General features: G+C 37.3%; 2 long non-coding RNA genes across 2 annotated transcripts, besides 4 other annotated features; one reads left to right on the top strand and one right to left on the bottom strand.

The window, feature by feature from the left end:
• Positions 81,782 to 81,951: an enhancer, noted in NCBI's record as "experimental_57077 CRE fragment used in MPRA reporter constructs". NCBI's record gives its function as "activates a minimal promoter by MPRAs in K562 erythroleukemia cells, with activity observed for both the introgressed and non-introgressed 2:229516862 variant alleles {active_cell/tissue: K562}" and the evidence as "EXISTENCE:reporter gene assay evidence [ECO:0000049][PMID:34662402]".
• Positions 120,310 to 121,509: an enhancer, noted in NCBI's record as "P300/CBP strongly-dependent group 1 enhancer chr2:229477219-229478418 (GRCh37/hg19 assembly coordinates)". NCBI's record gives its function as "activates an origin of replication core promoter dependent on BRD2, BRD4, P300/CBP, MED14 and CDK7 cofactors, with strong dependence on P300/CBP, by STARR-seq in HCT116 cells {active_cell/tissue: HCT116}" and the evidence as "EXISTENCE:reporter gene assay evidence [ECO:0000049][PMID:35650434]".
• LINC01807 (long intergenic non-protein coding RNA 1807) lies at positions 122,617 to 250,753 on the top strand. The gene is made up of 4 exons (NR_151716.1): positions 122,617 to 122,760; positions 227,503 to 227,685; positions 245,219 to 245,329; positions 250,514 to 250,753. It is a non-coding gene; the product is annotated as a long intergenic non-protein coding RNA 1807 (long non-coding RNA).
• On the bottom strand, positions 138,718 to 153,932 carry LOC105373921 (uncharacterized). Its single transcript, XR_007088115.1, has 3 exons — positions 153,843 to 153,932; positions 141,566 to 141,659; positions 138,718 to 138,798 (listed from the first exon to the last, which is right to left on the bottom strand). It is a non-coding gene; the product is annotated as an uncharacterized LOC105373921 (long non-coding RNA).
• Positions 191,331 to 192,530: an enhancer, noted in NCBI's record as "MED14-independent group 3 enhancer chr2:229406198-229407397 (GRCh37/hg19 assembly coordinates)". NCBI's record gives its function as "activates an origin of replication core promoter dependent on BRD2, BRD4, P300/CBP and CDK7 cofactors, and independent of MED14, by STARR-seq in HCT116 cells {active_cell/tissue: HCT116}" and the evidence as "EXISTENCE:reporter gene assay evidence [ECO:0000049][PMID:35650434]".
• Positions 225,675 to 226,327: an enhancer, noted in NCBI's record as "OCT4-NANOG-H3K27ac hESC enhancer chr2:229372401-229373053 (GRCh37/hg19 assembly coordinates)". NCBI's record gives its function as "activates a minimal SCP1, AML or CMV promoter by ChIP-STARR-seq in primed H9 embryonic stem cells {active_cell/tissue: H9 hESC(primed)}" and the evidence as "EXISTENCE:reporter gene assay evidence [ECO:0000049][PMID:30033119]".
• Positions 250,754 to 288,358: the final 37,605 nt, after the last annotated feature.

Genomic DNA, 288,358 nt, shown 5'->3' with positions numbered 1-288,358 from the left:
AGTGGCTTAAACTAATATTTCTTTATTTTCTTTCATATGTCTGTGGGTCTGCTGGATCTCAACTAATTAGGCTGTGCTCAGTTAGGTGGCCAAGACAAGCATATGTATTGAAAGAACTGGAAACACAATGCAATCTACCATAATTATCTGCAACTTTATGACAATAAATTTTGTGATGTAGAAGAAATGGACAAATCACTTGAAAAACACAGCTCAAAACTGAAAAAAGAAGAAATAACAAATCAATGTTCCCATGCTATTAAAGAAAATGAATGTGAAATTCACAATTTTTTGACAAATTCCTGAAACAAGTGGCTTCACTGGCTATTTTTTTCCAAATATTTAAAGAAAAAATCACACAAATGTTATAAAAACTCTTCCAGAAAATGAGATAAGATATAAGATGGCCCCATTCATTTTTGAGGTTTGCGTGACCTTGATAGTAAAATCCGAAAAGGACATTAAAAGAAAAATTGCAAGCTACTATTTCTTATGTACACAGGCAAAAATCCTACACAACATTATAATAAATCAGATTCAATACTATATATAATGGATAATACATCATGCTCAATTTGATTTATATGAGGAAACTTTGAAAGATTAGTTTAACATTCAAAAATCAATAAATGTGGAACCTTACATTAACAGAATGAAGAAAAACACCATATTGCTATCTCAATAGAGATTCATATTAAAAATGAGCAAACTAGAAATAGAAGGGAGCTTCTTCAATCTAATAAAGCATATATACCCAAAACCTTTAGCGAATATCACATTCATTGTGGAAATGCTAAACTATTTCTCCTTAACTTTGCAATCAAGTTGAAGATGTTCATGAGTAGTTCTATTCAGCATTGTCCTAAAAGGTTTTGCAGTGAAATAAAAAAAAAAATAACAATATGTCCCAAACTTAGACCAGAAAAAATAAAATAGCACTCACCAATGACATTAGAAGCACCAATATTATTTTAAATGTAAATTAAATGCAATTCAAATTCACATATTTTTGTGATATATATACACATATCTATATATCACACAGTATAGAAATATTACATGCAGACACATATACCTATTTTGAGTGTGAGAGAAATACAGATTTGACAAAATAATACCAAAATCTTATCTTGAAAAATAAATGTGGGAATTGGCAGGAGATTTCTAGGAGAAAGAAAAAGAACGAGAAAACAAATTATTGGTGACTAGATCTAATATACATGTTTTCAAGGTAAAATAATTAAAATGGTTTATGAATGGAAAGATTTCCCAGATACATTATTAAATTTTAAAAGGTGCTCTTTGCTTTTTTTAAAAAAAAAAGATATATTTTTGTCCCTATAAGCACATTCATACATGAATTAACTGTATTTGTATAGTGTTGCTTTTTTCAAGTGTACAATTCAGTATTGATAACTGTAATTCCCATGCTGTATATTCATCAAAATTGCTTACAGTGTTACTGTTGGAAAACAAGGAGGGAAATGGTTTGGAAGTTTTTCTGCTTTGTACTTTACTGTGAAATGTTTGCATTTTCTAACCATGTACATATTTTACTAATTTCATTGTTACTTTTAAGATAGGTTCTTATTCTTATATAGTGAAATTATGAAGTATTATTTTATTTGCTTCCTTATACAACTCTAAAAAAATTACACATTTTATAATAAAAAGAGGGGGCTAGAGAGCTGATCTGGAATGATCTTTAACTGGCATGGCTGCTTAGTCTATAATTCCAGGGCTCCAGTAGCAGGTGTTAAAGACATATAAAAAACACTGAGTGAAATCAACGGCTTTTTGTGTTTGTTTTGACTTGACTTTTAGTTTTCATAAAAGGAATTTTATTCAAGGAGTCTTTTACTGTTCCCCTAACCCAAGTCCTTTGAAAGCTTTTTTTTTTTTTTTTTTTTTTAGAAATTCTGCATTTTGCTTAAGTACTGTCAGCAGGAGCTGAGAGTTATTTGCACCCAATGTGAATGTTCTTTTTTTGACTAGTGTGTAACTGGGAAACTTTTTGAGGTTTTTATTTTTTAAACAAAAAATGTTAAATTACTTCATCATTGGAAGGCCCCTGTGTACTTCCATATTTCAACAAATAGCCTGGTAACCTCACAGAAGCAGGAAATGAATTAAAATCATAAAATGTAATAAACATTTTAAATGAGCTCACATCTCTGTGCTCAGCTTAAGGCAGTGTGGAACCCTGACAGCTCATGCCAGAAGTTACATGACTCAACCAACCTGGCTACTAGGTAGGAAAGTTGCTGGCATGAGAGACTTCATGGAGTTCAAAACAAGAACTTTTGCAAATGGTTAGCAGAGAACTCTGGAAAGTATGCAAAGAATGCAGTTCTTTGGCTAAATTAACTAAAGGAAATTACTCACCAAGTAGCACCATCCTTCTAGAAATTCTTGGTCATTCCACTCTGTCAATTGTTTCCTTTATTGTGGGAAAAAATTATAAATTGTGATGTTTCAATCATGTTGATTTGTTGATTCCTACTGCCCTGAAGGCTTGTCAGGGTTCATGGTGCATTTAAATATTGTGTCTAATTTTGGTATTCATACTTTTTAAAGGATACAGAGTAATAGAGATACCTTAGGAAATATTCCACTGTACAATAATTAAAAGAATACAAAAATGTGTACCCTATCTTAAAAAGATGAAAGATACTTGTTGATGAGAATGTGGTAAAAGGAAATTTCTGCACATTGTTGATGGAAATGTAAAGTAGTTCCGCCATTATGGAAAACTGTATGAGGTTCCTTAAAAACTAAAAATGAAATTATCCTGCAATCCAGCAATCTCACCTCTGGATATTTAAACAAAAGACTTGAAATCAGTACGTAGAAGAGATGTCTGCTCTCTCATGGACATTGCAAGCACTACTTGTAACCGCCCAATGGGTTCTTCGTGACTGCTGCCCAGATACAGTCAATTTATCAAGACAGGGGAATTGCAATAGAAAAAGAGCTTAATGCACACAGAGTTGGCTAAACAGGAGGCTGGAGTTTTATTACTTGAATCAATCTTCCTGAAAATTCGGAGAGTGGAGATTTTTAAGAATAATTTGGTGGGTAGTGGGCTAGGGAGTATGAAGTACTGATTGGTTGGGTTGGAAATGAAATCACAGGGAGTCGAAGAGGATTATTTTTGCTGTCTTCTGTACCTGGGTGGAAGCACATAACTGTTGAGTCAGATTAGTGGTCTACATGGTGCTAGCTGGTCCTTCAGAATGCAGGTTCTGAAAAATATCTTGAACACCAATCTTAGGTTTTATAATAGCAATGGGAGGTAAGGAATCTTGTGGTCTCTGGCTGCATGATGCCTAAACCATAATTTTAATCTTGTGGCTAATTTGTTAGTTTTACAAAGGTGATCTAGTCACCAGGCAAGAAGGGGGTTTGTTTCAGGAAAGGGTGGTTATTATCCTTGTTTCATAGTTAAACTATAAACTAAATTCCTCCTATAGTTAGTTTGACCTACACCTAGTAATGAACAAGGGCAGTTTGGAGGTTAAAGGCAAGATGGGATCAGTTAGGTCAGATCTTATTCAATATCATAATTTTCTCATTGTCACAATATGTATAAGGTGGTTTCATACTGACAATAGCCAAGTTATGGAGTTAACCCAAGCATCCGTCAACAAATAAATGGATAAAGAAAATGTGGTATATATGCAAAATAGAGTACTATTAGCCTGAAGAGGAAAGAAATTTTTTCATTTGTGACAATACGGATGGAAGGAATAAGGGAACATTATGCTAAGTGAAATAAGCCAGGCACAGAAATACAAATACTGCATGTTCTTACTTACAGAAGAATATTACAAAATAATCAAACTCAAAGAAGCAGGGAGTAGAGTGGTGGTTACAAAGGCTGGGGTTTGAAGAAGTGGGGAGATTGTGGTCAAAAGGTACAAAATCTTTAATATATTTTTTGTTCTTTTAGATATATTAGCCAACATGGTTGTTATAGTAAATAATATTGTATTGCACATTTGAAAATTGCTAACAGAATGAACTTCAAATGGTGTCACTAAAATAATAAGTGTTTGAGTTGATGGATTTATTAATTACTTTGATTTAATTATTTTACCTTGTAGTACATTTACCCCCATACATACAACTATAATTTATTAATTCACAATAAAAAATTAAAAAAATAAAATGATAAATTCTTGTTCAATCTGTAAAGAAATTAGCAATTACAAAAAACAAAAACAAAACTCCAGGCTGAACACTTTTTATTTTGAAAATGTTATTTTCATGAAACTAGAGGAAAAGAGTGGAACAATCCTTCAAGAATTATAATAAATTTTTCTTTGCTTTTTTGTTTCCCTTTTAAAAACATTTTAACCAACATTTTAATGAGTTTTAGAAAAATATCAGTTGAGTCAGCCCAACGTGGGCTTCCAGAGTAGGGATGGAAGCATTAGCTTTGCCTCTGATGCCGTTTATAAAGTAAAATAAAAAGTATTTGTGCTTGTTTAAAAGGGAAGCAGAAATAACAGTAAAAACAGAACAGGTAGTCTTCATATTTCAAAGGCAAGTTCTGCAAAAATACATACGAGTCATTGAAACTTAAATCAGTTTTTCTTATAAAAGAATGTGAAACTATGTGAAGATTCACAGAAAAAGCAGTGTTTTACTATTACCATTACCTATCTCGTATTTTAACATTTAGGAAAATATATCTTGGGAATCATAGTCAAGATTCTTTATGTGCAAGTAACAGAAACCAGCTAGCTAGCTGACTATGAAATGGGAATTTGTTGAAAGGAAACAGGGTTTTCTCTCAGAACTCAGGAATGCAGACTGGCTGCCTAGGAGCTAGGACTGGGGACTAACTATAAAACTGTCATGGTGACACCTCCGTCTATTGTTTCTGCCTCCCTGACCCCACAGACAGGCTTCTGCTGCTCCCTCCATCCCGTAGAGCAGGCATCATTTGTTAGTCTTACCTAATAGCTTCTGAGGCTCGTCTACTCGTTTTGAAGAATCCATATCAGCCTGACCAGACTGACTCTCAGTTCTAATCCCAAAAACCCATTTAATTGGCCTACTTTGGATCATGTATCCATCCAAAGTCCAGTTGGCTGTGAGGATATTTGTCCCGTGGAGGATGCTGTTCTTAGAGAAGTAAAGAGTTAGGCAGTCCAGAAATCCAAACTAGCACAGCATCCGAAGACGACACCACAGTCCAAGATGACTCCAGGTGGTGCTGGTGCTGTCGGCATGGAAGGGAAAAGTCAGGATGGCTTGGGATAGCACTGTGTAACTACAGCAATACCTTGTTAACTTTTCCTATTTACATCAGAGACAATCTAATACCTCTCTACACTGGTAGCCCTGCAGGTCAGCCTAACTGTGCTGAAGAATAAGGGACAGTTGTCCCACAGTCATGAGAAAATTGAAATGGTTTCTAATATCATCTCATTTGCTTGTGCGTATGTAGACATGCTCTTTAGTAGCTGGATTCCGCTAGGTCTTTCATAAAAATCCTTTATATGTTTTCAGACTTTATTGAGCTAAACGAGTTCATTGGAAGCCCATATCCATCTTACAATGCCAGCGATTTTTCTCCTGTCTTTACAGGATAGAACACGGAGAGTCTGAGTTAAACGTGCTGAGGTTCAGAAACCCTGATGATAGAATCATGAGACTTTGTGTAACTTCTGGAAAATCTCATATATTCTGAACTAGTATTTTCTGCTTTAATGTGACAACTGTTTTTGGGAACAGCAAAGTGATATCAGAATGGCAGTTATTAACAATTTTTACATAAAGCATACACCCAATAGAATGAGAAAGCAGCCATGTGAAAGATGGCATTAGATAGTAAAAATCTAATGTTAAGCAAAGTTGGCTGTTAGTGTTTTCCCATGTTTTCTTTGTGTGATCGTTACCTGACTCTATATTTTGTGTGCTTAATATTTTGTGTGCTTAGTCCTTTAGATGCCCAGAGCAAACCATGATATTAGATTGTCAAGGCCAGCTCTTCCAGAATCATTTCTGGTTGAAGCCCCTGCCCAATATATATATATATATATTTTGAGATAGCATCTCACTCTGTCACCCAGGCTGGAGTGCAGTGGCACAATCTTGGCTCACCACAACCTCTGCCTCCCAGGTTCAAGCGATTCTCCTGCCTCAGCCTCCTGAGTAGGTGGGATTACAGGCGCGCACCAACATGCCTGGCTATTTTTTGTATTTTTAGTAGAGACAGGGTTTCACCGTGTTGGCCAGGCTTGTCTGGAACTCCTGACCTCAAGTGATCCACTTGCCTCGGCCTCCCAAAGTGCTGGGATTACAGGCGTAAGACATCACACCCAGCCAGTGCTCCTTTTTTTTTTTTAATCTGCCTAGAATACACATGACCATTTAAAACTTTCTGACCCATCCTAACATATTTCACATTCCAGTCCACAATTGAAAGCCTCAACTATCATCCCATGTATAGAGTGATCACTCCAGAATCCTTTGGACCGATGATTGCATGTGCTTTCCTTCTGATTTAATTTACCCTTTTAGTTCCAGAAATCCCTTATATTTTAACTTTTCCTTCAGCCACTATGGATTCCTATTATAAGTAAATTTCATGTCTTTTGACAGACATCTGCATTTATTTTTCTTGCATATATACTTAGGAGTGGAATCACAGGGTCATGGATTAGGCATATGTTTGGCTTTAATAGACTCTGCTAGTTTTTTCAATTTATACCCCCACCTATATATGACTTCTGGATGTTCCACATCCTTGCCAAAACTAGGTATGAAGAGTTATCTCATTGTGATTTTAATTTGCATATCTCTAATAACAAATAATGTTGAGCACCTATACTTTTTGGCCAGTTAGATATCCTCTTTTGTGAAGTGCCCATTCAAGTGTTTTGCTCATGTTTTTTAATTGAGTTGTCTTTTTCTCATGCATTTGTAATAGTCATTTATATGTAGTGGATATGAGCACTTTGTCAGATATATGTATGACAAATATCATCTACTAGAAAGTGGCTTAACTTTTAATATCTTAATGATGTTTCTAATTAAGTTCTTAAAATTGCTAGAGTCTAATCTATCCATATTTTCTTTCGTGGTTGTCTGCTAACTACACCTCTCAGAGCAAGTTGTTTCTTGAAAGGTGATCTAAGCATTCCATTTCCTTGGCTGCCACAGTGCTGAAAATTCTCAATCTTTTTTTCTCTATAATCTTGAATATATTAATTATAGCTTGTGTTTTTCTTTTGAGAGTTTCTGCCTGGCAACTCTAACAATTCAATCAATTGTAGGTTTGTTTCTAGTGTCTATTGTTTCTCTTGGTTCCGATCAAGTGCCTTTTTAATCAAGATTCCTATTTCTTTTAATATAACAAAGAGTATTATATAAAAAAAGTCTTCCTTTAAAGAGGTGAGCACACACAGTACAATAGATCATTGTGTTGTCGCATGGATTTTAGCTGGACAGTAATTAGGGCTGGTTTGTTTCAAAGTTGTTCTTCCTCCCAGGCCATACCCCTTATTCCTAAACGCTTGTTCTTAATCCTTAGGTGTAGAACTTCTGTGGCAAGAGTTCTGGGGTGTGAAAGAAAAGTTCATAGAGTTTATAAGGGCTTCTCTAACTTGAAAACTCTCAGTACTCCAGACTCAGCCTCCCCAGCATAGGTGACTAGTAAACGCTCTGATCTCCATTGTAGCCTACTATCTGCTATTTCCTTCTATATATTTTTGACTCTCACCTTATATATCCATAGCTTAGAAAGCAGCCAACAATTTGAGTGGAGTATGTACATAGATTTTACAGCAACTTTCTCTGTGATTCTCTTCTCTAAGAATGTTGGCTCTCAATTCCCAGCTTTAGGCTTGAGCTCCATTCTCTTACCCCAAAGCAAACCAAAATTTAATTTCTGAAAATGTATGTTTAAAAAGCCTTCTGGATGATTTGTAGGTGAAGTAAAATTTTAGAACTACAGGCCTAGAGTCTACACCTAGATATACTTTGTCCCCAGTCTCACGGGAACCCACCCTGCCTGTATATTAAAACCCCGTATTTCCCAGTGAGTAAAGCAAGACTAGAGTACCTTGGTGAGTGCTGGGACGTATACATTAAACAAGTTGTTTTATTCCACCCTTCATGGAATACACAGGAGCTTACTTCATGTGATTAAGCTTCCACGCTTTTCTCCTGGTTCCTATAAAACTTTGTTCTGAATTTATGCCCCTATGGGAGCCTGGGGCTCTACCAAACTGCTTATCCTATATCAACTCCATTTACTTGAAAATATGAATTAGATTGCTTCAATAAGGACAACTCAACATTCCAGAAGCAAAATCCTCTACTTTACTGACTGCAAGAGTTTCAACAGCCTAGAAACTCCTCCAGTTTTCCTTCAGATACCAACAGAATCTTGGACTAGACTTGAGTATATCCGACCAGATTGAAAATGGATGTGATTATTGACCATCCCTGCTTGGGTGATGCTCTGTAGCCAGGTCATTCTTCCCAACCAAGGCTCTCAAACTTTCTGTCTTGTCTTCTCTATTGTGATCTCAGAATACCCTGCTGCAAATTCATACATTTTTTTTTCAGAAAGAAGCATAAAAGGAATATTGAATTTGAAGAAATGTGATCTAATCTCCTCATTTTATATATAAGAAATCTACATGCTTAGCAACTGACAGATTCAGAGGTAGAACTAAAGTCCTCATTTAGGGAAAAGGGAGTCTTTTCCACAGTCACTGTATTCTATTACCTAGAAGGCCGCCTCTGCTTCTATGGGGGTGTCTGCTCACACAATATGCCATCTGAGGGCTGAGGAACAATGAGAGTGCAGTGGAAAGATAACCAAGATTCCTGCAGCTTATGCCTTTAAAAAAAAATTAAGACAGTGAGGACACAGGATGCTAAAGTAGAATAAAAATGTAAATATGCTCTAGTTAAGTGTTTGTAAAATCTACATCTCAGGGCTACAGTGGGTGGGTTGGGTTAAATGAGGACCCCAAGGCAGTGCTCCATTTCCTGCCACCCTGCTTCAATTGCAGTGGCTCCCCATTTTCTGTTACTATTTATGTTATTATGGAATTATTTATATCTACAGATGGTACAAAATAATAATATTAAGTTTGTGTATTGAATGCTTACCTTAAAAGTAGAATGGAATTCCCCTAATGTACGTTTCCCTTATCTTATTTCTCATCCTCTATCCTGATAAAACTCCATCCTTAATTTGGTGGTTACCATTCTCATTCATTGGCTCTACTTTTTACATACATATATAACTATATACACACACACTTAAAGACCTAAATATATACATCTATATATGTATATATCCACATATAAGGTTATCCCTCGGTATGCATGGGAATTGGTTCCAGAAACTTCCAAGGATGTCAGAATTCAAGGATGCTCAAATCCCTGATGAAAAGTGGCATAGTATTTGCATATTGCCTATGCACATCCTCCCATATTCTAAGATTTACAATGTCCTCCATCTCCTTGAGCTTCTGCCTATGTTCCATCTCTCTGACATAAACATTCTTCTCCATTTTCTTCTGCCACATTTATTCTTACTCCACTTTCAAGATCCAACATTTTTCCTGCATAACGGGTGGCAAAAAAATTTTTATAAAGATTCAATGTAATCATTTTCTTATCTGTAAAGGTTTCCCTTAACTGCCTTAGGGACTGTTAGACATTTCCTCCAAAGGAATGAACTTATTTATTCTCAGGTCTGTCCTCCTCTAAATACTACAATACTGGAAAGCAGAGTTTGTCTGGTTTGTTTTCCCAAGGACCAGACATATGACAAGTTTGTAATAACTGTTTGTTGAATGACTAAATGATGGGTAAAATGATAGAAAAGTGGGGGGTTAGATTCTATTCAAATAGCTATATATTCCAACATGATAAATGTGGTGCATATGCTTTAGATTACGAAGCATGATACCCTATGCAAGTATAGATAAAGTTATTAATGGAATGGTTTATTCTAATTTCAGAGCCTTATAACTGTCCCCTTCCCAGCCCCTATCATGAACCTGTCACCTTTTAATATGTTTTGGACAGATTTATAATGACTAGATCTGTGACCATTTGTCCTATTGCCACAAATATAATATGGGAGACACTTAGCTCTGAAAGATAAGCAATTACTTAAAACTTGCTTTCAATGTTAGCACTTAGCCTAATTTGACCAGAGGACCTTTCAAAATGCCTTCTCAGCAAAAATGTTAAACACAACCCTACTCCAGCTGAAGCCACTTTCTACTGAAACTACATCTTCCAGATGTCTGGAATGGTAAGGAAAAAGTGAAATTCATTACCCACCTTTCACAGCTGTGCTAGGTGACAAAGTGACAAATAGACCCCCAAAAAGATTGTGACACTCTTGATACATATACGCCTTTTTAGATTGCTTTTCTGGTTGAGAGTCATCCAGAGCATTCTGCTATCATTTATTGTAAAATCAGGAGTCACTCAATAACTTCAAGGCCAAATTTGCTTCATTTATTGCTTTCATTATATCTAGTTGAATGCTGCTGAGCATTTTAAGTAGTCTGGGAATTATAAGTGTTTCTACCAGAATATATTAACTGGCGATAATTTTCCCTCACTCCCTTCCTTGTCAAATTGCAGACATCACATAAACAATTCACTAAAAAGCAATTGATTTAAATACATTGTGCATCTAAGTGTGAGTCGGAGCATCCTAATGTATGAAGCTATGACTTGCTTGCAAATTAAGCTCCTTAGCTTTTTCCCTGAGTAAAACTTGAACTCCAGAAGGAGTGGCATGGTATATATTGTCTGCTGGATCCTTGGTACCTGAAACAAGGCTGAAAATTACGTGCAATATTTCAAGAGGCGAGAATATTATAAAACACGCATTTGAGTGAAGAAAACAAAAGTCAGAGAATTTAAGTAATGTGTACAGGGTCAAGCCCTGAGATTTGTTTTATTAAGCCAAAACCTGCACACCTGCCAATCCTGAAATCCTTTGAGTTCCCTTTCATGGCTCCTTGAGGACATAGATTCTATTCTAGAGTAATCATCTAGGAGTGGTTTTTTTTTTCCCTTGGAGATGGGATCTGGCTCTGTTGCCCAGGCTGGAGTGAAGTGGCATATTCACGGCTCACTGCAGGCTCAACCTCCCTGGCTCAAGCTGTATCTCTCACCTCAGTCTCCTAAGTAGCTGGTACCACAGGAATATGCCATCATACCTGGAAAATTAAAAAAAAAAAATTTATAGAGATAGGGTATCACTATGTTGCCCAGGCTGGTCTGGAACTTCTGGGCTCAAGTGATCTCCTGCCTCAGCCTCCCAAAGTGGTGGGATTACAGACATGAGCCACTGCACCCAGCCTGGGAGTTGTATTTTAAAGGAACATCTTTTTGTACTTCCAGGTTATTTCTCATTGCTAAGACAGTGAGCAGTTACAAGCATTTACCTAATGTAAAGTGCCAACAAGTTGGCATTAGTGTTCTAGTTATTCAAAATAGCCACCAGACAGCTATGACTCCCAGAAAAGACAAGAATCAACTCGTTCATATTATATCACTCCTGTTTACTATAACATAATGCTGGGCTTTCCTCCTAGGTATGTCCCATCTTCACTAATTCTTATAAATGCCTGTTTTTTTGTCCTTCTCTAATAATTCTTATCACACTCATGCATTCTGCTTTGTCTCAACTGAAAACCATACACTGTTAAATCTTTGGGGCTTAATAGGCAAAATTCAAATTATAGAATCACAGAATTTTCTATTTGGAAAGGAAGGGAAAACTATACATCTATATCTAGTCCAACCCTTTACTTTCTTAGAACTGAGGCTTGAGGAGGCAAAGAGAGCTATGCAGGGCTAACAGTTGTATTTTAGAGTGTATTTAACTGCGTATTACAAGTTAACAAGTGCTATGGTAGGAGGTGGTAGTATTTAATAGAAGAGAAAGGACTCATTGAGAAGACAGGATGAGAAAGACTTTAAAATGAGGAAGTTATATTAGAGGTGATCGGGGTAAAGCAATGCAGGCAGAGTTAACAGAGCAAAGACCCTCAGCACCAGCATGCCTGGTACGTTTTAGGAACAGCAAGGAGAATTGCAGGTCTAAGCAGAGTCAGCAGGACTAAAAGCAGTTGCAGGGGAGGTCAGAGAGATGAGCATGGGGTCGTGAGGAAGATCATCTAGAGCATAAGTACTAAAGTAGTTAGAAAAGGAACACAAAATATATTCTAAGAAACTGCAAGGTGAAGAAGGACTAGGCAGATCAATAAAACCAAAAAGTTATTTCTTTTAATAGATTAGTAGTAACCAAACCTCTGATAAAACTTATTGAGGAAAAAAGAAAAAAGTTACAAATATATAATATTATAAATGAAACATGGGAGAGAACTATGGATAAAGTGGACATATAAACTAAAATATGAGAATATTATGAACAATTTTTAACTAATAAATATCAAACCACAGGCAAAATAGATGAATTCTCAGAAAACATGTCCCTCCAAAGTTGGCACAATAAGAAATAGAAAATCTAAATAATTTTATAAATATTAAAGTAATTGAAATAATAGTATGGTTGTTCAAAATAAATACCATGCCCCAATGGTTTTATAAGTGTTTTCAACTGACAGTTATAGGTTTAGATCATTCCCTTCTGGAAACAGAAAAGAGGAAATTATTTCTATCACTTTTGTCATTTTGTCATAACCTTAAATCCAAGCCAGAGAATGTAGTTTGAGAAAAGGAAATTATCAGCCCATGTAACTCTTGGATGTAGAGATAAAAATTCCTAAAAATATAGCAAATCAAATCAAACAATGTGTACAAAATGTAATAGCCAACCCCAAATTAGCTATGACTCAGCATGCAAGACCAGGTTCAGTACTTTTCATTCATCTGTGACTTTTCCTTCCGCTTTCAATCATGAAAATCTCTAAAGTCAGTCTACACATGACCATTCACCAAATGACCCAATCTAATTCCCCAGCCCTCTTTTCTACTACTTAAAGGTAAAAACTAACATTTATCTGGAGTCTTATGATATCAAAGTGCATGTATTACTTGACTTGTTACTCTTAAAACCATGAGGCTGAAATTTCCCATTATTCCCAACTGCCAAATGTGAAAGGTAGTAATTTGCCAAGTGCCACGACTCTCGGTAAGTGACATGGCCAGGAGGGAATCTCAGGCCATCTCACGCCAAATGCTCTGCTATTTCCATTATCACATGGTGTTTTCTAGCAGCCTGCAGAGCTGCAGTCATGCTCCTCCATATCTCCTTACAAATATTCTTATAGATGCACTCCCTAGTAAAGCAAATGCTATCTTAAGCCTCTTTTGAAATCTTTCTCACAATCAATTATTTCCATGAAAAATAAGTTCTCATCCCCAGATCTCAGATGGATTGATGACTTCTTTATATAGGTGCTTCCTCACTGGAGGAACCACTTCCGATTGAATATCGACAGCTCTGTGTTCACATTGCGTCCCAGGAATATAGGACACATTATGTAAGGTTACTTGGGACTTGACTCCATTTCTCTTGGAGTATTCAAGTTCAAATTTTGTAGTTCTTTATTTTCCACCGAAAATAAATGTACTGTATAGCTTTGACCATTGCAGGTGCATAATAAATTTTTGTGGAAGAAACCATTACTTCATAAGCTTTTGGTTTCTCATTAAAATAGTTTGGAAGTTTTCATTTCTTATGAAATAATTTAGACATGCAAAATGTATAAAAGGATATAGTGCATATCCTTCACCATGCTATTCAGCTTACAAAATAAACATTACTGGCTGTGCGCAGTGGCTCATGCCTGTAATCTCAGCACTTTGGGAGGCCGAGGCGGGTGGATCACCTGAGGTTAGGAGTTTGTGACCAGCCTGGCCAGCATGGTGAAACGCCGTCTCTACCTAAAATACATAAAAATTAGCTGGGCATGGTGGTGGGTGCCTGTAATCCCAGTTAATCTGGAGGCTGAAGCAGGAGAATCACTTGAATCCGGGAGGACGAGGTTGCAGTGAGCCAAGATAGCGTCACCGCACTGCAGGCTGGGTGACAGAGCAAGACTCCACCTCAAATAAATAAATAAATAAATAAAATAAACATTATCAACCAAAGTTATTGTACACCCCTACCCATGCACTCACTCATCATTCTGAATTTGATGTCTCTCATTTTCATCCATTTTATTTTTATTTTTTCTGTTTATGAATGAATCCCTACATATTCATACAAATACACTCCCTAGTTAAAAGCAATTTCACAAGGAAGCGGAAAAGCAGGTGATACATTTTACTGACTCTTTTAGATCTGCAGTTAGATTTCCCTCAGGGCTTGCTGGACTAATATTCAGTTGAAGCGTCGGGCTAATATTTATTTTTAGTCTAGAAAAACATATATGGTCAGTATCTCGGTTCCCAAGAGGAAAAACAGGAAAATGTCTAGGGCACCAGCTGTTTCATTGAGCCTGAGAAGATATACTTAGACTTCATTGCTTCTGTTTCTCACTAATATATTTTTATCCAGAAATGAAATATTCTATTGTAATTTCTTCCTCTCTGAGAAATTAGATATGCTATATATAATAAAACTTAAAAACCTTTTTTTCTTTTTCAATTTCAGGATAATTTTTAAAGACATGGGGATTTATTTCATGGAATTTAAAACACTATTTACAAAATTAATTATAGTAATATTAAGAATTTCTGATATATAGAATATAATGGAATTTGAGACATAATTTATCTAATCTAATATATATTATTTTATTATATATTTTATTGTAATGTATAAGAGAATACATATGAATTTATATGTTATATAACAATGAGAATTTTAGATTTTGTTGTTTTATTTATATAATTACTTTTATGTGTTCCTTTTTAATTTAAAATATTTAAGTTCATTTTAAGGAAATATTTTAAAAATAATAACAAAATGAGTATTCATGAACTAACTGCTGAGCTTAAGAAATAATTGTTACTAATATAATACATGAATCTGTGAGTTTCTATATACTATGTCTTTCTCCCCATATTTCTTGAATTTTTTATTAATATGTTTTTATTTTTATAGTTTAATAACATTTGTATAAACTTCAAAATACTATACTGTGAAGTTGTGTTAGTTTGGGTTTTTACAGAAATGTTATACTGGCTAATTACAGTGTCTCATACTTGTAATCCCAACACTTCGGGAGGCCAAGGTAGGAGGATCACTTGATGCCAGGAGTGGGAAAGCATCCTGGGTAAAAAAGCAAGACCCTGTCTCTACAAAAATAAAAAATAAAAAATAATAATTGGGCATGGTGGTATGGGCTTTTAGTCTCAGCTACTCAGAAGCCGAAGGCTGGAGGACGACTTGAGCCCAGAAATTCTAGGATACCATCAGCTATGCTGGTACCACTGTACTCCAGCCTAGGCAACAGAGCAAGACCCAATCTGAAAAAATAAATAAATAAAAGTTATACTATAGGATGTCATCTATAAATTCCTTTTGTCACTAAATGTTAAGTACCATAATTCAATTTTTATTGCCCTATAATATTTTATTTTGTTTATATAATAACTCATTGCTGTATTATTTTGCATACTTTTTGATACAATCTTAATTTTTACACTACAATTAATATTTCTATGAAAATTTGTATAGATGTCTTCAGGTCCACATGTGGAAAAGTTTCCCATGAGTATATAATAGAGACAGGTTACTGGCCTATAAAGTATGAAACTATTTAAATTTACCATATAATGTATTCAAAAATAGTTATACTGTTTCATAACCTCAGTAGAAATGTGTAAGGGTGTTTATCCACACCCTCAGTGACACTTGCTATTATTAAACTTTTTCTTGGCGCTCTAATGAGTGTACACTAGTGGGATAGTATGGTCTAAATTTATAGTTTCTTCATTGTTAAAGAGGCATAACTTCATTTATTTACGGGCAATTCACATTTCCTTTTCAGTGAAATATATGTTCACATTATTTGACTCTTTTTCTACTGGGTTGCTTGTTGTCTTTTCTTAATGATGTTTAGGTGTTCATTACACATTTTTGGTTCAATGTGTTAGTTGGTTTTAGGTGTTACAGTGACTTCTCCCAATTTGTGAACTGCCTCTTTATAGTGTCCTTTGATGAATGGAAGTTCTTAATTTTAATATAATCCCATTTATCAAATTTTGACTTAATGCCCCCAAGTCACAAATATTCTCCTGTATTTTCTTCTAAGAGCTTTGAAGTTTCTCTTTATTTCTAAATGTTTATTACATCCATACATGCGTACATTCATTACTGTCTATGATGTAAGAATGTTACTACATATTTTCTATATAATTAACCAATGTTCCTAGCAGAATTTATTAAATTTATATTTTTTTCTCATTACTCTCTAGTGCTACCTCAGTCATTCATCAACTTTACATATTTACTGGCCCTGTAGCCCCTCTCCTACTATGCTGACCTCTCCTAATAGATCTCCCAGTAGGTTCCTATTAGGTAATTTGTTTCTTAAATAAGATTGGTGTTTCCTATGTTTCTGCTTTGGGATTTCTGTTTATTTGGTTGAACCATATAAAATTGCCAGTGTGTGACTGTTTCTGATTCACAGAAATAACAATTTCATCTGGTTCAAACTGTAATAGAATCCCTGCAACAGTCTATTCTAATATATTTAGATCTAATATCAGTATTGATCCACAAATATACAATTCTTCCCTAATATTGCTTCTTGGCTTTAAACTTAAATTTTCATTTTATTGCTGTAGGGTACACACAGGTGCCATGCTGGCACATCATATACAATATGTTCAGGCTTTAACCCATTTTTTTAACTCCTTCAGGGTTAGCCAATATACTTATTTTCTTTTGAATACCCTCAGACTGCTCTGTACCAAGAAATTACTAGCTCTTTTAAGTTGAAAATCAACTAGCTTTAGAATTATTCCTTAGCCTTTTGAAAATAAATTTTTGCCAAATCCAATTGATTCTTTTTATATTTCCAATTCACCCATTATTTTGTTCTTCTTGATAATGTTTCAGCTCAATCCCATTCTCTCTTATAATTATTACTATATCTTAATATCTTATTTTAATGGACTACTCAAAAAGGATTGGAGAGATAGAGAAGCCAAGTAAGTGGAGATCAAAATATCAGTCACTACAAAGAGTTTTCTCTTAATTTGGCCGAATAAATTCTTACCAGACTGATCCTACCACAGAGAAGAACCACAAACTCTAGAAGCAAAATATTTTTTAAAAGCTTTCTCATTGTTCAATTCCCACCTGTGAGTGAGAACATGCGGTGTCTGTTTTTTTGTCCTTGCGATAGTTTGCTGAGAATGATGGTTTCCAGCTTCATCCATGTCCCTACAAAGGACACAGGAAGGGGAACATCACACACTGGGGACTGTTGTGGGGTGGGGGGAGGGGGGAGGGATAGCATTAGGAGATATACCTAATGTTAAATGACGAGTTAATGGGTGCAGCACACCAACATGGTACACGTATACATATGTAACTAACCTGCACATTGTGCACATGTACCCTAAAACTTAAAGCATAATAAAAAAAAGAACAAAAAGAAAAAAAAGCTTTCTGAATGCACGAGGGAGTGCACAAAAGTAGGTAAATCCCAGAAGAGAGCCAATATGTGAAAGACATGAGATGCATTTCCTACTGTATGGCTTTATTATTAACCTGAAGGCAGGCTACAATCAATTACATGTGGAGTAAAAAAATGTTTCTAAAAGAGCAATAATCTTTCTGGCCTGAAAAACCAGAGGATAAAGCTCAGATCCAACAACAGCGACTAATAAGTGAGTTACGGATATCAGTACGGAGCATGCTGGAGAGAGGGAGCCTCAAACTTGGTGTATCAACTCCAGAAGAATTTGTGGGAGAATTTCACATACATGGAGCTCTTTCTTTATGTGTGTGGGAACCGACATGGAGAAAACTCAAAGCAGCTCAGCTCAGGATGAAAGAACTGAACCGACACTGGAACTGTTGCTTAACTAAATGGCACATAATTTGCATTTGAATTCAACAAAGTGAGTTTCCTGATAAAACAAAACAAAACACTCTTGAAGATTATCACAGAATTCAATGTCTGGATACAATCCAAAATTATCTGAAATAATAAGTCCTATGAAAATGCTAGCCATTCTCAAGGGGAAAGAGAATTAACAGAAACAACTACAAGTGATTCAGATGCTGGAATTAGCATTTAAGCATTTTATGGCAGCTATTAAAATTATATTAAATGAGCTAATATGAAATACACTGTCTGGGTGTGGTGGCTCACGCCTGTAATTCTAGCACTTTGGGAGGCCGAGGCAAGCAGATCACCTGAGGTCAGGAGTTCTAGACCAGCCTGGCCAATATGGCAAAACCGTGTCTCTACTAAAAATAGAAAAATTAGCCAGGTGTGGTGGCACATGTCTCTAATCCCAGCTACTCAGGAGGCTGAGGCAAAAGAATGGCTTAAACCTGGGAGGCAGAGGTTGCAGTGAGCCGAGATCATGCCACTACATTCCAGTGTAGGGAGATTCCCTGAAACTATTGCTATGGAATAGAAGATGAAATGCTTTTGATTATTGTAAATACAAAATTGCATGCAGGATTGTATAAAGACAATGCCAGGTTGGACTGCCAGAATGAGCCAACAGCATGTGATGTGCTTCCCCCTGCAGAGAGCTTATGAATGGACACACAGTCAGGGAGGTTTCACATCACCAAGATTCCTATCCCAGAAAAGCAGATGTTCATAGCTCTGGGAATGGAATGCAACCCTTGTGGAGAGCCTATAAACGGACGCATTGGGGGGCACCTGTCCATATGGATAAGATAGGGCTATAAACGCTCTCATGTTGCCACGGTTCTTGTAGGCCTCTTTAGGGTTAAGGCATACTCCCTTCTGAGAATTTCTGGTCTAACCAGGTGTCTAGCTTCACGTCCTATTTCTATGGATTGTTTGTAACCAGCTTTTGCTGCAACTGTTACTGCTGATTAATATCTTGCTAATCATAGGTTATGGAAAGACTGTGTTCCTGGTGTTTCTGTTTTAAGGCTCTGTTAGAAATTACTGATGCACACACTATATTGTAAATTCTTACCTCTGTATACTGTACTTCTGCATAGAGATGTTATGTTAAAGAATTACTTCATCCCCATGTGACCGTCTCACCTCATAATCAAATGACCCTAAATCCCTCACTAACCTACCCCTACCCTCACTAAACTTAATAATAAATGCTGGTATATCCAGTGCATTGGCGGCACCATAGGACCAGAAGGTGGTGACCCCCCTGGACCCAGCTTTCACTATCTTGTGTGTGTCTATTATTTCTTAACCTGCTGATCTACCTGAGAGCAAAGAGAGAGCCACGTTGCACTGTGGGCTGCTGACCAGATTCCACAATACTCCAGCCTGGGTGACAGAGAAAGACTCCATCTCAAAAAAAAAAGAAAGAGAGAAAAAATGGTTATACTGAATAAAGAGACAAATTTTAGTGCAGAAACAAAACTATAAAAATAATCAAATGGAAATCCTAGAACAGAAGAATAATACGGTAGTCATTAAAACTTAGAATAGTCTTATTAGTAGAATGAAGTCAAAAGAAGAAAGATATAAGTGAACCTGAAGTTGAGGTAATAGAAATGATCAAATCTAAAGATGACAGAGATAAAATATTGCAAAAAAAAGTTGACATATTCTCTCAGATCTGTGGGGCAATATCAAGGCTAACATACATATACAATTGCAGTTATTGAAGGAGAGAAGAGAGAATGATGAGGAATTATTTTAAAATATTAAGGCCAAAGAGTCCCATATATGGTGAAAGTAATAAATCTACAGATTCAAGAAGTTCAGTAAACACGAAGCAAGCAAATGTTAAAAAAAAAAACATACTTAGTTATGTCATATTTAAATTGCTAAAAACTAAAAATAAAGAGGGACCTTGGAAAGAGCCAGAGAAAAGTGACACAGATACAGAAAACAACTTTTTAAATGAGTTCTGATTTTACAAAAAACTACAATATTGAAATATTGTGGAATATATCTTTAAGTGTCAAAGGAACAAGTCTGTCAACTCAAAATTCTACATCAAGCAAAAATATTTTTCATTATAAAGTTAAAATGAAAACATTTTTAGCTGAAAGAAAGCTAAATAAAATTTTCTTCAGCAGACATGCACTACAAATATACCTAAGCAAGTTATTTGCACTGAAGGAAAATGATACAAAATGGATACTTAGGTATTCAGAAAGAGTAAATACCACCAAAAATTGTAAAATTATGAATAAGTATAAAAGACTGTATTTTATTTTCAATTTATTTAAAGGGCATGACTTTCTAAAAGGCAAAAATTAGAATATTGTCATGTGGGATTATACGGTATGCATCTTAATACATGTGACAAAGATAGCATAAAGTATATGGTGCTACATGGGCTTATGATCTTGTAAGATTTCCACATTTATTGTAGCATAATATAATATTAAGTCCAAATGGTCTCTGTAAAGCAAAGAATTAAACATCAAAAAGTAATCTAAACGAACGTGACTAAAGAGCAAATTGGTTAAAGTAGAATTCTAAAAATGCTCAAATAATTTAAGAGGGAAAATCAAAAAAGAGAGAATCAAGAAATAGAGGGAGAAGCAGAACACAATAAAATAGCAGTAGATCTATATCCAATCATGTCAGAAATGGCAATCATTGTTTTAGTCAAACACTTCAATTAGAAGACAGGAATTGTCATAACTATGTGCTGCCTATAAAAATACCCTTTAAAGATAAACACATATAAGTTAAAAGTAAATGGATGGCAAAATATGTAGCATGCAAACAGCTTAAGAAAGCTGAAATGGCCATATAAATTTCAGAGAAAACAGGCCTACAGGACAAAAAGTATTTTCAAATATAAAGAGGGACACTTCATAATTACAAAAAAATTAAATTTTAATTTTTTAAATTTTTTTGAGATGGAGTCTTGCTCTGTCACCCAGGCTGGAGTGCAGTGGCGCAGTCTCGGCTCACTCAACCTCCGCCTCCCGGGTTCAAGCAATTCTCCTTCCTCAGTCTCCCGAGTAGCTGGGATTACAGGTGCTCACCACCACATCTGGTTAATTTTTGTATTTTTAGTAGAGATGGGGTTTCATCATGTTGGCCAGGCTGGTCTCAAACTCCTGACCTCAGGTGGTCCACCCACTTCAGCCTCCCAAAGTGCTGGGATTACAGGCATGAGCCACTGCACTCTGCCTAAAAAAATCAATTTTTTAGGAATATATAATAACCATAAATATGTATGAACCTATGTATCAGGTTTTCTTTTTTTATTACCTTATGTCAGTTTGACAAGTGGCATTCTTCAAGGAATGTGTTAATTTTTTGTAGATTTTCAAAATAATTTGAATGAACCTATATATTAGGTTCATACATATTTATGCTCCAAAATTATGAAGCAAAAATTGACAGAATTCTATGGAGAAATAAATGATATCACAAGAGACTTTAATTTCCCTATCTTGGCAATGGATAGAACAAATAGAAAAAAATCAGATAAAATATTAGTAATCTGGATAATTCTATCAACTACTGTATCCTTGGTATTTATAGAACATTAAACAACAATTACAAAATATATCTATAAACTGAGCATGATATGTTTACCAACATAGACCATATGCTGAACCATAAAACGTGCCTTATCAATTTAGAATAACTGACATCACCCCATCTCACGTAATCTCTTAGCAAGATGGAATTATATTAGAAATATATATTAAGATATTCAGGAGAAACAATATTTTTAAGTTGAATGATAAATGATATGTATCTAACTTAAAAAATAAGTCATAGAAAGAAATCAGAAAGGAAATAAGAAAATATTTCCAACTGGATAATAGTGAAAATACATTTTATTATTTGTGGGATGCAGCTAGCTAGCTACAAGGAAATGTATAGCTTTATTTACCTTTAAGGTAATATTATAAAGAACTTCATGCCAATAATTTTAAAAATCTAGAAAAAATTAACACATTCCTTGAAGAATACCACTTGTCAAACTGACACAAGTTAAAAAAAAAGAAAACCTAAAATATCTCTGTATGTGTTAAAAAATTGAACTCATCAAAACCTTTATATAAATAAAATTCTAGACTGAGAAGTTTTCAAAAGTGAATTCTATCTAAGATTTCAGAGAGAACTTAATTTCATTTAAAACACATAGGCAGAGGGAATGCCTTCCAAATCATTTTATGAAATTAGCATAATACCGACACCAAAATCTGACAGACATTACAGATACCCACTAAAATATCTCTCCTAAACATAGATGCGTGTAGTTTAGCATGTAAATATTATATTTCATGACCAAGTAGAGTTTCTCAACACTGCAACAATGACATCAGTTTAAGCTACCATATCGAAAGCACAAAAAATAAAAACCATATGATTATGTCAATCAGTGCAGAAAAACCATATGACAAAATTCAACACTCAATTTTGATAAAAACTCTCAGCAGACGAGAAATACAAGGAGACCTCCTCCATCTGCAATAATAGCTATTAAAAAGCTACAGCCAGCATAATGATTAATGATGAAATAGTGAATGTTCCTCCTAAATTTGGGAACAAAGCAAAGATCCACACTCCCACTATCTCTATTTAGCATTGCAGTGGAAATCTAGCCAGTAATAAAACCCAAATAAATAAATAAATAAATAAATAACGTAAATATCAGAAAGGAAGGACGATATTTGTCTTTAGGTGCAGATGACTTTTGTATGTGTATAAAATCCTAAGGTATCTATAAACTACTTCAGAAACTAATAAATGAATTTACTATAGATAATGTACAAAAATCATTTATATATTTGTATACTAGCAACAAATGAATAATACAATTAATTACTATATAATAGCATCAAAATATTAAAATTCTTAAGATTACGTCTCGCTGAGAACACACAAAATTTCTAACCTGAGAACTGAAACAAACTTGTAGGAGAAATTCAAAAAGACCCAAATAAATGCAGAGAAAAACCATTAGAAGACTTGATATTGTTAAGATGTCACTTCTTTCCAAACTGATTTACAAGGTAAACACAATCACAATCATTTTTCAGCAGGTTTTTTTTTTTTTTTTTTTTTTTGGTAGAAGCAGACGTGGAAATTCTAAAACTTACATAGAAAGGCAGAGAACATCGATATTCAAAACAATACCTTGAAAAAGAACAAACATTAACATTTACACTGCCTGATTGTAATACTTTACGTTATAATAATCAAGGGAGTGAGATACAGACAGAAGTATTGACAAATTTATCAATGAAACAGAGAGACCAGAAAAAGACACACACTTACATAGTTATCTGATTTTTCAATAAAGTTGCCAGTGGAATCCAAAGACGAAAGGAAAGTATTTTTAGCAAGTGATGCTGAAATAATTGGATATCTGCGTGGGGAAAAAAATGAACATTAACCTATTACTTTCACTGCATGTAAAAGTAAGTAGAGATAGAACATTGACCTGAATGTAAAATCTAAAACTATAACGATTTTAGAAGTAAACAGAGAAGGATATCTTTATGACTTGAGGGTAGACAAACATTTCTCAGATCACAATTAGAAATAATCATAAAAGAAACATCAAAAAACTAGATTTTATCCAATGAAAAATAATCTTATCAAAAACACCATTAAGAAAATTAATAGGCAAGGCATAAACATGGAGAAAATAGTCACAGGATATATCTGACGATGTATTGGTGTCCAGGATATATAAAGAACACCTAAAACTCAGTCATAAACTTGCAAGTAACCCCATAAAATATGGGACAAAGATTTCACAGGCATTCACAAAATGACGTACAAATGGCTAAGAAACTCATTAAAAAGTTCTTACCATCATAGTCATCAAATACATTCAAATTAAAACCACAGGGAAATTTTACTACATAGTCAACAGAATGGCTAAAAGTACAAAGACTGACAATATTGATTGTTTTTGAGGGTGTAGACTGACTGAAATTCTCATGATACTACATAGTCAACAGAATGGCTAAAAGTACAAAGATTGACAATATTGATTGTTTTTGAGGGTGTAGACTGACTGAAATTCTCATTTTTTTGGTGGGAATATAACATGGTGTAACTTGTTTATATAGTGATCTGGTAATTTCTCATATAACTAAACATATACCTACTCTATCTACTCATCACTTGCTATCCTATGTTGTTGCCCAAAAGAAATGAATATGTAGGTTCACCAAAAGACTTGCACAAGATTGTTCATAGTTTATTCATAATGGCCCTGATTTGGAAGTGTGCACCAACAGGAGAATGAATAAACTCTGGTGTATTCATACAATGATATACACTTCATCTGTAACAATACAATGAACTACTAACATACGGTCAAATAGGTGAGTCTCAAAACTATTAGGCTTAGTGAAAGAAACTTTACACACAAGAGTCCATCCTGCGGGTATGGTACCATTTACATAAAGTTCTAGAACAGGCAAAAGGAATCTCTAATGGGAAAAATCAAGAAAGAAGTTGCTTCTGGGATATGGGGTAAGGATTTTTGGGAAGTGGAATTATATAACTTTCTGGGGTGATGGTAATGTTCTACAACCTGACAAGAGTTTGAGTTACTTTAGTGTATGCGTTTGTCAAAATTCTACTATAAAGACACATGCACATGTATGTTTATCGCGGCACTGCTCACAATAGCAAAGACTTGAAACCAACCCAAATGTCCATCAGTCATAGACTGGATAAAAAAAATGTGGCACATATACACCATGGAATACTATCCAGCCATAAAAAAGGATGAGTTCATATCCTTTGCAGGCACATGGATGAAGCTGGAAACCATCATTCTCAGCAAACTAACACAAGAACAGAAAACCAAACACTGCATGTTCTCACTCCTAAGTGGGAACTGAATAATGAGAACACCTGGACACAGGGAGAGGAACATCACACACCGGGGCTTGTCAGGGGGTGGGGGGCAAGGGGAGGGATAGCATTAGAAGAAATATCTAATGTAGATGATGGGTTGATGGGTGTATCAAACCACCATGGCACATGTATACCTATGTAACAAACCTGCACGTTCTGCACATGTACCCCAAAACTTAAAGTATAATAATAATAATAATAAAAGAATTCCTTATTATTTGGTCAGAAACTTAACTTTCCTCAGTCTATCTAAAATTAATTATTTGCCTAATGAATAAATACAAAATTTTTAGGGGTCATCCTCAATTCACTTAGAAGAACAAAGTATTTTTAAGCATTCATGACTTGTAATTTTAATTACTTGGTAAATGTTCTTAGCCAAGATCGAATACTCTGCTCTGTGTTGTTGATGTCAAATTTTATTTTTTTCTGAAATGATTCTGACTTTAAATAAATTTAGACTGATTTTCTTTTAAAAAAAACCACAACATATATATACTTAACATTTGTGAATTTCATGGAATATTTAATCTCAAAATGAAAATTAACTCCAATGATATACATGCTGAATTATAGGGGAAAGTGAAGCATTATTTTCTTTTTTGAGGCATTACATTAAAATGCCTCAAACAAAAATGGCTCAAGGGATGGATAGAGATGGATAAATGGACAGATACGTGTTAAGACATGTGTAGTAAAACGTTAATGGTATATGGGTATTCATTACAAAAAATTCAACTTTGATATATATTTGGAATTCCTCATAAGAGGATGATGGGAAAAAATGAAATACAAATAAAATTAGAAATGAGATACCTAAAATAGAAAATTAAAAGTTAAATCAGCTGATACAAATGTTGAAGAACAAGACTTCAGCATGTTAGCCAAATGGTATTGCTAATAGTAAATCTATATGTAGACACTATTCAATCCATCAAACTTCTCAGGACTTCTCAGTAGCGTCTTCTTATGACAGAGTTTAGTATTGGGCTGAAAAGAGGAAGTGGGTGCTAATTTACATATTTTCTATTTTTTAATCTAAATTCATATACTTCTCATCCTCTGGAGAGGATGCTGTGAGGCGGCAGAAAAGGGCCAAGAGATTGTTCAAACTAACTTTCATCAAAGAAAATAGCAGGAGTGATGAATACGTTTCCACAGAAATACTGAAGGCTTCAGGTTATTATAGGAGAGTTTTGTTTTAAGGAAACCAAAGCCATCACTGCCATTTTTTCTCTGTTGTAGAGACTAATGGGTTCTATCTGGGCTCACCCACAATATATCCACTCTGAATAATGTCCATTTTCTCTACTATGTGTACACTTCTTCAGTTTGTGTGCTTCGTTCATACAGCTGAATATATGTACACACACACCGTTGGGCACACAATCTTAAGGAACCTATAATAATGGCCATCATAAGGTTTTGTGGATCTCAGGTTTAAAAACTATGCTTTGAATAAAGAGCTTCACGCTGCATTCCTGAGAGGCTTATGTCCATTTGAAATTAACCACTGATTTTGAATAGAGATTAGGAAATATTGATTCATAATTCATAGACAATTAGGCAAAATGGGATTTCAATTCAGATATTCAGTGAATGTTGTATAGATTTGAAAGTCGTAAGAGTAAATTCCTGGCTGGGCACAGTGGCTCACGCCTGTAATCTCAGCACTTTGGGAGGCCGAGGCAGGTGGATCATGAAGTCAGGAGATCAAGACCATGCTGGCTAACACAGTGAAACCCCGTCTCTACTAAAAATACAAAAAATTAGCCAGGCATGGTGGCAGGCACTGGTAGTCCCAGCTACTCAGGAGGCTGAGGCAGGAGAATGGCGTGAACCCAGGAGGCAGAGCTTGCAGTGAGCCGAGATCGCGCCACTGCACTACAGCCTGGGTGACAGAGCGAGACTCTGTCTCAACAACAACAACAAAAAAAGAGTAAATTTCTGATAAGGAGTAATTTTACCAAAACTGAGCCCAAGGAAGCTTATCATTAGGTGGTAGAAGGTGTAAAAGGATTCAAGAGCAAGAAGAACCAAAGAGGAGAATGTCAAACTGGAAAAGACAGGAGAGATTTAGAATTGAAAGTCAAGAGAGATCACCTAAAAAGGGTAAAACAACATTGCTGGATCAGGTGATCAGAGGGTCCTTGGTTTCTTCCAGTTTGTGCTGCTGGCATGGAAAATACCAAAGGACAGAGAGTACAAAAGATGACTGGTAGACAGGAAATGAAGAGCCAGATGTTGATTTCCTGGAGATTTTGCTCAAGAAGTAAATTAAGCTAATTCCCCAAATGCCCAAATCTATCTCCCAACAGTCCTTTATGAATGGTGAAGGAACACAACTTGTGAAGGAACACAACTTTTACAAGGAATATAACCTCCTGGCACCATGAAGAAACTTTCTATTTAATAATGTTGCAGAAAAGGCACCTTATTATGTGCTGCCTACCCAAAGCAATCTTTTTGTGAATGGAAGTTTCAGGGGTTCCATGTGATCCTTTTGTGAATGGAAATTTCAGGGGTTCCATGTGACTTATTAGATGGCATATCCTCCCGGAATGTGGGAGATGCGTCCCCTACTGTTTCAGCAAGTTGTGTTCAAAGGCAAAGCAGCCCACACCTAATCTCTATTTGCCATAGCTGCCAAAACATTTTACAATAAATAAAGGAGGCATTCATCTGAATAAGTGGACCCCTTCTTGGAAAATGACATCCCAGCACAGCCTGCCAAAAGAGCTGCAGAGACACTAAGTCACACCAAGGAAGGAAGAATGAAGAACAGAAGGGGCATCCTTCCTGTGTGAAGGCAGGAGATTGCAGCAGTCAAGGGGTTAACCTGAATTTGTGAGGTGGTTTTTAATCAGTACAATCATGCCTAAGCAAAGAAAGTGTAGACTTTCTGCCCAACACATACATATGTATGCTTTAGGGGAAGTGGAGGATGGCTATGTTAATAAAAAGCAAAAATGTTGTATCCAAAGATGAATTCTGAAGCACAAGATATTTGAAAATGGAATTCAGCAAACCTTTATTGAAAGGTTATTATGCACAATCCTTGTGGGCCATGAGGGAGACTTGGTCTCTACCTTCTAGTCATCATTTAATCATGATGTTGGAGTCCCAGCATGGGTCTCACCCTCTTCAGTTAAGGACTGGTTTAGTTCATTGTGTAGGTAATACCTGACACAGGAAATAGATGCCGAGACCAAGTTAGGAAGGCAAAAGTTTTGTGGAGGAGACACACCAAAGAAAGAAAAGGAACAGCAACAGGGAAGCCACCGGGCTGTGATGCAGGCTGACAAAGTCTCTGTCAGCCCAAGGGGCTGCTCTGCAGGAAAGCTGGCCTGTTAGAGCTGAGTTGTTTTGGGCTGCAATGAGGCCCTTGCTCATTTTCTGGAGGCAGCTCTGAGCATGAGTCGGGTGGATCCTGAAGGAGCAAAAAACTTGGGGTTGTCAGCCAACCAGTCTTATGAGCACAGCAGTCCTGAGGGGATCTGAAAGGCACTCCTCTGTGTGTCTGCATAACGCCAGGACACAAAGAAGTGTCATCTGTCTCAGCTCCCACAGAGCCTGATGAGAGAGAGACGAGGCTGCAGTAGGGCTGTTTACCTCAGAGACAAAAGGAGACTAGGGCTGGTCTCCGGGAATCATAAATAAACATGAACTAGAAGGCTCTGGAAGACTCTCAGATAAAACACTGGTTCACCAGCACTGAGAAGGTGGGCGTGCCTAAGGATGATCTGAGGGTGCCCCAGGAGTTTGAGGAGGAAGGGACAGACTAACTCTTCACCCTGAGTGTCCCTTGGCTTTGTAGATTCAGGGAAAGGAATTCTAGGAACTAGAGACTTAGGGTTCAAAATGTGTAGGTGTCAGTCTTGTCCACTTGTGTGAGCAATGTGGTTGGTGCATCTTCTCTGGAGAGGGTATAACTCTGATGATACCCCTGGGATATGCAGAGTTCAGATAACTCTTGAGGGGTCAAGGACGCCAGCCCACAGATGCCTAAAAGAGTTTCCCTTCTCCTCAAGTAAGATTTCCAAGGATCCTTACTGCTAGGAAAACTTACGGGCTGCCTAGATTAAATCAGTTGTGTTAGCTCAAAGAAGAAACTTTCCTTGTAAAACGCATTATCTAGGTGTATAGAACCCCTAACAATTATTTGCCTTTTCATGTTTCTTAGGTTGAAACAAATTCTTATGTAGTTTCATAGTTATTAGCAAAGTGACATCTTGATCTTTAACATTCAGCCATATTTAAGAAGACTGTAATAGTTACTTTGATATGTAATATTTAGAGATAAGACTGATGGAAAACCAGGAAAAAGGAGTATTTTGGGTTGAAATAGCTAAAATATGATAGTTATATTGTATTACCATTTTTCTTCCACTATCGTTAGTCTAATTCTTTTTCTTTATATATATTTTCAAAATCATTAAGGAAGAGAAATGGGCATTAGCTGTTGTGCTGTTATTTTGATTTCAGAAAATGATTCTTGAAACATCACCTAGGTTCCCATGGCCAGGAGACCCTCTAAAAGGTAAATATTTTTCTACATCACACCTATCAAGACAGTCTCATATCCTGATGTGATGAAACCCTGTTCTCAGAAACAACTTTTACTTTAGGTTACAGCAAAGTCTCCTCCTTCCTCCTACTTCTGTATCTTCCCTCCTCTTCTAGCATTTTCATCCTTCTCATCCTCTTTCTTGTGACTTTTCTTCTCTGCTTCTTCTCTGTTTCCTTCATTGCCATTGAGTGCCTTCAATATACATCACATAAGATGTCTAACCGTGAAGAACTTGGAATGTCATAATAGTATCCCCATTTCAGAGATGAAGAAACTGAGGCTCAAAAATTCAAAGAGATATGCCTATATCTCTTTCTATCACACATCATCACCCTGTTTTATTTTCCTTTCTTATTTATCTCCATTTATAAAGTGAGCTATTTAGTATTGAGTACATTTTTTAATCTTATTCTGGCAACTTGTTTAAATGTTTTCCTGACAAATTTTTTTAACTTGGTAATGGACATTAGTGATGTGACTGGTGAGTAATTTTTTAAAAATCGAAATTAAAGACAATTAAAAAACTAGTACAATACATATTGCTACATGAAAAAAGTCTGAAAAGACAATATATTGTAAGATTCCAATGTTATAATATTTATAAAATGAACAACTATAGAGGCAGTAAAACCTCTCAGTGAACCCCAGGGATTGCGGCAGGAACATGCATAGGTAAAAGACAGGGGATCTGGGGGCACAGTTAAACTACAATATTTGTTTGTGAATTGTAACAAATGTACCACACCAATTCAAGATGTTAATAGGGGAAAGTGAGGTTGGGGGAAGGGAGTACACTGGAGCTATGTACTTTCTGCTCAATTTTTCTATAAACCTAAAACTGCTCTAAAAAATAAAGTCTATTTTTTAAAGCTTTCTTAAAAAAAAAAAAGCTGGTTCAGGGAAAAGATTGGCCAACGTCCAGATGTCAAAATAGACCCCAATTTTAGAATACATTTTAAAGTTGTTAGATAGGTTGCCTGTTAAATGTCTGAATCCCAGTGAATAGATGTCGAGTGGCTTTCAATCATGAACAAAGAACAAAAAGGAACGATTCTAATATAAATTTCCATTTTTCTCATTCACTGCAGACAGCGTTTTCATGCCTTTAAGTTGTGGACAGATGGCTCAGTGACAGGCGATGGGTATTCATACGTGCAGGACTGCATCTCATTACACTCTAACAAGAAGATCGTAATGGAAACAATCAAAACCAAGCCTGGCTAATCACATGCAACAGACACTGATTTTTTTTTTTTTTTTAACTAAGGGCAAGGACATTTTCATGCAGTCTGAGAAATCTGATGATGGATGTTATTTTCATTATCTTTTATTTCTTTTGTTTTTTGAAAAGCTAAGTAAACCAATATAATTTAAAAACTAATTTCCAATTACATTACAGTTATTTTTATTATTGTTTTCCCACCATATTATTTTGGAGCAACCATCTCTTTTTCTTGATTACTATTTTATTATCTTTCTAGAAGTCCTTTAAAATGTCTTTTGTAAACCACTTTCTTCCCTTTAAGATGTGTGCAATCAATAAAGAAGAATCTTTCAGCACAACCTCCCAGTATCCTCATCAACAAAGTAAATTTGAATATGTAGCAAATACACAAGTCTCTACTTTAGTTTATAATGTAAAGTACATGATACCAGCCAGACTTTACCTATAAGTACATTAAAGAAAACCAGCAATCTCATATATTTTGTAGAACTCATTTAATTAAAAATATACATCCTGCCGGGCACGGTGGCTTATGCCACCCAGCACTTTGGAAAGCAGAGGCAGGCAGATTGCTTGAAGTCAGGAATTCCAGACCAGCCTGGCCAACATGGTAAAACCCCGTCTCTACTAAAAATACAAAAATTAGTGGGGCCTGGTAGCATGTCCCTGTAGTCCCAGCTACTCTGGAGGCTGATACAAAAGAATTGCTTGAACCCAGGGGATGGAAGTTGCAGTGAGCCAAGATTGTGCCACTGCACTACAGCCTAGTCAACAGCATGGTGAGACCCTGTCTCAAATACACACACACACACACACACAAAACAAACAAAAAATGCATTCATGCAAGACCCTTTGGTGAAAAAAGTTAGGTTTTTTTTTTTTTTTTTTCAAAATCATTAAAAACTTTAGAAATCCATGACTATTTTAAAGTGATCATTCTGTGGCCTGCAACCATCCTGGGACAGGTGAGCTATTAAGAAACGCTTTCATCCATAACAGGGAGCAAGTTTGGTAGCACTCTAAGTGTCATGAACACATGTGAAAGAAATTGAGTCAATAAGCCATGAGGGAGGTAAAAGGATGATAAATATTTCTCTTTGTAACTGAGGGCTCCAGCAAGACAGCAGGGGCTGATGGAGTAGTGAGGCTGAGTAGACACTGAGATCAAAGAGCATTCTGGAGCATCTGTTATGCACAATGTGTTAAGATGGGATAAGAATGGGACGAGGGTGAGGTGATCAAGAAGATAGACTCATCTGCAAAGTCCCTTGAGATAAACCCATAGAAATGCCAGATAAAGTAATCAGAGCATTATTTTCAACACATAGTTGAGGTACCAACAAAGAAGTGAAATCTTATAGCAGAAATAAACCACAGGGCAAATAACATGAACTGAGATACAGCTTTCCTGGAGGGGTGTCAGGGAAGGGCAATGATCAAACCAGGGGATTGGGCTCCCAGCTTTTTGTGGAACTAGGGAAAGAAACTTTCAGCCTGGGAGAAGCAGGTAATGATTAAAGAGAGCTAACACATTTGGCAAAGAACAACATTGTCTACCCTTTGCTGGCTGCAGGGGAAAAAATGCTTCTCTGGGAATTCTAAACCCCAGCCCTGTCCACTACAGTGATTTGAAGTGGGGAGGTATAAATATTCTGTGATTTAGAAACACAGAACACCAGAAATGTATATAAAACAGGATTTATAGGGCTGTGGAGATACTGTTGTGTATTTTGCCAAAGACAAATCAAAACTCCTTGAAACCATGCTGTCAGGATTTCCAGATAGAACTCTTTTTAAGTTAGGTTTACAATTCAAATTTATAAAACATGCAAGAGAACAAGGTTCAGTAAGCAAGAGACAGTGCACATGAAGTAGGACGGGTAGATTCCGAAGAATTTCCTATAAAATAATTAGCCATAAAAGTAGTAAAACAAATTTAAAATGATTAAAGTATAAAAGCAGGTGTGGAAACTATAAGAAAATGGCACTATAGCAAAATAGAAAGATCAATTAAAAATAATAAAAGATGTCTTAGAAATTTAAATCACAATTGTTAAAATTAAAGTCTCAATGAATGGGTAAAATTGTAGATTAGATACAGCAGAAGAAAGAATTGGTAAGAAGGAAGATAATCTAGACAGTAGTTCCCAATCTTGGCTGTATTTTAGAATCTCCTGGGAATTTTTATAAACCCCTGCGTCCAGCTTACACCCCAGACCAATTAGATCAAAATCTTAAGTAGGGAGAATCTAGGCATCAGTATTTTTTAACATTCTGTGGATTATTTTAATATGTGTGGTTGTTCTAACAACAGCTGCCTCAAGAACAGCACACAGGAAACTGAGTAATGAAAATACCATGAGAAAAATCCTCAAAATAACCACAAACACACAAACACTACGTCTTTTTTTTTTTTTTTTTTTTTCCTTCCAGACAGAGTTTCGCTCTTGTTGCCCAGGCTGCAGTACAATGGCGCCGTCTCGGCTCACTGCAACTTCCACCTCCCGGGTTCAAGTGATTCTCCTGCCTCGGTGTCTTTTTAGTTCTGTATTTATTGAGTGCATTTTCTGTGCCAGGCACTCTGCCAGGTACAGGAGACAAAAAGACAAATGAAATGCAAAAACGAAGAATTTTAAGATGCGTCACAAAATCCAAACCTACTAATGTGCTAATTCTAACAGGAAATTAGATGGCAGCTGAAATTTAGCTCTAATATGGAGAAAAAGCCTTGTAATAGATGTACATTCAGCAATATTACCTCATTGGGGTATGCATGTGCAACTATTGTTTATTTTTTTCCCAATAACTGAAATCTCACGGGGCCTCAGTCCTCTATAATCTTTGCTCCTTCTGCTGTGGGGTTCCTAGCAGCACCTCAACCATGGCCACTCACCCAAGTCTTCATAAGTGTCTTCTGCATCTCCCCTTTTCTGGGGGACACTTACTGCATTTTCCCATTGGGAGAGGAGAGAATAATCTCCCCATGAGGGAATTCCAGTGGAGGGACTTCTCCCCACTGAATTCACCATTTTGTTCTATTCCCCTGCTAATGTGTGGTGGTGGAGGGAAAATGTGGGGTAGTGGCTGGTGTTAAGGTCTGAACTGGAGCCTCTCAGGAAATCTCTGGGAAGGTGGATGAAGCCCAGTTATGACGATCGCATGATCTGAGAATGCGTCATTCTCTGCTTTAGGCCATGCCTCATCTGGAATCACTGAAAAGACATCACCTCACACCTGCATGGCAATGAGGAAAATGATACGTCAACAACCCAATCTTAAAAAAAAATTAAAAATAATAAATTAATAAACCTTTTCTGCTTGCCCGATCCTTTTTCCACAATTAATAATTCATAGTGCCAATTCAAAAAATTAACATTGTACTTGTTATTTTTTTCATTAATCTTGTAACATTCTTGAAATATTGAAAAATGCCAACATTTCAGCATTATTATTTGGAATGAATTTCACTATAAAATGTATAATGCTGGTATTATTTATAAACAATCTGACAGTGTTATCAATATTCTCTAAGTCACTAGTTCACTATAGTTTATATCGATTAAATAATTCAAGTTGAAGACCATATGACCAGACAAAGCACATCTCATTACAGCTAGAGCCCCGATTCCTACCATTTTCTGCATTATACTACCACATAGTGGTTCCTTTTATTGTGGTACACCGACTAGGCTAATACCTCATTTGCCGTTATCAGTATTGTTATTAAAAAAAAAATCAGTGGGACAACAGCCCAGACATTAACACGTGTCCACCATTATACAACACTGTTTATCTATATTAACAAAAGACTCATACAGTTATTTCAAAAATCATAATAAAAGAGAAAAACCCCAGTGATTTTATTAACCTTTCTGGATGAGCTCTGTTTAATAAAGCCCAACAATATTATATTTTAAGATATTTGATAAAAAATATAAAATCAGGGAGGTAGAGAGTTCATTAGAAATAATTTCTTTAAATCTGTCATTTTTACGTTTGAGAAAACTGAGGCCCAGAAAGGGAAACATAAGCATTTGTTGAAGGCCTCTAAGCTTGTTGGTAAATTCACGTGAAAACCCCAGGAACTGTGACTCACACCTAGGCTTTTTCTGTAATGTGTCTCTATACATTAAGAAAACAGCCTCACTGATTTATTGGCAAGAGTGTCAGTAAGTCATGGAAATAATTGGCAAAATGAGATAAGCTCAAACATTATTTTATGGGATAAAATTAAAGGTCACCTGAAACAACGTGACATGTATACCTTGAGGTATGCTTGCCTGAAAAGCAAAAGTCTCCAGGGGCATAAACTCAGGTTAGTGCCTCAGCTCAACGTGAAGCTCATTACCATCCTATAACTTAATAAAGACATGTTTATTTTACTAAGACTAAAGAGATATCACAGTTACCATATTTTTCAGTTATATGAAAGAAAGATATTTTATAAACCTTAGGAAAAATAGAGCTAGGTCAAATTATCTTTATTCTTAACATTTAACCCCATATTGAAACAAAGGAAAGCCGCTGTCAGGACAGTTTTTACTTTTTTTCCCCTCAAATCTTTTTGTACGTTTTTATATTACAACTTCTCAATAGAAAAACCTGTTGGTTACATTTTCATGCAGTTTGAAAATGTTTTGTGTAGTGTTAAATCATGTGAAATTGACAATTCCAAGTCATATTAAATATGTGATGTGAGTAGATACTGTACTAGAATAATTGAGAAAATATTACTATAGTTATTACTTTTCTTTAATCTGTTTAGAAAATCCTAAATTGAAAAAAAAGAAAATACATTTTTAAATGATCAGAAATGCAGTTGTGTGGGACTGCTTTTATTTAAAGATTTCAAATGTATGCTTTTAGAAAGATCAAGATTATCTTCTCCTTGTGTATAATAACTAAGTTAGAAGAGAACAGAAGGAGTGTTCTACATAAAGTGTGGCCCTGGTCATAAAACTAGGTGATAAAAATAAGAAACTCTTCATGATAGATAAATTACCTAAAGGTAAAAGGAGAAGACGGTATCAAGCATCCCTTAGGAACTGGTAAGAAATGTAAATGATCAGACCCCATTGTAGACCTCTTGAATCAGAATTCTCATAATGGGGCCCAGAAATCTATTTAAACACCCAGGTGATTGACTTGCATGCTTAAGTTTTAGCAGCAGTGATCCAGGACCAAGACAGACCTTCCTCCTGCTTTGTCTTCAGATAACTTATTCCTAAAGAGCAAAACCTCATTGTTAACACTGACTGTGACAGTCATCCACTTATTGTCTCTCAATTCCAAATTCACTCTCCATTCCTTATTCTGCAGTAACTGAGATGGGCCCTGTGGATAGTTCTCCTTTGTCAGCTGGTACAATATTGTCAGTAGGCGGTGCTGCTGTACGTTTGCTCTAGGGGGAAAGGGTTTATTTTCCTGGTTTTGGTGCACATCTCTCACTAGGTTCCTCCACCATGAACATTCACCAGGGCCCAGTTCCTGCAGTACAGGTTGGCCAGCATCATGTACAGCCAGCAGCTTCCCTGATACCTCCTCAGGCGTCATCACAGCAGAGTGCCACCAGTACATCACCTCTCCATGAATCAATTGCCCAGGAATCCCTCAGGTAGCTTTGCAATGAGTCCAGAGATGCAGCACCTTTTTGTGAACAGATGTTTCCTGGCAACCCAAAATATTAGGTTTCCCACAAGTTGCATCAGCAAAGAGACTGTGATTTCTCTCCCATCCAGTGACCATTGCACACCCTTTCCAACAAGGAATGCAATTCGCCCCTGAAGAGGTGAGAGACGTGGAGGTGGCTCCTTCCCAGGTTCTCCATCTTGGACCTAGAGGGTTGTAGCTGCTTCTAATGTTTGCTACTTCTGTATTATGTTTTTTTGTTTTTGTTTTTATTATACTTATGTTCTAGGGTACATGTGCACAACATGCAGGTTTGTTACATAGGTATACATGTGCTATGTTGGTTTGCTACACCCATCAATTCGTCATTTACATAAGGTATTTCTCCTAATGTTATCCCTCCCCCAGCCCCCTACCTCCTGACAGGCCCCAGTGTATAATGTTCCCTACCCTGTGTCCATGCGTTCTCATTGTTCAACTCCCACCTATGAGTGAGAACATGTGGTGTTTTCTTTTCTTTCCTTGTGATAGTTTGCTTAGAATGATGGTTACCAGCTTCATCCATGTCCCTGCAAAGGACATGAACTCATCCTTTTCTATGGCTGCATAGTATTCCATGGTGTATATGTGCCACATTTTCTTAATCCAGTCTATCATTGATGGACATTTGGGTTGGTTCCAAGTCTCTACTATTGTGAATAGTGCTGCAAAAAACATATGTATGTATATGTCTTTATAGTAGCATGATTTATAATCCTTTCAGTATATACCCAGTAATGGGATCGCTGGGTCAAATGGTATTTCTGGTTCTAGATCCTTGAGGAATCGCCACACTGTCTTCCAGAATGGTTGAAATAATTTACACTGTCACCAACAGTGTAAAAGTGTTCCTATTTCTCCACATCCTCTCCAGCACCTGTTGTTTCCTGACTTTTTAATGATCACCATTCTAACTGGCATGAGATGGTATCTCACTGTGGTTTTGATTTGCATTTCTCTAATGACCAGTGATGATGAGTATTTTTTCATATGGCTGTTGCCTGCATAAATGTCCTCTTTTGAGAAGTGGCTGTTCATATCCTTTGTCCACTTTTTGATGGAGTTGTTTTTTCCTTGTAAATTTGTTTAAGTTCTCTGTAGATTCTGGATATTAGCCCTTGGTCAGATTGGTAGATTGCAAAGATTTTCTCCCATTCTGTAGGTTGCCTATTCACTCTGATGATAGTTTCTTTCACTGTGCAGAAGCTCTTTAGTTTAATTAGATCCCATTTGTCTATTTTGGCTTTTGTTGCCAGTGCTTTTTGTGTTTTAGTCATGAAGTCTTTGCCCATGCCTATCTTCTGAATGGTATTGCCTAGGTTTTCTTCTAGGGTTTTTGTGGTGTTAGGTCTTACATTTAAGTCCTTAATCCATCTTGAGTTAAGTTTTGTATATTGTGTAAGGAAGGGCTTCAGTTTCAGCTTTCTACATATGGCTAGCCAGTTTTCCCAGCACCATTTATTAAATAGGGAATCCTTTCCCCATTTCTTGTTTTTGTCAGGTTTGTCAATGATCAGATGGTTGTAGATGTGTAGCGTTATTTCTGAGGCCTCTGTTCTATTCCTTTAGTCTATATAACATTTTGGTACCAGTACCATGTTGTTTTGGTTACTGTAGCCTTGTAGTATAGTTTGAAGTCAGGTAGCGTGATGCCTCCAGCTTTATTCTTTGTGCTTAGGATTGTCTTGGGTATGTGGGCTCTTTTTTGGTTCCATATGAACTTTAAAGTAGTTTTCTCCAATTCTGTGAAAGAAGTCATTGGTAGCTTGATGGGGATAGCATTGAATCTATAAATTACCTTGGGCAGTATGGCCATTTTCACAATATTGATTCTTCCTATCCATGAGTATGGAATGTTCTTCCATTTGTTTGTGTCCTCTTTTATTTCATTGAGCAGTGGTTTGTAGTTCTCCTTGAAGAGGTCCTTCACATCCCTTGTAAGTTGGATCTCTCAGCAGAAACCCTACAAACCAGAAGAGAGTTGGGGCCAACATTCAACATTCTTAAAGAAAAGACTAAACATACTAATCAACCCAGAATCTCACATACAGCCAAACTAAGCTTCATAAGTGAAGGAGAAATAAAATCCTTTAGAGTCAAGCAAATGCTGAGAGATTTTGTCACCACCAGGCCTGCTGAACAGAAGCACTAAACATGGAAAGGAACAACCGGTACCAGCCACTGCAAAAATATGCCAAATGGTAAAGACCATTGATGCTATGAAGAAACCACATCAATTAATGGTCAAAATAACCAGCCAACATCATAATGACAGGATCAAATTCAAACATAACAATATTAGCCTTAAATGTAAATGGGCTAAATGCCCCAATTAAAAAACACAGACTGGCAAATTGGGTAAAGAGTCAAGACCCATCGGTGTGCTGTATTCAGGAAACCCATCTCACATACAAAGACTCACATAGGGTCAAAATAAAGGGATGGAGGAAGATCTACCAAGCAAATAGAAAGCTAAAAGAAAGCAGGGGTTGCAATCCTAGTCTCTGATAAAACAGACTTTAAACCAACAAAGATCAAAAGAGACAAAGAAGGCCACTACATAATGGTAAAGGGATCAATTCAACCAGAAGAGCTAACTATCCTAAATATATCTGCACCCATTACAGAAGCACCCAGATTTGTAAAGCAAGTCCTCAGGGACCTACCAAGACACTTAGACTCCCACACAATAATAATGGGAGACTTTAACAACCCACTGTCAATATTAGACAGATCAACAAGACAGAAGGTTAACAAGGATACCCAGGGCTTGAACTCAGCTCTGCACCAAGTGGACCTAATAGATATCTACAGAACTCTACACTCCAAATCAACAGAATATAAATTTTTCTCAGCATCATATTGCACTTATTCTAAAATTTACCAAATAATTGGTAGTAAAACACTCTTCAGCAAATGTAAAAGAACAGAAATCACAACAAACTGTCTCTCAGACCATAGTGCAATCAAATTAGAACTCAGGATTAACAAACTCACTCAAAAGCATGCAACTACATGGAAATTGAACAACCAGCTAATGAATGACTACTGGGTAAATAACGAAATGAAGGCAGAAATAAAGACGTTTTTTGAAGCCAGTGAGAACAAAGACACAACATACCAGAATCTCTGGGACACATTTAAAGGAGTGTGTAGATGGAAATTTATAGCACTAAATACCCACACAAGAAAACAGTAAAGATCTAAAATAGACTCCCTAATATCACAATTAAAAGAACTAGAGAAGCAAGAACAAACAAATTCAAAAGCTAGCAGAAGGCAAGAAATAACTATGATCAGAGCAGAACTGAAGGAGATAGAGACACACAAAAAAACCCTTCAAAAAAACCAATGAATCCAGGAGCTGGTTTTTGAAACAGTTAACAAAATAAATAGACTGCTAGCAAGAATAATAAAGAAGAAAAGAGAGAAGAATCAAATAGACGCAATAAAAAATGATAAAGGGGATATTACCACTGATCCCACAGGAATACAAACTACCATCAGAGAATACTATAAACACTACACAAATAAACTAGAAAATCTAGAAGAAATGGATAAATTCCTTGAAACATACACCCTCCCAAGACTAAACCAGGAAGAAGTTGAATCTGTGAATAGACCAATAACAGGTTCTGAAATTTAGGCAATAATTAATAGCCTACCAACAAAAAAATGTCCAGGACCAGATGGATTCACAACTGAATTCTACCAGAGGTACAATGAGGAGCTGGTACCATTCCTTCTGAAACTATTTCAATCGATAGAAAAAGAGGGAATCCTCCCTAACTCATTTTATGAGGCCAGCATCATCCTGATACCAAAGCCTGGCAGAGACACAACAAAAAAAAGAGAATTTTAGGCCAATATTCCTGATGAACGTTGATGCTAAAATCCTCAATAAAATACTGGCAAATCCAATCCAGCAGCACATCAAAAAGCTTATCCACCATGATCAAGTTGGCTTCATCCCTGGGATGCAAGGTTGGTTCAACATACACAAATCAATAAAAGTAATCCATTACATAAACAGAACCAATGACAAAAACCACATGATAATCTCAATAGATGCCTTCAGCAAAATTCAACAGTGCTTCATGCTAAAACCTCTCAATAAACTAGGTATTGATGGGACGTATCTCAAAATAATAAGAGCTATTTATGACAAACCCACAGCCAATACCATACTGAATGGGCAAAAACTGGAAGCATTCCCTTTGAAAACTGGCACAAGACAAGGATGCCCTCTCTCACCACTCCTATTCAACATAGTGTTGGAAGTTCTAGCTAGGGCAGTCAGGTAAGAGAAAGAAATAAAGGGTATTCAATCAGGAAAAGAGGAAGTCAAATTGTCTCTGTCTGCAGATGACATGATCGTGTATTTAGAAAACCCCATCGTCTCAGCCCAAAATCTCCTTAAGCTGATAAGCAACTTTGGCAAAGTCTCAGGATACAAAATCAATGTGCAAAAATCACAAGCATTCTTATACATCAATAACAGACAAACAGAGAGCCAAATCACGAGTGAACTCCCATTCACAATTACTTCAAAGAGAATAAAATACCTAGGAATCCAAGCTACTTCTGTATTCTTAAGAGTTCTCTCTACTTCTCTCTAGCCAATTCTTCAATACTCCAATCCCCCGTTTTAGTTATTAATTCTTTGCATTAAACTTTCTTTGCTCAACTCATTGTGTGGTTTCTGCCTCTCTAACTCGACCGACCCTGAATGATATGTTTAGCTTTTTCAGTAGATTGTTTTTTAGATTATAGGATCAATTCACAGATAGTATCAAGACACAACTCGTGGAAAGCCTAAACATATCTAAATTACATCATTATTTAGGTAGATGAGAAATTTGAATTTTTATAAAGAAAAAACCCTTGAAAGGCTGTGAATCTTGAGCAGCTTTTCACAGCATTCAGAGCTATCCATGCTGAACCCCTCTTTGCACCTAGCAGTAAAGTAATAACTTACAGGTGTTTAGTGCTTTATAGTTTTCAAGAATTTTATTAATGGTACTGCTTTAAGTTTATTTCTACAGTAAGAATTACATTCTAAAATCACATAATAAATAGAAAGTGCTCCAGGTGACAAAATGACAGATTACGATCTAGAAGAGTATTGGGCTCCAAATACTGCTTATTTCTGTCTTCAGAGTAAAACCCTGATGATGGGATGGCCCCAAAGAGCTCAGTAGGAGTGAGCCGCAGTGATTCCCTCTGCTCTGGACAGATCTTCTCTGCCTTGGGGCTCTCACTGCAGCTTGGGCTTCTTTCTGTCCCCTCACACTTAATCATCCAGAGTAGCAGGTCCTCCCCTGGGAACATAAGCCACAGGCCCAAATGACTTAAGACCTGAGGAGTACAGTCACTCCAAAGGGAAGGTCAGAGGCCTGCTGGACATCCTTGTATATCTTATTGTAGTATATGTTCTGGGATTTTAAAGCAAGCAATGCGAATATACTTGAATAGATAAGAGTACAAAATAAGTACAGGAAAGAACAATAAGAACTCATTAAAAAGAATGCAGTGGAACCAATAGATACGAAAGGTATTCAAATTTTAGAATGAAACTTCCCCAAAGTTGATACTGCTGACAATCAAATAACTCAACAGAAAGATTGGAGTGAGAGACTCTCCTAGAAAGAGTCCACAGAGATTCAGAAACAAGAACAATAAATTGATAGATATGGAGGAGAGAAGTACCAAAATCCAGATAAAATGGGATCTAGACGGAAAAGAAGAAAGGCATAAGGAAGATATTTGAATAAGTAATAAATATAAATTCTCCAGAAACAAAGAAAACTGAAAGGTCTTATACTGACGACACCACAGGGTGTCAAACGAAAAAGAAAAAGAAAACTGACATGGACAAGCAGGATAGTGAAACTTCAGAATATCTAAGACAGAGAGAAAAATAGTAGATCATATAATAACAAAAAAGGAATCAAAATGATATCAGACTTGTCAATAGCAATACTGGATGCATGAAGAAATTAATTTCTTAAGGGTATTGAAGGTAAAGAAACTGACCTTTTAATTTTATATCCTATCGAATGGACGTTGAACTGTAAGAGATTATCATTAAATTTTACTAAGAATATTTTCAAGCTTAACAGGATTCATTTAACAAAGACCTGCAATAAAAATACTCCTGAATCATAAACAAGGATATGAAGCCAGGGAGAGGCTATAGAAAGTAATGTATTCTCCTGTGAGAGAAGAAAAAAAAAAAAAAACACTAAAGAAATGGGAAATTATTTCCAGAACACCATCAAAGTAAAATCCTAGAAAAAAATTAGTTTTATACTATCCTTCTCCAGAGTTCATTTGATATTTCCTCTAACCTCAGCCCAAATCTCAGATGATGTTCTGTACCCAGTGGGGTGACCAAAACTCTTATTCCTAAGGGATCTGGGCCCTTTGGGATGCTTGCTATAGGGGGGTTGCTATAAACTTCTATTAACTTTTACATTAATAGTAACAGGCATTCAAAGGGTTCCCTCCTTGCATCCCTCCTTGCATCCATGTTGTAGTAAAGCTCTGTCTCCTTGATAATCAGGAGCAGTCTCAGTCCAGCCCACACAGCAAGCCCCTTTAGTTATTCATCCAGAATAAAGGCCAGAAGGGCGCTGGCCTTAACTCTGGTTCCTTGGCGGTAGTGATTGCGCCTGAGGGTGGGGGAATGCATTCTTCCTTTACATTGCTTTTGCCAGAGGGTGTGCAGGAGGTCAAGTGTCACAGTACGGGGCCTCTGTTTGTGGCCAGGGTTTCTTCATGAGTCTCCTTATTCCTCAGGGCGGGTTGTACCAGGTGAGATCTAGTCTTCCGGTGGGGGAGCATGGCTGGTGGGCACCCTCTGTGCGTGTGAGCTGTGTCCCTCTGCTGTGTCTCCCCAGCTAGGACGGCCTAGATGATGAAAGAAAGGCCTGTCTCTTGCAGATGAAGCTCATCTTCGTGATTGCTAATCACATTTCCTGCGGGCTCACCATGTGTCAGGCAGCTTTGCAAGGTGCTTTTGTCTAATTCAGCCTCACAGGCACATTCTCAGGAAAGCGCTGTGTCCTTCTTTGCTGATGAGCAAAAGAGTCCAATGGGATGAAGTCGTCTCTTCCAAGGTCATGGAGCTAGGAAGGGGTGGAGCTGTCACCCAAATCAGGGCCTCAGTTTCTATCTGGAAGACTGTGCTAGGTGACATCGCTGCAGCAGTGTTTCTCAACCAAGGGCAATTCTGTCTCCTAGGGGACACTGGGCAATGTCTGAGACATTTTTGGCTGTCACATTTGGGGGTGCTACTGGCATCTGGCAGGTAGAGGCTAGATCCTGCTGACCATCCTACAAAGCATGGGGCGGTCTGCCCTTCCCCTCCCCCAAACAGTTTACCCAGCCAGCATCAACAGTGTGGAGGCTCAACAACCCTGCTAGAGAGGTCTCATGTCCCCTGCTTTCCATATCCCCGGCCTCTGCCCCGTCCTGGTCCTCGCCTTCTCTCATTAAGATGGTGCTGCGGGTTCCTCATGGATTTCTCACCAGCACTGGGTCCCCTGCCTGTCTTTTCTCCACCCAGAAACTCACCTAATTTTCACAAAACACAAACTGGATTTTATCTTTCCCAGCTTAAAACACTTGCAGGATTCCCCTTTCCTTTGAAATAGAACGGCACTCTTCATCCTGGCACACAGGCTTGGCACTCCAGGGCCCCTGCTTACCTGTATTGTGGCCTCATCTCTCATCACTGCCCTTTCTGGGGTCTGTTTCAGCAAAATGAAGCTTATGACAGTCAAGCGAGCCTCTTCCCTCCTTCCGTCCTGGATCTCAGGGTCTCTACTTTCCAGTCCATTCTTCCTTCACACCTAAAGGGATCTTCTCCCCCTCTTCCTGGACTACTTGTAGATTTCAGGGGTTAGGACGGCTTCGTCTGTCGTCAGTTAGTTCCAACCCTAACGGACTTGTTGACCTTAGACAAGGCATTTAATAGAGTTGTGCCTCACTTTTTCTTTTTCCATCTGACAAATTTGGGATAACAAATGTGTTCATGTCATGGGGCTTTTGTGAGAGTGCAGAGAGATCGTGCCTATAGAACACGCAGCACGGTCTCTGGTATATTATAAGATCTAGGCAAAAAGTAGCAATACATTATTTTTAATGTGGTTAGTATTATTCTAAGGCTATCACTTATTCAGAGAGCTGGGCTTTAGGACAATTCTGCGATTTGGCACCAGCGTTGCCATAAATCCCGAGCCTCCCCACTCAGGAGATCAGGCAGGAGCAGATGAAGGGAGGGGCCTCCAGGAGGCAGGAATGGGCGTGATAAATGGGCTGGGGTCTCCCTCCAGTGGCAGCAAGGTGGAAATGATGGAGGAAGGCGCCTTTGTTCTTAGTGGTCTATGAACGTGACCACACAGGATCCACCCCAGGCCAGGGTCTCTGGGGAGCTCCTAGACTACCGGAAAATCATGGTGAAATATAGTTATAGGACTTTCACTGTGGTAGGTAAAGCCTCCAAGCTCCTCCCAACTCCCCACTGCCTGGCCATTATTTATTCATTCATTTAAGGCTGAGTTAAGCCTCCATGTCTCCCTCCCATTTTTACTTTCCCAGGATGAATTAGGTACATCTCCACTGTGTTCCCAAAGACGCTGAGGATGCAGTTATTGAAGTTGGTGCGCATTTACAGACTCCCCCCCTTGGTGAAGGTTTTGTCCCAGACTCTGGTGACAAAGCATTGTCCTCTCAGACTCAGTGGAAGAGAGAGACAGACACATACCAGGGATCGACAGCTGGAGTGTCAGGCTGTGACAGGGTAAGCCCAGGGATCGGGGGAGCCGAGAGAAGGCATCAGGACACCCATAGCATGGCGAGGGGTGCAGAGGAGCAGGAAGGCCTTTACGGAAGAAGCTACATTGGAGCTATAAGATGAGGAGGAACTGGCGAGTAAAGAAGGAATTTGCAGTATACATGGATACAGAGATAAAGGGGTGACCCGACACCCAAGAAGAAGCATATGGCTTCACCAGAGATTGTGAGGCATCTGAGATGATGCAATGCAGTCAGATTGTTTAGCAAATGCACAGAGCCTAAGATGATGAGTTGAGTGTCTGGACTTTCAACCCATGCTGTGTCACAACAGGCTTCACTCAAATGAGCTGTGGTTGCCTCTTTTTGGAAACTCTTCCTTCCTTCAGAGCTATCCATGTGTACACAGTCATGCGCCACATACTATGTTTCAGTCAACAGCAGACTGCATATCCAATTACTGTGCCTTTTCTGCGTTTAGATTCACAAATACTCTTGTGTTACAATTGCCTACAACATTCACTACACTAACCTGCTATACAGGTTTATAGTCTAAGAGCAATGGCTACACCATATAGCCTGGGTGTGTAGTAGGCTATAAAATCTAGGTTTGTGTAAGTACACCCTACAATAGTCACACAACAAAATTGCCTGATGACACAGTTCTCAGAATGTGGATTCCTGTTGTTAAGTGACACACAGTTGTGCCGGGGGGGAAGATCATTCCAGGCAGAGTGTAAAACAAAAACAAATGCAGAAGGCTGGGAGTGGGCTTGGCTTCATCAAGGAACAGCAAGGAAACCAGTGTTGCTGCTGCCACCAGGGTTTTCACTCCTATACAGAGAAGCATCTTTGGGGTCTCCTAACTCCCACTTCATTATTGTTTCAAGGATAATGATTGAATCTATGAGACGATGCAAGATAAATTACCCTGAAGGCCAAGCCAACAGCAAAGAGTAAATCCTACAGTTACTGTTAGGACACAATAATAACGAGAACATTTACAAGGGGAGAATACTTGTTTGTTTGCTTGTTTTTAATGAGATTTTTAATTTCTCTGGGTCTCTGACTCTGGACACTAGATCACTGCTAAAGTGTGATGCCTGCAGTTCCTCAGGGTGTGGGTGCCTAAAGGACAGAGGCAGAGAGAGAACCACCGTCACTCTATAGCACACACTATTGGAAAAAGGGGAACCCTTGGAAACATTTTCTGATGTCAGGTTTCCAAGGGAAGGGACCCTGTTTTCTTCACCTCTGTAGATGATATATAGTTGGCTACTGTTCTGTTATCCACTCTGACAATCTCTGTGTTTTCATTGGTGCATATAAAGCACTTATATTCAAAGTGATTGTTTATATAGTTAGATTAGTATCTATCTTATTTGTTACTATTTTCTATTTATTGCCCTTCCTTGTCCTGCATTGCTTTTTTTTTTTCTTTTTCTCTTTTTTCTTTTAGAGACAGGGCTTTCCTATGTTGGCCAGACTGGTCTCAAACTTCAGGCCTCAAGTGATTTGCCTGGTTTGGCTTCCCAAAGTGCTAGGTTTACAGGTGTGAGCCACTACACCCAGCTGCATTCCTATTTTTGTCTTTCACTCTTTCTGCCTTTCATGTTTTTTATTTGTTTGTTTGTTTGTTTTTGCGGAGTCTTGCTCTGTTGCCCAGGCTGTGCAGTGGTGCAATCTCGGCTCACTGCAACCTCCGTCTCCCAGGTTCAAGTGATTCTCCTGCCTCAGCCTCCTGAGTAGCTGGGATTACAGGCACGCACCACCATGCCTGGCTAATTTTTGTATTTTTTGTAGAGATGGGGTTTTGCCATGTTGCTCAGGCTGGTCTTAAACTCCCGACCTCATGATCCACCCCTCTTGGCCTCCCGAAGTGCTGGGATTATAGGCATGAGCCACCATGCCTGGCCCATGGTTTTGAATTGAGTATTTTGTATAATGCTTTTTTTTTCCCCTTTCTTATCAGTTAAAATTCCTTTTTCACTTTTTTTAGTGGCTATCCTAAAGTTTGCAATATACATTTACAACTAATCCAAGTCTGGTTTCAAATGTCACCCAGTTCCTCCCTCTTGTCTCTTGATTCATCTATGTTATTGATTTCATTCATACACACGCATATGTTAAGTATAAAATACATATAAGACATATACATAAGCACATGTAATTGAATTCATCGTTGATGTGATGATTTTGAACAAATTGTTTTCTGTTAAATCAGGTAAGAATAAAAAAAGTATTTATTTTACCTTCAATTATTTCTTCCTCAATGTTCTTCCTTTCTTATGTAGATCTGAGTTTCTGACATATTATTTTCTTCTCTCTAAGGAACTTCTTTTGACTTTTTTTGTAAGGAAGGTCTACTGGCAACAAATTTCTTCAATTTTTGTTTGTTGAAGAAAGCATTTTTTTTCTTTTTCAGTTTTCAAAGATAATTTCACAAGGTATAGAATTTTAGGTTGGCATTTTGTTTGTTTGTTTTTCCTCAACTCTTTAAATATTTTACTCTACTCTCTCCCTGCTTGTATTGTTTCTGAGAAGTAATATGGAATTCTTACCTTTGCTCCTTGATAGTTAATGTGTCTGTTTCCTCTGGCTTCTTTTGGGACTTTATTTTTATTTTCTGTAGTTTGAAAATAATATGCCTAGGTAAAGGGTGTGTGTGTGTGTGTTTGTGTGTGTGTGTGTGTGTGTGTGTGTGTGTGTTCTAATTTATCCTGCTTGGTGTTCTCTGAGTTTTTTGGACCTGTGGTTTGGTATCTGACATTAATTTTGGGAAATTCCCATCATTATTTTTTCAAATATCTTCTGTTTCTTTTGTTTTCTATATATATTTTCTACTTTTATATATTATGGGGGTACAAGCACATTTTCTTACAAGCATATATTGCATAATGGTGAAGTGTGGGCTTTTAGTGTACCCATCACCCAAATAGTGAACATTGTATTTAATAGATGGTTTTTCAACCCTTATGCTCCTCCCTTCTTCCCACCTCTTTTAGTCTTCAGTGTCCTTTATTCCATTCTGTACGTCCATGCACACCCATTGTTTAACTCCCAGTTACAAGAATATTTGATATTTGACTTTCTGTTCCTGAGTTATTTCACTTAGGCTAATGGCCTTCAGTCATCATACATATAGTCATTATACATATCAGTCATATACATATCAGTCATTATACATACAATGTATATACGTATAACATATATACATGTATATAATGTTTATACATATACATTATATATGTTACATATATACACCACATTTTTCTTTATCCAGTCCTCTGTTGATGAACACTTTGGTTGATTCCATATCTTTGCTACTGTGAATAGTGCTGTGATAAACACCCTAGTGCAGATGTCTTTTTATATAATGATTTCTTTCACTCTTTCTTCTCCTTCTGGTATGGGTATTACATATACGTTACACCTTTTGCAGTTGTGCCACAGTTTGGAATATTCTTTTCCGGTTTTTTTAACTCAGTCTGTTTTTCTGTTTGCTTTACAGCTTTGAGGGTTTCTGTTGAATAACCTTCAAGCACAGGGATTCTTTCCCCAGCTTGAGAACATCTACTTTTCCAGCGTCCAGTCTGCTAATAAGCCTGTCAGAGTCACGCTTCATTCCTCGTATGGCATTTTTTTTTAATCTCTAGCATTTCCTTTTTGGTGCTTTCTCAGGATTTCCATCTCTCTGCTCACGTTGCCTGTCTGTTTTTGCATACTGTCCACTTTATCCACTACAGCCCTCAGCATAATCATCATAATTGTTTTAAATTACCAGTTTGATAACTCCAATATTCCTGCCATATTTAACTCCAGTTCTGATATTTGGTCTATTTCCTCAAGCTGAGTTTGTTTGTTTATTTGCCTTTGAGGATGGCTTGTACTATTTTCTTGCTAGCTGCACATGATGTAGCGGGCAAAACAAACTGCAGTAAATAGGCCCTTATTAAGGCAACGGTAATGTATGGGAGGAGGGGGAGTCTCCTATCGTCCTATTATTAGATGTCAGTCTTTTGCTGAGCCTGTGTTTCTGAACTGTGACCTCACAAGAGCTTCTCAGTCCCCTAATCTTTGGTGGGACAGGATGGCTAAAGTGGACTGAAGTTGAGTATTTCCCATCCGGGGCCCAGGTCAGTTAAGTTCCAATGAAACCCCAACAGGTTAGGGTCTGGTAAAACAATTCCACTTGAGCGCAGGCCTGGTTAGGGAAAATAGAATGTTCTAGCATAGTTTAAAATGGCAACTTTCCTCCCCCAACCTACAGGAAGCATAAGGGAATTTTTCTCTCATCTTCTCTGTGAGAACCTGGTCAAGCTCCTGGAGGTAAAACCCCAAACAGTGTTGGGGGCCCTTATGACTGAGTCCCCTGGAGTGTTTAACCCTCAGATGTGTCCACACGAAGCCTCCAGCCATTCATCCATTACAGTTCAGGTTTCCCTACCCTGGCATGGGTTCTCATTATGGTTTCTGCTCCTGTGTTTCTGCTCTAGTAAGTTGTGATTCTCTGTTTTCAACTTTTTGTTGGTCCTTCCAATTTTGGGGGCAGCAGTTTTCCCTATGATGAGTTGATTTTTCAGTTTGTTCAGCTTTCTACTTTTAGGATGGAGTGGCCACTTCTAGCTTCTTACAGAGTCATAAACCAGGAGTCCTCTACTGGATGTGCAGAGCCCAGCAAAATGTCTGGTGCATAAGGAGGCTCAATAGATTTGAACTGAACTGACCAGGGTTGAAGCAATAGGGACCCTTTTGTTAACCCAAGATGAGGCAGACAATCCAGCCATGAGTTTCCAGTTAGCATTTCTCGGCAGGGGCATCAAGGGAGCTGGTTGGTGGCACCCCTGCCTCTTTACAGAAGCCTCCAAATGCAGCCGCACCCTTGGCCATCACCAAGCTGTGCAGCTGGAGGTCGAAGCCTGGAACTCTTGCCACGCTGGGTCCTCACCCACATCCTCGCAGCCCCAGTGGGTTCAGCTCTCAACTTGTTCCAGTCCCCACTGGTAACCACCAACACATGCCTCAAGAAGAGGTGGCTTATTGAGTTTGGTGGCAAATGAAATCGGTTTCTTAGCTTCCTTTCTTTTTCCTCACTTCTCTCCTCTCCCTCAGGAAACCTGAGAATTCAATGATGTATTGGAGAAAACAAGTGCCTGCAAACTGTTTGCAGATATGTGGTCTTTGGTCTGAGCTACCATAGAAAAGCTTCCCGCAACCAAATGAATTACAGACACTCAGCAAAAGAAACTCTTTGCAAATGTGATTATTATAAGTGCCAGATCGAGTTCACACACTCACTTCTGGAATGACTGACAAATGTCATGACACAGGTTTTGGGTATTTTTTTTTTATTACAGAGTCATACATTTATATAGTAATGCGTTCATTTTTCCCTTCGAGTTGTTCATCTTGGATGCTGACATTTATTGGGTGATCCCACTAACATGTGGAGTAATGGAAAGATCTGGAGGCTCCACCACCCTCATGTTGTTTGCTGTTCACTAACCATGAGCAGGTGCTTGAACCTCAAGCACTCACTCTCCTCACTTTATCTTGTCTGAAAAATGGGCATAATAGGCCCTCTCCTAACTTCTTCCCAAGGTAATATTAAGGATCTATGTGGACATAAGAATTTTTTTTTTTTGAAGTGGAGTCTTTGTCGGTTGCCCAGGCTGGAGTGCAGTGGCTCAATCTTGGCTCACTGCAACCTTCACCTCCTGGGTTCAAGCAATTCTCCTGCCTCAGCCTCCTGAGTAGCTGGGACTGCAGGCACCCACCACCATGCACGGCTAATTTTTTTTGTATTTTTAGTAGAGCTGGGGCTTCACTGTGTTGGCCAGGCTGATCTTGAACTCCTGACATCAAGTGATCCACCCACCTCAGCCTCTGAAAGTGCTGGGATTGCAGATGTGAGGCACCTTGCCCGGCCTGAAAACATGTTATCAAATAAGATTAAAGTTTTAAATTTGTGAAATGAAATACTATTGTCAAATATTTCTCTAGCCTTTCTGCATTGTTTAGTTTAAATCTTTCTTGACTTTAGACTTTTGGTCATATTTTCATCATTCATTAGTGCCCCAGTGTTTAATTAAACAAATAAATCAAGGAAAACAAAACAAGTTTCCACAGATCTTTTGAAGACTATATTAATTTTAAGTTGTATTTATAATTCACAGTTTAAGTTATACCATTAATGATAAAGCTAAATTTTCTTTAGATTATTTCCTTTCTTAACCTTGATCATCTATTGGAATGTAAATAGTATTGAAGCTAGCTTTGAAATCCGGGCACCAAAATTAGCCAAAATGCAATGTCAGAGCATTTCCCCCTATTTTCTAAAGATAAGAACTTGTGGGCTCACGAGGTCTAGGAAGATGGGTGGAGAACCCCTTCTCTCACACATGCTATCCAGACATCACTATTCTAATCTGGTGTCAGGACACCCACAGAATGGTCCCCTCTGAGAAAAGCACTCAAGCAGGCCCTTCTAGTAACAGGGCTTCCAAGACCACCTCCCTGGTCTCCAGCCCTCACCCTCACACACTTTCTCTTTCCTGGTCCTGTCACCTCAGGGGGCAGAGCCAGCCCAAGACCTAAGTTTCTGTTTCTGGGGAAACTCTCAGCCCCACGACCTTGCACTACTTCAGAGTAACCACTACCCTCTTCAACTTCTAAAGACATATGACTCCCAAACTACCTCTCTTCCCTTTAATAACACCTATCCCATTGTATGGCCCAAAATACCCTAAACTAAGGTCTGAGCAGGTTTTAAAAACAAAAACAAAAGCAAGCATTACTTGTTAGGAAGCGACTCTTACAGAAGGGGGCTAGAAGGAGACGAGAGCAAGGAGTAAAACCAGCTTTTGTCCCATCAGCACCGAGGGGTGACAGATTAATCTGCTCTCCCCCCAAAAATGTGCAAAACCATTAATGCACAGATTCATCTTCATAGTGAGCTCCTTATACCTGCCTTTGCCTAGAACTAACCGGTGGTGAGATGGGTAATAGACACTGCTCAAGAAGGCATAAGCACTATTTTTGCTGTTACCTGGAATCTCCCAGGGCCGTGTTTGTGGCTGCTTCGTGAGGTCTGTCTCTGAAGCTGGACTTCCTTCCCTTCTTCATGCAGTCGCTATTCCTTGGGTTGGATCTGGCATGCCTCCTGGTTTTCTTTGTTTTTCTTCCCTCTAGTGTTTAAATCAGGTACAACATATCCAATCCTTCCTAGCATTAGGCAACTTGAATCATGAAACTAAAAATGCTAAACGTTATCTTTGCTATAATTCAGTTAATTTCTCATTTTAAGATGTCCCCAAACCTCAAGTGACTCATTTAGGAGGCAGGTCTGTTTGGATTGAGCAGAGAATTACTGTTTTATTTTAAAAGTCTACCTCTGGTTATATTATCTATCTTATGTCTAATTTCATTAATGATATTTTCTCTTTCACTGCAATTAAATTTAACCAAGGTTTGTTATTATATTTTCTTCAAAACTAGCTATTGAGGCTACTTGTCAACACTGCTCCTTTTATATTTAGGAATTCATAAATTTAAACATATATCTCAATTTTGGTAGAATTTTAGATTATTTTCAAATTTTCAGAGATGGATATTTAGTTTACATTTTTAAAAAGAATAAAGTCTAATAATAATAATAATGGTAATAACTTATCTCTGAGCTCAGCTTGGTGATAGCCTTTGAATCTTTATGTAAGCCACACACATAAAAGTCAGACAAGTAGATATTTACAGTTTTTAAAAATCTGTAACTCCTATGGTTTTCTTTGTTTATATATTCACTATAATAAGCATTTCTATTTCAATCACATTGTGGTAAAAAGTATGCAGTGTAAAAATGGGAAAACTTGGAACTTTTGAGGACTTACTCATGATCTAATGTCTTCTATGAATCACTTGTAATTTTTTAAAAAATTTGGTGATGGAAGGTTTTTATTCTATCAACAGGATCCAAAGGTTGATTCCTATTGGATCGACTGTATAATTTATATTATAGAAATATTTCAGGTCCTTGTTTATCTTTCATGAACTTGCATCCATAAGGACTATTACTTGGGAATTATTTTTTATTATTCCATTTTTGCTCATTTATTTTCATATATAATAAAAGTAATGAATGTTTATTTGGGGAGACCTGGTAGCTATTGAGAAATCCAAAAAATAAAATGAATTACCTGTAATATAAGAAGAAAAGTCAGCCATTCAGAAATTTGAGTATTCCCCTTCCCATCTTTTAATATCTATATGTATACACACATATATATGTTAATATATGAGAGATGGCCTTATGACATATAAAGTATATTTATTCTAAACAATAGCGAGTAAATTTCTTTTTCCGGTTTTTAATATTATTTAATTGGAAGGTCAAATAATATGAATATTTTGCAGCTCTTTAAATATATTGCCAAATTGCTTTCTAGGAAGATTGTATTGATTATACTTCCACATAATATATATAAAGTATCTATTTTCCCACATCTTTAATTCAACAGGATATTATAATTTTTAAAGCTTACTGACTTAATTGATAAAAATTGTCATTACCATTTTCATGGGCTTACTTTTGATGGATAGCGAGGTATATTTTTTTAATCTACTTACTGTGTGTTTTCATTTCTTCATATTTATAGAATAAATTTACTTTCCTTGTCACTTTTTCTATTAGGGTTTTCTTGATTTTTTAAAAATTTTTATTTATTTAAATTTTTTGAGATGGAGTTTGGCTCTTGTTGCCCAGACTGGAGTGCAATGGCACAATCTCGGCTCACTGCAACCTTTGCCTCCCAGGTTCAAGCTATTCTCCTGCCTCAGCCTCCTGAGTAGCTGGGATTACAGGCACCTGCCACCACGCCCAGCAAATTTTTTTGTATTTTTAATAGAGACAGGGTTTCACCATGTTGGCCAGGCTGGTCTCAAACTCCTGGCCTCAGGAGATCCACCTGCCTCAGCCTCCCAAAGTGTTGGGATTACCAGCATGAGCCACCACACCCGGCTGATTTTTCTTTTTTTTAATTGATTTATAGGTGCTCTTTGTATATCAAATATACTATGCCAAATATTAGCAGTGAAATCTATAAAGTCGAAGCAGTTAGAAGTATAGTCAAAAAGGGATCAAAATCACAACCACAGTGAATTACATGTACTCCATTCAGTCTTTAACATATCTTGTAGCCCAAAATAATGGGGTATGGTGGATTTGAAAAATAATAATAATAGAACTAATGAGTTTTATTTTTATTTTCTTGTTCTTTCTTCAGAAATATTAGTTATCTGTATACCAGATCTTTGTTGCCTGATAAAGAGCTATTTTTTTCTTGTTGGTTTTCATGTCTTTTCTTCTTCTTCATCTTTATTTTGAAAGAAACTTTCTACCTTGTTCTTTACCTCATTGTTTAAATTTCCTGCAGTTGATGACCGTCTGGGAAACGTCTAAATGTTTATAATTAGTTATGCCACTTTAGTGTCCTCAAGTTGTTGCCTTCCTTTTGTCCAATTCCTCTTTCTTCTCAGTTTGCTATCATATCTCTCTTTTTTTTTGAGAGGCAGTCTCACTGTGTTGCCCAGGCTGGAGTGCAATGGTGCGATCTCGGCTCACTGCAACCTCTGTCTCCCTGGCTCAAGCGATTATCTTGCCTCAGCCTCCATAGTAGCCTGGATTACAGGCGCCTACCACTATGCCTGGCTAAGTTTTGTATTTTTAGTAGAGATGGGGTTTCACCATGTTGGTCAGGCTGGTCTCAAACTCCTGACCTCAGGTAATCCACTTGCCTTGACCTCCCAAGTGCCGGGATTACAGGTGTGAGCCGCTGCACCCAGCCATCATCTTTTATGCCTTGACTGATAAAAACCATGTTTGATTTTACTGCCTTGAGATGGAAAGAAAATCTTCCCATTTAAAGTGTCTAGACCTAAACCTAAAAGTGTTTTTTCTTTCCTGTAGTAATTTCTATTTATTCCTCTATCTTTCTCATGCTAAGTTTCTCTCCTTTTATGTTGTATAATATTTTGATATTCTTTTTTGTGGTTGCTGTTGTTTATTCCCGAATAAAGTCAGCTCTATCTTTGCCTACTACTTGGCCAAAAGATAGCATGGTTCTGCCAGTGCTTTGTAGATTCTGTTAGATCATTTCTTACAGCAAGTTCGAGAACCAGATTATGCAAATTGTTATTACTAATCCATTGCTCAACTAGTCTAAGATGTACTAAAAACAGGAAATTCATCTTCCTTATATAAAATATCTGTGTAAGAGGCTAGGTTTCCCAGATCTGGACTTTTGTTGAAGCCTGACCTGCTCTCCAGCTATTGGTTTAGCTGCATCTGGAATCCCTGCTGATGTTGGTACCAGCCAAGGTGTCAGTGTCTCAATTGATTAGGGAAGTTCCATTAAATCTAAAGAATGAATGTCACATGGTGGATATCAGCCTGCTAAGTTAATGAGAAGCTGAATCAGCAAAATCCGTAGCCCAGAGGTTGACATGTTATACACATCCACTCTCAGCCTTCTCACAGATGCCCCGGGAGTCCGTTAAACTTTGAAAATCAAAAGCTCCAAGGAAAATGGCATTCCTTCCTGCCATGCTCCTCTGTGATCTCGGTTCCCTGCAATTGTGCTGGTGTCTTTACTGGCCCTTTGGTATTTCCATGTCTTTGCTTTATGCTGCAGCGTCTCTTCATTAGACAAAGTTGACTTTCTTGTGTGGCTATTGTTTATCTTTCTTATCAATTTACTCCAATGAGAATGAAAGAGATGCACCACGTGGCATTTGTCATTTTATCACTACACACTGTGGGGGGAGTTTCTTTATCAGTACTATAGATCCCTTGGATGTCAGAAGTTCCACATCCTAAGATCAAAATCTGAAGGGTCACATTAATAACAGTCCTTAGGCCAAGCGCGGTGGCTCACGTCTGTAATCCCAGCACTTTGGGAGGCCAAGGCAGGAGGATCACCTGAGATCAGGAGCTTGAGGCCAGCATGGCCAACATGGTGAAACCCCGTCTCTACTAAAACTACAAAAATTAGCTGGGCGTGGTGGTGTGTGCCTGTAGTCCCAGCTACTCGGGAGGCTGAGGTAGGAGAATCGCTTGAACCTGGGAGGTGGAGGTTGCAGTAAGCCAAGATCGCACCATTGCACTCCAGGCTGGGCAACAGAACAAGACTTGGTCTCAAAAATAAATAAATAAATAAATAAATAAAACAGCCCTTAGTACCAATGTTCATGCCCGGGAGGTCTTCATTCCTCTAGGGCAAGTCCGTTATTCTAACAGTCACTCTCTTATTCTGATTCCTCGGTTCTCTGATGCATTTAGGGAATTGCTGTGGTTCGTTTCTTAAGAGTGTTTTAAAGGATAGCCCTGCAATGGCCAAATATAGCCCCTAAACTGAATCCAAACATTGGCCCAGCCCCCCAGTGTACTGCAAGGTCAGGTACCTCCTTGCATCTCTGTCCTAAACACCTCTCTTCTTAACATTTTTCCCCATATTTCACTCAGCTAGGTCTGTCTCATTTCTCAAGGTCTTGGCTGAAACATCACCCTTCTTAGGGCAGAGTCCTCTAATCACCCTGTCTAAATTAAGCTTTTCATCCTGTTACTAACGACAGCAACTCATTTCCCCACTTTGTGGCATCGATTGCCACAGGTATCCTTAAGTACAAGATTTCTTGCTATTTTAATTTTGATATCAAAATTCAGATCCCAAATATATTTGAATAAATTTATATATATATATATATATATATATATATATATCTGTTGCATCCAAACTTCTCATTATTTGAAATATAGAAACCAACTAAATTCAGATAAAATACTATTTTTCACTAAATATCTCATGAATAGAATAGGTTTGATAGTAAAAGATACTTGTATTTATGGTTTTTCCTTACTTCTTTGTCTCTCCACTGTGAGGACAAGATCTCTCTCATTTACTCTTGATTATCTAGTACCTTGCAAATAAATACCTGAAATAAACATTTTTTATATAACCCACAAGCTTTGGTTGCACTATGCATCTATTTTTCTTAATTCTCTAAGATTAATTCTTAATCTTAGAGATTGGTTGATTTTAGTGTTTGCCCCTGTAGTCTCTGAATGGATGTGTCAAGATGGATGCTAATGGGAACATGAGTGGAGGTCCAAGTGCATGTTTTCAGAATAAATGTAATGTGCATTTGTATGAGAACTAGTACACAAATGGTATGATCAAGTTATCCTGCTGTTAGTATAAGCTGAGCTAGGAGCAGAGGGGCTGGAATGAATTCCTTTTATCTACCTGTTTGGGGCTGTTTTGCTTGCTTCAAAATCTGATGCCTGTGGCATGTTGTTCAAGAATATCTGGCCGGGCAAGGTGGCTCACGTCTGTAATCCCAGCACTTTGGGAGGCCGAGGCAGACATATCACCTGAGGTCAGTAGTTCGAGGCCAGCCTGGCCAACATGGTGAAACCCTGTCTCTACTAAAAATGCAAAAATTAGCTGGGCATCATGGCAGGGACCTGTAATCCCAGCTACTCAGGAGGCTGAGGCAGGAGATTTGCTTGAACCCAGGAGGTGGAGGTTGCAGTGAGCCAAGATCATGCCATTGTACTCCAGCTTGGGGTACAAGAGCAAGACTCTGTCTCAAAAGAAAAGAAAATGTCTTCCTTATCCCACTCCTCCAGTATTTTAACTAATAGAAATTCCCTCTGAAATTTAACATATGGACTTCATTTATCCTTATAATGCTGCCAGAATCTGATTTGTCATTTGTCTGGAAGAGCTAAAGAGCAAGCTCAGAAGACATAAACCAGGCATAGACCAGCAAACTAGAGTTTGCTGTCATGCCAGTCCAAAATCCCAGTCTGCATTGAACTGGATTGTGGAGTGCTTTTTAATTGTGACCTTATAAATGATTTGGCCTTTCTCATTGTCCAATTGAATTTAAATAGTTTTCTAGATTTAATGTGGAAAATGAGATGACATGATTCACTGCCAAGGGACACTGGCTGACCACACAGATTAGAACTTTTTGTGGTGTGAAGGTAGAAATGCAGATGTAACTTACAGGCAGCTGTGGAAAAGAAAATGCAGGCCAGCTGGCTTGTCCAGAAGACTTAGAAAAAGGCCAATTGTCTTCTCCCATGAAAGTTTCTATAAGTTGAGGGCTATTTGGGGTTTCCCTAGAAAATAGTGCCAGGTAGAAAAAAGAGTCCAGACTGTCAGATCCTGGTAAGGGGTGAATAGAGTTTCACTAAAGGAAAAACTGAGTCTTGAGAGAATGGGCATCCTGGTGGTCTTTGTGTTCACAAAATGGGGTTCTGGAGTGGTGTTCAGGCCCCAGAGCAGGAAAGCCATTCAGACAGGAAGGCCAGCTGTTGAAACCAAAATGCTTTCACTTGGGTAAACACACGTTTTAGGGAAGTGTTGAATGGAACTCACTAGATGCTTTTCCATAAAGCAGTAGCAGTGGAATGAGGCAGATCTGCAAAGCTTCTTATGTGACTCAGTGTGGGACCTTGGGCCACATTACAGTGGTTGGAAAGGTTTGAGGCCACCTAGGCTTTCCAAGAAAAATTACAACAGAGCTTAAAGTTGAGTAATAGATACTATCAGGAGAGAAAAGGGGAATGCAAAAGATCCCAGATTGGCGTCTACTTAATCAGAAACAATTTTGAGAATTTGAGGGCTCCCAGAAGACAATCTAAAGCGGTTTAGTCTACATCTGAAATGTGAGAGTGTTTGGGTGTGTGAAAGTTACCTGAAGAGATTATTTAAAAATACATATTTCTCTGTCCCATCCAGACTGGCTGCATAGGAGCAATATGGGTTGTTGCCTTGTTATCTGCATGGTTTGAAATTAAAAATGTACAGCATGATGAATATAGTTAAAAATAGTGTAGTGTATACTAGAGATTTGCTAAGAGAGTAGATTTTGGGTGTTATCTGTGTCTATTTAAAGTTCTTCAGTGATTCTGGGGATCTCTGCTATCGGATATAGGAATACATAAGAAACTCTTTAAAATGGGAGGTCATATTTTCCCAGTGCATTTTTAATGGAAAGATTTTGAAACATTTACATTACATTGTAAACTCATCGAGGTCAGGGATTGACTTACACTTCCTTGTATTTTGTCCACCATTTTCAAACTCATCTTCTTAAGCTATTGCTTTCATAATATAACTCCCCTTCTTAAAAGCTTATTATGTTTATCATGTTGATTTATTTTCAGGCATAATGCTTAGACCAGACTTATGCTTTGCTGTAAACAACTAGAAAACAGAAAAAATACATAAAATAACTCTTGGTACTGGATAACAGGAATCATAGAACTGAGCCTCTGAGAAAGGACACCAATGAGGTGACCACTGTCATAGCCATGGCTTTCTGCCTATGTACACACTCCACATCGTGGCACATGAAAGTGACTCCAAGCACAGCACATTTGTCCTGCTGAGTGGAGGAGAAAGAGCTCAGTGTTTAGTGAGGCTCGGGTGACTGGAAATGTCGGGGCAGAGATTAGGATAACAGGGAATTAGACAGAAAAATAGCACCAGAAAGGTCCACACAGTTCTCCTTGAGTCTTTGGCTAAATATCAAGCCACACATGCTTAAGGTAAAATTCCCTGAGCCCAAACATGAAAGGACCAGGATGCTATATGCTGAAAAATTCCCAGAGCTCACATAGGGTTTGTTTACATTTGAACTCTGATGAGCCAAAACAGACAGAACTTTCTAATCTTTAGAGTATTCAGCAGAAATTCTAGACAGGCCACATCTTAGCAGTAGGGTTAAATTGTCCCTAGGGTAATGGCCACCCTAGACCCAAGCTATCAGAGTTTAAACATGAACCTCAAAACATTTAAGCTATTAAGCAATAACAATCTTCCAGAAAAACATTCAACATTCTATTAAAAATCAAACTTCAGATATGGAAACACATAGTATTTGGAATGCCCAGCATGTAATAAAAAATTATGAGACTACTAAAAAACAGGGAAATGTGAACCATAACCAGGGAAATAAAATCAGTCAATAAAAATTTACTAAAACTGAGCCAGATGGTAAAATTAGCACTCAAAGACTTTACGATAGTTATTATAAATAAGCTAAATATAATCAAAGATTTAATGGAAAAACATGAATATAGTGATGAGAGAAATAGAAGGTATAAAAAATCTAAGAAAAAATTCTGAAGATAAAAAATGTAGTATCTGAAATGGAAGAGTTCATTGCTTATTCAGCAGAAAATTAGGCACCACAGGAGAAAATATCAGTGAATTAGAACATAGCAATAGCAACTATCTAAATTAAAAGGCAGAAGGATAATTTTTTTTTAAAGTACCCCCTCAAAACCCAAATAGACTTCTGAAATGATGATGTTGATGGGGTGAAAAGCACCATAGATCCTCACCCCAGTGAAACAATCGTAACTGGCGCCTGTAGTCCCAGCTACTCCGGAGGCTGAGGCAGGAGAATGGCGTGAACCCAGGAGGCGGAGCTTGCAGTGAGCCGAGATGGCGCCACTGCACTACAGCCTGGGCAACAGAGCGAGACTCTGTCTCAAAAAAAAAAAAAAAAAAAAAATTTGTAACAGTCACTAGAAATTGTTCTAAGTGTGTACAGCAAATAGGGAAGTATTTATTTAAAAAACTACTAAATTTTGAGAAGAACAGTAAGGGTTATGGCATTTAAGCCATGGCCCACCCCTTATCCCCAGCTAACTGTGAAAATAATTGAAGGGTGTGGCCAAGAACACAGGGCTTCCTAAACCCCAGCTCTTGGTCTAGGAGCACAGTTATCATAACAGGGTAAGTACTGGCATAAGAAGAGATGCATATACATCAATGGAATGGAGTTGAGAATCCAGAAATAAATCTTTACATTTATGACCAATGATTTTGACAAGAGCACCAAGACAATTCAATGGGCAAAGATAGGTCTTTGCCAAAAAGGATGCTGGAACAACTGGATATCCACATGTTAAAGAATTTAGTTGGGCCCCTTCCTCACACCATACACAAAAATTACCTCATTATGGATCATAAACCTAACTGTAAAAAAAAATACAAAACTCTTATAAGAAAACATAGGAATAAATTGTGACCTTAGATTTGGCAGTGGTTTTGTAGATAGGCCCCAGAACCACAAACAACAAAAGACAATATAGATAAATTGGACTTCAATAAAATTACTTGTGTGCTGCAAATGATACTATCAAGAACATGAAAAGATAACCCATATAAGAAAATATTTGCAAATCATGTATCTTATAAGGGACTTATATCCACAATATATAAACCACTGTTACAAATCAATAACAGAAAAATAAATTTTAATTAAAAATGAGCCAAGGATCTGAATATACGTTTCTCCAAAGAAGACCTAAAAATAATCAGAGTACATTAAAAGATGCACACTGTCTGTGATATTTAAACTTTATGTGTCAACTAGACTGGCGTAAAAGATACCCAAATAGCTGGTGAAACATTATCTCTGGTTGTATCTGTTAAGAAGTTTTTGAAAGAGATTAGCATTTGAATTGGTAGACTGAGTAAAAAAGATTGTCCTCACCAACGTGGGTGGATATCTTTCAATCTGTTGAGGGTTTGAATAGAATAAAAAGGAGGAAGAGTGAATTCATTATTTCTTCTTGAGCTGGGACTTCAATCTGTTGAGGATTTGAATAGAATAAAAAGGAGGGAGGGTGAATTCATTCTTTCTTCTTGAGCTGGGACATTCATCTTCTCCTGCCCTTGGAAATCAGCAATCCTGGTTCTCCAGCCTTTGTACACAGATCAAGACTTACCATTGACTCCACTGGTTCTCAGTCCTTCAGACTTGGACTTGAATTACAACACCAGCTTTCCTGGGTCTCCAGCTTTCAGATGGCAGACCTGTAGAACTTCTCAGTCTTCATAATTGCATGAGCCAATCACTTTATCTATCTATCTATCTATCTATCTATCTATCTATCTATCTATCCATCCATCCTATTGGTTCTGTTTCTCTGAAGAACACTGGCTACAGAGCAACATTAGCCATTAGGGAAATGCAATTCAAAACCACAATGGGATACTACTACACACACCCACTAGGATGCTTAGACTAAAAAAGGCAGGCAATAGCAAGCAGTGGCAAGGATGTGAAGGAATGGAAACCCCGTATACTCCTCATGGGAATGTAAACAGGTACAGCTACTTTGGCAAAAAATAATTAGTAAGTCCTTAAAATGTTAAACTTATTGTTTCCATATGACCTAGCAATTCCATTCCTAGGTATATATTCAAAAGAATTAAAAACACATCCTCACAAAACCTCATACATGGATGTTCATAGAAGCATTGTTTACAATTTCCAAAAATGGAAACAATCCAAATGCCCATTAATTTATTCACTGGATGAATAAAATATAACATATTCATACAATTGAATAGTATTTGTCAAGTAAAAGGAATTACATTCTAATACATGCTACAATTTCGATGAACTGTGATAGTATTATGCTAAGTCAAAGAAGCCAGTCACAACACATTACATATTGTAAGATTCCGTTTGTATGAATTGACTGGAATCAGCAAATCTATAGAGTCAGAATGTAGATTAGCATTTGCCTAGGATGCAGTTTGGGGGTAGGAGATGACTCCTTGCTAATTGGCATGGGGATCTTATCAGAGCACTGGAAATGTTCTAAAATTAGATTGTGGCAATAGAAGCATAACTCTGTGAATTCAATCAATGAATTGTATAGTATGTGAACTGTATCTCAATAAACTGTGTCTCAATATATATCTTAATAAATGTATATCCCAATAAACTCTAAAAAATTTTAGGTTGCCAGCATTATGGTAAGAGCTTTTGGTCTATTATATCCTTTTGATTTGTATCTGTTTTTCTAATTCTTGTATCAGGGTTTTTTAATAAGGTGAGATGGATCTTAGGTAGTTTGTATAAAATAGTTCTTATAGGCTAGCAACTTTTAGGAAGTAATAGGTTTTCAGTAGATACTGTAATTTAATGAATTATCTAATCTCATTTCCCATCCCCCTAAGGTTAAATTTGATTATTTGTGTTTTTCTAGAACTTTCACTTTTATCTAGTTTGCAAATGGTTAGTAAATAGTTTATAACTTTTCCTTTAGGTTTTAACAGTTTCTAAAGTATCTTCAATATTTTTCCATGTTAATTTTTAATATTGTATAATTTTGTGTTCATTCTGGATCAATCTAGTCAGAGACTTTAATTTTTAAAAGAAATTGTTTTATTCATTATTTCAATTATTTTTTCCTAATCAACTAATTTTTTACTCATTTTTTTTCCTTTTAAGTTTTTCTACTTATTCTGTTCTTATTTTTTCCTTAATTTGAATGTCATGTTTACGTATTTTTAATCTGGAAAGGTAAATAAAGACTTGATCATACAGAAATTTTGGGGCCATCATCCTCTGGAGACTTCAGAATCTCAACTTGGAATTTCAAATATTTATAGCATTTCTTTGATTCTATTACATTTGACTTACTATTTGTAAAGATGTAAGGCTTTAAACAAACATCACATCCATCATTTCTAACCTAGAAAATGTTATTTTGCAGAATATGGTGTGGAGAATTGGCCCAATACTTGAATAAGATGATATGTATTTAGTATAAAACATTCTGTTCAAAAAACATTTTGAGTAGTTGCAATAAGCACTCTCTTATTTGGCAGCACATGTTCTAAAATAGCTTAGAATACGTCCTGATCCTTGAATAAGCTTTATGATTTCCAGATTATGAAAACATCATGTCTTGATAGTTGGCATAAATGAGCCATCTTTCATCCAGCTGTTGGTAGAATGCAGGGAGACGGGAAAAGGAAGGCATGCATTTAGTGAGTATCTGATCCACTGGTGTGGAAAGGTTCACCAGGTGTTTGGAGGCCGCTTCCAGTTCCAAATATTTTGGAAAGACTGACTGCCAGATTAAAATTGGAATTGAATTCAATGAAAGAGGCAAGGATAGCTAGGATTTATTTACTCCAGTCCCAAGTTTACCATTACAGAAATTGTGTCCTAATAACTTGATGATGTATTAAATATTTCAACACTTTCCCATTTAGAGAAAAAAAAAAGCACAGCTCTCTGCCAGTGCTCATTTCTGGGGGCAAATGGGAAATGGATTAAAATGAAGCTTGTAAATTAAGTGGTCCTGATCTAAAACACTGGAATTGTCCATAGAGAAATAAAGCATTGCATGTGAAAATCTTTGTAAAGCAACATGATTTATTAAGAAGGTCATGGACTCTGAAAGGGGCTAGGTAATACTAGTGTTTTTATCTCTGTCAAACCCTGATCTCTCTACATTTCAATTTTCTCATCTTTAAAATGAAAATAACATTTTACAAATTGCTTCATAAATTGACTTGCATGTGTCATGCAAATGTTAGCCAGGGGAGGTAAATAATTTTCAAGACTGTATTACTCCCAAGCAGTACATGTTTTCACTTATGCTAGAGGGAGGATTCAAACCCAAAATATCAGAAAGGCCCCCATTTTGCTATGCTAGTTTTCAATATATTAATCTGCATGCTAGAAACTGCTCTTCCATTGTTTGGCCTCAGTTTTTCTTGCTCTACGGCCTCTCTTATAAAGTCCTTTCCACCATGCAAAGGTGGTTGTTAAAGTATATTTACCTTCCTGAAGAACTCTTTGGGAAGATCAGTCAAGGATGTTTTATTGCCTAGATATAAGACCAAAGATAAAACAGACAGAAGCTCAGCTCTCTGACCTGTGCCTAAATTTCTGCCTGCCCCTCCCCCATAATTCTTTCGAAACATCACACTTGTGTTTTTGTTTTATCTTCATATGCAATTCACACAACACTTGTCACACCTTTAAATTTAGCTTTTAGGCCAACGAGGTCAAGACAGTCTGTTGTGCTGTCACCTGCCTCATATTTTTCACTCAGTAGAGAGAATATCCTCCAATTGCTTTCCTAATTGAAGCAGCTGTCCTAATTAGCAGCTCTAGCATGACGGTTTCTCCAGGTCAAACACTTTTGACCTGCCACCTTCTGTGGCAATATTTGATTGATGTTTTAAATTACGGGCTATAAAGAAACACCATAAAATATTAAGATAGTCTGAGAGATTTTGATTTTCTCTTAATATCCAGATGGTTTGCTTCTTTTCCACAGCATCCCATAACTTCTGACTCTAACAAATTAGATTTTTAGGAACTGATGAAAAGGGTCAGATTCTAGTATTTTCTACCATCAAAATATCTATTACCAACTAAAAGTCAAAATTCCAGTCTTAAAGCTAAAGATATTTTCTTTTTAAAGGGCTGGGAATAATGTATTTTTAGGCTTGAAGTCACCTTCAAAAGGGTGCAATGTTGGGTCAACATGTCACTTTTCATTGCAATGTAAGACGTTAATTCTATTCTAACTCAGTGATGAAGACTCTTTCATGGATGTCTACATATTGTGGCATATATCCTTGATTATCAAAATGGGGTCCAAGGTCCAATAGCATCAGCATCCATGGGAACTGGTCAGAAATGCAGCCACTAAGGTCCCACCCCAGACCTACCGAATCAGAACCTGCATTTTAACAGAAGTCCTGGGACTGGTATGCACATTAAAATCTGAGGCCTATAACATAGAGGACTTCCATGCAAGTGAGATACCACAGGGAATTCTCAGAAATTCAGGGGTAGTAAAGGATACTTTGCAAGAGCTGAAAGCCTTGAGATAGCTGGTGGTAACAGTCACAAACCATTAAATACGTGTTGTTTCAGTTAATGTGACTCAATTTTAAAGCCAAGTGCTCAGAGTCTGCATCTCCGATAGGGAGGACAACAATGAAATGTGCCATTCAGATATTTCCTAACTCAAACTGTGGGCAATTTACTTACTTTTTTAAATTAGAGATTTTGATAAAAATGAATGAAGTAGTATTTTATTAATGGAATGTATTCACTTATTAACAAAAAAAATTGAGCTTTTGTTACGTGCCAGATGCAGTGTCAGGCACGGATAACAAAAAGGTGAATGGAATATGGACTTTGTCTATATAAGACTCATAATTTAGTTAGGAAGTCAGAAAAATAAACCTATAATTATAATGTAAGTGTCCTTCTAGAAGGAATCACAGGCTACTTACTGTGGGATCATGTAAGAAGAGCCCTTATAGTCTCATGCTAGGATAGGGGTTTTGTTTTAGGGGTCCACATGAATTGGATCACTTTTCAATATTCACAATGAAGAACACAGGTTAGAAGGGGCTTTAGAAGTAAAGTAATAGTATTTTTTTAGGACAAAAATTTAGGACACATAATTTGTCAGGTACTATTTTATGTTCAAAGACAAAGAAATGATGTATTTTCAATAAATGTTGCCCTAGAAAATCGAAATATACTATCTACATATTGACTTTGACCCAGTCATGGAAATGTTTTATAGGTCTTTGTCTAGCAAACTGAAGTGGGGAAGTGGTGATTTTCTAGGCTAAGGAAATACCTTAGTGAAAGGCAAGAGGTTTAGAAGAATATTCATTTATTCAATTAATACAATGCTTATTGATTGAGCCTTACTACATATTAACCACTGATAATAGTCAGCAAAATAGTGTCTCTGCTTTTATGAAGCTTAGATTATAGTAGGGGAGATGTACAATAAATCAGTAAATACATAAGACGGGCCAGGAGTGGTGGCTCAAGCCTGTAATCCCAGCACTTTCCGAGGCCAAGGCAGGTGGATAACAAGGTCAGGAGTTTGAGACCAGCCTGGCCAATGTGGTGAAACCCCGTCTTTACTAAAAAAATACAAAAATTAGCCAGGCATGGTGGCATGAGCCTGTAATCCCAGCTACTCGGGAGGCCGAGGCAGGAGAATTGTTTGAACCCAGGAGGCAGAAGTTGCAGTGAGCTGAGATCGCACCACTGTACTCCAGCCTGGGTGACAGAGCAAGACTCCGACTCAGAAAAAAAAAAAAAAATTATTATATATATGACATGAAAGCTGGTGATAGGTGCTATCACATGTTTAAGATGTCAAGGAAACAGAGTTATGGAAGAGGCATTACCATTTTCCATTTTATAAACAAGAGTCAGCGAAGACCTTTAGAAAACAAGTGGCATTTGATCTAAGAAGGAAATAAGAGAGTAGGGCACAGAGAAGACCAGATGAAGAGCTTTGCAGGCAAGAGTGTACCTCGTGTACTGGAGGTATTGCAGGGAGGCTCAGGAGGCTCAGAAGGCTCAGAGTGGAGTGACCCAGGAGGAGGGTGGCCAGATGAGAGCGGAGATGTATCTCTGGAGGGGATTGAGGTTGGGATCACAAAAGGGCTGGTTGGTTATGATAAACACTTTGAATTTTATTCTGAGGTAGATGGAAAGCCATTAGGTGGCTTTGAGCAAAGGAATGGAATGACCTATTTTATGTTCTAAAAGCATAATTCTGGTTGCGAGGTGGAAAACAGAGTGTAGTGGGACATAGAAATGGCAAGATTCAGTGAGGTACAAAGAAGGCATGGACTTATACAACCTAGTCTCATGGTGTAGTTGCAAATAAGATTCAGTGGGATGATTTATAGTTCTGGCCTTCTTACTGTCCTGCAGAGAGACTGGCTTAAGTGGAATACAGTTGAAAGCATCATGACAAAGTCTCCAATAGTAGGACCCAGGCCCTGCATTGCTCTACATTTTTATAGAATAAGGGAGTCCAGCTAACCATAGTCAGCTAAGTAGCAAGAAGAGTTTATTGGACGGTGAAATAGCCTGCAAGAAAGGCTGACCCTCTAGAGCTCTGTCTCTGGAAGCATCTTTTTTTTTTTTTCCTAGGAATTTTTTCTTTTTTTAAATTTTACTTTAAGTTCTGGGTGGTTTGCTGCACCTATCAACCCGTTATCTAGGTTTTAAGCCCAGCATGCATTAGGTATTTGTCCTAATGCTCTCCCTCCCCTTCTCCCAACACCCCCGACAGACAGGCCCCGGTGTGTAATGTTCCCCTCCCTGTGTCCATGTGTTCTCATTGTTCAGCTCCCACTTATGAGTGAGAACATCCTGTGTTTGGTTTTCTATTCCTGTGTTAGCATCTTGTTTTCTCATTGAGTTAACTCAGACTTGCTACTGAAAAAAAACAAAATGAGACTCCAGAGCCTTCTACTTACTTGTATCTCTCCTCAATCAATTAGGAGACTATTTACTAGTCCAGGCAGAACAGCATAAAATGTGAGAACCTGATGAAGGTGGAGAGACTGATGGGAGTGATTTGAAAAGGAAGGCTGGGGTCAGATTGCAGAGGGCTCACTTGTCATGATGAGCTGTTTGAGCTATATTATTCAGAAACATCGCTAGACTAGGCTGGACACAACAACCACCCACAGCATCCTGGGGCATCAGAGCAGCAGTCAGCCAAGCTGCTGACAGCTCAGTATGCTGAATACACAAAAAGATGCACAAATTGTGTATTGCTATGCAAATGCAAGCAATGATGAGAAGTGTGACCATTTTTGAATTTTCTCTAGATCACTCTAAGTCCTCAAATTTAATGTTTCCTATGTCTTAGCAGCATACTTAGTTTAAAGATATCTTGAAAAGATAATACAGTTTTAATCAGAAAGGCTGCAGAGGGCAATGGATAGAGAAATGATCTGAAAACAGTTTGTAGACCACCAGTCCCACCCCTGGGTGAGTGCATGTGTGAAGTCAGAGTCACAGGTGTGAGTAAACACACACCACAGGATGCCCAAGTTGAACTCATGGCCTAGAACAGAGAGTTTTTGCTGGTGAGTGGTGGGGGTAAGCTGAAAAGCTTTTAGGGAGAAACAGACGCAGGGTTCTGTGAATGTTGGAGTATTGGGGACCAATGACAGCATCATAAGATAGACATCAGCAGCCCCCACTATGGCTGTTCAAAGATTTCGAGAAAATTTTGAAACCGTGCCCCCTAGGAGTTAAGGAACCGATGACTAAGTTGTTTGGTTTACAAGGTAGCAGATAAGAAAAGAAACAATTTTCTGGACGCTGAAACTCAAACTATGCTCCCAAAGACTAAGAAACCAGTAACTCACCGAAATTCTTGAGTTGACAAGATAGCAGAGAAGAAAAGAAACAACCTGCTAAGATGCTGAAACTACATTAAAACTTAATGGCTTAAAACAACCATTTACTTAGTTCACAATTTTGTGGATCAAGAATTTGGAGGGGATTGGCTGAATGGTTCATATCTTTTCTACTTGTGAGATCAAGAAAAAACTGGCTGAAATCAGTTGAAGACTAAGATGGCTGACTGGAGTTTGCATAGAACAAACTTGATTGTGCACGTGACCCATGGATTTGCATGAAGTGGTAAGTGCTCATGCCCAAGGACTTGGCCACATCCTCCCTTTCTTCCACCAATCACGTGCTAATCCAAATATCCATCCTCTAATCCATCCTCTAATTCTTGTCTTTTTTTCTTTTCTTTTTTTTTTTTTTTTTTTTTGAGATGGAGTATCACTCTGTCACCCAGGCTGGAGTGCATTGGCGCAGTCTTGGTTCACTGCAACCTCCACCTTCTGGGTTCAAGCGATTCTTCTGCCTCAGCCTCCTGAGTAGCTGGGACTGCAGGCATGTACCACCATGCCCAGCTAATTTTTGTATTTTTAGTAGAGAAGGAGTTTCACCATATTGGTCAGGCTGGTCTTGAACTCCTGACCTCATGATCCGCCTGCCCCAACCTCCTGAAGCGCTAGGATTACAGGCGTGAGCCACCGTGCCTGGCTCCTCTAATTCTTTTCTAATAAAATTTTTGCCTTAAAAACAGCATGGGGAGACAGATTAGAGCTTGACACTCGTGTCTCCTTATGAGTTGACTTGCAACATAGAACTTTCTTTTCAAAAAAAAAAAAAATGAAAACAACAACAAAACAAAACAACCCAAAACCCAAAGTCATAGTACTGGCTTCCAGCACATTGGGCATTAGCTCTATAACAATTTATTGAATTAAGTTAATTAAGTTCATTCCAAAAGTTCTGTGATTTCTTAAGGACATCTCATTCTCATGGCTGCCTCTGTTGACACTCCTGCTTCCTCCCCTAAGTTTTTGTCCTGCAATATACCAAGTCCAGATAGGAAACTTGGCCCCTTATCAATTTTACACACAGCTCACATATACACACTCCAAGGTACTTGGGAATCAGCAAGAATTTACTGTGGCCCTGAGATCTCAGAGAAGAGTAATTTTTGCATTACACAGCAAAACGAACTTAAAAATCAATTCTGGTTTACAATTGCTGAGTAAAAACTACACTAAAACTTAATGGTTTATACAACCATTTACTTAGTTCGCAATTTTGTGGATCAAGAATTTGAAAGAGATTGGCTGAATCATTCATATCTGTTCCACATGGCATCCTTGGCGGGTCTGTAAAAAGACAATTGGTTAACAATAAATGTATGAATCTATTTCTTTACATTCTTTTCAGTTGACCTATATGCCTACCTTATTGTCAATAACACTGTCTTAATTATTATAAGTGATAAACCAGGTAATGAAAGCTATCAACTTTGTTATTTTTAAAAATCGTTTTGTCTCTTTTAGGTATCCCCATTTAAAAAAAAAATAGAATCAGTTTGTCAACTTCTACAAAGAAATCCTGCTGGGATTTTTATTGGAGTTGCATTGACTGTATAGATCAGGAGTGTCCAATCTTTTGGCTTCCCTGGACCACATTGGGAGAAGACTTGTCTTGGGCCACATGTAAAATATGCTAGCACTAACAATAGCGGATGAGCTAAAAAAAATTGCAAAAAATCTCATAATATTTTAAGAAAGTTTATGAGTTTGTGTTGGGCCACATTCAAAACTCTCCTGGGTCACATGTGGCCTGCGGACCACAGGTTGTACAAGCTTGGTATAGATCAATTTGGAGAGAATTGACACATTAACATTACCTAAGCTTCTGGCCTATAAACACGTTATATATTTTTATTTAGGTAGTTATTTAACTTCTCTCAGCAATATTTTGCAGATTTAAGGGTATCGATCTTGCATACATTTGATAGATTATCCCTAACTATATCAGTTTTCTTTCGAGGCTGTTGAAATGGTATTTTCATTACTATTGCTAACGTTTGTTGTTAATATATAGGAATACAACTGATTTTTTTGTATTATGACTGCTAAGGGGGCCTTACTAAACTCACTATTACTTCCAATAGCTCTTTCATAAATTCCTTAGGATGTCGTCAATAGACGATCAACTGGTCTGCACTTTAGTAAAACTAAAGATCGTTTTACTTCTGTGTTCAGCATGTCTTTTATTTCATTTTCCTTATTTACATGGCTAAAGCCTCTAGAAATTATTCAATAGAAGTAATAAAAGTGCACATTCTTGCTTCAATTCCCATCTTAGATAGGAAGGCTTTAGTTTTCACTATTAACTGTGAGGTTAGCTATTGGTTTTTAAATGTCCTTTGAGAATGCTCTGTTCTAGTTCTTGTTCATTGAGAGTTTTTATTATGAATGAATAAAGTGTAGAATTATTTTTATATGTTGCTGGTTTCATTTTCTAGTAGTGTTTTGATTTTGGGGGCCATATTCATAACACGTGTTGGTCTTTAGTTTTCTTTTTTGGTGATGTCTTTGCTTAGCATTGGTATCTGAGTAATACTGGCCCGGTAGAATGAATTTGAAAATGTGTCCTCCTCTTCTACCTTATGGAAGAATTGAGAAGAATTCAAATTAATTACTTTTTAAAAGATTTTGCTAGAATTTGCAGGAGAGCTATCAGGCCTCAGCTTTTCTTTGTTGGAAGCATTAAAATTACCAGCTAAATCTTTTTACTTGCTATAGGTCTATTCAAGTTATTCATATCTTCAAACACTTTTGGTAGCTTGAAATTTTCTAGGAACCTTTGCATTTTATATAGGTTACCTAAAATTGTTGACATTCTCTTGTTCGTAGTTTTATAATTCTTTTTATTTCTCTATAATTGGTAATGATATACCATCTTTCATTTCTGATTTTACTACTCAAGACTTTTTTCTTTGTCACTATAGATAAAATTTTATTAATTTTGATCTTTTTGGAGAACTGACTTTTGGTATTGTAGATATCAATTTTTTTTTATTTTCTATTCTGAAATAGAATATTCTGAAATAGAAATAGGTTTTTCTATTCTGTCTCATTTATTTCCATTCATATTTTATTATTTCCTTTGTTCTGCTTATTCTAAATTCAGGTTGCTCTTTTTATTCTTGTTTCTCATGTAGAAGTTTAGTTTATAGATTTGAGATGAGTTTTGTTTTTTAACATAGGTGTTTACAGCTATAAATTTCCCTGTATGGAATGCTCTAACTGCATCCGATGTATTTTCATGTAGTGTTTTCAATTCCATTCATCTCAAAGTGTCTTCTAATCTCTCTCATCATTTTTTCTTTGACTCATTGTTTATTTAGGAGTAACTTGTTTAATTTCTACATGTTTGTAGATCTCCATAATTCTCTTTTGTTATTTCTAATTTCATTGTTTTGTTATTGAATTATGCCTTTTGTGTCTTTGCAATCCTTTTAAATTTATTAAAGCTTATTTTATTGATTAGTATTTAATCTGTCTTCAAAAATGTTCCTTGTACTATTGAGAAGAATGTGGACTCAGTTGCTTTGAGTGGAGTGTATTAGAAATGCATGCTAGGTCTAGTTTGTTGTTAATATAATGTTACTCATGTCTTCTAAAACTTTGCAAACCTTCGTCTACTTGTTCTATTCATCATTGAAATTGTGGTATTGAAGTCCCCAACTTATATGCTTGAATTACATATTTCTTCCTTAAATTCTATGAGTTTTTGCTTTGGGTATTTTGAGCTCGTGTTTAGGTGTGTATATGTTTATAACTGATATATTAATAATATCTTCCTGATTGATTGACTTTTTATCATTATAAAATGTCTCTTTCACTCTCACTAGTAACTTTTTGTTGTTGCTTTCAAGTTTGTCTGGTATTAGTATTGTCACTCCAGTTCTTTTACGGGTACTGTTTATATATTTTTTCATCCTTTTTCCTAGCCAAGATTATGACCAAAATTCAATAGTCCAAGTGAACATATCCCATCTTCCATGAATCTGTAGAGAAAAAAGGTTTGGAATCAATAAGTTTGCGTAACACTTGGTTTATCCTGTTAATTTACCTTGAGTAACAATGTTGGAGATGTACTTTGGAAATCTCATTTTAGCAATCAAAAATCTTTCAAGTTAACCAGGAGAGGAAGAGTCATTAGAAGAAGATGAAAGAGACAAAAAGAGTATGGCAGTAAGTGGCTCCTGGCTTTCAGGATTTTTGATTTAAAAGTTTTGATGAAAGTTGTCTATGCCCAGCAGTCCGCTGCTTGACTTGAATTTCTAGAAATTTTTTTTCTCCTTCATGATGCTTTCTGCTTCTGGAGAGCCCAAAAGATTTAATTTTAGATTATCCATTGGCACAGAAGCCTAGGAAGTTTTCATAAGATGTCTTCATTAGGGAAAAGTAGTGTGAAAGGTCTATTTCCTGGAGTTTTACTGCAGTATTTGTGTTTAAAAAGTCACGAATACTCTTTCAACAAGTCATATGATAAAGGCACTTCCAACAAGGTTTTAAAAAAGGCTTACATTCGTGGCATTTAGAGTAAAGTCTCTGGGCTAAAGGCTATGCAGTTGTCCCTGTGACTTGTCTTTAATTGGGATAAATATTATAAAGGTTTGATGCAGCATACCAGCTTATTACCAATCTGTCCAGGAAAGCCACTTGGACAGGTTGGTGATAAGCTGCTATGCTGCATCAAACCTTCATAATATTTATCCCCATTAGCCTAAAAAAACAGTCAATGTCAAGGGAAAGAGCTAACATCTCTAGACACTCACGGTATGTCGTGACCCTCTCATCTGGGGGCTGTCTCTGACTTCATATTAAAGTGAGCCTAAAGGATAGGAGAGCTAAGAATAAAATTCCAAAATATTTGAAACTAAATAACACATTACTAAATAGCCTAAGGATCAAAGAAAACAAGGAAATTAAACTACAATAATGATAGAATTTAAAATAAAAATAACGTATCAAAAACATTATGCCAATAAATTTAGCAACTTCAATGAAATGGCCAAATTCCTCGAAAAACACAAATTACCAAAACTGATGGAAGAGGAAATAGAAAATGGGAATATTCCAATATCTTTAAGAAATTGAATCTGTAATCAACAACCTCCCCTAAGATGTCTTTACCCGGGAATTCTACCAAACATTTAGGCAAGTAATAACAGCAATCTTACATCTTACATAAAAGAGAAAAAAAAATCATATATCATCAAAATTTTAAAGTCTGCTTTCAAAAGGCAGAAATAGGAGAATGAATAGACAAACTATAGGCTGCGAAATAGTATTGAATATAATCTTTTGCAAAAAAGTGTACTTATCAAAGAATACATATAAGATATATGTCTAGGATATCTTACATATATACACACGTGTGTATGTGCGTGTGTGCATGCGTGCGTGCACATATCTTACAAATCACTGGCATCCTGAATGCGTAAAAAAACTCCTGCAAATGTTTGATAGAATTAATCTGGCCTTGGAGTTTTTCTTGTGGCCAGCTTTTTGGCAGTTTCTCAAAAAGTTGAATATGTGTTTATCATATGACTCAGAAATTCCACTTCCATGTATTTATCTGAGAAAAGTAAAAATACATAGCCACAAAAATTTTACAAGAGTGTTCAAAGCAGCCTTATTTTTCACAATAGCTCCAAATTGGAAATGATCCAAATATCCAGAAAGAGAAAATATATAAACAAATGGCAGCCTATCTATAGAATGGAATAGTACTCAGCAATAAAAAAGAATAAGTTAGTAACATATGGGACAACAAGGATAAATTACAAAAACATCTTACTGAGCCAAAGAACCCAGACACATTAGAATAAATAGGACATAGTTCCATTTATTTGATGTTTGGGAACAGACAAGCTACCCTCCAATGCTGGAAAAGAGTACAGTAATATCCCACAGCAAGGAAGGGGTAGAATGGAACTTTCTGGGTTCCATTAACAGGGGTAAAATGGAACTTTCTGGGTTTATAGAAATGCCCATTATCTTGTTTTGGCTGGTAGTTACATGTTTTGATACAATTATCAAAACTTATCTAACTAAACACTTAAGAAGAATTAATTTTATTGGATGCAAATTAAACATCAAGAAAGAATCATAATTTCCCTTTGGTATAAAATCCCTTCTTTTTCATCAACAAACCACTTCCTCTTCCCCTCTTCTCTAATGAAATTACATAATTTAAAAAAAAAATTCTATTAGCCAACCATGATATAATCCATTTTCAGAATACGGAGTTGACATATTTCTATATCTATATGGTAATTAATAGGTTTTAAGGACTTAATAATTATACTCTCTTCATACAATGAGACATAAAATGTTAGTGGTCCTGCATTAATACCCACTTCGAAGGCCACCTTTCAGCTTTCTATGGGGTAAAGCCCAGTGAGATTTTTTTTGCGGAGGGTCACTCTTCGAAGTTGCACATCAAAACCTCGACCAGAAGATTGGCAGGAGTATCACATGGCAGGCTCTGTCCACTAACATATCCACTTAAGTTTCTAGTTAGAACCTATGTTTGAGGTGGGCAATTCAGGTTCTGGAAGGCCAGAATCAGTGGGCTTTTAAATGCGAACTGTAGAAACAAAAGTGTAGTGTTATAAACATTATGAGAAAATTAATGTTTCTTCTCATGTGTTTCCTTTCATCCTTTCCCTACTGGAAATATTATCATCAAACCTCAAGGTGGAGCTATCATCACATAGTTCTCACTGGCTTTTCTGTCAGTGCAAGCAACAAAAAAAAACATCGCAGTTTGCAGGTGTGTTTCTTCTTTGGTTCCTTCCCCTAAATATACTTATTATTTTATACACTCCATAGAGCAAAAGTCAACAATTCACACAAAACACATTTTGTATTATGACCAGGTAATCATTTTTCTCTTTCCTCATAAGTAAACTTTATAAAATAACATATTTGCTATGTGTGAGGAACTTTCACAATATCTATACTCCTTGAGGTCGTTTATTTAAATGCTGACATAAAACATTAAATTGTTTTCAGAGTCCGTTAGTTTATTTCAACCCACAGTTTTAAAAACATATGCTAAGGATGTGCTACTCAATACGACACACAGTAGTCAAACATGGCTACGTATATTTAAATTAAAAGTAATTAAATTAAAGATTCAGTTCTGTAGTTGTGTTATGTGCATTCAAGTACTCCATAGCTACATGTTGGTGCCCGTATTGGGTAGCATAGATATATTTCTATCATCACAATAATTTTTATTAGAGAATGCTTCTCTAAGGTAACTATAATTCTCATTTTTAAAGAAAAAGAACATATTGATATAATAATATTTTAAGCAGAAGCAGTTCCTGATTAGAGAACCATCCCTTAATTTCTTGCACTTACTTAGTACTGTAACAGTAAATATTTTTGCTGACTTGTAAGGTGGTCTTTGTATTTAAAGTTTCCTTGTTATTTTTTAGGTTTAATTATACACCCAAATGTAACTAAGTGAGCATTCTGAGCACCAGAAGTCAAACCCCATGGTCAGATAAACCTTTCTCTGTGATTCCACAGGGCAGCATTTATGGGCTCAGTACATACTGTTAACGATAGAGCAAAATTGGCTTACATGCAGTAGTAATTCTTAAGGGTTAAGCCCCAACACATGTTTGTTTAAAAAGAAAACGTAGTGTGACCTAGGGAATCTACTTTTTTTAAAGCTCAAAATAATTCTTATCTGCCCTACAGTTTAAACACCACTGATAGGATTTATTTATATGTCAGAGTATAAGAAAGTAATTTTAAAACTAAAAAGTTTTGTGCAGCTATTCATGTCAGAAAGGAATGCTTACCCTCTATTTCTCATGTTTTCTTCAAGGGGAGGAAAATTCTAGTTCCTTAGAGGGTAATGAATGGGAGAAACACCTCTGTTCTCTTTCATTTCACTCCCTTTCCATTTCTCCCCATGGAATGAGAAATGACTTTTCTGGTTGGTGACACCAGAGAAAAGAGTCAGCTTACATGCCCCAGCCCCTTTGAGATTCTCTGTCATACTGTGAGAGGCTGGTCTCTAAGGACACAGACCTTATCTGCTAATCAGTCCATCATATCTGGACATGTCAGGAAACTCAACTGTGACCAATGTTCAAGACACATTCTCCAATTCAGCTTGATCAGCAACAGTGATGATAATTTGCTTCTCATCCATTTGATTCAACACTCAAGAGCTTGACCCTCTCAAGCCCTAACATGTAATGGTGTAATAGCCAGGAGCCAAACCCAGATCAGTTGTTTGGAAGGCAGTATGCTCAGCTCCGTACTTCATCTGTTTGACATCTATCTGTCCCCATGCACACACGTACACCACCACCACCACACTCACACACCACTGTTTTCTACACACGATGTAAGGAAACTTCATTGCTTCCTTCCTTTCTCTCCTTGAATTGGAGAAATGCACTTGAGGGATGGATGTGTGCTGCTTCCGGTAAAGGAAATATGCTTTGGAGTGTGGAATGACTATGGGATGGGGAGTTGGGACGAGAAGGCCTCCCCAGAGAGACCCTTGGACAGGCCCTCAGTTCACTCAACTTGGAAAGAATTGTCTCCCATCAACTTTCAAGTGATAGAGTGGGCTTGTCATGTTGCTTTTCAGTGTTTTACCTATTCCTTTGTAGAAGAATACGTAGAAATAGTAAAAGAATGCAGGAGAACCCTACTGGTCAGTAGCTTGATATACCCACCTGTTGGCTTGGAATCCTCTGTGACCAAATGGCATCCAAAGAAACTGCGGTTATGGTTCTTTGTTTAAATGTCTGTTCATCTTATAAGGTGTGTATTTATTTTTGGGAGCAAGATGGGGTAGATACAGAGAGGTGAGAATGAACCATATTGGTTTGGAAAAACTAAGAACACCAGTAAAGAGTAAAAAAAAAAAAAAAAAGAAAGCACTGATGTGTTATTTTTAATCACACACAATAATTATGTCGAACAACATCAGGATTTAAGATAATAGGTGTCAACATTTTCAAGATAATAGCCAACTATTCAGCCTCAACTTCTGAATCCTGGGAGATGAAATGTCTGGATGCTTCTGTCAGTTATGAAGTGGTGGTAATGAGTCACAATAAGGCAAATAGTAAAATAAGGAGGAAATCCCATGGCCAGGATGTGATGGACAAAGGAGAAAAGGGGGAGGACATAAGCAAGGAGAGAGAGCAAGGGAGGGTGTAGAGAAGAGTATTAACTCTGCATATTGTGTATTAACTACACCTTCCTTGTGGAATCCAGTCTTATTCTGATTGCAACATGTTTAAGTGTGTGTTTGCGGGGAATGGACATGAATGAATGCCCAAATTCCTTCCCACTGGTGGGGTACATGCGAGCATACCTGAGCCAGTGAGCATGAAGCTCATGTGAAAGACTTTCAAAGGACTCTCACCATTCATGAGACTGCATGTTGCCACTGTATGGTACCACTTTCAGGAATGAATTTCAGTTTTAAGTAAACTAAACCTCTTGTTTAAAGGAACACATCTGCAGTAGAGAAATAAGATTAAGCCAGCAACATTGACCTCTATTCTGAAACCAAAACAGTTGAAGAAATTTATAAATAAATTATCCAGAAGAGGATGGATGGGATGGTGAGGGAATTCAAAATCATGTTCTCTGAAGACCTTTTTTTAATTCTTAAGGGATGTGGAGGTATTTTCCCTTAAGAGAAGGATCATGGGAGATAGAAGTTTTGCCTTCAAATATTTGAAAAACTGTCATGTGGAAAGACTAGATTAGTCATCTGTGGTCCTGGCAGGTGAACTAATACCTGTTGTGGGAGTTATGAGGAAGTAAACTTTGGTTCAGTATCAGGAGAGGTTTTCTGACAGCTAGTTTTCGACTCTTTGGAGCAGCATTTGTCATTGGTGAAAATCTTCTAAGCTTTTACATTCGGCCTTTATCATTTCACCTCTTAGCTCTTCCTACAGACTGCTTATGGCATTGGTCAAAATAAGAGCCTATTCCCAGAGCAGCATGAGTTTCTAACTTTGCATAGAACACCACACAAATAAATACTATGTACTTAATCAATCACATGGAAAACTGATGCCAAGTATTTTTTTTATCACGAAGACAAGAGTCTTATGCCAACCTGGTAGACTTCTAGTATGCAGCTGAAAAATGCAGAGTTTTTTAGAAGGTCAAAGTCTCCTTTCTTGGACTCTTCCTCCTGGAGTAGCATTCCTTGTACCTGAGTCCTTAAACCACTTTTCAGTTCAAAACCCGAATCTAGGACAGCATTTTAATAAAAGGTTAACATTGAGTAGTTGTTAAAACCGCATGGTTAAAGTTCTTCCTGAGAGTAAAAATGTACTTTCAAATGTTAATTAATTCAACATCTTATGAATCCTGACAGAACAAAATAGCCAGCACGGAAAGAGCCATCACCACCCTCCACCTGAAAAGTTTTCCTGTGGGAAATGCTAAAAAGGATTCATATTATAGCTGTCAGTCCTTTCAGTTTTGCTTGTGTTTTGGCATTATTCACTATGTGTATATTTTTAACAGCAGCCCAATAGCCCAACACAAGAGAGTCTGAATGCTTTCCATAACAGCACCGACAAGCCGATGGCCCAGAAAGTAAACACAATGCTTCTCACCTCTTGTGCCCTTTAGTTTATCAAGGTTTATCACATGAGAGCCAAAGACCTTGGAGGAAGGCCCTTGCATTCTTTGCCTTTTCAGCAAGAAAAGTCATAGTCTGTAGAAGCAGCGAACTTTACAGAGCTTATCTGATTTTTGGCTCAGGGACTCATTATAAAAAAAAAGAAGGACATCGATCAATCCATTTTGAATAGGTCAATATGGAACACTGACAAGAAAGAAATGTTGGGTAATAAATTAATTGAAAGCTCCAAGTAGGGAATTATATAACACAGAGGTAAACATATAGTTTTATGTCATAGCTACATGACATATACAAGTTGAAAATGCAATTTACACGTGTGTTTTATTTAGTAGCCTAACAAATGAAGCAATTTTGCACCTAATTTTAAAAAATGCCACAAGTAATCTTGGTTGTTTTTTTTCCTCACTTTTAAATCCCAATACATTCATCAACACTCTTTTTGTCAACCCTACCAGACCCCACTCACACCTAAAATCTCAAATAATATCCAACTCGAAGAGATTTTATAAGGATTAGATGAGGCAAAGGTATAAAACATATATTCAAGTTGGATTAGCACCTAACACATAGTAGCTATGCAATAATTGTACATTTTTTAAAAGTATCTAATGCCAAATAAAAGAGGTGTCCAATGTCAAAATAAATCCATATAAGGCCACATGGATAGAAAATAATATTTTCCATTTAAAAATGTCTTTGTAGTTGGGCTTCTGAAAAACAGACTCAAAGTTTTTTGTTTGCACTATATAAATCCAAAGTCTGCTATAGTTTCATGATTTATGATAATAATTTTCTCTGTTATTATATAATGCCTCATTATATAATGACCTCATAATTCAACAATATTATATCAATTACTTTTTTAAAAATCTCCCATTGAAAAACTATGAGGCTAAAATTCAGGGATGGCTCAAATGTGATGAATGTGGGTGGGCACAGTTTTTAGTTACCTCTAATACAATCCTGAGACATTTTGTTCTAAAACCTGTTTGAATTCTATATTAAAGTAATTCTTTTTCATTTCCACTATCATAGATTTCAAAAATTTATAAAGGAGTTAAAAATTGCCTTTTCTGATTTTAAAACATCATGAATATCTAACTCATGAATATCTAATAAAATTATAGCCCAAAAAATCTAATAAATACAGAATAGGGCATTTTAAAAGTAGGTTCCAACCACTGAAATGAATCAATATTAAAATAGGGTTCTGCCATGACTCAAAACAAGGCAGCTCTAAGGGAAACCATGGGATACACATAAGTTCTATTTATTATCTTTCTGATCTGTGCCTTTCTCCCATTCAGAGGACCTCTCCTCATTCCAGGTTCTCAGGTGCTTATACTCTATCTTTCCAGCCACCATATCTGTTCTCAGTGAAGGATCAGCATTCCTTTCTACTGATACGCACATTTCAGTTTAGAAGTGTATCTAAGGATCAGTAGTAAATTCCTTTCTACTGATATGCACATTTCAGTTTAGAAGTACATCTGGTAGTGGTTAATTGCTCTGAATTATAAAAAGTTTAGTTTCAAATCCTGGAAATTCCACTTATTATCCGTTTTACTTGTGTCTTTTCTGGTTATTGAAAGAATGCACAGGACTCTTCAATATATATTCACACAAGACTCACTTGTAATACCAGGCATATTGTTTCATTACGTGTTATTGAAATTGTGCAAACGACTCTTTATCCTTTGTCAGCCCTGCAATATGGTAAGTGGGCACTTTGTGAGTGATGAAGCAGATGATAAATTCACTGTATACTTGCTTTGGACAACAAAATATTATATACATCCTGGCATGTGCAGGAAAATGAATTTCTTAATCAGATGATATCTAACCTGGAGGTTCAAAAGGAACGATATTTTCTGCTTTAGTTTGATCATGTTTAAAACATTTGTCACCATTAGAGGGGATGCAAATCTAAATTCAGAATAAATATCTATCCCAGTAAAAACCCATCTGCACCCCTCCACAGGCATAAAGCCAATGTAATTCACTTACTACCTAGGCGCAGGTCTGGATTCTCTGGGTATGCAAGCCCACATCACATCACCCTTCAGTCTTTGATGTCACTCCGTGATCCTTTCCGAAGAATGGATGATGGCACCCACTTGTTGGTTCCAGTTCTCCTTCAAATTTGGGAAGGTTTTTCTGACAAGCATAACATATTATCTTCTTTAACTCTCCTTTTGCATGTTCATAATGCTTTTCAAAACATAGTACATCACATGAGGTTTTCTTATTATCTAATTATATAAGGCTTTTTTTCAGAACGTATTACTAGTCCTTTGGCTATGTCCCAGTAATCAGCATAATTCTTAACTACATCTTCCTCTTCAGGCTCTCCTCTTCCTCTTCTTCCTCCTCCTCCTCCTTCTCCTTCTGTTTCTTCTTCTTCTCACTATCTAGTTCTTCCAATACCCTTAGTGTTCTTAGTACCTCATACTGCTTAAATTTATCTTTTCCTTTTTCAGTCAGAATATAGCCATAAATCAGTTGTAATACAGCTGACTTCCAACTAAAATGTTGACCCTCTATCCATGAGCTACCATCAGAAAACCATGCTAACTCTTTTTTTTCATCCTCCAGTAATTGGCCAAATGTGGGTTCCCACTCACTTGTAGGATTAGGTAAATCAGAAGGATTAAAGGCATCCCTTAAAAGCACAGTTACTATTCATGTATGCAATGGATATCTCATATGGTTACCTCTGTTACATGGTCCATATTTTACTCTTCCCATTTAATGAAGAAAAACCTTTGTTTTTAACTTTTTTTTTCTAAGTTCAGGGGTACATGTGAAGGTTTGTTATATAGATAAACTTGTGTTGTGGGGGTTTGTTGTACAGATTATTTCATCGCCCAGGTATTAAGCCTAGTATCTATTAGTTATTGTTCCTGATCCTCTCCCTCTTCCCACCTGCCACCCTTTGATAGGTCTCAGTGTGTATTGTCCATGTGTTCTTATCATTTTGCTCCCACTTACAAGTGAGAACATGTGGTATTTTGTTTTCTATTCCTGCATTAGTTTGCTAAGGATAATGACCTCCAGCTCCATCAATGTTCCTGCGAAGGACATGATCTCAGTCTTCTTTATAGCTGCATATTATTCCATTGGCATATATGTACCACATTGTCTTTATCCCATCTATCACTGCTGAGCATTTAGGTTGATTCCATATCTTTGCTGTTGTGTATAGTGCTGCAATGAACATACATGTGCATGTGTCTTTATAATAGAATGATTTACATTCCTTTGGGTATATTTACATTCCTTTGCCTACTTTGTAATGGGGTTGTTCATTTTTTTTCTTGTAAATTTGTTTAAGTTCCTTATAGATGCTGAATTTTTGTCCTTTGTTAGATACATAGTTTGCAAAAATTTCCCGTTTTTTAGGTGGTCTGTTCACTCTGTTGGTAGTTTTCTTTGCTGTGCAGAAGCTGTTTGTTTTAATTAGATCCCATTTGTCAATTTCTGCTTAGGTTGCAATTGCTTTTGGCATCTGATCATGAAATCTTTGCCCATTCCTATGTCCAGAATGGTATTGTCTGGTTTGTCTTCCAGGGTTTTTATAGTTTTGGGTTTTACATTTAAGTCTTGAATCCATCTTGAGTTAATTTTTGTATACGATATAAGGAAGGGGTCCAGTTTTAGTCTTCTGCATATGGCTAGTCAGTTCTCCCAGCACCATGTATTAAATACGGAAACCTATCCCCATTGCTTGTTTTTGTCAAGGTTTGTCAAAGATCAGATAGTTGTAGGTGTGCAGGCTTATTTCTGAGTTCTCTGTCCTGTACATGGGAAAAAAACTTTTTTATTGCTCTATTAGTCTGTTCTCACACTGCTAATAAAGACATACCTGAGATAGGGTAATTTATAAAGGAAAGAGGTTTAACGGACTTGCAGTTCCACATGGCTGGGGAGGCCTGACAATCATGGCAGAGGGTGAAGAGGAAGCAAGATATGTCTTACATAGTTGCTGGCAAGAGTACATGTGCAGGGGAACTCTCATTTATAAAGCCATCATATCTTACAAGATTTATTCACTATCACAAAAAAAGCATGGGAAAGACCCACCCCCATGATTCAATTACCTCCCAACGGGTCCCTTCCAGTACATGTGGGAAATATGGGAGCTACAATTCAAAATAAGATTTGGGTAGTGACAAGAGCCAAACTGTATCAATTGCCCTCAATATTTAAAGCTTCAAAAATTTTTTTGCTTATGTAGTAAATGCAATTTCAGTCAATAATAAGCCAAAACTATCTCTTGAAGAGAATATAACTGGTAGACGTTTTAGGCACCTTAATAGTTTAAAATCCCAGTGGTCACTGACAGGTGATACATGCCAGTGAGCAGTAAGTGCCAACACTGTTAATGTCATCTGAGCATGGGTATTTTAAGCCCTCAATGTGCTTGAGTGAGCAATGACTTTTCAGAGTTCCAATAAAGACTGTTGCTATTCAGAACGCTATGTAATTCATTTTTTTTTTTTTCTGTGTGACTTTCTAAATAGAGGCTAGCAGAATCCTTAAATGTCAGAAATTTTAGTATGGCAGCTAAACTCTTATTTGAATTTTTGACCTAGCAAGTAAAACAATTTAATTTTGTTTGTTTTGATGGAAGTCACTAGTGGCTCCAGTCAAGCTATTCTTAGGAATTTCTTCTTTGTGCTGACACTTGTAGTTTTTATTTTTTATTTTTTAGGAGGATTCTTCATTCACCCCCAATGATAGTTATATAATTATACAGAACAGTTGTTCAGTTTTAGATTGATTTTAGATCCAAACATTATATCACATATTGATTATATCATCAATATAATGATTGACAGTGCTTTTCAATTGCATTGAATCTAAGTCTTCTCACTAAACTGTACACTAAGCAAAAAATTCTAAATATCCTTGTGGAATAATAGTAAACGTGGTGTTCATCCTACTTAAGGGAAACTGGTGCTGACTTTTCTCCAAAATAGTAATTGTAAAGAAAGAATTAGCTGAATAGATCACTTTCTTTAGCTTGTTATATGGTTTGAATTGTTAATTCCCATCTGGCACAGCAGATGCTATCGAAGGCACCACTTTGTAGAAGCCTATATAATACACTGTTAACCTCTAAGACCCACCAGTTTTCTTCCAGTTTTCATGTGAGAATACTAAACACAGACTTTGTAGACACTAGTTCAACTGCACTTCATATATCTGCAATTAGGACTGAAATCTCTTGCTAATCCCAGATGTTTCAAATGAACCAGTTGAGTTCTTTTAGGTAGTTCTCTTCTAGCATGTGCGATTAAAAACCGGAACAAAAACCAGATTTACCCACATTCATTTTCATAACAGCTTGGATAAGGGAAGAAATCTCATTCAAATTTTACATCCATACAAATAAGATATTCAGCAAGTGGTGATGCAACTGTCACACATAACTTCTTTTCACAAATTTTCATATAGGCTCATAACTTTGCTTTTAAATTTTTTACAGTAATACTGCTATAATTCCATGACATAATCATATTGATATTTAATTTTTATTAAATGGTTTATTCATCATAGTACCTTGTGCACCATTGTTTAACAAACACAATAAAGTTCTTCCATCAGCTTTAGACAATTTAACCCCCACAAATGTGAAGGCCCTAAGTTCCCAGTGGGGGATTTTGCCAAGACCTTGGTCATGGCCCCTCAGAACTGAAGCCTTTTTCTTCACTTTATACCATCTGGTTTTAAAGGAATTGTGGATTTATTTGCACATTTCCTTCAGATTTCTTTGATTCATTAAGGCTAGGATAAATTGGGTTGCTATGCCATAGCTCCTTTAATGTCTGAGGAGTTCGCCCAGTCTGGGACCGTCGTTCATCAATGACCTTAGAAGGCAGCCTATTCATATTCCCCCTTTTCATTGTCTTTATTAACCATCTAAAGACTTCACTTTTCCTAATATATTATTTACCTTTCAAATATGTTATTTCCTTTCTTCTGAATAACTTGAGTCTTTTGCACATGGGTCAGTCCTGCACTAAACTGCAGTTTAGTAACTGCAGTTACAAACAATACCATGACGTGCTCCTTCATGTAGTTTCCCTTTCATAACAAGGTTACATTTGAAGCTCACATCATACGAGAGGAGTTCCCATTGTTATAACAATATTAACCAATTCAATGTGGCTTATAGTCTCAACATATTAACATCCTCAGTGGAGTATTCCATTTTGAAATCAAAATGGAATAGGATGAGGAAAATTTCTTTTCATGCTTAAGAACTCTTGAATTTCTTCTTTAATCCAGATTAACAAATTAGGGGTAAGATTAGGAGAATTTGCATACACAAGCATAATGGTAACGACAGATACTAACAGAGGGTCTTATAGATTCAATTGTTGTGTATCAAGTTCTTGAATTCATCAAGGCCATGATCATTTGGAACCAAATGTCGCATCCTACCCATTGTGTCCAGAGGCAATAAAATTGCAAACTTTGTTACTACATAAAAGCTATTGTCATTAAGGTCCCTTTGGGTGCTGCTTGTATTTGCCCATGAAATTAGTCAATTTCCTGATAAGATATCTCCTAGTTTCGGTAGTTTCCTGCTTGGAAATTTCAATTCTACAATTATTTCAGAATGATGGGTTAAATAAGTGCTTGCCACCTTTCTACCTTTCATTGGGATCATTTCTCCATTCCTAGACACGCAATAATCAGTTGCAACTTTATCCTGCACTTCTAATTTCTCTGGAAGTGGTTTTATATTTACTGTCTTGTTCCTTATCCATTTAGCTATCCCCTGGCTCTGGATCTATTACCTCTAAATTCAATTGAAAAATCTTTACAGTGAATGATCTCAGAGCTTGTTTAATCTCAGACTGGGACTGGCTCAGCAGTCAGCTTTGTAACCAAAGATTTCTTATTCTCCTTTTCTCGTCTTCTTTCCTCCTGAGCAAAGTTGTAGTCATTTCACTTGAATTAGGGGGACCTTTCAATGTCAACTGTATCAATTATGATTTTCTGGAATATTAAAAAGACTCATACGACTCCACAAAGTATACTTAAATAATGCTTTATTAAAGGTAAAGGATGATCAGCAGGAGAAAGCGATCACAAGCAATCCCTAGGGAAGTCCAAGACATCTAGGTACAGCTTCCAAATGTCTTCATTAGTCACACAGAATATGCTTTGACAATGAATAGTGAGCCACGGCACACACAAAATGCCTTGGTCTCAGGAAAGCAAGTTTCATCCAGGGAGAGGTTTTACACCTTTTGGGTCATGTAGCCAAAACAAGTCTACATGATCAAGTTCAGTAACAGAAATTAAGATTACATACATAACAGAAAGCAAGCACAAACTATTAATCTGTACATTTCATATAAACAAGACTGAACAGCTTGTACATGCCTGGACAGAAGAGAAGTTCAGAACCCTAGTGTGGAAACACAGTCACTCTATGGCTCCAGGCATACCCTGGAGATAAACGTAGGATAGAAAGAGACTAGCTGAGATTAACAGTGTAATTACACAGTAGCTTCGTGACCAATGGCAAATTTTTAAAGTTTATTATGATTTAATTTATATATATATAGATTAATAAAAATAATATCTAAAATAATAGTATCATGTTATACTTAAGTGCAATATGGCATGTAAATTGCAGAGTTTAGTGTCATCAAATAGTAAGCAAATTTTAAAAATAGAACCAGTGCTCCAATATATATTGTGTATTTGCCATGATCAAAGCAGTATCTTAGGCTGACGATGTCACACACCATAATTTGTCACAGTGACTCATCAAAGCTCATAATGAAAACATCTGTGAGTAAAATCAGAAAGGAAATATACAAGTTTAGCAAAATTTATCTATCTGTTCTCCCCAACTCATCCTTTTTCCCTTCCTTTTTTCTCCTAATTTTAATTTCATTCATTTGCTGAATTTAATTTAATTTCCTGTGTACACAGAACTCAGCTTGCCATAGAGCTGGAACTCTGTAGAGGGAAAAACTGTGGTTATATCAGCTCTCTGTTAAAAACAAGAGATTTAGATAAAAATATAAATACATAGTTTTTATTAAGAAATAAGAGACAATAATGCCTGCTTTCAAAAGGTAATCAGATTTAATTTTGTATGATGTACATGGGCAGCGATAATTTCTAGCACCCATCCCATTCATTTGCTTATTAATCATGATTTGTGTTGAATTATATGCATGGCCAACTAGCATTGACTGTAAAATAATGTATGAGTGCAGTCCCTGCTACTTCTTCCATCTTTCAGATGGTGCCATTACCCTCCCTTATTGGTGTGCACTTATATTTAGGGGGAAATCTTGCAAAAAGAGTGGCTTGGCTGACTTTGTGGTCAACCCCTTCAAGTAAAATAGGAATGAATTGGGCTGGTGTTTTTTCTATGCCCAGCACTGATGTGTGCCAAGCATAGCAGACCAAGTGCACATATGCAATATAATCAAGTTAAAACTGTACTGGATTCAAACATTTAGAGCAATTTTATTGAAAAAGTTATTTCTATGAACCCCTTTTATCAAATGAAACTTTACATGGAACCTCTACATGTAAAATATATACAGATGGAAATGCTCTTTTTAACTCGGGAGGATGACTTGAGTATTGACTTCTCAAAGCCCAACCTTATCCAGGGCTTTAGTTTAGAAAAGTTAACTATAGCTACTCTGTGGGGTCATATTCTCAAAGAAAAATAGTAACAATAACAAAAACATATGACTTTAATTCCTATTCCATAATATCAGAATCATAGAACTGGAAGGAAACTTGCCAGTCATAGTCTCGTCTCGAGGTCACAAACTCACACATCTTTAGCATCGCAGGTGTAATATAAACACATCCTACTGTGACATGGCAGGAAGTGGAGAAATCTGAGTCCTAATTGGTGAGCACACTCCCTGACTGAAACCATCCCAATTCATTTTTGTTGACACACAAACAAAACCTCTGTGTCCCTTATCTAGTGGCCAGTTTGACCCCAGATTTTGCTCTATCACTGCATTTTGAGAACCAGGAAATCGAAACCTAGAAAGATTAAGTCTTATGTTTAACATCTCTCATTTCCAAGGCCACATTCAACTCATTATCTCATGACTGGAGAAAGGAATCTCAAACTATTTGTGAAGAATAATTATTTGAAAAACATATTTTATATTTTTGAACAATATTTTCCAATTTTAATCAGTTGCAGTTCAGACTTTGTAAAATAAAGGAAAAATAAATTAATTTTTAATTGAAATAATAAAAGATCTACAATATGGAAGCCCCAATTTGAAAAAAAAATTATTTAAGCCAATGCATATAAAATCTCTGCAGATTATTTTGGAAGTTCCTAAATGCTTACTGTTATTGTACTTACCTCCTTAGTGTACTGGAAGAAATAAACAAAAACTGGTGCAGGTCTATGGGCCACACTTTAAGTAGCACTGCTACAGGGACTCTGGGTTTAATCATAGGGTTAATTTAGGACTCCTATGCTGGCCTTTGCCTTTGCTTGTCTAGGAGAGCTCATAATCAACTATGTTCTTTAAATAATGATCACTGACCTTCATTTTTATCTGTAAGTCTCTGTGGTGGTACCATGGCTGCTTAATGAACAAATTTTGTAAGAAAGTCAGCCATAGGCTTCTATCTTTAGAGCATTTATAAATAGCCAACAGATATAAGGTAGACTGGGATATATCCTGTCCCTTGGAAAAAATTGCAAAAGTCAGAATGCAGAAACATTTAACTGGGGCTTCGTTCCTGTGTTTTCTTTTCTTTATATCTGGAAACAAGTTCAGCTGAGTCAAACGTTCTTGCTTAATTAGTTGGTATACAGACAGAGTAGAATAATAACTCAGTGGATTTTCAAAAGCACCAGGTAACTTAATAGCAGTTAGTCTCTCAACAGCAAAAAAATTTATTAGTCCTTGTTCTTACATTTAGAGTTAATTTGGGAACATTCTTTATGGTTATCCAGAAATTACATTATTAAAGTGAAGCAAACCCTCCCCACCTAAATCTTTAGGATTCTCTTGACTTAGAATTTAGTCATTTTAAAATCTCAGTTTTTGTATCTAATGAAATGTTGATTCATGGAAAGGCTTGAATTTTTTTTTTTTTTCCAGACAGAGTCTCACTCTGTCGTCCAGGCTGGAGTGCAGTGGCACAATCTTGGCTCATTGCAACCTCCACCTCCGGGGTTCTGGGTTCAGGGTTCAGGGTTCAAGTGATTCTCCTGCCTCAGCCTCCCAAGTAGCTGGGATTTCAGGTGCCCACAACCACACCAGGCTAATTTTTGTATTTTTAGTAGAGATGGTGTTTCTCCATGTTGGCCAGGCTGGTCTTGAACTCCTGACTTCAAGTGATCCACCCACCTTGGTGATCCACCCGCCTCGGTGATCCACCTGCCTCAGCCTCCCAAAGTGCTGGGATTACAGGTGTGAGCCACCATGGCTGGCTAAAAGGCTTGAATTTTTTAAGGCATGAATATTGGAAAAGAAGAAAAAAGAAAGGATTTGAATATTTGGCAGCTGTTCTATTTGAAAAAGAATGTATTGACTTCCTCTGAAGAAGTGTTGGGGGAAATAAAGTCACTGAGGCTTGGAAGAGCTTTGAACCCCTATTTTTCAGAACTGGTGGTATCAGGGCACCTACACCTAAAAATGTCCCTTTTCCCAAATGAGGCATTGCCTTATTTCTCACTAAACCAGGCCCTTTATAAAGGTTTATTCAGGAGAGCGGACTGGCATCCAAACAGCATCCATAGAAATTCATTAATATGGATACAAAATATTATCTCAACTTACTAAGGAAGAGAAGTATGTCAGACACTTGTTCAAAGCCATGACCATAATATGTGCTGGCAGCCTACTCGAAATATTACAGTTACTCTTTGTAGAGAGCAAAAATTGTGAATCTAGGCTGTGTTGTGTTGGTGCTGCCTGCTTCCCCAGCACACTCAATTGTGGCATGAAGACCTTGAGGCTCTAGGCCCAAGTCTTCCAGGCATTCAGCCAAACTGGCTTGGACAAAACTGCCAGAATATTGTGAACCCCACAAGTGCATAGAAATTTGAAAATAATTTTGTTGCATTAAGTTTGGCAGAGTATGCTGTATCTCTTACAGGTCATCTCTACTTGAATGTCTCATTATTTGTCTCAAACTTAACGCATGAAAAAACTAGGTAAGACAAAAATAATGGTTGTTCCCCTCCACACTGCCTGTGTTAGCGTCTCTTTCAATATCCCTCGTGTACGTCTAGTGGATATACACCAAGGCACCCAGTTACCTGTGACCTGTGAGTGGCCATGTGTTTACCCCGATGCAACTTAACACCAACTCCCCTCATTTCTATCTTCTTTATTTTTGCAATATATACTATTTTTCTATGCCTTTACCCGTAGTCCTTTCTCTTATGTTTGAATTGCCATTAAAACACATATCCTGGACTCAAGACTTTCCTTATAATTAATTCTCACATCACTGCCATATCAATTTTTCTAAAATTTAGGTTCCAATTTTGTCATATTACTTGCAAAACCCTTCACTACTACCTCCCGTAATTCGAACTATAGGGTGAGATCAAATTCCCTTAGTAAAGACTGGGAGAACTTTCCTTCTAGGAACACTGGTTTCTGCTCCAGCCTAGAGTAGAAACTCATAACCAATCTCTGTCTAATTCTAAGACAAAGGTTTTTTATTTGAGGATGATATTGTGTGAACTCAGTCAATATCATCCTCAAAAGGCCTTTGTTTTAGAGGCAAAGACTAATGAATGAATAAATTTACATGACTTAAGAAAAATTAAAATCTTCAGTGTATATTTTATGTACCTTTCCAATGAACTGACTAGCGAATAGTCTTGGTTACCTTGCATGAGAAGGCTTCTAAATTTCCTTTACACCCATCCTTTAATGCATTCTGTTTTCTCTGCTTAGAGTATTTGCCTTCCATGTGTTTGTCCTTCTCCTTGTCCTCCGCTTCTCATCATTCATAAGTTAGCACAGTCATCCATTTCTCCAGGGGGCACCAGTCATGTCATCAAATCATGCCACTTCTTCCTGTTTGCTTATAAAAACATAATTCGACAGATTCTTACTTAAGAATATTTTCAAAGCAAACGAGCCTTTTTTATTGTTGTCCATTTATTTTATTTCTACAGTACAACGCAGGAAAACATATATGCATTTGGATATGTATTTTGTGGGAGTCTTTTTAAACAGTGTATTCATCCTTTATAGATTAATTCATTCTCCCCACCAAGTCAATAACCAAATGCCCAACAGAGTTTGGTAGGAGAAACAAGCCAGTACATACTTTTGTTTAACAATCCCAGGTTGCAAAGAGGCTCTCCTAAATGAGGTCAGAGACCTTCCTAAGAGAAAACAGTTAACTTGATCCTGGACAAGCATTGTGAATTGTGAATGACAAGACTGTTAACCACGAAAGGGCTCAGTAGTCACGTATGTCAACTTGCCTGTACAATATTCCTTAACTCAGCTTTTCAAGCCCTGCCAGAATGTCCCTGGGCATGACAAATTCCTTCATCCCCAAATAAGTCTTGGTTGTAGCTTTGATCCCACAAACTTTTCTTCCTTAGGGGAGTTAAATAAGAAACCATTTCACTGAAATAATAGAATAATAGTTTATGCTTATATAGGTCTTACTATTTATTGAGTATAAGTGCTTTACATAAATGAACACTGTTCAAGAGCAAAAATTGATAAATCATAGGCAAAACAAAGTGAAACAAAGTACAAACTAATTTTAGTCTCCATTTTCAGTGTGACTTTCAATCTTCTAGGCTATTTATGACCCTTCCCTGGAAGGCATGTTGAATAAATCACATACTTTTTTTAAAGGTCACTCTTGGAGAATACAAAGTCCTGCAGTAACTTTTGGATCCAAGAATAGTCTCGACTTAGTAATTAAAATGTTTGTTCCTATTTTAATTAAAAAAAAAACTGCTAAATTTTATTTAGAGTTAACTCTTCCCTCTATCAGCTTCATTCAGGGAAGGCCATGTTGGTGCAGATGGCACTGCCAGCTTCTTTTCTCTTCCCCACCTAGTATTCCCCTTCTCTTCCTCCTGCCTCTTCCTCCAGTTCAGCTTCTTTTTTTTTTCTTTTTTTTGAGATGGAGTCTCGCTCTGTTGCCCAGGCTGGAGTGCAGTGGCGTGATCTTGGCTCACTGCAACCTCTGCCTCCCAGGTTCAAGTGATTCTCCTGCCTTAGCCTCTCAAGTAGGTGGGACTACAGGCACCCACGACCACACCCAGCTAATTTTTTTTCTTATTTTTATTTTTTGTATTTTTAGTAGAGATGGGGTTTCGTCATGTTGGCCAGGCTGGTCTCGAACTCCTGGCCTCAGGTGATCCACCTGCCTCGGCCTCCCAAAGTGCTGGGATTACAGGCATGGACCACCACACCTAGCCTCCAGATTTTAGATTTCTTAGGGATGAGTGTTTGACAGTGTGTTCACAGGATTTCCCACAGTCCCGCAGGCAGGTAGGTATCAGGCACGTTAAATGGTTTTCTTGAAGTCCCTCTTACTCCTCCCACTGCATCCTTGCTTTTCAAGGCATGCATAGTGGCCTAGCATCTTTTCTGGACATTTATATATTAGCAACAATCTAGTTGACCTACCTGGAACCTAAAGTAATATAATATTGTAGTTAAGAGCAGTTCAGAGCCCAAAGTTCATGGTCAGAGACCTGGATTTGAGTCCTTGTTCCATTACTTGTGAGCTACGTGACCTTTGGCAAGTTATTTAACCTCTCTAAATCACTGGGTTTTTTCAAAGGTAAAATGTAAATAATCATACGGCCTGTTTCATAGCACTGGTGAGAAGAATAAATTACATAATTTGGATAACACAGTTAACATAGGACTTAGCAAGTAACATTAATACCAATTTTACTTATCAATGAAAATCATCAAACTAATTATTGCTTCCTAGTCTCAGGGATGCGGGCTGTCATCCTGAGTGTTGAGCATCCTATTCAGGTAGTTATTAAGCTTTCAGGTAGCTGGCAGTTTCAGGCAGCTGGCAACAGCTGCTGAACTGAAATACAGAGAATAAATGCTGAGACATGAATCTGGCTACCGTAAGACATATTGCCTACCCCACCCTGAAATAGCCACATTTCTACAATTTTTTTCTGACCTAAAGAGGAAATATAAGGTGATTTTCTTTCCCTAAATATTGACTCCAAAATCATTCAAAGACACGCAAAACTTGATACCTCTAGAGAGTAAAATAGACAGGTATTCTCTATGTTTCTCTTTTTGTTTTCTAAAGTCTGTATCTTTAATTTAATTTGTAGCAGTTCAATTTAAAACTCTGAATTCCTAAACAATATATTAAATGATTACATTTTCTGTGATCTATGGTAATATATTTTTTTTTCATAGAGTCTGTATAGGTCTATAAAGAGTATGCTCCTTCATGATACACCCAATAATGAATTCCTTTAATCCATTATTAGATAGGATTCAGAAATTTAGCTTTGACTGTGGAGATTTCTTATTATTTTATCTGAGTGAGGCTTGAGATTTGCATTTCTATTAACCTCCTATCTTTTTTTAATGTTGTTTTTGAACTATTGGTGCTGTGGCTGACGGCAGAGGCTGAAGACTGCATTTGGTACCAGCACTAGTTTAATGTTCCGAATCTCTTAAAAAGTGAGAGCTTGCCTTGCAGTCTAAACAGTGTAGAAGACTGTGAGAAATAAACTAGCTTGATGAGATTAAGTCCTTCATGGGAGAGATATGGTTGCCTTGTACTTCAACCACCCTAATTGATCTTCAGAGACTAGTTTGAGGTATTGACTGCTGCGGTCCCAGGAAGGCCAATGGATAGATGATTTTGCCCCCAAAAGTCCTAGCACTAAGGGTTGCTGGATTAAAGTCCTCAAATAGTATGAGTTAAATATAGGTTTATCTCCAACTTTATATACAATAAAAGTATTCCCAATTTTATTTCTAGAGAATAGCACTAAGAGATGATCTCATCCCTCTAAGGTTTGTGTACGACAGAAAAAGGAAGAAAGTAAAGAATAAAAATCTGAGATTTACCCCTAAACTAAACTAGTAACAATTTATTATTAGAAATATTGCCTTTCTGACTAATTACAAATTAAGTTGACTTGAATATCAGATAAAATAAATAATTTGCAATTAGATATCCTTTTGCTTTGTAGGGAGCATATAGCTCACAATTTTCATTCATAAAATCATAATGCTGTACACTTTTGGGAAAACTTCAGATGGCTTTTCTACTTTCCAACTCCCAAAGTGAACATTCATCATTGTGTGGGAACTGCTATTCATTCTGTGAAATTATGACACCTTTTAGGAAACATCAAGATACTTAAGATGCATGAACAACTAAAAATAAAATATAATCTATATGATGGCTCATTCAACACTCAATAAATATTTCTGGATAGCTACTACATTTCAAAAACTTAACTATGTTTTAGAGCTATAAGAGGAAAGATGTATTCTCTACCGGCCAAGAAATTCTTACCATTTTTAGCGAAATAACAAAACAAAAGTTTTCATGTAGTCACTGTTCATTGCAATAATGATACATACATTTCATTACTATTATATTTTATGTACTTATCTTCTTCATGAGATTGAAGGCTTAAAAAGGCAATAACTGATTCTTATTATTTCTATATCTCCCTATCTACACATATGTCTATTGTAGCAGCCAACTGCCGCCCACTGCAGTTTTGCTTTCTACACATTCAGTTACCTGCAGTCAAATGGGGTCCAAAAATATTAAGTGAAAATTCCAGAAGTAAACAATTCATAAATTTAAATTGCATGCCTTTCTGAGGAGCATGATAAAATCTTTAACCCTCCCACGCCATCCCACCTGGGATGTGAATCATTTCTGTGGCCAGTGTATCTACACTGTTCATGCTACCTGTCAGTTACCAGTTAGTCCCTTAGTAGCCTTCTTGGTTATCTGATCAACTGTTTCTCACTATATCTCAGTGCTTGTGTTCAACTAGTCCTTATTTTACTTTTATTACAGCATATTGTTATAATTGATGTGTCTCATTATTATTGTTGTTTGTTTGTGTCTAATGTATAAATTAAACTTTACCATAAATATGTATGTTTAGAAAAAAATGTAGTATACACAGGGTTCAGTACTATCTGAGGTTTCAGGCATCCACTGCGGATCCTGGAATATATAAGGGAGCATTACTGTACATGTAGATGTATGTCAAATTGTTCAGGTCAAATTAAAATTAAATTAAAAAATTTGTAAATGACCTTTTGAAAATTATTCATAAGGTCAGAATAGTAAAAATGTTGTGTTCTTAGTTTGTTGGTTAATTATACATTTCTAGAGGCTAAACCTTGACTATATATAACGTTAATTCAGCTTCTTTGAGAAAAATAATATGACTAAAAGCTCAAAAATGTTTTCCATAGGGTAACAAAATTATTCCAAAATGAGTTAGTTATAACGATCTCTATGAATAGCTCATTCTGAAAATGTTTAACAGTTTATTTAAAAACATGTCTAGAATTTTTAAGCTATGTAATAAATATATACATTTACAATAATTGGCATAGGTGAAGATTCATTCTGAGGCAGCAGGTCACGATGGGAAGAACAGTTGTTCTGGAGCCATGGTGCTCTGGGTTGAATGCAAGCTGTGAGACCTTAGACAATTTGCTCAACCTCTCTCTGCCTATACTTTCACAATTAGAATATGGATATTATATTAGTATCTAACTCCATGCAGTTATTGTGAAGACTAAATGAGCCAGTTTATGTACAATGCTTAAAGGTATGCCAGACATGCAGCAAATGCTCATTGTATTAGCTATGATCATTATCATCACCAGTAACAGAAGTGAAAGTAGCAATAGAAGAAAAGTAATGGTGCTAGTATTAGGAGTAATTAGCATTAGTAGAAGGAACAACATTCATGATTATAGGGTGCAGTTGGGAAGAAAAGAGATGATTCAGTATCTTCACTTTTTGTGTGTGATTTTCAACTTCCACATAGATAGACCAATAGAAACGAGCTAATGTTGCCTTACAAGAGAATCCTATTTGACTTATAGGAATGCCTTATGGTATGGTTTGGCTCTATGTCCCCACCCAAATCTCATCTGGTAGCTCCCATAATTTCCATGTGTTGTGGGAGGGACCCAGTGGGAGATGATTGAATCATGGGGGCAGGTCTTTCCCATGATAGTGGGTGGGTCTCACAAGATACGATGGTTTTACAAACGAGCGTTTCCCCGCACAAGCTCACTCTCTTTGCCTGCCACCATCCACATAAGATGTGACTTGCTCCTCCTTGCCTTCCAACATAATTATGAGGCCTCCCCAGCCACGTGTAACTGTGAGTCCAATTAAACCTCTTTCTTTTGTAAATTGCCCAGTCTCAGGTATGTCTTTATCAGCAGTGTGAAAATTGACTAATTCAATAAATTGGTACCAGTAGAGTAGGGTGATGCTGTAGATACCCAAAAATGTGGAAGCAACTTTGGAACTGGGTAACAGGCAGGGACTGAAACAGTTTGGAGGGCTCAGAAGAAGACAAGACAATGTGCAAAAGGTTAGAACTTCCTAGAGACTTGTTGAATGGCTTCGCTCAAAATGCTGATTAGTGATATGGACAATAATGTTCAGGCTGAGTTGGTCTCAGATGGAAATGAGGAACTTGTTGGGAACTAGAAAAGAGGTGACTCTTATTATGTTTTAGCAAAGAGACTGGTGATATTTTGCCCCTGCCCTAGAGATTTGTGGAACTTTGAACTTGACAGAGATGATTTAGAGTATTTAGCAGAAGAAATTTCTAAGCAGCAAAGCATTCAAAAGGTGACTTGAGTGCTGTTAAAGGCATTCAGTTTTAAAAGGGAAACAGAGCATAAAAGTTTGGAAAATTTGCAGCCTGATGATGTGAGAGAAAAGAAAATTCAATTTGCTGAGGGGAAATTCAAGCTAACTGTGGAAATTTGCATAAGTAACTAGGAGGTGAATGTTAATCACCAAGACAATGGGGAAAATGTCTCCAGGGCATGTCAGAGACCTTTGCGCAGCCCCTCCCATCACAGGCCTGAAGGTTTAGGAGGAAAAAGGGGTTTCATGGGTCTGGCCCAGGGTTCCCTTGCTGTGTGCAGCCTAGGGACTTGGTGCCCTGCATCCCAGCTTCTCCAGCCATGGCTGCAAGGGCCAACGTAGAGCTCGAGCCATGGTTTCAGAGGGTGCAAGCCCCAAGACTTGGCAGCTTCCATGTGGTATTGAGCCTGCAAGTGCACAGAAGTCAACAATTGAGGTTTGGAACCTCCTCCTAGATGTCAGAAGATGTATGGAAATGCCTGGATGCCCAGGTAGAAGTTTGCTGTAGGAATGGGGTCCTCATGAAGAACCTCTACTAGGACAGTGCAGAAAGGAAATGTGGAGTAGGAGCCCACACACAGAATCCCTACTGGGGCACCACCTAGTGGAACTGTGAGAAGAGGACCTCCATCCTCCAGATGCCAGAATGGTAGATCCACTGACAGCTTGCACCATGCACCTGAAAAAGCTGCAGACACTCAACAACAGCCTGTGAAGGCAGCTGGGAGAGAGGCTGTACCCCACAAAGCCACAGTGGCAAAGCTGCCCAAGACCATGGGAACCCACCTGTTGCATCAGTGTGCCCTGGATGTGAGACACAGAGTCAAAGGAGATCATTTGGAGCTTTAAGATTTGACTGCCCCTCTGGATTTCAGACTTGCTTGGGGCCTTTAGCCAATTTGTTTTGGCCAATTTCTCCCATTTGGAATGGCTGTATTCAACCCAATGCCTGTCCCTTCATTGTATCTAGGGAGTAACTAACTTGCTTGTGATTTTACAGGCTCATAGGCAGAAGGGACTTGCCTTGTCTTGGATGAGACTTTGGACTGTGGACTTTTGAGTTAATGCTGAAATGAGTTGAGACTTTGGGGGACTGTTGGGAATGCATGATTGGTTTTGAAATGTAAAGATATGAGATTTGGGAGGAGCCAGGGGCAGAATGATATGATTTGGCTGTGTCCCCACACAAATCTTGTCTTGTAGCTCCCATAATTCCTACATGTTGTGGGAGGGACCCAGTGGGAGATTATGGAATCATGGGGGTGAGTCTTTCCCATGCTGTTCTCATGATAGTGAATGGGTCTCATGAGATCTGATGGTTTTACAAACTGGAGTTTCTCTGCACCAGCTCTTTCTCTTTGCCTGCCGCCATCCACGTAAGATGTGACTTTGTCCTGTTTGCCTTCCTCCATGATTATGAGGCCTCTCTAGCCACATGGAACTGTGAGTCCAATTAAACCTCTTTCTTTTGTAAATTGCCCAGTCTCAGGTATGTCTTTATCAGCAGTGTGAAAACGGACTAATATACCTTACTTATAACTTTTTAAATGAGGCAACTTTGGTAATTTATGAAAAATGAGCTTCTCTAATATCCAGATATTGATTTTCAATTATTTGAAAGCACAGCGGCTGTGCTGTTTTGGTGGGTCCAGCAGGACAATGATTATCTCATGAAAGATAATTCTTAATTCCATTGTCAGAAACAGAGTGTGAGACTGGATTCCATCCAGAATGGAAAATCACATTTTTCTGTCTCACAGATATTTATTTCTACTTTGAACAAAAGGCTTAGTTTTGTTTGCAATTACAATCACTGAACTAAAGCTTAAAATATAGTAGAAATGCTTTAAAATATAACATTAACATCTTAAAGCCAAACAGTCAAATGATGATATTTTTCATGTCATTACTTTGGTGTCAGGAAAACCCAGATGAACTCCAGTATGAGAGCATGACTTTTAATATAACAGTACATTTCAGGGAATTGATAGATATTAACTACTAGATTTAGTTTTCAAGGGAGAGGTTGTGTCATTGAATTTAATGGTAATGGAGGAGGGAGACATGTTTTTTTATAACTCCCAGACTAGCCATTTTTGAGTCTCTAAAATAAAAAAAGATAGTAATTTCCTTTAAGATATAATTCCTGTTAGAAGCTGAAATTGGTCTCTATTATACTACAGTTTGCTTAAACACTTGCCTTCATTGCCAGAAAATGAGCCCTTCAAATTAAGGATCACGTCTTCATCAATTTTGATGTTGCAAATGGTATGATTTCCTTAATCCCTCCAGCAAAGAAGTTTATTTAATGGAGAAACACATGAGCAAATGATGCAATTAAAACATGGAACATTACTAGTCTTTCTTCTGCCATGTTATGCCATCTCTGTGTCATCCTAAGCAAAGTGAAGTGGAAACCTTGATCGTGATCTTAACAACCATAACTGCTTAATAGATTGATCTCATAGGCTCAGTAGAGAATGAAAAGAGTTTCTGAAATCCATATTGTGCAAGTCTCTAAATATCCTTTCTGTCAAATCTTTCCTCAAAAGCTAAGCTCAAAGGCTGTCTTTGAGCTATAATACCTACATGCTTCTCTGGGGTTCTTGTAGTACTCACCACAAAGCCAGATTGCTAAAGAGATTGCAGAATGGACAACAATAAAAAGGGAGTTATTTCAACGTGATCCAGCAGCCTGCAAAAAAAAATTGAGAAAAACTGCTTACTCTTTCATGAAAATGTCAAGCCAGCTTCAAGAAGCAATAGCATCTTCTCAAGCTGTAGAATTTTGTGTTTATTGTCTCCCTCCCAGTCATTTTGTCTCGACATCCCACATTTTTCTAGGCAGAACAATATGAGAACATGGAAGACGTACTTTTCCAATTTGCATGCCACAGAACTCTCAAAGGTCATGAACCTGCAGGATTTCAAGATAGGGATCCCAAGGAATATTGGCAGACAAATAACACACTGATTCTAACACAATTGAATTGAGTAATAATAACTGAAAAATTCTTCATTCACATCCAAAATAAAATTAATTTAATAATTTTAGAATTAAAAATAATCTAAGGTTACTTGAAGGTTTATCTGTCTCTCACCTAATTAGGAAGGTATAATATATTAACCTGAGGTGGGGTAATGTGACAGAAAGAAATTGGCCACGGGTTCCATAAATGCAGGAATATTATCTGCAGCAAAAAAAGAGAGAACTCTAACTTAAACCTGATCAAGCCATGAGTGAAGAATATGCATTCATTTTTAGCATAAATATTAGAATAAAATATTGGCAAACTGGAATTTATGTGGTTTTGAGCAGTCCGTATGGAGATGCAGAGGAAAATGCCACATAACAATTGATGGTGGAAGTGGGAAGACTTAGCTTGGAGATAAAAGATTTTGGAGAAACATAGTTTTGCTCTTAAATATGTGATGAAAGGATCACACTTATTCAGATGGTCCCAAAAGGAGGAAGTAGAGCCAATGTGAAGTTGATTTTGTCTCATCAATGGAAGGTTGATTGTTTCAATCTACTTTAATGGTAGATTGGTATGATAATGGACTGAACTTTCTTGGTAGTGGATGAATTGTGAGTTCATCTACAAGCATTTCTGATGGTGTGAAAAAGTTTTAAGTGTACAATGTGCTGTTAGCTTGGTTTATCACTAATCAAACAGAGCTGCTTTAGAAAGTCTGGGGGCAGTATTAATGATTACCCTGGGCCCACAATTGTAAATGAGACTGTCTTGGACAACTGTGGATGAATGGGCATCCTGCCAATGAGGTGTCATTCCACTCTGCTTTGCTGTGAGAATGTTGCCAGGGAGTTTCTCTTACAGACCTTCCTGATTTTATTTTATTTATTTTTATTTTTATTTTTTATTTATTTTTATTTTTTGAGATGGAGTCTTGCTCTGTCACCCAGGCTGGAGTGCAGTGGCGGGATCTTGGCTCACTGCAAGCTCCGCCTTCCGGTTTCACGCCATTCTCCTGCCTCAGCCTCCCGAGTAGTTGGGACTACAGCCGCCCGCCACCATGCCCGGCTAATTTTTTGTATTTTTTTTTTTTTAAGTAGAGACTGGGTTTCACCGTGGTCTCGATCTCCTGACCTCGTGATCCGCCCACCTCAGCCTCCTAAAGTGCTGGGATTACAGGCGTGAGCCACCACACCCGGCCGACCTTCCTGATTTTCTAATGAAAAGGTTAGCAAATGTGATCTGGTCTCTTAAGAAAGTGAGCAGTGAGAAAGACAAACCCATACATATTTGTAAGCAGTAAGTTTTCACTTTTGTCAACCTTCCTAACTCTGTATTATCTGAACTCCTCCCACCCCACCCTTTTCCTATTTTAACTTCTCAGGTCTGTACACTTGCTGTTCAAATCCCTACCCCTACACACACACACACACACACACACACACACACACACACACACACACAGAGCAGTGTGGCATCCACAGCTAACTTTCTGGTTTTTATTTTTAATTGTTTATTTATATCTCTATGTGACAACATATCACACAAACACAGAACTTCCTGGACACTTCTCTTCACCCCAAGACATCTCATGTTCAAATTCCTATTATTTTGATTTAATTGATTAAATAAACTATGAATTAGAAGCAAAATTATGCTCCTTATACAGCTGATAAGTATTTCTATCAACTATCTATTTCTCTCTCTCTTAATCTTTTAAGGGGTTCTAGCACCTGAAAAATGATGCTTCCTCTCACCCTAATACAATTCCAATAGTTTGCATTTCAGCATGCTATATAGTCATGGCTCAATCTGCAACAAAATGGGGATAGAAAACCTGCCAACTCACCAGGATAGAGAAGATAACTGGGGGATAGTTAGGGACCAATACCAGATAAGTGGACAGTCTGCATCAAAGAAACTGGCAGGAAGTTGCTAGAACTTTAGGGAACAGAGTTCTGGGGATAGGTCCCCGAGAAGCCAGATCACTGAGCATAGAACCGAGCCAAGAAGAAAATGCAGAACTCAGCCAATAGAGTTAGAATTCCAGGCTGGAATGCAATCATTAAAAACAAAGCAAGAGTCTAGACAGTTGAGTTACCAACAAAACAAAACAAAAACAAAAACAGAGTTGGACAGGTAACAAAGTGAACACAAAGCTAGCGAGGAGTATTTGTCCTAGGAATGCCTGTGACATCATTCCTGAGGTCAGGGCTGTGGCCATGTCTGGAGTAGGCTGCTGCTGAGTTTGGAAGTTCAATGCCCCCAGGTTCTAGGATAAAGCAATGCAGAAGAAGAGAGATAGTGAGTCAATGTGGGACACTGACTAGTCTTGTCTCTTGGCTTCCCAGTGCCTGGAATCTAGGAATCTGAGAACTTTGAAGATGCTTTCTGTCTTTTAAAAAAAAATTTAAGTTCTTTTTAAAATTTAAAAATATTTTAAAGATTAATAAAAATAGTATTTATTCATTGTGTAAAATGTGATGATTTGACATACATATACATTATGCATTAATAACCACAGTCCAATTAATTAACACAACCATCATCTTTCATCATTGTCATTTAGTGTATGTGTAGTGAGGAAACTTAAAATATGCTCTTTTATTATATTTCAAGTGAATAATCTGATATTATTAATTATAAGCACCATGCTGTACCTTAGAGCTCCAGGACTTATCAATCTAATAACTGAAAGTGTATGTCCTATGACCAACATCTTCCTGTTTCCCTGAACCCCTAGCCCTTAGTAACAATCATTCTATTCTCTGCTTCTATGAGTTTGACATTTTAGATTCCACATGTAAATGAGATTACATAGCATTTGTATTTCTGTGTGTGGCTCATTTCAAGTATCATAATGTCTTCCAGGTTCATCCATGTTGTCCCAAATGCCAGGATTTTCTTCTTTTTTTGTGGATGAATAGTATACTGTTTGTGTGTGTGTGTGTGTGTGTGTGCACTGCCACATCTTCTTTATCCGTTTATCCATTGACACTTAGGTTGTTTCCATATTTTTGTTATTGTGCATAATGCTGCAATAAACATGGGAGTACAGATATCTTTCCAAGGTACTGATTTCATTCCTTTGTATTTATACTTAGAAGTGGGATTGCTGGATCATATGTTGGTTCTGTTTTAATCTTTTGAGGACTCTCCATACTGTTTTCCATAACGGCTATCTCAGTTTGCATTCCCACCAACAGTGTGCAAGGATTCTTCACTTATCTCCATAACCCCACCAGCTCTTATTGCTTGTCTTTTTGTGGAAATGCTTTCTTAATATTTGCACAGCCATACGAATGTTCAGTACTTAAAATTGATGAGGAACTCACCAAACAATGACCCATTTAAAACAATCAAAAAGTTATTTTTTTGATAATAGGAGAACAGCAAAAACAAATGAAGAAATAATCTTTTAAAGACAACAATGCATGTATTTTGTATTCAGCAGACTTCAGATAACCCATTCTCCTTCAGCTCCAGCTCCAAACATTAATTGTCAGTAACATCAGGAAAGCAAGTCATACAGAAAGGTGTGATGACTTTTTTCATCCTAAGTTTTTAATATTCCTATTTGCCTCCATCTTGCCCTGCTTATTTCTGCTTTTCCCACTATTCATTTACCATAGGAATCTGAGTTTTCTGCCTTTCTTGTGACAGTTTTGCCCTTTTGCCCTTTGAAGCAACAGAGGGCCTCCAATGCAGGCAAATCGAAATACCATAAATTTTTTGCCACTCTGCTGTCCATAAGATCTGATCAGCACAGATATAGCAACAGAGTCTTTTTACATCTCTGCTTCTTGCAAGCTTTCTTTGAATTAAAACATACCTTTGAAGTATAGGAAACATATGGGGATGTAGAGAATTTCTATCTGTCAAACTGTGGTAGGTAGGACTCATGGGTAGCTATGATTTATTATGTCTAATAATTGACGCTTTCCAGATTACCCATGTGATCTTTATGGCAACCCTAAGAGGTAACTGTTATATCCTACTTCTACAGTTGAGTAAACTGAGAACTGTCCCACAGTTGGTTTGCAGCTGAGTTTGGACTTGAAGCCTGATATGTCTATTTTTCCAAACCTGCAAATTCTTAATACCTGTTATTTGGTGTATTTGTTTCCAGTTGGCTTAAACAACGCACATTTATTATCTCTCAGTTCTGGAGGTCAGAAGTCTAAAATGGGTTTCATTCTATTAAAATCATGTTGTCAACAGGGCTGTGCTCCCTCTGGATGGCTTAGGGAAGAGTCCATGCCTGGCATTTTTCCAGCCTCTGGTGGTTGCTGGCATTTCTGATCTTGCAGCTATTTCACTCCAATCTGCCTCCTTCTCCACATGCCCTTCCCTTCTATTTGTCTGTCAAGTTTCCCTCTGCCTCACTCTTTTTTTGTTTGCTTCTGAGACGGAGTCTTTCTCTGTAGCCAAGGCTGGAATGCAGTGATGCGATCTCAGCTCACTGCAACCTGCGTCTCCCAGGTCCCAGTTCAAGCAATTCTATTGCCTCAGCCTCCTGAATAGCTGGAATAAGAGGTGCACACCACCCTGCCCAACTAAAATTTTTTTTTTTTTGAGCCGGAGTATCACTCTGTCACCTAGGCTGGAGTGCAGTGGCACAATCTCGGCTCACTGCAAGCTCCGCCTCCCGGGTTCACGCCATTCTCCTGCCTCAGCCTCCTGAGTAGCTGGTATTACAGGCACCCGCCACCACGCCTGGCTATTTTTTTCTATTTTTAGTAGAGACCGGGTTTCACCATGTTGACCAGGTTGGTCTTGAACTCCTGACCTCATGATCTGTCCTTCTCAGCCTCCGAGAGTGCTGGGATTACAGATGTGAGCCACTGCACTCAGCCCCCTCTGCCTCATTCTTATAAGAACACTTGTCATTGGATTTAAGGCCCTTCTGGGTAACCTAAGATAGACTCTTTTGACTTGACTTTGTCGCTGAGGCTGGAGGGCAGTGACATGATCACCACTCACTGCCACCTCCACCTCCCAGGCTCAAGGAATCCCCCCACCTCAGCCTCCCGAGTAGCTGGGACCACAGGCACATGCCACCATGCCCGACTAATTTTTGTATTTTTTGTAGAGATGGGGTTTCACCATGTTGCCCAGGCTGGTCCCAAACTCCTGGGCTCAAGCCATGTGCCTGCCTCGGCCTCCCAAAGTGCTGGAATTACAGGCCTGAGCCACTGTGCTTAGCCTCAAAATTCATAACTTATCATATAATTTGTCATGTAAGGAAGCATTCACAGGTTTCATGGATTAGAACATGGACATATCTTTTTAGGGGTCACCATTCAGCCCACTACAGTTGGTAATTCGATAAGATGTTTAAATATATAAAGTTTTATTAAGAAGGTAAGCCTCATGTTAAGCATTCTTACCATAATAAAGAAGGAGAAGAAGAAGAAGGAGGGGAGGAGGGGAGACTAAGATAGTCATAAGGAGACCCAGCACACGTGCACAGAAGAGACACCACGTGAGAACATGTGAGAAGGTGGTGACCTGAGAGCAAAGGAGCGAGGCCTCAGGAGAAACCAAACAGCCAACACTTTCATCCTGGACTTCCAGCCTCCAGAACTGCTAGAGAATACATTTCTGTTGTTTGAGGTACTCATCAATCAATCAATCAATAAGATTTTTAAAATTTTGCCACTACCTCTGTCTTACCACTTTAAAAAATGATACATATTTTGTCACATAGGGCAGCATTAACAGGTTTGGAATATAAAGGGCAATTTTTCACTGATGTTCCTGGACGTCCCCACCATGTTAGTAGTAAGATCTCCATCAGTGGGGCCTACACAAATCATGTCCAGTGTCAGACATGTCAGGTGCCCCGTGGACAGCTGTGCATTCCCCAAAGACCTCGATGTGACACCTGCTGTCCTGTCAAATCCCTGTCATCCCATGGGTGTGTTCTGCCTTTTTTTTGTTGGGGCTTGGAAGAAATGTGAAGTATTCTTCCTCCTCTATCCCAACAACTTTTCCACATTTTGTGTTTTGAGTTCTAAATGCCTTCTTTCAAGAGAATAACAAATCTCATGTCGGCGAGCTGGAAGTAGTTGCTAGGCACTGGAGCTGTGGCCCCCATCCAGAATATTGTTTTTTTAAAAATGGATTGGCTGTGAAAAGTGGAGGTGATTTAATCCAGAGAGAAGAGGGGCTTGGGAAAGTTTCCCACGACCTGATGAGACAGGAGGTGCTCAGGTGTAAGTGTGAGCATGTGTCTAAGTGTGAATTCATGGGTACATTTCACCAGCATGCAGCAAAAGATGATGTTCCTGGGACTGGCCTCATGGGCAAAGAATCTGTGAAGTTATTAAAGCTACAGGTTTCTAGGCTTTCACCCAAACATATTAAATCTGAGTCTTTGAGAGTAGGTTCCAGGACTCTGGCTGGTTAACAATTTCATAAGATATCAGAGCAAAATTTGACACATGCTGCCCTTGTGAACAATGGGATAAGAAGGATCAGGTCATGAGCTTGAAGGGTGTTTGTATTTGGAAGCCCAGGCTGTGGGGAACAGAACCAACCAATAATGCGAGAATCAGGTTCCTCTTTACCAGGCGCTTGTTATTTTCAAGGAAACAAATCTTTTCTTCTGTTTTAAGTAACTTGATGTATATTGAAAGTTGATCAAATATAGATAACAAGACTTAAATATTGAGAGAAGATTTCTGGCTCAGTGAAGCTAGTCTTCTGTATCATGAGAGTCCTAATCCTCCTGCACTCTTCTTTCTGTGCCCTCCCAGGACAGGTACTTCTTTTCACTGTTCTGCAGGCTTAGGCCACTGCACTTTGGGATCTGACTTTATACTGCCGGAAACAAAGGGTACTATTTACATACTTGGCCTTAATATTGTGAAAGAAAAATAAACCTTATGGCCCTAAAATCGCTAAGCTAAAGGGAAAAGTCAAGCTGGGAACTTCTTAGGGCCAACCTGCCTCTCATTCTATTCAGTCACCTCTCTGCTCACTGAGATAAATGCGTATCTGATTGCCTCCTTTGGAAAGGCTCATCAGAAACTCAAAAGAATGCAACGATTTGTCTCTCACCTACCTGTGACTTGGAAGCCCCCTCCCTGATTGTGTTGTCCCACCTTTCTGGATGGAACCAATGTACATCTTACATGTATTGATTGATGTCTCATGTCTCCCTAAAATGTATAAAACCAAGCTGTGCCCCGACCACCTTGGGAACATGTCGTCAGGACCTCCTAAGGCTGTGTCACGAATGCGTGTCCTCAACATTGACAAAACAAACTTTGTAAATTAACTGAGACCTGTCTTGGATATTCAGGTTCACAATATTATGATCATGGTATGCTGGGGGCCATAACACGTTTGCTTCATGCTAGGCTGGCTCAACTTTGACCTCCATTGACACCAGATTTCTTCTTCTTCCTTAAATGGTGGATGATCCATTGATCTGGGTTACAGAGCTTCTTCCTGGTGGAGACACAGATGTCATTGTACATTCTTAGTCATCAGATAAAGTGCTCATTATGCCATTCTGCTACTTACAAGCTGTGTACTGTAGGGCAATTTACCCAGTCCGTCCAAGCTTCCTTCCTGAAAAAGCGATTATATAATATCATGGTGAAGAGTGAAAGAATTAATGCATATAAAGTGTTTATTATAAAAGCTGGCAAATATAAGTGTTCAATAAATGTCAGGTATTATTTTCATTGTTGTCATTGTTATTCATTTGCCTGAGGTAGCCCAAGTGCAAGCAGCGAAGCTGAGCTCAATTGTTTTCTGTCTGATTCTAAAGTCTGAGTTCTTTATACTCACTCTACCAGAAGGGAGAGATGGGGCTGCCCCTTCCCTTCCAACTGAACTCGGATGATGGTGGATGTCTGTGTGTGACACAGTCAGCGTCAGGTGCATGGAGGGCTGTTTGGTGTGATAATAGATTCCTAACTCTACAATGTGGGAGGAGGCATTGCCTATAGTTGCTGTAGATTAGCAGGAATCTTACATGCCCAGCTTTAAATAACTACCACTGTGTTAGTCTTCCTTGTTTACTGTAGCCTAAGTTAGGTGTTTTATCCAGTAAAGAGCTGGTGGTTACCATTTAACTCATGCCGTCTATCTTCTTTACAGAAGAAAAGGAAAAAAGGTGGTACTATTAAAATGCTTCTAACCAAAATGTCTTCCAATTTGATGTTCCCTTAGGAAAAAATGGCCAAAATCTTTCCAGGAAACATGTAGTGAAAGAAAAAAATACATGATGTGTTTATTATACTCCAATCTTAGGGGAAATGTTGAAACCCATTCTAAATTGAGCAATGATTCTTCAATGTTTTACAGATGCTTCTGAGGGGGAAAATCTACAGAAATGTCTCTCAATAAACAATGAGGATAACTATTTTTAAAATTTTATATTAAGCAGCCTATTAATGTTTCATTGTAGCAATTTTTTCCAAGGCAATTGACTTCAAAATATCTCATGATGAAAAATGTCTTTTATTTTAGTAAATAATAAAAATTAATGTCTACCCAACTGATGACTAGTTCCAAAAATTATCAGAAGGGAAAAATAACCATAATAATTTCTCCCCTGCCAAAACCATTTGGAGGAAAAAGATAATGTGCTTAATGCTTCTAGCCTTTCAAATAGATGAAAGCTTATAACTTATTTCCTCCACCTACGAAGCGTGTCCTGTGAGACGTAGAAGGATCTGGACTGTGTACCTCTGCTATTCAACACTTTGCTCTTTGTTGCTGGACGAAGGAAGGACTGGGCACTCCTTGATATGGACATACCTTTATCCTATGAGGGAACATGGCCTTCCCTCTTTATCCTCCAGAAAACAATAGCTGGAAGTTTTGGTAGAAACTTTGTCAAAGCCTGCCAATCCAGGATGGATCAATAGAGATATGCCATGTAGATCCAGAACAGGCAGAGAGCAAAAGTCAATGAAGGAAAGTTCAACACTAATCTTGTTTCTTTGAGTTCCTAGACTAGCCTCAGACTTCAGCTGCTCTTGTGAGCCTGGAACTCACTCAAAGTGGTGGGACTTTCTTGGTGTTTTGTCCTCTCTCCACTCCCACCAAACTGTGCCTTTGCTCTGGGGCAAGCTGGAGGCAGGAGAAAGCCTGCAGACCTCCCTCAGCTTTCTATCAGCGCTGGATAATGTGTCCAAAAAGGTTTCTTGGTCTCCCTCATGGGCAGTTGACCTTGGCATCTTCCCTCTCTTACAAAGCAGTGAATCTTTTTCTGGGCTTTGGAAGCGGGAGTATTTTCTGTCCCTCTTGCAGTGGCTCATGACTTTTGCTGGTAAGAGAGAAGGTTCTGGGGAAGTAGGCAGGGGCTCTGTCATTTCCCCTAGCAGCAGCTTTGACAGCCCAGGGAGAAGCAAGAGGGCTCTATTTTTTAACAGCTTTATTAAACAAACTTCACATATGTAACATGTACAATTTGATATGTTTGACATACGTATACACCTGTGAAACTATCACCACAGTCAAGATAATGAGTGAACCCACCACCTTCCTGTTCCCTCATGATCTTTCTCTCACCCTTCCCTATATCCCTTCCCATGCAACCAATGATCTGCATCTGTCAATATAGATTAGTTTGCACTTTTAGAATTTTTGTATACATGGAATCATGCAATATTTACTCTTGTATGTATGTACGTGTAGGTTTTCTGGCTTCTTTTACTCAGTATAATTATTTTGAGATTTATTCATGTTGTGTGCATCAATATTTCATCCTTGTTTATTGTTTAGTAGTATATCACTCTATGGATATACCCCAATTTGTACACTCATTCTCCTCTTGGTGGAAATTTGGGTTGTTTCCAGTTTCGGGCTATTAAAAATAAAGCTGCTGTGAGCATATGCGTCTCAATTTAAATAACAGAGAGAAGTTCTCTGAAAAAGTAAATGGTGTTTATTTGTGACTAGAGCATTGCAATGGGAATACACATGTTATAGTAAATTATGTGTGTATTCAGGGAGGTAAAGAAAGACAGAGTTTTTTAAAGAAAAAAACTAGGAGGATTACATAATTGTTTTTGAAATAATTACCCTTAACTACAAGGATTAATAAGAAGGGTGACACTAGTCCCAGGTTAGACAGGCAGTTGCTGGGCAAATGTCTTTGCAGAAGTATTTTTTTTTCTTTTTGTAAGGTTGCAATGGCCTTTGTACAAGGTTGTGGTTTTTGTAATCTTGTTCTTTATCAGGCATACAAACGTGAGAACTCCCTCTTCATAGCCTTCCGTGGCTCTATGTCAGGATTTTCCTGACATTAGTGGCTCCATTTTGATTCTGACAAATTGTATACACATGCAAGTCTTTGCGTGCCTGCAAGCTTTCTTTCTCTTGGGTAAATACTGAGGAGTGGTATGATTAAGTCATATAATAGGAATATGCTAACATTTTTATAAACTCCAAAAATATTTTCCATGAGGTTGTCACATTTTACCTTTCCACCAGCATTGTATCAGTTTTATTTCTTTCCTATCTTTACCAACACTTTGTATGAATAAAATCTCTGTAACCTAGGGTTAAACAATGAGTTCTTAGATATAATACCAAAAGGGTCATCCAAAAGATAAGTAATCAATAAATTGAACTGCATCAAATTAAAATTTCTTCTTTTTAAAAAACACTGAGTTAGAAAATGAAAAGCCATAGGCTGAGCTAATATTTGCAAAACACATATTTGATAAGATCTTTTCAAATGATATATTTTTTAACTCTCAAAACTCAATAATAAGAAAATGATCATTAAAAAAGTGGATATAAAATCTGAAGACACTTTACCAAAGAAGATATTTAGAAAACCAATAAGTGCAAGTTACACAAATTAAAAACCACAATGAGATGTCACTACACATCTATTAAAATGGCTAAACTGAAAAAACTGTCCTGTATTATTTGTTTTTAACTTCATAATTTTGAGATAATTATAAATAAACATGCAGTTACAAGAAATAAAACAAAGGAGTTCCCTGTACCAGGGGTTCCCAACCCGTGGGTCGTGGACTGGTATTGATCTACAGCCTGTTAGGAACCTGGCTGCCCAAGAGAAGGTGAGCAGCCGGTGAGTGAGCATTACTGCCTGAACTCCGCCTCCTGTCAGATCAGCGGTGGCATTAGATTCTCATAGGTGTGTAAACCCTATTGTGAGTTGTGCAAGTGAAGTATCTAGGTTATGTGCTCCTTATGATAATCTAATGCCTGATCTGAGGCAGAAGTTTCATCCTGAAACCATCCCCACAATCTCCTGGTCCATGGAAAAATTGTCTTCCACAATACTGGTCCCTGGTGCCAAAAAGGTTGGGAACTGCTGCCCTATACCATTCATCCAGTTTCCCCCAGTGGTAACATCTTGCAAAACTATAGTACAGGCCGGGCACAATGGCTCACGCCTGTAATCCCAACATTTTGGGAGGCCAGGGTGGGCGGATCACTTGAGGTCAGGAGTTCGAGACCAGCCTGGCCAATATGGTGAAACCCCGTCTCTACCTAAAATACAAAAATTATCTGGGCATGGTGGCAGGCACCTTTAGTCCCAGCTACTTGGGAGACTGAGGCAGGAGAATTACTTGAACCCAGGAGGAGGAGGTTGCCAAGATCATGCCACTGCACTCCAGCATGGGTGTCACAGGAAGACTCCATCTCAAAAAATAAAAAAATATATAAAAATAAAAAAAAAACACAAAACAACAACAACAATATAGTATAATATCGTAATCAGGAATTTGACATTGATACAATCCATAGACTTTCTTCAGGTTTCACCAGTTTTGCATGCATTCATTTGCATGTGTATTTGGTTCTGTGCAGTTTTAGCACATGTATAGGTTCATGTGAACACCACTTCAGTCAGGGACCAAAACAGCTCCCTCAGCAGACCACTCCTGCTACCCTTCTATGGCCACAGCCACTTCCTGAGAACCACTAATCTGTTCCCCATCCATAATTTTCTTATTTGTATTCTTTTTAAATTCCTGTTTTTCTCTTCCCATGATCACACCACAGCTGCCACAATCCCTTGAACTTTGGTTCAAATTCTCAGCCCTGCTAAAGGTACTAACAGAGTCACAGAGGAGGCTCTTGAGGATCTTTCCTTTGGAGAAATTGCCAGTGAAAATTCAGCAATACATGGGAAGTGAGATCCAACTTAACAACTTTGCTATTAATAAGCAGACTTGTTTCAAATGTACAAGTCAAAAGACTATCAAAACTAAACATCTGAAACCATGTCTTATTAAATATGCTTAGTTGAATTAAATAAAATTATTCAATAGAATTAAATAGCATGCAAAAACTGGAGAAACATTATCCCTGCAATATCTCACTTTTCTAAGCTCCCGCTTCAATGTCTCCTCTCTGGACAGGTACTTGCCTGCATGCCCCTTTATGTCCGCCTCTGGTTTATTCTCTTCTTTAAAGCTATTGCCACATACTGTTTTGTGTCATTTCATTCCCAAACTATTGACTGATTCTCTTTTTTGGCTGGACCTATATGCAAGAAGTTTGGCCCTTTTCTATCTACACCTTATCTTCTTTTTGTTAAATAGGGAAGCAAATGCTGAAGAGGCATTTTCTCCTGCTTTTAGATACTTTTGGTTTACAAACAAGAAGTCATTTTCTTGGTGTCTCCATTTATATCACTTAGGATGTGGGATAATGATGTTTTTATATCCTGATGCAAATAACTCTTCATCACTTGAGTTCTGAAGGCTGCGTCTTCATAAATCTAACACTGGAGGTTTCTGCTCAGAAAACTAGGTCACTCCACATCATCTACAATGTGCTTCGCTTTACAGCACAGTCTCACCCACTCTTACAACTGGGGTGCACATGTATTTATTTCATAAGAAATAAAAATATCAGTGATGTATTTTCCACTTGGCTGAGAATCAGCAACCTCTCACCACCAATTTTTATACTGATTTGTACACTTTTAAGTAAAACGCTTATCCATATGTGAAGAAAAGTAATAATTAAAAGCTAATCTCAAATTTTATCTAATCCAGCAAGCTATACAATATAGTTTCCAAAGCAAAACTGAATTTCTAAAAGTGCAAATAAGTAAAATGTAATGACAATTTTCAAAAGATACCAATGCACTGTTCCTCAGTATTCTCACCTGAAAGTGAATGAATTTTCTCTATCCCACTCATGGGGTAGCTTGAAAGATTAAATGAAAAACAAAAAGAAGATGAAGGAGTCTCGATGTGTCTGCAATAAATGATACTTTATATAAAACGATGATGTTTTGTGGTGATTAGTAATACTTCATTTAATTGGGGTAGCTTGAAAGATTAAATGAAAAACAAAAAGAAGATGAAGGAGTCTCGATGTGTCTGCAATAAATGATACTTTATATAAAACGATGATGTTTTGTGGTGATTAGTAATACTTCATTTAATTGTTTCAGAAAGTATCATTGTCATTTATTATATCTATGTTCTGTATCTATGCAAGCATCCATCTCACCTTACTTTCTAACACAGGTGATTGTATGTATGTGTGTATATGTATACTTATATCTATCTATCTATCTATCTATCTATCTATCTATCTATCTCTATCATCTATCTAATCTATCTATCTATCTATCTATCTATCTATCTATCTATCTAGAGAGATTTAAGGAATTGGCTCACATGATGATTGTATTAGTCTGGGTTCTCTAGAGGGACAGAAATAATAGGATAGATGTACAGATGAAAGGGACTCTATTAAGGGGTACTGACTCACACAATCACAAGGTGGAGTTCCACAATAGGCCATCTGCAAGCTGAGGAACAAGGAAGTCAGTCCCAAAATCTCAAAAGTAGGGGAAAGCTGAGAGTGTAGCCTTTAGTCTGTGGCTGAAAGCCTGAGAGCCCCTGGAAAACCACTGGTGTAAATCCAAGAGTCCAAAAGTTGAAGATGTTCAACAGCAGGAAGCATCCAGCATGAGAGAAAGATGAAGTCCAGAAGACTCAGCAAGTCAACTCTTTCCACTTTATCCTGCCTGCTGTATTCTAGCAGTGCTGGCAGTTGATTAGATGGTGCCCACCCAGATTGAGGGTGGGTCTACCTTTCACAGTCCACTGACTCAAGTGTTAAACTCCTTTGGCAACACCTTCACACACACACCCAGAAATAATACTTTGCATCCTTCAATTCAACCAAGTTGACACTCAATATTAACCATCACAATAACAAAAGAATTGGCTCACATATATATATATATATATATATATATATGTATATATGTATTTATACATATAGAAAAGTATATATTAGTATATATATTTGTATGTGTATACATACATATATATAAATGTGTATATATATGTATGTCTTGGTGAGTCCAAAATCTGATGGGGGAAGCTGGCAAGCTGGATATTTGGAAAAAGTTACAGTTTGAGTCTAAAGGCAGCCTGTTGTAGAACCAAGGGAAGAGCCAATGTTGCAGATGAATTCCAAGGGCCATCTGCTGGCAGAATTCCCTCTTGCTCAGGAGAAGTCAGGCTTTCATTCTAGTCAGACCTTTAACTGATCGGATGAGGCCCACCCACATTACAGAGGGCAATCTGCTTTACTCAAAATCCACAGATTTAAATGTAAAGCAGATCTCATCCAAAACACCTTTACAGAAACACCTATAATAACGGCTGACCAGATATCTGGGCACCATGGCCCAGCCATGATAAACATAAAATTAACTATCACACTGATTATTATATTTTCCTTAATGGTTACATGTTTCAAAGCCACTGGTCCAGTGAAACAATGATGGAGAGCAAGCTAGCTTGAAGATTTTTGGAAGAGCTTACTTGGTTCTGGATGCCACTGGCCACATATTCTCACCCAACTATTCATCTGCATCCTGGCAACTCTATGGTGCCTCTGTTCTCTCCAGGCTGGCTAATATCACCTTAAATTCAGGCCTATAAATATCAAGAGGGTGACCCAAAATTCTCTACAACCCAACTACACTTTCCAGGATATTTGCTGCTATAATCTGTTTCTAGACACAGTATACTTCTGACACCAAATGTGGTAGGGATTTCTGTAATTCCCACAGCAACCAATTCTCCAACACCAACTGGGCATCCTGCAATTCAATTCTGACACTGTATACCTGGAGTTAATGTCAGGTCCCACAAGTGAAGAGCTCAGCCCCACAAGACTGCTCTCACTTCAGATTGCAATCACAAGGCCAGGGCTTTCCGTACTTCTGACCAACTGGATATCAGTTGAGGGTTCCCAGACCTTTTTTTTAAGTTTGATAATGTCCTAAAATGGCTCACAGAACTCAGAAAAACCGTTTACTATTGCTGGTTTGCTATAGAGAATACAACTCAGAAACAGCCAAATAAGTGAGATGACAGGATAAGGTATGTGGGAAGGGGTGTGGTGCTTCCATGCCCTCTCTGGGTGGACCCCTCTCCCAGCACTTAGATGTCTTCACCAACCCAGACGGTTCCTGAATTCCATCGCTGAGGGCTTGTATGAAGGCTCCATATTATAAGCATGATTCATCAAATCATTGAGCATTGGTGATTTACTCAATCTCCAGTCACTCTCCCCTTCCTGGATGTCAAGGGTAGTGCTGAAAGTTCCAATCCTCTAAACGTGCCTAGGTCTTTCTCATGGCCAGCCCCCATCCTGAAGCTATCTAGGTGTCCTAGCTACCAGTCATCTCATCAGCACACAAAAGACACTCTCATCACTCCAGAGATGCCAAGGGTCTTAGATGCTCTTCTGTCAGGAACCCAGGGAGTAAGACTAAATATTATAACAGATGACGCTTTTATTACCCCTATCACTCAGAAAATGACAAGGATTCAAGGAGCTTTGTGCCAGGAACCTAGGACAAATAACAAATTTATATTTATCATTATATCATGATTTCACATTTGCTGAAGTACTCTCTGAAGGAACCATTTCATGCCTTCTGTCTTGCCCTCTGTCATATCCACCGATGATCATTTCCCCCTAAACTGAAACTATTAACCAAAACATCCCACAACTTCCAGCCCCCTCAAACTACATACATACCCACATTGGAACTCATTATTTCCCCTCTTAGAAGCCTAAAATCCATTATCTATAGAACATAAATCCCAAACATTTTTTTACAACAAAAATCAGAGCACATCACTTCTCTGCTTAAAACACTCCAATCATTTTCCATGCTGTAAAAATAAAATTTGAATATGGATTTTCAAAGTTTGACAAGAGTAAACCTTTGCTTGCCTTTCTGTCCTCCTCTCCCACCACAGTGTCGCTCAACAACTATGTCCCAGCCATGTGGGTTCTGTTTGGTTTCCTTCCACATGACAGGTGCCTTGCCAGCTCAGAAACTTGGAAGCAGCTTTCCACTGTGCCTGGATGGCTCTTCCCCTCCTTGATATGACCGGCTCTGGGCTCTGTTCTTCTATTTTTTTTAGAGATGGAATCTCACTCTGTCGCCCAGGCTGGAGTGCAGTGGCATGATCTTGGTTCACTGCAACCTCTGTCTCCTGGGTTCAAGCAATTCTCTTGTCCCCTGTTCAAGCAATTCTCCTGTCTCTGCCTCCCAAGTAGCTGGAGTTACAGGCACGCACCACCACATCTGGCTAATTTTTGTATTTTTAGTAGAGACAGGTTTCACCATGTTGGCCAGGCTGTTCTCGAACTCCTGACCTCAGGTGATCCATCTGCCTCGGCCTCCCAAAGTTCTGGGATTACAGGCGTGAGCCACCACACCCGGCAGGCTCTGTTCTGTTGTTCAGGTCTCAGCTTAAATTGAACTTCCTCAAATAGGCCCTTCCTAATTACTCACGCTCAAGCAGATTCCTGGCTATTTTTCTTGCTGTATCTTTTACAACTGAATGTTGTAACCAGTGCTGTGTCAAACTATATTGGAACCTGAGCCAAAAGGGAAAATCAGTACTGTGACCCTGTCTTTATTACAGATTTTGATATTTTGTTCATCATGGATTTTTTGCATTAATTTCAATTGTTTTAAAATATTGCATTAACACATTATTTACCTTAATTACCGAGTTTCTTACCATTTCCTTAAATTTTGTGTCCCAGGTAAGTGACTCACTTGCTTTATCTGAGACCTGGCCCTGTTGGTAACCCAGGCTTCTCTTTACTTTTGGACCAGTATGATGATTTTTAATTTGCAGGCCCAGCCTAACCTGTAAGATTGTGGAGAATGCTGTCAAGTATCAGGGGTGACAGGGATGATCGTCCATGACTTAAAACTGTAAGAGATAATAGATGAGACAGGCAGAGGGAGAATAAGATGGGAAAGGTGGGTATCTGGGGTGGGAAGAAGAAGCATCCCTTGCAACCATAGTGGGAGTTGAAACAGACATCTTAATGCATAAGGATTAGGTCATCGGGGAAACTGTGTGAGAGGTAAATCAAAATGGCATTCTCTCCATCTTCAGGGAAGTACAGAAATGACTCCTTGAAGTGGGTGGGCCTCATGTGACACATGGATAGCCACACAGGTTGGTCAGGTTGATGATGCCTGTGGCAGAACAGTGTACATTATATTCAGAGGAGACAGTGAGTCACGCGTGCTCAAAGATCTATTAGTGCAGGCTCTTCAGAAATGCATTAGACAAACATTAACACTCCAGACTGCAGAGTTCCTTTAGTTGATTTGATCATTATGTTTAAATTCTTTAAAGACAATGTACATCCTTATTGGCTATACTTGAGCAGGCCATTCCTTCTACTCTACCCTTGATATTCCACTGTCATAACGTTAAAGAAACAAGGAAGATTATTTTTAGGCTCCAGGTAACTAAATAATAAGAAAACTGAAACTTAATGTATGGGCAAAAAATTAAATTAATGAGAAAATCTTGTCCACACTGATAACAATGGAAAAAAGAAATAGGTAATAGTGCCTGTGGTGGTGAATTAATACTGCATCTGGCTGAAGTAACCTCATTCTCAATTAAAAGGATGAAGTCCTTTGGAGGAAGAAGGGATGAGAGCAAGTGATGTTTACATACTTTATTACGGGTAATTACAATTATAGAAAGAATTTTAATGTTTTAAGAATTGTTTTGAAGTTAAAAAATAATAAAAGGGGAAAATAAATTTAAAAAAGGCAGATGGGGAACAAAAACAAAGGCATTTTAAAATAGTGATAGTGATCTTCTTTAGAAGGACACAGGTAAAAGGAGAATACTGAGAGCTAAGTATGCCTCAGAGGAAGAAACATTGGAGAGGAGGAGGGCCAGGCACCAAGGTTAGTTAGAGGAAACGAAAGGAGGTAGTCAGCACCTTCAAGTCAGCCAGAAACCAGGGAAGAAAAAAATAACATAAGAAAGAAAACAAAACAAAATATGTGGAACTGTGCAGTGGTCTTCATTAGTTTGAAAGCTTTGCTTAAGGTTTCTGTTTTAATGTTAAAGCTGGACAGCTGTGCCTGAATTCCAAAGGGAAGACGGTATAATGAGGCATGTTCAACCCCTACTTCCCATTATGGCCTGAATTAGTTTTTTTCAGGTTAGCTTAAGAATGTCCTAGGCTGGGCCGGGCGCGGTGGCTCACGCCTGTAATCCCAGCACTTTGGGAGGCCGAGGCAGGCAGATCACAAGGTCAGAAGATTGAGACCATCCTGGCTAACACGGTGAAACCCCGTCTCTACTAAAAATACAAAAAATTAGCCGGGCGTGGTGGGGGGGCGCCTGTAGGCCCAGCTACTTGGGAGGCTGAGGCAGGAGAATGGCGTGAAGCCGGGAGGCAGAGCTTGCAGAGCCGAGATTGCACCACTGCACTCCATCCTGGGCGACAGAGTGAGACTCCGTCTCAAAAAAAAAAAAAAAAAAAAAAAAAAGAATGTCCTAGGCTGAGAGGAAGGATCCTTTTAATTGGCTAGGGGGCTTAGAATTTTATTTTTGGTTTATGCTGCCATCGCCCTGCACTGTTGGGCCACATTAGAAAGGGAGGTGGGAAAAGAGGAAAGATTTACATGACTTATAGTGTACTCATAAATGTTTAACAACCAGATCTCCCTTCAGCCAAATTTTTTTAAAAGTAAATAAGTAAATATTATCTGATTTATAGCATTAGCCAATGTCCATGTTGTAAACACGACTGTCGTGTCCATTTCAAACTATTGACACATAATCAATCCCCAAAAGCAGGGTTTGGAAGCAATGCATGCAATTGGCTCTCACAAGCTGGTGCAAGCACATGTCTGTACTGGAGCCCATTTTAATTCTCTACATAGCACTAAATAATTCACATTGCTCTTGTTTGTGCATTTATTGCTTCTCTTATGTAAACACAATCACCAACATTGAGGTCTTAGTCATTGCATGATGTATAACAATATTGTCACTTAATAGGAACTCAAGCATAGTTATGTGTACATTTATTGCTAACAGCAGCACTTAACACCTGTAGAGATGCTTATTAGATACCGAGAATTGCATTAAATTTTAAAGTGGATGGTATAATTTGTTCAAGTATTCACTCATGGCTCACTCTTGCCTGCCTCCCGGTAGGCAGAGCGCCTGTCACTACCCTCTTAATTGGGGTCTTAGATTGATGACTTGCTTCGATGATGTAATGTTAGTGGGTGTAAATATACTTTGCCAAAGCAGGAGCTTTAAATGAATTAACAAGGTTTCTCGCTATCTCTTTGGGCTTCTGCCCTCATCAAGAGAACATTGAGGCCTGGTAGTGTTTCTCTTTCAGATTAGGACTGGAATAAAAAGACATGTGATACTGAGTCAAGCCCAGCTGAGTCAAAGGGAGCCTACTTAGGACCCAGCCAGCCCACGGCCTTCCAATAACGTAAGCAAGAAATAAATGTTGTAAGCCAATTAGATTTGGGGTTCCTTGTCACCACAGCGAAAGTTGAGTAATGCCATGACAAACACAGTACTCATTTGAACTTTGCAATGACTCTCTGATGTAGTTTTTACTATTACCACTCACATTTCATAGATGAAACTATTAGAAAACAGATAGGTCAAATGACTCAGAGCTTTACATGTCTAGTAAGTGGTATAGCTGGGAATTAGACTCAAGCTGACAAGCTCCAGAATCCACTCATTTCATAACATTTCATAACATCTCATTAAATAAATATGGTTAGGAAGAGGCACTGTGCTATTTTAATTTTAGCTCAAGACCTATATTTTGATAGATATTTTCAAAAGTTAAAAATGAGATGACCATATGTCCTATTTTACCATGGATAGTACTGGTTTACACCTGTTTTCCCAGCACAATTATGAATAGCCTCTTCTTTATCCTCAACATATCCCAATCTGGTAAATTATATATCCACCCTATTTAAAACCTACTTTCTTCCACAGCAGCGTTTTTGCAATGTCCTTCCACTTCATCGCTTCCCCTCACCAATCATCAGACTAATCCATGTCATGACAAAACAACTGAATATCTTCTTCAGGAGAGGCTGGCTCTTATGTGGCTCACCTGCCAATGTCGTCCAGGCCCCTTAGGAAGAGGTTGCTTTGGGGATCCCACCTGGGAACAATTTCTTCTTTAGGTGAACTCTAGGGTTCTTATTACATATGGAAATCCCCATGAACACAGGAAAAAAAAAAAAGCCCAAGATGGATCTGGTTTACAATCCTAGTACAAAGGAATACTTGTGTTCTCTTCTCTTGAGTTGGGGAATCAGTCAAATAAGCAGATGCCAAGGTACACACATTTAAGGAAATTTGTATGGGCAAATGTTCTAAGGAAAAGAACATGCAAGAGATTATTATATAGCATTGTATAGCATTATTTATGTAGGTAAAGGCAAATTGAGAGGTGAATAAACTTAAAAGAACCAAACACCTGCAGAAGAGAGGGGCCGGGGGCAGGGCCTCCTTTCCTTAGGTACAGCTCCCCTTACATTTAACATCAATTGTTTCTCCTTTCAAACCTCTCTAACAGATCTAAACCAGAATGTTTATGATAAATTACAAGATCTTTAAACCACGTTCCTATTTAAAAGAGTCATCCAAATTTTATTTTATTTTTTATTTTATTTTATTTTACTTTATTTTTTGAGACGGAGTCTCGCTCCGTCGCCCAGGCTGGAGTTTAGTGGTGCAATCTCGGCTCACTGCAAGCTCCGCCTCCCAGGTTCACGCCATTCTGCCTCAGCCTCCCGAGTATCTGGGACTGCAGGCGCCCCCCGCCACGCCCGGCTAATTTTTGTATTTTTAGTAGAGATGGGGTTTCACCGCGTTAGCCAGGATGGTCTCGATTTCCTGACCTCGTGATCCGCCCGCCTTGGCCTCCCAACTTGCCAAATTTTATTTTTTAAAAGCCAGGATAGTATCTCATTTCATTTCTGCATTGTGTGTAATTTCACAGCACCCAGTTTCACAAGGTGTCATTTATTAAGGGCAGTTAGAATAGAATTCTTAGACTTTAGCGCATTTCAAACAAGCTATTACAACAGAGAGTTTCATAGTGATATGTGGTTTGTTTTCTGTTGTTTTCTTGGAGCAATGGATATCTTTTTAAGAAACACTATATCCTCCCTTGCTTTCTTATATTCATTTTCCATACTGTAATTATAGATACATGTATAACTGTTGTCAAATATTGATAAAACATATGTAGGTCATATTTATTGAAACCCAATATCTGCTAGAATCTATGTTTTACTGAATCATCGCATGTTATCTTTTTAATAACCTTGTGACTAGGTAATACATCACTCATACTGACAGATGAGAAATAGAGACTCAGGGAGATGAAGCAACTTTCCCCAAAGTTCCATTGCTTTTAAGAGTCAAGGTCTTCCAGTCTCCAAAAGCCTCATTCTTTCCCTTGGTTTATGATATTCAATTTGGCTCCTGCTGTAATGTACACTGAAACCTCAGGCTGCTGAGCTATCTTGATGGTTTTAAGAAGACAATCTGGTGCCTTTACCTGCTAGAGAAGTCACCTAGAATCCTGTTGTTTAAGGTACTTTATTTTGTGCTTTCCAGCTACTAAAGCATACATGATGATATTCACATAGGTGGTGTTCATGGATTTTCATATTACACTCTGGGGATCAAACAAGATGAATGTGTGTTACAGAAAAGAAGTTTCTGTTTGAATTTCTTCTCAGCTCGCTATCTCTCAATACACTGCAGCTGCCATTCCTAATGTTTTGTTAATTTGCATGTCTTCAGCATCTTTCGTAATTTTTCTCCTTTTATTCTTGATATGGATCATTTGTGCCTTCTCATTTTTTTCCTTACTTGACCATTCTTTCCAGAGAGTTACCAATTATATGGTCTTTAAAAATTTGCTTTTATCTTTGTTCATCCTGTGTAATATATGCCGGTTTTCCATTTTATTAATATAGTGTCTATGTTTTCTTTGGGCTTATTTTACTCTTCTTTTTTAAGTGTCTCGACCCAGATTTCCAGCCTTTCTTCTTGCTCTGTCTGCTGCTTTAGCTGCTTCCCACACATTTTGATATATTGTATTTCCAAATATTTTTCTGATTTACTCTGTGACTGCTTTGGCCCCTGGCTTGAATTTTTTCGAAGCATATAGGGATTTTTCAGTTTGTTTCTTATTTCTAGTAATTTAGTGAAATAAGAAGACATATGCTCTATTATTTTAGTTATTTAAAAATTTTGACACTTATCCTTAAGGCCTAGTATATGGTTAATTTTTGTAAATGTTCCAGGATTGCTTGGGGGATGAAAGTGTATTATGTACTTATAACAGACAGTGTTTTATAGTTCAGTATGTCCGTTTGGTTAAATTTGTTAATTGTATTATTAAAATCTTACAAATTCTTACTAACAACTTTGTCTGTTTCTTCTATCCATTACTGATAAGTTAGGTTATGATTTTCCCCTATGACTCGGGTTTGCTTATTTCTTCTTTTAGCTGTGTCATTTTTATGGTTCATATATTTAAGGTCATGTTAATAAGTGCATGCAGATTTAAAATGTTTATTCTTCTTAATACATTTTATTATTATCATAAAGTAATCTTAATAATCTTAACCATCTGGCCTTTAGATCATGTGGTCTGAGGTAGGAAAATCAACCTTCCTAATACCCAGTATTATTTGTATGATATCTTCTCCTGACACTTTATTTTAAATTTTTCCACAGTCACAGGTTTTAGGTGTGTCTTTTATAAACTGCATACAGACATTTTCCCCTCTCATTCAGCGTGAAAATCTGTGCCTTTTAATTAGACCAGTTCCATTCCTCTTAGTATAATTATTGTTCTTTTTCGGTTTTAAATCAGCTCTCTCATTTCCTGCATTCTATTTTTCATATCTGGTTTCATCCTTTTAATCGTTTTACTAGAAATTGTAACATTCTTAATTAACTTGTCAAAACTATTGTTTTTTGCACCTTTTGACCCTCCATCTGAAATAATTTTGTTTCTGCCTGGAATATATCCTTTGCAATTTCTTTTAATAATAACAGGGCAGCTCTATTAGGTGTGGTTCATATTTGACTGATGATAATTTTTCATAAGTTTTTGTTCTTTGAAACCTTCCTTATTTTGTCTTTTTTTTAAAAAAAAAACAAGTTTACTGGGTATATAATTATACATCATAAATTATCTTTCTCACCACTTTAAAGCTACAATGTCATTGTAGTTACTGAGAAGTAAGCTAACAGTTCTACTGTTGTTCCTTGTAATGTGTCTTTTCTCCCCAGCTACTTTTAAAATTGTTTTCTTTATGTTTGATTTTCTGCAGTTTTACTATAATGTGTGAATTTTTAATTTATCTTGCTTGAAATCTGCTAAGTTCCTTGCATTGTGAATTGGTCACTTCTAACAGTTCTGAAAATTCTCACCCATTATTTCTTCAATTATTGCCTCTGACTCATTCTTTTTCTCCTTTCTTGCTGGATTTCTGATTTAAAATATGGTAGACCTTTTCTCTCTATCCTCTGTCTTTTAACTTCACTTTATTTATTTACTTATTTATGTTCTTTTTAATTCTTTATGCTGCACTCCGGATAATGTCCAGTTCATTAACTTTCTCTGCAGCTGTCTCTAATTTGCTGTTAATTTCATGAATGGAGGGTTTTTAAAAAATATTAACAATGGAAATGTTTAAATATATACACAAGGAAAAAAGAAAAGAATCATAAAATGATTCTGATATGATTGTAATTCACATTCAATCATTATTTATATATGGCCAATATTGTTTTACTGATGGACTCCTACCCCCCTCATTATGCACTGACTTTTAAATTTCAGCTATTTTTTTATTCTTAGTCTGTTTCTTCTTCAAATCTATTCTGTCATCTTTTATAGCTTCATATTTTTTACTAATATTTTCAAGTTTATCAATTTTATTTTTTAAGCATAGTAAGCAAAGATTTTATAATCTATTGTGTATTCAAATATATGATGTATTTGTACTTCTATTTTTTGTTCATTTATTATTTTGGCTTATTATGTCATATGGTACCTTATTTGTGCTGACAAGTGAACTTAGAAAAAAAATGAGCTTGATATTTTAAGATTTAGGGTAAGGGTACGTTCTTCCAAAGAGGATTTTCATTTGTTATTGCCAGGCTCTAGGGCACAACTAGTTAGGGACAACCTTAAATAAAATTCCATGCTGAGGTTCCTTGGACCACCGAGGAAGTGCAAGCCTTCATTGCTCACGGTCTGGAACAGCTCTGTTAGGTGTGGTTCATATTTATTTTGAGAGATTAGCCCTTTCGGATTCCAGTTTATTTGGGGATTAAGTCTTTTACTAGACTTTCTACATTAGGTATGCTTTGGGCTTCGATATGGTTCTCTTGCTCACTCCATAAGGCTATCAAGTAAAATGTTAAGTTTGACAAAATTGTCACATTCTCTCAGGGTAGACGTTGCTGCTGTACTAGTTACCTCCCTATTTTCCTCTTGATACGTTGTCCTAGTAATTCCTTACTGTTTCATATTTTCAAAATTTTAAAAACTATTTTTTATCCTGTATGTATAGTATTTTTCAGCAGGAGGTTTGGTCTAGAATACCTAATTGACCATAACCAAATTCAGAAGAAGGAAATACTATTTTCAGTTACTTACATAAAGATTAACCAATTCTAACCCCAAAGACATTCAAGTCATTTTTCTTTTTTTTCTGTCTCATCCACTCTCACTCCCAAAATTAGAATGTGTAATTCTAGTTTTTTAAATACTGTAAGATAACATATTTTTAAAATACTGTAAGATATTTGTGTTTTTTAAAATACTATAATATTGCGAAAATTTTCTCCCATTTTGTAGGTTGCCTATTCACTCTGATGGTAGTTTCTTTTGCTGTGCAGAAGTTCTTTAGTTTAATTAGATACCATTTGTCAATTTTGGCTTTTGTTGCCATTGCTTTTGGTGTTTTAGACATGAAGTCCTTGCCCATGCCTATGTCCTGAATGGTAGTGCCTAGGTTTTCTTCTAGGGTTTTTATGGTTTTAGGTTTAACGTTTAAGTCTTTAATCCATCTTGAATTAATTTTTGTATAAGGTGTAAGGAAGGGATCCAGTTTCTGAGGGCTCTGTTCTGTTCCATTGATCTATATCTCTGTTTTGGTAACAGTACCATGCTGTTTTGGTTACTGTAGCCTTGTAGTATAGTTTGAAGTCAGGTAGCATGATGCCTCCAGCTTTGTTCTTTTGGCTTAGGATTGACTTGGTGATGCGGGCTCATTTTTGGTGCCATATGAACTTTAAAGTAGTTTTTTCCAATTCTGTAAAGAAAGTCAGTGGTAGCTTGATGGGGATGGCATTGAATCTATAAATTACCTTGGGCAGTATGGCCATTTTCACGATATTGATTCTTCCTACCCATGAGCATTGTATGTTCTTCCATTTGTTTGTATCCTCTTTTATTTCCTTGAGCAGTGGTTTGTAGTTCTCCTTGAAAAGGTCCTTCACATCCCTTGTAAGTTGGATTCCTAGGTATTTTATTCTCTTTGAAGCAATTGTGAATGGGAGTTCACTGATGATTTGGCTCTCTGTTTGTCTGTTATTGGTGTATAAGAATGCTTGTGATTTTTGTACATTGATTTTGTATCCTGAGACTTTGCTGAAGTTGCTTATCAACTTAAGGAGATTTTGGGCTGAGACGATGGGGTTTTCTAGATACACAATCATGTCATCTGCAAACAGGGACAATTTGACTTCCTCTTTTCCTAATTGAATACCCTTTATTTCCTTCTCCTTCCTGATTGCCCTGGCCAGAACTTCCAACACTATGTTGAATAGGAGTGGTGAGAGAGGGCATCCCTGTCTTATGCCAGTTTTCAAAGGGAATGCTTCCAGTTTTTGCCCATTCAGTATGATATTGGCTGTGGGTTTGTCATAGATAGCTCTTATTATTTTGAGATATGTCCCATCAATACCTAATTTATTGAGAGTTTTTAGCATGAAGGGTTGTTGAATTTTGTCAAAGGCCTTTTCTGCATCTATTGAGATAATCATGTGGTTTTTTTGAGATAATCATGTGGTTTTTGTCTTTGATTCTGTTTATATGCTGGATCACATTTATTGATTTGCATATATTGAACCAGCCTTGCATCCCAGGGATGAAGCCCACTTGATCATGGTGGATAAGCTTTTTGATGTGCTGCTGGATTCGGTTTGCCAGTATTTTACTGAGGATTTTTGCATCAATGTTCATCAAGGATATTGGTCTAAAATTCTCTTTTTTGGTTGTGTCTCTGCCAGGCTTTGGTATCAGCATGATGGTGGTGTAGGGGGAGGGGGGAGGGGGGAGGGATAGCATTAAGAGATATACCTAATGCTAAATGACGAGTTAATGGGTGCAGCACACCAGCATGGCACATGTATACATATGTAACTAACCTGCACATTGTGCACATGTACCCTAAAACTTAAAGTATAATAATAATAAAATTTAAAAAATAAAATAAATAAAAATAAATAAATAAAATACTGTAATATAACGTATTTAAAAGGATTTCAGTGTTCATGTTATTTGGAATTTTTCTTATAAAAGAAAAAAGAAAATATATATTTTTACAAGCCAGTTTTATGGTAAGAATTTTCTTTGACTTATGTTATTTCTTGATGGAAAGCAGCTAAATATTCAAAATGTGATACAATGTAAGTATTCAAAAACTATTCAGCATTATGGTTATTGACATATTTATTTCATAGTCATTGTTATATGGAATAGTAATTGCTATATTTATTTCAAAATAAAATTATTGAACATGAATACACATTTCCAGTAGTTATAGTACATTTTAAACTGATAATATTTAAATAATGCTTTCAGTGTCAAACTTTCTTTCAGTTTCAAATTGTAATTAATAATTAAAAAAATTTTTCAGTTCATTTTTCTAGGAGGTGTTCTTATGCACACAGCAGAAAGGAGAGAGTGTTGGCATTTGTTTAGTGCCTAATATGATCAACAGGTTTTATTTTGTGTTGTGACTATGAGGAATTGCCTGAGGAGTTGTCTTTAAAATAATTTGTACGTTCATGGGTAAATAATTATATAATATATTAACAAACAACTTCTAGCTACAAGAGAAGGGAAATAACCTGTGTGTTATTTTCACTATCCATGGCCTACTATATGCCAGAAAGACTGTTAGGTGCTTAACACATTAGTCCTTGGATCACACCCTCAGGTGGATACCTCCCTCACCAGTCCCTGTCCCACAAGTTGTTTTTGATCATGTCACACAACTGGTGAGTGATAAAATGAAATTTTATCCATTCCACACCAAAGAATGTCTCAGTTAGGGATTGCATTCAGCTGCAAGGGAGAGCCCAATTAATTTGTGAATTAAAAGATTTAGAGACATTCTTTTTCTCATACAACAGTAAATTCAGTGGTAGGAGAACAGGTTAAGAACGGAACCCTCTTCACTCCTTTTCACTTTCTCCCATAGATCCATGGTAACTATTGCAGATCCTACCATCACATCCGCATTCTAGACAGGAAGGAAGATGGCACTTCTATACTTGTGCTTGTGTGTCATTCATTGTACAGAACTGAATTATGTAGCCATACCCAGCTGAAAAAAACTCTAAGAAGGATAGCTTTTAGCTTTCCAGGCTCATGAGTTGAGAAACACAATCCAGAAGGGGGTTAGAGAGTGGGTATGTGTGTGTGCCAATCCACATTAAATGTCATAAGGGCTATATTTTTTCCCATTAAATTAAGCCACCTTAGGTAAAATGCTAAATGTCATAATTTAATCAAAGAGCTTTCTACAGTAAGAATCGATAAAACAGCATTTTAGAGCACTTTGGTGTTTACAATATGCAACAATCCATTGAGATGTTTATCACCAGCCCCACTAAAAGTTGAATCAGGTCTTTATTTTAAATCCCATGCTAATTATACTGCAACAAACCAGCTCCCCAGTATTTATTTATAATCCTCTCATTTAGGTGAAAAGACATTTGGGGCTTATAAAAAATCTCTGAGATATTTTATTACCTATTAACTCATTATGTCATTAAAACTATGATTATAACCTTTATTAGCTTTTATCCCCTTTTTCACTGTCACTTTTGCATTTTGGCTCACCGAGAAGTGAAAAAAAATTCAAGAAAAACACATAAAATAATAAATTGATATACTGTGATGCTTAATTAGAAGAAATAAGCATTAATATGATTCTAATAAATAAAATTCTTACTAATGAAATTTAAGTTGATTATTTAAAAACTAAAATTTCCTACATTGATTTACTTATTTAACAGATATTTACTGAGTACTTCATTTGTCCAGTTACTAAATATTGGTGCGAAATGGTCACCAGTAGCTTATTTATTTACTTATTTTTATTTCTTGATGAAGTTTCACTCTTGTTGTCCAAGCTGGAGTGCAATGGCATGATCTCAGTTTACTGCAACCTCAGCCTCCTGGGTTCAAGCGATTCTCCTGCCTTGGCCTCCTGAGTAACTAGGATTACAGGTGCGTGCCACCCCACTCAGCTAATTCTTGTATTTTTTGTAGAGATGGGATTTCACCATGTTGATCAGGCTGGTCTTGAACTCCTGACTGCAGGTGATCCACCTGCCTTAGCCTCCCAAAGTGCTGGGATTACAGGCCTGAGCTACCATACCAGGCCAGTAGTTCTTAATTGTATCAAATCACCCAGAGGTATGACAAATTTATCCACTTATTTTTTAAATTTAGGTAAACATTCTTTTTTTTTTCAATTTTCTAATATCACGTGACAATCCGAAATAATAACATATCATTGCTGTTTCAAGTCCCTGTGGACTTGAAACAGCAATGATCTATTATCTCTCACAATTTGGGAGGTAGAAGAGGGCAGTAGATTGGGCAATTCATCTGCTGCTATCTCCTGGGAATATTCATGCACTCCCTGTCATCTAATGACTTGCCTAGGGTTCAGTGTCCAAAATGATGTCACTCACATGGTCGGGCATTGGTGCCCACTGCCAATTGAGACAGCCTGGTGATGCTGTCATCCTCCAGTAGGCAAGAAAGCACAGAAGAGTCAGGATTCCAGAACAGTGAAAGTGGAATCAATGAGGCCTCTTAAGGACTAGCCTTAAGAGTTGCACACACATCACTCCACTACATTCTAATGGTTAATGCAAGTCATAAGACCATCCCATATTTAAAGGAGTGGGGAAATAGACTCCACCTCTGAATGGAAGATATGACAAAGTCACATGGCAAAGGGTTTGTATACAGGGATGGGAAAAATTGTTATGCTCATTTGAAAGCAATTTTCCAGAGTCTACCCTCTTACTACAATAATTCACATCTTTCTATCATGTCAGATGTACCATAGTTTTCCACTAAAGTCTTATTTCAATTTTAGTATAAGTCTCACCTTCCAAATCCTTGTGATCTTAATCAGATCTTAATGTAATAAAGCTCCTCAGGTATAGCTATTCGTCTACATCTATAAATAAAATACATTTATCTTTCCCCCCAACTTCCCAATGCTCACTGTACAAAGAGAGTTGTGAGAAGTAGATAGTCAGTGGTCTTTACTAATTCTGAAATCCGTCTGGAAACATGCACCTGACTCCCTACTCCAGGAGTGGGGTATGTGACTGTTTATGCTTTCTGAGAGCAACCCATTCATTCATTTTCTCTCCAATTTTCACTTCTGCCTTCTGGGAACTTAGCTCCACTATCTGATGGTCATGTTTGAAAAGTCTACTATATTTTTGAACTCTCACTTTTGATAAAATATAAAGAAACTTATTAGAAGTATATAAAAATATTTTTAATCTTAGATATATTTAATTAGTCTTAGTTGCTTACACATATGTTAACAATAATTTAAAGTTCAGAAATGATTTTAGGTTTTAGTTAAAGTGAGTATCTAGTCTCTTGTGCAGTATTTCCTATAAGGATGATGGTCTTAATGTCTTAGCAGCATTCTTGCCATGTGGTTAACTACCTTTCAAATATATAAAATAAAATCTAGCTGTCAAAATATAATAAGTAAGGTAAATCATTATATTTTACTAAATTACTAACTTCATGGATAATTTATCACAAATCTAATTCAACTCAAAAATCATTTCTTGAGCTTTTTTTTTGTTTAGGTGTTAACCACTGTCTAAGCTCTATATGGGGCACTTAGCCCCATCGTGAGTGATGCAGAGAGCAGTGATTTATGCCTGGAAGAAATAAAGACTAAGGTGGATATTGCAGGATGAGTAGGAGTGTCTTTCAGGAAGAAGGAGCAGCATGATGAATGGCATGAAAACTTGAGTTTACATGACGTGTACAGGAAACTGGAACTCAACACTATTTTATAATGACAGTCAGCAGATGATGATAATTAAGTGCATGGACTCTGGAACCAGACTGTTTATATATCCATAGCAGGCCTAATATTTACTAGCTTGGTAACCCTGAGGTTAAATCTTCCCATGTTAAAAAATGGGAATACTAACATTATTATCTGCCTATATTGGTCAGCATTCTTAAAGAAACAGAAGCAAGATAATGTGAATATAGAGAGATGTATTTAAAGGAAATGGCTCATGCAGTTATGGAGGCTAAGTCCAAATTCTGTAGGATAGGCCAGCAGTCTAAGGATTAAGGGAAGAGCTGATGTTGGAATTCAAGACCAAAGGCCATCTGCTTTACTCAAAGCCCATCAATTTCAATGTTAATCTCATCCAAGGAAACACACTCACAGAAACGTCCAGAATCATATTTGACACCATGGCCCAGCTAACTTGACACATAAAATTGACCATTGCACCATCTCAAAATGTTCTAAACATTAAACAATGTAATATATGCAAACAATTTAGAATAATGCCCAATATACTGTAAGCCCTAAATAAGTCTGAGTTGTTTTATCTGGAATGTAAAGAGTGTTTGCAGTAATAGATGAGACTAGAGAGGGATCCTGGGTTCATGCCATTTAAAAACAGTATGCCATGCTATAGAACTTTTGTTTGTAACTTATAGGGAACCATGAATGGTGTGGTCATACTTGTACTTTAAATAGTTTACTCTGACAATAGTTTGTAAGGTAGAATTGCAGAAGTACAAACCTAAAGACAACATATGTCAAACAGAACATCAGTATAACATTCAACCTTCCTTCTTGCTGCCAAGCTTCAAAGGCCTAAATGACATTTCCTAGACTCTCTTGAGCTAGTTTTCTGGATGCACAAGACGTACCACTAATTAGGTGCATCAAGTGGCCATGTGACCTAAGATGCTTATTATGGGATGATTGTTATCCGATTCCCCAAGCTGTCAATTTTGGTGTGTTCATAAGCCCTCCATTATCAAGTAGAACAGCTAAAATAAGTGAGTGAGCTCTAGTGGGTTCTGGAGGAATAAACAAGTTGCACGAGCTAATGACTCGCAGTATTGACTCTGGATATATTGCCACTTCTTCCTCCACCCACACCTATGCCACTGAGGCATTTACTAGGACTGTAGACTGAGGAAGAAAAAATTAAATCCTGAAAAACATGATTTAACAAAATATCCTATTCCACCTGGAAATGGAGTTCTAAAACAATATTGTCAGACTTAGGGGTGGCCCTAAAGTTCAGTGGAGAAAATAGTCCTCCCATTGAGGAAACCTACAAGAAGTTCATTTTGTTTTTCCTTTTATTTCTGGGAAAGAAAAATATCTAGATACGTAGATCTATAGCAATTAATTAGAAGCTGATGGCTTGGCAAGATGGTTGGATGTTTGGAAGAAACAAGGTTACTGACAACAAGGTCTGGGGAAGTGGCATGTAAATAGGCTTCTCAGAATGACAGCAGAGTCAAAGCAATTTGTGTTGTTAGAATTTTTGTCTCTAATGTACACTCTGAAGATACTTAGTACTCAGTACTCAGAATAGGTGCACTACTCTCTGTATGTCAGTGAGCTTCTTTCCCCAGTCATGCCAGTGTTTTCTTAGAGGGACATATTGGCAGGTGTGGTGGTGCCATATGAGTTCCACTATCTGCTTAACCGAGGTTGGTCTGGTTAACACAACTGCTGACTTTTCAGTCTCCAATATACAGACCAATATTGAGACCCTAAAAAGGTGTGATACTCCAGGGCAACAGCCATTCACCTAACAGAAAATTGATTACATGGAAACCTTTTCCCCCTCTTTAGGCCAAACAATTATTTTTCACATAGATTGGCCTCTATCTATTCCTATAATGCTCTGTTCAGAACCGTCATTTGTAGAGTCATTAAATGCTTATTCACCATCACAATATTCCATGCAATATTACCTCAGACCAAGGAGTTCAAGAGGCAAGAGAGTCATGTCTATGTGACTCACTGATCTTAATATGCATGCCGTCCTCCAGAAGCAGTTACTCATATAATATGGAGGAATGATCTACTAAGTAATCAACATCATATGGGAGAAAATGTATCATGAGAGTCAAGTATGGTTGTAGAAGCTGCAGTAAATGTACTAAACCAGCAGCCAATATATGATGTTGTTCCTCCCTTAACCATAGTATAGAGTTCCAGGAACAAAATATTAGAAAGGAAAATGACTTTATTCACTCCCACTATAGTAGTTTTTGTTTGCTCCCACTATAGTAGTTTGCTAGAGCTGTCATAACAAAGTACCACAACTGAGTGACTTAAACAGGAGAAATTTATTGTCTCACAGTTCTGAGAGCTAGAAGTTCAAGATCAAAGTGTCATCAGAGTTGATTCCTTCTGAGACTTCTAAGGGAGTGATGTGGTTTAGCTCTGCGTCCCCACCTAAATCTCATGCTGAATTGTGAGCCCAAGTGTTGGAGGTGGGACCTGGTGGGAGGTGATTGGATCATGGGGGTGGCTTCTAATAGTTTAGCACCATTCCCCTAGTGCTGTCTCATGAGTGAGTTCTCACAAGATCTGGCTGTGTAGGTTGTACATGTCTAAGAATATAACAATTTCCTTGAGATTTTCCAGTGTACTGGCAAGTAGTTGCTCATAGTAGCTGCTAATGAGCTATTGAATATCTGCAGTATCAGTCGTAATGTCTCTTTTTTTATGTCTGATTTTACTTATTTGGATTTCCTTCTTTTTTTCTCAGTTTCTGTCACTGAAGTTTTATCGACTTTGTTTAACTTTTTAAAATGCAAACTACTTTTATTGATGCTTTTTATTGTTCTTTTTATCGATGCTTTTTATTGTTCTTATTGTCCTACTACTTCCTTCTAGTAGGAGAGGTTAGCAAGATAAAGTCCACACTTCCCAGCTTCCCTTGCAGGAAGGGTTCTGAAAGTGAATTGTGCGGGAGATTTGGCTCACTTCCTGTTCTCTTGTCGGCTGTTTCTCTATGTTTCCTGTTTGCCTTTATTCTTTGGGTCTCTAATGAAAGTTTGCAGTGCTTACCAGGATCTTCTCCTCCTTGTCAGGTCTAGAGCTCTGACTTTTATCTCCAATGTGAAAATGCCAGTTTCCTTTTTTGCATTTTTGGTTTCTAAGCTGTCGTTTTCTGCTTGGTTTCTCAGCCTCTCACTCCGGGTTTTTGCAGTTGAGGGTCTGGCAAATTTAAGGGTACATTTTATACAGAATACTGGACTTAGTTCTTTTAGTTCTCTGGGACCCTGGACCCTCCCATCCTGGTTTCCTTGTGGCTCTGAGCTCCACTTTGTTTCCTTTCTCCATTAAGATCGCTGTACAGTCTAGGCTGGTTCATCTCAAATTTTACTAGTAAAAAATGTCTTGTGGTCGGGCGCTGTGGCTCATGCCTGTAATCCCAGCACTTTGGGAGGCCGAGGCGGGCAGATCACGAGATCAGAAAATCGAGACCATCCTGGCTAACATGGTGAAATCCCGTCTCTACTAAAAATACAAAAAATTAGCCGGGTGTGGTGGTGGGCACCTATGGTCCCAGCTACTGGGGAGGCTGAGGCAAGAGAATGGCGTGAACCCGGGAGGCAGAGGTTGCAGTGAGCCGAGACTGTGCCACTGCACTCCATCCTGGGCAACACAGCAAGACTCCGTCTCAAAAAAAAAAAATTAAATAAAAAAATTAAAAAAAATTTAAAAAAAGCCTTGTTTGTCCTTACATAGCACTTCCATAAAATACAGCAAGTATGAATTACTGAAAAGATTTACTAAATAAAAGACATAAAGGACATAAAAATATGCTTGCTTTTAAAATTACTAGATAAAATGCACCCAAAATTGCTCTGTTAAATTATTATAAATATTTCTAAATTTGTCACATGTCATAATTATCTCAATAATACATATTGGTGTAAACAGTTTACAGAGGCCCTTTGCACCACACTTTGGTAGCCTTGTCTTAGGACATTGCCTACTGTTTAGTTGTCTAACACCACAAGGAGAGACTAATAGGAACCTACAGCTGACCTGGATGAATTTCCCCCACTCTGGGTTTTGTACCCCAAGTGCTGGCTGCACTTGCTGCTTTCCAGTCTTTTCAAACAGCAGGGGGGTTTGTTCTTGTTTCTCAATACAGCTTTCAGTTTCTTTCAGTAGGACTATGAGCTGAATACCACCTACTCCATCCTAGTTGGAGAAAAAAACCCTTTTCATCCTAGTTGGAGAAAAAACCTCCCAGCCGTGCTTCCTGTATAGCCTACAGAACTGTGAGTTAATTAAACCTCTTTTCTTCACAAATTACCGTATCTCGTGTAGTTTTTTTTTTTTTTTTTTTGAGACGAGTCTCGCTCTGTCACCCAGCCTGGAGTGCAGTGGCACAATCTCAGCTTACTGCAACCTCCACCTCCCGGGCTCATGCCATTCTCCTGCCTCAGCTTCCCAAGTAGCTGGGACTACAGGCACCCGCCACCACGCCCAGCTATTTTTTTGTATTTTTAGTAGAGACGGGGTTTCACTGTGTTAGCCAGGATGGTCTCGATCTCCTGACCTCATGATCCACCTGTCTCGGCCTCCCAAAGTGCTGGGATTACAGGCGTGAGCCGCTGCGCCCGGCCCCAGGCTCATGTACTTCTTTATAGCCATATGAGAATGGACTAACAGAGAGAACTCTCTCACTTAGCTTATGGTGATTGGTGGCTAATTCAACATTAGCCTTGAATATAAATGGCCTAAATCCTATACTTAAAAGGTATAAAATAGCCAATTGGATTTAAAAAAAAAAAAAGCCATCCTTCTGTGGTGTTCGAGTCCCATCTCACATGTAATGACACCCACAAAAAGTAAAGGGTTCTAGAAAGATCTATCATGCAAATGGGAAACAAAAACTAGGTGGATGAAACACAGGGAATTTTTAGGGTAGTTAAACTATTCTATATGATAGCACAATGATGGATACACATTATGCATTTATCAAAACCCACAGAATGTACAACAGAGTAAACCGTAATGTAAACTATGGACTTTCATTCAGTAGGACTATGAGCTGAATTCCACCTACTCCATCCTAGTTGGAGAAAAAACCCTTTCCAGAGTTTTTGATATTTGTTTTCCTATTTCCTTCACTTACCACACCTTCCTGAGGACAATGACCAAGTTTGTTCTATTTAGGGTCAGTAAACTACAACCTACCATTTACATCTTGATTTTGTAAAGAAATTTCTATTGGACTACAGTCACACCCATTCATTTACTTGTTTATGGCTGATTTCTCTACAATGACATAATTGTGTATGAGAGGTTATACGACCTACAAAGCCTGAAATATTTACTATCTCTTTACAGAAAAAGTTTACCAACCTCTTCCCTATGTCATTTGTATTTTTCTGTAACTCTTAGAATTTCAGACATTCTGCAATCATGCACTATGAGACAAATATTTATTAAAAACTGTCGAGGTACTGGGAACTGGGCAATATTCCTGAGATTCAGAGATAAAAAGGCACCATCTTTTTATAAGTAGTATGTAACAAAGTATGTGCAGTGATTACTACTGGCTGAGTTTTAAAAGATAATTCTGAATGGAGCATTTATTATCCTGAGTTGGAAACATTACTAGTCCATTATTTGAAGCCATGGTGCCATCATTATGATTTTATTTCTGATACTCTCAGGGATAGATGATATCTAGAGCACACAGTTTGCTCATTTGGTCTTTCTTAGTCAAGTCCATGACTTCCTTTTGTCATGGTGGTCTTTTACTCAAAATACATTTATATTTTTTATCGAAACAAAATATTTCAGGCTGGGCATGGTGGCTCACATCTGTAATCCCAACACTTTGGGAGGCCGAGGTGGGTGGATTACCTGAGGTCAGGAGTTCAAGACCAGCCTGGCCAACATGGTGAAACCCTGTCTCTACTAAAAATACAAAGAAAAAAAAATTAACAGGGCATGGTGGTGTGCATTTGTAGTCCCAGCTACTGGGGAGGTTGAGGCAGGAGAATCACATGAACCTGGGAGGCAGAGCTTGCAGTGAGCTGAGATCGGGCCACTACACTCCAGCCTGGGTGACAGGGCATGACTCCATCTCAAAAAAAAAAAAAAAAATTTAAAGATGCACATTTTTTGTTAAGCGTAATGAAAGAGAACTTTTGTTTATATCTCACCATTGAAAGTAGAAGCTATTTTTTCCTTTTCAGATGAGATCCGGCACGTTCAGGGTGGTATGGCCATAGACATTTAGTTTCTCATACTACTAATAAATATTCAAGTAATAATTAGTTGTGATGAAGCACAACACTTCCCCTTCTAAAACTGCTTCTCATTTGCATGGTATGTTTGTTCCCTTCATAAACCGTTTTAAATTGAGAATATATTGTTATCCAAATACTCCATTCTTATTTTTCTTTCTTGAATCATTTATTCACACTCTTTGAAGTAAGATGATGATCTGGATCTTAAACCTGTCTGTAGCCATATCACAAAATAACAAATGCTCTCTGAAGCACAATGGGACCAATCTGACACCGCATAACCCAAAAACAGACACCTGAATCGTGTTTCCTCTGGAAGCATTTTATTCTCTGTCATTGTCTACAAGAGCTGCTGCCTAATACACACAATGGAAGATTCATGAATCACTGAGGCATGAAAAAATGTTTTTGTAGCAGCAGAAATGTAATTAACTGCAACTTTGGTAATATTCTAGAGTGAAAAAAGAAAAACTTAGAGACATTTCTCAGGCAATGCTAAATATGTATGAAATTCCCAACCTTTTTATCTCACACTTAAATGATTTCATAGGCTCTTTAAGAGTCTTGCTCTTGATGCCCTTTAACATTGGAATGTCTATTCTGCTTGCTTTTCCAGGTAGCATTTTGACGCTTAGCTGATTTACTATTAACAGCAACATTTTACTAATACTTATTAATATTTGGAGTTTTTTAACAATAGCATACAAGTTATTTAGGAGCTTGTTAGAGATTCATAAGCGCATTAAATTTTTAAAAGATTTTGAAGCTCATGAAGCATGAAGAAATGTCCAACGATGTCTGGGGCATTTCTAAGATGTGATCTTCTGGTGGAACGGGATCAATGGCTCTGGGAGGGGCATGGAGAGTGTTGAGCAGAGAGTAGGTGGCACTGGGGGATGGTGAGAAGTGAGCATGGCTGGTGTTTGCCAAGAAGGTCTTCACATGCTCTGGCAAAGGTCTCCTAGTTGAAGAAAGTGCCCTCTGTTAAGAGAAAGCAGAAGATGAATGCTTATTTCTGTGCTGCATCTTACTGCATCGTGTATTTTCACAGCACTGCTAGGGTACAGGCAATTCCAGAAAGTTTGCTCAGGCCCTAGGGCACTTCAGTTCTCTTATAGTTAATTATATACAGGTCAAAACTCCCATACTTGGTGGATATATTGACTGAGGGCATCTAAAAAATCTCTGCATGGCCAAGGATAATATCTTACACAGAATAGGTCCTAATTAGCATATGTTGAAAGCAGAAAGGACACATTTAGGAAAGTTACAAGACTGGAAGGCAGGCAGGAAAGGCCACCCTTGTAAGATTAACAGAAAGTTAGATCCGGATAAAGAATTTTACAAAAGTGTCAATATAACTAATAAAAATGGCCCTAAAGAATACTTAAAATTATGGTTTATTGAGCATTTATACTCTGTGAGGACATTGTGTTTTTATTTTTCTTATTCCATTATTATCCACACTAATCCGCTGAGGTGGATCTCAGCATCAAAGTAACCTCAGGAGACTGTTAAAGACAGATTCCAGGGCACAACACCCAGACCTTGGATAATTCAGTAGATGTGGGATGGGACCTACGAACCTGCATTTTAGAAAGTATCCAAAGAGATTCTGATGTGCCACACATTACCTAGACTCTAAGTTTCTATTTATATAATCTAAGAAACCATTAACATTTCTGCCAGCCACATCACAGTCTTTTCATATTAATCTTACTGTCAGTCAAAACCCTTAGGTTCTTTTTACACTAATTACTTTAAGACAGACACTGTCTTCCTTCAGTTCCATATTTATAGAGTTCAAAGTGAGAACTGCAATGAATAATTTTAAATCTATTCTTATTCAATTTCATGTGACAAATGCTGACTTGTAGTCCAGCCTGTTGAGAATGTTTTGGATATTTATTCTGCTACGCCATGAATTATTGTCCTATCTCAAGTTTGAAATCAGCCACACATTTCCTAAGTGTCTCCTTTATTTGTAAGAGGGTCATAAACCACTAAAAGAAAATGACAAAGGGCAGAATGCTGTGAGCTCACTAGAGGCTTTCTTAAAGTTGATTGCCAACTTGTTAACTGAAAATCTTCAGCTACATTTTTTCACCAACGACAAATTCCCCTATCTCAACTTCTCTCCAGCCTTTATTTCTCCAGAGTCAATTAGAAAAATTTCACATTTTATTAAGTGCCTTACTGATCAAGTTATTGTATTTCTATTTTCTTTCTCTTTTGTGCTAGTACAGGGAATTACAACAAAGGGAGTTTGTATTCATCAGAGATCTCCAGAGAAAGAGCCAACGGGAGATTGTGTGTGTGTGTGTGTGTGTGTGTGTCTGTGTGTCTGTGTGTGTGTGTGTGTGTTTTAATTATAAAGTACTGACTCTGGGGATAATAGAGGCAGAGAGTCCCACAGTCTGTAAGCTGGAGACCCTGGAAAGCCAGTGGTATAGTTCAAATCTCTGAGAGCCAGCCCATCAGTACTATATAGACTTCTGTCTGGGTCTGAAGGCCCAGGAACCAGAAATGCTGAAGGCAGGAGAAGGTTGATGCTCTGAATAAATCAGGCAGAGTTAATGCAACCTTCCTGTGCCTTCTTGCTCTCTTCAGGCCCTCAACAGATTGGATGATGACCATCCACTTTGTGGAGAAGCATCTGCTTTACTCATCCATCAAGTCCAATGCTAGGGTCTTCTGGAACCACCCTCACGTCTATACACAGAAATATTTAACCACCCATCTGGGCATCCTGTGACCCATTTAAGTTGACACATAAAATTAACTATCAGAAGGTTTGTCTGGTGTTTAATTAAATATACACTTTTTGAGCACCCAACTATGTCTAGGCACTGTCTTTTATTTAATAAACATGCACTAGTCTTGAGGGGATCTAGCTTTGTCTCCTAATGGGTCGCAAAGCATTCATTCTAGAATTGAGTAAGACAGTGCTTATAAGAGGAAACACCATGCTTCCTCTCCATACTGGTTTCCAGTCAATGCTCCATGAGTTTTAGGGACTCCAAAGAAGTGTCTACGAGATCACTTTAATTAAAAAATGTCATAATAGGCATTTTTGTGGAAACTCAGATTACGTAGTATAGACAAATTCCTTTTGATCTAAATTAACAGAAGGATCAAATGAAAAGGGACTTTGAATATCAATCATGCTTATATGGTGATATCTTCTCTACTGTCTTCCACTATAATTTATTTATTCCTATTTATGTTTCATAAACTTAACCAATATCCTTTCTTTCCTATTACGTTGTCAATTTCTTGAGAAAAGAGGACATATTTTATTCTCTTTTTAAAACTCTGGTACAATGTTTTGCCCAATGTTGGCAAACAACAAAAATTATTTTTGGAGAAATGACTTTCAGCAGACACCTGGCAGGATGGAAGTTCATAGAACCAAAAAAAAAGAGAGAAAATTGCAAAAGAAAATTGTGTCATAGCCCACAATTTTGCCTATGATCTATCTTGGATCCCTTCTACCCGTAAAGAAATTGGGGCATATTAGGTTACCAAAACTGACTGGTTTTCAGGCTTTTTCAAAGGTGGCATAGAAGCAACTGAATGAAATTCACAAATTAGAATTTGATTCAATGGTGAAATTAAGTGCTTGCTCACTTCTCTACCAGGCACTTTGCATGTATTATCTCATGTTTAATGCTCATGCATCTTGTGAGGTAATTTTTACCATTACTCATCTTCTACAAAAGAGGAAAGGAAAGCATAGAGAACTTACTAATTTTCCCAACATGAGTGGTGGAGCAAGGAAATTCTAGGTACACTGATTCGAAGACTATAAACTCTTACATTTCTTAATCTATATACTGCACCTAGGATAGAAGAGTATTTCATATTAACCACCTTTAATACAACATCACAGTGAATTTATGTTTTACTCCATGTAGCTGCTGAATCTTTGACTCAGCCTGCTTTAGGCTTCTGTGTGCTGCTTGCACATGGAATGGAGAATTGAGATCCTTTCATGATGCAAAAGACTTTCAAGCCTGTTACAGTAAAACAATTATATTTACAAAGAGAAAAACTGTGTTCCAGTTTGCAATCAATCAGTCCTGCAAAGTCATTATCCTAGTAATTGGATTACTACAATTGTATGTGAAAAAGAGAACTACCTGATATACCCTTGATGAAAATGACAACAACATTTATATCCAAATGGGCAATTTGGGTATAATTTAACTCGATGTGTGGTAGCAAAAAACCCTCTTCTGAATATATATGTTGAATATTAATTAACATATTTTTAAAGCAAGTTTTGAGAAGTCTAAGCCATACCATCATGCCTAAAAAGAATGTAGCTTTTTACTTTACCAAAACAGCCTGTTTACAAAGAAGGGCAGTAGGGACATGGGTGTAGCCTGACTGGATTTTTCATACAGTTAGAAAGTCATTTAGAAGGCTCAGATGTCAACATGAAAGTTTGCTTTGAGATAGTTATGTCAAAGAAATTAACTGGATCATTACATAAATCTCAGTTAACCTTGGAGAACACTATGGTGTTGTCTTGGATCCCTGATATAAGTATAGGTTCCTAATGGTCTGTTTAATAAGTGCAAAGTTCTCATCATTGTCATAAAAGTTAAAAAGAAATATGCTATTTGCTTGTATCTTTTTATTTGAATTCCAAATTGTATTTAATTAAACAGGGAACTCATTGCTTAGATCTCTTAGTTATTATTTAAACATTTTCTGTTTTAATTTTAACAACGTAAATTTCTATGGTTGATAGGTTGATAATTATATTTTATAATTTATAGAATACTTTTAATATGACATATGCCCGCATTAACAGGTACTATATGAAGAAAGCACAGAATTCCATTACGATTATATGCCGATATTATCATTACAGTGATAAACAGAGATAGAAACTGCTACTTGAAATAAAGAACACAAAATATGCGAGTTGATATAGCATTAAGCATGTCTTATATGTATAGAACTGGACTGAGAGTAAAATGTAAAACAAAAAAGACATTAACCCTAATTTCAGCAAAAATTATATAACATTCAAAATAGTACTTCAAGTTTATAAAAGCCTTTTGTATATTACTTCATTTCGTTTTTACCACAATCTTGAAAGTGAATAGGAAAGACATGTTATTTTCATTTTCAGATAAGCTGTTTGGACAGAAAGAGGTTAGACGATTTGTCCTAGGTTATAGAGCTAATGAATGGCAGAACTGGGGCTGGAACTTAGTGCTTTCAATTCCAGATGCAGATATACTTCTTTTGTTTTAGCTGTCTTAACCCACATTGTATTAGGTATGGATTGGTAAAATTGAAACGTACTACATACTGTTGCCATAGGGATGGTTAATGATGTGGCACAAAGAGTGGTTCATATTTCTGCTTAATGGGATGTTACAGTTTCATTTTGGACTCCAAGCATGAAGGATTTCTTTCTAACAAAAGGGAAGTGAAAAACTTCTCCATTAGAAAAGAATACAAAGAAAATTCTAACCTAATAGATAAAATGTAGCAGCTATTCCTTCCTCCCTCCCACCTTCCCTCGTTCCTTCCCTCTCCCTTCCTAATTCTCTCTCTTCTTACCTCTAAATAAATCTTATAAATGCAATAAAACTTCTAAATGCCAAGCTCTGTGTTGACAACAGAAATAGGAAACACATAATCCCTACCATAATACAACTTACATTCTCACCAGGAGATGATGCCAAGGGAGGGGAAAAAAATAAATTAAAAATAAATTACATCATCTGTAAATTATAGCAAATTCTATGAAAAAAATCAGAGTGCAGACAAAGAGAAAAACAGAGTCCTGATTTATATAGGGGTGGTCAGGCCTCTCTGAAAAGATGGTATTTACGTTGAGCCTGAAGAGTAAAAAGAAAACAGCTTAGTAGATAAAGACACAGAAGTAGACAACAGCACACTCAAAAGCCTTAAGAAATACCTAGCTGACCACTTCAAGCAATTGAAATAAATACAGTGTTGGCTCAATGTGAGCTTTGACTAGGTGAGCAATATGACTTTGGAGAGGTGGAGAAGGGACAAAACATGCAAAATCTTTTAGGCAATGGCAAGGAGTTCAAATTGTTTTTTCTGATGTATTATGAAGTCATTAAAAGATCTGGAGAGGGAAGTGACGTGAGTGAATTCTTATTTTAAAGACAACTTTTACTACTACTTGGAGAATGAATTGGAAGGGTTGGGTGGGAGGAGAGAGAGTGTAAATGTGAAGATCAATTAGGATTCTGTTGTAATAGACTAGGTGAGAGTTGACTGGACTGGGGTGGTGGGAGCTAAGATGGAGAAGATTAGGGGTACTTAAGTATTTGGGGAGTGTAAGTATTCAGGTCTTGGTAATTAATTGGATGTTAAGGATTGAGAGAGGAATCACAAAGAATTTCTAAACTTGGGGCTTTACCAGGCCGATAATTAGTTATGCTGTAATTTAGAGATATTGGGAAATTGAGGCGGGAAGATAGACCGATTGAGGAAGTATAGAATTAGGGGATTATGCTGCCTTAGAAATGGCTATAAACTGTAATATTTTCTATATCAAGCTGGATATATAATTTGTGGTGTTACCTGTATGTAGATAGTATTTTAGTTCACTGAACTGTTAGTATCTAATATCATCTAGAGGGTAAATTTCATAGAGATTTGCAAGAACAAAGTCATGTCAATAAAGACCACAGAGTCAATGGGGAGACTCAGTAGAAATGGACAATAAGGCAGGAGAAACACTATGAAAGTAGAAACGTAGTATGTACACCAGTAGAAAGTAGCACGGACACCAGCAGCATAGAGAAGAAAGGGTTTTGAGAAATATAAGGTATTTAAAGTGGTGGAATTCTACTTGGATATTGCGTAAGATGAGTCAAAAGGAACTACCACTAGATTTGGCAAAAGCAGTTATGAAGGTCAATGGAGTGCTTATCTGGAGAAATTTTATTGGTGAGTAAAGGTAAATACCAGACTAGCATAAATTAAGTCAAAAAAATTAGTAAATGAAAAGATACTCAACATTATTAGTCATCGAGCAAATGTAAATCAAAACCACAATGAGATAACATATATGTCAACTGGATGATTTTCATAAAAAATACCTATAATAACAAGTGTTGGTGAGAATGTAGAGAAACTGGAACCATCATACACTTTTGGTGGAAATATGAAATAATGCAGTTGCTTAGAAAAACAGTCTGGTAACTTTTCAAACTGCTAAATATAGAGTTATCAGATTATCCAACAATTCTGCTTCTGGACACGTACCAAAGATAAGTGGAAACATAAGTCCACACAAAATCTTGTACACAAATATTCATAGCCACATTATTCGGAAGAGCCAGAAAGTACAAACAACCCAAATATCCATGAGTTGATGGAAGGATAAATAAAATGTGGCATATCTATACAAAAAATATACTTTAGTCATAAAATGAATGAAGTACTGACGTATGCTACAGTGTGGAAAAACCATGAAAACATCATGCTAAGTGAAAGAAGCTAGACACAAAGGACCACACGGTGTATTATTCCATTGAATGAAATGTCCAGAAGAGGCAAATCTGGAGACAGAAAGCAGGATAATATTTTCCTAGGATTTAGGAGGCATGGGAGTGAGGAGGAGGTGGAGAGATTAAGAAATGACAGCTAAGGAGTCCAGGCTTGTTTTTAGGGTAATGAAATGTTCTAAAAATGATAGCGTTTATAGACGCACAACTTTGTAAATATGCAAAAACTATTGAATTGTTCACATTAAGTGGGTGACTTTTGTGGCATATAAATTATACCTTAATCAAACTGCTAAAAAAAATAGAAAATTAGCAAGTGAAGACAGCACAGGAAGAACAAAGAAAAAAGGAAGGAAAGAAGAGGCCGGGTGCGGTGACTCACTCCTGTAATCCCAGCACTTTGGGAGGCCGAGGCGGGCGGATCACGAGGTCAGGAGATCGAGACCACGGTGAAACCCCGTCTCTATTAAAAATACAAAAAATTAGCCGGGCGCAGTGGCGGGCGCCTGTAGTCCCAGCTAATCAGGAGGCTGAGGCAGGAGAATGGCGTGAACCCAGGAGGCGGAGCTTGCAGTGAGCCGAGATCGCGCCACTGCACTCCAGCCTGGGCGACAGAGCGAGACTCCGTCTCAACAAAAAAAAAAAAAAAGAAGAAGAAGAAAGTATTCAGTATGTTTAGCTTGTTAGGAACAAGCAGGGGATGAGAAGGAAGACCAAGTGGTGAGATAATACCAATTTCTGCTTTGGATTAAGGTGTTTATTAAATTATTAAACATGCAGAAATATTTTTTAAAAGATGACTCTTTTCAATGAACAATTACAATATTGGATCGCAAACCAAGGATTATGATTAATCCAATTCTTTTGACCTGAGAGTCAAAAAATAAAAATTCTTATTTGAGAGAAAGGATAGCAGGAAGGAAGACCTACTAAGCAGGATTTCTGCTTAGAAGATTTTATTTTCCACTTAAGGTTTCCACTAATGTTGGATCAATCACTCACGATCAAGGCACTAATAACGTATTTAGAACAGTAACCAAAAAAGTAACTTCAAAGCAACTTTAACAAGTAGTTTAAATGGTCAAAGTACAAATTGAATAGCACAAGTGAAATAAATCTCTCAATATCCTCATCAATAAAAGAAAATTATAATCAAATAATTTATAAAATCCACACTCTGCATTTTAATAAATCTGAGATATCTAAATAAATCTCTTCTAGAATGCTATTCCCTTATTAAAAAGGTGTTGACCTCTGTGAATGGAAGAATCACAGAAGAGTCACGCCAGGTGGTCTCCATGGACCAACATGCGCTAACATATGAAAATACCAATAAATATGAAAAATCAACTTCATGTTTCCACACATCTGATACACATCATGTTTTCAAATATAAATAATTTAACCATGATGTGACAATTTAAGGGGAAAAACCCTTTTGTTCTGTCAATAATAGTTACTTGACTAAATGACGGATGATGAAAGGACATTGAAAAGCATTTTGGAAAGATTTATATGAAAATGGAGATGAAATATGGAGAAGGAAGATTAAGAAGCCAGACCATTTTTTCTATAATTATAATTTGATATTCTTTTCTTCATAAATGTTGATTAATTTCAAGTAAGAAAGGGAAATCATTGGAATATTAGGCGGCAATAGAACTAAGATTAAAATCAACAGCTGGAGTGTTGGTGAGGTATCTGTGTTTCTTGGCACCAATTTTGTTATTCATTTAGGAATGTTGTTTTAAGGGGTGTTCATTAGCTACTCATGGTGTATGGGCTCATTGCACTGCACACATTTTCACATTATGATGAGTCTGTTACCAACTAAATATACCATGTGGTCTAATGATTGTATCAGGATTTGAGAAAGAGCCTGCTTCTTAATTAGGATCAAAAAAGTCTTGAAGACAAAAAGATAATCAAATAATCTTATAGTATTAGAGTTGAAGTGAGTTTGTCCAAACTTCTCATTTTATAAATGAGAAATCTGAGGCCCAAACAGGTTAAATAACTTCCCCCTGATCATTTAATGTCGGAGGATCTAGGATTGCAAATGTCCTAATTCCTTGTCTGTCTCGTATTTACTGTACAAAAAATAATAAACCACTATAATTATTTGCCCTAATTCTGAATTCAAATAAAACAAGGTTTTAAACATTTTACAATCAAATTTCCAACTTTTAAGTATAGCAAAAAGCAACATTTGGAGGCGGAGGTTGCAGTGAGCCGAGATTGCACCACTGCACTCCAGCCTGGGCAACAAGAGTGAAACTCCATCTCAAAAAAAAAAAAAAGAAAAAGAAGAAAACTTGATTTTCCCACAATACTGCTTTGTCAAAGAAAAATAGCAATGTGGCTCTCGATGCAAGGAGTTTCTTAGGCAACAGAAAACCAATCCTTTCTTGAACTGCATCTAACTACTGATAATCTCACATACTGACTTAAAAATGTAAAGATTAAATATATTTTTACTCTTCTAGAAGCTGCATTTTATTCTTAACATTTGTTTGCCAAATGGTCAAAGTTAAACAGGGGAAAAAAATGTTTAAGACTACTGCAATAGAGGAGAGATGCCACAACACTAAAGTCCGAGTTCAGCTCCCTGAAACAAATGATGAGAGAGTTTTTTTGTTTGTTGGTTTGTTGGTTGGTTGGTTTTTTTGAGGAGGACTTTCACTCTTGTTGTCCAGGCTGGAGTGCAGTGGTGCAGTCTCGGCTCACTGCAACCTCCGCCTCCCGGGTTCAAGCAATTCTTCTGTCTCAGCCTCCCAAGTAGCTGGGATTACAGGCACCCGCCACCACGCCTGGCTAATTTTTGTATTTTTAGCAGAGACGGAGTTTCACCATGTTGGCCAGGCTGGTCTCCATCTCCTGACCTCAGATGATGCGCCTGCCTCGGCCTCCCAAAGTGCTGGGATTACAAGGCGTGAGCCACCACGCCCGGCCAAGAGTTTTGAAGAGTTGAGGTTGGGGAATCACAAGCCATCTGTTTGCCCTCACTCAATGGAAAAGTAAACTTTCTCCTATCTTCATGATGGGGTAATTTTTGCACTTGGAGCAAGGCACCCACTAGGTCAGGCTCCTATCTTTCCACAGCAACTGGGCAGTAGGGATGCTAGCCTCTTTGATGATTACATTTCAAAGGGACGGCTCCCAGGTCCTTGAGAGAGTCAGTCCTGGGTTGTAAAACTGGAAAGAAGCTTCTAAAAATATTTTCATTTCAAAAAGTCAGAGGAAGAGTTCATAATAAGTTTTCTAAAGTAAATACCCTAAGAAAAAGGAGGGAAGGCTCCTCTGTGTTCAGACCAACTGGATGCTTTGAGGGCAGGATGGGAAAGTGGTTAGGGGCCTAGAGGCAGGAGGAAGCCTATCTAGAGTGTAGTCAAACTGAGGGACATGCTAGGGCTGACTTGGTCATGCCCAAGGATGGTTCTTCCCAGTAAACTGATGTCATTTAAAAAATGCTGATTATGGCTGCATAGTATTCCATGGTGTATATGTGCCACATTTTCTTAATCCAGCAAAACTTAAAGTATAATAAAAAAATAAAATAAAAATAAAAAATGCTGATTATATCAGAACCATTCAAAATCAATCAAAGTGATTTGATGCATGAACAGAATTGTAATGACATGTAAATACTTAGGCAGTCAATTTAGACTTTAGGCATTTGGAAGATTCTATGCCTTCTTCCTACATGAAGAGCCAGCCGTTGGGGAGAGACAAGGGATAAAGTGTTAATTCCTCTCTCTTCCTATCTTGTTGTTTGTAATCTGTAATTTACACAATCTTCTTCTACAGAGTAATTGTTTTCCTTTTCCCTATTTACCACTTCAGGTCCCCAAATTTATTTTCATCTCCCAAGACAATCATACTCTTTAAAGTTCTAACCATTAGAAGAGCTGGGAATGGTCACACCAAAGAAAGTCATAACCATATTTTGTGAGCATGATTCTCATCTTTCACTTATCTCTATGTTTGGTTAAAATTGCATACATTGTGGCATTTATAGCTTTGCAAAAGCTCAAATTCTAAATTGTATTTAATTTAGAAGGTTTTGGCAACAAAGCCATTTAGTCATTTTTGTTCTTTTCTCTAAATTATAACTTCTTATAATATGATTTTAAAATTATATTTAGTGCCAGTATTTTATTACTATATTCTAGGTTTTGCATATGAATTGTTGATAATTGATACTAAATTTAGCTTTTTGTAATTATCTGTCATTTTTTCATAGAGTTACGTGTGAAAGATGATCCATCATTTTATTCCAAAATCATTAATTAACTTATGAGACAATTTTTAAAAAATACAAAGAAATTAACCAACTGTCATTCAACAAAGTATTCTAAGAAATAAATTTTTGGTAACTTTAAAAAATAAATAAAATCTCATGCTTGGATTATCTTTTATATTCTTGATTCCCAATCATTTTCAAGAGAAGAAACAACAGGGTTTTTTAATTAAGTACTTTTATCCCAGAGGGGATTTGGCTTCCAGTTCCCAAGATGAATCCAGCTTGGGTTTCAGCTCCTTCTACCAAGCAAGGTGGACTCAATGTGAAGTTCAAGTCAATAACTGGAGCCCAGCTGTGAAAAACCCCAGGGAGATTGAAGGCACATAGAGCCTGACATACAGGAAACTTGGTGGCCTAGAGAGGTCGGGGGGAGGACTAGAGGAGAGGTTGGGGGAATAGAGGAGATACACTGAGGACAGAATCAGGGTGATGTGGCTAAGTCGCATTGCCCCTGGAGAGCTGTGGCCAGAAGTTTCCACCTGAATGGGATGGGGCAGAACTGCACCTAAACTGTCATCTCTACCACTATGTGTGGGGAATTTATCAAGTGCTGCTGGGCTGGGCCAGGCATGCAAGTAGGGCACAAAAGATTCTTGGTCCCAATAAGCCATTATCTTAAGGCTCTGATCCCCAGGTTTTGCTGCAGCTGTGCTATTAGCTGGAATGCAGCAGTGCTGTTCAAAAGGAGAAGAACATGAGTTTGTGTCAGAACTGAGGTGAGGAATAGGTGATAATAGTTCTGTAACACCCTGAGGATTCCCTACAGACCCCTTAGACAATGGTACAGGAGGGTACTCATCCCTAGAGCAGAGCAGAGCAATGCCTGGGACAGGGAAATGAGGTGGTGAGGAGACCCAGGAAAACAAAAGCTGTATATGCTGAATCCCAGAGTTCATAAAGTCAGCAAGAAGGCCCATCCTACTGGACCCACAAATTTTCACAAACGCTCAGTTTTTGTTTTCCTTCAAGGCTGCCATTCCAAGCCCAGGTAGAGGGCAGTTTCAGGGGAATAAAGATGAGCTCAGGGGAAGAGAGACAGAAAGAGAGAAAGACAGACAGAGAGAGAGAAAGGATGTTGATATGGTTCGGCTGTGTCCCCACCCAAATCTCACCTTGAATTGTAGTTCCCATAATCCCCACATGTTGTGGGAGGGAAGAGGTGGATATAATTGAATCAGGGGTGGGTTTCCCCACCCTGCTCCCATGATAGTGAGTTCTCACAAGATCTGATGGTTTTATAAGGGGCTTCCCCCTTCGCTGGGCACTCATTCTCCTTCCTGCCACCATGTGAAGAAGGACGTGTTTCCTTCTTCTTCTGCCATAGTTGTAAGTTTCTTGAGGCCTCCCCAGCCTTGCAGATCTGTGATTCAATTAAACCTCTTTCCTTTATAAATTACCCAGTCTCGGATATGTCCTTATAGCAGCGTGAGAATGGAGTAATACAGATATTATATGCACAGTAAAAGAAATAAGACCCTACACCAGAGGAAGTGAACCTAGTAGCCAGGACAACAATTTAAAACAAGCACAACAAAGACTTTTAAAAAGATAAGAGTAACAGCAATGGGTGGTTATGAAGAACTAACTGAAAATATTTAACTTGAATAAAATAATTGTTGAGATAAAGCAATCAAGGAATAGAGATTTAAGTGGACACAAAGACAAATTGGTAAGCTGAAAATCTTCACTGAGAAACTCTCTCAGAAGGTGTCATGAAGAGATAAATATATATATATAACAAAATGTAAAACATATTGGGCCAGAAATAGAAATATCAAACCTTTTTCTAATGAGTCCCAGCTATAAAGATGTCAGACTGATGAAAAGAAAGGAATGTACACCTGAGCAGAGAGGGGATAAAAAGGCAACACAAGGACACAACAAGCTCTCCTACTAAAATGAGCCTTCTATAACTGAGACAGCAGTTTTCTGTGAACAAAATTCATAAATCTTATAAATTTATGAATTAAACAAGGACTTTAAATACAATATTTTTGCACCTAGCCAAGTAGATAAGTGGAAGTGTGACAATGAAAACTAATAAACAAAGAAGACACTTGAAGTTTGATTTTCCCCAAAACTGATTTTAACGTCAGAATCTGAGTAAAAGCAGCTTACTTGGAAGATGGGAGTATTCTTGAAATTATCATTCAGGACTGGGGAAGCGAGGCAGGAGGACTAGAAGCCAAAAGATACTGCATTAAGGATCAGGTATCACTGCACTCACCTGGCGCCCAATACCGCTGAGGACTCCTGGGAGGTGGGCAAACATGCCTCAAAGTTGTCCCCCTGAGGGGCAAGAAGTTTGAGGTAATTGTCCATCAGATTTCATCTCTAATTGATAAGCATTGCTCACAAGAATGTTAACCCCAAGAAGTTTTTGCTTGTCCTGATAGGGACTGAACATGGTCCTTTGGCCAGAGAAAGCTCTCAGCTGCAACCACAAGAGTTTACTTTATGGGATTAAAGTGAAGCAACAATTCCTGTTACTACAAACAAGAAGAGTGAGACTTAATCAGGGGATCTTGGGAGAAGAAAAAGAATACAGTCATTATAAAAAAAAAAAAAGGAGGAGGAAAGTTTTACAATGGACTCAGTGAATTAATGAATTAATTTAATGAATTGGAAATTAACACTAGATTACTCACATATAATGTAGAGCAAAGCAACATTTTTAAAAATGTGAGAACACAATTAAGAACCAGGAGGCTAGATAAAGAGAAAGCAACATTTATGTAATACAAGCATTAGAAGAAAAGAGTGGAAGAGAATGGCAGAAAGGTAATAGAAGGAAAGATCATTGTAGAGAATTTTCTAGAGTAGTAGAAATAAATCTTCAAGTTAAAAGCAAACTCTAATTTACAATTAGATACATGATGACTAGACTGAAAATATGAAACCTAAAGAAGCCATCTTAAAAAGTGTCAAATAAGAAAACTGACTTAGGCAATGTCAGTTTAACTGCCAGCCTATTTCTCAACAGCATGCTAAATGCTATAAGGGAATAAAAGAATAATCTCAAAATGTTGAGCGCAAAAACAGTTACACAATTTTATTGTATCCAGTTGACTTTCATCCAACACTAAGGGCAAAATAAAGGCATTTTCAATCAAGCAAAGATGGTAAATATATTAAAAGGTGAATAAGAACATTGACAAAATATCATAGTACACGTGATACTATGAAAATCTAAAGATGCAATGTGAACTCAGTTTATGCATTAAAAAAGGAGCAGCTTTTATTTCCAGTAGTATGGAAGAAACTCCCAAATGAAACAATTAACATGCTGAATAAATATTTTCAAATGTATATTTTTAAGTGCATTGATGAGTTTGCAAATTAGCAAGGCCAAAAGCTAAGTGAACACAGTAAATTAAAGAAGGGAGTAAAAACTGAAACCAGTTTTTATCTTGGGGGTATTTGCTACACGGATGGATTTGAACCTCAATTATCACAGTTTCATGAGTTATGAGCATGACAGAAAATGTCCATATGAGGCATCTTCTAGGCTACATCCTCAGGGTAAAGAATGAACTAGAAATAACCCTCTCCTTCCCCATTCTACCTACCCGTACACTTATCATTCTGTCTTGCAAATACCTATCAGAGGCTTGCAAGAAACAAAACTAACAAACAAACAAAATCCCATGCAAAAATCCTCATAGGTTACCTCTTAAGAGCTTCGGCAATTAGTGAATGACTGAAGGGATTTTTTTTCCTTTATAATTTGTAACCAAAGTTTTTCTCAGATGATTTGAATTTTGAATTGATAGTACTGAGGTGCTCCTAAGTGACTTTAGCCAAGCCTTTAGTTTAAAGTAGTCCTGAACTGGTAGTGCCCCAAAGTGCCTGAAGAATAAAAAGCTCAGCTTCAAAGCTGAATTAAAAGAATTCTCGTGGATTGATTTCCAAGAAATATGAATTTCAACGAGAGAGAGAGAGCGAGACAATGGAGAGAATGGAGAAATTAAAAACGGGGAGAATGGGGAAATTTAAAAAGTAAAAAGTAATAGAACATTCAATGATATAAAGCAACATAAACATATAAAATAAATATGTTTAATATATTTATAACATTAAAAAGGTGATAAAAACATGAGTAAGGCACAAAAGACTACAAAATGGCAAACAAATGTTAAGAATAAAATGCAACTTCTAGAAGAGTAAAAATATATTTCATATTTACATTTAAAAACATATTTAATACTTACATTTTTAAGTCAATATATGAGATTATCAGTCAGATGCAGTTCAGGAGAGGACTGATTTTCTATTGCCTAAGAAGCTCCTTGCCTGGACAGCCACATTCCATCCCTTCTCACTGAGGTGTTTCCTCATGACCTTGACTAAAATGTCTAACTTTCTCCACTCTGGAGATTTCATATATAATTTCCTCTTTTTATTTTTTGTTCTATTTCTCCTTCTAGAATGAGACCTCTATTGAGTAGTGGACACTGTTCATTTTCTTCACTGAAGTAGTTCAGGACCTATAAGAGTGTTTAAATATAGAAGTAGCTCAGTCAGTATTTACTGATTGAATAGAATGGTGAGCCTGAAACAAATTAAGAAGAACACAATTAAAAAGTCCAGCAGATATAACATATGAAGAAGAGTAAGAGAGCAAAATAGGATAAAAAATTATCAGAAAGCAAAACAAAAAGCCAAAGCTATTTCAACTAGCTATTGCAGAATAATAATGACATAATTATAGGATCCAGTATGTCTAGCAACTAACTAAAGAAATTTCAGAAAGAGGGAACAGAAACATTAGAGAAACAGAAATGATCAATAAATAACATGAACAATAAATAACATGATTTATGATTTACATAAGTCACCATAATAGTCTAATAATGTAAATGATGACTATTACATCACAACAGTCAGAAGATCAGAGGAGAGACACCATGTTCACCATATATATGTTTGATGATAAGATAAGGACTATCAAGAAAAAAATCAAGAAATGTTACATAGAAATGTAAATGAATGTGTTCAGCTGAAATAAAGTGTTTGTCTTTGGATGTTAGTCGAGGGGTACAAAATTTCAGTTATACAAGATAAATAAATTCTGGAACTCTAACATAGAACAATGTGGTGATAGTAAACCATATTGTATTGTATATTTCAATTTTGCTAGGCGGGCCGACTTTAAGTGTTCTTGGCACACAAGTACACACACACACATATACACACAAACACACGCAAAGTAACTACCTGAGATTATGGGTATGTTAAGTAGCTTGATTGGTGAATATTTCACAAGGTATACATATAGTAAATGATCAACTTTGACACCTTAAGTGTATACATTTGAATTGTCAATGGTACCTCCAAAAAGTTGGGGGAAAAGGTGAAATAATAAAGACACACAAACCGAAAGTGGGAATCAAAAATTTGAAGTGGCTGGATAGTTACTTGTGTTTTTAGTCATAAACCTTGTGGTACAATTTGGGTTTTAAAATATATATGTGAGTTAATCTGATAAAGAATTAGGATGACGGCCGAGCATGGTGACTCACGCCTGTAATCCCAGCACTATGGGAGGCCAAAGCAGGTAGATCACCTGAGGTCAGGAGTTTGAGACCAACCTGGCCAACATGGTGAAACCCCATCTCTATGAAAAATACAAAAATTAGCCGGGCGTGGTGGTGCATACCTGTAATCCCAGTTACTTGGGAGGCTGAGGCAGGAGAATCGCTTGAACCTGGGAGGCTGAGGTTGCGGTAAGCCGAGATTGCGCCACTGTACTTCAGCCTGGGTGACAGAGTGAGACTCTGTCTCAAAAAAAAAAAAAAAAAATTAGAACAATAATTATACATTTGAGACTATATTTTATAGTAATAAAAGTAAATATCCTTTTTTTTCACCAAAACTGGAATGCAGAATGTTTGGCTGCACACATAATCATTTGTTGGTGATGATCTAAAATAATGGAAGTGAATCTACACTTCATTCTTCAAAATCGTATATAAAATATTTTGTACCTTTGTAGCACATTGAAAAAAAGATTTTGAAATACATGTATGTTTAAGGCAAATAAACTCTCATTCCAAGTAAGCTGGTTAAATACACACACACACACACACACACACACCACATCCAAGGAAAATACATGTCTTAACAGATATTGAAGATATTTACAATATTTTGGAAAAGTTTAATCCTAAATCAATATATTTTTTCAAAGGGAAAACGTTTATTTTGGAAAAAAAGTTTTCAGTATTAAGGAGGTTTTGAAATTTAAAGTTCACAGAAACAAAGGCTTCAACCTCAAACCTTTACCAGGGAGAAAAGGCTTCATTATCAGCTGCTGTCAGCCACGTGTGTCAGCTGGTACCAAGTCCTGTAATCATTTGGAAAGAAAGGAAAAAATACCTGTTTTCATTATGAATTCACAATCTATTATATGTGTTATAATAAAACAATTTAAAAATCAGTCAACAAAATATTTGATAAAATATCTATATCTGCTTTGCTGGGAGATATGACAGGGCTTCGCAGCTAATAGGCTACCCAAATTGCAAAACATTGTAGCAAAAACAAGCACTGGAATCAAGTCTCACTTCTGCCAAGTTTCATGCTGGTGATGATTTTTTTTTTTTTTTTTTTTTGAGATGGAGTCTCGCTCTGTCGCCCAGGCTGGAGTGCAGTGGCACGATCTCGGCTCACTGCAAGCTCCACCTCCCGGGTTCATGCCATTCTCCTGCCTCAGCTTCCCGAGTAGCTGGGACTACAGGCGTCCGCCACCGCGCCCGGCTAATTTTTTGTATTTTTGGTAGAGATGGGGTTTCACCGTGGTCTCAATCTCCTGACCTCGTGATCCACCCACCTCGGCCTCCCAAAGTGCTGGGATTACAGGCGTGAGCCACCGCTCCCAGCCTGATGATTTTTATTAAATAAGATATTTTAGAGGCAGCGTGAGGCTTGCCTTGGTTTGCTTTATGACTTTGCATGAATTTTCAGCAATTTCAAAAAACAGAGAAGGATTTGTGTATATTAATCTTCACCTAAAATATTTTATGAAACACAGTTTCTTTGAAGGAAAGGCATGATTTCAACTTTCACTAAATAATTATAGCTGATGTTTATCCATTGCCTACTATGTGCTATACTTGATATGAAGTGTTTGATATTAATGTTCTCATGTGAAATATGCACTGTCCATGCAATGCCTCCGTGGTAGGGAGAGAAAAGATTGTATTTCTGGGAGTGCAGGGACTTAAAAGCTCTGGAGAGAAATTAGATCGTTCCCATTAAATGCTTCCCTTTAGACTCTGATGAATTGGAATGATAAACAGTTAATCTGTTATTTTGGCAAACAAAAATTTGGATTCCTCTAAATTCTATGTCCGTCAGTGTAGATGGGTTTTCTGCTATGTAAACGTCACATTTCCCAATAGTTACGGATAGTGTGTATTTCACAAACATCAATGAATAAAAAAAGAATTATAAAGCAGCTTACTGTGTTTGGTCTTTTTAAATTTTTGAACACAAAATGAAGAGTCTCTGGTTTACAAGGCAAAGAAAGACACATTAAATAGGAATTTTAAAAGTGTTCCATTGACATGAGATTAAGAATTTTACTAGTTCTTAGACTTGGTGGGGGGAAGGAAAAAGAAAGGGAAACTAAGACCAAATTCACTCTTTGTTGATGCCAAGTGTTCTTGAAAAAGAGGGTTTAAAGTGAAATATTTAGCACAAATTGAATCTGTATTAACTTGAATTTTGATATTTGATAGTTAAAGCAAAAGTCAAATTGTATGAATTTGGTATTCAGTTTTTTCTAATCTTAGTGCATGAACCTACTTTTTTTTAAAAAAAATTGTCATTTTCAGGTTAAAATTGAAGAGGTGGCTTATTATTCTTCAGTTGGGCTGCAATTCACTCTCCTACCCCAATCATTTCCACCATTCTTATGGCAACAATAGCCAATATTGCTGTACACACACAAAAAAAACTGACTGCTGTGGCTGACCCAAACCATGTAACAACCATGATTTTGCTTCTTGACAGCACTCCCCATCATTATACATCAAAGATCACAATGGCCACTTAATGACAAAAGCCAGCATGGCTAGAGACTGAGAGAAGCAAAAATGTTCCAAAACTGTCATTGTAGCAGAATAAAAATTGTGCAGTGACACCTCATTAAATCACCAGAACCTCAACATTCTCATACAATTCTATTGTAACTAGTGGTAGAGATCAAGAGACTGAAGGGAGAAAAATGTCACCTACTATTTCTAACACAAGTCATTAAACTAGTTCAGCATGTCTGGATGTCTTCCAAATGGCCTAAATGTTCCTGACTGTGTGGCTACTAGCTTAACTCTCTGCAGTCCTTGACTGACAGCTAATCAACCCTGAATTTGATAGCCATTTTGGCACCATGTGTATAAAACCGGAATGAACTAAGCTGTTTATTTGTACATCTTAGCTTTTGCCTTTTATGTTATGTTTATTTCTCAACTTATACCATTTACACATTTTCTGATAACCCTATTACCAATTCAAGAGTGATAGGAGAAATGAAACAAATATTCTCCATAAAGAAAAACATTTCCAAGGTATTTTAAAGTTTAACATACATATTTTAGAATAAATTATTAATAAATTAGCACATTTATTTAATGAAACAAATATTCTCCATAAAGAAAAACATTTCCAAGGTATTTTATTTATTTATTTATTTTTATTTTTTCATGTTTAGCTTGAATTTAATAGAAGTGCATGTATTGAATGATAATTGCAAAGAGGCTTATGAACAAGCAGTATATTTGGAAGATTTTTCTGTATAAAATGATTTTTAAAAGTATGTTAACTGGTATTATCAATCCTCTGACTTTTTATTATATTATTATATTATGGATAATTTTTATTCCCTCTAAGATATTCAACTGAGGAAGAAAAAGTAGTTTTCTTAAATAATTGACATGATGTGTTTACATATTTGTTTTGAAATATGTGTAGCTATTTAATAAGAATTATTTATTTTCAGCTCATTATTTTTCTGTGGATAGTATGATCATGTAATTTATTTTTCAAGTTTCTCACGTATGTATATTGTATAAGCTGTATTCACCAGTTTGGAAAACAGTAGGATTCTTGTTTTCTCTTAAATTTTACTATCAGTAATAATTATCAATGTAATGTGATGAATTCTTTATTATGATTCACATAACTAGGAAAAGAATTCTTAGAAAATACATATTCTGTGCTTTCCCTCTTTCTAATAGTCATGGATAGGAGGAAGCTATATTGAATTTTAAAATAGTTTAACAGAAGTAATTGGATCTCACACAACAGAAAATCAGTTTAAAATATACATTTTGCCAGCTCAGAAAATTCAGTCCATTATCACTACTGAATTCACGTTTATTCTTTTTCTTGCAAAACAGATAAGAAAAACCTCCATTGTATCCAGAGGCCTTAAGTTTGGCTTAATTCTTCTTCCTCCAGCCCACCAAAATAATATTATTTGCAAAGAATTTAGAAAAATGTAATGATGTAATAACTCTTCATTGTCTTATTCCTGGGAGCTAACCAAATCCCTCACTATATGCAGGTTAATTAGATTTCTACAAGACTCCGCCTGGTCAATGGAGGGGAAAGAAATGATCCTAAAAAATCCAAGCCCTCTAAAATAAGTGCCTCTGACACTACAAGAGTCTGTTTTATGCTCAAAATACATTGAAGCATCTCTCAGTCTTTGTTGAGTTCCTGCACACATCATGGTACCTGAGCACCCTTACAGCTGTAATTCTCTGGAAAACCATGAGGCATCTTTAGTTTACCCAAAGTGGATTTGGTTATAAAAAGAGTTCATAAACGCTGTTTGCATACTTTTCTGGTTGTTATAGGCAGTAACCAAAATGAGCATGTGTTTCATAGAAACGAGTAACATAACACTATGAAAGCCTACCAACACATCAAAGCTTTAGTGGTACTCTATTTGATATCACTTTTCCTGTGAGGGAACTGAAGTAGACAAACTTTGTCTTGACCACTGAGGTGGCATTTTCGGTGGCATTGGCACCATTGTTTGCACAAGTAGTTGATGCGGCTGCTTGAGAAACCCTATGCAGATCATAGTGACTTTTTTATTTATTATACTTTAAGATTTAGGGTACATGTGCACATTGTGCAGGTTAGTTACATATGTATACATGTGCCATGCTGGTGCGCTGCACCCACTAACTCGTCATCTAGCATTAGGTGTATCTCCTGATGCTATCCCTCCCCGCTCCCCCCACCCCAACACAGTCCCCAGAGTGTGATATTCCCCTTCCTGTGTCCATGTGATCTCATTGTTCGATTCCCACCTATAAGTGAGAATATGCAGTGTTTGGTTTTTTGTTCTTGCGATAGTTTACTAAGAATGATGATTTCCAATTTCATCCATGTCCCTACAAAGGACATGAACTCATCATTTTTTATGGCTGCATAGTATTCCATGGTGTATATGTGCCACATTTTCTTAATCCAGTCTATCATTGTTGGACATTTGGGTTGGTTCCAAGTCTTTGCTATTGTGAATAATGCTGCAATAAACATACGTGTGCATGTGTCTTTATAGCAGCATGATTTATAGTCCTTTGGGTATATACCCGGTAATGGGATGGCTGGGTCGAACGGTATTTCCGGTTCTAGATCCCTGAGGAATCGCCACACTAACACAATGGTTGAACTAGTTTATAGTCCCACCAACAGTGTAAAAGTGTTCCTATTTCTCCACATCCTCTCCAGCACCTGTTGTTTCCTGACTTTTTAATGATTGCCATTCTAACTGGTGTGAGATGGTATCTCATTGTGTTTTTGATTTGCATTTCTCTGATGGCCAGTGATGATGAGCATTTTTTCTTGTGTTTTTTGGCTGCATAAATGTCTTCTTTTGAGAAGTGTCTGTTCATGTCCTTCGCCCACTTTTTGATGGGGTTGTTTGTTTTTTTCTTGTAAATTTGTTTGTGTTCATTATAGATTCTGGATATTAGCCCTTTGTCAGATGAGTAGGTTGCGAAAATTTTCTCCCATTTTGTAGGTTGCCTGTTCACTCTGATGGTAGTTTCTTTTGCTGTGCAGAAGCTCTTTAGTTTAATTAGATCCCATTTGTCAATTTTGTCTTTTGTTGCCATTGCTTTTGGTGTTTTAGACATGAAGTCCTTGCCCATGCCTATGTCCTGAATGGTAATGCCTAGGTTTTCTTCTCGGGTTTTTATGGTTTTAGGTCTAACATTTAAGTCTTTAATCCATCTTGAATTGATTTTTGTATAAGGTGTAAGGAAGGGATCCAGTTTCAGCTTTCTACATATGGCCAGCCAGTTTTCCCAGCACCATTTATTAAATAGGGAATCCTTTCCCCATTTCTTGTTTTTCTAAGGTTTGTCAAAGATCAGATAGTTGTAGATATGCGGCATTATTTCTGAGGGCTCTGTTCTGTTCCATTGATCTATATCTCTGTTTTGGTACCAGTACCATGCTGTTTTGGTTACTGTAGGCTTGTAGTATAGCTTGAAGTCAGGTAGTGTGATGCTTCCAGCTTTGTTCTTTTGGCTTAGGATTGACTTGGCGATGCGGGCTCTTTTTTGGTTCCACATGAACTTTAAAGTAGTTTTTTCCAATTCTGTGAAGAAAGTCATTGGTAGCTTGATGGGGATGGCATTGAATCTGTAAATTACCTTGGGTAGTATGACCATTTTCACAATATTGATTCTTCCTACCCATGAGCATGGAATGTTCTTCCATTTGTTTGTATCCTCTTTTATTTCATTGAGCAGTGGTTTATAGTTCTCCTTGAAGAGGTCTTCACATCCCTTGTAATTTGGATTCCTAGGTATTTTATTCTCTTTGAAGCAATTGTGAATGGGAGTTCACTCATGATTTGGCTCTCTGTTTGTCTGTTGTTGGTGTATGAGAATGCTTGTGATTTTTGTACATTGATTTTTTATCCTGAGACTTTGCTGAAGTTGCTTATCAGCTTAAGGAGATATTGGGCTGAGACAATGGGGTTTTCTAGATATACAATCATGTCATGTGCAAACAGGGACAATTTGACTTCCTCTTTTCCTAATTGAATACCCTTTATTTCCTTCTCCTGCCTAATTGCCCTGGCCAGAACTTCCAACACTATGTTGAATAGGAGTGGTGAGAGGGCATCCCTGTCTTGTGCCAGTTTTCAAAGGGAATGCTTCCAGTTTTTGCCCATTCAGTATTATATTGGCTGTGGGTTTGTCATAGATAGCTCTTATTATTTTGAGATACGTCCCATCAATACCTAATTTATTGAGAGTTTTTAGCATGAAGGGTTGTTGAATTTTGTCAAAGGTTTTTCTGCATCTATTGAGATAATCATGTGGTTTTTGTCTTTGGCTCTGTTTATATGCTGGATTACATTTATTGATTTACGTATATTGAACCAGCCTTGCATCCCAGGGATGAAGCCCACTTGATCATGGTGGGTAAGCTTTTGGATGTGCTCCTGGATTCATTTTGCCAGTATTTTATTGAGGTTTTTTGCATCAATGTTCATCAAGGATATTGGTCTAAAATTCTCTTTTTTTGTTGTGTCTCTGCCTGGCTTTGGTATCAGAATGATGCTGGCCTCATAAAATGAGTTAGGGAGGATTCCCTCTTTTTCTATTGATTGGAATAGTTTCAGAAGGAATGGTACCAGTTCCTCCTTGTACCTCTGGTAGAATTCGGCTGTGAATCCATCTGGTCCTGGACTCTTTTTGGTTGGTAAGCTATTGATTATTGCCACAATTTCAGCTCCTGTTATTGTTCTATTGAGAGATTCAACTTCTTCCTGGTTTAGTCTTGGGAGAGTGTATGTGTCGAGGAATTTATCCATTTCTTCTAGATTTTCTAGTTTATTTGCGTAGAGGTGTTTGTAGTATTCTCTGATGGTAGTTTGTATTTCTGTGGGATCGGTGGTGATATCCCCTTTATCATTTTTTATTGCGTGTATTTGATTCTTCTCTCTTTTTTTCTTTATTAGTCTTGCTAGCGGTCTATCAATTTTGTTGATCCTTTCAAAAAATCAGCTCCTGGATTCATTAATTTTTTGAAGGGTTTTTTGTGTCTCTATTTCCTTCAGTTCTGCTCTGATTTTAGTTATTTCTTGCCTTCTGCTAGCTTTTGAATGTGTTTGCTCTTGCTTTTCTAGTTCTTTTAATTGTGATGTTAGGGTGTCAATTTTGGATCTTTTCTGCTTTCTCTTGTGGGCATTTAGTGCCATAAATTTCCCTCTACACACTGCTTTGAATGCGTCCCAGAGATTCTGGTATGTTGTGTCTTTGTTCTCGTTGGTTTCAAAGAACATCTTCATTTCTGCCTTCATTTCGTTATGTACCCAGTAGTCATTCAGGAGCAGTTTGTTCAGTTTCCATGTAGTTGAGCGGTTTTGAGTGAGATTCTTAATCCTGAGTTCTAGTTTGATTGCACTGTGGTCTGAGAGATAGTTTGTTATAATCTCTGTTCTTTTACATTTGCTGAGGAGAGCTTTACTTCCCAGTATGTGGTCAATTTTGGAATAGGTGTGGTGCGGTGCTGAAAAAAATGTATATTCTGTTGATTTGGGGTGGAGAGTTCTGTAGATGTCTATCAGGTCCGCTTGGTGCAGAGCTGAGTTCAATTCCTGGGTATCCTTGTTGACTTTCTGTCTCGTTGATCTGTCTAATGTTGACAGTGGGGTGTTAAAGTCTCCCATTATTAATGTGTGGGAGTCTAAGTCTCTTTGTAGGTCACTCAGGACTTGCTTTATGAATCTGGGTGCTCCTGTATTGGGTGCATACATATTTAAGATAGTTAGCTCTTCTTGTTGAATTGATCCCTTTACCATTATGTAATGGCCTTCTTTGTCTCTTTTGATCTTTGTTGGTTTAAAGTCTGTTTTATCAGAGACTAGGATTGCAACCCCTGCCTTTTTTTGTTTTCCATTGGCTTGGTAGATCTTCCTCCATCCTTTTATTTTGAGCCTATGTGTGTCTCTGCATGTGAGATGGGTTTCCTGAATACAGCACACTGATGGGTCTTGACTCTTTATCCAATTTGCCAGTCTGTGTCTTTTAATTGGAGCATTTAGTCCATTGACATTTAAAGTTAATATGGTTATGTGTGAATTTGATCCTGTCATTATGATGTTAGCTGGTTATTTTGCTCGTTAGTTGATGCAGTTTCTTCCTAGTCTCGATGGTCTTTACATTTTGGCATGATTTTGCAGCGGCTGGTACCGGTTGTTCCTTTCCATGTTTAGTGCTTCCTTCAGGAGCTCTTGTAAGGCAGGCCTGGTGGTGACAAAATCTCTCAGCATTTGCTTGTCTGTAAGGTATTTTATTTCTCCTTCACTTATGAAGCTTAGTTTGGCTGGATATGAAATTCTGGGTTGAAAATTCTTTTCTTTAAGAATGTTGAATATTGGCCCCCACTCTCTTCTGGCTTGTAGGGTTTCTGCCGAGAGATCCGCTGTTAGTCTGATGGGCTTCCCTTTGAGGGTAACCCGACCTTTCTCTCTGGCTGCCCTTAACATTTTTTCCTTCATTTCAACTTTGGTGAATCTGACAATTATGTGTCTTGGAGTTGCTCTTCTCGAGGAGTATCTTTGTGGTGCTCTCTGTATTTCCTGAATCTGAATGTTGGCCTGCCTTGCTAGATTGGGGAAGTTCTCCTGGATAATATCCTGTAGAGTGTTTTCCAACTTGGTTCCATTCTCCCCATCACTTTCAGGTACACCAGTCAGACGTAGAGTTGGTCTTTTCACATAGTCCCATATTTCTTGGAGGCTTTGCTCATTTCTTTTTATTCTTTTTTCTCTAAACTTCCCTTCTCGCTTCATTTCATTCATTTCATCTTCCATTGCTGATACCCTTTCTTCCAGTTGATCGCGTCGGCTCCTGAGGCTTCTGCATTCTTCACGTAGTTCTGGAGCCTTGGTTTTCAGCTCCATCAGCTCCTTTAAGCACTTCTCTGTATTGGTTATTCTAGTTGTACATTCTTCTAAATTTTTTTCAAAGTTTTCAACTTCTTTGCCTTTGGTTTGAATGTCCTCCTGTAGCTCAGAGTAATTTGATCGTCTGAAGCCTTCTTCTCTCAGCTCGTCAAAGTCATTCTCCATCCAGCTTTGTTCTGTTGCTGGTGAGGAACTGTGTTCCTTTGGAGGAGGAGAGGCGCTCTGATTTTTAGAGTGTCCAGTTTTTCTGTTCTGTTTTTTTCCCCATCTTTGTGGTTTTGTCTACTTTTGGTCTTTGATGATGGTGATGTACAGATGGGTTTTTGGTGTGGATGTCCTTTCTGTTTGTTAGTTTTCCTTCTAACAGAGAGGACCCTCAGCTGCAGGTCTGTTGGAATACCCTGCCGTGTGAGGTGTCAGTGTGCCCCTGCTGGGGGGTGCCTCCCAGTTAGGCTGCTCGGGGGTCAGGGGTCAGGGACCCACTTGAGGAGGCAGTCTGCCCGTTCTCAGATCTCCAGCTGCATGCTGGGAGAACCACTGCTCTCTTCAAAGCTGTCAGGCAGGGACATTTAAGTCTGCAGAGGTTACTGCTGTCTTTTTGTTTGTCTGTGCCCTGCCCGCAGAGGTGGAGCCTACAGAGGCAGGCAGGCCTCCTTGAGCTGTGGTGGGCTCCACCCAGTTCGAGCTTCTGGGCTGCTTTGTTTACCTAATCAAGCCTGGGCAATGGCGGGCGCCCCTCCCCCAGCCTCACTGCAGCCTTGCAGTTTGATCTCAGACTGCTGTGCTAGCAATCAGCGAGACTCCGTGGGCGTAGGACCTTCCGAGCCAGGTGTTGGTTATAATTTCGTGGTGCGCCGTTTTTTAAGCCCGTCGGAAAAGCGCAGTATTCGGGTGGGAGTGACCCGATTTTCCAGGTGCTGTCCGTCACCCCTTTCTTTGACTCGGAAAGGGAACTCCCTGACCCCTTGCGCTTCCCAAAGTGAGGCAATGCCTCGCCCTGCTTTGGCTCGCGCACGGTGCGCGCACCCACTGACCTGCGCCCGCTGTCTGGCACTCCCTAGTGAGATGAACCCTGTACCTCAGATGGAAATGCAGAAATCACCCGTCTTCTGCGTCGCTCATGCTGGGAGCTGCAGACCGGAGCTGTTCCTATTCGGCCATCTTGGTTCCTCCCTCCAAGGTATTTTAAAGTTTAACATACATATTTTAGAATAAATTATTAACAAATTAGCACATTTATTTGATCAAAAGATAGCTTGCTTGAAGAGAGAGATAAAAACCTAAAAGTCCAAAAACAAAAGAGAGTTTAAAAGTCACTGTAGCCTCAAAAATATGGATGAAATTTTTCTTTTCCTCTGAGCAAGTGAACTAAAACTATTTATGTACACTACAAGTACAGAGTATTGTGCTTTATGATGTCCCAATAATTGAAAATAATTCAACCCCACACATCATAAATACGATTGCTTTTGGTGAATCTCATAGTTGGTATTTACTGAGTATCACACTTTAAATTTGTCTACTACTTGTGAAACTGGGAGATACATGTACGAGTATATGATTTTATGAAGTGGATAGACAGATAATTCTGGGTTATTTTCAAACACTTTACGCACCTGTGACAACTCACTACATCTAAAAAGAAAAATGTGTGGGCATTTTACTTACAATAAGTTCTTATAGTTTTTTGGTGTTTTAAATGTTACTTTACCAGTAATATAAATATTTTTGCAGTATAAATTTGGATTTTTTCTATGACATCTCCACTGCTACATATACTAATAGTTAAGATTCAGACTACATTTTCACAGTATAAGAGAAGTACCTAATGGCTTAAAATAAGAACAGCAATTCAAGAATCTTGTGATCATTTTGATAAATGTTCTTGTTTGTTTGTTTTTGTTTTGAGATGGAGTCTCGCTCTGTCGCCCAGGCTGGAGTGCAGTGGTGCAATCTCAGCTCACTGCAACCTCTGCCTCCTGGATTCAAGCAATTCTCCTGCCTCAGCCTCCTGAGTAGCTGCAACTACAGGTGCAGCCGCCATGCCTGGCTAATTTTTATTTTCTATTTTAGGAGAGACAGAGTTTCACCATGTTGCCCAGGCTGGTCTCGAGCTTCTGAGCTCAGGCAATCTGCCTGCCTTGGCCTCCCAAAGTGCTGGGATTACAGGCATGAGCCACTGTGCCCTACCCTGTTAAACGTTCTTTAAGAAAGAAATATGCTCTTTGTGCTTTATTTTTATAAAGAGCCATACTAATGGGGAAATAACATGTTTTTGAAAGAATTAGATAAAGAAGATATACTCTACCCAAGTATGTAACCATTTAGAAAATCAAACATCCTTTTCAGCTCCCACGCCATTTATCCCAAGCATCCTGTCTTCCACTGAGTTTATTGTCCAATGGATATTATTGCCTTCAGATCTCCCTTGTGCTCAGTCATTTTGTAATAATAGCCAGACCTGAAAGAGCTGTGTTTATCACACCTACTTCAAGGTCAACGCTGTGCTGTCTGTTTGGTAGAAAGTGGCTTTTAAAATCTGAGCTCAAAAATAAATCTTTTACAAGGAATTTATTCTATTCATCTAGGAGTTGTTGTGAAAATAAGCACTGCTTTGATAGAAATATTTTGTTAAATTTTCAAATCTCAACATCTCGATCACACACATGCTTCAGCTGGACTCTTGGGTTTAAAAGTCTGAACGTAAATATACAAGTGCTTTTTGGTACATCTGCTTTGGTCATATCCATGGATATTTTCTTGGTGGGAAGGTAGGAAGTAAATAAGAAAGAATATTAACTGGGCAACGTGGAAGTAGCTATGTAGCCAGATCCCAATTTTAAATCACCACATTGAATCCTTCATGCTGGGAATTGGGAATTGACTAAACTTTCCAGGGTAGAATCCTAGAAACAACTTGCTTCTGGTGAGGCTCCATGTGTAAATGATGGTAATTTCTATGAATAGCTGCTATTTCAAGTAAGGTGTTCAGAGTATGCATAGGCTTTCCAGAGAAAATGCTGATGGACCATCAATGTTTGCTCTGCAGTATTGATACAGACACAAGAAATACTGGGTAGAAGAGGGTTTATACACTCAAGCTTGACAAAAGGTGTCTCTCCCTCTCTCTCTCTCTCTCGTGTGTGTGTGTGTGTGTGTGTAAACTCCATCTTGTCTCAGAGTGAAACAGTAAGAGTTGAACTGTATAATATGCCTGTGATATTTACCAAAGTGTTATATAACAGCCACAGAACAGCATCCTACACAAGAGGTGATATTGTTCCTAGGATTCCCATCTTATCACATTGTGGAGATTTTCCACTTGGAATTGAAATATTAATATTTAGATTAAAATAAAACCAGAGGCAGTGTTTAGGATAAATAAATCTGAAGACTAAATGAAGTAATTTATCAGATTCCAGGTTCTATTACTAGGAAAGAGGAAAAGAAAGTCTAAGAGAAACTTTTCCTCACTAGATTCTTTACAGATATTTTTTCTTTTCTTTCTTTCTTTCTTTCTTTCTTTTTTTTTTTTTTTTTTTTTTGACAGAATCTTGCTCTGTCACCAGGCTGGAGTGCAGTGGCATGATCTCAGCTCACTGAGACCACGACCTTCTAGGTTCAAGCGATTCTCCTGCCTCAGCCTCCCGAGTAGCTGGAACTACAGGCACAGGGCACCATGTTTGGCTAATTTTTTTCTATTTTTAGTAGAGATGGGGTTTCACTCTGTTAGCCAGGATGGTCTTGATCTCCTGACCTCGTGATCTCAAGGCCTCGTGCCGGCCTTGGCCTCCCAAAGTGCTGGGATTACAGGCGTGAGCCACCACATCGGACCTCTTTATGGATATTTTAAACATAAGTAGAGTCCTTGAATCCAACACTCTCAATCCTTTGAACCCTTCTCAATCTTCTTTGCCTTGATTCTTTGCAGAAAAACATTAATGTCTCTGTATGAGAAGTAGCACGACATATTGGTGACCATGGCCAGTTAACGGGCCTGACAGCCCAGGCTCTGATCCCTGCTCTGCTAAGGGGCAGTCCTGTGACACTAGGCACAAAATGGTAACAACACTACTAATCTCACGGGGCAGTAGTGAGAATTAAATGACTTAATATATGAAAATGCTGAGAATGATGAATACTTTCACTGGGTATTATAAGGTTCACATAGCTTGACTCATTATTTTTATAATTCGGATTATTATTCTTCACTGGCTATATCTGGCCCAGAAAACTAAAACCTTGCCTAATAAAAATAATATATCTTTAAGATAAAATGTGATGAATAATGCCAGTTGTTTATTTTCTAAAGTCTTAACAAACAATCTGTTAATAAAGCAAAGCTATTTCTTAGAATGGACTGAATGCTTAGCTGTGTCACAGAAGGGGAAAGTCAGAAGGGTACTTAAAGGACTTTGATATCTGAGCTTCTGAGCATTAGAACATGTACTTTCAAGAAGGGAAACTAGCTTGGTTAAAGTTTGAAATGTAATATATTAGGATTGATAGACTTAGTGAGGAGAGGGTCCTGAAGAGAATCTTAAAAACTAAACTGTGCTTTGGTAAATGACGTATTTGCCCAGGTAAGCAAACTATTGTCTCAGAGAAACAACTTCCCAGAGATTTTTTTTCTGAAGGAAACACTGAAGTCATTTTTGGTGTACAGTCATCAATTTCCTTAGTAACGGTAACGGTTTCTTGGAATAAATAACAAAGTCATGTTGATCTAGGTGGTCCTGGCTCTTAGTGTTAATGGCTATGTTGTGTTGATGCAGGTGATTGTAGTTTTCAAAATCACAAAGTTTAAATTATCCATGATATTAAAACTCAGTTGATATTATTTTGATGTATTATCACTCATCCAGTAATTATGATATTAAGAGCTAAATAAATACATTTACATTCTGATTTTATTTAATGCTATATTATAAATAATTTCAATTTTAATAAAATGATTATATTAAGAAGTATAATATGATTAGTTCACCTTATAACTTTATTTCTTATTCCTTACAACTTATTTCATTATATTCCACAGAGACATTTAAGTTGTATAATTGATTTTAGACTTTGCAAACTGTGCTGCGATTGACATTCTTGTACATTAAACTTTGTGTGCATTATTTTTATTTTCTTACGAGAAATTCCAGTTGAGGACAAAAGTTCCAATTCAAAGATCATGAATACATTTTATATATTTTCAGATTGCACTCAAGTAATAATGTCGAGAGACTTCATTTAAATAATAAGATTTTAGAAACTTAACTAAATGGCCATACAGCTATGGCTCAGAACATTTTAATAATTTTCTTGGAAAATTGCCTTAGAACATATGAATAAGTCATGCAAGAAGAACCATTTTACTACTGTATAAACTGTCTTAGTTTTTAACCCTAAATGTTATTATCCACCTTTGTCAAAAATCCTAATAAGACTTGGCTTTCAGTAAAGTTTTCATGTTTACAAGAGTGAAATCTTTTATTAAAAAGATTAGCAACCACAGTAGGGTTATTTTAAAAAGTATATTACATATTATCAGAACAACTTTCTTAAATCTTGAGAATAATTATTGTGTGTTTGAAGAAAAGTAAAACCCAAAGGATGATTTTTTGGAAGAGTCTTTCTCATTTTACTTTATGTTTTGAGTTATTTTTGAAATTCTAATATATTACTAAATTAAGCATAATTCCACCAAACACCTTGGTACTGCTATGTGCAGGAAGGTGAATAAGTTGTCATTCCAGACATCGAGGTGCTTATCAGCAATATGACCATTTGTGTACCAATTAAGTGGGACCCCGTAAGAACAAAATGCTTGCCCTCCTTCCTATTTTTTTTAGCCACTATATTAGGTGGGGAAAGACTAGCTGTGAGAAAACTGGGTGAGCCAATTGGCTCTGGGAATCTCATGTTCCACTTTTGTACAGTCAAAATAACATTTATCTCATAAGCTTCTTGTGGAAACTACGTGCAATAAAGTATGTAGAGGTACCACAAAGGCCATAAAAATGGCAGAAATTTAAGCAACTAGTATTATTTATGAAAAATCTATCTTCACTTTTAGAGGTGTTGAGATTTTTAACCTTGTTTTACAAAACCCTGAGATATACTAAGACTGAAGTACATGTTTTTACCAAACTCCTTAAATTTATAGGTAATATCATTGAAAAAATATGTTTTTCTTTTATTTTACACTGACAAAAGTAAATTTTCTATTTTTAAATGCATGTTGATTGTCTGGTAAATTGACTGGCTTCTTCTTTATTTATTTATTTTTTTTTGAGACAGAGTCTTGCTCTGTTGCCCAGGCTGGAGTGCAGTGGCATGATCTTGGCTCACTGCAAGCTCTGCCTCCCGGATTCACACCATTCTCCTGCCTCAGCCTTCCGAGTAGCCAGGACTACAGGCGCCCGCCACCACGCCCTGCTAATTTTTTGTATTTTTAATAGAGATGGGGTTTCACCGTGTTAGTCAGGAAGGTCTTGATCTCCTGACCTCGTGATCCACCCACCTCGGCCTCCCAATGACTGGCTTCTTATAACCAACAGGTGTTTGAGTGTTTGAGCATGTGCCTTCATTACAAGTCAGGAAAATCAGAGATGGGAGGGTGTTTTGGAATACCCAGAGGTCATACCCAGGAGGTGAGCCAGAGAACTAGGCAGATTGAGGAAATAGGACAGAAATGGCAGATATTAACTGTTTTGAATGAAACAGATGAGGTTTTTGAGACATAGCAGTTCCTTATAAATAATGACATAGTATGTTGATGATATCTAAGACTTGTAATGTAACTGCTTATGAGCTTGAACTGGAAAAATGAATAAAAGATTAAATAAAGTGGACCGAAGACATAAAGATACTGAAGATGGAAACCTTATTTAAAAAAAAAAAAAAAAAGGAGGCAACACAATCTTGACAGTTGGCAGCTTTGTGATACGTGAGGGGATTGGGATAAGGGAGAGAGGGGTGATAGCAGACAGAAAAGCAATGTAGAAATAAAAGATCACAGGAATATGTAAGCAAAACAATTTTTCCTAAGAAGATGTAGTTTGGAGCTCTATTTCAGATGCTCAAATGTATTGCTCTATATAAATCCCATAAGTACATGTCATGACTCCAGGTAGTTTATTGTACTCATGAATAAAGACACATTTCACTCTGAAAAGGAAGGGAATGAAATACTTTTCTTTAGGAAAAGTAATTCCTATTTCATGCCAATGTTTTGAAAACTACTCATCAAATGCATAGGTTTAGCATTCCCAATCCTCCTGATACGGTTTGGCTGTGTCCCCACCCAAATGTCATCTTGAATTGTAATCCACATAATCCACACATGTCATGGGAAGTACACGATGAGGGGTAATTGAATCATGGGGGCGGTTTCCCCCATGCTGTTCTCATGATAGTGAGTGAATTCTCACGAAATCTGACGGTTTTATAATCATTTGGCATTTCCACTGCTGGCACTCATTCTCTCTCCTGCCTCCCTATGAAGAGGTACCTTCCACCATGATTGTAAGTTTCTGAGGCCTCCTCACCCCTGCTGAACTGGGAGTCAGTTAAACCTTTTTCTTTGTAAATTATCCAGTCTCGGGTATTTCTTCATAGCAGTGTGAGAATGAACTAATACGCTTCCAGAAAAAAATTGCTGATTCTGTGGACTGGATTTAGCAGATTTTTTTCAATCTTTCTTTTGTGGTTAAGATGAAAGAGATACTTGGTACTAATTTATCTCCCAATTCCACTCATAATTAAATTAGCTATTGTTTAATTATATGCATTATCAGAGCACCCTACTTGGCATAGCCATAGGAAATATTACATAGAATATTTCCAAGCATTTTCTACAATGTTTCCAAGCATTTTACCATTTCCTGAAGCTCAGGTAATCATATCCGTGGGACCAGAGTATAATCCTGGGTGCAAGAATATAACCTCTCAGTCACAGAACTAAATGGATAATCAGTACCTGGAAGAAGGGCCAGAGGTAGAACAAAATTTCTCTTGGCAGGTCTTTGATCAGCAGCAGAGGAAAACACAGGTATAAGCACCTTATCGAAATCGAAACTGCGCTGAGGGAAGACTTTGAAAAATTCAGGAAATAAGTGATAACACACAGCACTAACATTTGATTCTAAAGGACAATGTGTAAAATGGCATTTACAGATGTTGTTGTTTATTTATGTTGTTCTTTGTTGCCTGTTGGAGAAAATGTAAAATGTTTATCAACTTCCACTGATTCATTCCTGTCTTCCATATTCCCTTTACCCTACGTTTTCCATAGAATGCCTCAACTCTTAATCCTGCTGTAGTGGTGTGGAGAATGAGCCCAAGATTAGCAGCCACCTAGAGACCACTGTACCATTTAAGTAGCCCTTATAATGAAAAACATTCCCTATTCTGGAGGTCTTTCATTAGCTGAGTAAAAGAAACTCTCTGAGCCACATTTGCTGTGAATTTCAGTCATGTTTGACTATGCCACTGTTTCAAAATAATATTCACAATGAGAAGACAGCCATTTAACTATCCCCCACCCCATTCCCTGCAATTAAATGTATTTCCCTGGCACCCAAATATTAATATGGAATTTTGCCTTAGAAAACTTGGATAAATACATCATTCAAGGGAACATTTCTTTAATCTCTTCCCTATTTCTGTACTTTCATCTTTATCTAGCCTTTTTGATGGCCTTGAATGAAACTACATGAAGCTTGTAGAGCTTTGGCTAATGTGTTCCCTGTTATGCTTGACTCCCTTGTAGTTATGTTTTTTAAAATAACAGACACCAATTCTGTTTCACCCATTAAAATGATGCATTTTGATAAGCACGCTATAAATTATAACCTCCATTGCCATGTGACTAAACAAGGTCAGGGGCATGGGAAAGAAACATGGGGCATCTTTTGGTTCCTAGTATTTCAAATCAAGTTAATTCAAAAGATCATTGTTCTGTGCTCTTTGTGGGACCAATATTTAAACCTTAATGAAGCGATTAAACTACAGAATTTGATGAGTTTGGGTATAAAGGGGAATATTTTTTGAATAGGTTGTACATTTTCTTCAACTTTTATTACATGCATAGAGGAACTATTTACCTAATGTTGAGATTAATTTATTTATCCTTCTATTCTGTGAGGGGCTGTTTTTTAATAAGCCTCACATTTAGTTCTGAAATTATCAGTAGCTAAAGTGAAACTGCAAGTCACTATGAAAATTTCTCATTATGGAAAAAAAAGTACTAGTTTTTGTCAAGAGCAAAGCTTTCACTAATTCTGAGACCAAAGGAAATTTGTCACATATTGTGCATTGAAATCCTTCAAGCAACCACAATTAATAACTACTGTTTTCAAACATAAGCTATGAAATAAAATAAAACAATAATAAAGTGCATTTGCCCTGAGCTCTGCAACTGTGGCCCTCAAACATTAGTGGACCTGAAGAGCTGCTTCAGCCACAAATGCTGCCCGTCACCTCTGAGTTCCTGGTTCCTGGTTCAGAAGGTCTGGAGTGGAACCTGAGAATGTACATTTATTTTTGTACATTTATTTTGTTGTTGTTGGTTTTTTTTCTTTCTTTCTTTTTTTTTTTTTTTTTTTTTTTTTTTTAGATGGAGTTTTGCTCTTGTTGCCCAGGCTGGAGTGCAATAGCGCGATGTTGGCTCACCACAACCTCTGCCTCCAGGATTCAGGTGATTCTCCTGCCTCAGCCTCCTGAGTAGCTGGGATTGCAAGCATGTGCCACCATGCCCGGCTAAGTTTTTATATTTTTAGTAGAGACAGGGTTTCCTCCGTGTTGGTCAGGCTGGTCTCAAACTCCTGACCTCAGGTGATCCCCCCGCCTCGGCCTCCCAAAGTGCTGAGATTACAGCTGTGAGCCACCACACCCAGCTGAGAATGTACATTTCCAACAAGATCCCCTGAGATGCTGATCGGGACCACAGCTTGAGAACCATTGCTCTATGGAGGTTCCAAGATATTTACTTTTTAAAATAAGCTTTAGTATCTAGGTTCACTTTAGGTGCCTTTTAAATAAAAACTGAACTTGATGAAAGAGCACACTAGAGCCATTCCTAACCTGATATTCTCTTACCCAAAGCCAAAATACAGTCAAACACTCATGGACTGCATCTCCAGCTTCTTAGCAATAGATAAATTAAGTCATACATAAATAAGTGAATTCAATAAAATTGTTAATTGGTTATCGACCAGGTTCTGTGTTCTAGCCAATGGCATTAGACAAAGGCTCCCAGTGGGAAAATTTGTAAGAAAAAACACTAAGGATGGGAATCAGACATAAGCCAGGATGTGCAGAGAATGACAGCAAAGCTTCTCCCCCTCCTCCTCCCTTTTCTCTTCTTCCTTATTATTTTTACTACAAAGTAAAACTTCAGAGGAAACAATATCTTCCTATCTATATATTCCATAAATAATGCAGAGAGATTATAGTCAAGAAATTTACAATTGATTTCCTTATTTAGATCTGCACTGACCAACACATGTGTCTATCAAGCACTTGAAATGTGTCTAGGGCAAATCAAGATGAGCTGTAGGTATAAAATACACTCTGAATTTTGCATACTTAGTATAAAAACCAAAACAATGTTAACATCTCACCTATAATTTTGTTTTCATAAATGTTGAAGTAATAATATTTTGGATATATTTGTTTAAATAAAAATTAAAATTAATTTTACCTGTCTATTTTTACCTTATTTAATGTCTCCACTAGAACATTTAAAATTACCTATGTGGCTCAGGTTATACTTTTTGGATAGTTTGAGCTTAGATCTTTAGTCATCGTTATCTATCTCAGTCCAAAGTCATTCCTCACTCTTCCAAATGCCAGGAACACGATGAAATGCATCAGCATTAGCGGGGTTAAGGCCAGTACTGGCTCAAACCATGTTGGTATCCAGTGCTTAAACTGACAGCTCTTCATCTTCAATGCACTTTCATCTGCCAGAGGAAGGAGATACAGTGTTTCTTGTTTGATTCATTATTTAGTAGCTTATCTATTCAAGAAAATAAATCTTCTGTAGAGTTATCTTGTTCTTGATGTTTAAAAAATATTTTGGAATCATAATACTTACAATGGGATATTAACTAGATATACAATTTTAACTTGCTATCATACCAAAGGGTAAAGTCAATGATACTAAAAGTTTCTGGGATTTAGGGTAGGAACACATGTCATTTACACATAAATGAGAAAAACGACTGTCTTCACACTTTTTGCCTTCAACATTGGATGCTAGAAAACTATTGAGCTGTTCCTTTTAAAATTCTTAAAATAATTTCTAATCAAAAGTTAATATCCAGCTAAAATAAGCATCTATAATGACACATTGTCTGATCCACAAGGGCATAGAAAAATGTTTTTCCATTTTACAAGGAAGGTGCTTGCTGAAAAATACGATATACCGGGTAAAAAGAAGAAATGAGATCAGACAAATCATGCATTCAGCCCTGGGGATCAGTGAGGAAGACTCTCAGGATGGTGAGATGGTGAAAGTTAAGTGCACAGACTACAGAGAGGAGCAATCCAGGCTGAAAGGGGAGGAGAAATGGTTTTGAGAAAGGGTTCTCCAGGAGCAAAGGAGAATCAATTTTAAAATATGATAGAGACAATTTGTGGAATGCCAAAAACAAAGGCTACCTAAAAATATGAACTGAATACAAAAGTAAGTATTTTAGAGTTTGGAAGATTTATGTCTGCAATAGAATACTGCACTAGAAACCAAGTTGCTGAACTAGAGATAAATATTTCTTACTCTTAGAAATCATTATTAACTTAATCATCAATCAAGATTAAGATCTTCATCCTAGCACTTTGGGAGGCCGAGGCAGGAGGATCGCTTAAGCTCAGATATTTGAGATGAGCCTGGGCAACATAGGGAGACTCTGTCTCTATAAGTAACTAAAAGAAACAAAAAAAAATAGCCGAGTGTGGTGGCATGCGCCTGTAGTCCCAGCTCTTCAAGAGGCTGAGGTGGGAGGATTGCCTGGACCCCAGAAAGTCGAGTCTGCAGTGAGCCATGATTGTGCCACTGCATGCCAGGCTGAGTGACAAAGCAAGACCCTGTCTCAAGTAAAAATAAAAATACGATTTTTTTCAAAGTTTAAAAGACTGAATGGATTTATTACAGACAATAGATTGTGTAGTGATTTAGGTGAGAGGTGATGGTGGTTTGTTTGAAGGTGGTCTTGGTGGAAATGGAAAGAAGAGGGCAGACTAGAGATATATCTTGGACATAGAGACACAAACATACATAATACATGAAAACCAACAAATTGACAGCAACCTAAATCATGAGCCTGGAGATTCATCTAGTGAGTGGTGAATTGCTTAAAAGATAACAGGTAGCCTGTTAATGAAGCAAAGCTACAATTTATTGCGGGAAGAGACAACACCACCTTGATGGATGCTTGACAGAGTCTCAGAAAGGGAAGCCAGAATTGCTGCAATATTTTTTATAGCAGTTTCTTGGCTGAGCTCCAGTGGCTTAAGGCAGATCTTTTAAAGCAGAGGAACTGATCAGAAATGAGTCAACTTTGTGATATAATAGTTTAAGATTGCTGGGCACAGAGAAGTAAGGACTTTGAAGTGATTCTCAATAAGTATACTGTGGTTGATAAGCAAGTTGTTTGTACAGGTGAACAGTACAGTCTCCAATAAATTGACTTGTGGACATTTTATAAAGCATCTCTTTTTTTCTGGGCAAACAACGAAGTCTTCTTGATACAGGTAATCTACTGTTTTATTTAAATACTATCACCAAAGAGGGTCTCAATTCTCAAGATAGAATGTGGGAGGAATTGAGAGATGCAGCTAGAACTGAGCCCAAGAAGAAACATACATTTGAAAATAAGATATGAGAGGAAGCTTCAACAAGAAAACTAACAGTTAAAGGGGTTGGAATGAAATGGGGAGAGATTAATATCCTAGAAGCCAATGGAAGGAACTGTTGAACAGTATGAAGAGGAAAACGAAAATGAGGACTGACAAATTCCAACTGGAGCTAAAACATAGAAATAATTGGCAATGTTAGGGAAAGGCTTTAAAAAGCTAATATTAAACATTAAACTAAGTTAAGAAATGAATCACTGAAGAAGTGGAGAGAGTATATTTGAACTCTAGGGAGAATTTAACCATTTCAAATAAATTTTTCAAGAGATTTTATATCTCCTCATTTTTGAACACTTATAGTGGCATTGAAAATGCAGAAAATATAAGTATATCCAAAGAGAATAGTCATTAATCTTCTTTTTGTTTTGTTTGTGTGTTTTTTTTTTTTTTTTTTTTTTGCTTCAGATGGAGTTTTGCTTTTGTTGCCCATGCTGGACTGCAATGGCGTGATCTCGGCTCACTGCAACCTCAGCCTCCCCGGTTCAAGCAATTCTCCTGCCTCAGCCTCCCGAGTAGCTGAGATTACAGGCATGAGCTACCACGCCCAGCTAATTTTGTATTTTTAGTAGAGACGGGGTTTCTCCGTGTTGGTCAGGCTGATCTCTAACTCCTGACCTCAGGTAATCCACCTGCCTCGGCCTCCCAAAGTGCTGGGATTACGGGTGTGAGCCACTGTGCCCAGCCCATTTAATCTTTTTACACACAACTAGAGGGGAATGATAGAGGAAAAGTAAAAGGAAACTGTAACAAAAAACTTACATTAAATAGTTTCTGCCAAACACAAAGTGTTCATACAAACAGGTTTACAGGCAAAACATCATCAAGCAACAGGCTTACTACAAGCGAATCCTGCTAAATGTATTGATCTAAGCCCATTATTGTTTGCCACTGTTGCAAGCATATTTGGGGGCAAACCTAAATATACACAACTGTGAGTTTTCTCCAAGAGTACTAAATGAAATAAATGTATATTCATTTTCCCTTTTTGGACTTTTAATTTTCCTTTAATCCTTTCTGTTTCTCCCATTGGTGCTCTATCCTAATGTCAGCAAGCATCCCTTTGAGATATGACTTCCTTGTTAAAATGGATAGCTTGTCAGTTAATACACTTGGCTATGCACTCAGCTGTATAACTTGTTTCTCAGGAAAGGTGGATTTTTTTTTTTCCTGGGCTTCTGACTCCTTAGTTCTCTAACTCTTGTCTGAATTGGTGTGGTCCATGAAGCCATCCATAATTCCTGTCAGCCACAGCCAACACAGGATATGTGAGGATGTTGAGGATATGTTGAGGATAATTTCCTTCATCAAATGACACATAACATATCATTTTCTTTCCATGAGCTCAATGGCTTGTTGGAGAGATATGCATGTAAAGAAATATATTATATTTGACTAGAAAATGCCATAAGCCTATTGGAGTCGCTCTATTTCTTCATCTCCTTATTCTTTATCCTCCAACTTCTTCATAGAAAATCTGCACAGTATCTGTGCTATTCACTAATATACACTTAGTTGACCATTGGATACAACATAGGTGCTAGTATTGATTGGACAACTAAACAGGAATACGATTAAAGCAATATGAGAGAACCTTAAAACAAAGAGAGTGGAAGTAAAATCCATGAGGACGTCTTAAAGATGAGAGGGCCTTCCTCAGGGTGGGAAGTGGGGCATTTTAGCAAGTGCTTTGTGTGTAATGATGTGAGAAGATGATAGGGCCTGGAGTGCTTGGGAAAAAGAACAAAACACAGACATGGCAGAGATGCAGCTGGAATGTGGAATGTGTTCCTTATTGGAAGCTCTGGGGAATGTACTTCGAAGCTCATTCAAATTGTTGATCAAATTCTATTCTTGTAGTTGTAGGGCTAAGGTTTTTGTTTTCTCGATAGTTGTCAACCAGAGTACAGTTTTGCTCCTATAGGCTGTCACTTTCCTTCTCAAGTGTGCCATGAGCTCCAGGCCTCTACCTAACCTTTATACGTGGATCCCTACATCTAAGAGCCATAACATCATATCACATCCAATCCTTCTGATGCATCCAACCTCTAATTTTTCCCTGTATCTCTCTGACCCCAGCCAGAGGAAGTTCTCTGCTTTTAAGGGCACATGGGATTTAGTGGTTCCATCTGTATAATCCAGAATGATCTCCTTATTTTTGTTTTTTGTTTTTTTTTTGTTGTGTTGCGTTTTGAGATGGAGTTTCGCTCTTGTCACTGGGACTGGAGCGCAATGGCACGATCTTGGCTCACTGCAACCTCCACCTCCCGGGCTCCAGCGATTCTCCTAACTCAGCCTCCTGAGCAGCTAGGATTACAGGCACCTGCCACCACACCCGGCTAATTTTTGTATTTTTAATAGAGACGGGGTTTCACGATGTTGACCAGGCTGGTCTCAAACTCCTGAACTCAAGTGATCCACCCGCCTTGGCCTCCCAAAGTGCTGGGATTACAGGTGTGAGCCACCACGCCCGGACTGATCTCCTTATTTTAAGGTCTGTAACATTAATTACACCTTCAAAATCTCCTTCGTTATGTAACATAACATAGTCACAATTTTTAGAGATTAAGCATTTATTTGCAGAACCAATACTCTCACTACTATAGACACGACCAAAAGTATGAGATGTTCACAGAGACCACAATGGTTCACACTGGCAATAAGAGAGTGAGATGCCAATTATCAGGAAGAAAGTTAACAAGTGCCCTGGGCAGAGACACTCAACATTATTTATCACTTTCCATTTGAACCTTCCAACTAAAAAAATAAAGATGTTCTCTGTCTTATTTTTTGTTCCTAAAATTATCTTATTTATCCTATTTCTAAAATCCATCCTTGTTAGCTTCGTAATGAACACTGAAACAATTTATGTATAAACAATAATTTCACCAATTTAAGTAGTGCCTCCGGTATTTTGTTATTTTAGAGTCTTGGTTTTAGAAATAATTCGGAATTACACAAAATTGAATTCTTTGTATCACTGTGTGAAAGGTGTGATTGGATTATAAGCAATAAGCTCCCTCCATCCCACCCTCTGTGACTTACAGATTTGCCCTTTAAAATTGACTGAAAATATATGTCTATGAATTATTAATAATTTATGAAAACAAGGCAAAAATATAATAAACAGCAGTGTTCTTCGCCCAATGCACAAGATGAGTTAGCATACAGTGGGGGTTTTCATCACTGTGTGTGAAAAGTGACTAAAAGATATGACTCAAATCTAGTCGTACTGTTTAGGTAAAATATTGTATCTACACAAGCAAATCCAAATGATTAATTGTGCAATTACTACCCCATCTACACCAGTGAGTCTTTGTGGATGTGTTCATAGTCAGTAGAAATAAAATGAGGTGTAAACGTTGCTTTACCTATGTCACATACTGCCATACCTACATGGAGGGAGAAGTAGCAGGATCCCTTCTCACGTATTTTGTGACACAGCTTGGTATGTCAATCAATCACCTTTCTGTTTCCTCTCAAATTCATTCTCTACCATTCCCCTGCTCTCATCTGTGTCTTAAAGACATGTATTTCCCAGGCTTCTTTGTCCTCTGATTTCTAGGTATATCCAGCCAATGAGATGCATTTTAAGAAGATATGAGGGTCAAAGAAGAGAAACCTGAATTTTCTTCCTTTTTCTGTTTTCTATGGAATTTCCTTACAGCTCTGGATTCCATCCAGTAGATTTCCAGCAGGTAGTCCTGGTCCCTGGGCTCGGGCAGTATCATCTCCTTTCTTCTTTGTTAATGTTTAAGACAATAAAAAAGAAAGATGCTAAAAGATTCATTTAAAGATAGGCAAAGGATTTTAACCAGAGCTCAAGTTTGACATTGCTGTCTGCTGCCATTCCAGAATTATTTCAACTGTGCTCTCTTCAGTAATGAAGAAGAGTCTGATGCATCCTGCTGCTCAGAATAGTTCTGATGTTTAGTTTTAGATATTTAATGGCTGTCCTAAGTGTTCTCAATAAGTACGGCATGAAAAGATATGAAAACATAGCATGCTTGGCTTTTTAGTCTATTACCATTTCAAAGGGCTATATCTTAATCAGATGCGTACCAGTGGAGCATAAATTTTTCATCTGCTTCCTTAGAAATAACTAGACTGTCATTTAAAGTCATTTCTATTCACTCATTCTCATCAACAAATGTAAAAATCTATGTTATGATAGGCCAACAAAGGGCGTTTTAGAGGTCTTCAAAATGTCACACCCCTTTCTTCTTACTATAATTAATTTCTCCTTAATAAATTCAGTTAGTTTAAATGGTTTCGTTTTGAAATTATGCATTGGGTACTTTTCACATTTTTATAGAAATTTACATTTAGTTTATGGTATGTGGTATGGAATATCATATGGTCTGTTTAAAATACTACTTATTGGCCTTGGCATGGTGGCTTATGACTGCCATCCCAGCACTTTGGGAAGCCAAGGTAGGAGGATCACTTGAGCCCAGGAGTTCAAGACCAGCCTGAGCAACATAGTGAGACCCTCGTCTCTACAAAAAATAATAATAAAAATTAGCCAGGCATGATCCAACCTGGGAGAGGTAGTGAGACCCTGTCTCAAAAAATAAAATAAGATAAAATATAACTTATAGAGTTGTCTTTACAGATGGACATTTTCATATCACTTTGAATGTACCAAGAGTATTTTTCAGTTTACTGGGGATTGGGAACAATGCAAATTATAGCATGTCAGTTTGGAAATGTGTGTATTCGTCTTTTAAGATGAACTCCAATAATTACATTGAAGATTTCAATTTTGCAAGTGTTGTTGAGGTGTGCACACACACACACACACACACACATTTACAAAAACGGATGTACTAGTTTCCTTTTGCTGCTGTATCAAATCATCATAAACTTAGTGGCTTAAAAAACACAAATGAATAACTATGGAGGTCAGAAGTCTTAAGTGAGTCTTACTGTGCTAAACTCAAAGTGTCGGCAGAACTGTGTAATTCTAATGGAGGCTCTCAGGTAGAATATATTTTCTCACCTTTTTTTCTGCTCCTAGAGTCCGCAGCACTCCTTGGTTTATGGCCCTCCTTCATCTCAAAGCTGGCAATGGCCAGTCAAGCCTTTCTCAAATTGCTTCACTCTGACACTGGCTTTTCTACCCCTCTCTTCTATCTTTTAAAGACACTTGTGATTACATTGGACCTAAGGGATAATCCAGGATAATCTCTTTACTCTAAAATTCAGCTGATTATTCAGCCTTAGTTCCACCTGTAAGCTTAATTTCCCTTTGCCATGTAACATGACTTATGGACAGGGTTGAGGAACTAGAATGTATCAGTCTGTTCTCTCATTGCTATGAAGAAATACCTGAGACTGGGTAATTTATAAGAGATTGAGGCAGGGTGCCGTGGCTCACCCCTGCAATCCCAGCACTTTGGGAGGCTGAGGCAGGCGGATCATGAGGTCAAGAGATCAAGACCATCCTGAACAACATGGTGAAACCCCATCTCTACTAAAAATACAAAAATTAGCCAGGCGTGGTGGCATGCGCCTGTAGTCCCAGCTACTCAGGAGGCTGAGGCAGGAGAATTGCTTGAACCCAGGAGGTGTAGATCACACCATTACACTCCAGCCTGGCGACAGAGCAAGACTCCATCAGAAAAAAAAAAAAAAAGAAAAAGAAAGAAGAAAGAAAGAAAGAAAGAAAGAAAGAAAGAAAGAAAGAAAGAAAGAAAGAAAGAAAGAAAGAAAAGAAAAAGAAAGAAGAAAGAAAAGAAAGAAAAGAAAAGAAAGAAAAGAAAAGAAAAGAAAAGAAAAGAAAAGAAAAGAAAAGAAAAAGTAAAAGAAAAGAGATTGAATTGGCTCATGGTTCCATAGACTGTACAAAAAGCATGATGCAGGCCACCTGGTTGGCTTCAGGGCAGGACTGAGGAAACTTATAGTCATGGCGGAAGGCAAAGAGGAAGCAGGCTCTTCTTAATGGGTGCAGCAGGAGCAACAGCGAGAGAGTGGGGGAGGAGATACACACTTTTAAACAAGCAGATCTCATGAGAACTTACTTATCATCAGGACACAGTACCAAGAGGGAAATTTGCCTGTGATTCAATCACTGCCCACGAGGCACCTCCTCTAGCATTGGGGATTACATTTCAACATGAGATTTTGGTAGGGATGTATATCCAAACTCTATCAACATGGTTATATATTATTTTTGAGGAGAGTGTATGGAGGGGGGGGTATTAATTCTTTCATCCACAAAGGGAAACTGTCAACTGCCCTCAGAGCAGCTCAAGATTTTTCAGAATAGTTTTCAAAATTCTTACTCAATTTAAGGTAAACCACTTTATAGTTTATGTTAGTATTTGTCTGCAAAATAATTATCTCTGATTTTATTTTATTTTATTTTTTATTTCACCTCTCCTTTCCTATCCCACGAATCTTTCTTAATATATTTATTTAAGGTGCAGCCTACCAATACACCCTTTACATATATGTCGATCTGCAAATAACATTTTATTATTATGTATGTGTTTATACATTTAAACACTGACCATGTTTGAGAGATTTATCCACATTGTTTTGTGAAGCTCAAATTAATGTCTTCTCACCCCATACGTTATTCCATCATACATCATATTTTACCAATTTAAGGCAGGATAGGTAATCAATGAAGTGACCCTCTTCTTGGGACACAGCACCTGTGGTGACTGTACAGTCAACACAATAAACCACAGCATTCGCATTGTAATTGAGCACATCCAAGCAAAGCTATCTTCAGTAGGGACTTTCCCCTTTAGAGAGCGTGCGCAATTTGATTTAACTTGTCCTCAGATTGACCTTTTGCTCATTTTAATAGTAAAGAACACACCCCTGGGTAGAGATTTAAGATGCTAATGAGACATGCGACATATGAACAAGCACGTACAACTACTGCACACGTGCACCTAGCTTTCTAGTAACATCTTCCCACCTCCTTATGAATAACCATGTAAGACTCCCATAAAGGGAGTCTCCCTTGTGCCAGTCTGTGCTGTCTCATCCTTAAGAGCAGCCAGCCCTGAATCCTCTCTCTCTCTGGGTATACTGTTTATTCTGCACTTAACTTCTAAAATATTCTTTTTCTTTTGCAACAAATTACTCTTTTTTGTAATAAAATACTTTTTATTTTGCAATAAACTACGCTAAAAACAAACAGCTACATTTCCTTTGTTGTGCATCTCTTGTTGAAATTCTAACTAAAAAGACAAAAACTGAGGTATCACATCAGCCGTCAACAATCCTTTATTCGTAGTAGGTATTGATCTCGCTTGCCTATGATCACCTTCCTGATACATATGTCTTAATGCATCTGTGTGAAAGTGTTTCTATGGTAAACATCCAGGCTATAGACATAATTAATTCACTAAATACTATTATATTAACTTTTAAAATGGCTACACAAATGAATATTCCTATCTGTAGAGTATGAAGATTTCTATTTCTTTTTTATTTTGATAGAGTCTTTACGAGAACAACTAAATAATAAGCTGAAATTAACTACAGAAAAAGAGATTGAAGGTTAATTTTATTGTAGAGCAGCCATAGGATATTTTTACATGCAACCTTATGAATATGTACATAGGATACTCATCTTAACTTATTAGTTCCTTCCCAGTGCCTTCCTGGCAATATCTACTGAGGCAAAAAGAACCAGTTCTCTGTTCTTCTTTTCTGGATTCCTCTTATCTCTGGTCCTACTGGTTCTCTTTTGGACTTCACACACAGTTCTTGGCATGAGTCTGCTTTAGAATCTTTGATGCATTTGTATCCAGGTGTCATCATCACCTGTCACAGATCTTGTTAAGGCAATAGTTTAAATTTCAGTTCAAATCTTTATTCCTCAAGGTTAATAAACATTTGTTTCTTTTCTATGTTTTTCTAATTTCATGTTCTCATTCCTTTATTACACCAAAAGGTGCTTTTTCTAATCTGAGTGTTCTCTCCTTTGCTTATGTTCTGTCTTTGACTCTGTCTTTTTTTTTTTTATCTCTGCAGTTGTTTCTCAGAGCTTTCTTCTGCCTGTCAACAATATAGGGAACATTTATGCTCCTTTTGGACTCAGTTTCTGAAAATGGAATTCCTCACAGTGACTCAGCATGATGCTTCTTCAGTACGGCTATTAAACACCTCATCCTGCAGACTCCAATATGTCAGCTTTTAGAATGCATTTCCCATAAATGTACATACTACAGAAAAAGTAGATACTGATACAGTATTATGGAAGACCTCAATTGCATGTTCAGTCTGCTTTCATTTGTAGTAAGCTCTGTGCTAATCTATTCATATTTATAATACCAACTTTTGCCGAAGTTCAAAAGAATATTAACCACTGGAAATGAATTTTAAAAACATAAAGCAACATTTTTTTAAAAAAACCTTACCTTTGTCCATCTGCTTTGTTGAATTCTTTCTTAGTTTTTGCTTTTTGATGTCTTCACTATATGTATAGGTAAAGACACAACATATATGTAGAGATTACAGTTGGCTCCATGATAATTGCAAGAATGGCCACCTTCCTTTATTCTTCTAAGTAAACAGAAATCACTAATTGCAAAGGTTAAAGAGAATGCTACTATCCTTTGTTTTTTAGGGATTCCCTTTCTTCTCTCCACATAAGTCACATAAGAGGGCTTATGGCTCATGTGTTTATTGTTAAAGGAAAACCTCACTGGACAGGATGAGCAAACAAAACTTGATGTTATTCCCTTACTATTGCTGGAAATAGGGGAGAAAGCACAAACCAAGTCTAGATGCTAAGTTCCCCTGAAATAAAGGACAGGAGAGATTTTAGCAGCTAGAGCAGGGGTGGGGTCTTAGATCATCTGTGTTTGTTAATTGGTTTTATCTTAAAGAGGCTAATTTTCTCCTATCTTTGTGACAAGCAGTAGTCTTACAACTTGCAGTGGGGCTCTCGCTAAAGCTAGGCTCCCACCTTATGTATTAGGTCATTCTAGCATGGCCTTAAAGAAACACCTGAGACCGAGTAATTCATAAAGAAAAGAGGTTTAATTGGTTTATACTTAGTTATGCAAGCTGTACAGGAAGCATGGCGCTGGCATCTGCTTGGCTTCTGGGGAGGCTTCGGGAAGCTTCTAATCATGGCAGAAGGCAAAGGGTGAGCAAGCATCTCACATGGAGAAGACTGGAGAAAGAGAGGAAGGGAGGTACCACACACTTCGAAACAGCCAGATCTCATGAGAACTCATTCACTGTAGTGAGGACGCCACCGAGGGTATGATGCTGAGCCATTCATGAGAAATCCACCCCGTGGTCCAGTCACCTCCCTCTCCCAAAATTGGGGATTGCAATTAAGTGTGAGATATGGGCAGGGACAAATATACAAACTATATCACCTTCTCACAGAGACTGGGAGAGAAGGGCGTCATCAATCTTGATGATTACATTGAAAAAGGATGACTCCAAGGTGCTTAAGAAAGACAGTCCTGGGTTGCAAAACTGGCAAAAGGCTTCTAAAAATGTACATCTCAAAGGGGCAGAAAACGAATTTACAATGGCAAGTGCCTAAAGTAAATGCTCTAAGAAAAGTCAGGGAGAGACCGCTGGAGCTAGGGCAACTGGATTATGTAAGTGCAGGGTGAGAGGGAGGACAGTTCCTAGAAGTAGGGAGAAGCCCCTCTGGGGTGTAGTCAAGCTGAGAACATGAAGGTTATCTTGATCAGTAGCCGTAAGGAACTATTCTCTGTGTGCTTGCCCCTCTGCTATTTTTTCAGCAGTCTTTTCTGCTGCTGGAAAAAATTGGGCCCTCCCTCTCTGCTATGGTCTAAATGTTTGTGTTCCCCAAAGTGTATATGTTGAAACTGAATACGCAATGTGTTGGTATTAAGGGGCAGGATCTTTTGGAAGTGACCAGGTCATGAGGGTGGAGCCCTTGTGAATGAGATTAGTGCCCTTATAAAAGAAGTCTGAAGCAGCTCCCCAGCCCCTTCCACCATGTGAGCATGCATAGAAGGTGCCATCTAGGAGGAATGGACTCTCACAAGACACTGAATCTGCTGGTGCTTTGATGTTGGACTTCCCAGTCTCCAGAACTGTGAGCAATACATTTCTCACAGTTTATTTCTCTTGCTTCTCTCAAGAGCAGCCTTAGGTATTTTGATATAACAGTCTAAGGTATTTTGATACAACAACAAAAATAGAGTACTTTCTTTTCCCAGCACCCTGCCCTTGCTGAGAAAGTCCTGACTTCCTGGACATCTGAGAGGTTCAGAGGCCTGTTTCCCTGACAGTCATCCTCTAAGCTCATGCCAGATCCTACCAGAATTTTGAGTCGCCCAGGGACTCAACAGCTCATCTGACCCTGTGAAGTAGGATGGAGAATTAATCTTTCATTTATTGGCTGATAAATGTACAGTAGCACATACAGGGTATCACCAATGAATTCCTTAAATGTTCTCTTGTTACAGAACTTAACGTATTTGTGAAAGCCTGGAAGGCAAGTGCTTGTACTTACAATCTCCCTAGAGTTCACCAGACTCTCTAAAGAATGCATTTCTGAGAGGCAGCAGGAATTCTTAGCCTGTCCTGGTTCTCCCTCCAAGTCACATTTCCCTGTCCTCCCCCCACAGTGAGCCACACACTTTCCTGATTTAGGCAGATTATGGTCACTTCATTTCCAGACTCCCAGGAATTTGCTGGGTGACAGACGCTGGCTGTTCCTCTGAAGAGCAGCCTTAAAAAGCAAGATGTGCCCAGGAACTGTTTCTAGTGCTGCTGTGGATAAAATGTAACCCCTTCCCTGGGAGTTGCTATCTTGCATTGCCACTGCTGGGTTATTTGCTCTCCTGTTCAGGAAGGCCATGCACTTGATCCGCTGGGTGTTCAGTCTCCCTTCTGGTCTTAGACTTTTAAAGGTTCCTTAGTTTACATTTAATAACAAATCTCAATTCACATTAATTCATGTTCGTGTTCTTACCATAAATAGACAGCAACAGCAACCCCTGCCAAGTCAAAAAAACAAGAAACACACTCAGGAGAACATAAGGAAATTTTTGGAGGCGACAAATATGTTCAGCAACATGGTTATGGTGATGGTTTCATAGGTCCATGCTTATATCATTAAAATGTATACATAGAGTATGTGCAACTTTTTATATATGAATTATACATCAATAAAGCTTTAAAAGCAATCAGACCATTCCATTATCAAGAAGGTGGAGGGAGAAGAGGGATGAGTAACCTGGCTGTCATGGAGCTATACAAAAAAAATGCCTGCATTGGAACCAATAAGCCACATACCATCCGAAGGGAAGCAATTGTTTTTCTGAAGACAGATTTTTACAGATTACATTCCTTTCTGGTTGAATCACAACACTGTCATTTTTTTATGAAAACATCCCCACCTTATTTTTAAGCAGAAAAACAAATTTAAAGCAGATAAAAAGCTCAAGCACAACATTTTTGAATTAAAATTTGAAGACACTATTTTGGATAGAAAGCAAGTGAAAAAATTTGCTTTTAAATTCTTTCCACCAGGCACAGTCTAGTCAACATGTTTGTCCCTTTTACAGACTTCAAATTGCACAATATTTTTAGGGCTGCTGGAGGCTAAAAGGAGAAAGGACAAATTTATCCCACCAGTTAATGATAATTTTGATTACCTTGATCTCCTACATTATGTGCTGTGCATGCTAAATAGTTTTGTTATTGCTGAAGTTAATGGTCAGGAAAACAAGAGTCCATAACCAATATTAAGTTTATCTCCTAATGAAGGCAAATAGTTCAAATTAGTTTGATGGTAGAATGAACAAATGTATTTTAAAAAGTATTTTAATTATAAAACACTAAATATATATTATACTTATTAACTCAGTTTCTTTATTTAAATGCAGGCTTAATTGCTGAATTTGTATGACCCTGAGTTTGAAATGCAGGGACCAGACCTTGAAGTTTGTTAATTAATATTAGAGCTCAATTAAACTCCTAATATATTTAATCTGGTGGTAATAATGGAATCAAGGTGAAAGAGGGTGATACACCAAAATGTCTGTAATCAAAGTGGATTAGAAGGTGTCACTAGAGTTAGCAGCTTTAGATAAAAGTTGATAATGGCCTTGGATTTCAGTCTGAAAATGTCGCTGGTCAGCATGGTATCACAGGTCAGCATGCTAGCACAGGACAGCGCTGTGGCCTGGTGACAGCTCTCCAGAAAGCCTAATCAGGTTCTCAACATTTAATTGCATTGAGGCAGGTACACATGAAAATAGTGGTGAAAGGAATAGCAGGGAAGTGGGTATCTGGAAATGCCACAGCAGAGCTTGCACAGGGCAGCAAAGTGGAGTCACAAACCCCTGGATGATTTGCATTTGCTGAAGATCAACAAGGATGCTTTGATATAAAGCCTCAATGGTAACTTTTTTTTTAAATATATACGGTCGTGCCTTCAATGGTAATTTAAACATCATGTTTTTTGGGTCATCTTCTGATTAAAGAGTAATATATGTTTATTATTGGAAATGTGGAAAATACACAAAACATATTTATTTTGTTTAATTTAAAAATTAAATCATAACTGAGACCTGAAGCACTATTAAGGTTTGGGGTTTTATGTTGAACCCTTTTTTCCTTAGTTCATCTCCATCTGTACCTTACCTCTGATATAAATTTCTCTATACGATGGGGACAAAAAACAAACAAAAAAACCTCCCCAGCTGGAGAGAAGTCCTCAGTCAACACTGCAGGTTCAACTTTCTCCACAGCCCTCTAGGCCATGTGCTTCTTTCCTATACCTTTTTCTCTTTGCTTCACAGGGCCACTTCCAAACCATATCCTCTCCCTTTCTTAAAACTCATAACCTCATGTTATGAGGCTTACCAGGCACCTTCTCTCCTTATCACAATCTCTCTTAACTCAAGATCACTCCCCTGATTCTCTGAAGATTTAGTTCCTGTCTCACTGTCATTCTTCCAAATCCAAGCCTGTTCTTGGTGATTTCAATAGTTAGGAAATATGTCCTCCTTGGCCTCCTCTCCTTTAAGGAGCTAATACTTTTCACTTCTCAATATCTTATTTCCATAATTATACCTTGGAAACCTTGTCTTGCCTATAGCTTTATCCCATACTATGATCATCCCCTCCATTTTTCCCCATTCTATCCCTCTGATACCTCAATGTCAGCAATTCCTAGCTCCCCAGTGGGCCCTACAAGTCTTTAAGCCTTTCACTGTTTCACCATCCCTCATCCCTATCATATCTTACTCCTTACTCAGCTAAAATTCTATCCATCTATCCATTCATTCATTTGCTCATTTCTTCAACAAATATCATTGCTTTATTAAGTAGCCATGTAGAGCAAAGACAGAATGTAGAAGGGAAACTAGTGTAAAGAACTATGTCAAAGAAAGACAAATATCTCTACTCTGATTGAGCTTACATTCAACATAAACAATTAACAAGATAAATAAGACAAGTAAATTAAACTGATGCTCAGGTGGTGAGGCTAATGGAAAGAATAAAGCAGACATGGGATGTCAGATGGAGTGGATTTTCTATAAAGTGGCCAGGAAAGGCCACAGCAGCACGTAACATTTGTGTGACAACTTGAAGAAAGAGGACAAGGAGGAGGCTAGAGAGATCCAGGCAAAGGGAAGAGTGAGTGCAAAGACTCTGAGCTGGGAGTAGTCCTGGAGGCCAGTGTGTCTGCAGTGAACTGGGCAAGAGGGAGAAAGGAACAGCTGGAAATTGGGTCGTACTGGACATGAGGTAGGGGTAGGGCTGGAAGTGATGCAGAGTCAAGTTTTCAAATGAACACTTTGAATTCATACTCAGCTCCCTTTCTTCCCATCCTGCTCGACTCACCCATAGCCCTGGTTAGATACAACTCTTTGTCTACACTGTATGCAGTTGTGCAGCCAAACTCTACTAGAACAGTGTGCTCCACCATAGAGGCTGGGATCACTTGAATTTCATGGTAACTCACCTCGAGTGAGCTCTTCATGTAGTCAACCATTCCCTTTCTCTCCCCACACAGCACCACGTGCCACACCACACAAACACACATATTTACCACACACCACACATGAACATACTATCTACCACACACACACATGCAAACACATACACCACACCACACAGAGATACACTCGCACCAATCAGTCCAAATCAGACGCTATTCAATACCTTCTCTAACTTTCCTTAGCCAAACATTTCTTCTCAAACAGAAAAAGGTAAATTCTGGGTCCAAGGGCATGTGGGCAAGTTGACATGGTGGCAGCTACTTGTGGAGGTTTCTGTCTGATGTCTTCACTGTATTCAATCAACTAAAAGGCAAGGCTGTCATCTGAGAACAAAAATGGGAAAGGAGAAGAGAAAGGTGAAGAAGAACAGCACTAGAAGTTACATTGCTCTAACTTTTAAAATCACTATGAGCACAATAATTTCTCGTTCCTCTTCTACAGGAAAAGAGCATACCTGCTTACTAGAAAGCGCCTAGCTTTAGAAATGAAATGCCCCTTAGTCCCAGGGACATAAGAAGAAAATAACCACATTCCACTGATTCAGGTTGAGTCACTTCCTCAGTAAGAGATGGTGTGATGAGAGATCGTTCATGGAGGTGGGCCGCAGATGCAAAAATCTGTGGACTTTTGATTCAGTCCTGACAGAATTTTAATCTTGGCCCTCTCACTTCAAACTGAGTAATAAATCTCATAACCCCTCTGAGACTCAAGATTCTCATCTGAAAAATGGGGATAATCTTGGATTGTTTTTGTAAGGACTAAGTGACTAACACATGTAAATATGTTACCGTAGTTCGGCACACAGAGGAAACGTGATAAATGGAGCTTAGCAGGAACATATTCCTCTTGGTACATACACAGCATGACATTTTAAAAACACCAACCGAATTGTCTATATAATACAGTTTCTGCTTCAAGGTTCCATATGCCTCATGGCAGAAAATGTAGCTTTTATCAACTCAGGGTAAACCTCAATTTTGGGAGCAATGGATTTCCCTATCCACTTTCTCCCTGGAGTGATGGCTTAATTTGATAGGCTTAGGTAGTAGCATCACAGCAGTGGGGAAGAAGCCCCTAACCTGTCCACACCGGCAGGATCTGAAGTGCATCAGCTTCTGGCCTGGTCCACATGCACAGATATTTCTTCACACTAGCATCTGCTGGGCTCTCTGCCCACCTGTCCATTCTCCAGTCAGATGGTCCATCCTTTTCTGCTCTGAGGAATTCTTGAGCCAAGAATCTAGGTGTTTTCTTAATGCTTCTTCCTTTCCCTATAAATCTATCACTACACCCACTCAACTGCCTTCAAAGCAATACTGCAAATGCATCTACTTTTATACACTTCCCCGCGCACCACCCTAATAATACAAGTCATTATCACCTCCTTGAATTTCTACAGCATCCTCCCGCTTGGCTGTGCTGATTTCATTATCCTTGTGTAACTTTCCAGTTCACCACTGTGCAGTCTCAGTAATCTTTAAAAAGCATAAATTAAGTACATTATTCTCCTGCTTAAAAATCTCCTGATTTCATCTCATTTCATCTAGTATCTAATATTCTTTCCCTGGTGTAGACAACCTTATGTGACCTGGATCCTGCATAATCTGACTTCATTAAGTATCAATCAACCTATCATGCACATTTGCTCTCTTGTTCTTAATACACTAAGCTTTTCCATAATGCATGTACCCTGCATTAGCAGTCTCTGAGTGGAAGGTCCTCACTTTGATCTTTCCAAGGCTGCACTTTCAGCCAATTTCTTCATTCAGCTTTAGCCTAAATGCCACTTCAGAGAGGCTGTTCTTCACTATCCAATCTAAGGTAGCTGCTCTCATCATTTTCTATCACTTCTGAATATTTTACTACTCTGTAAACATATTTTCTCACTGATTGATGTTCATCTATTTAGTGTCAGTCTCACTATACAATGTATATAGCATATAATATATGCTATAGTTTAGTGCAGGGACATTTTCAGTTTCATTATTAAATTTCCACCATTTAAATGGTGCTTCTGAGACTTAAGTGTTTAATAAACATGTGGTGGAAGAATGAATGGAATTCTTTTCTTGATAAGCAACAGGAAATTAATCAAGCACACATAACATATATGTGAAATATTTGTCCATTTGATTGGCTACAATTGATAAAAATAATTTACAGAGTCATTGTCAATTTGGCAAAGGCAAGTAGAAATATTTTCTTGTTCTAATATTCATTTCTTTTATTAGTTGTCTAATTTTGTCTGTATTTTTATAGATATTTGTTTTCACTCCTTTGTGAATTACCCACTTTTCCCTTTCACAATTCTTCTATCGGGAAGCTAATAATTTTTAATTATAAGTTTAAACCTATAGCTAATTTCCTATGTTTGTAAATGTTTTTTCACTCTTATCTTTTCTTAATTGTTACGATATTTGGCATAAAATTTTGAGATGTTTAGAAATTTTTTAAAAATTGTCTTTGCTCCACAATATTAGTTTATTCCTTAACCAAATATCTATTGACCAGCTTTTGTATGTCAGGCATTTTAGTTAGTGAAGCAAGCAATAAAAATTCTAATAGTAATAATAGCTATAACGAAAAACAGATAAAAGGAAAAGAGGCTGACTTGGTCATAGTGGTGTGGGGGAATTGGGTAGTAAGCAGAAGTGCTGAAGAGTTGACATTTGAATTAAAGATAAGAATGAGGCAGCCATGGCCAGGTGTGGTGGCTCACACCTGTAATCCCAGCACTTTGGGAGGGTGAAGTGGGTGGATAGCTTGTATCCAGGACTTTGAGCCCAGTCTGGGCAACATAGCAAGACCCCATCTCTGCAAAAAATTAAAAATTACCCAGGCATGGTGGCACATGCCTGTAGTCCCAGCTACTCGGGAGGCTGAGGTAGGAAGATTGCTGCTTCAGCCGGGGAGGTGGAGACTGCAGTGAGCCGTGATTGTGACACTGCTCTTGCAACAGAGTTAGACCCTGTCTCAAAAAAGAAAAAAGGAAAAGAATGAGGCAGCCATGTGCATTGGCATGGCATTCTGGGAAAACAGAAAAGCAAATTTATGCATAAAATGCTTGGCAAATTTGAGTAATAAGAAGACTAATGTGTGTGACTGGTTGTGAAACAATATTTACTAATTATTCTAGGATTATTTACTATATAATTCATCTTTTTTTAAACTCATTTGACAACTTTATTATCAGCTAAATTGTTATATGTGCTTGGGTGCACTTTTGGACTTTGTTTTCTGTTTCAATTTTCTGTCTATTCAAACACCAATAATTATCTTTCACTTGTAAAATTTTAATATTTTTATTATCTGTGAAAATTCTTATTGATATTTTACAAAATTTTCTCAGTTATTCATCTTAATTTATTTTTCAAGTTAAATTTTCAAATCATCTTGTAGTTTGTCAAAAAGTACTTCATCGTATTTTTAAATAGTGTTGCTTTATCAGTGTAAGTTACCTCTGAAAAAGCCACATATTTGCAATGTTTTTCTTTCCATAAGAAATCTGGTTTGTTTCTTCTTCAAGTCTTTTTAAATGTCCCTCCAAAATACTTAGTCCAGTACACATAGGTCCTCCACACTTAATTTGTATTCATTATTTTTTTCTCATTCCCAGCTTTTTGAGGTTAATATTATGTAATAAAACAGCTTTATACAAAAACCACTCTTGGATATCAAAAGAGACAAACTAAAGAGATCTCTTCAGTATGGCATTTTATAAAGTCTTAGCATGTGAAGTGGCTCTAAGACAAAGTACGTTTGTGTTGTTATAAAACATTACCATAAAAAAGCCACTCTGTGCATTGTGAACACTGAAAATCTGACACTTGTCTCAGTTAATTTAGAAAGTTTATTGTGCCAAGGTTGTGGACGCATACCCATGACACAGCCTCAGGAGGTCCTGATGACATGTGCCCAAAGTGGTCAGAACACAGCTTGGTTTTATACATTTTAGGGAGATATGAGACATCAATTAACATAGGTAAAATGAACATTGGTTCTGTCCAGAAAGCTAGAACAACTTGAAGCAAAAGCAGGACAACTTGAAGCAGACAGGGGCTTCCAGGTCACAGGTAGGTAAGAGACAAATGGTTGCATTCTTTTGAGTTTCTTATTAGCCTTTCCAAAGGAGGCAATCAGATATGCATTTATCTCAAAAGAGGGATGACTTTGAATAGAATGGGAGGCAGGTTTGCCCTAACAGTTCCCAGCTTGAATTTTCTCTTTAGCTTAGTGATTCTGGGGGACCAAGATATTTTCCTTTCACATTTCTCCCCTTTTCTTTTTAAAAATATTTCGGAGAAAGCATTTTAGAAGAAAACAAATCTCTGGTCCCAGGTTTTGTCTGCTCTCTCATGGCTAGGATGCTTTATTCCTAGACAGGTAGGTCCCAAGTTATTAGGAAATCTTATTTTTAAAAAGGTTGTGAAGTCTCACATCCAGTGAAGAGAAAATAGCGGGAGGAAGAAAGAAAAACACAATAAACAAAAGAACAATCCTGGAAAATTGATATAGGCCCCATTACTCTGAAGTCCATACATTAGTAGGCAGGTATGAAAGTGGCTTATTTATGTAAATAGGTTGCTGTTATATTCTGAAGTTTCAGTTGTCTTGCTTCAGCTCACAGGGCTTTATGAAGGCACAGCATAGTTTTCAGCGACTCTAAATAAGAAAAAAAAAAATGAGAAAAAAGAAGGAAAAGAATTGAAAACATTATTTTTAAGGCTTGTAGCCAAGAAAAATTAGAATCAGGTCCAAACAGTAGAACATAATAAAAATTAAAAAGCATTAGGCAAGACTGGAATCTAACAACAAGTGTACTATATAGTTTTGGAAACATTTTTTCTCTCTCCAGAGTCCCATTTTTACTAAAGAAAAATCATGGTAGGACTGGTTTGTTTTATTACACTTGGCCTAATTATTTGTATACAGTAAAGCAAGAATAGTTATATATCTACATAGGCTTTTAAGTTGGCTTTGATGAAACTTTGTTCCATAGAACGAATCTCAGATAAGACTTTTTTAAAGCCTAACCCAGCCATGAATTTGTGCCATCAAATACGTATGAGTTGGGTGATCCTCTCCTCTTGAGGTTCCAAGATAAACTTGAGGCTCCTGGGCCTCTCAGAAAGTGACATTCTTTACCTACCAGAGGTCAGGAGCCCTGTACAGGGGCTGTGTAGACAAAGGTAGGAGGCTAGTTTTTTAAGGGGCTTTTATTGACTTCTTAAGTCAAGTTTGATTCCTTAAAGGAAAGCACACCATTCCAGTCAAAGCCTTGGCAAAATAGCCAGCTTCTCCAGTTGTGTCCTGTAATAAATGAAAAGAGATTCTTATGCACTTATGTAAATAACTGTATTGTCATAAGTTAAGAATACTCACAAATAGTTTCCAAATTCTGGAGAAATCAGGTAGAGAGAAATACATATGCTCTAAAATTTGTTTATAGGAGTATACTTTACTCAATTGTTAAAAGGTGTAAATAGCTTAAAAGAAAAGTCTTCTTGACTCCGAAAAACAAAACAAAGGATCGCAATTTTTTAAGCTAAAAGTTAAAAAGATTACTTTAGTCTTCTATTAGTTCAGTTCATGCAGTTAACTCCTGTTTTGCTTGACATTCATGAACATTTTAGCTCTCCGCGAGAGTCGTGAATGTTTTTTTCTCTATTCTAATATCACAATCTCCAAAGTTATCAGAAACCTGCATTTAAGAACACCTGTTAGAGTTCCATATTAGATTACAAAACCACCTTCTATGGAGGACTAAAACAAGACAACGATTGTCTGTGGATGACAAAATGTTTGAGGACAGCCATAGTCAAATACCCAATTAACAAGAAAATTGGTTACCTCTGTGATACACAATAATTAAACAATTATAATTATTACTGATAATGTACACTAAGTCATATCAGAATTATAGGAGTTGCCCATGATTTTGGAACATGTACCAATAATGTATTTACACAAATACAGCCTAAAGAAAACCAAACACCATTTCATATGTGACAATGTTTCCTGTATAATTTTTATACCAAGTAAGCCAAATTATGTCATTTTTGGACTTTAGGGAACCTAATATCTTAAAGGATTAATTAGATAAGAAAAAGACATAATTTGTAATTTGATTTTGGAAACTTTGTCAAATATCAAAGTTTTAAAACACTTGATATCACAGGTCATTGTAAAATAAGTCATTCATTTGACCAAAGTGATAGCTCAAGGATTTTAGAAGAAAAGGTGAAAAACCTTCATTTTTTTGCGAGAGAAGACTTAATTTTCCAATCAATAAGCTCTAATAAAAACAGTATAAAGACAATTAAATTTGTTTTTCAAAATTTTGTATATATTCTATAAATTTTTATCTAGACCATAAAATATAACTTTCATAAGCTTTTCATAACCCTTATAGCCTTTTTTTAAGGGTCAGTTAATGCTTCAAGAAAACCTTGTTAATCTGACACAGGTCCCTACGCTGGTCTTGCATGAATGTACCTTTGACATTAATGATTAATTTATAGAGAAACTGAACTTATTTTATCTCTCAAAATCAGCCCTTATAATCTCACACACCCACCTCTTCCATGCTAGTCCCTGGGCCTTGGGGAGTTGAATAGCTTTAATTTCTGGCCCTGTGTTTCAGGAATGCAGTTTATTTTGATAGGCATCTTCTACTTGGCCTAAAGATGGGGTTTTAATTGCTGTCATTGTTTAACATTTAGCAGGACTTGGTGTTCTTTTTAGACCCAGGAGTCAAAACCCTGTAACTTAATGTAATAAGTACTTTTAAAGTGCATACAGAGAGATACATGGATGTAATAACTTTAATTTAAAAAATAAAATTTTAATCTCAGTTTTTTTCTAAGCAAAACAAAGCTTAATAAAAATATGAAAACTTGATCATAAAATAGTTTTTGTTTTTTTAATGAATCCTCTTATTGTGACTTACACAGACCATTCATGACATGCTTGGACTTTCTGTTTTTTCCTGAAATCCTCCTTTCTTAAACAACCAGTCATTTTATTCTAGGACTAAATTTACCAAATAAGATTTTTTTCTCATATGAAATTATTTCTCTTTAAGCTTTTGTTGTTATAACATTCTTTATATCTGTATTAGTATGTTTTCATACTATTGATCAAGATGTACCTGAGACTAGGTGATTTATAGAGAAAAAGAGTTTTAATGGACCCACCATCCCACGTAGCTGGGGAGGCCTCCCAGTCATGGCCCCCACAACATTTCTTTTATTTCCTTGTTCCTTTTACCTTGTTTTATACATGACCTTTGAATAAACCTTGAAATAGAAAAAAATCTTTCACCTTTTTTAAAAGGACACACTTTTTTTAAGAAAAAATGTTTTCTTACAAATGTATTTTTATTGGAAATATACCCAAATAATGAAATATCTATTATTTAATTTAATATAACTTTAGATTCTAAATTATGAAGAGTTTGTCTACAAGTATTCATCCTATACACTTACCTAATTATTTTGTTTTAATCATTTACTTAGATTATTTATGAAAACTGAGATAGTCATCTTTTAAAGTTATGAAACCACCATTGCAAAATTATAACTGAGACAGTGAAAAAGATTTGACTTAACTGACTTCAATCTTGCGTTTAAGCTCCAAGCTGCCCTTGTTCATTCCTGGGCATAGGCTGAACTAACTTTGAGAACAACTTAGTTTATAGTTTAGTTTTGAAACAAAGACATTAACAAATCTTACTGCCTGTGGGCTAGATCACCTAAAGTCACAAGATTAGAAGTTATGATAATCTTACTAAATTTAAGATGCAGCTATTTTTATTAAACTAATATCAATGTCCTATTTGTTAAAGATTACACAAGCAAAGATCATTCTGCTTTGGGCTAGATTTATAGTTTTGTAAACCCTGTGCCCAGTTTTGACACCTTATAGCATTTGGAAGGGATAAGTGTAAAATTTCTTGATTAATGAATGCAAACAAAAATGTATGCTGGCAAATTCTTAAGACATTTCTAATGTTATTTTAGTAATAATTTTAAAGCCAGCTTATTTATTAAAGATTTTAAGTCACATGAGCTTGAAAAAGCATTTGACTAGTTTTTTCTCTTTAGTAGTATCTGATTTAAGCACTTTTATTTATTTTTTAAGCCAACTAGTTAGAGCTCTTTTATGTACTTTTTAATAGTGAAACATTGTGTACACAACACATAAATATGTAGATGTAGGCCTGTCAATAAAAGTGTATCTTATAGATTAATAAAGACCTTCTTTTTTTCCTTCTTTTTTTTTTCTTTTTTTTTTTTTGAGATGGAGTCTCACTTTCTCACCCAGGCTGCAGTACAATGCTTGCAATCTTGGCTCATGGCAACCTCCACCTCCTGGGTTCAAACAATTCTCTTATCTCAGCCTCCTGAGTAGCTGGGATTACAGGCATGTGCCACTACACCTGGGTAATTTTTGTATTTTTAATAGAGTTGGGGTTTCACCATGTTGGCCGGGCTGGTCTCAAACTCCTGACCTCAAGCAATCCACCCACCTCGGCCTCCCAAAGTGCTGTCATTACAGACATGAGCCACCATGCCCAGCCTTCTTCTTTTTAAGTCTTACCCTAGGCAGTTGTCAGCTAAATTTTCAATTGAACATAAAAGTTTAGAAGTTTATTATAAAGGCCTTCAAATATATACACACATGCATGTACATACACACATACACACACCAAGGTTCTATAGCTTTTACTTCAGTACTTTAGCCATGATATAAATACAAATTTGCTGGCTTGCAAACAAACAAAAAATGGTTACATCCAAACAGTGGTTTTTATCTCAGTAGAAAACTAACAGCAGATACAAAGCAGGCAAAAAAGAAAATAGAAAAACAGGGACTCTGGGAACTCTAGAGTTTGCAGGTCGACCTTAGGGCTCTTTCTCCTTAATGTAAATGTGCATGAAGACCATATGACTCCCGTTTTACTCTGGCAAGTAGAGGTGCCTTAAAACCTTTGGAGTGGCTCAAAAAGGGGTCATTCTCCTTGTTTTCTCCACATTCTTAGTTTATTTGTTTCCTGCTTTTGTTTTGTTTTGTTTTGTTTTGTTTTGTTTTGTTCATAAAGGAGGAACTGAGCTGTGGCCTAGGGTTTTTGTGTGGTGGATTGATGTGTGCTGCTTGTGGGCAGGACTCCACAGTCTGTCACCACTGAGTTGTTCCCACCCTCTTATGTGTGTCATTTCTCTCTCCAGAGGCCTATGACCTCTGAGAGGGCTCAAAACACTGGGTGATCAGCCCTTGCATGCGTTTTCTGGATGAGCCATTTTTTAAATTAATTTTTGTTGATGATTTATCTGCAGGGCCACTGCATGTTGTTGGGGGTCAATGCCCCAAACACTCCCACAAGGCCCCTGTTCACCCAGGGGCACCTTTCAGCTGGTAGGAGCAGATGTCCTTTCCCTTCAGAGATGAGAAAACTCAGTCTCTCATTTACCTATGAAAACAACAGTTCAGTTCCTCACGCAAATGTGCACAGACAAACTGAATTGAGATCAATTTTGGGAAAAAAAGCAATACAGAAGACTCTTTAGAATGTGTCTCTGAACTAAAATTTGGATCCTTAAACAACAACTTCCTAAAAGAGAAAAAAAGAAAAAAAAATAGCCTAGACCACTTCTTGTAAATTGCACTAGGCCACTCATAACTTTGTAGCTCTCATCCGCCATTATACACACCAAGGTCAAATCCTCTCACAGCGCAAGGACATCTCTGGTACCCCCAAAGCCAAAAAGATCAGGTCATGCAACACAAGAAAACAGAGCTTTATACCTAAGAAGATTCTGTCCATGGCTCTTGGAACTCCACAAAGAAACATCCAAAATAGGAGAGTGGTGCCCTTCTGAATTCTTTAAAGGGGTTCAAGTCATTAGACACCTTCTCTAGATATTTTTTTGGTACTGCAGATGGCAAAGGGAGAAGGAGATATAGGGTGGAAGAAAAGTAAATTAAAGAACTTTTTGTTTTTAATACAGGAAGCAAACACAGAAACCAAGCACATGGTTTTTTGATATTTTTCTTTCGGTTTCTTCTTTTGCAGCTATGAGGAATTTTGGCCAGTTTAGAGAGGTTTTGGTACCTTAATTTAGAATTCTCACTCAGATTTGACTAAGTCAGGTAGAGTTGGTCAAATCTGATGGGAGAAAGACAAAACACACAAGAATGACAAAAACCCCAACAACATGATCACTGAGCACTCCAGTGGTAAAGAGAAATTAGGACCATCTGGTTGTTAAGTGTTAGCCAAGACAAAACACCAATTCAGCTACTTACCTAGGAATGGGTCTCAGGCTGAAGACTGCTTTCTATCATCCTGAAAGGAGGAAAAGAGTCAAACTGCTCTTCCCTGCTGGGAGCAAGCTCAAACTTCATAAAGGAGTTACCTGCCTTCCATCATCATGGAAACAGGAAATCATGTCTTCCTTGTTGGAAGCAAGTAAAACTTCAAAAGAAAGAGGAGTTGTACAGCAAGAGCCTTTAGATCTTGACTAAATTTGGGGAGATTAGAGATTCTCTGGCAGGGGTGCTCCCAGAATTCAGCAAATTGTCCTATTGGTTTGAGCCATAAAGTTAGCTCATCCTGGTACCAAGTACCAATAGGTGATTTTTCAAAGGTCAACAGCATCTCCACTCAGAATCCCTTCATAGTTACCAAAATGTAAACCCCCAAGATCTGAGACAGGTCTCAGTTAATTTAGAAAGTTTATTTGCCAAGGCTGAGGACACATGCCCATGACACACAGCCTCAGGAGGTCCTGATGACATGTGCCCAGGGTGGTCAGAGCACAGCGTGGTTTTATACATTTTAGGGAGACATGAAACATCAATCAACATACGTAAAATGAACATTGGTTCAGTCTGGAAAGGTGGGACAACTCAAAGCAGGGAGGGTGCTTCCAGTTCACAGGGAGCTGAGGGGCAAATGTTTGCATTCTTTTGAATTTCTGATTAGCTTTTCCATGGGAGGCAATCAGGTATACATTTATCTCAATGAGCAGAGGGACAACTTTGAATAGAATGGGAGGCAGGTTTGTCCTAAACAGTTCCCAGCTTGAATTCTCCCTTTAGCTTAGTGATTTTGGGGGCCCAAGATATTTTCCTTTCACAGCATAGTAATATATGCTTTGATACCAGTTCCCTACAATGGTCTTCAGGAAATGCCACCAACAGCTGTGTGACCAGAGCAATGCATTTACCCTCAATCAAAGCTTGTTTCCTTCCAAGCAAAATGAACATAATTGTGTGCCGGATAGTGTTGTTGTAAATTAAGTAGAGTAATGTATGCTAAGCAACTTGTATGGGACTTAGCACAGAGTAAGCACTCAACAAGTGTTAGTTCCTAATACAGGAAAGCTTCTCTGGGACATAATTAGGGCAAAAAAGAACTAGAATGTTGAAAAGCATAATTTTTCTTTAGCTGTAATTTTTTCTCCTTGTCTTTAACTTTGCACCTTCAAAAGACTACATTTTATTTGTTTGTTTTTGAGATAGAGTTTGGCTCTTGTTGCCCAGGCTGGAGTGCAATGGCACAATCTTGGCTCACTGCAACCTCTGCCTCCCAGGTTAAAGTGATTCTCCTGCTTCAGCCCCGCAAGTAGCTGGGATTACAGGCCCCTGCCACCACACCCAGCTAATTTTTCTATTTTTCATAGAGATGGGGTTTTACCATGTTGGCCAGGCTGGTCTCGAACTCCTGACCTCAGGTGATTCACCTGTCTTGGCCTCCCAAAGTGCTGGGATTACAGGTGTGAGCTACTGTGCCCAGCCAAAAGACTATATTTTGAAGCATTCCTTTTTTTAAAATGGTACTTAATTATTTTATTAGTTTCCTTTGGTTGCTATAACAAATAATCACAAACTTGGTGGCCAAAACAAAGAGAATTTTATTTTCTCACATATGTGGAGAATGGAAGTACAAAATCAGCATCACTGAGCCAAAATCAAAGTATCAGAAGGGCCATACTCCCTGTAGAGGCTTTAGGGCAGCAGTCCCCAACAATTTTTGGCACCAGGGACTGGTTTTGAGAAAGACAGTTTTTCCAGGGACCAGCGGTTGGGGGTGGGGAGTGGTTTCAGGATGATTCAAGCACATTACATTTACTGTGCACTTTATTTGTATTATTTTTGCAGTGTAATATATAATGAAATAATTATAACTCATTATAATGTAGAATCAGTGGGAGCCCTGAGCTTGTTTTCCTGCAAGTAGACAGTCCCATCTGGGGGTGATGGGAGACGGTGACAGATCATCAGGCATTAGATTCTCATAAGGAGCTTGAAACCTAGATCCCTTGCATGCACAGTTCACAATCAGGTTCGTGCTATGAGAATCTAATGCTGCTGCTGATCTGATAGGAGGTGGAGCTCAGGCAGCTATGCGAGCAACGGGGAGCTGCTGTAAATACAGATGAAGCTTCACTCACTCGCCCACCACTCACCTCCTGCTGTGCAGCCTTGTTCCTAAAAGGCCAGGGATTGGTACTGTTTCCTGGCCCAGGGTTTGGGGATCCCTGCTTTGGGAAACAGTCTGTTTCTAGCTCCTTCTAGCTTCTGGTGGCCATGGCATTCTTTGACTTGCAGTCATATCACTCCAGTCTTCGAGGCCAGCATTTAAAAATCTCTCTCTGTTCTATTTTTACATTTCTTTTTATGTGTGATCAAATCTCCGTCTGACAGGTAAGGATACCTGTGACTACATTTAAGCCTCAACTGGATAATCCAGGATCATCTTCCGATGTCAAGATCACCGACATATTTGCAAAGTCTTTGACATATAAGCCAATATTGACAGGACCCAGGCATTCAGAACTTTTAGCCCGGGGGTCATTATCCAAATTACTACAATTATGTTCCGCTAAAGTTAATTTAAAACAATACAGAAATACTGTTATACATTTAAAATAAATTGGAAAACTTCTTGTCAAAAATAGAAATAACTTTTTTCATAGGTGATATGTTTTCCCATTTCAGACAAATCCTTCTAAAGTTTAAGGAAATTGCTGAACAACTTTGCTGTTCTGGCTGCTTCTTGAGGGTGTTGTGATAGGGCAGGAATCTTGAATACTGCGGGGCAGATGCATGCTGTGCTCAAAGAAAATCAAAACCTGAGACCTCAGGAGTCCATGATTTAATTTTTTTAACTCCAGAGACTCTGGAACAATCTATTCAGAACCTTTGAAACATAACACAATAGAGTCAGCAGAAGGCAGACACAGTGTGAAGCATGACTGAGGTCCAAGGCTTAACCTAGATTATGATTATTCTACCACCTAAAGCTTCTACTTAATAGGACGTATAGAAAAATGGCTTCTTGCTGGTTTCCTTTGTGATATTGGAAATAACAGAACAGCCTAAGCTTCCGTGTTATTGAATTACTTCTGGAGACTTCTGACACATGCGGGGAGGACTGTGCAGTGTGGGAGGCAAGTTAGGAAACACTATGTGTTTTATTCCCACTGAGGGACATTAGCAAGGATGATCCAAGAAAGGTGAAGGCTCCAGGGCTGTAGAACGTGAAGTGACAAGATAAACAAACCTGGCTTTTGGTGTTTTTGTCGAAAGAGTGGTAAAAATAATAATGGTTTAAAAAAATAAACCATGTCCCTCTTGCCTACAGCACTCTTGCTTAAGGGGTTGAATGAGTTTGGGGATGCCTATGGCTCTAAATTCCCTAAATTCTCATCACCGGGGAAGGGATCTGCAGTTGAAAGGCTGAGTGCCCAGGACCAAGGAAGGTAGGATGCCAGGTGCTGCTAACAACTATGTATGCAGCACAATGCCCATCACCGTGGACACAAGGCAAAGCCTCCCACAACCTTCACATCTGTAATCCTCTAGGGTTCTCAGGCAATGCCAGGGAAAGGAAGGAACCTCCCCTTGCCAAACATGATTAGGATTGAACAATTTTCTAACCCTAGTGAGGTTTTAATTTTATTTAAAACAGCAGCAAAACAACAACAATGTGATGTGACTTTAATTTCAGTATTATGGTTTAAGCTTATACACATTATATAGGCATACAGTAAAAGTTACAGAAATGGGACCAAGAATGATTACGTTTAAAAAACGCAGTTTCTGTATAAAAGAACCTGCAACTTTCTGTTAAATAAGTTTTAGTAAAATTAAAACTCTAAAACATAGCTTCTTAACAAAAGCAACAAACAGAACAGTTTGTACAAAATGATTCTATTTGTGTAAAATAGGAGGAAATATTTATACGCATAACCTCAAGTGTGGACAAAATATCTGTTGAAGGACACTCCCGTCACCTTTATAACACTGGTTTCTCCCAGGGAGGACATCTTGGTGGCTGGGGCAGGGACAGGAGGGAGACTTTCCCAGCCTGTGTGAGCTAATAGTGGCAAGTATTTGGGAAAAAAGAAGGGTCTAGACAGAGAAGATGGTGGATCAGAGAAGAGCATGGAGCATGAGAGGGTGGACCTGATGAGGTGGGAAGCCAGGCGTGCCCCACTGCCGGAGCAGGACTGCAAGGGGCTGCTGCAGACAACACATGGAAAGCCACTGCCTCTGAGCCTTTGCATTTGCAGTTCCCTCTGTGTGGAACAGCCTTCTCCCCAGACATCCTTGTTCCTGCCTTCCTGTTTCACCCAGGTGGAACCTTCTGAGGGTACTTATTTAAAATTGTGACCCAATCCTCCCACTTTTTTTGTACTTAATTTTTCTTCATGTCACTTATATACTAAAATACTCTATATTTTACCTATTTATTTTGTTTATTTTCTATCATGATGACAGGACTTTGCGTTTTGATTCCTGATTTCTTTTCTGCTATGCCTGGAGCAGCCTCTGAGATACGTGGCTGCTCAGGAAGTGTGTGCTGACTGTGTAAACAATGAAGTTATGCAAATGGCTCTTGGGTAGTTGATATTCTTAAAGAGAGAGAAGTGTCTATTTCTATATCCTTCTAAGGAAAATAGACTATGAGTACTTTTGATGAATTCCCTAGTTTATACCCCAAAGGTGCATAATTTGCCCCAGATAGAATTAATAATTATTTTAATAAGCCTGTGACTTTGTTACATTTTTCATCATCCTTAGATAGAAAGTTCCAGAGATGATCTCATTATATTATGACTTATGATGAGTACATACTTAGGACAACCCCTAGGAAGATAAAATGATTATGCATGACCCGTATCTCATTTTTTTTTTCACTCTCATCTTTAAGGTTCTGAGAAAATAGAAGAAAAACTGCCAGAAGGAAGAGAAGCTTGACTTCTGTGTGGTTCAGTCTGCATAATTGAATTGCCACATTGTGTCTGGGAGTAGGATAAGGTTAGAAGTGTCTCTTCTACAAATGAGGACATAGGCACAAGGGCATCCATTGGTAATTCAGCAATGGGCTGGGAAGGTGCTCAAATGTTGATGGCTTGGGTTTTCATTTTTTTCCACAATATTTGTTACATTGGATATATTTTTTCTTAAATTTTATCATATGGCTTGTCATATGATACATGTTCATAGTAACAAGCCTGGGTAGGCAAAGGGCAATTCGTACAAGTCAATCCAATTTCCTTGCTGTGGGCTCAGGCAGAAGTCTCTCCAACATTCTTTTCTTATTCCCTGCTTGTCCACCTGCAGTCCCTGCTGCAAAGCCCCCTGGCTCCACACCACAGTAACCTCAGGTGGACACAGCAGGTTGCTCTCTCTACCTTTGCATTCCTTTGCTGGTATGTTCTGTTGTATATCCAGTGGCATGTTTTAAACCTAGAAATTACAAAGTTGGCATTTTTGTTGCTCTCTGGGAACCAATCACTCCTAGTCCACAGGTGCAGATGATGGTGGACCAGCAGCTCACAGTTTGGCTGGAGGAGTTTGTGAAACAGTTGGTTATTTCTCAGTCATTCCAGCACAGTGTTTAGGGCTTTTATCCACCCTCCCCAAATCAATTTTTCACAGTGATGCCAGCCGACTTTAGAATGCTTAGAATCACCTTAGGCTTCTCCATAGTGCCTGAGCTCTATATTAAATACTATATAACTTTGTGGTTGTGGTCAATCCAGAAGGGGAAAATGAGGGGCAGGGAGAAATTAAACCCACAGGAACTGTATGGATTATAGAAATATAATGTGTTTCTTCCTCAAATCTCATTTTCTCATGAGTTGGGATTTTTGTGGCAGCTTTATGTAGAGGAAATAGTGGAATCTGTTGTGTCAACATCTAAAATTGTGATGATAGCTTTAAATTGGGAAGATCTGTAACTAATTGACTCTGTGTCTGATTTTGTGGTTTATGGAATAATGTGGTTAGAGAATTTCGGCCTCAAATCCTTACTCTTTTTTTCACTGGCATTGTGAACATGTCCAGAAATGCTTTCATCTACACAATAGGGATAATACTTTTATTTTGGAGTATTGTTGAGATACATGAGATACTACATGCAAATCATTTAGAACAGAATGATTTGGTAGAGAAATAGTCTCTGAGCTCAGGCCATATGTTGCTTAAAAATAGTCAAATGAATATTCAAATGATGATTTGAATATTTTAAAAATTATTTGTTTCTGAAAGCATGAGAAATAAGAAAGGGATGTTAAAAATAAGCAAACAAACTACCACCAACAACAACAGCAAGTGGGCAAGGCAAGGAAAGAGAGTAAAACAGGTTATTTTCTAGGTATTACGTGAAAGTGTGAATTAGATTTGTTGATACAACATTGGCAATTATTCTTGTTCTATAGAGCCATTTCTAATAGGCAGTATTTTTAATATTATTATTAAAAGTAATATTAAATATTTAATAATAAATATTTGAAAATAACTTAAAAAATTGTATTTTATGCTTTGTGATACTTCAATTTTACAAAGCAAAATTCATAAATATTATATCCCTCTTGGCTATTGTGAGGATAATTTTGAAGATCACCTTTCTTTCTAAAATATGATATGTGTATACTAAAAACCAGGATTGTTCAAATTTATTAAGAAGAAGTGAGAAGCAAGCTAGAAAAACTAAACAAGAGAATGAAATGTTTTCTCTCTGAGTTACCTCACTACTTCGGCAAACATTTAAGTGAGAGATGTAATAACATGTACCCAATATTACCAGCAGGCATGTTAAAATTAGAAGAGACTTTCATAAAGTTCTTGTATACAAGAGACTCACAATTTCCCTCGAAAGGAATCAGAGTCAAAAGATACACCAACACCTCCCTCCTCCCTCTCATTCTTAAGCCCTTTATCTAACTTACATGTACTCATTTGGAGTCAATTTGTTTTCAGTGCACTTTCCTTAGGTAGCAAACTATCACTTCCAGTTCATCATTTTTGTTCTGCATTAAAACGATCAGCTATGTGGTCTCCATCCATTGCATGTATCTTAGAAATTATGAAAAGGTCAAGATTTACTTTCTGGTAACGTCCATGTGTCTATCCACTATCCAGTGTCTAGAATTCTACAGGAGGGGGCTTTGGTGAGTCCATGTGGTTCCTTCCATGGTTCCTAAGGATGACTCTTCCTTTCTAAGCAGTGTATCATGGGTTCACCTACATTATGTCTTTGTTAAATTCAATGATTTTTCAGGCATAAAGATATATCTTTCCCTAGTTTCTTAGAGATGTGATTTCTCCCGCAATGTAATCCTTTAGTAATTTCAGTGGATATTTGAATGATGGATAGGGGTTCAAAATATAAGCTAAGGTCAGCAGGTTAGACTCACATCCAGAAATTAACATTTAAAAATAGATACCTTCTGTTTAAAAGTGTTAATGAATATGGGGAAGCTTCTCTGAGGAAGCTTAACTGAGTCTCTTTCACTCAATCTTTTTGTTTTAAATTTGTATAAATATATGGGGTACAAGTGCAATCTTGTTATGTGGGCATATTGCAAAGTGGTGAAGTCTGGACTTGGAGTGTAGCCGTCACCTGAATAGCGTACATTGGACTCATTAAGTCATTTGTCTTCCCCCACCCCCTTCCACCCTCCCACCCTTCCCAGTATCCAGTGACTATCAGTCCAGACTCTATGTTCATGTGTACATGTTATGTAGCTCCCACTTGTATGTGAGAACATGTGGTATTTGACTTTCTGGTTCCGATTTGTTTCACTTAAGATAATGGTCATCAGTTCCATCCATGTTGCTGCAAAATAGATGATTTTGTATTTTTTATGGCTCAATAGTATTCCATGGTGTATACATTTATACTACAGTTTCTTTATTCAGTTGTTTGTTGATGGATACTTAATTCCATCTCTTTGCTATTGTGAATAGTGCTGCAATAAACATACAAGTGCAGGTATCTTTTTAATATAATTTTTTTTTTTTAGGTAGATACCTAGTAGTGGCATTGCTGGATTGAAGGGTAGTTCTATTTTTAGTTCTTTGAGAAATCTCCATATTGTTTTCCATGGAGGCTGTACTAATTTACATTCCCACGAGCAGTGTGTAAGTGTTCCCTTTTCTCCATGTCCCCTCCAACATCTGTTATATTTTGACTTTTTAAAATAATCATTCTGACTGATGTAAGACAGTATCTCGTTGTGGTTTTAATTTGCATTTCTCTAGTGATTAGTAATGTTGAGCAATTTTTTAGGATGCTTGTTGGCCATTTGTATGTCTTCTTTTGAAAAAATCTATTTATGTCTTTTCCCCACATTTTAATGGGGCTATTTGTTGGTTTTTGAGTTGTTTTAGTTCCTTGTGAATTCTAAATATCCGTCCTCTGTCAGATGCATAGGTTTCAAATATTTCCCCCCATCCTGCAGGTTGTCTGTCTACTCTGTTGATTTTTTCTTTTGCTCCTTCTACTCAATCTTTTGTCCTTGTTTTGACACATTTTTATAGTGATATGCTTAGAAACATAGGAACTTTGTTCATTTAAGGGCAAATAATATAATATCAGCAATAGGTTAATACCTGGAATTACAGGATAAGATATTGCCAATATTTCTAAATTCTTATGTTAAAAGTAAACCTTTCTGGCCAATAAAAGCATAATATTTTTAATTACTACAATGCAAAAATTAAACATGTTTGCTTTTCCTTTTTTTAATTCTAAGATACAGTAACTGTGGTGGATTGTCACAGTAGTGGCCCCCAGTGGATCTTGCTTTTCTGTATTCCTGCACAAGTATAGTTTGCCTTTATTGACTCTGGGCTTTGTCCATGTGTCTTACTTTGGTTAGTGAAACATCAGCAAATGTAAAACAAGAAGAAACTTGAAGAGCATTTGCTGATTACAGCTTGATTACTTAAAAGGCCTTTTAGAGAAGCCAGGTATTACAAGAGAAAGATGACCCAGATAGTAGTGTGAGGCACCATAGACCATAGAGCTCCACTTGAGCCATCAAGTAACTGCAGGCATATGGTTGTCCCAAGTAAGATCAACAGAAAGCCACCCAGCTGAGCCCAGTCAAATTTACTAAGCCACAGTATTGAAAGTAAATAACATGGTTGTCATTAAACTAATACATTTTGGGGTAATTTGTTATATGAATTTATATATTGAAAACACTCTTTTTTTTTTGAGACGGAGTCTGGCTCTGTCACCCAGGCTGGAGTGCAGTGGCACGATCTCGGCTCACTGCAAGCTCCACTTCCCAGGGTCACACCATTCTCCTGCCTCAGCCTCCCGAGTAGCTGGGACTACAGGTGCTTGCCACCATGCCTGGCTAATTTTTTATATTTTTAGTAGAGATGGGGTTTCCCGTGTTAGCCAGGATGGTCTCGATCTCCTGACCTTGTGATCCACCTGCCTCAACCTCCCAAAGTGCTGGGATTACAGGCATGAGCCACTGCACCTGGCCATGAATACACTCTTTAAGGTAAATACTTGTCAAGGGAAACTTCATTTTTGAATGGATACAAGCCTTTAATAATTAACATGCTATTATGAGATATAATTCTCTGATTCATATTGTGGCAGTAATGAGAATGTGCTGCCTAGATGTCTTTTAAGAAAGAATTTACTGCAATGAAAGAGAGAGAGCTTTCAATTTCCAGCTGCTGCAAGTTCAGGATACACCATACATTTATTGCAGCTCTGTCTGAGTTACTCTCAGCCGATGACTGAGCACAATGTGTTTAATGGAGCCAAAGCATTCCTATCCAATGTATGACTCCTCTAATGGGCATTCATCACTCTAAGACTCTTCATTTGCCTGGTGGATAATTTCTCTGAGCTGTACTAATGAAGCATCATCACTCTTCATATCTCTTTCGTTTTACAGGTTTAAATACTGTATATAGTGATCTGAAAGCTCTCCTTGTTTGACCTTTATACTTTTTCTTTATGTACCTCCAAAATGCTGTTCCATTCTCTTCTGTCGTTCTTGACTTCTGATAAAGACTCCATTGTCATTTGAATTTGGAATTGTTCTTTCTTTGTATGAAATGTTTTGTTTTTCTCTGCTTGCTTTCATGACTTTCTCATTAGCTACTTTCTTAATTTTATCTTTATCTTTACTTTTCTGCAGTTTGCTTATATGTCTAGCTGTATTTTCCTTAGAATATATTCTGTCTCACTAAACTTTAATTGTTACAGTTTTTATATTTTCCCACAGGTCCTTGTGGCTCTGTTCATTTTGTAAAATTTAACTTCTGTATTCTTCAGAATTGATTTTTACAATCCATCTTCAAGTTCACCAGCTCTCCTCTGTCATAATCATTCAGCTCTTAATCTCATATACTAAACTATTTTATTTCAGACTTTTTTTAGTTAGCAAATTACAATTGGATTCTTTAAAAATTTTTTCTATTTGTTGAGGTTTCCTATTTTTAAATTAATTACAGTCATTTTTACCTTTACTCATAATAACTCATAAATAGTCCATTTCAGATAATTCAAAATTCAGGGTAATCTTAGGGTCAGGCCCAGTTTATTGTCTTTTCTCTTGATAATCATCCATACATTTGTCTCTCATGTTGCATAAATTTGGTTTGTATTATAAACATCGAAATACTATGTTGTGGGGACTCTAGATTCACAGAGTTATCCAAAAAGTGATGATGCTATTTTACTTTAGTGCACAATAAGTTTGGTTAGACTCAAAGTGCTCATTGCCTCTTGTCTGTGGTGGTAAGAGCTCCAATATTATTTAAAATAGCTTCCAATCTACCTGATACCCATGTAGTTCAAGGACTAGGGTAGAGTATATGCACAAAGTTTCTGGTTTTCTTTAACTGGGTCGCTACTTTCTGTTTTTCTCTTACTCCCTGTTGGTCCTAGTTACTTTGGTTTTGAAATCCTGATATCAATGTTTTAAAATATATACCCAGAAGTGGGATTGCTGAATTATATGATAGTTCTATTTTTAATTTTTTGAGAAACTTCTATACTGGTTTTCATAATGTCTATAACAATTTACATTATCACCAACAGCATGTGCAAGGATCCCCCCTTCTCCACATCCTCACCAACAACTGTGATTTTTCATCTTTTTGGTAATAGACATACTGACAAGTATGAGGTGATATCTCATAGTGGTTTCAATTGCATTTCCCGGATCATTAGTGAAGCAGAGCACCTTTGCATACATTTGTTAGTCATATGTATGTCTTCTTTTGGGAAAAAAATGTCTTTTCAGGTCCTTCACCCATTTTGTAGCCAGATTATTAGTTTTCTGTTTTGTTTTGTTTTCCTATTGAGTTGTATGAATTCCTTGTTTAAAAGTAAAGAAACTATTTCAAACACTTCATTGCTGCTTACCTGACTGTTTTTAATCTTCCTCCAACCTCTCATCTCTTTTACTACTGCCTTCACAATGCATAACTATGCTTATGATATTTTACTACAACTAAAAATGTAATTGTTCTTCTTTACCCATAAAACATTTTTTTTTTCTCTCACATGACATTCAAAGCTAGTCATATTTTGGAACCATCTTCCATTTCCCCAGTTTTCTTTCTTTCACAAATCTCTATAACTTATTTTAAATAGATTTATTATTTTTTCAACATTCCTATTTATAGAACATCATCTTATAAAGCTGATAATAGAAAAAAAGCACAAATATAGTGCAACTAAATTAATGCAGGATGAAATGAAAATCAAAGAAATAAAAGAAATGAAGAAAAATCTATGATAAAGAAATCAGGGCTGAGGATAGATAATGTAATAGAATCCAAAACGTAACTCAGTTTTTTATCAAACATGCTAACAAAGGAAATATGATAGATCATACAGAAGTCTTATTAGTTACTAGTTGAAAGATTAAACTTTACATATACCATGCTGACTTTTTTTCTCAAAACACTCTTTTTGCTTTCTTGAATTTGATTTTCAGAACTTTTACTTGGAGTCTCTCTCTCTCTTAAATCACTATTTATCAAGAACTAATCAATCCAGACCCTGTTGAAAATCTTCTCCATGAAACTTTACCTATCCCCATCAGGATAAATCTCTTCTTTCTTTTTCCAATTGTGTTTGTTTTTGTACTTATTCAACTATTGCCATTTTTGGTAGTGTGTACTGAATGCTTTTTTTCTCTTTGTTATCATCCTTTGTAGGAATTCTCTAGGGATAATCATAATGCTTAAATAATATTGCTTTCATTGAATTCCCTCCCTTTAAATGTTAAAATCCTAAACGGATTCAGAACAATGAATATATGATTTATTTAAATTTTCCAAATCTTCAGGACTAGAGAAAATTAGAGAGAAAGAAGTTTTCAAATAAGTCAAATGGTGTGCAAAGACATTTCAGAGAAATTTTGTGTTCCTGAGATGGGATGCTATCTCTCTGAAGAATCATCTCCTACTAATCTGCAGACTCCTCTGTGGTGGTGGGGTGGAGGTGGAGAACAAAGGCCATCATGATCAGTACTGCCTAAAAATAGACATATTTTGTGAAGGTCTAGTGACAAGTAATCCAAGATAATCATGCCAGCAATATTTTAAAAGACTAGTTGTCAGCTAGGGAGAAGGAGTAGTTGTTATGAGATTGCAGACACAAGATGTTAAAAAAGAATATCTACCCAGAATAACATATTTCTAAATCTACCTGTGAAATTTTTCTAATCAAAACTCAAACTTCAGTGTCTGGGAAGATAATGATACATTGTTAGAAAATCCACGGAGCTTCTTGAGACGACAGCCTCATCATCACTAGTTGATGTCTGACGAGGACTATTTGCATTTCCTGCCAATCTCCTACTCTGTTCCGTTTCATTCTTGGGAGGGTAGATCCTGGCTTAAAGAGATTGTGTAGAAGCTCCTTCTCTTCATCTACAGGGCTCCCTCCTATGCACTGCCATCAATATCATTTCCATCAGCCATGTATTAAGTATCTACAATGTGTAACGCCCTTGGGATTCAAGAGACACTAACTGGTAATATACCAATAGGAAAGTCACCATTCATTATACCAATTAATGTTACAATTAGTAATTTATTCAGGAGTTTAGAGTGAGTAGGTCTTACCTAGGTAGAAGGAGGAGAAAACATTCTGAGTGAAAAAAGGGAATAAAGACTAAGTCAATATGCTGAACCCAATTGCATAGAATTAAATTGTCCATCTAGAGAAGTAAGGGAATACATCAATTAAAAACGATTAAAGGTAACATTTTACATAAACTTGGATTTTAGGTAAAGAGGTATAGATTTCATTCTGCAACAGGGGAATTATTAAATGTTTGAGGAAGCAGGTAGTATATAGAGTAGAAGTTAAAAATAAGGGAGGCCACAAATTTATTTATTTATCATGTATTTAACATAAACATGACACCAAACTTCTAGAGATAGAAAAGTGAGTAGATTCACTACCTTCTATATGAACTTGGCATGGCAGAGAGTGATAAATTGTCACAAAACAGCCATAATACAGCATGTTTAGTGATACGGAAATAAATATAAATATATTGTTCTCAGTGCAGAGAAGCAGGAATGCTTTATTCTACTTTAAGGAAAGGAAAGCATTTATTCTACTTTAAGCAGACAAGGCAATTATAAATAGGATTACTTTAGCCTAACCAAGAAGAGGATAAAGGCAATTTCAAGTGCAAAGAAAAGTGAGTTTAATGACACAGAATCCTAAATGGTTAGAAAATACTCAGTAAGATGAGGCTGGGCACAGTGACTCATGCCTGTAATCCCAGCACTCTGAGAGGCTGAGGCGGGTAGATCACCTGAGGTCAGGAGTTCAAGACCAGCCTAGCCAACATGGTGAAACTTTGTCTCTAAAAATAAAAAAATAAATAAATAAATAAGGAAATACTGAGTAGGATGATATGATTGGAGCTGTATAAAAAGAGCTGAAACTCCCAGCACTGAAGCACAATTTTGCAATGTGTTGAAAGAGTTGAGGAGTTGAAGGACTTGAAATTTTGGATATAAAGTAGTTGATTGCAGAGATTAAAAGCAAATGATTGTGTCAACTCTACTTAAGTATAGAGTACAGTTAACCTACATATCTGTACAACTATAGATGAATTAAGCCCAATTGAAATAAGAGTTATTGTTAGTTGTATGCACTGTATGTGTCTGGCTCCTTGCTGAGCACTTTCAAATTATTTACATTCTGGGAACGCCAGTTGACTGAAAGCTACTTCATTCTTTTTACAAAGATATATTGAAGACTTGCTATATGCTAGGCTGTCTTAACAGCAGCGCAGGAAAAAAATTCCCTTTCACAAGTGATACCTCCATACTGGATGGTACCATCTTCCTCACTCTAAGGGCTACACACAAGGTTTAGTGCAGGACAGTCAACTATGCACCTCTAGACAAAGACCACCTGGAACACACCTGGAGTCAACAAGATGGGTTTCTTATTTCTTGCAGTGAGAGAGACTCCACATCATGGAATAACTTGGGGCATCTCAGTGAGAGAGTGAGCCTTTCTAAATAAGGAGTTACAGATTGGCCCTTGGGATTCAGATTGGAGTGCATTAGGTCATCTTGGAGACAGTTCAAGAAGCCAAGAATTGGTTGTAGATTAGATGCTGTCAGAAAACGGAAAATGCTATGGAAGAGCATCTTAGTAAATATTACCTAGAAGAGGACAGACTACAACAAGGCTATAGCATAATCATAAAGAGACAGCAGTTCCTCATATCAGCTGGGAGAGATTGATACTTGGTATTTTGGTGATTTGTACCATTAGGAGACCTTTTTGTTTGTACTCTGAAATTTTTGTTTGATTTTTGTACTCAGAAAAAAATTATGATGGGGTCTTGTTTTGCGTCTTACTTCATCATAGTTGCAGAGTGACCTCGTCTGATGTTGGTGTTTTGTTAAATAATTTATCTCCAAAAGGAGAACAACATGATATAGCTGTTAGCACCGGGCCAGCTCTTAACAACACCAAGACTTATTTTTCCTGGATGTCAGAGGCTGGTCTCTCTTTCTCAGAATTTACTGTCAAGTTAAGATCTAATGTAATCATCCCCAAACTCCTGTCTTCCTGATCACGCAAGAAATAGCTCGCTTTTCTAACCTTGTTTAACTTGAGGCCTGGTATTGCTACTTTTCTGTGTCAAACTCTAGACTCCATTTTCAATGGTATTGGTTGCCTTCTAGATGTATATTTGTAAGGTTTGGATCTGTGTCCCCACTCAAATCTCATGTTGAAATGTAATCCCCAGTGTTGGAGGAGGGACCTGGTGGGAGGTCATTGGCTCATGGGGGCGGGCTTCTCATAAATGGTTTAGCACCATCCTTTTGATGCTGTTCTTGTGATAGTGAGTGAGTTCTCAGAAGATCTGATTGTTTAAAAGTATGTGGCACCTCCCTTTCTCTCCTGCTCTGGCCATGTAAAAATGCCTGCTCCCCCTTAGCCTTCTGCCGTGGTTATAAGTTTCCTGAGGCTGCCCAAGAAGCTGAGCAGATGCTGCCATGTTTGTTGTATACCCTATAAATCTGTGAGCCAATTAAACCTCTTTTCTTTATAAATTACTCAGTCTCAGATATTTCTTTATAGCAATGTGAGAACAGACTAATACATTATCAACAAAAAGAGTAATAGTAATAGTGGTATTAGTATTTGTTCTCATCTAGCTGACTGCAAGACTTTTCTGGTTATTTTAGAAAAACCTAATTCTTCTTTATAGTTTCAATTCCTCTCCATTGATAATTGAAACTATTGTTATTTTATTTTCAGCCATTGCCTTTGCAATTTCTTACTTGCAATTTGTCATCCTAAGAAGATATTTGTTTAATCCTCAATGGCAAAAAGCACGTATTTTTAAATCAATGTTTCTTCCTGCATTAGCCCTGTACAGCCCATGTTGAAATCACACAAACCTCTGCAGCTCCAAGGCTACCCTCCCACCTGGACTGTTGGTGATATGAGGTTTAGGACCTCCTGCTGTGTGAGAAGTCTGCACTAAATTGGCTATGCTGCCACACAGAGTCCTCTCACTCCTTTACCCCCTAGACTCTACTGGCAAAAACACAGAGCACATGTTCAACCAGTAGGGCTTCCCATTTAGCTGCTTCCCATCCCTCTAGCTTTTTTTTCCCCTACTTACCTTTCTTCTTCACTCACACTGGAGAAAACCATGGATCCTCACATTTTTTTTTCTGAGAAGAAAAATTCATATTCTGGGCATGCTTGGAAGATTGTCTTGAAGAGCTGACTCTTTTTTAGCGTTTATATTTCTGTGTTTTTTTTCAAAAATTATCTGGTTCTCACACACTTATAGATGCCGTGTTGCTGTAAAATGCTGTTGCGTTCTTAGCAGGTGATCCCTTCTAATAATCTGCACTTTCCTGAACACTTTCTTGCCTGAATGCATGTCAGTTTATATTGGAATTTGCTGCACTGAGTAATGGCAGGTGAATTGGTGTATATTGGTTTTGGTCGGGTCTTTTTGGGTTGTTTTTGTTGTTGTTTTCTGGAGAGACAGGGTTTTGCCATGTTTCCCAGGCTGATCTGGAACTCCTGGGCTCAAGTAATCCACCCACTTCTGCCTCCCAAAGTGCTAAGATTACACAGTGAGCTACTGTGCCCAGCCCCTAATATTTTTTACATGGCAAACCAAATGAGCTTGTGTTTAGAGATTTTGTAGAGTATTGGAGCATGTGCACACACAGACAGACACACACACACACACACACACACACACACACACAGAGAGAAGCCCCAGAAGTTACATGGCAATAACTCAATATTATGTGTGATTTGGGGAATTGTGGTGCTAGCCTACTGTGTCTTTCTGAAGCCAGGCAGATCATGTGCATGATCTCAGATATTCTCAAAGTCCTTAATTCCTTGAGGCATGTAGAAATGATTAAAAATTGTGTGATGTTTCGAAAGATCCCTGTGATATTTGTCACAGATTCTCACATTGTTCGTATTGTGACTAGCTGTTTCAGTACACACTGTTTGAGTTCTTTTCAATAATCTCTTTTTGCCTCCTGCCTGGAGTATATTATGTAGTAAATGAGTATATTTGTTATTTTAAAATATGCTGATTTGCAGTTGTGAACACAACTGCTCTGGAGATTAGTTGATGCTCTGTTTGCAGAAAAAAAAGTACAAAAGAAAAATCATATTGCTAAAAATATTTAAAAGCCTCAGTTTATATCTGTCCACTTTTCTGTTTGTTTATATTTTCTCTAATTGTCTATTAATACCACTCCCCTGGAACAAGCATGTTGGCTATTTTCTTACAGACGAACTCTACGAATCCTGAGGATTTATTAACCATAAAACAAAACAAAACAAAAACTTGCTCCCTAGATGAGAAACTGCTAAATTGGCTATAAAACTATTCAGAAAAACCCAATCTAACACCAGGGGCTCAGAAAACACAAACAAGGAAGCTCATGGTTCTATTTCCCTGTCTCATTTCACATTGAAAATTGCTTCATAAAAGACATTGGTAGCAGGTTAGGAATGTAAAAAATACTTTTTCCACCTTTTGAGACCAAAGGCAGTCTTGCCTTCTTTATTACAAGAGATTCAAATTTCATGATTTATGTTTCTGTTTTCTTAATTCTGCCTTATAAAAGATGCTGAACACCAGAAAAAAGGAAAGGACCATCCCAGCATATGATACTTTTAATGTCCCTGCTGAGCTTCACGTCCGTACTGAGTGCAGTATTACAGTGTAGTCAAGGGTGTGCAATATGTTTTTTAGCCTAAGTGTAGCATACACCAGTGGACAGAGATGGGAAAGGAAACCAAATTATCATGGTGATTAAAAGTGGAAAAGGCTTTCTTTGGCACAAGGAAATGTCAAAAGCAAATAGTAAATATATGGGAAAAAAAAAGAACACTCAAGTTCCAAAGTACTGTGGCTCTCTGATCACAAGATGTCCTTTCTGTATACATCAACGAGAAATACATTTTTTTTCTTTTTTTGAAGCTTTAGACAGACAATCCTAAAAGGGAACAGACAAAAGAATTTTTTAAAAGAATGAGCAATTTTTATTATGTAATATTGTGTAAAATGTTGAAATATATATATAACATATAATTCAAAGATGAAATATATTTTTAAAACAAAAGTGAAAAGCTTTTTAAAAATTCAAAGATACAATTTAAATTAGAAAAACTATTTTAAAGATTAAAACCATTGAAAATTTGATTTTGTATATAAATAAGCTATGAAATAAAATTTAAAGCTAAAGAAAGAAAATATAGACGCTAAAAATTAGAAAAAATATATTCAGATCACCTGTTGGCATTAGTGTTTATTAGAGTTTAACTATTCATTTTTGTGTGTTTTGTTACTTCTTATTTAATTAAGATGTGTTTATCTCATTAAAAGATACTTGTAACTTTGCATCAACATTTTCGGCATATACTGCTTTTGTTTTCAGATCACATTTGGGACCTTGTTTACTATGTCTCTTGTCTATGAGATTCCTATTTTCATCTTTTTCTTACACTCGCAGTCAGCACAGCTGTAAAATCTGAGGTCACCGTCCCCACACAAGACCTCTCTCACTTCCGACATCAACCACAAGTTTAGTGGTGCCCCAAACCACCCTCAGTTCTGGTAATTCACTAGAAGTTTTCACAGATCTCATTGAAAGCTATTCTATTCATGGCTATCATATATTACAGAGATAGGGTACATTAAAACCAGCCAAGGGAAGAGAGAGACACAGGGGACAAGGTATAGGAGAGCTCCAATTGCAAAGTTCTGGTGGCCAGAGTTTTTTGTTAGGGATTTATTGTATTGGTATAATTGATTGATTGATTACTCCCATGGTCAACTCAGCAACTAGGTTACTGATACTGCTTGACCCAAAGCCCCTGCACTCTAATCACATGGCTAATCTTTCTGACATGGCCAGCTCTACCCTGAGACTGTTGGGTATGGCCAACCGTATCCTCAGACCCAGTGTGGCAAGCCCCCATCCTATCTGATACAAAGATATATGTATCAGATATAATATACATTACTTTCCAGAAGCCAAGGGCAAAAGCCTGACCTCCTCTTTGGCACACTGGCAAGACCAAACTTTTTTTTTTTTTTAATAAGAGATAGCATCTCACTTTGTTGCCCAGGCTGGAGTATACAATGGTGCGATCATAGTCACTACAGCCTCAAACTCCTGGGCTCAAGACATCCTCCCACCTCAGCCTCCTGAGCAGCTGGAACCACAGGTGCACATTACCTCACCCACCTAATTTTAAAATTATTATTTTAGAGACAGAATCTCACTACATTGCCCAGGCTGGTCTCGAACTACTGGTTTCAGATAATCCTCCCACATTAGCCTCCCAAGTAGCTGGGATTACAGGCACAAGCCACTGTGCTGGGCTCCAAGGCCAAACTTTTAGCTAAACCAGCCAATGCAAGCCTAACAAAAAACTCTGGCCACCAGAACTTTGCATTTGGAGCTCTCCTATACCTTGTCCCCTGTGTCTCTCTCTTCCCTTGGCTGGTTTTAACATACCCTATCTCTGTAATATATGATAGCCATGAATAGAATAGCTTTCAATGAGATCTGTGAAAACTTCTAGTGAATTACCAGAACTGAGGGTGGTTTGGGGCACCACTAAACTTGTGGTTTAAACTTGGCTCTCTTACAGCCAAGTTGGACATTTTGTAAATGTCCAACATTTACAAAAACTAGTATGTTCTGGGGATAGGAGGATTTTACCTCATTTTTCCAATACATTTGACCATCAGTACTGGTATTATCATCTTACCAACACCACCAGTGTTATATCATGGCACAGTGTGGTTGACGTGACTTGAAAAATGAGATAGTGATGCATTACCAGAGTCCCACTTAGTCATCAATAATTAGTCCAGTCCATCATCACACAGAACCAAAACGTCCCAGAGAGATTTCACTTAGTTTCATTAGCTTTCTTTTGAACTTGTCAGATTGTGAGAACAGATATGATCTTGGCAACACATGGCTTCCTCCTTTCAGGCATCTGGTATCATTGAGCTAAGAGATAACATTATCTCTTGCTCTGAGTGGCAATGTAATATTGGATTTCCCTTGGTGCATAATTCTTTTATTAATTCCTTTACCCTCAACTAGTGTTCCTCCTTCTCTCCACTTAATCATTTTATCCAAACTTTTTCACCCTTTAGAAGGAATGTTAAGTTTGACTGCTGTGCTAGTCCATATTTCCAACAGCATTATTAGTCTACCAAGTGCCCCCCGCCAGTTCAGTCCATTTCCACTTAAATAGGGGAGAGCTATAGACATACAGAACTGGTGAGCTTTCTTAACCACTGGGCAATTGACTGCATTTACTGTCAACTCCAATATTTCCAAATGGGGTGAAGACACAATTCACCCCATCAGGCCTTTACAAATTCCGACTTAAAGCTTTAACAATATAGTTATACTCTCTTTCTTAGAGATATTCCTGATTCTTGGACCTATAATTGCAGTCCTGACCTTGAGACCACTAAATCAGGAAAGAAAAGGGGAAGTTGAGGTGATGTGGGGAAAAGAGGAAAAAGAATAGTCATACCAGTATTCTTTTCTACCCACTCCTTCCTAAATCCTCCAGTTAAGTGGAGAAATCTATCTTTCGGAAATTTTCCCTTGGCCACTCTCATGTTAAGTGTAAGCATAGGCTCACGAAAGCAGGTTAGCCACCCCTCCTTGCCTCATCTCCCTTTCTTTTAGACAACAAATGTTCCACTTGTCTTTTTCAAGTCTATGTCAAACTCTTACCCTAAGGAGGATATCTCTCTATGCGCTGTTGGACACTATGGGCTGAAAAGTGTACTTCTTAGTCTGAAAAAATGTGACTCAAAGTGGTGCAATATTTTCTGCTCTGGTGCTTTTATAGTACTTTGACAATTTCTCTCTACCACTGGCTATGACAAGCCCAGTCTACTCTAAGCTCCTGCCAGGACGCATCTGTAGGCCCCTAGGGCTACCAATATCAGTCCCAGTTACCAGCTATGTGTGATGCCTTCCCACCCAGGGAACTTCCCCCATCACCATTTGCAGTCTTTGTCTCTCCAAATGGCAAATAGTACAATTTTATAGGCATTTTATTTGTGAGAGTGTGGAAGAGAATTATGTCTAGATTCAGCTCATTTCAGCATTGCTATGGGCCCCCAATGTCCACTAATTTAGTGGACCAAGATGTCCACTTCCAGGGAGCACATCAGAATATCTACTAACTGGTCCTAATCATCTTCTAGTCTTGGAAGGAAGTTCTTCTGATGGGCATTGACATGTCTAATGCACCCTCTAAATTCCTACAGTGATTTCCATAGGGCCAAGCTCCATGCAAGCTTCTATTTAATAGGCCAACTTCCCCTTGTCTTACCATACTACCCATGACTTGTTAGAAAACAAACACAGGGACAAATAGCATGCAATTCCGCCCCCTGATCTGATTTGCTTTTAGCTTCTTCTACCAGAGCAGTGGCCTTTCAAACAGGATCCTGTCCATTCACTTTGCAGCTACTCATCCATATACCATGTGGCTTTTTGTTGGTAAGTTGAGAACTGGTCATGGAGCACTGAACAAATAGCAATAAGCTCTGGCAGCTCTGCAGTTGGTTCCAAAGTCATCCCCAGGACAAAGGAAGCTGAATGCTCATGAGTACCTGCTTGCATTCCCCTGGTAGCATGTTCCTGTACAAACCATTTCTATTTGTCATAGAATTCTTCTTGGCATTGTCTTGTCCATTAGAATGCTTCTCTGACATCAACCAAGACATTATATGTATTTCAAGTTTGAGGATTAGTTCATGTCCTTCAGTTATAGGAGCAACTCAATTAAAGGCCAATAGCAAGCTCTTCATTGTCTCTCATTTGGAAATTTTCAGGTTCAAATTCTGACAGTATTCAGAAGCTACAATACAAAATGTCAATAGTTTCTATTTACATTAAAATTATTTTTATTTCTCTTATTAAGTCAAACTTCTTTTTTTACAGAAATGTTTCATTGGAATTTTTGCAGATTTTGAGTCAGCTGCCTTGGACTATAACTGTTAAGAATATACAGTATAAATCTCAGATTTCAGTCCAATTATGTTACCTGATCAAATAGGTCTCATGGAACTTATTTAAATTAAAGTAATCATACAACTTTAAGGAGCTATGTGTAGCATTTTAGGGATCCAATGTACTCAGCAGAGTTTTTATAAATTAAAGAAATTGTACAGCTTTAAGGAGCTATCTGTAGCACTTTAGGCATCCAATGAACTCAATAGAGTTTTAAAAGTCTTAGTATATCCTGGCACGAAGTAGGCAGCATCCTCCATATTCTTTTGTGGTGACAACCTAGAAGGCTATGAGTACTGTCCACGCATAGATAATGTTAAGGTTACTTAACCTCCCTTCTTTCATAAAGCCAGGCTCTAGAATGTAAAAATTCATTCTACATGCAGATTTTCCTGGTCCTATGAGATGTCGTGATTGTTAAAGATGAGCAAAGATTTACAGACTCAATTTTGAGACCTCAAGAGATTGTCACCCACACTATAAAATCTACAGCAAGTGTGGTCTCCATTATAAAGAAAATAAATTAAAATTTATGTTTATAAATCACATCTCTACCAAGATACTGTGTATCAGTTTTCCAAGGACTGATCAAGCATTCAATCTAGAATAAAGATCTAAGCCAGGAGAGCTGCTAAATCAACCCTAAGGAGAAATGACAGGTTTCAACATCTACTAAGAAATGCTAATTAGTTAATTACTAATTATATGTTGAAGAAAACTACTGATTTAGTTAGTACTAAAATTATCACTTATGTAACCGTAGATAGTAGGTGAGTAGCTAGATAATTGATAGGTAAATAGATCATAGATAGGTAAGTATAATAGTAAATGTGTGGTTATATTTCTTACAACTTTTCTCCCCTTGCAAATGCTATAAGATATGGAACATTTTTTTATCAAGCCTGATGTTGGGAAGCTGGACCCTTGCCTGAGAAATGATGAAATACAAGAATCAAAATTTTAGGAGACTCTCTCACAAAGCAGTCCATGGAAAAACACAAAGAAGATCCAGGTCTTCAGATTCCTCTCCAGGGTTAATGAGAGTTGCCTGGTTTTATTTTTCACCATGCAATCATTTTTTTATGTCCCAGGAGGTGGAATATCGGAGCTTAATTTAAGGCTCTCATGTCTGGATGCAAGACTGGGCTTGAAATCAAAGCCAGCTCTACCATTCATTCATGGTAATGTCTTTTAAAAGTTATTTAATAACCCCATTCCTCATTTTTCTCACTTGCAAAATAAGTGTATTAATAACAATTACCTCATTTGGCAGTTGTATTCACTTAGTTAGTATAGCATAATTTTTATATTCCTAACACAAAATAAGTATTATATTTGTAAAGTGATGCTATTAATGGAAGATTTACTATTAACTATTAACTATGCTCTATCAATACTATTGACTATTGATTATGCTGAAGTCATGTTATAATTCCCTAAAGGTCATCTATAAATGCATAACACAATTCAGAGTACTTCTTTATTGTAGCTTTATTGTAGCTCTCATCCTAGTTTTAGTTAAATTACTAATTTTAAAATTACTCTCAGTTGTTTCAGATACTATATAAGTTCCAACAGGGTAATGATTGTGTGTGTGTGTGTGTGTGTGTGTGTGTGCTCATAGCAATACAACAGTGACTAGTACAGTAGTTGAATAAAATAGATGCTTAATAAATCTTTGTGCTTAATAATTTACAGTTGAGGAATTGCAGGTTAAATGAGCTAAGTGACCTTCCTAAGGTCAAAGTTAATGATAAGTTAAGCTACATTTAGAAGCCAGGGCAAAGTTATAACAGACACTATCATCAGAGCTAATTTCATGCTTCTGTAGCTTGTGTAGTTGTACAGAGCCCCACACTCAGATGGGGCCTGCACTTGGCTTAAAACTCAACTGTTGCTGCCTTGAAATTCCTAACACAGTAATTTTTGAGTAAGAGACCCGATATTTTGTTTTGCCCTGGGCCTTGCAAATTATGTGTCTGGCCTTGACCGTCATGCAGTCTCCTGACTCAGCCTTCAAAACAGATTTGAGGATACTGGATTGAGAAATGCCTGCTCAGATTAATGCAGACTTTGGCCTACTCCACAAAATCAGCAAGACAAAAGGCTTCCTCTCCCTCCTGTCAGCTCTTCCCAGGGCCATAAGCATTCCCCTTTAGAGAGCTGGCAGGAACAAATTGGGCAGAATGACAATTGCATTGCACTTGAAGGAATTACATTAGCAACCCCAACTCCAATGTGAATTGAGAGCACAATTGCTCTCATCAGACACCTGAGGTCATACGTGAAATGGTAACAGTCAGATAATAAATAACATCATCCTGCACATAAAACTCAGAGTGACCTTCAGAAATTGTGGCACCCTCCAGTCTCTAAGTCTCTCTCCCCGCTAGCATAAAAATGCTCTCTGCTTTCCTAGGGCCTCCTTCCACAAAACTTCACCAGGATTTGTCCATTTTGGAGAGTACCCCACATTCCAGGTTTCTGCTAGCTCCCTCCCACTGGTGTGATATCCTACCTTGTTTTAACCTGAATTGACTCTCCCTTAGCTGAGAGAGCCAGAGAGACTCCATTTTGGCTCCTTCACTTACAGCCCCTTACCCACTCCCCTTCCACAAGGACTTAACTTGTGCAAGCTGACTCCCAGCACATCCAAGAATGCAATTACTGATAAGATACTGTGGCAAGCTATATCCACAGTTCCCAGGAATTCGCCCTGTTGATAGTACCCACAGCGCCCACGTTTGTGTACAGTTGATAGCACCCAAAGCCCCCGCATCTATCACCTTGTGATGGATTTAAAGCCCCTGCACCTGGAACTGTTCGTTTTTCTGTAACCATATATCTTGTTAACTTTTTTGCCTGTTTTGCTTCTGTAAGATTGCTTCAGCTAGGCTCCCTCTCCCCTTTCTAAAACAAAGTATAAAAGAAAATCTAGCCCCTTCTTTGGAGCCGAGAGAATTTTGAGCACCAGCTGTCTCTCGGTCGCCAGCAAATAAAGGGCCCCTGAATTAGTCTCAAAGTGTGGCGTTTCTCTATAACTCGCTCGGTTACAACACTGGTACATCAAAATATTCTCCAACTGCTACTGAAAGTCTGAGAGTTACTGAGTAACTGAGAAGGTAAACTGATTGACTAGTTAAAATTCAAGTGTTAATAGTTGGAGATAAACCTGGCCTTGAAAGAGACACACAAATAACTGGCTGCATCCCCTTCTATTTCTGCCCGTGTGATGTGTCAATTCCTGGGCCACAGACACTCTAGTCGGCACGCCCACCCCAAATTTCTCTCTCAGAGATTGACTGACTGATATTTTCACAACTGGAAGTCTTTAGAGGGCCCATAATATGAACTCCTAGTAAAATACAAATTATCAGAGCAAAAGAGCAGGCTAAGTTACACACCACAGCAGTCTCTTGCACTCCAGTGTAAGTTTATCAGATGTTTTCTGTAATCTAAATTTTGTAATGATTGCAGTGCTATAAGGAGCAGAGGAAAGAAGGACAGGAAGGAAGAACTGAGCTCGCAATGCTTCCCTAGCAATTTAATTAAGTCTTTTCAGTTAGATCATTCCTCTTCTCTGAATATCTATTGCAAATGTCCTGTAACTTCCTTGTGTCACCCACTCCTCCACCATGGCTTCCTCTCCTTCATTTTCAGCAGAAGATTGTGTTTCCCCACCACCCCCACACCAAACCCAGGGAAAAGATAAGCTAACAGGCAGATCTTCCTGTCACCAAACACACAGATCTACCTTCAACTTCATCCTCCCAATCCAATGAAGACTTCATCTAATGTCTCTTCGGTATGAGTGCACACTTCCTCCCTGGAGCCTTCATATAGGTAATTAAATATTTCGAGCTTTTCATTTTAAAAACCAAGTACTCATGGTGGCAACCATACCCTCGCCTCACTCACCTCATAATATATGGTCCTAAGGCCACTCTGTCTTTTACAATTAAGCACTCTAAAGATATATTTCCACCCACTTTGTCCACTTTCTGCCTTCGCACTGACCAGGTTCATTTTAACCTCCACCACTGGCTTTGCCCCATCTTCCATAGTATGGCTTCACTAAGGTGGCCTCCATGCCAGTCAGTATGATGGACACTTTCCAGTTTCCATTTAACCTGATTTTTGGGCACATTTTGACATTGACTAGCAGACTCCACTTCTTGACATACTTTCTTCTTTTTTTTTTTCCTTACTTTACTCTGGCCAGTGTCTGAGCCCCTTTTTCTAATTCTGCCTCCTTTACACTAAAACGTTTGGAATTTTTCAGGGCTCAGCCCTAAGCATTATTCTCTTCTTATTTTATCTTTTCTGAGTAACTTTAGCACATATGCTCCTATGATTTTACTTACCTTCTTTTCTTTCTTTTCTTTTTTTTTTTTTGAGACAGAGTCTCGCCCCATCACCCAAACTGGAATACAGTGGCACGATCTCAGCTCAATTCAACCTCTGCCTCCCGGGTTCAAGCGATTCCTCATTCTCCTGCCTCAGTATCTTGATATCTCCCCCCGAGTATCTGGGATTACAGATGCCCACCACCATGCCCGGCTAATTTTTGTATTTTTAGTAGAGCACGGTTTCACCATGTTGGCCAGCCTGGTCTTGAACTCCTGACCTCAGGTGTTCTGCCTGCCTCTGCCTCCCAAAGTTCTGGGATTACAGGCATGAGCCACTGCGCCTGGCCCAAATATTTCTTTTCAGAACAAACCTATCTTCTACATTCTAGGCTCATAGGTAACTTTATAGATGCATCCACTGAGAAGTCTCAGAAACCTGAAACTCAGCGTCTAAAACTAACGTCTTTCCCCAAATATCTGTTCCTCTTTTCCCTGCAGAATCACTTATTTCAGTAAATAATGCCACCATTCACTTCATGGCTCATGCCAGAAATATAAAAGTGACTCTTAACTCTTCCCACTCCTTCAACCCTCACTTCTAATCTATCACTAAATCATGGTGACTCTGACTTCCAAATAACTCTCAACAAGATTATACCGTTTCTGTATTCACCATCGCCACCTTAGACAGTGCCACCATCATTTTCACTTTGCCTATGGCAATAGCCTCTAACCAGCATCACACCCCTGAGATTTTATTCCTCCAACCCAATCTTTACTTACAAGTCAGGTACATCCTTTTCAAATGCTAATCTCCAACACTTCTCAATTTAGAACCTAACCTAATTTAGCAGTATCCTGTTACTTTCAGTAATGGTCTGAAACCATAGTCCAGGCTGTAACGCCTTGCATAATACAGACTCAGTTCCTGCCTCAACTTGTGCCATTGTGGCCCTCAATGCTCCAGAGGATGAAACCTTGCAGATCACCTGCTGCTCTTCACTTTAGGGACTTTGCCATGCTCTTCTATTTGCTGAAACAAACAAACAGACAAACAAAACTCTTCATCCTAACCTTCACCTGGCCACATCCTATATATCCTAAAGAAAGACACTTAAATATCACATCTGATAAGCCTACCTAGTTATTCCTATAGGACTCAGGCTATATATTTTTACAATACCTTGTACTTCTCCCTTTATTACTTGCCACAGTTTTAATCATTTGCATAACATCGACCCCACCTACTGTCCTTAGACAAAAGCTCCAAGAGACAAAGATTATGTCCATCTCGTTTATTTTTGACAAACTTTTACTTAGCCTTACATCATACACAAGGAAGAAATTTACTAAATATGTGTTAAGTGAATGAATGGATAAATGGAAACTGCAATTATTAAAACTCTACTCTTGGCCGGGCACAGTGGCTTACCCCTGTAATCCCAGCACTTAGGGAGGCTGAGATGGGTGGATCACCTGAAGTCAGGAGTTCAAGAGCAGCCTGGCCAACATAGTGAAACTCCGTCTCTACTAAAAATACAAAAATTAGCTGGGTGTGGTGGCACATGCCTGTAATCCTAGCTACTTGGTTGGCTGAGGCAGGAGAATCCCTTGAACCCAGGAGGCAGAGGTTGCAGTGAGCTGAGATCACGCCACTGCACTCCAGTCTGGGCAACAGAGTGAGACTTTGTCTCAAAAAATAAATAAAATAAAATAAAATCCCAGTTTTGAATTTTGTAAGGTAAGACCACATGTTTGGCTTCAGACTGAGAGTTCAGCTCCTGGAAATAGCAGAGGGAGGATTACATATGCCTAGGAAAAATGAAATATCTGGTTTTATAAAATTTTGTCAGCTTAGAAATGGCCCTAGTTTCACACTTTAAGTGTACATAGCTGTGCTGAGGCATCTCTCCAAAGACATGACTGTAATAAGTCTACATGGCTCAGGCAGCCTCTGTGATGGCAAGTGTTTTGTTTCTAGGATGAATGGGTTTGCATTACTTTTATGCATGCCATGAAATTAAATCCCAAGACCTCACAAGCTCAGAATTCACCCTGTCAAATCACACACAAGTCTGAGGAGGCTGAGCTTTCTTATCCACAATCCTTTCACTTATGATACATATTGCAGTTAGTTATATATATGGCTTTTCCATTAATTTGCTATTACATTTCTTTTCTCTGTTTTGTTTTACGCTCTTTTCCTTTGAAATTGGAGACAACATCACTTCCAAAGTGTTCTAGTAATAAAAGAGCTTTTATTTTAAAAAGTAGAAATATTTCATTTCATGAAATTAGATGTTTATAGCATTGACTTCTCCTTTACATTTATTATACTATTTTCTTTCAGCTCTTTCTTAGAGGATTAATTATACATGGTATGGGGAATTTGCAAGTTTCACTGCATCAACCTGTTTTCTGTGGTATAATGATGGCAAAAAATGATAGGGAAATATGATATTTTATAGTACTGCTTTGCCTCCAAAAAACGAGAAGGATATGCAACATATTTCTTGGTCCTATATATAAAATGTCTCTGTTCTCAAATCAGTAAACTATAAATTAATGAAAATATGGGACTAAATTATGTGTGCTTATTAATTTAGATCACAATGCTTGTGTCCAAGAAAGTGCTAATAACTATTCTTGACAGACATAAATACTCAGATTATTGTCATGGAACAGAACAAGCAACGTAGCTTATTAACACCATTTTTCCAATTTTTTTCTATATCCTTGCTTATTTCTTCTTTTATTTAGTGGAATTTTGCTTGTTTATGGTCATTTGTTTGACCATGCCTGTTGTTTGTTTTACAGCTGTACTTGTAAAAACTCAGGCAAAAATATCCCTTTCTCTGGTTACTTGTATCAGTGGTTCTGATCTTCTTACAAATACTTTAAAACATTAGTGTTGACATTGACCCATTCAAAGTCTATAACACTGTCTTGCTTTTTTCTCATTTCTAGAAAGAATTGAGAAGCCACACATAGTCTCAATTATGCAGGCATCTGTCTGCTTCCTCCAAGGAAGATTGAGACATCTTAAGATAATTTTCTACAGCATTGAAAGCACTTAGCATTTAGTTATATATTTTGTTGCATTTTTCTTTGATTTCATAGATAGCAGAAAATTGAACTATAGACACGAGAAGGCAATTTATAAAAGGAACACAGAAAAAAATTGTATATATTGAATTGATGACTTCCCCAGTAATGAAGAATTATTAAGATAAATTTTATATCATTTTAACCTATATATTGACAAATCTTAATGCAAATTATAAGGAAAGAACTTAGATAAAAGACAGGGATTCTGGAAATGTTTGGAGAAAGCATCATACTTTCTCTTCATTCTAAACAAGAATACCTCTGGCTCACCTGTCCAAATGGCTGAGAAAGGCAGTAGATTCCCAGATCGGACAGAAGTCTTTAGCTCTGCAGGTTGAGGAATCCTTAGGAAGAAACTTGTGAAGGGCTATCCTGCCATGGGCTTGGTGAGATCATGGTAAGATAGCCTCTGAAAAAAGATTGTGGGGATACTGGAAAGGACTTGGTCTACAGAAATATGTGAACTGCTGGGGAATTGGGAAAACAATGAACCTGAGTGTGTGTGGGGGGTGGGGAGGTGCGCGCGCACATGCGTGCATGGGCCTTGTTTCCTTGGCCTTCAAAATACAAGTCAGAGCAGAAAAGTTGAATTGAGTTATCCCTACTCCAGAGGCTAAGAGAGTAGGAGAAATCCAGGTCATAGTCAGGAATTTTCCTCCTGCCCTCTTACTGTTATAGGTTTAGCCACAGAAGAAGATGGTGATTTAACTTCCGTTTCCTCTGAGAGTTCTTCCACTTTGGATGCTTCAGCAACCAAAGGTGATTCCTAAAGAGATCACAGGAAAACATCATAATCACACATACTTGGAATCCAAGCAGCCAGCAAGGGGAGGTTAAATAGGGCAATCACCAGGCAAAAACCAATCAACAAATTCACCAACCAACAAATAATCAACCAACTCACCAACCAACAAATAATCTCTGATGGAGACAGCTGAGGTTTCAAGCAATAATATAGGACAACAATATGGTAAAAAAAAAAAAAAAAAAAAAAAAAAACAAAAAAAAAAACTGCAATGATTGCAGCTCAGCACAAAATAAGACTTCCTAGAATAAAAATTTAATTTAATTTTTAAAAATCTACTTTTATTCATTTAGGGGTACAAGTACAGTTGTGTTACATGGATATATTGCATAGTGGTGAAGTGTGAGCTTTTAGTGTACCCATCACCAGAACCATATCTATTATACCCAATAGGTGGAAAATTCAGTAGGTGAGTTGAAATATGGAATGATTATTGTTACAACTAAAACTAGTGGCCTGAAAAGGTGAACGAAAGAATATTATCTCAAAGTACAGACCAAAACATGAAAAAAGAGAAAATTTGAAGGGAAAGCTATGAAATCTGGAGGATCCATTTCAGAAACTTAGCATCTAAGTCACAAGAGTTTTAGAAGGTGAAAAGGAAACGTTTTATACAAAGGAAACTGTGTGATGGGAGATACACAATAACTATCTTAATGACTGAAGGATGCTTCCATTAACTGGAGAAAGATTGGCTTGTACAGAATGAAAAAACTGCATTAAGCTTCTTGAAGTAGTAATGAGAAAGATATATGCTAACAAGATTCTTGACCTCGTAAGGATAAAGAGAAAAATATATGGAAACTTCTAGATGGAAAATGTGAGCTCCTAAAAATAATTCAAATGGAATCAGACATGTTTTTGAACTATTGAAAAGTAAATGACAGTAAATTCCACTTGCAGATTGCTGAGAGAAAAGGATAATATCAAAAAAAGTATATCTAGTAAAAGAAAGATAGGTATGTGTGGTTAGATGTTGATTTCAACTAAACCACTTGAGAAAAATACTTGAGAAACACATCAGTGAAAAGACAGGTAATTCACAGCTGAGAATTCAAACTATCAGTAATTGAAGAAAATGGATTGTAATGAAAGGGAGATTATGATAGCCTAGAACAAATTGAACTATCTTGGGGAGACTTAGGAGTTGGGTTAAGGTGGAGGAGAAGATGTAAAAGTATTTCACAGATCTCATCAACAGTAGAGAAGATGAGGTGGAGTAAGAAAGACTATTGTAAGACATCATCTTATTGTATGGGGTTAAATTGTGGTTTATAAGGAGCATCTTGGTGGTTCTCCATTACACAAATAGGCAGCATTGTGTTTTCACATAATAACAGAGAACTGTGTGTATAATTACAAATGATGGGGAAAGTAATTTCACTACTAAAGGAATGAAATAATAGAAGAGAACATACTAATTTAAAAGGGGAAAATAGAGTGATTGGCAACCACTAGAATGTAAGTTCTATAAGGGCAGATATTTTTGCCTTGTTTGTTCTCTGATACATCTTAAGATTCTGGAAAATCTTGGCACATAGAGGAGACTCGATACACTTTTTTTAATGAAAAAGGGAAACTACAAATTAAGCCATGAAATAAGATCAAATGAATACAATTAAGCATACTGTTTATTAAATTCCAATGATATACATGATATACATGTATATGTACACACACACACACACACACACACACACGCACAAGACAAATGGATTGATTATAACTGTTAACCCAGCATTCTATACCCAGGAAAAACAAAACTATTTTTATTTTTATTTTTATATAATACAAGGTAAAATATAATATTTTCAGATAAAATAACACTAAGGAAACTTTTCCTGAAATATGCACTACAAGAAGTGCCAAACTAAGTTCTTTAGGGTGAAGGGAAATATTGCCAAATGAAAACTCAGATCTTCAAGAAGTAATGAAAAGTATCAGAAATGATAAATATCTGGCATAAATTGTTATAGGCATCGTTACTATTCAGGTAGGCGAATTGATCAGTCTTTCCCTTATTATTTCTTCTATTTTTATTTTTAGTTTTTAAATAGATTCCATTACACAAAGATGTTTTAATATTAACTACACTTGCATCCTAAATTTTTGTGTCCATTTTGGTAAGTTGTGTTTTTCAGGGAGTTTATTTCTTTCATCTGCATTGTTGAATTTGTTGGCATACATTTGTTTTATAATATTACTTTATTAACCTTTTATAATGCATGTAGTTACGTCCCTCTTTCTTTAGTATTGTTAATCTGTGCTTTTTGTCTTTTTATTGATGTTCGGCTAGAAATTTATCAAGTTTATCAATTTATGTAAGAACCTACATTTAGTTTTGTTCATGTTACTATTATTTGTCTGTTTTCTGTTTAATTTTATTTGTTCTTATTTTTTTATTTCCTGTCTTTGATTGAATCTGTTTTGTTTCTTCCTGAGGTGGAAGCTTAGATAAATTATTTTAAACATTTCCTTTCTTAAATATGTGCATTTAAATCTATGTGTTTGTTTTTAAGCACTGACTTAACTTCATCCCATACATTCTAAAGTGGTTATTTTTCAATTCAAAATATTTAATAATTTTCATTGTGAATAAAACAACAATAGCTTTATTAAGATATATTTGACTCATAATAAAATTAATCCTTTTTGGTATAAAATGCCCAGAAGTACAACCATCATTAAATCTAATTTCAGAATATTTTCATCACCCCCAAAAGAAATCTTGTCCCAATTAGCAGTCATTTCCTATTCCTTCTTTCCTGCAAACGCTGGCAACTGCTAATCTCTTTCTGTTTCTGTGGATTTGTCTATTCTGGACATTTTATATTAATGTAATCATACAATATGCACTGTTTTGTGACTGGCTTCTTTCACTTAGCACAACGTTTTTGAGGTTCATTCATGTTGTAGCATCTATCAGTACTTCATTTTTATTGCCAAATAATATTGCATTGTATATAGCTCATATTTTCTTTATTCTTCATCTGGCAGACATTTGGGAATTTCCTTTCTTGACTACCATACATAATGCTGCTATGAACATTCATACACAGGTTTTTGTGTGTGTGTTGGCCCATATGGTTTTATAAGTGTGTTGCCTAATTTACAAGCATCTGGGATATTTTTTGATTATCTTTTAACTATTGATTTCTAGTTTAATTTCATTGTGATCAGAGATCAGATTATATAAAACTTAAATATTTAAAATTTATTAAGTCTTAGCTTATTTTTTTACTACTCTATGTCTGCCTGAAATTAATGTTTATTCTGTTATCTTTGAGAGTAGGGTTCTATAAGCATCAGTTAGTCCAAACTCGTTAATAGAGATGTCCCAATCTTTTACATATGTATATATTCTTTGTCTACTTGTAGCAATTACTCAAACAGAATCAACTTTTTTCTTCAATTATTATTAGAGATGATGTATTTATATGCTTTTCTGTTTTCTCATTAATTTTTTGTTTCAGTATTTTTAGGCTATGTCACTAAATGTATACAAACTTTTATTATGTCTCCTTTATAGATTGACCTTTTTGACATTATAAAATTATCATTTTGAGTAATAGCCTTTATCTTGAAGTCTACTTTATCTGATACTAACATAGTCACACTGGCTTTCTTGTTATTAGATTTCCCCTACGATTAGTTTTTGCCTTTTTTTTTCGTCTTTTTACTTTCAACGTATCTCCCTCTTTCTAGTTAAAGTGGATGTCTTATAAACAGCCTTTTTTTTATTATTATACTTTAAGTTCTAGGGTACATGTGCACAACGTGCAGGTTAGTTACATATGTGTACATGCGCCATGTTGGTGTGCTGCACCCATTAACTCGTCATTTAACATTAGGTATATCTCCTAATGCTATCCCTACCTCCTCCCCCCACCCCACAACAGGCCCCGGTGTGTGATGTTCCCCTTCCTGCGTCCATGTGTTCTCATTGTTCAATTCCCACCTATGACTGAGAACATGCGGTGTTTGGTTTTTTGTCCTTGCGATACTTTGCTGAGAATGATGGTTTCCAGCTTCCTCCATGTCCCTACAACGGACCTTTTTCTTTTAAATGCAACCTAACAATCTCTACCTTCTAACTGAAATGTTTATCCACATACACATATTAGTAATATATTGCTGCCTAACAAATTACCACAAACTAATAGCTTAAGACAACACACATTTGTTATCTGTGTATGAGGAGTTTGTGCGTGGCTTAGTCTGGTCTTCTGCTGAGAGCTTTACAAGGTTGCAGTCAAGGTGTCAGCAATGTTGTGTTCTCATCTGGAGGCCCAATTGGGAAAGAATCCACTTCTGAGCTTTCTCAAGGTGTTTGCAGAATTTGTTTACTTGTAGTTACAGGAATGAGGGTTGTGGCTTTTTGCTGGTTGTTGATTGGAGGTTGCTCTAGCTCCTAGAGGTTTCTATCGGCTCCTTAACAAGTGAGCCTCCCAATATGGTCACTTAGTCTTCAAACCTAGCTAGGGAGAGAGAGTCTATAGAGCAAGTGTGCTAACAATAACAAGGTGGGTTTTTGTGTAACATAACATAATCATGGGAGTGGAACCTCATCATCTTTGCATATTCATTAGAAGCAATTTATAGGTCTCCCACACTCAAGAAAGGGGTAGGTGGATCATACCAGGGCATGAACACCAGAAAGCAGGCAACATAGAGGTCATCAGAGAATCTACTGTCACGTTAATGTAGTTGCTGTAGTGACTTGTTTACATCAACCACCTCACAACTCGTTTTCTCTTCCATATGTTCTTTCTTCTTTTCTTTCTCTTTTTCTATCTTTTTAGAATTTATTGGAAACTTTTCATATTTCATTTTATGTTCTCTATTGCATTGTTAGCTCCATTTCCTTGAATTCTATTTTCAGAGATTATTTATGCTAGATATTAAAATATGTATTCTCTGTGGCTAGCAGCAGGGCTCATCAATTCATGCCTGGACATAATATAGGGCTTGGGCAGTCCAGCTAGCTCCTTTGGGTTGGAATCCATAACTTTTTGGTGTGTTTCAGTGGGAAGTATAAAGCAAGTATCTTGATTTCTAAACCCAGGAATTTTAGAATTGACCCCTATGATCAAAGAATTTTGGAGCTTTATAAGTTCTTTGGCAGTGGTGATCTCAAACCAATTATGATCTCCAAACTCCCTTCTCAGGTAACTGTTGGGAGCAATGGCATCCCAGTTTGTCCCTGGAATGGCTGGAAAGGGTACGATCTTGTGAATAGATCACTTTAAAAAACTGTTTTATTTGCTTATTAGCCCTGTATCTCTTTAAATTTTGTTTGTTTACAATGACGTGCTTTATTGGCCACAAATTCTTAGTGTGATGTTTCCCGACAGTACCTTTAGTAGATTATTTTACAATCTATCCATCAATATATATGTTATAAATATATATTATATATATTGAATCCTGAGTTCATCACAGTATACCTTGAATTGATAGTTTACCATTTTACAAATAATGTAAGAATTGCACAAAAACCATCCTCCATTTAACCCCTCTCACTCTTTCTGTGAAGATTGGCATATATTCTTCTTCTAGTTATATTATAAACCATACAATATTTTCCTACTATATTTTCTTTCTTTCTTTCTTTCCTTCTTTTTCTTTCTTTCTTTCTTTCTTTTTCTTTCTTTCTTTCTTTCTTTCTTTCTTTCTTTCTTTCTTTTCTTTCCTTTCTTTCTTTTTCTTTCTTTCTTTCTCTCTTTCTTTCCTTTTTTTTTTTTTGAGATGGAGTTTCCCTCTTGTTGCCCAGGCTGGAGTGCAGTGGTGCAATCTTGGCTCACTACAACCTCCGCCTCAGGGGTTCAAGCGATTCTCCTGCCTCAGCCTCCCAGGTAGCTGGGATTACATGCATGCACCACCACGCCTGGCTAATTTTTTGTATTTAATAGAGAGAGGGTTTCACCATTTCGGTCAGGCTGGTCTCAAACTCCTGATCTCAGTTAATCCACCCACCTTGGCCTCCCAAAGTGCTGGGATTACAGGCATGCTATATTTTCTTAAAAGAATCAATCATCTCTTAATGAAATTCTTAGAAAGCATTTTTACATGTATTTATTATTACTTTGACTCTTCATTTCTTCTTTCAAAATTAGTCTTCTGGAATCATTTCTCTTCAGACATAACTTCGTTTAGTATTTATCATAGTGCACATTTCATGATGATGAATTATTTCACCTTTTTCTGAAATATATTTTTTCCTTTTAGTTTTAGAAGATAATTTCACTGGTTATAGAATTCTAGTTATATGCTTCCTTTTCAGCACTTTAAAAACTTTATGCTATTGTCTCCTAGGTTTTGTAATTTCTGATGATAAATATTCTTATTTTTGTTTCATTGAATGGAATTACCCTATTGTATCTGGCTAGTTTAAATATGTTGTCTTTATCTTCGGTTTTCAGCAGCTTGACTACAATGTAGTAAATTGTAGGGTTTTAAAATGTTTATTTGTTCTCCTGTCTCTGTGTCCTGATGTATTTTGTTAATTTTGTGAAATCTTCAGCTATTATTTCCTAAATATTGCCTCTGGGCTATTCTTTTTTTCCTCTCATTTTGGAACTCCCATAGAGCAAATATTAAAACACTTGATATTGTTTAACAACTTCAGACTGTTTCTGTTTTTCCCTTTTCTATTTTTTTCCCTTTTCTATTTTTTTCCAATTGTGTTTCATATTGGATAATTTGTGCTATGCTTTACTTAAATTCACTGACTCTTTCCTCTGCTGATGCATTCTGTTTTTAAGCCCACAGGCTGAATTGTTGCTCTCTACTTTATGATTTTTAAAATTTCCATTTGGTTCATTTTTATGTTACTTCTCTCTGCTGAAAGTCCTCTGTTCACATTTGTTATCTAACTTTTAGATGGGTTATTTTAAAGTTCTTTTCTGGTAATTTCAATAGCTGAGCCTTCCATACATCTCCCTATATAGGTGGTTTCTTTTTATGACTATAGGTTACATTTCCTTGCTTGTTCACCTGCGTGATAAACATTTTATTTTATGGCAGACATGACACATTTTAAAAACCAGTAGAGACAGAAATAAATACCTTTTTACCCCCATAGGCACCTGTATCGAGGAACTTTTCTTTTGAATCTTAGCTGGAATTGAGCTGGGTGGGAACTGGGACATAGCTTTAATATTTTCTCTTTTCCTCTGATTTGAGCTATCATGACTGTGAGGTCAGGATCCTTCCTCCCAAAGAGTTCTTCATCCCATGCTCCATGAAAATACAAGATGTCTTTCTGCTTTCTGGCCTCATCACTAGAAGCCACTTACTCTAGTTGGTAGAATTAACTTTGCTTATGGGATGTTTTCACCCACACAGTCCTTATAAGTTTGACTATACATATACATATACATATACATATACATATACATATACATATACATATATAATTTCTAGTCTTAGAAAAGTCTCTCTAACTATGGCAACTGGTTTTATACCAATATTGGACCACTGCCCCATGGTACAAAAATTGCTATTGGTCTTTACTTACCTAGAAGAAGCACACATCTTTCTGGAATTTATATACTCATCTATCTTTATGCTTGCACTGATATCATATTGCTCAGTGATTGTGGTTTTAAGATAGTTTTAAATCACCAGTAGGCCATATTTCTTCTTTTTAAGATTATGTGTATTAGTTAGTTTCATAGTCTACTTTTTTGCGGAGGTGGGCAGGAAAACTCTTGATTATCTTATCCATATTATATTAAGCATATAATAATATAAAATGGCATTCTAATAATATTGAGTTATTCTGTCTAGGAATGTAGCATTCTGTATTTGAATATTTTTGATTTCCAGTGTAGAGAAACATCACGTGATATATATGGTTGTACTAGTACTTGATGAGAATTACTACAGCACAACTGTAAAGGATGCGGACTCCTTTACAGGAGGAATAAGGCTTAATAAGGCTTAAGGGATCAAATCCCATCTCTACTTCCTTGCCACTCAATTTTGGATCATAGTAAGTCCTTCCTTCACATCACTGATAGGTTCTTGGAAACTGCCACTTTAACCAAACAATGTACACCCCATCCTCAAATAACATTGTTTCTTTTCATGCTTTTTGTTATGACATAGATGAGAAAAATCATTGGTTGCATTATACCTCATTTCACCTAAAGTTGCAGTTTCTGAGAGCCTATCAACGACATGAAGTGAGGTCTTACTATAGTTAACGAATTCTAAGTTTCCCCAAGTGTAAAATGTACAGAATAATAGCACCCACTTCATACACAACCTGACTGTGAAGACTGAGTTCCTGCATCAACAGCACATATGATAGCACCAGGCACACAGAGAATGGTCCGGCGAACATTTGTTTTTATCATTATTACACTTTTTTCCAATGCATTATCATCAAGAAAATGAATCTTTTTTTAGGTAGCTTTTGAGGAAAAGAAATGAACCTTCACTTCTAAAGTCCTCAGCTAATGTCTATTGGGTTTCATTGGCCCAAATTGAGTTATATATTTTTCCCTGAATGTGATATGTTGGTTATGGTCTGATCTTTCTCATACCTGTAGTGAATAGTGGAGTTAGCTTAACTACAAGTCTTAAGTTTCCTCTATTTGCCCCAGGAAAATTTTTATAGTTGTGCTTGTATTTACATATTTACATCATCTACCTAGAAGGTGCATGTGTTTTTATATTTTCTTACTAGATGTCCTTTTTTTTTGAAAGGGAGTCTTGCTCTGTTGCCCAGGCTGGAGTGCAGTAGTGCCATCTCGGCTCACTGCAAACCCCACCTTCTGGGCTCAAGAAATTCTCCTGCCTCAGCCTCCTGAGTAGCTGGGATTAGAGGAGCCTGCCACAAGGCCCAGCTAATTTCTGTATTTTTAGTAGAGATTAGTAGAGACGAGGTTTCACCATGTTGGCCAGGCTGGTCCCAAACTCCTGACCTCAGGTGATCTGTCGGGCTCAGCCTCCCAAAATGCTAGGATTACAGGCATGACCCACCATACCTGGCTTTTATCTTTTTTTTTTTTTACAGCCATTGATATCTTATTTTCAGAATTGTATTCTGAAGATCTCATACATATAAAATGAGGAGGCCTTGTATTATGACATTCTGAATTGCTAAAATACTTAAAATATTAACAATTCAGTTTCTATTGAGATAATACTATTATTGAATGAGTTATTTTCAGTGGCTATCTCATCCAGATTCTGACAATGTTCTTGCTGCCTCATGCTTTCTTCCCATGGACTAAATCTGCTTCATAAAAATGCAGGTTCCCTACATAAAAGAACTAGATAGGTTATGTTATCAAACATAATACTACCCATTATAGTTATTTATTTGAATCTCAATATAAAGTGCTATAATAAATCTTTCTAACAGTGCTTTTAAAAATATTTTATTTTTAATTAACAAGTAATAATTATATACAATGTTAGATACAATATGCTTTATATTGTACAGTGATTGAATCAGGCCACCTCACATCATTTCTTTGTGTTGAGAACACTTAAAATTTACTTTTACCAATCTTGAAATATATATCTAATAGTTTTTCTAATTTTATAAAAGGCACGACTCATCTGTCCTTTGTACATTGATGAATTATATGAAAAGCAAAGAAGCAAACTAAATATGATGAGACTGGCAATAAGAATGATGGAGTTTATATCTTTAGTTATTTTTCTTCATCAAGCTGATATGGTATCAAAACTCATTTCACAGTCATAGAATGAAATTAGCTTATTGCACTGAATTCAAAGAAGCCAATTCCAACCAACATTTTAAGTTTATTTTACATCCAAGTTAATGGTCACTTAATTTTCTTAAATGGTCATCTTGTTCTGTTTATCTTAGTCTTACTGATGTGAACTGATGTTTGCTGTAACATCTCACTGACTATTCTTCCTTCTTTGAATCACTTTATTCTTTGATCCCAATACTCTTCCTTAGAACCTAGTATACTAGAATGTAAGAGCAAACTGTCCGAATGTAGTGAAAGGAGACAAGACTTGAGCTTCTTTTTGAAGCAATTCAGCTGTTGACTCACCCTACAGTAAGAGGCAGAGTGTGAGAATATTGCCTAGAAGGTGACAATATAATTCACTTTTCTGAAGTATTGTAAGATGGAATTAACTCTCTCTCTCTCTGTGTGTGTGTGTGTGTGTGTGTGTGTGTGTGTGTGTGTGTGTGTGTGTGTGAGAATTACAGGTAGCTTCTAGATAAAAAAGAAAGAGGCTTCCAGAACACTGTCACTGAGAATTTGTCTTTTCCATAGTATACGTTATAGTGAAAATGACTATAAAGTAGAAACTTTTAATAATAAAAAATAAACTTTATAGGCTGCAATTATAATTTAGAATGTCAATATGAAATACATTTTTATTAACTGTGACTTTTTATAACACAAGATATATTTCTGATGTGGCATTTAAGTAAGAAAAGCAAAACATTTTAGTGTCATTTTATCCCTCCAATGAAAGACACAAATTACACTCAGGAAGACATGGAATTCTTAAAAGTAGTTAAGTGGGTGTTTGTCTTCATGAATTTCAAATACTAGTAAATAAAACTGTGCCTCCATTCATATTATTGCATATCTTTCATCAAAGCAGCAGCAAATAAAATTTTTAGTTTTTTATTTGTAAATGTTTTTCAATCAAACACAAGAAATCAATTATCAATTTGTGTTTCCTCTTTTTTTTCTTCATTATTCTGGCTAAACATGCATCAATTTTATTGACATTATCAAAGAAAGAACCAACTTAAAAAAAATTGTCGCTGATTTAATGTTTTTAGTTTCATTGATTTCCGTCCTAATTCTTACTATTTCTTTTCTTCAGCTTGCTTTAGGCTTATATTGCTCTTCATTCTCTAGTTTTCTAAGGTGGGCACTAGACTATTGATTTTAGGTTTTTCTTCTTTTCTAGCATATGCATTCAATGCTGTATATTTCTACGTAAGCACTGCTGCTCACAATGTTAAATTACACAATTTGTAAAAATTACACAATTTGTAAGTATGGCATGTCTATTAGTTCTGATCCACAAATTGGAGTTTTCCAAATTGAAGCCTTCTCTCCTGTTGTGCAGTGTGTCTATTACCTGTTAAAATCTTTAGTCCCTACATTCATCATTTAGAATCATAAAATCTTAGATATATAAAGATACAATCCTTCCCATACATATATTCCAATGATTAAACTAATACCCAGAGTAGTAAAATTACTTGCAGGGAGTTATCCAGTGGCTCCATCCCCTCTTACAGTGATTTCTATTGAGGACAATTGACCCATAATATCCAGGAGATAGTGAGCTTCATTTAGAACCCGGTCTAGAGGTTGCCAACTTCACAGTACCCAGAAGCTGTATGGAGCTTAGTTACAATTTTAAAATATATGGCGCTCAGTAACTACAAAATGCCAGCCAAGCCAGTGATACAAGTGAGGATGGAGATATCGATACTGAATGAAAGAATGAATTTTTCTAACTCATCATTCTGATGTCATTTCTTCATAGCAGAGCATAAAATAAATACAAATACATTAAATTGTACGGTGGACTAATGGATGCGGTGGGTTTCTTTTCACCTTATTTATCTCCTGGAACTTACCTCCATACATGTACTAATTAAACGTCCTAACTGAGAGCAGGGGCTCTAAGATCTATCATGAAAGCATTGCCAAAAAGAAGACTCGGTGCTTGGGGCCCTGGAGACAGCTGAAAAGACAAGTCAAGGAAACTGGATGGCAGAAGGGAATACTGAATGCAAATTTCTTCTAACTGATTTTAAAATAAACTTCTATTAATTTTATCTATAATCTGTATAAAACTTGGTAAAGGATAGAATGATGAAACATTTTTATGAACCACGACATTTAAACACTTATTTATACAACTTTCTGAAGTACTGTATTTTCATTTACAGATCAGTCCCACAATTTCACAAACAAATGTGTTACTCCTTGCTAACGACAGCAATTAAAGTATATTGTATCACACGGATCAAACTTGAAAGTGCCTTATCTAACAGGACATTTTATAAAATATCTTATCTCATTGCATTGGTGGAAAAATTCTTCAAGAATGTATAAAATATACCTTTTTATCCTAATGCATTACACAATTTAATAAAAGGAAATAAAATATCTCCAATAGTTTAACTTTTTCACATATATATCTTTCAATTCTTGTGCAGAAATTCAATCACTATCTTAAGGGAACACTATGTAGTGTTTATGTGGATTATTTCAGATACTTATGACTTTCAAGTGAAAAGAGAATCTCAAACTATAGAAAAGGTGGTTTTCAAAGCATAACAATGATGAGAATGGTAAGATCACTGATACTGTAAATGCAACCATAATTCTTTTTTTCACAGGACTATTTTCATAATAGTAGAATATCAAGTAATCTCTATTAGGATTCAAAAGGATTAGAGAAATAAGTGTTTGGTCCAAAACAAGAATATTTTAAAACATACTATAAATTATAGTCAGCAAAAATACAAAGTTAGTGTAAAATTAATGTAATGGAGACATAACCCTTTATGTTAAAAGTGAGCAGTTGCTTCTCATTCTGTTTCTGCTTTCCATAAATTGTAACCTCCATCAACCCAACAGAAAAACTACTTAACAAAGAGTTTAATTCCTTCTTCTTTCCTTCTCTGTGTGGATTTGGGAAATCAGTCTTATTTTCCCGGACATCACCCCTCCCTTTATAAAGTGATAACGATAACAGTTTCTTAGTGAGGATTGTTAGAGACAGTGTCAATGCAGCACTTAGCATAAGACCTGGTACTTTGCCAGTGATAAAAAAATTGGTGGTCACCATAATTAATTGCCATCATTTTTATACATACGTGGAGAAGAGACAAGACCAAGGGGGTGAGAAATAGACACAACTGGGTTCAAATTCTTCTGTGCCTCCTATAATTTTTGTGCTCTTGTAAAAATTAGTTAATTTCTCTCAGTCTACGTTTTCTTATTAATAAATGATGGGCTAATGATCGCCTCTTACAGTGCTGGGTGAGGGTTAAATGAGATTAAAAGTGCAGACCACCTAGTAACAATTAGGTTAATAGGAGAAACTAATACATGTTTTCTTTCTTTATTTTCCCCAGAACTACTTAACAATATACATACTGATCCATTGTGGAATTATTAAGGAAAATACATTGAAATAGGTGGCATTCTTGTCAAAGATATATATGGACGGCTAGATGGATAGATAGGTAAGTAGATAGAAATATTTCATTATTTGCATGTAATTGCACCTTGCTTTTAGGACAAACTGCTACAGGAAAACATGTATTTATAAAAGTCCAACAATGACAAAATTATCAAAGAAATATTTTGCAAAGAGAATAAAAACTATGAATGTACCCCCTGCTTGATGTTCAACAGCTCTTACTACACATTTCAAAGTCAAAGATGGCATGTGGTTTCCTATCTGAAATTGACAGTCACCCTGTTTTCCTTCATTGACCTCTTTTTATAATATAAGTTTTATCCCTTTAAATAGATCACAAGCACTTATCCAGTTCACTCCATAGACAGGTAGCAACAAGAGGAACATTATATTTAACCTTTGCTGGTCAGTAAACTTTGAAATTTTTTTATCTTGAATATAGTATCTAATAAAGTGGGTGGTGGTATTAATGCCAACATTTCTTTTTTTAAACACTCATTACTCTCACTTTAAATACTTTCATGCCACATTTATATTTTTATGTTGTAATCTGCTATGGAAAATGCCTTAACTGAGGTATTTTTGTATATTTACAACTTATAAAGTAGAATATGATTTTAAAAGACAACAAAATACAGTGTTGGGAATTGCAGAAAAATTAATATTTTTGGTTTTGTATTTTTGAAGTCTTAGTACTCAATGCCAACTGTAGATATAGCATTCTTTGACTCTAGATTTCTGGACCAAAAAAAAATGCAATCAAGTTGTGCTTGGCAAAGCATTTTAAATCCATCTTCTACCTCTCTTGCCTAGCCAGAGGTCTCTCAAGAACCACTCAAATTGTTCTTTAGTGGCATGGAGAACATTGTGAGATGGCAAATGCTATATTATTGGATCAAATAAATATCAAGATTAGTGATCTGCACTAGTAATGATCTGGATCGCTGGAGAACTCCATTGCAGCCTAGGAGGCAAGCCAATTAAAAAGAATAATTGCTTTCCCATCCCACTACCAGTTAAGGAGACTCCACACTTTGCAGAATTAAGAGGCAAAGAAGACAATGGGGAGGCAATGGGTTGTCACAGAGCTAATAATCCACACCCACTTACAAAGTCACCAGAATGAGCTTCAGCATCACTATCACATAGGTTGACAGCCATGAACAAGAAATAGATTATTTAAATAAATGTTATCTCCCCAGGAGTTAACCCAGATTGCACTATAAATTCATCCCACAAATAAGCTTGCTTACATGCATGCATGCAAATTTTAAGTGTAAAATTCATTGAAACTTTGTTGATAATAGTAACTTAGTCAAACACTTTTAATAAGCTATATAATCCACTAAAAGTTGACTAGTGAAATTAGAATACACCATAAATAGAATGTCATGTAACTACTAAAAAAAGCTTCACACATATATATATAAAATATATATATAAATAATAAATATAAATATATATTTTATATCATATATTATATAAAAATAAATATTTATTATATATATAATATATAAATATATTATATATATATATAATTGTATACACACACACACACACCCCAAGATAAATTTAAAGATTTTTTTAAGGAAAGAAAAAAAAGTATAGAACTTTTTTATGGCTGCATAATATTCCCTGGTGTATATGTGCCACATTATTGAACAATGAGAACACATGGACACAGGAAGGGGAACATCACACACTGGGGACTGTTGTGGGGTAGGGGGAGGAGGGAGGGATAGCATTAGGTGATATACCTAATGCTAAATGACGAGTTAATGGGTGCAGCACACCAACGTGGCACATGTATACATACGTAACAAACCTGCACGTTGTGCACATGTACCCTAAAACTTAAAGGATAATAATAATAATAAAAAAGAAGTCCTCACAGAATGCCTTTCATTAAAATTGCGTCAGAGTGTAAAAGCATCTTCAGAGAATTCTGCACTTTATCAGTTCTTCTGGGAGGATTTGAAACAAAAAAGCTGTCTTATGAGGCAGGATGATGTATTATAGTAGCTAGGAGTGTGGCCTCTAGAGTCATACTCCCTGGGTTCAAATTCCAGCACAGCCACTTCTCTCTACAGAGCTTTGGACAATTTCTCAAATGTTCTGCACCTGTTTCCTCATCTGTCATAGTCAGATAATAATAGTAGATTCCTTGCAAAGTTGTGAGGATCAAGTGATTAATATAATGCACCTAAGCCATGCCTAGAAGATAATGTTTTGTAAGCATTGATTATTCATGTCTTGGTATTATTATTTTTATCTGCCAATAAAAATACTGAATTATCATGTGTATGTCATTCTAACATGCAGACATAGCAAGTAAAAAAACCATCAATTTATCATCATTAAACCTGTGTTTTATTCTGACTCTATCACCTATGGGGTATGTGACCTTGGGAATGTCACTTCATGTCTCCTGGGGTGATTAAGACACTAAGTCTGACTTCTCCACTGAAAAATGGGGTTCACTCATCTGATTGTCTTGAAAATCAAATGCAATTTTCTTAGAAAGTAAATACCAATGTTGAAATGTTTTATATACACGTGAAATTAGTAATGACAGGAGAAAGTATAACAGTAGAAATAAAAATAAGAGTAAGAAGAGTAATTTATGTTAATCATAGAAAAAAGGAATAAACAGAAAAAATAAAAGAAAAATATTTCATAAATCATAATGTTCACATTGAGTCCTATTTTTGCAAGTATTTTAAAACTTTGCTTATGCTTTATATCATATATTTTGAACAACTGCATAAATGATATCTTGCTATAGTTTTATAGCAAGAAGTCTCGCAAACTTCTTTTATACTTATGACAAGACTTCAGGCTTATTAACTTAATACACATAAGACTGGTTCATTTATTTTAAATTGCAAATAAAATTCCATTATATTAACAAACTCTATTTATTTCTGACCTTGCTGAGGGACAGAATTTATTTTGCTGTTACAAATTGTACTTCAATGAATATCATCTTCACACAAATATCTTTTGCACTTGTGTATAAATTTTATCATGAATACATTCCGAGAAGTAGAATTGCTGGATTTCATGGCATATGTATCTACACTTTTGTTAAATTTTGTCAGATTTCTCTCTGAAGTGGTCATCTGTCTTATTGAGTATAGCAAGCGGAAATATTTGAAAACTCTATATTTTCCCCTGTATATTTATCCTTAAACGGAAGGTCACTTCCATTTAAATTGTATATTCCAGAATATTGTATCTACCACCCTTCACTGTTCATTTGAATTTTGGCAAATTTCTCTTTTAGACTTACATTCTGAGTATTCGTTGACTGTCATAGACTCAAGCCCAATTCCAGCTTCCACATCTCTCAAAATTCTTACTGAACTGACATTTTATTAAAGATGAATTAACAATACTGATTGATTGATTATAAATTCCCTGAATTTATACCTTAGTAGTCTAAGCCAGCATTTCTCGAATCTGTTGGCCTGAAGACATGTTTACACTCTAAAATTTACTGAAGACCCCAAATAGTTTTTATTTATGTAGTTTATTTCTTTGATATCGGTATTGTATTATGATATTGGAAATTAAAGCAGAAATTTTAAAAAATATGTATGTATCAATTCATTCTTAAATAGGAAAGATAAATCAATTATATGCTAACATGAGTAATATACTTTTATAGATAAAATAATTATGTTTTCCAAAACAAGATTTAATGAGAAGCCTGGTTTTCTCCTTTGCAAATGTCTTTAATGTCTGTCTTAATGGAAGAGAGTTAGATTCTCACATCTGCTTCTGAATTCAATTCGCTATGCTATGTTGTTTTCACTGAAGTGTATGAAGGAAATCTGCCCTCACAAAGATGTCTAATTGGAAAAAGATGAAGTCTTTTAATAGTTTTTGCAAATAATTGTAGATATTCTTCTTTGAAAGTAAGTCAAAAAACTCAACAAGCATGGTTTCTTAAAGGTTAACTTCAAAATGGAGTCCGAATCTCTATCATAAATTGTACATTGTGTGTTACATTAAAAATCTATTCTTATCTTGTGCTCAGAATGTATTTTTCACCTATTACTGTGTAGCACTCTTTTTTTTTTTTTTTTTTTGAGACGGAATCTTGCCTTGTTGCCCAGGCTGGAATGTAATGGCGCGATCTTGGCTAATTGCAAGCTCTGCCTCCCGGGTTCACACCATTCTCCTGCCTCAGCCTCCCACGTAGCTGGGACTACAGGCGCTCACCACCACGCCTGGCTAATTTTTTTTGTATTTTTAGTAGAGACGGGGTTTCACCGTTTTGGCCAGGATGGTCTCGATTTCCTGACCTCGTGATCCACCCGCCTCGCCTCCCAAAGTGCTGGGATTACAGGCGTGAGCCACCGCGCGCTGCCTGTGTAGCACTATTATGCGGTAAGGAGTTAATACAGCAGACCTGATTTGCTCCGATTAAAAAGGCTTACTTTCAGGGTTGGGCCTTGGTTCGCATCTGGGAACTTGGCTTTTGAAATGTTCCCTACATTAATAAAACTGTTTTGCCCACCTGGGGCACTGAACAACTGCTTTCCTTTAGGGAGTCTGGAATTTTAGTAGCAGTAGCTGGTCATTGTGCCTACGTGTCCAGCTTCCAGTGAAAACTCTGAACTCTGAGTCTCAACTAGGCTTCACAGGGCAGAAACACTGCACATATTTTGCTGTATTTCAGTGCCAGAGAAAGAAGTGATTTCTCTGTGAACTCTCCTAGAAGAATGAGAACTTCTGAAGCCTGTCTTTGGATTACTCCAAACTCCAACCGATGTGTTTTTTTGTTTGTTTGTTTGTTTTTGTTTTGTTTTGTTTTTGTCGTTCCGGATTGCTATTATAAGAAGCTACGGTCTGCCTTTGAGATCTGTGCGTCCCTAAAATAATGATGCATCAGTCATTTGGAAATATTCAGTGAGATATTCAGATCTCCTAAAAGTTGGCATATTTCATCATAGAACATCAAGAAAAAATCACTATTGTTAACATCTCCATCAGTCTCTTCAGAAAACTGTTCATGTATGAGAAGCCATCAGTTTCATAGTTGCCAATAAACATTTTACAAGGTTCTAAGTTTTACTGGAAAGTTCAAATTTTCCATTGGCAATAAATACTATCATTTTTACCCTTGACAGCTACCTACCTTTGGTTTGTTTTCTAGAAAATTTCTGCTGGATATCCAAGCCTGAGTAAACCTAGTTTGTCTCTGTGTTATTTTTTTCAGGTGAAAATCATGTTCCATGGAAGAAGAGTTAGCTCAGCCTGCAACTCAAACAAGTACAGATATTCTTCCATGGAATGACCATCATACTTGGATTGTAATAAAAATGCTTTAGGCAAACTTCTCATTTCATCCTTGGCATATTAAAAATATGTATGTATGTTTAAGGCTTGAAACTTAACACTGTATTTTAATGTTTCAGTAAGGTAATTCTTCTTAAATAAAATTGGCATTTTTAAAAAAGCCCTCTCTCACCACTCCTATTCAACATAGTGTTGGAAGTTCTGGCCAGGGCAATTAGGCAGGAGAAAGAAATAAAGGGTATTCAATTAGGAAAAGAGGAAGTCAAATTGTCCCTGTTTGCAGATGACATGATTGTATATCTAGAAAACCCCATTGTCTCAGCCCAAAATCTCCTTAAGCTGATAAGCAACTTCAGCAAAGTCTCAGGTTACAAAATCAATGTACAAAAATCACAAGCATTCTTATACACCAATAACAGACAAGCAGAGAGCCAAATTATGAGTGAACTCCCATTCATAATTGCTTCAAAGAGAATAAAATACCTAGGAATCCAACTTACAAGGGATGTGAAGGACCTCTTCAAGGAGAACTACAAACCACTGCTTAAGGAAATAAAAGAGGATACAAAGAAATGGAAGAACATTCCATGCTCATGGGTAGGAAGAATCAATATCGTGAAAATGGCCATACTGCCCAAGGTAATTTTTATAGATTCAATGCCATCCCCATCAAGCTACCACTGACTTTCTTCACAGAATTGGAAAAAACAACTACTTTAAAGTTCATATGGAACCAAAAAAGAGCCCGCATTGCCAAGTCAATCCTAAGCCAAAAGAACAAAGCTGGGGGCATCACACTACCTGACTTCAAACTATACTACAAGGCTACAGTAACCAAAACAGCAGGGTACTGGTACCAAAACAGAGATATTGATCAATGGAACAGAACAGAGCCCTCAGAAATAACGCCGCACATCTACAACTATCTGATCTTTGACAAACCTGACAAAAACAAGCAATGGGGAAAGGATTCCCTATTTAATAAATAGTGCCGGGAAAACTGGCCAGCTATATGGAGAAAGCTGAAACTGGATCCCTTCCTCACACCTTATACAAAAATTAATTCAAGATGGATTAAAGACTTAAATGTTAGACCTAAAACCATAAAAACCCTAGAAGAAAACCTAGGCATTACCATTCAGGACATAGGCATGGGCAAGGACTTCATGTCTAAAACACCAAAAGTAATGGCAACAAAAGCCAAAATTGAGAAATGGGATCTAATGAAACTAAAGAGCTTCTGCACAGCAAAAGAAACTACCATCAGAGTGAACAGGCAACCCACAAAATGGGAGAAAATTTTCGCAACCTACTCATCTGACAAAGGGCTAATATCCAGAATCTACAATGAACTCAAACAAATTTACAAGAAAAAAACAAACAACCCCATCAAAAAGTGGGCAAAAGACATGAACAGACACTTCTCAAAAGAAGACATTTATGCAGCCAAAAAACACATGAAAAATTGCTTACCATCACTGGCCATCAGAGAAATGCAAATCAAAACTACAATGAGATACCATCTCACACCAGTTAGAATGGCAATTATTAAAAAGTCAGGAAACAACAGGTGCTAGAGGGGATGTGGAGAAATAGGAACACTTTTACACTGTTGGTGGGACCGTAAACTAGTTCAACCATTGTGGAAGGCAGTGTGGTGATTCCTCAGGGTTCTAGAACTAGAAATACCATTTGACCCAGTCATCCCATTACTGGGTATATACCCAAAGGATTATAAATCATGCTGCTATAAAGACACATGCACACGTATGTTTATTGTAGCACTATTCACAATAGCAAAGACTTGGAACCAACCCAAATGTCCAACAATGATTGATAGACTGGATTAAGAAAATGTGGCACATATACACCATGCAATACTATGCAGCCATAAAAGATGAAGAGTTCATGTCCTTTGTAGGGACATGGATGAAATTGGAAATCATCATTCTCAGTAAACTATTGCAAGGATAAAAAACCAAACACCGCATGTTCTCACTCATAGGTGGGAATTGAACAATGAGAACACATGGACACAGGAAGGGGAACATCACACTCTGGGGACTGTTGTGGGGTGGGGGGAGGGGGGAGGGATAGCATTAGAGGATATACCTAATGCTAAATGATGAGTTAATGGGTGCAGCATACCAGCATGGCACATGTATACATATGTAATTAACCTGCACAGTATGCACATGTACCCTAAAACTTAATGTATAATAATAATAAAATAAAATAAAATAAAATAAAAAATAAAAAAGTGCCTGAAGTTTCGTGTTGAAGAAACTAATCGCAACTAGTACAGTTGCCACTAAACACCGCCTTGACTAAGATTTAAATTTCAACAAAGTGATATTATTATTAAAATGGTTTTGACTTCATAGATCCTGGAAGCGTTTCAGGGAGCCCCAATGGTGGACCACACTTTGGGAACCACTGTTCTAAGCTCTGTTCCATTTTGCCCTATTTACTGATTGAAATGTACTGATGGGGGTGGAGTGGTGATTAGGGTTACAGTGTTAATGCTACACACCTCCAAAAGCAACTTTTATATAACAAAAAATAAATCCTCAATTTGCTTGGTGTTTCAGATCTTGTAACTCTAAGTGAGGATGATGATAAAATAAATGAATACATTTTCATTCTTTCTTGTCAGGTTGTCGAATTCTCTTCCAAAGGAATGAAAATCTCAAATATAAGCTTGAGGCTGGGGGCGATGGCTCACACCTGTAATCCCAGTATTTTGGGAGGCTGAGGTGGGAGGATTGCTTGAGCCCAGGAATTCAAGATCAGCATGGACAACATGGAAAGACTCCCATTTCTAAATATATTTGCATACATATACACATATATACACAAATATATATATATATGTATGTGTGTGTATATATATATGTATATTTTAAATTAGCTAGGTACAGTGGTGTGCTCCTGTGGTCACACCTACTCAGGAGGCTGAGGCAGGAGGTTCGCCTAAGCCAGGGAGGTCAAGGCTGCAGTGAGCTGTGATCATGCCACTACACTCTATCCTGGGTGACAGAGCCAGACCCTGGCATATATATAAATATATATATATATATATATATACATATATATATATATATATATATATATATATATATACACATATATATATATGTATATATATATATATCGCAAAAAATATATATATACACACACACATATATATATGTAAGCTTGATTGTGTTTCTCCTCCCAGACCCATCAGCAATAAGTAGAAATAGGCCCAGTGCCTGGAATATGGTTGTTTTAATCCTTTGTCTGAAGTGTGTATTTTTGCCTTTCTTGCATATCATTAATAATATATAAATAAGAAAGAGTAAGAATACATGTAAAGGCCTATGTTTGTCAGTGAGCTACTCTAAAGTGTGAATAACATTAGCAGATGAAATATGCACAATGTTCAGAATCTTTTTAACTTCAGATAAGAGTTTATTATTTAATTTTTTATAAAACAGCCTGATAATTATAATTTCCATAAACTTCTGGCTTTTTTAGAAAAGCAAAAACAGCCAAACAAAATAAAAACATCATCAATGAGGTATTTAAAACTTGCCGAGAGAGTTTTATGGGAAAGATTGAACACGGGAATTACCCCTGCACACAGTACAGCATTTCACTGAAAATGAGATCCATTTATTGTCCTCAATCTCTCTTCTCACCCTCACAGTCGGCTCTCCTCTTTATCTAATTATCCTCCAGTGAAAGCATTTTCCTTAGATCTTGCCTCTCAATTTCCCTGTCCTACTTATAGAGATCAACTGTGCTCCTTCCTTGTCTCTTGTTACCAAGTCTACTCACCTAGCCACCATTTACCACAACTGATAAAGCAAAAGTGATAAACTGAGGAAAAAATGTGTTGGTCTTATAAATAAAAGATTGTTCAGTCAAAAAACAGGATGGGATTGGTTATAGGTAATGAAAATTATTTTTGTCACATATGCACATTAAAAATAAGGCAATTTGTCACATACACTGCTAAAGGACTTGAAGTAAATGATGCTGGAAATGGAAAGGAAATGATGCTGGTGATGGAAAGGAGATGGTGCTGCTGATCAAAAGAAGATGGTGCTGCTGATGGAAAGGAGATGGTGCTGGAGATGATGGAAAGGAGATGGTGCTGGTGATGATGGAAAGGAGATGACACTGGTGATGATGGAAAGGAGATGACACTGGTGATGATGGAAAGCAGATGATGCTGGTGATGATGGAAAGGAGTTGATGCTGGTGATGATGGAAAGGAGATGATGCTGGTGATGGAAAGGAGATGGTGCTGATGATGATGGAAAGGAGATGGTGCTGGTGATGGAAAGGAGATGGTGCTGCTGATGGAAAGGAGGCATATATGGAAGCATGAATGGACCACACCTCATTGCCCAGTTATTCCTCTGCTTTCTATTAGCATTCTTTATGGTTTAGTGCCCTAGTCAAGTGATAGATCATCCTCTTGTTAAGATAGTCTTTATACAAACAGATTTTCTCTCCTATCTCAAGCTGATGGAAATTATTTTACTTTGCCTTATGCATTACATCCCTTTTGTGCTCATTATGCATTGAAGAGCTGGAACCACTAATAGCGGTAGCAATTTCTTCTCATAATGTTTCCTTCTCATGTAGAAAGTTATAGTTTCAAATTTAACTGGAATCACAAGAGATCAAGTGCTCTGAAATTTTATTGAAGATGCATCCAGACAAGTCAAAACCATTTTAACATTTTTTAAAATAATATATATGGTATTCCTGAATGTAGTTTTTAAATTGACTTTTGTATTTTTAAAAATGTAATTGGCCTGGCATGGTGGCTTATGCCTATAATCCCAGCACTTTGGGAGGCTGAGGCAGGTGGATCACGAGGTCAGGAGATCAAGACCATCTTGGCTAACAGGGTGAAACCCTATCTCTACTAAAAATACAAAAAATTAGCTGGATGTGGTGGCAGGTGCCTGTAGTCCCAGCTACTCGGGAGGCTGAGGCAGGAGAATGGTGTGAACCCGGGAGGCAGAGCTTGCAGTGAGCAGAGATTGCACCACTGCACTCTAGCCTGGGCTGCAAGGCGAGACTCCATCTAAAAAAAAAAAAAAATTAACTGGGCATGGTTGGCACATGTCTATAATCTCAGCTACTCGGGAGGCTGAGGCAGGAGAATCGCTTGAACCCGGGAGGCAGAGGTTGTGGTGAGCCGAGATCGTGGCATCGCACTCCAGCCTGGATGACAAGAGTGAAAATCTGTCTCAAAAAAAATGTAATTAACTTGCTCCCTAAGAATTGCTTCTAAATATACCTAGGATACTTTTTATAAGTATGGGGAAAGGCAACATTAGTGCCAGGGTCTTACTCTACAGAAAATGATTCCTCAAAACAAAGCAGAGATAAAAATAGAAATATATGACCAAATACCATTCACTGAAGATGCGATAAGTGTATCAGAGAAAAGACTGGTGTTGTTTAATGCATTATATTGTTGCTCTGCTTATTAGAATCATGTTGGTTTCCTAATGGATGTAATATTTTGTGATTATTTTGTGGCCCTTTCAATAAAATAAGTCATGAATCCCTTTGAGACATAACTCTACTGAAACACTCTTTTATGAAAAAGTAAGCTTTAACTTGAATCATTTCACTTTATCTTGCCTTTTGTTAAGAGATTTTAATCATCTGTAGGTCTGACAAATTTATGATGCTAAAAATGATCTAGTGAATATGAAGAATGCAAGATAAAGATAATTACAAGTTATTAAAATCCATGAAGAACACATGTGTTATTAAAGCAGATGGAACTTGAATTAAAGCTCAACAACTAAACCAAATATAATAATACTCAAAAATAAACAATGGTAGTTTCCCTTTTTCCTAGATATAAAATCTTCTGCTAATGCTATCTTCTGTTCCAAGATAGCCCATTAATTCTTGATTAAAACGGAACCAATCAAAATCTACCACTACCTCTTAGTTCCAAAAGCTATTTTCCTTTTTATGTAACTGGATTCAGCAAACCTGGAAGATATACTGATGGATTTTGTATACATAGTAATACATGTACTGGGGAGTTCTACCAGGAAGCCTCAAACTCATCAATGTATCTGGTTTTGGAGCCTATGCAAAAGAAACTCCTTCAAGGTGAATCTACCTAATAATATATTTTCTTTTTTTTTTTTAATAGGACACAACTGTCACAATAGGTTTCAAGATGGATCATTTTTACAACAAAAACTTCTTTTTAGTGAGTACTGATTTTCATTTTCAGGTTTTGTTGCTATCCCTATAGAATGAGACAAAAAAGAAAAACATGCCTACTAGACATCACATTAGAGTATAATGGTCAGGATCCCAGCAAGAGAAAAATGTCACATTTAAATGGGTTCAATGATACGAACTTAATTAAGAAACCACAGTATTTACTGAAATGGATATAGAGCCAAGAGAACCAACAAGGGATGGTGAATCCAAAAGGTGGTAATACCACACCTGAATGGGCAAGAGGGGAGAGTAGGTACCAGTTGCAGTTGTAGGAGATGTTGAGATTACCACCCAACAGGAGGTATGTCCTTCTTTAGAGAAACACAGCCAACCCACAGGAAGAGAGCACTGGAAATGGATACCTCAGCCTTTCTCTTCTCATATCATACAAACTCCCACCAATACCTCTGATTAGCTGAACATACTAAAAAGTTAAAAGAGAACCTGTTGATACAGACTATAAAAGTCAGCAGGTGGCCAAAATTCAAGTATGTATCTGAGAGTTCAAAAATATATATTGCATAAATATTTTTAAATTACAAGAATTTTTGTCCCTAAAAATCCTTTCATATCTTTTTATTTGTCAATGACATTTTGAGGATAGATAGATCAGCAATGAGGCCTCACTATACTTCTAAAAATGTTCTTTTTGAAATATATTTACCAAATGATCCTTGGCTATCTAAAAAAAAACATAAAGACTGTCTGATTAAGCAAACACTCTTAACAATGGCCACTTTAAAAAAAATCCTACTTATTTGGTAAAGTGCACACAAGGCACAGAAGGAAGTAACCCTGTCAGAGAATGGAAAGCAAGATTCAAGTGGCCCTTCTCTCCCAAAGCTATTATAACTAAAACCAGACCATTTTATTGCCTTTAGCTTATTTACAACTCATCATATTTTGGTAAGCTAGGAATTAAGTATTAATTTTACTTATTTGACCTTGGGAGAAATATTTAGTAATAGTAAACACAGCTGCAGCCAGATCTTGCTAAGATCACTCCATTTTATCTAATTTATTCATAATCTAAGCCAAAACTTACTTGAGAACTGAACTTAAACATATTTAACATGACCTTCATCTTATATGTATAAAATTTGACATAAAATTAACAGTGTAATATTTAAAAAAAAGGTATACAATTACTTTAATGTGTTATTGAACTAAGAAAAGGGCAAATGAGTCATTTGATATTAAGGTTATGTATATTTCTTGAAATACACCCTTCAAATACCATTTATGTTTAAAGACTTATTTAATACCTAAGTCTTTTCATTCTCATTCTTAAGTAGGAAATGTAAATTGGTCCAGCCATTCAAGAGAATAATTAAATATTACCTATAAAATGTCATGAAATAGGCATTACCTTTACCCAACTATTTTCACTTCCAGGGATTATCCTAAGAAAATAATCAAACTTTTTAACTAAGTTTTATGTACAGGTTTGCTAACGCATAGAGAAAAATGGATGGGAAGAAGTTATTAAAGAAATAATACAAGAGAATTTTCAACAGCTGAAAGTAATCTCAAATGGTCAAATTGAAAGGAATGCTGAAAAGGATGAACAACAAAGATCATGACGCACACCAAAATATGATGAATTTTCACAGCTTCATGAATGAAAATTTTAAAAAGTTTCCAAAGAGGAAAAAGTGCTGTCACCCACAGAAGAATGAGTTCACACTTCTCACTAGAAAGCACCAAAATGCCTTAAAAGAATGGGTAATTTGGAAAGTATAGGGAAAGGTAACTTTCAACCCATTATTATAAAAATACCTAAAGTTTGAGGTAATATGAGTATAATTGGACGAGAGCATGGGAAATGCCTTTTCTCTACTTTCTGACACCCAAAACCTCAAATACCACTACAGGGAGAAAAAAAGAATAGAAATCATGCTTTGACTTTAAACTGGAAATAAATAAGAAATTCAGAAGTGTCTGGGTTTATTTGGAAATGAGAAGATCAGTCTGTCATCATGTATGATAGCAATTTATAAAAGAAGTTAAAAACTGTAAGAAGTTTTCTTTTTTTTTTTTTTTTGCACCCCTGAGTATGTGGCTTGGGACATTCATAGCTATTATTATGATCATTACTAACAGCAATTATTTCTGAATGCTTATTATCTACTAGCTACTTTGTTTTATCCTCTACATATAAAATCATATTGAGTACTCAACAATTGGATGGGATGTGGGTATTATTATCTTCAGTTTTTCAATGACAAACTAAGGCTTGGGAACTATAAGTAACTTTCCCAAAGTCATACATTTTGCAAGTGGTAAAGTTAAATTACAACCAGATTTTCATGACTCATTTAAACCCATTGTCTTAAACATTATTTTAAAATCTTACAATGATCCAACTAATTATCCTTAGCAAACAATACACAGACCTTCCTTGACCTCTCAACAATTCAGTGCTTGCTTTACTATTAACATTTTTTGTTGTTGACAGAAATAATTAAAATATTTTCAATCCCGTATCTCCAGGACCTTCTTGGTATTATCCTTTTAAATTCCCTTCCAGAAGCTACATGACTCATCTCTTCAAAATCTCCTCTTCCATGAAACCTAGAGGAGAGAAAGCCTATTTTCAATAAGTCGTAGCATTCCTTGTTCTCTGCTGATAAGACTCTACTGAATAAGTACCTGTGTAGGGGCATTCAGCATTGGCTTAATTCATACCCAAGGGCACCTTACACTGCTAAAAGCTTCCAAAAAATTCTAGAAAAGTGCCTGAAGGAAAATTTTAAGTACTAGTGGAAAAATCATAAAAGGATAGTTCAGGGAAAGAGAAATAATTGTTATTTTCTACTATAAAAGCAAACACTGAACTTCATGGAGTTCGACATGTGTCTAAAATTGATTGTGGGCCACTCTTGGCTTTCATCTTGATGAGCCATTTATCTTCTGTGAGAATTTAGAATACTTTACCTTCCCACTTTTATTCACCTCCCTGCACTCCAACCACATCTTCAGCATAGTGTCCTAGACTCTAGCAGGATTCTAGAGCCTGTAAGAATGTTCTTTAAACTGCAGAAGTCATATGCCAGAAGTATTTCGAAGCTCGGTTTTATTGTTCACTTTAACGTAGTCCGGATGTCTCAGTACTAAGTCTACAGCTGAAGGTTGCTTATTCATTGTCCATCTTATCTATTTTTAATGTAGGAGACGTAAAGATTTTTTCTATGCATAAATAAGCTAATATTATAAACAAATGCAAGTGCTTGTAATTGTATGTAACTGATATGAGAGTTAAAAAGAAATTATTTAGGCAGATAGTGAGGGTCAGGAAGTCCTCAGTAAGGTTTTCCTTTTAACAAAGAGCAGCACACAAATCATTTTCTTTTCTAACGAAGAGCAGCCTATAAAATCAAGCTGCAGACATAGATAAGTGAACAGGAAGCTTGCACGGGTGAATGCCAACAGCTGTGCCAAGTAGGAAAGGGGCTACCTGGAAGCTAGGCATGTTCAACATGGTGGCTCCATCTTCCCTTCTCTTTACCAAACCACATGTACAGTAAGGAGAAGACAACATTGCACTGGCCAAGTAAAGACTATATTTGCATAATAGAAGATTAGGATGGGGCAGCCAGCTTCCTCATGCATTATGCAAACATCACACCTAATCCAACCAATCCTTGGGCCCTGTGTAAATCAGACACTGCCTCCTCAAAGCAGCCTATAAAATCCAGTGCACTTTACTGTGGGCCAGGAGTCCAACTCAGGCACCCCCCTCTCTCACAGGATAGAGAGCTATTCTTCTTTCTCTTTCTTTTGCTTTTTTTTTTTTTTTTTTTTTTTTAGACTGAGTCTCACTCTGTCACCAGGTTAGAGAGCAGCAGTGCAATCTCCACTCACTGCAACCTCTGCCTCCCAGGTTCAAGCGAGTCTCCTGCCTCAGCCTCCTGACTAGCTGGAACTACAGGCACACGCCACCACGCCCAGCTAATTTTTGTTTTTGTTTTTTGTTTTTTGTTTTTTGGTTTTTTTTTGGTAGAGACGGGGGTCCTACCATGTTGGCCAGGATGGTCTCGATCTCTTGACCTCATGATCCACCCACCTCGGCCTCCCAAAGTGTTGGGATTACAGGCATGAGCCATTGCACCCCGCCTCTTTTGCCTATTAAACCTCTGCTCCTAAACTCACTTCTTGTGTGTCCATGTACTTCATTTTCTTGACGCGAGATGACAAACCTCGAGTATTTACCCCAGACAAAGACGCAGCTTCAAAACAAAGAGAGAATCAGTAATTTTTATAGTTTAGTTAATTCCGTATTTAAACTTCCAAAGCACATGTCAAACACAATAATCTTGACGTTTCAATGGCCCTCTATTTCTTTTCTTCAGTTATGAAGACCAAGGAGCACTTTACAATATTTTTTACTGCTTCTGCTTTGTTTACTTTTTTTTTTTTTTTTTTTTTTTGACAGAGCCTCGCTCTTTCGTCCAGACTGGAGTGTAATGGTGCAATCTCAGCTCACTGCAACCACCATGACCCAGGATCAAGCAATTCTCCTGACTCAGCCTCCTGAGTAGCTGGGACTACAGGTGCACACCACCGCACCCAGCTAATTTTTGTATTTTTAGTAGAGATGGTTTCATCATATTGGTCAGGCTGGTCTCGAACTCCTGACCTCAGGTGATCCGCCTCCCAAATCTCGGCCTCCAAAGTGGTGTTTTGTTTACTTTTATATTTTCTATAACATTTAGTCACTAAATGGGAAACAAATTAAACTTTCTTTCACTTGGGCAGAAACAGTTTGATCCAAGATATTTTCTTGTCAGATTTTGTCAGAAAAAAATGTCAACTTTGTTTCTAACTTAACTTCTGCAGTATCTTGTAATCATCTGCTAAAGTACCTGCAGAGATGTTCCAAAACAACGTCTGGAATATCCTGGAAGTCTCTCATGTGTGCTCTGAAATGAAACCAGTAAGCTCTGTGCTCCCCATTCCTTGTTCCTCTGGCCTTCATCCATGTTTTCCAGCTTGATTATCTCTGTAGAGTACCACTGTGGCCTTCAGGAGCTTCCCAGTCATTCAGCAGCCTTACCTCTGCTTGAAGTATTGCCACTTTTGCTGATCTGTTAGTTTGCAACTATTTTTATGGAGTATCTACCGAGTGTCCAGGACTGGTGTACAGGTTGGAGATTATAGCAAATGCCCTCACCCTAGTGGAGCTTACATTTTAGTGAAACAACGATGGGGAAATATAATTATAAAAAAACCCATTACCTCCCCCCAGAAAATCTCTCTACAAAAGTAAAAGAGAAACAAAACCTTTATTATTGGAGAAGCATTAAATCAAAATGTGATGCACATCACAGCCAATCTGTTAAGAGACTGCGAAGACAGAAATAAATCTCATTCTTTTAGGGAGTTAAGCAGATACGATCACTTACATGCGTGATATCAAGGTAAACAATAACTATTTCTCAAGTAAGAGGACTTGACAGCAACATTTGTTGTATATAGTCTAACCTAAATTTACTTGGCAATTGGGGTAGCCACCTGTGGTTGTCAATTGTCTTTAAAATAAAATAATTATTTTCTCATGTTTCTACAACCTGTGGTAGGTTTGCAACTTGGAGCCAAACCCCAGCTGAAGTTAGAATCCTATCTTCCCAGAAAACTGGGAGACAGACACACCATCTTCCTTGATGATTATATTTCAAAGAGATGGCTCTCAGAGCCTTAGGAAACATTCTCGTGGTATAATTGGCAAGGTCCTTATTAAGCTTTTAAAGAGATTTATATACATTTTAGGAGGCAGAGAAAGAGCTTCCAATTGCAAGTGTTTTAAAGTAAATGCTTCAAGAAAAGAGAGGAGAAGTATCTTTCCTCATTTTCAAGAAATCAAACTAAGCCTTTTATCTTAAATTTGTATCTTATCTTTAAAAGGACACAGACCATCAACAAGTGGATAAGAAATGAATAAATAAAGAAATAAACATTTTATAATAAAATTCAAAACAGAATGTTCTTTAAGGAAAATAAAATAAGTTAATGCATTCAGGGAGTACTTTAGGTAGAACATGAAGTGTACACTGTCTAAGAAAGTGATGTTTGACTTGAGATGTGAGAAGACAATGTGAAAATTCCAAGCAGAGAAAGGAGTGAGTACCAAGGCCTCGAAAGAGGATCACGACTGAGTTGTTCAACAGACATAAATAGGCAGGAATGACTGGGGTACAATAAAATTTGGAGAGAATAGAGAAAGATGGGGGTGAAGAGGAAGACTGGGGCAAGATTGTTAAGACTTTGTAGGCTAGAGAATGGAGTTTATATTTTATTCTGGTTGCATGGAAGTATTTCAAGCAGTGAAAGAACATAATCTAATTTATCATTTAGAAAGACGTTCGGCTTCTGTGTGGCAGATGAACTATTTAAAAATGGTGACGATCATTGTGGAAGCATATTGGGCAAAGTGTGGAGGTAGAGAAACAAGTTAAGAAGCAGGTTTGAGATTCCAAACAATAGCTTAGTTTGCTAGGACTAGGGTTGCGGTAGTAGAGGTGCTGAGCAGAGTAATAGGTTTGCAATATAATTAGAATAAAAGAAAAGTCATTAAGGAATGGGATGCATCCTGCATCATGTGCGATATGAGGGTAAGAATGGAATTAAGCATGATTTCAAAATTTCTGGTCTTAGAAAGATGGTAGTGGTGCCATCTATTAAGATGGTATAGACTTGAAAAGTAGATTTGGGAGAAGAGAAGAATCATGGCTGTCCTATTGGGCATTCAAGCAGCAATATTCAGTGGCAAAGAGTCTGGAGCTATGGGGGAGTGTGCATCTGCATTTCCTGTTCCGTGTCAGCTGTGGCTTAATAGCCCCACTGAACGTTGCTAACTCTGTTGGGCACCTGTGCACTCTAGGTACCAGGGTGACAGGATATTCCATTGCATAGTGGGTAGTGAAAATTTTTACTATTTTTGCTCTTACCTTGTAATTATCAGGTTCCAAAGCAGTGTTTTTATGTGTCTCACTGTATCTGTAAATCTTGATTACAACATATAAGCCAAGTTCAGTTCCACCCCTCCTGATCACTGAGCTTCTGCCAGGATCAAACTTGTGTTACCATCTTTTTTTTACTTCTTTCCCATTGGTTTTTACACCAGCCACAGCCTGGCTCAGCTTGATCTCTGTCTTGGAGATCACAGGGCAGAAAGCAAGAGGTGGGCAGGACTGTGATTCTTTATGGAAGTTCTGGGGATGACTTTGCTTCCAAGGATTTGAATCATTCAAGTTGCTGGCAGAATTCAGCCCTATGGGGTTGTATGACTGAGGTCAGTCTCCTTGCTGGCTGTCAGCTTAGAGGCATTCTCAGCTTCTAGAGGTAGTTCACATTTCTCAGCTTGTGGCTCCCTTTCTCCATCTTCAAAGCCAGTAATTGTTATAGTAAGCACTCAGGTAGACATGAGCAGGGCAGGAGAAGGCCCCTGCCAACAGGAATGTCAGGCAACCATTAGGTGATGGGCAAGTGGTTGGTAAACTGTCCCTCTAAAATAATAACTGGTCACAGCTGGTATCAGGGAAAGGCAATCTCCCAATAGACAGACAAAACCTGAAACTGGTGATCAGCAACCTCCCAATAAGATGTCAGGAGTTGGGCAAGTGGGCTTGAGCATGCGCACTAAGAGGAAAAATGGTGGAGTTTAACTGGTGTATGACCTTCTTCTAGGAAAGGAAAAACACCTCAAGTGAGCATAAGCACAACTCCAGTAAACACACTGTGCATGCGGCCCCTCCCAAGTGCTGGCAGGCTACCGCACATGCAGACAGCCCACCCTAAGGGAAGAATCAGGGGAGAAGAGAGGCAGACCCCCAGAAGCATGCCAACATATGAGACATCAAGTCAAAGGTCAAACCGGGCACTTGACTCTCTCAAGTCTCCCTCTCGGCCCTCTTTCAAGTGTAACTTACTTCCTTTCATTTCTGCTCTAAAACTTTTAAATAAACTTTCACTTCTGCTCTAAAACTTGCCTTGGTCTCTCCTTCTGCGTTATGGCCCTTGGTTGAATTTCCATCTCTTTTTGAAGAGGCAAAAATTGAGGTTGCTGCAGACCATTACGGATTCACTGCTGCTAATATAATGAGGCCTTTTCCTGTTCTGATATCTCTGATACCTCCTTTGGCTTTACCTTTCCTCTGCTTGTCTCTGCTGACTTCTTGATCTTCAACCAGCTAGAGTGCATTCTCTGCTTTTAAGGTAGCATGTGATTAGATTAGGTGCACCTGGATAATCCAAGCCACTCTTCCTATTTTAAGAAAGTAACCTGAATTACTTATAAAGTAACCTGAATTACTGCATAATCTGCATAATCCTTTCAAGGGGACTAGATTCATGTTTAATTGCATAACTAGAGGATGTAAATCTCAGGGAGAAATCTTTAGAATGCTACTTACCCAGTTCCTCAATCTTAAAGAATCTTTTTTTGAGCTGACACACCAGTTCATTAGTCTTACACAGATGAGTTTTAATCCCAGTAGCTGACAGCTCAACCCCAAATTAGTACAGCTGCTATAATAATGTTCATTTATTTATTTAACAAGTACATATTGAGCTCATTATATTTTGAGCACTAGAGATACAGCAGGAAACAAGTTAAACAGATCTTCTTTTGGCACATACATGCTAAAGATACATGCTGATGGGCTGGGTGCGGTGGCTCACGCCTGTAATCCCAGCACTTCGGGAGGCCGAGGTGGGTAGATCACGAGGTCAGGAGATCGAGACCATCCTGGCTAACATGATGAAACCCCGTCTCTACTAAAAATACAAAAAAAAAAAAAATTAGCTGGGTGTGGTGGCGGGCACCTGTAGTCTCAGCCACTTGGGAGGCTGAGGCAGGAGAATGGCATGAACCTGGAAGGCGGAGCTTGCAGGGAGCCGAGATCACGCCACTGCACTCCAGCCTGGGTGACAGAGCAAGACTCTATCTTAAAAAAAAGAAAAAAAAGAAAAGAAAAGAAAAAAAAAGTTACATGCTGATGGATGTTATTTTGATGTCTTAATGAGACTGGTAGTCTAAAAATTGGGAAAATTTAAATAAGCATCAGAAATTCCAGGTTACTTTTAGATCATTAGTCTGAACACGATGAAATCAATGTGTTGGCCATTCTTGCCTCTCATCTCTCTTTGCTATTATCTCATCAGTAATAGCAGAAACAAAAATCTCCCTCTCTACAATCTTCCTGTTTTTTACACTTAAAGTCTACAACATAGAGTTTATTCATTTGCAGAATAACTAAGGCTAGAAAATACTATGTACTCCAAAGGAATTTGGCTCTTCAGATATCCAACAGGCACCTAGAAGGCTTATTCTGCAAACAGCAATTACATATAAGAGTCTCAAAGATAAAGATTAGTGGATTCAGAATGGAATTATTGGTCTGTGGGGTCATACTTGGACTACAGATAAATCTAAAAGAAGCAAATTTTAAAGAGCAAAGAGCTACTTGGGGAGGAGTAAGCAAAGAAAGAAATTTTATTCTGACTTGCTCAGTTGTGAGGGCCCTGGTTTGAGTCTGGAATTAAAGCACATTTCCTGAAGTGGCTATTCTTAGTTCATCCTATTCTCCATTTGACCCTCAACTGTTATCCTTTTGTATCCAAGTAGTATCATAAGCCTCTCACAAGGCTGACAAGTAAATGAAAAATGTGTGAGTAAATCCATTATCCTATCTCAAAAGGCAAACAGGTTAAGAACAAATGGAGACCCTACTTCACTGCCTACAGCCTCAGTAAGGTTGATTTGTCTATATAATTTATTTTGTTAAGAATTTTATTTTGTTAAGTTCCTTAAAATCACTCATCTTACCAATAACAGTTATACAGAAGGGGGCCCAATTAAGTCATGAGAACAGATTGATTAATCTGATTTAGATTGTTTGTGTAGTTTTGTGTTGTTAATGCTGCAAATATTAGGCATAATTTAATTTACAGTAAGAGGAGAGGAAAGTGGAGAGGTGGGTTCCAAAGAGGTGAAATGTCTTGAGGTTCTGAAGGCATATTGCTTTAACAGTGAATGTCTGGGATGTCTTTGCTGACTCTCTGAAATGTAAAGGTTGGCAGAGTGTCACAGTTTTGTCAGTTCTAACTGTGCAGTCATCTTTTGACATGATGGGCTGTTGACAACAGAGTTAGAAATCCCAAAGAACTCTCCTACACCCCTTCACCCCAGTCCTTCAAAATCTTTTTGAAATGAAGACAAGTACTAAGTCTGATAAAAGTAACTGTCAGCTCATTTGAGCAAACATTTATCCCGTCTCTATTAAATCCCAAGTACTAATGCGAAATTATATTAAAGCCTCAGATCATTCCAGAGAATTAAGGGGAGAGTCTGCACTGAAAAACGGAAATAATACCTAACGACAACTGCCCCATTTCTGGATGTTCACATCAACACTGCCTCTCCTTCCATGTTTCTTTAGAAGCCAAACAATCCCTCTAGAAATTTCAGCAGTATCCAGATTTTATAAGAGGCAAGAGAATTCCAGGGGTAAACATAATGTTAACACTTGTTAATGGTAGACCAGCATGTGTTCTTATTGTATTTTCATTTCTTAAATACATGGGTTTATTTTTAAATGGGTGGAAGACAGGTATGCTATTCTTCATCATTAGCATTCAGTAGAATATGTAATTATTAGCTGGAGTTCTCTCCCTACCCCCACTCCATGTTAAAGTTTTGCAATCATTCATATACTATTGATTCACAATCTAAGCTCAGGGAAAATCTTGTTTTCCCAGATTAAAATAAAATCTCTCTCTCTCTCTCTCTCTCTCACACACACACACACACACACACATGCACACAATGATTTGTCTATTTCCATTTCTCTCTGTTTTTCTTTTGTTTCGCTATTTATACAAGTCAATAAAAACAAGCTAATCTAATTACTCTGTGAGAAATAGCCAGGCATAAAAAAGACAAATACTCTATGATCTCACTTTATGTGGAATCTAAGAAAGTGGAGCTCATAGAAGCAGAGAGTAGAATGGTGGTTTCAAGGAAATGGGGACTGGGGAATTGGGGGAAATGTTGCTCAGAGGTTACAGAGTTTCAGTTAGACAATGAACAAAGTCTGGAGTTGTATTGTGCAGGATGACTACAGTTAATAATAACATATTGCATACTCAAAAATTGCTAAGAGAGTCGATCTTTAATATTCTTTCCACACACACACACAAAGGATAACTATTTTAGGTGACTAATATGCTAATTAACTTGATTGTGGTACTAATTTCACAATGTATACATAGATCAAGACATTGCATTGTATACTGCAAACTCATGCAATTTTTATTTGTAAATATACCTCAATAAATCTGGGGGACAAAAGGAAGCAGGTTGTATAACATATACAAACATCGTGCAGGTTATCCCTGGGGATTTTACTTAGACTGCCTTGAGATGAGCTCATAACTTCTTTGGGGAGAGATAAACGAGCAAAACAAGAGCAACACGGAAAGGCTGGTTGTTTGGTGTGTGGGGATGGTTTTTTTTTTTTCTCCCAATGCTGAACACTCCTTCAGCAGCGGAGACAGATGTAGAATGACAGATGTGAGACCAATGAGTCTCTCTGTAATGCCTGCTCTTGTGCTGAAATATCTGAACACACATCACTCACAGAGTGGAGCACACTCACCAGCTTTACTCACTTGCAGAAGAAAGAGACATATTCTAATATCCATTTTCCTCTTTTAGCACCTGTGTGAAACCTTAAGGATAAGAATTTACCAGCTCATGCTTACCAAGTCAAAAGAAAGCCTTCCACCCCAAAGCTCAGGCAAGGAATTTGGCACAACCTCAAGACCTTTGCCTGCAGTTCAAAATGCAAGACAATAACAAATAACTTTTCATGATAATCTAATTCATATTGGGCTTATGACTTTATCTTGTATTTATTGACTCCTGACTCTACACAATTTAGTGAACATCTGACTCTGCACTTGTTCCCTAAGATAAACAAAACAAAATGTGCTCCCCTCCAGCAGGATAAACCCCACTGGAGGAAACACACATGCACACCAATGACTGGAATCCAAGCCATGATCTGAGAATTGCTAAGGTAAAGTGTAACACTCTAAGAGGATGAAGAAGTTTTGATGACTTCAATCTGGGAAGGCCAGAAAATATTTCATGAAACAAGAGGCAGCAAGTTTGAGCCTTTTTTAAATAGACAGACTCATAAGATTCAAAAGTCTAGAAAGAAGGCATTCCTAACCTAAGATAAGTGATAACCAACATTCGGAGCTGTTAAAAGCACATCTAGTGTTAGGAAATGACATGTGTCAGTTGGTGTGAGGGTTAATTTTACGTATCAACTTAGCTGGGCCACAGTACCGAAATATTTGGTCAGACACCAGTTTAAATATTGCTGTGAAGGAATTTTTTATTTCAGATGAACCTTTAAATCAGTAGACTTGGCCGAAAGCTGATGACCCCCAGTATTGTGGGTGGGCCTCATCCAACCAGTTGAAAATCTTAAGAGAAAAAAATGAAGTTTCCCTGAGGAAGAAGCGATTCTGCGAACAGACTCTTTTAGACTTAGAGCTTCAACATCAATTCTTCCCCTGGGTCTTCAACCTGCCATTCTACCTTGCAGATTTTTGACTTGTCAGCCTTGACAATCACATAAGCCAATTCCTTAAAGTAAATCAGTCACTCTTTCTTTCTCTCTATCTCGCTGCACACACACACACACACACACACACACACACACACACTCTTTTATCTGGAGAACTGTAATCCAATTAGAAAGTCTTCAAGTGGGAAAGGGGAACTGGGGACAGTGGGTAGGAAAGGGAGAGAGTATACCAGACCTCTATCATGTATGACCTGGGATTGCAGTGTAAGAAGCCTACTGTTTATTGTTCAACATAGTAAAGCCAACCAGAGATTTTTTGAACAGGAGATTTTGTTTGTGTGTGTGTGTGTATGATGAACACCATTGCTATTGTAAGAAATGATTTTTAAAGGGGCTGATGGAAACTAGAAAGATGAGTAAGAGTATGGTTATTAATTGGTAGTTAGTAATACTTTCGTTGGTTACGGGCCTGGAACAGTATTGACCAGTTGGGAAGAAAAGCTAGCATTGGAATTTCCAAAATTTGGGGGCCTCTGGTAATACCTTGTGGATCAGAGTCATTTGATGGCAGACATCAGTGGAATGTAGGGATTTTGGATTACATCGAAGGGACCTACTGTGAATGCATGACTAACTTTGGCAGTCCCAATATTGGAGTCCAGATGTTTATGATTTTGATTGCTCTAACTTACCTAACAGTAGTAATTCAACATCCTGAAATTTTCATCTAGATCTTTTTCACTGGGCCTAAAAAAAAAAACCACAGAACCAGAGGCAGCTTCTATTTGCTGCTCCCCAGCCCCCAACTTAATTCCCACTTATCTTTCATCCAGCTTTCTCACTTACCAACTCCTGCTCAAAAGCTCACATGGAGAAGCCAAACTAACCACTGCACAGTTTCAAAAGGCTCATGTGTGTACCAAGGCTACTACCTCTGGATGTTGCCAATTTAGAATCCTTGTGATGCCAATGCAACATGAGGGCCCAGGAATCAAGAGGTGGAAGTGGAAGTGGCACCACTCACCATCACCCCTCATGATCCACTAGCGACATTTTTGCTTCCTGTTCCTGCAACATTACGTTCTGCTGGCCTAGAGGTCTTAGTCCCAGAGGGAGGAATGCTGCAACGAGAAGACACAACAATTCCATTAAACTGGAAGTTAAGATTGCCACCTGGACACTTTGGGCTTCTCCTACCTTCAAGTGAACAGGCTAAGAAGGGAGTTACAGTGTTGGCTGGGGTGATTGGCATGGACTATCAAGACGAAGTAGGTCTACTAATCCACAGTGGAGGTAAGGAAGAGTATGCGTGGAATATAGGAGATCCCTTAGGACATCTCTTAGTATTACCATGTCCTGTGATTAAGGTCAAAGGGAAACTACAACAGCCCAATCCAGGTGGACTACAAATGGCCCAGACCCTTCAGAAATAAAGGTTCCAGTTACTCCACCAGACAAAAACAAAAAACAAAAACACTACCTGCTGAGGTGCTTACTCATGCCTCAGTCTCCGAAGTAGCTGGGACTACAGGCATGCTCCACCATGCTCGGCTAATTTTTTTTTTCAGTAGAGATGGGGTCTCACCATGTTGGCGAGGCTGACCCTCAGGTGACCCACCCACCTCAGCCTCCCAAAGTGCTGGAATTACAGCTATGAGCCACCACACCTGGCCACTTGACTTCATTCTTAATTTTTATTTTTAGCAAATTAAACATGAACATAGCTTAAAAATTCAAGTAGTTGAATAAGGCTTTTAATGAAAAAATCATTATCTGCCTTACTCTTCATAGCCCCAGAGATATACTCTGCAACAGTCAATAACTTCAAACTTAAATTCCAGCTGTTTGCTATGGAATGTAACTCCCTGTTTTTAAATAATCTGCCTTTAGAGTTATTATTATTTTAGAATTAAATATTGACTCAACTCTTTACTATGTAAGATTACAATTTAGGTTTTTATACCCTTACCATATATGTTATTTGGATGAGTATTTGGTTTACATTAATGACAGCAAGTTTAGTGATTCCTTGCCTCTTCTCTTTTTATATGAGGCTCTGAACTGAGAACAAGAGATGGCAGTTATCCACAGTCAAACAAGCACCTGTTCTCGAGATCTAATAGTCTTATAGGATGTCTCAGGTGGACACTGTGGTCTAAAATGTCTCATTAGAATATGGAGATACCTGTTTTACACTATTGTTCTTAGGGTGCTCTAATATTTGGGAATCTACTCTGTGTCCTTCACTCATCAGCTTTCTGCAAGGTATACAATGGGGTCCTAGGCAACAAGCAGAAGCAAGGGAGAAAGGAGACGTTGTCTCCCTACCCCCAGTCAACTGTAGATTACATCAGCATGAATAATGAGTATGAGGGGAGTCAAAGGAACTTGAAATGAGTGTGAGAAGAAAGGAGATATATGAGTATAAGTAATAATCATCATCATCATAGTAATAATAACGTTAACTTCTGTCATTGTTTTGGCTGTTTCTACATGTTGAGATGTTCTGGCCACAATATAAGGAATCAGCACGTGTTTGTAAAGTCCCTTTGCAAAAATATATAATAAGAATAATAACAAAAACAAAAATAAAATCTAGAACCAGATAATTAACAACAAATTTTGATATTGAAGATTTATTTGGATAATTCAATTACATCTGCCTGAGGAAAATAATGCAACCTTTTGAAATATCAGTAATTCAAATCTCATGTGATGAAGTAGGAAAAACAGAGATGTAACCACTAATTAAAAACTATTCCAGCCGGGTGCGGTGGCTTACGCCTGTAATCCCAGCACTTTGGGAGGCCGAGGTGGGTGAATCACGAGGACATGAGTTCAAGACCAGCCTGATCAACATGATGAAACCCCGTCTCTACTAAAAATACAAAAATTAGCCAGGTGTGGTGGCATGTGCCTGTAATCCCAGCCACTCAGGAGGCTGAGGCAGGAGAATCACTTTAACCCTGGAGGCAGAGGTAGCAGTGAGCTGAGATCATGCCACTGCACTCCAGCCCGGGTGACAGAGCCAGACTCTGTCTCAAAAAAAAAAAAAAACAAAAAAAAAAACTATTCCAGCAAGACTGTTTTGAGTTGTCCAATGGTGACAACATCATACTGTACGTTACTCAATCAGCATGAGACAGTAGGAAACCTTAGCTGACTGTCTACAGGGCATGAGGTGCAAGTGGGAACTGAAAGCACAAAATAGTCATTGAGCTTATTGGTTGTCAAGCTTTTGTGATTCTATCTGTACTACTATTAATGTTTTATCAAATGGTCACAAACTGTGTATTATTTTTATGTTATTTTCGCTATAAAAAGTAATACTTATAAAGAGTATTTTCTATATCAGATTATTAAATAATTACTGGTGGAGAAGAGATTGAAGACCAAAGTTACAAATGATTTAAAAAAAAAAAACATTTCAAAAGTGGTGAAGGGAGAGCCAAGGCAAGATGGCCTACTAGACAGAGCCAGGAAAAACATCTGCCACCAAGGGACAAGGACTTCAGGAAGACTGGTGCATCTCCCAGGAGATATTCAGAGTGAAGGCATTGAGAGTGGACAGATGGAAGATACAGACACTGGGCTGAAAGGGGAGGAAGCTGGGAACCCTGCATGAGGTGACCACGCACCGAGACTCGTTCCTGACCCCCAACAATTCTGGGGAAAGGGGTGAGTTGAGCAGGCAAGGAGTGACCTGCTCTTGCCTCAGACATCTAGAATCCTGGCAGCAGGGGAACTCATGATTCTCAGGGACACTTGAGCTGGCAGGGAAAGCTGCTTAGAGAGGTGGTAGCGGCAGTACTTCAGCCTGTGTAGAGCCCACAGAGTTTGGTGTTGGAATATTTGCAGTGGAGCACAGTCAGGGATGTTCACCCTCCAAGGCTCCCCGTGCTCCCTTAGAAGACTCTAGTCTTAGGGAAACTGTCATACCTGAACAGAGAAGGAAAATCTTGAATGTGAGATGGGGCCAGTTTGACCTGAGCACTCCCCTGTAAGCTGGCTTCTCCTGGATCCCCAGCCTGACTGTGCCTGTTTGTGGTACAGCCTCAGGTGCCCAAGTAGGGTGCCTCCTGGGGACCTGCATCATAGCTCCTATACTAGCAGACTGCACCTGACCATTTGAGAGCTCTAGCAGAGTGGTTCCCACTGACACACACAAGCCCATCCACACCCTAATCCTATGGCAACCTCCCCCATGACACTTTGCTGGCACACACTTGCCCATGCCCACCTACCCCATTGCTTTGCTGAAGCATGAGCATGTAGGTGGACCTCGCCTCCCCTTACCTGCCAGCATGTGTGTGTGCATGGATGCCAACATGCTTCTGTTGCTAGTGTGAGTACACCCCGCTCCTAGCCATACCACCATTGCCAATGTGAATGCATGCATATAGAGGTCAGCAGCCCTTCTCACCCTCTGTGCTGCCACTGCTGTGAATGCCTGCATAGAGGCCAGCAACCCTGTGCCCACCAGTGCCCCACCCCAGCCTATGAGCAAGCACCCCACCATGCTGCTGCTACTGGCACAAACAAACAAGCACAGATCCTAGTGCCACTGCCTGATGCAATGCTTTGGCTGGCCCTACTCGTTACAGTGTTGTGGCCAGCAGTCCTGGAACACATCAGCCCCTCCAATGCACAGTTTCCTAACCTTGAGGGACCAGAGAACAAAGCTCGACATCCAATACCAGTCCCCCAGAGGTACAGCATGCAACTTAGGGGTGCCAACCTGTGCCTTGGCCTCCTAAAATCCTCCACAAATGAAGCCAGTTGACTAAACCCACCTACACCACAATGAAACTTCCAAGGGCATTGAAGATTAAAGCCAAAAAATCTCGTTCAGAGGATAGCAACATCAAAGACTGAAGGAGCATGAGATCACAAAGATGAGGAATAACAAAGCAAGAACTCTGGCAACTCAAAAAGCCAGAGTGTCTTCTTACCACTAAACAACTGCACTAGTTGCCCAGACATGATCCTTAACCAGTCTGAAATAGCAGAAATAGAATTCAGAATATGAATAGGAATGAAGATCATCAAGATTCAGGAGAAAGTTGAAACCAAATTAATGTATTTTAAGGAATACAATAATATAATACAGGAGATGAAAGATGAAAAGATCATTTTTAGAATGAACTAAACTCATCTGATAGAGTTGAAAAACTCACTTCAGAAATTTCAGAATATAACTGCAAGAATTAATACCAGAATGGATCAAGCTGAGGAAAGAATCACATAGCTCAAGACTGGTTCTCTGAAATAACTCAGTCAGACAAAATAAAGTAGAATGTTTAAACTAACAAATGTTTAAAATAGCAAAACCTCTGAGAAATATGGGATTATGTAAAGACACCAAATCTATGACTCATTGGTGTCCCTGAAAGAGAAGGAGTGAAAACAAGCAACTTGGAAAACATCTCAGGAGATTGTCTATGAAAATTACCCCAACCTCTATAGAAAGGCCAATGTTTAAATTCAGGAGATGCCAAGAACTCCTGTGAAATGCTACGTGAGAAGACCATCTCCAAGACACATAGTCATTAGATTCTGCAAGAAAAAAATATTAAAGGTAACTAGAGAGAAAGATCAGGTTACCTACAAAGGGAACCTCAACAAGCTAGCAGTGAACCGTTCAGGAGAAACACTACAAGCCAGAAGAGATCAAAGGCCTATATTCAGCATTCTTAAAGAAAGGAATTTCCAACCAAGAATTTTATATCCAGCAAAATTAAGCTTTATAAGCAAGGGAGAAACACGATCTTTTTAAGACAAGCAAATGCTAAGCAAATTTGTTAGCACCTGACCTGCCTCACAAAAGGTCCTAAAAGGAGTCCTAAATATGGAAAAGAAAGACCATTACTGGCCACTACAAAAACACACTTAAGTACATAGACCAGTGACACTATAAAGCCACCGCACAAACAAATTTGCATAATAACAAGCTAACAACACAATGACAGGATCATATCCACACATATTAACACTAACCTTAAATGTAAATGGGTTAAATGCCCCAATTAAAAGGCACATATTGACAAATGGATAAAGAAGCAAGACCCAATGTTATGCTGTCTACAAGAGACCCATTTCACATGCAGTGACAACCATAGACTCAATGTAAAGGGTTGGAGGAAAATCTACCAAGAAAGTAGAAAACAGAATAAAAGTAGGAGCTGCTATTCTAATTTCAGACAAAACAGACTTTAAAACAACAAAAGTCAAAAAGACAAAGAAGGGCATTACATAATGGTAAAAGGCTTCATTCAACAATAAGGCCTAACTATCCTAAATATAAATGCTGAAGAAACAGGAGCGCCCAGACTCATAAAGCAAATTATTAGACACTTACAAAGTGCCTCATATAACCATGCAATAATATTGGGAGACTTCAACACCCCACCGACAGTATTAGACAGAGTATTGAGGCAGAAAACTAACAAAAGATATTCAGGACCCAAACTTGACACTTGAGCAAATGAATGTAATAGATATCTACAGAACTCTCCACCCAAAACAACAGAATATACATTCTCATCTGCACATGGCACATACTCTAAAATCAACCACACATTCAGACATAAAACAATCCTCAGCAAATTCCAAAAAACCAAAATCACTGGTATTGCACTCTTGGATCACAGTGCAATAAAAATACAAATCAATACATAGAAAATAGCTTAAAATTATACGATTACATATAAATTAATCTGTTCCTGAATGACAATTGGGTAAATAATGAAATTAAGGGAGAAATCAAAAAATTCTTTGAAATTAATGAGAACAAAGATATAACATGCCAGAATCTCTGGGACACAATTAAATCAGTGTTAAGAGGGAAGTTCATAACACTAAATGCCAAAAGTATAAAAATGAGACAGGTCTCAAAATAACATCCTGACATCAAAGCTAGAAGAGCTAGAGAGACAAGAGCAAACCAATAACAAAACAAACAGAGGACAGGAAATAACAAAAATTAGAGAGAAACTGAAGGAAATCGAGACACACACACAAAAAAACCATACAAAAGATCAATGAAATTAGGGGTTGGTTTTTTGAAAAAATAAAAAGATTAAAAGATACATAGACCAATAGCTAGACTAAAAGAGAGAGAGAAAGAGAGAGAGAAAGAGAGAAAGAGACAAAGGAGATGTGACAACTGACCCCGAAAAACAAACAAAAAAAAAGCTCTCAGAGACTACTATGAACACTCTATGCATGCAAGCTAGAAAACCTAGAAGAAATTGATAAATTCCTGGAAACATACAGTTACCTCAGACTGAACCAGGAAGAAATTAAATTTCTGAACCCACCAATAATGAATTCCAAAATTGAATCAGTAATAAAAGGTCTACTAATCAGAAAAAGCCCAGGACCAGATGATTTCACAACTGAATTCTACCAGATGTATGGAAGAGCTGGCACTACTACTGAAATGATTCCAAAAAAAAAAAAATGAGGAGGAGGGACTCCTCACTAACTCATTCTATGATCCCAGCATCATCCTGCTACCAAAACCTGGCAGAAACACAACAAAAAAAGAAAACTTCAGACCAATATCCTTGATGAACTTAGATGAAAAAAATCCTCAACAAAATACTGGTAAACTGAATCTAGCAACACATCAAAAAGTTAACCCATCACATTCAGGTAGGCTTTCTATTTGGTATGCCAGGTTGGTTCAGCATACACAAATCAAAACGTAATTCATTACGTCAACACAACTTAAAACAGAAACCACATGATCTTCTCAATATATGCAGAAAAGGCTTTTGATAAAATTCACTGTCATGTCATATTAAAAACCATCAACAAACTAACCACTGAAGGAACATACTTCAAAATAATAAGACTCACTCATGACAAACTCAGCCAACATCATACACAGTGGAAAAAGCTGGAAGCATTCCCCTTGAAAACCAGAACAAGACAAGGATGCCCACTCTCACCACTCCTCTTCAACATAGTACTGGAATTCCTGACCAAAGCAGTTAGGCAAGAGAAAGAAATAAAAGGCATCTGAATAGAATGAGTGGAATTTAGACTAATCCTGTTTGCAGCTAATATGATTCTATACCTAAAATACCCATAGTCTCTGTCCCAAAACTCTGAGACCTGATAAATAACTTCAGCAAAATTTCAGGATATAAAATCAATGCACAAAAATCAGCAGCATTCCTATACACCAACAACATCCAAGTTGAGAGCCATATCAAAAATACACTTCTATTTATAAAACAGCTTGGTACCATTACAGAAACAGGCATATAAACCAATTGAACAGAATAGAGAGCCCAGAAATAATGCTGCTAACCTACAACCATCTGATTTTTGACAAAGTCGATGAAAGCAAGCAATGAGAAAGACTCCCTGTTCAATTAACGGTACTGGGATAAATGGAAGATTGAAATTGGTCCCCTTCCTTACACCATATACAAAAATCACCTCAAAGTGGATTAAAGACTTAAACGTAACATCTAAAACTATACCAACCCTGGAAAATAACCTAAGAAATACTATCTGGACACAGGATCTGGCAGAGATTTCCTGATGAAGATGAGAAAAACACTTGCAACAAAAACAAAAATTGACAAACAGGGCCTAATTAAAGTAAAGAGCTTCTGCACAGCAAAAGAAACTATTAACAGAGTAAACAGACAACCTACAGAATGGGAGAAAATATTTGCAAACTATGTACTGACAATGGTCAAATAATCCAGAATCTTTAAAGAACTTAAAGAATTTAACAAGCAAAAACCAAAAAACTTCATTAAAAAATGGGAAAAGAACATGAACAGACACTTTTCAAAAGATGACATAGACATGGCTAAAAGAATATGAAAAAATGTTCACTAATCATTAGGGAAATTCAAATCAAAACCGCAGTGAAATACCATCTCACACCAGTCATAATGGCTATTATTAAAATGTCAAAAATTAACAGATGCTGGCGAGGTTGTGGAGAAAAGGAAAAGCTTATATAATGTTGGTGGGAACGTAAATTAGTTCAGCCATTGTGGAAAGCAGTTTGGCAGAATTACCATTTGACCCAGTGATCCCATTATTGGGCATATACCCAAAGGAATATAAATCATTCTATCATAAAGACACACGCTGATGTATGTTCATTACAACACTGTTCACAATAGCAAAGACATGGGATCAACATAAATGCCCATCAATGATAGACTGGATAAAAACAAAGGTGGTGCATATACATCACGGAATAGTATGCATCTATAAAATAAAATGTTGACCATGTCCTTTGCAGCAATGTGGATGGAGCTGGAGGCTGTTATCCTAGGAAAACTAACAGAGGAACAGAAAACCAAATATTGTATGTTCTCTTTTAAGTGGCAGTAAACACCGAGTACATATGGACACAAAGAAGGAAAGAACAGACATGGGGGTCTATTGAGAGTGGAAGCAGGAGGAGGGTAAGAATAAAAAAACTACCTATTGGATACTATGCTTATTACCTGGGTGGTGAAATAATCTGTACAGCAAACTGCCGTGTCATGCAATTTATCTATATGAGAAACCTGCACATGTACCTCTGAACCTAAAATAATAGTTAAAAAGAAATAAAGTGGTGAAGTACTAAAAAAGTACACATAAAGGAAAGAGAAATAGCATTTACAAAACAACTATGTTAACAATATGGAGAATTAAAACCTAATCTCCATTTTTACAAATAGAAAACTGTGTCTCATGGGAAGATAACTTAGGCCAGGTGCAGTGGCTCAAGCCACCCATCACTTTGTGTGGCTAAAACAAGAGGATTGCTTGAGGCCAGGAGTATAAGACCAGCCTGGACAACATAGTGAGACCCCCATTTGTACAAAAACATTAATGAAAAGGAAAACAAACAAAAAAAGGTTGACTTATTTTTTTTAGGTTTCTATACTACTTAGTGGCCAAGATAGAATTCTCACCCAGTATACTTTAGTAAAAAGGTCTTAGTTTTTAAAATAAAGTGTAAAATGTTCAAATCCTTGCTATTTACACTGATGACAGTTATGGACAACACAGTTCTGTCTTTACAAACACATGACACAAATGTTTGCAAGGCTGTGGAGAAAAGGAAATGGTGATACACCGTTGGTGAGAATTTAAATTAGTTCAGCCACTGTGGAAAGCCATTTGGAGGGTTTTCAAATAACTTAAAAAAAAAAAAAAACTACATCTAGACCCAGCAATCTCACTACTGGGATATACCCAATGGAAAATAAATCTTTCTACCAAAAAGGCACATGTACCCATATGTTCACAGCAGCATCATTCCCATCAGCAAAGACATGAAATCCACCTAGTTGCCCACCAACAGTGGACTGGATAAAGAAAATGTGGTGCATATACACTATGGAATACTATGCAGCCATAAAAAAGAATGAAATCATGTCCTTTGCAGCAACATGAATGCAGCTGGAGGCCATTATCCTAAGCAAATTAACAAAGGAACAGAAAACCAAATACCAAATGTTCCCACTTATAGATTGAGTATACACAGACATGGAGATGGGAATAATAGACACTGGGGACTACCAGAGGGAGAGGGGTGGGAGGGGCTGAGGGTTAAAAAACTTTCAGGTACTACGTTCTCTACCTAGGTGATGGAATCATTCATACATCCAACCTCAGTGACACACAATTTACCCATGGAACAAACCTGCACATGTAACCCCTGAGCCTGAAATAAAAGTGAAAAAAAAGCAAAAAAAATCCTTCACAAAAACTTGAAAAATACAGAAGAGGAGGAAAATTAACAATTTATTTTTTGAGGTATTACCCAGATTACAAAACCAGACAAAAGCATCACAAGAAAAATACTGTACAGACCATCATCCCTCATGAATATAGATCTAGAAATTTAAAATAACTCTAGCAAACAGAATCTAGCAACATGTAAAAATGTTAGACAACATAACCAAGTGAAATTATTTCACAAATGCAAATTTATTTTAACATTCAAAATTTAATTAATGTAATATACCATGTTAATTTCTTAAAAAGTACAGTATCTCCAAATTCAATAAAACGATAGTTTCTGTTTCATTTCTCAAACAATCTTCATAAACTGGGCCATGCCCAAAGCAAATTCATACAGGCTATTACAAGAAAATAAATTGTAGCCTTTTGGGATTTTCTTAGAAACAAATGAATCATCTGTGGCCATGCACACAGACAATCTGTACTTGGTATGAACACATCAGTATTGCAAGAATAGTACCAGGAGTTCTGCTTATACATTTTTGCATTGGATGATGAAAATTATCTTATGAGAAAAAGTAAAATCTGTATGACATCTTTTAAAATCTAAACTGAAAACTTATTCAGTTTGTTTAGCTGCTCATTGCATACTTGAGCACAGTCAACAAATGAGATTCTTCTCAGATTCCCTTGGATCTAAGAGTGCCCATGACAGCTAAGGGAGTCTCAGGGGAATATAAGCAGCTATATGCTAGAATTTCTGGGAAGAAATATGTGCTTTTCTTATTTAGACACCACCCAGTCTTTCTTGCCTTGACTTCCTGAAACACAACTATGATGACTGAAAGAGGTGCTATAGAGCTATTGTAGTGGCCCTGTAATATCTACCCACAGATCCTTTAATCAAGAGTTAAATAAGAATACAGGCTAGGGGCAGTGGCTCACACCTGTAATCCCAGCACTTTGGAAAGCCAAGGTGGGCGATTGCTTGAGCCCAAGGGTTCCTGACAAGCCTGGGCAACATAGTGAGACCCTGTCTTTACTAAAAATACAAAAATTAGCTGGGCATGGTGGCGTGTGCCTGTAGTCCCAGCTACTCAGATACTGAGGTGGGAATATCTCTTCAGCTGGGAGGTTGAGGCTACAGCAAGCTGTGATCGTGCCACTGCACTCTCAAAAAGTTTTATTTACTTTGGAGACAAGGTCTCATTCCATATATATATATTATTTTTATATATATATATAAATAATATATATAAATATATAAATAATATATATAATATATATATATCACCATATTAATTTTTTAAAAGGTACAGTATCTCCAAATTCAATTGAGCATACACAGACATGGAATTTTATATATATACATATCTCCTCCCTTCCTAAAGGGGTATATTTTTTCTAATATGCAATTAGAGTACAGGCACATAACCATGATGTACTTGAACTTTGTTGATTTTTGGTTCGCCTATACTTTTGGGGTACAGCCCTCTACATGTTCCTATTAAAATTCTGAACCCCTCCTCATCAACAGCCCTGCGCTCTAATTTTGTTCTTCTAACACCATAACACTGTTAAAACTCTGCTTCAATATGAAGCCAGTTAGCATCTACTTTCTATTTCTTTCCTGAGCATTTCTTCTCTGATGTTTTATTTCTTCTTACATGGACATCTTAGGAATTTTCATATAACTCAATGGCAAAGTGTCTTATAAGAGTTATTCACTTCTCTGTGGATTACATTTTTTTTCTACTTCACCACTTTATTATATATATAATATACATATACACACACCATATATACTAGTATATATTTTATATATATAGGTATAGATATATATATAGATATGTATATCTATCTATCTACCTATCTATCTATATATATATATACACCACTACTATTTGAGTTTTATCTTATATGGAGTATAGCACAGTGATAAAAAGCATGGCTTCTGGAGTCAAATTTTCTCTGCTCAAATACAGCTCTGCAATTTACTAGATATGTGACCTTGGGCAATTTGTTTATACTCTTATTTCTTTAGTTTTCCTGGTCTGTAAAATGAAGATAACATTGAGATAACCAAAGGGGTTAATGTTATAAATGATTAAACAGTGAGAAACTTTCATTTTAGACTTTGACATAGCAGTTGATGTCGTATCAATACCCTTGTTGAGAGCAACTATAAAAGCTGGATAAAATTAATTTTGAAACTATTGGAATGTATCAGAATGCAATAAAGGAAGTAAGATCTTGACCAGCCAACATCTTAAATAAAAGAGAAACCCACTGAGGTTAAGAAGACTGCTAACATTTGGGTATTGGCTAATTCACATCACAGGACACAGAAGCTAAAAAGAAAGTACTTCTCTGGAGTTTGAGACAATCACACTGAACATTAGAGGCAAATGTTGGATTTCAGGACAACCAATACAGCCAGATAAAAGAAAAAGAAATAAAGTGGTGAAGTAGAAAAAAAATGTAATCCAGAGAAGTGAATATGTCTTATAAGATGCTTTGCCCTTGAATTATATGAAAATTCCTGAGATGTCTATTTAAGAAGAAATAAAACATCAGAGAAGAAATGCTCACGAAAGAAGTAGAAAGAAAATGCTAAGTGGCTTCATACTGAAGCAGAGTTTTAACCGTGTTATGGTGTTAGAAGAACAAAATTAGAATGCAGCGCTGCTGATGAGGAGGGGTTCAGAATTTTAATAGGCACTTCTAGAGGGCTGCACCCTAAAAGTATAGGCAAACCAAAAATCAACAGAGTTCAACTACATCATGGTTATGTGCCTGTACTCTAATTGCATATTAGAGAAAATATCCTCCCTTTAGGAAGATAATATCCTCTAGGTCATATCCAAGTTTTCACATACAATGTTCAGGATTAAATAATAATAATAACAAATAACACATTCTCTGTATTAGCCTGCTTTCCACACTGCTATAAAGAATACTACCTGAGACTGGGTAATTTATAAACAAAAGAGGTTTAATTGAATCACACTTCTACATGGCTGTGTGGAAACCTCAGGAAACTTACAATCATAGTGGAAGGTGAAGGGGAAGCAAGGCATGTCTTACATGGTAGCAGAAAAGAGAGTGAGGAAGTGCCACACTTTAAAACCATCAGTTCTCAAGGGAACTCAATCACTATCATAAGAATAGCATGGGGAAACTACACTCATGATCCAGTCACCTCTGACCAGGCACTTCCCTTGACACATGGGGATTATAATTCTAGATGAGATTTGGGTGGGAACACAGAGCCAAACCATATCAAACATCATGCAAGGAAATAGAAACAAAAAATAAACACCAATAAAGAGAATTTACAGATGTTAGAAACAGCATTGTAACATATTGACACATTGCAATCATCATACGTAGACTTTAAAATATCGGTAAGTAATACTTTTAAAACTAGATAAACATAGATAATTTTACCTCCAAACTAATTATTTTTAAAAGTTGCATTCCTGAAACTTAAACAAATTAAGAATTCAATAGATAGTTTTTAGAAGAGAATAAGTACAGCTAGAGATAGAATCAGCAAATGGAAAACATAGTTCACTAGGGCTACCAGAACAAAATACCATGTAAATAACACAAATTGGGTGACACAGACAACAGTAACTTATTTTCTCACTGTTCTGGAAGTTAAATGTCCGAGATCAGGTCTTAGTAGGTTTGGTTTCTTCTGAAACCTCTCTCTTTGGCTTGCAGATGGCCATCTTACTTCTGTGTCTCTACATGGTCTTTTCTCTACATGAGGCACTCTTAGTGTCTCTTTGTTTGTCCAAATTTCTTCTTCTTATAAAGATCCAAGTCAGGTTACATTAGGTCCCATCCTAATGGCCTCATTTTAATGTAATCACCCCTTTAAAGACCTTATTTTCAAATACAGTAACATTCTGAGGTTATAGGAATTAAGTTTTCAACATATAAATTTTGGAGGGACCACAATTTAGCTCATAACAATAAATCAATAGAAAAGATTGAAGTACAAAGAAACAAAATAAGGTAAAATGAGTTTTTACAAGAAGAAGAACATAAAATACACATGGGACATAGTGAAAAGCCTACTGCTCAAATAATTTCAGCCCTAGAGAAAAATGTAGAAGATCCATGGCAGAAGCAATATTTGAAGACATAATGGCCAATACAATTTCTAAAATTCATAAAATATATTATACTGTAGTTATAAAATTTCTAAACTATCCAAACAGAGTGAAGTCAAAGAGAGGCACTCTTCACCATCTCATAGGAAAGCTCATCAAAACTAAATAAAAAGAGAAAATTATGAAAGCAGCCAGGATACAGACACACACACACACATACACACACACAATTCCTTGACAATATCTTCATAGGGATGACTACAAGAGTGAGAGCTGGATTTTCAACACAAATAATATAAGCCAGAAGAAAATGGTATACCAAGATATATACCAAAATTATGAAATGACTATTGTTTCTAGTTTCTGAAAGATGTTATAAAAGACTGATGAATTTCTAAAATGGAAAGCAAATATAATAGAAATATAGGTATACAGGTAGATATATATGCAGTTAGGTAGATAGTAAGATGTCACCAAGTGATGGTATTCTATGGATGAAAGAGGTCTTTAACAGTTAAAATACCATCCACTGTAATTTTACGCATTTAAAGAATAAAGAAAAATTCTATATTCATATAAAAATACATAGAAAAATTTTTGAATAAAGTCAACATATATTCAAGAAGAGCACTCAGTAAGTTAAAAATATAAAAGGAACTTTAAAAAATTATGAAAAAGGATATCTTTAAAAACAGACATCAAATGTCACACTTAGAGGGCAAAGTGTTAAAAGTTTTATTCTGAAAATGGAAAAAGGAAATAGCATCTGCTATGAACAATTCTATTATAATTTATATTAGAGAATCTAGCCAGCACAATAAGGCAAGAGATAGAAATAAAAAGTGTAAGTTATGGAAAGTAGGAACTAAAACTGCCATTCTTCATAGAACCTGTGATTGAATACAATCTGAACATATGAAAGAATCTACTAAATAACCCATTAGAATAAGTGAATTGATCAAGCCACTGGTCACACAGTCAATACACTGAAATCAATTGTATTTTTGTTAGTCACACATACACAATTAAAATTTCAAGAAAAAATATTTTATTTACAATAGCATTTAAATACGTCAAACAACTTGTAAGTAAATCTAATGAAAGATGTGTAAGATCTCTACACTGAAATACATAAAACATCAGTGAGTGTTCTATTTCTAATATGGCAAAATAAGTTTTTTCCAGAACAGCTATCCCACACATAACAGACAAACTCCCTGGAGGGTGGGCTATGGGAAAGGAGGGCTAAAGGTTGAAATCCCGTGAAAATAGCAAAAGTAAATAGATTTTAAATAGGAGACATCAGGTAGAATAAGAGCATGGCATAGTGTCACTTTCCCATATTTTAAAGGATTTTTAGCTGATGGTAGGCTGCATTCAGCTACATGAAAAATGACTAAAACTCCACAAGAATACTTGCAGTTTTTCCAACTTGAAGAAACAAAGGAGAGTTTTGCTACTCCTTGTATTTTAAAGCCCTTGTAATGTTCATGTTTAGGATTGTTATGTCTTGCTAATGAATCAATTTTTGTGTCATTATGAAATGCCTTTTTTCCCCCTGGCAATGCACATTTTATTGAAATCTACCTTAGCTTATATTATTTATAGCACTCTTTAGGAAGTTATTTAAAAAGGGCCATGAGTATGTTTCTATGTTGAAGAGACATGCTGTTTCTTAATTTGGGAACTGGTTACACAGGTGTGTCGAGTTTGTGAAAATTCATCAAGCTATATACTGTTATGAACATGTATTTTTTTGTATGTATTTTATTCATCAAAATGACTTTAAAAGGCTTCTTATTAGACCAACAGTTTTCTAAAAGTGCTCAGAGCTGGAGCTGTCAGAATCCACGAAATCAAAAAGCTACTGACTTTTGAGAGCTGCAGTTGTTTCAGAAAACCTGCAGTTCCAGCATCTCATTCTATAGATAAGGGAGATAAGGCCCAGAAGGAATGGGCTTAGAACAAAGCCTGGAGCCCATGTTCTCTCTCTAGTATGGGGCTCAACAGTGCTTGGTCATTGATGCAATTGATGCTACCCATATCTGCCAGTTTCCCAGGCACTTCTAGAAGGGGTGAGTATTGGATAAAGTAGGCAACTGATAACAAAGCTTTCCTAACTTCAGTTGTCCTCTGAGCTAGCATTGTCTGCAATTATGTCCTTATTCTGTTCTCAAAAGGGCTTTTTATGAGACAACTTTCCCCCAGGCAATGTAGACTTGCCTAATTGGAAAAACACTGGAAGTACAGGTGGGGTTAAGAGATTTTTGCCAAGCAAAACAGCATGGATCACATAAAATTCTTTCTGAAAATGACTAAGGGATAATCTCTAAGGAGTTTGCTAACCCTGGTAATGCTTCTTGCATTGTGAATTAAAGAATGAGCACACAAACTTTCTTTGAGAAAACCATATAAAATTTTAAAAAGAGCAACCTCATGGGGCTGGGGGATCAGGATTCTAAGAGAGGACGGCAGGATAGATAAGGTTTGGAAGTAGCAACCTCATCATTGTGCCTTTGTGGTTTTTTAATGGGTTTTAATTATCTTCTCCAAAGGAAGAGATGTTGATGGATATTTTCGTGAAAGTCAGACACTTAGCATTCATTGCATGATCATTATATTAGGTTTTTTAGAGTAGGAAAATAATGTCTCGCTGGACATAAGACAAAACTGCTGGGCAACTATTCATTTATGCAGTGGGTTGGATTGAATTTTGGCATCAACTGTGACACCAGCTGCTCCTTTCAGAGTCATGAGGGGCAGCTGCAAACATAGTACAAACTCAGCTCACTCTAGAAGCAGCAGCATTTCCGTGGGTGGCTACCATGGGAACACGACTAACAATAAGTGCAGTCTGGCCACTGACTTCTGAGAGTGCTTCTGACTATATTTTCTAGTACTCAGGGTGTCAGGCATCAATATAAAATAAATGGAGCCTGAGATGGAAATTCACAAAGCAGGAGTCACGAAAGGTTTGGATGAGAGAATAAAATGTGGTCACTCCACATCTGTTATAGTATGCTTCAGCTGCCATAAAAAAACACCATAGACTATGTGGCTTAAACAGTGGAAATTTATTTTCATACAGTTCTAGATGCTGGGAAGTCCAAGATCAAGGTATCAACCTGTTAATTCCTTGTGAGGACTCTCACTGGCTTGCAGGCAGCTGCCTTCTTGCTGTGTTCTCACATAGTAGAAAGAGAGAGCTCTGCTGCCTCTTCCTCTTCTCATATGGGTACCAGTTATATCAGATTAGGGCTCCACCCTTATGGCTTCTTTTAACTTTAATTGCCTCCTTAGAGACAACCTCCAATACAGTCACGATGGGGGAGTGGGTTGCATATCAACATATCAATTTGGGGGTGAAACAATTTAGTCCATACCACCATCTAACCACTGAAAATCATGTCTCTAAATCAACGAGTATAGCACCTGTATAAGCAATTTCCTGCCCTGCATCCCTGTCTGCTTGAAAAAACTGAAGTGTTATAGTTACTTGTTATTCTGTCTGGACATTAACTAGTCACCAAAGGGAGTTTAATAAAATGAAGATTCTCAGAGTCCATAATCAGTGATTCTGATTTAGAACATCTAGGACAGAGTTTGGCATATATCTACATCTGTATCTATAACTATATCTATTTATGTATCTAGCTAGCTAGATAGGTAGGTATATGCCACTTGTTTACAACAATAAATATAATACCAAGTATATGTAAGTATAATATAATACTAATAACATAATACTAAGTATATAGTGTGTGTGTATATATATATGTGTATATATATATATACACACACATACGTAATTAGCAAGTGCATCAGGAGATTCTGATGGAAGTGATCTATGGCTTATATTTTGAGGAGAGTTTCTTAAAATATTATGTTGAAAGTCTGAAGTCTATTCTCATTGCAAACATTTTTGTAGAGACCTCTTTCCCGACACTAATACAAGAAAGTAAGCATTCTTTACTAATTGTTTAGGCTAAGATTTCTAGATGAGTAGTAGTCTACAACTAAATGGATTTAATAGACTTACTAGTTGAAATCATGAGCTGCCCAAATAAA

Source organism: Homo sapiens, chromosome 2 (genome assembly GCF_000001405.40).
Source record: "Homo sapiens chromosome 2, GRCh38.p14 Primary Assembly".
Taxonomy (NCBI): Eukaryota; Metazoa; Chordata; class Mammalia; order Primates; family Hominidae; genus Homo; species Homo sapiens.
This window is presented reverse-complemented; position numbering and strand designations above follow the sequence as displayed.